Source organism: Fringilla coelebs (assembly GCF_963513975.1).
Source record: "Fringilla coelebs genome assembly, chromosome: 3".
In the NCBI taxonomy this organism is placed as follows: Eukaryota; Metazoa; Chordata; class Aves; order Passeriformes; family Fringillidae; genus Fringilla; species Fringilla coelebs.
The window spans coordinates 90617362-90905719 of record NC_140030.1 but is presented as its reverse complement, the minus strand read 5'-3'; the positions used below and the strand labels follow the sequence as shown (position 1 = coordinate 90905719).

The window sequence follows — 288358 nt, the reverse complement described above, 5'->3', positions numbered from 1 at the left end:
CTCTGCTTCAAAGGGCAAACCTACTAGTCTCAGGAAATAAGGACCTGAAACTTGCAGAGAAAAGGATGTGGAGTAAACAGAGAGCTGGCAGATGTAGCTGCATGCCAGGGATGATCCCACCAGCCCATAAATATTGATGACTTTGCAGTCTCTGAATGCAGATTATTCAGGACGCTGAAGCCTGCAGCTGCACATTCACAGCTTGCTGCTCTCTGAAAGAGCATTCCTGAGAATGTGCATCCGCCTGCCTGAGAATCCCCCACTGCTCTTTTTAACTCTGCTGAAACAATGCTCTTCTCCTTCTGGAGTTTATATTTTATCAAAATAATTCAATAAGGCAAACAAAATATTTGTTTTGCCAAACTCATTTGCAAACAGCTATAACAAGTTGCTATAAAAACAGGCTGTTACAAGACAGGAGATAAAACTCTCCCCTTTTTTTTCCTCTACTGCATGTATGTCCTTCATATAGCTGCTTTTGTCTAAGACTGTTTAATACAAATAAGCAGAAATAACTAGAGAGCATAGTGACAGTTCATTCATGGGTGTATCATGCATAACCTTAATGTATTTGGCAATAACATCAGCACTTCACTTGAGTATGGAACCAGTTAAACACTGGGACTCAGACATCCTTAAGAGAAATTAATTTAAGATTCATGTTGGATCCTTAATTCAATAAGCCAAAATTGGAGCTGACATTCTGAGGATAATAAAGAAACCTAGGAAAGTATTGAAGTCCAAACAAGGACAAGCCAAACCACAAAGGATTCAGCAGAGTATTTCAGCATTTCTGAGAAAAGTAAAGTATTAGGAGCTCAGAGCTCATCAGGAGTTGGCTCATGTTTTAAGGACAAAAGTTAAAAGGCTGCCATTTTACTTTAATTCTATGACAAATTTAACAATGCCTCAATATCTGCTTATCACTTTGAAATAAATAGTTAATTTATTATTATATTTCACGTAGGTATGCATGTACTGATGTATTTATAGTGACAGATGCATACATGTACCCAGACAAAGTCTACTATCATTCCTCAGTCCATGGCTATCACAAATTCGTGCTTAAGGCCTGATTGCCTCACATTTAGTAAGGTCTTACTCTACATGTATTTTTAATGACCTACCTGTGCTCTCTGTTTTCTGAGCTCCAACAGGGTCATGATCTCTCAATCGGCATTTGTAAAAATACTCATAGGTATAGCAGAGTTGCTTTAAGCACTCTGAACATGGCCCATGTGGAAAAAGAGGCTGGAGCTCAGGCTATTAAATCAGATCTATTATGGACAACAATGACATGTGTTTTAAATTTTCCCAGAACTTCAAACATGTATAAGGGCTTTCCTGAGAAGAGATGCTTCCCTTCACTGGGGTCTAACACAGAAAGTGCAAATTAAATTAGGAGTGAAATTGGTCGCAGGGGTGTAGTGTTACTGCATCTTGCAAGCAATCTTGTGCCTCAAACGGCATCAAAGAATTATCATTTCACCGTCGGCGTTTTTGCCGTGCGTCAGACACCACAGCTTCCTTGTTCATAAAAGGAGTTTGCTGCTGAAAGACCTCTTAAAAAGCTTGGACTTGATTTTCTGTTACAGATTACCAGAAGTTTTAGAGGCTAATCAGTTAATTGGCAATTATTTTTGAATATTAGTATCACTTTTAGTTAAGGTCCCACTGAAATAGACATTAAAAAGTTTTGTGCGTGACGTTCTCAGCTCCTTCTGGAATCAAACTTCTTGTCTGAGTTCAGAGCAATCCTTTCTAATGCAGCTGCACTAGCAGTGGTCTGTGCTTCTCTGTCCTGCTTTTGTTTCCACTTAACTGGCAGTTCAAACTCAGAAGCAATTCCTGTTGACCATATATGTGATAAAATAGTGTGAAGAAACTCTTCCATGGACTCCCACCTATGTGTGACAAACTGACTCTTTCTCCTTTGCTCCTTTATCTCTTTTTCTCCCTGTCTCTAGTTTGCTTACTTACAGTAGGATCATCACTAATGCCTTCCAAAACTTTACCAGGGCTGGTAAAACTACAAGCAGTAAGATCTCATGCTGAAAGCACATCCAAATGCTGTACACAATGTACAAAAAATAAGATTACAAGTTTAAGTCCAAATTTTTTAAAATTACTTTTTTTCCCCCCAATTATCTCTCTTATATTATTAAAGCAACCAGATAAAACAGGTTTTTTTTGAAAACTTGAGGCACAGTGATTGATTAGCCCTACTCCTTTCTGCTGAGGAAATCTCTGGGACTCCATACAAGCTGCAGGTGTTAACCACCTGTCCAGATAAAGCCTGGGGCCCTGAAACTACAGCTCTTCTTCAAGAAAAGCTGCTGGATTGGTACATGTTCTTTTGAATCTTAGGCTTTGTCCTCTGGATCTCCCTTGGCTTTCCTTTCTTTAACAATATTGTACTTGCACATTTGCATTAGTATTAATTCACTTTTATTTAACATTTTTATGCCGTTTTTATGTACTCTAGTGCCTCAAGTCAAGGTTTTCTGCAACTAGACAGACCTTCAGTTTTGCTTGACTGCAAGTGATTCATCTTTTCTTTAACAATAATATTTATTTCTACATTCACTTCATAAGCCCTCAGTCTGTTGACACCAGCATGGTACCATTACCAATGGTATAAACAAAGAAAAATTATAACACTGAGACCAAATCAAACTTGTGCATAGTGTCTGTGGTTGAATTTTAAATGGATGCAGCTCCAGAGAGTTTATCCACATAAAAGTAATAATTAACATTCCTGAAGTAATAACTGCCCGGCCACATTTCAAACTGCTAGCTCAGACATTTGCATGCTTCCAGTATGAGCATGATAGGGCTCAGTCTTAAAGCTGCCAAAGCACAGTAGGTTACTCAGCATGCATAAAAAGAACTGACATTACATTCAGTGGGGACTTTATCTTGTTTGAATAGTCCTCCCTACAAGATTATTTCAGCATGCAACGTGTTTCATTTGAGCAAAGTCAGAGAATGCAAAATAATGTGAAGTAATTATGCTATTAAATGTTGCTATTACTTTTTCAGCCCTCTGTCTCAAAGCATAAATAGTTTTCTCGAGGCTAAAAATTGTCAGCAGAAGATCAAATGCACCTCTTGAGTAACCTCATTAAAACCAATGAAGTTTCCTGAAGATTGAGGTTGGTCCCTTACTCCACTACACTCAGAATTAGGAAAACCACAGGAATATCAATATATTCTTTGCTTCCAATTGGTATTGATTTGCATTTCTAGAGCACCTCAGTTTGAAATTCTCAAAATATTTTACAATCCTGTATGGAATAGAAGAGTTCCTTTTTACCAGCATCTTGCACATGGCCAGTGGTACCTCTCCATGCTGAGAGCCACAGCTGTAACTGTGCCTGGAGAGCAACACCTTCCCATGTCAGCAGCACATCCACTGTGGTTGCAGTCTCACCAGGCTCTCTGTGTTAAAATTATCTGGCTGGGGAACAGGTATATTTAAAGAGGAACAGATGCCTAATGTTTCCCAGTAATTGTGTTTCAAAAATTCTCTCCTGCAGTTGCAAAAGAATCACAGTCCTGCAGTTTCGAGTTCATCCCTAGGGCCCAATCCAGGCATTACACTGCAGAGGGACTTCCTGAGAATTGTACACAATTGCAACCTCTTACAGAAAAACATAATGAAGTACTGGGTTTAGTAATGACTGTGAGACATTTAGCCAGTAGACTTTAATCACCTCTGATTACTATTTGATGATCAACTATGTTCAACAGGAGGTTGTAACCCCTCTTCTTACACTCCACAGAAGGTAGCAATGGAAAGTCACAGGGAATGAGGCAGCCATTGCTGTTTTTACTGTGACTACCAAAGAGGCCCTTTGTCCTTAAAGTTTATTCCCATCCAAGATCTAAGCATAAGGGGGAACAAAATCAGGCTTGTTAATTGACAAAACATCATCTTGCCACTCCCCACAAAGACATCCATAAAAACTGTGCTTACTTCTTAAAGTTTCATTACTATTTAACAGCTTAACTGCAAACACTTTTTCTGTCTTCCCATATTACTTTCTGTTTATTTTTCTGGCTTTTCCTTGTGCCCCAGCCCTCAACAGGAAGCATTGCTTACAAGCACATCTTGTGTTGTTGTGATGTAATCACATGGCTTATTGTAGGAAAACCTTGCTGGAATTTATAAGGCAGAGGGTTACTTACTAACCCAACACATGAAAAATCCTATTTCAGACTTTGCAAATGACTACATTATCCAGTGGCTGCCTATATTATCCAGTGGCTGCCCTCTGAGCAGTTGTGCAGAGCCAGTCTGCTTGTACCAGCTGATATGAACGTGTCAATCTGGTAAAGTATTGACACTTGGATGTAAAGTTAAGCTCCTGAGCAACTACATGCAGTCTCAAGTGCTGTGCTGGATTGGAGCCACAGGACCTGAAGCAAAACTCGTGGAACTTGATCAGAGTATTTTAAATAACTTCAGTGGATTCTGGATCAGGTCCATGCTGTCTGCTAGAGGTATTGGCTACATTTTTCCAAATAAAAGAAGTTAGGAATAATATATCAAAACCTTTGATCCAGGACTAGCAGACCCAGGAATTAAGACTCAGTCCCTTTATATGATGAATTTACAGATTTCCTGACTTAGGAAACATGAAAAACACTGACAAATACTTATGTTGACATACAAATAAGTACAAGAGACCAAAGGGTAGAAAAGGTATTTTAATCCTCTAAAAATATTGAACCATTCCAGAGCAGAGAGTCTAATGATTTCAGTCCCCAGTTGTTTATATAGCCCTAAACCCTGTATCCATGATGACATTTCATTTTACATCATTTGTTTCTTTAATCAGTTGTGTTTCATAAAAACAGTCTTTCAGCCAGGTCAGCAGGGAATGTGCTGAGCTACCATGAGCAACAACTGGAGTCACTGATTTCATCTGCCTGCCTGCAGACGGAGCATGTCCGTGTGATCACGGCGCAGCTGCCTGGGGAGCGCTGCCTGAAGCCGCGGTGTATCCCAATACATTACCCTGCCCAGGCTTTCAGCAGTAGGATGTGTTTATTCATCCCTAGCCATTGCTTTAGAGAACACTCTAAAATTGGGTTTGGCCCTTTTTGCTTATTATTTAATGCTTTTCAATGGGGCCAAGTCTTGCCTTCATAACTAAAAAACCACAGATGTCTTCTTAATGTCTGTGGCACCCTTCATCTCTGCTGAGAGCAGTTTTTGACCCTCTCCCATACTAATTGAATTGGTCCTGCTAGCATGGCAATTACTGTGGCCTTTAAGTGCCTTCCAATATTCATTAAATAATGTGACTTCATATCCCTTAGGTGCCATTTCTTTTTTCATCTCTCCCAGAGGAGGAATGTGCACAGTAGAGCACCTTGGACACAATGTCTGTAGCTTGATGCTGTGTGCTAAGCCATTTTTTTTCATGGCAAGTTTCTCCTGGAATATGAATATAGTTTCCAGACTCAAATGGGGCAAATATCTCACAAGTTAGCTTGTTATCCTGGAAACACTTAATTCATTAAACCTAATTGCATTCACCAAAACAGACAAATATATAGAAAAATATAAAAAGGACTTCTTTTAAGAAAACATTTCTTTTACAGAAACAAAAGAACTTAACATGCCCCTCAGATTTTTAACGGGTCAGCTACTGATCGGTATTTATAGCTGCTAAAACCTGTTTTCAGCATTGAACCAAACAATCCCCTGGCTCCAATTACTGTTATCCAGAGAGTATCCCAGAAGGTAGCAGCCACAAACAGAGGGGCCAGGCAGAAAAGAAGAAAAGTAATTTACTGATTCTTCTGATCCCTCCATGTCTTATTGTTTGATGGTTTGAGCAGAACCACCCCAGATTCTCCTGCCCCTACTTGTGTTCATTCAGGTTTCTCCAGCACAGATATTCTTAAAAATAACCAACGAAACACAAATCAATTAATTCACCTACCTTGAGGATTTTCAAGCAAAATTACCTTTAATCAAACTTTTTTTTTACCAGGATGCATACTTGCATCTACTGAGTAACTGTATGAAATTCCTTCCATCTGCTGTCATCGCACCTGGTTAAACATCACTTACATACAGTATTTCCAATATTTTTATTATTTTTATACTGATTACTTGCATGCTGCTACTAATCAAAGAGCTCCAGCTGTAACTGCATCAACACAGAACTTGTAAAATACCAGACAGAGAGATAGTCTCTGCTCCAAAGACTGTATCTGATTTAAATTGGACATGGACAAATGTTTCCATATTTTTCCTGCTGTTCTTCCCCAAGTGACCTCCAACATAGCTTTTGTGGCCTGAAGCTTCTCAGAATGTCCTACAATCTATCATGGGCCTTGTGACTAATTTGAGGTACCTGAAGGTGATCAAGACCATGAAAAAAATCTTGCTACTGAGCCTAATAATTAAATTCTCCTCCATTAGAGATGGGCACAGGTTAGAAGAGATGTGGTTTATTTGACACATTTGAGAATTTAAGGTCTATATTGGTTTCTTGTTTGATTTACAAGTGGAGACACAGAGCAGGATGTTTTTTTCCTGGAAAATTAATTTTATGATTTTTGGCATGATTACTGAGTAAGGAGAGGAAATAGATTTCAGTCTTTTATCAGCAATATCGAGTGTTGCATCATCACACAACAGTCAGAGAAGTAAAACTAGCTAAATAAAATGCACCTTTGAGTACAAAACATGTTTGAATGCTTACAGTGTTGTCAATCTCTTCTAATGGTAACATAAATGCTAGGTTGAATGATGCAAGGATTTACTTCCCCTTTTTTTGGTGAATATTTCCAGCCTACCTAGGATTAAAAGGCAAGAATTGTACTGATGTTTTCTAGCTTAACAGCTAAGTTGGATACCTATCTTCCTTAAAAGTAGTTTTACACTGAAGTTTTACTCTATTGCAACTGAGTTGAGAAAACAGCACAAAACTTACTCATTTTTATGCTTCTTAAGCTGTACTTGCAGATCATAGTAACCAAGATGTCCTTACGGCTCCCAATTCCTTTCAGCCCTGCAGAATCAGTGAGATGGGTTATATTTTTTTGCAAAGAATTAGAAGGAACTGTTTACTAGATTTCAGTTCATTAGACTGCAGAGCTTACACAGGTGTCAGAGGGCATTTTGTGGCCTGCAGGCACTTTATTGCTGTTAAAGACAACTGAGGGGGTAAAATGCCACGTAACCTCAGTGACATGCATTTATCAAACTGGCAGCTAAGCGACTTTTTTTATGGTGTTGTATGTAGATCTCTGGAAGATAAAAATCATACAGACTCACAAGCTCCTTTTTGTCCTCTTTTTTTTTTTTTTCTTTCAGAGCAAGGCTCTGCTCCAAGGCTGGAAAGTCTCTGAGACTCCACAGGAGTGTTACCATGGAGTTTCATGGGCTTGGGCTCAAGCCATAAATATTTAAGTAGAAATAGTAAAATGAAAAACAAAAGATGGCCAGATGCCCAAATGAAACCATCTAGAGCCTGCATGAGCTGGAGATAAGGTTAATGTGACATTCAAGATAAAGTAAAAGCAACATTTTAATTAACACATTTTCATCTCCTATCACAAAGCTGCACTTGCCTTCATAATGGAATCAACCTTTTTTTAATATTAGCTTTCTCTCAACAAAAGCATCTTTCAACAGGCAATTGGGGGGGGGGGTGGAATCACATATATTGTTTTAATAAAATAGAAATAGCAAGGACATAAAAATATGAATTTTGAAAGCCAAGCCTTGGCTTCCCAGTGGGAGGAAGTTCAAGTGTGCCAATTTCCAATAGCTCTGGGTTAGGATGCTGTGAGTATGCATGGTGTTTATTGACTTCCAAATTAAAGCAGTCAATCTCAAGGAAAAGCAGAGTAATGGAGGCCACTCTTTCATTTTCGCACTGTGTGTGTAAAATAGTAACAATCAGCAAAACTTTACTGAACTGCCACCATTGCAGACAAAGTGCCACACCTTCTTTGTTTATCTTGTTCCACTTTTTAGCTTTTTTCCCCTGCATCTTTCAATCAATTCTATCCTTCTCCACAACCAACAAGTAACCCTACATATCTCTTGGATTGATTTATATTTATTACTCACTGCAGTCATTCTCCTTCATTTGTTAACTTTTTCCAGATGACTGTTAGTAAAACTGTGTGAATAATTCACAATGAACAATTTACTCAGCAAATCTGCCTTCCTTTTATGTTCTGTTTTCCTCTAAAAAATTCTCTGTTTTGAAGTATTCACCGGCTATGGGCTGGCATTGCAGGTGAGTGCTCATGTAAGCTGCTGTTAAGCAAGCAATGCAGCCTTATCCTTCAGACAAAGCTATTGCCCACCAATTATGAACCAAACAAAATCAATTGAGATGCCTGGAGTACAGCTCCCAGCCTTTTTTTCTGTAACTTGTCTTCTTTTTCCTCTCAAAGCCTGGTCCAGATCTCATAGGCTCCTGTATATTCACTTTGTTCATGCTGTACTACCCAGTATATAGAGATCCAATTAGCTTTGATTATTCTTTTTCCATGAAATTGTCATAGCTTAGAAGCATACAGTCCCAGTTACAAAACCAACATTTGTTTTCTGCAATAATTCTGCAGTTCCCTGCCTCCATAACTGTTCCTGCTAGGAAACTTTTTACTCTACTGTTCCATCTCAGCAAACCCAAAACCCAGAGGGGAATGAACACAAGCCCATTTAAGCCTGTCTCAGCGAGTGATTTCATATCCATTGTCCATGTGTGTTCATTTGGTCTTTACAAAATAATTTGCCTAGTACCTCCATTAGCTCTCTCACCCTGGTATAACAGGAAGAAGCACTGCCCCTCTCTGTGCCTGTAAAAAGTCACACGCCCTGGGACAATCACGTGGTGAGGGTGCATCTCTTTTATCCTTTTTTATTTTCACTGAGTTCTCCTACAATCTTCAAATGCAAAATGTCTGGAACTTAAAGCTTCTTATCTAACACAGTCAATGCAGATATTTATATATGATTGAATTGGGTTATGTTAGGAAGGCAGGCATGTAGTGTTTGTGGAAGACTGTTTGGTAGAATAAGAGATGGGTTGATGCATCTACCACCCTAATAGTTGCCGATGAAAAAGCTGAGACAAATCCTTTTGTCATCCAATTATTTATCACTTCTGTCTTTGGCAGAAAATAGAGAAGGTATTTAAGAGAAAAAGATGAGCACAGCCTTATTTGGTCCAGTGGGCCATGGTTTGCACTCAACTGCTGTATCACACAAGCCATCAATAATGCATTTTAGCAGGACAGAATTCTGGCTCTGGTAACAAAGAAGCTCCAACAAAGGCCGTGGCACCATTTCATAATTACATGAAGGGAACTCCTAACATTCTTCTCTCTCTCTACCTTTTAAATTTGATGTGCATTTCAGAAACCCTGTTTTAGCACCTACTTTAGGAAATCAATCCTGCCCCGAAAAGCTCTGTTTCTTTCCACTAACTAAAGGGGGATGTAGTTATCCCCAACTTAGGCACAAGTATGTTCTGATGGATCCCTCCCCAGACACAAACAGAACCAAACATGCTTTACTGCATGTTTAGATAGCATCTGAACAGGCCCTTTTCAATGATAGTTTTGGACTTTTAGATATTCTAGTTCTAAAATTATGATGTTTTTACCCCTTTTCCTGCTCTCTTGTCTTTGATAATCTTTTTTATGAACACTGTGATAAATTAATGAAATGGCATCCAAAACATTACTGTGAAAAGTATATATTTCATGTAGAATAATTGCATGCTGTGTTTGCTTGAAGTTTTGAACCAATCTAATGTTTCTTTAGCAACATGATAAAGGAATAATTTTTTAAAATTTTCCATTCTTATTGTGACTTAAACGATTTTGCTTCGGTTGAAGTTGATCTACTGAGGGGATAAACATGAAGTTTAGAGTGGGAATGCCTGCTTTAAGACAATGCTATGTTAGAATGGAAACCACTATGCTACTTAGTAGTTAAGCATCTGAGCCTGCTTCTACATGAGTTAGACATTTCCAGAGGCCTTGGCAAAGCCCAGCTAAGCACAATGCTTACTCAGTTAATAAAAAGCACTGCACTTTCTCTCCTGACAAATCTGACTCCTGAGTGCTTATTAATACATAGCATTACAACAACTTACCTTTTAGCTTCCTAATGCAAGCCAAAAATTCAGAATATCAATTTATTAAATTTTCTTCATTAAAAACCAACATTCAAAATGAAATTAGTCTCAAGACTCATGCTTTTCAAGACAATTGATATATGGGCTTGCCAGACCTATCACTTTAGCACAGAGACCATTTTTGTCCTTTTACTGTCACAAGTATGTGAAACCCACAGCCATAAAAAAAATTCAAATAGGTCTAACAGGCAACTTTGTCTAGTGATTTTTTCCCCATAGAAAAAGTATTCAGTGGCTTGCACAAAAGTTCCACTGAGATCTGAACTGCTGCATATCAATGGGCTGGTGAATTTCAAGGAAACACACAATTCTTTATTTTAATCATCTTTTCCTGTGCATTGCATACCCTTATACACATATTTGATTTGGAAGCACTCATAGCTTTCATACCTTCATTAATCATTTGGAATGAACACTGGGGACCTTTCGGGAAATTCAGGGGGATGACATCATGATCAGGATTCTGAAAATAATAATTAAAAATGACAGGAGAGCACAGCTGGGAAATAAATCTAAATTGATAACACATTTTGTCTGACTAATTACAACTTTTTAACCCACAATTCAATATGAAGTTGTTAAAATACTGTTGTGCAGTTGCTGTTTTATGACTACAACTTCAGTATGAAAGAATATAGAAGATACAAATCAGACAAAATGTTGGTAAGAAGAGATCTAGCCTGAAAACCTTAGTGTCTTCTGCCATGGATCACCCTGGGGAAGCAATTTCTATCTGTCTGGTTAATTTATGAAATGATCCAATGCTGTATGTGTACTTCTGCTGCTGCCTCACAGGACTGAAAGACACTGCAGGCCTTCTGCCCTGTCCTCATCATTAGTTGCACTGAATCTTACAGTCAAAGAATTCAGAGTGAATGAGAAAAAAATTACAAAGGAAAATGGAAAAAAGGTTTGCTACTAGAGAGTGTCCTGGACACCTACACAGAACAACTTACAGGACATTGAACTGGCCTATAAGCAATATAGTTTCTAGCAAAATAAATAGTTTATGCTCCTCTTATCAAAAATGACTTCATGAGCATTTCTAGAATTTTTAACTGAGCTCAGAACAGTTCATCCATGCTACAGAGAAATATATCTGAAAAGTGTCCAAGTTTTTATTACTTTTCCAGAAGAATAATATGTCCTGGTTTTTCCAGCTGCAGACTGGGCAAGTTACATTTAGTGAATGTTTTTAAATCTCCCAAGTATTAATGTTAGAAGTAACACAAGATTCATTAGCTGAGCTTAAAGCAGTTTTTGGAGGTGCGCTTGATGGAACACGAGCTCATCCATGATGCTCAGAGGACATGGCATATTTCTCTCCATACAAAAGGGCAACTATTTGCTAACCTAGACATCAGGAAACCTTGGAGCCAGCCATTGAGATTCAGGACAAAATGTTTCTGACTGAACACTAAAGTTTTAGCATTTTGACATTGCTCTCAATTTTCTTGGGTTTTCATCCAGAAAGCAGTGATTTAAAGACTAAAGGCTCTGTGTAGCAAAAATGTTCCACTGCTTTTGCAGTGCTTAAGCCAAGAATGTCATGAAACAGCTTTTTGGCACCCAGACGAGCTATTAAGCAGCAGCTCAGCTGGGACCCCAAACCAGGTGCCTCCTGCAGAGAGCACTCAGGAGGTAGACTTTTCATGTTAACAGCTCTCTCCAGCCTTGTTCCCCTCCCAGACTTCATTCAGGACTGTGACCTCTCCTGCAAAGCAGTTCTCAGAAGTCAGTCCTTTCAAAAAAAAAAAGGTCTTTCTCCTGAGCTCCATATTGTCAGCTGTGTGACCACAGTGACTTCCCTTCCTGCTACTGAGATAGCTCGAGGCCCTTTACACATAGTAGGTAACAGCACATACTGAAATGAGCATGATTTCTGGATATAAATGGAGTGGTGGTTAATCAGCAGCTCCTCCAGCATCTTCTGAAAGTTTTTAGTGGGGCCCATTTGGTCTTTTCATCACAAGCCAAATTTTATGTGGTCATGAAGAGAGGAGGCAAATCAAAAAGGTCCTTACGGAAAAAAGGAAGATGAAAAATAGAAAGGCTCAGTTTCACAACCATGATTAAATAAAACAAACACTTTTGCCATCTGATTAGAAGTGAAGGAATATTTCCAAAACTATTTTCTGAAAGTCACCTAAATATTTCAACTGAGGGGGTGTTTGGGGAAAGTGAGTTGTGACACATAACAAAACTGCCTTTCTTGTGTTTTTGACCTTTTTTCATTTTCTGGAAGTATATTACAGCAGCACTTGTCAGAGTGGTAAGCTGTAAATAAGTATCACAGGATATTTGCAGAACATTAGATTCAGGACCACAATCGCTCAGATGTGAAACTACTTAGAGCAATCAGGTTTATCCACAAACCAAAAGATTTTAGGTGTTTGCTCAAAGCAATTTCAGCGCTGAGTGTTTTGCTGTTTGCCCTACGGATAAAGCAATACACAGCTTCAATGTAGTGCATTCACTACATAGGCTGGCAGGAACATTAGCATCTTGCTGAAAGTACTTTCTGACTTCAATTCTACTTTAGAGACCTGGAGTCCCAGAGCAAGATATCAACAACAGCGAGGACCATCTCAATGCTCTCGGTATCAATAAACAATTACACTGGTAAAATGTTCTTGTATTTATTAAGTTTCAGCTAGGAAGAGGAATATTTGAGAAAAGTAGTCACCAGCCAAGGGGACAGGTGGCAGGCCTAATCTTTTGTCAAAGAGGCCATATTAGAAGGGGAAGCAATTTGATACTATGTCAGTGCCAATCAGTATTACTTTCATGGAAGACTGCAAACAGACGACTCTCAGGCCCTTGCTAATTAATTCACATGGAGATATTGGTAACAGATGCTAAATACATGATTAGTCATGGAATCTTTGGTGTCCCCTTTAACATAAGTATCACAAAAAATAAAAGGGTTGTGCCATTAGAAGCAAGAATTGTACACTTCTGAAATTACTTACAAGTAATATATTCCTGCACTAACCATGATGTTCTGCCCTGCAGAAATTAAAGTACTGTGTTCATATTTTTTTCAGTAACTGTAATTTGTTCGGAGCAGAACTAAACAATGTACAAAAGGAGAGACTTTGGGAAAGCATGGCTTAGCTCCATTTTTTAATGCGAGACACATATCCTTTGTTTCAGTTTTCTGTTGTGAATATCAATAATTTGTTTCTTCAATTTTGAAACCTTATGAAACACACAGAAATATGTGTGAAACAGATTACTTTCTCAGTAATACTGCCCACCAGTCTGAGCTTCCTATTTAGCTCTTCCTTCCTTGCTGAAGAGAAAATATACACATGGAACACCAAAGAATCAAAGATTCTAATGTTAAAGCTATGTGCTGTTGCAAGCTAGGCCAGCTCCTAAAAAGCATGCAAAATCAGAGTAAATGGAGCCCAGTCTGGCAGCTGTGAAAACTTTCACTGCTGGTGCAGCCAAAGCAGATGCTTCAGCTCGGAGCAGCATTCGGCAAAGCAGCCAGATCCTGGGCCATATGGATGGAGCATTGTCCAGGCTGGCACTTGGTGCCAGGGCTGCTGCATGCCCCATCCCCTCTGCCCACATTCAGACATGTTGTGTTATTTACATAAAGTGACAGACCTCGAAAAGCACATAGTGGTAAACCTGGCATGATCACAAATGAAGATACTCAAAAGACAGAGCATATAAGTAGATCTTAGCTCAAGTAATTCCAACCTTAAAGGGAGCCTATAAACTACATACCTAACCCTCACACAGCTGAAAGGCACAAAACACACACTACATACCTATCAGAGGCGATAGGAAGGGTTCACAGGTGGCAATAACACTCAGGGGTTGTCCAGAAGTCCTTAGGCTCTAGCCTGGCAAGGTCTGGGCTCAATGTGCATCTGGGAGCTAGAACAACATAGAGAATGACCCTGTGGCCTCTGTTTATCAACAGCTGGCCATCAGATGCTCCAGCACATTTTATCTGAGCATCGTCTTGTTGCTGGCCTCTTAACATGTCCCAGACATAAAAGTCCAAGTGGGGAAAGCTATGTATGTGTGCTTGGTATTTAGCCAGCCCTAATACACCTGACCACACTTTTTATCTTCTTCTCAGATAAAGAATAAAAAAAAAAATCCAAAAGATGCAAAATTTTTATGTGTTTAAGAAGAGAAAATGTTTTCTAAGACAGTCATTGTGTTCCTTATGAGACAGGGCCTGAATCCAGTGGGTATTTGGCTCTCGGCTTCAGTGGAGCAGATTTGAGCCTGACACAACACTGACAAAAAAATCTTCCTAAAAGTCTTGAGCAGGATGACTCTCCAGCCTGCAAGACAACCTGGGAGAGCAGGATGACAGTAATCACAGGAGTTAACAGCAGTACCTAGCAAAGAGTGCCTGAAGGGGAACTGTGAACACAAGTTTTCTAAGTATCCTCTCTGCTAAGTCTTATCTTAATCCAAAGAAACACATAAATACATACATATTATTAAGGAAATTGCAGGTCTGTTTGTGAAAGCTTAAATCACAGGTGGGCTGGCCTAAACTGAGGGGGAAAAAAGCAAATACTGTCCATGGATAGAATATTTTGTTGATAGTAGACTATATTAGGCTGTGTGGTGTGCTTTGCTTTTTGCACTGCTTTAACTGTGCATTTCATCATATATTTCCAGGGGTTTCCTGTTCAAGGTTCAGAGGAGTCTAAGAACTGCTGAATGAAGTTGTTTTTCCTGGGTGAAAAGATAGAATGTTTGAAATGCCTTGCAAGGTCAGCTAATATAGAAAGACATTCCCATTAAAAGATCAAATTCCATTCCACAGAAACTGATTTGCCCATTATAAGAGTAGGAAATAAATGAAGTATATAAGATAGACAGTGAAGAAGGCTTCTCAGGGGCTGACAATAAGGCATCCCTTTTGCTTTGCTAGAATTGCTGTCCCTTTTTTATCAGGTAAGACAAAACAGCACAGAAGAAGATGGGAAATATAAGCTTTTTCTTTCCCTGTGATCCCTGGTCTGCTAAGGTATTCCCACTGCTTGGGTTCTCTTACCTTGTCTACCCATGTTAGCTCCAGGTATGGTTAAGTTTTTTCAGAGCTGTCTAGGAGGAAAGAAATAACAGACCACCTGTGAGAAAGAGAAGAGTTGTTCCTTTTGTGCCTCCTGGAACTGCATTGCCTTTTCCCAGAGTATTTCCCTTCCCAGGATGGCCCTTTCTGCATCCTTCCAACATAAGCTCTGAGAGCCTTGAGCAGGGATGTATCTCTAGACTCTCTGAAAGACCGCAGTCATTCAGAAAATGCATTTTTCCTTTCATACACAGCTTCAAAAAAAAAAAAATTGCAGGTTTTTCTCAGAATGAAGCCAGATTTTTGTGCTTGTTTCTGGCTCCCTACCTATATACACAGTCTGGCTTAGTTTATCCTCAAAACACAGGATTGAACTTGGGGATAGAATATTTGGCAGTTACATTTAAGATGTAATGAACAAATCAGTTTGTCATCAGTTTATAATGGTACAAACATTTGGAGTATCGCAAGACAACTTGAATAATATTGTGCTCTCCAAAGTAAAATGTTAGCATTTGGTTAGTGGCAACAGTGGGTAAAAACGAATTCTTGTTGCTGGAATGTTACAGTTCTGTGAGGTTAACCACACTTTGGCCAGCATCAAGCCAGAAATTAGCCTCTTGGCTGCTAGGATGGCAGCCTAAATGTGCAGATTTGATAAAGAAACCCTCCACAGTTCCAGCTGCTTGAGCTCATCAGAGAAGGGATAAAGGAGTTTAGTGTTAATTTACATTTGGGTTAACTAGGTCCAAAATTGCCCCCCACTATGGTATTGATAGAAAAATATGCTCATTATGATTGTACATCTGCTCGTTATGATTGTATAACTTAATAAGAACCCAAATTCCTTCAATGAATTCACACAGCTCCAGGGAATGACAGCTGGAGTAAAATTTGAGTGCAAGTGGTTACCATCAGCTCTGCTCCTCAGGCAGGGCTTGCTGAACCAACAGGAGCTGGAGTTCCTGCATACCTCCCATTATAAGGACAAGTTTTTAAATATTTATGAATTTGCTAAATTTAAATCATTCAGGCAGAACAGCTTATTGTTGCAAAATTTGTTTCCACTTATTCAGTTCATTAAAGCAACAGAGATTTGTGCATGAGTGTATATCTCAAAAAATCAGACCTTACTAATGACCCAGGCATGGTAACTAATTTTATGGTAAAGAAACATCTGTATTTTATCTGTTTCCTTTAAACATTTAAAGAATCTACAATAACTTTTTCCCCCTGTAACCAGTCACAACCATGCCATGAGAATACAAAAAAGTCTCCACATGCTTGCCATAGTATTCTTGAAGTCCCTCAGAGTCTTAAAATTATGTTTTTGCTCTGATTGCTGAATTAAAAATTTTGTTTTAGAGGAAAAATATTTCTTCTTTCAGCAAGATGAATCACAATAGTTTTGACAGAAATTTCTTTAACTTAAATGAGAAAAAATGGTGGCTTATTTGTCATTGTCTTCTCAAAAAAAAGAACATCCTTACAAGTATCTTAAAGTTTATCCCTGACCAATTCCTTTTTATCTGTGATTTCTATCAACCTATTTGAGAGTTGAATTATTTATGGGCACACAGAGGTGAGCATTGTCCTACATAAATTCTTACTAAATTAGGAAAAAAATACTGAGACTTTTAATGCAAAAGAAGCATCTGTGATTCGATTTTCTAGTTATAACAAAGGTTAGCAAGTCTTGAAGGGTTAACATTGAGGAAAAGGTTTAAGAAGGTTGTCATATGAACACACTGATGATTTTTTTTTTATTGCCCTTGTTTTAGCAAAATATACATTTGGTAAGAGAACAAAAACTGTTTATTGATTATGAAAACAAGTCAGAATGCATGAGAAACTTTAATACATCATTAAGTATGCCTTTTATTGGAAGGAAGGAAGGAAGGAAGGAAGGAAGGAAGGAAGGAAGGAAGGAAGGAAGGAAGGAAGGAAGGAAGGAAGGAAGGAAGGAAGGAAGGAAGGAAGGAAGGAAGGAAGGAAGGAAGGAAGGAAGGAAGGAAGGAAGGAAGGAAGGAAGGAAGGAAGGAAGGAAGGAAGGAAGGAAGGAAGGAAGGAAGGAAGGAAGGAAGGAAGGAAGGAAGGAAGGAAGGAAGGAAGGAACAAGTATGCTGTCTCACAACAATTGCAAGGAAACAGCTACAAATATGTCTATGGAAAAGAATTGGAGAAGGGCATTTGTATTCAGCTTTTATGCTTAGGAAATTCAACAATATGCTTTTTGCCCAGGTTTTATGAAAGTTTTAATCAGGTCACAGAGATAAAAATGAAATATGAACTAAAAGTGTTATTTGAAAAATAAACAGCTAATTGGTAAACAAGGCAATTGGGTATCCAGTGTGCAGCAATGCTTTGTGAAATCAAAATTGCTTTTGATTTGATGGGAGTCAATGGAAGGGAGGAAAATAAATTACTGATTACAAAGCCCTTCAAAACTTCAGGGCAGTTCCTGCTCCAAGTTCATGGAAGCTTTGGCTGTATATCATTTTGGCCTTCATATGCAGCGATCAGGCAAAATTCCACCTGATGTGTTTGGACAACTGTACACATAGTAATAAAAGAATAACCTCCACATTCAGACACTACCTACTGTCCATAACAGAATGCAAAATAAATTTCCCAGAGCACAGAGACAGATTTGAAAATGTCAATCAAAGATCAGTATTAAGAAAAACCTTTATTCAAATATAGTTAACATGAGTACAGGATACACTAACGAACCCTATCTAAAAGATGCCCTTTCTCAATAACTTTGGCTCAATTTCTATGAGCAAATTAAAAACATTCCTGTTTTGGTTTCAGCTGGGCTGGACCAGATTTACCTCACAGAGAACCTGCACCAACTGTTGCCCTGGTGCAACCCAGAGTGGGGACTCTGCTTCCCTGTGCAAAGGTGCTGCTGGCAGCCAAGGGTGGAACAAGAGGGAGGAAGGGAAGTTTTAAGCTGGTATCATCACTGAGCATCATCACTGGTCCTGTGGTATTATTACACCAGGTCCCAGATATTCTGTACTGTGCTGTGAGTTTGATATTAAGCAGCTAATAGGAGGTATATATTTTGAAATAGGACTTCCTCCGCTTAAAACATAAGTTTAAAGAAGTAACTCCTACCTCTTTTAACAAACTTGTAACATAAAGCCTTCCCCCATTAATCTGTGATCGATTATAATCACAACTGTGTAAATAGCAATAGACTGTAAAATCTCAGTTCAAAATGTTTGCATTCTCATTTTAAAAAGCATCCATTTCTTGTTGGTATGAAATGGAGTCATCCTCCTGCTCAGAGTTAGGAATCTACTCTGTGTCTTCCTAGACACTGGGATTATTTCTGCAGCAAGAAATACCCCCAGTGGAAGCACTCATCCTGGTTTTAACCATGTGTTAGTCAGGCTGTGAGAGACATGAAGAGTTATTATTTCCCCTCTGAGGTGCTTATTGTCACAGAATCTGGGCATTTCATGAGCATGACTGAATCTGTCTTTCAGCATTTATTAATATAAGGCAAAATATTGTTTCTGTTTTAAAAATAGAAATAACCAGGAGTGGCTAAGTACCTAAAAGCAGACAACTGGGAACTGACTTTTTGAAGTACTTAACATTTTATAGCAGGCTGTAGTTGTACATTTTTACAGCACAACTTGTATTGACTCAGCTGCCTTTCTGAGAGCTCAGCACTTCTAAAAGTCAGACCTCAGGTATTCTGAGCTAGCTCAGATCTGAGGGAAACACAGTCAGTGACCACCTGTGAAAGTGCTGGTGCATATTTGCCCACCACTGCCAGCAGCTCACCAGCAGGGCAAGGGACTGAATTCAACTCACCAAAGCGGTAATTTGCTCTCTCATGAACAAGATTTTCCATCCTCTTACTAAATATCTGTCATACCTTTGGATTTATCAAGTTATGGACAGGAGTATTTTGTGATAGATGACTTGCAAACACTGATGGTCACTTTTGCTAAACAGTACAAATTCAGTGTAGCTTTTCTGTATATTATTAGATAGACACAATACATTTTGCAAGATGCTGAGACCTTTGTGCAAGGGAGGGGGTGTTTCTATTTTCTGTAGTGCCTGACTTATTGATTATGGCCTCAGTTGTGCCGACTGCAACTTTCCATGCAAATCCCATCCCTGCATTTTACTTGTGCCAAGATTAAAGGAAGCCATATGGAAAGCACAAAGCAAAAATAAAAATAAGAAGTAGAATCATATCCTCTGTTACACACCATGATATTTTAGTATTATGGGAAGTCATCCAGTGTTAAAATACTACATAAAATATTGACATGAGATAAAAGACATGAGCAGAGATAAAAGACAAATTCTGAAAGTAGAGGTGACACAAAAAGTATCCTACAGCTAAGCCCAAGGAAACTAGACCATAAATTCAAAAGCAATATTAGAAACATTTATGTGTTTTTCTTTTGAGAAAAATAAACAAACACATATGTGCAAACATATTATGAGACAATTTGAAGTTTATGTTGTCACTTTCTTTTTGGATGCTTTTATTTTATTTTCTAGTATCCTATCAATAAAATAGCATTACTTCTATCATCCTTATCATTCAGACATCAACTATTGCCTCATAAAGCCACCACACTTACATGGTCATGAAATGCTTTTTAGAATTGTTTTTCATGTATTAGAACTGACAATTCCTGTGTATAAGCTGGTTCAAATAAATTCGGTGCTCACTTTTAAGCCACTCTGACCAAAGCCTACATTTTCCCCTATGGTGTAAAATCTCTGATCTTAGAAACAAAAACACAAAGCTGTCCTGAGGCACCAGGTCTATGCCATCTGCAAAAACTGATCTGCCCAGAATAGGGAGAAAAAGTCTTCTCTTTTTGTGACTGGTTTGGTGCTTGTTTGCATCCCTCCAGAATTCAACAAAGCCATGGGTAATATTGATATTACTGATTCTCAGCTTGTGAAGTGCTTTGTCCCCACCAGAGAGCTGTTGAGTTAATCCCTTGCCTGAGCAAATGCAGATAGTGTGAGATGAAAGCACTGTGTGCTGGTGGAGCTGGCTGCAAAGCAACCTGCTCCCACAGCAGGGAGGGGCAGGAGCACTGCCTTTGGTGACAGCCCACAGTCAGATGGGCTTGGCCAATTGTGAAACCACAGACTAAGCCTCCCTTTCTTCACTCCTGGCTGGGCCAGCCCAGAGCACAAAACCCCAAACCTTTACTAAAGATATATTATGGCTGGGAAATGGAGCATGCACAGAAGTGTGTGTTTACACAGATATTGGTGTGGTCCCAGCTCGGAAATTCCCACAAGCTGCTGAGGAAAAGTGTAGCTGCTGTCTCATGGCCATTCCTGCCATAGCAGAAGATTCTGCTTTTCATCCAGAGTCAGTCACCACATGTGAGTTAATTTACAATAAGAAAATGCAGAAAATGGTTTTAAAAGTTGAAAAAGTTTTAAAAGTTGAAAAAGTTAAGTCTTAAAACGCCGTGAGTATAAAAGTAAAACATTTCAGCACTAGTGAGCAGTTTTGCAAACATGCAGCTCAGCATTTAGTTTTCTTTTTTGGAGAGAGTTGTATGTGGAACAAGATCCATTGCTTTAAACCTCAAAATTACTGCAAGATGAAAGGGAAGAAGAAAGGATTTCCTACCCTGCTCTAGTCAGCCCCTTTCCTGACTGAGCTCCTCTCTCTTCTGTTCCCAGTTTTGTGCAGCAAAGCCACACGGAGGCTGTGTGTCCCAGCAGGGTTTGCCAGATCACTGCCATGGCATGCACGGGTACCCGCTGTCCCCTTGCCAAACTTCTCTGGTGAGAGCCCAACTCTCTCTGGTCTGCTACAACCACTTGTCATGGAAGGAAAGATCCTTCCTATATGAGGTTCACTGTTAAGAATTTATACAATTTTGTAACTATCCTTTAGTCACTTAACTTACTCACTAGTGACTAACTCACTTTGATCACTTACAGCCCTTGAAATTGAACAAGATAATTTCTCAGAAGGGAAAATGAAGTTATTCAGAGCTGGCATGCCAAAGACAATTGCAATAGCCAGTGATGAAACCCAAAATTCCCTGCTCCAAAACATGAACGCATGTCCCACTCATGCTGTTTCCCTGGTTTTAGGCAGTTTTCTTCTCCTTTCTTTAATATTTAAATGATGGTAAGCATTATACATACTAAATTATATAAACTACTCTGTATTTGAATGTATGTCTTCCTTTCTATTACTGATACTTGTAAATAAATTTATTATTTATACTATTATAACATTGCCGTTTAATACGGAATTTTATAACTCTCTAAACCTACCAAGCCTATGACAACACTGCTCAAATAATGCTAAAAGTGCACCACAACAAAAAAAATGGGAACTTTTTTGCATTCTCTTCTAAGTGTTTCCGCTGTTTGGTACTGGTAATGAGGAGACAATAAAGCAAAGAAGAATTGAAGTTATGAAAATGCCTTCTGACAGACTGCATGTCAGTAGGAAATGTTTATGCTGCCATCAAGAAGAAAATATTTAGATATTTTTAATATTGAACATATGGTACATGGAGAGACAACAATAATAGCTGATTTTATACATCTGATCTAACTAATAAAAACACACTTGTTATTTATGAAGCAGTAAAATAAACCTAACTCTTCCCTGAGGTGATATTTAATTTAAGAGGTAAACTTATAAAACCATTTAGGTAACCATATAATTACTTTATAAGAAACCTGAGGGCTTCTACTCTGCTGGAAGTTTTGTATGCAGCCTTTTAATTTTCAAACCTTTGGTTGCTCCTCATACAAAGACAGATCCTTTCTATCAGCAGTAGCAGATGAAGAGCACCACGAGTTAGAGTGATGACAAGAACTGCTCTCTGAGGACTGGAAGGTGCCACCTACCTCCATGGGGACAGAGGATGCTCAGCACCTTCTGTGTCAGCTCTGTCTCATAGCATGTCCCCTGTCTCATTCTCATCTATCTTGTCCAATTTATTAATCTAATCTGGATTCTGTGAATAAAATACTTATTCTGCAGTGCTTCAGGTGACATGCAGATAACACTTCTGTGAACAACTGAGCAGTCTAAACTAAAGCTCTTTAAACTGTTAAATCAGAAAAAAAAGGTGTTACGCCTTCTTGTAAGTATAATTTGAAGTCTCTAAAACTAAAACTATGGGTCTTCTGTGCACATAGGTGAGAGGAAAGGGAGTTTTCTCTTCAGACACAAAAGAGAGACAGAGGTATTTACTTACAACATTGCACAGCCTTGTCTGTGCCCAGTTTGTTAGACATATACCACAGGACACTTGACAGCATAATGATATAAAATTATATAAAATGTAAAGGAAAGCAAACACCTATTTTGAAGAAATACCCACTTAGCACTCAGTTCAAGTGCCTGCATCTCCAAGTTCAGCAATAACAAATTATTTCAGAACAAAGTATACATTCTGCTGGAAGGGTGGAAGGGCCATGATAAATAGTTCTATCACATTACATGCCTACCATCATGAATCTTAATCTTCACATTAAAGTCACAAGGGCTACTATTGTTCATATCCTTTGCATTTTCATCCCCCATCTGAATATACTCTTCCATTTGAAAAAAAAAAGTTAAAAAAAGGCCTTGACACATGCCTGGGCCCAGTGAATTTAAAAGAAAGAAGTTTGGTTGCTATTCCTTCCAGTTGTGAAACAGGAATTGCTTTTGTATGAAGCTGGGTCTAACAGAGTGAGACTAAACATTTATAAAATCAAGTAGGGATTGAAATATAGCTTTGTGGTTACTAACATTTTGCAGCAGCATATCAAGTTTCACATTTCATCAGCTGAATAGAGTCTGTGTGCTGGGCTATTGTGGTTCAGTAGCTGACAGCAGTCAAGTAAGTGCTGCTCTCTTCCTGGCTTAATCATTTCTATTACACTCAGTGTCAAAACAATAATGTCAGTGAAATAGGCTTGCTGACATTATAGATTAGAATTGAGTGATTCTGAATATCCTGTGACTGAATTGCATTTTATTTCTAGAAAATTACACATTACAATTGCAAATTAAAGAGCTTAGATCTCAACAGGCTGTATCAACAAATATGGAGCTGTGGACTCTGTACTGCCGGGGAGATGATCCATCATGAAATTCATGAGGTTTAATGTATACTAACAAGAGAACAACTGCTGGAATACTTGGCCATGTGTTGGTGAGAATCTGAAGAAAAATCTCTTTTGTTAGGGGGGATTAATTCAGCTACACAAGAGGTGAGAATCCCTGGGGTAATCTCAGAAATTTAAAGGATGGCCCAGAAGACGAAAAAAAAAAATCCTAGATTTTCCTTCTTCTATTCGTGAACCACCACAATATATGAAGACACATCTCCTAAGATTCACTTTAGGAATACATTCAGAGTTTAGAGAGCAGCCACAATAGCAGGCTGCAGAAATTCTGAGTGAGTGACGGCTACCAAATGACAAGAAGTAGCATTTAAAGACTGCAGTCATCAGGACACTTTCTGAGAAAGAGCAGGGCATTTCTGTCATCTGCCCTTTAGATGCATGGACAGCAACTGTGTCCCATAGCACTCTCCTACTCTAGTCTTATAATATCCAATATATAATACTATATATTATATCTTATAATATTCTTTTCCAGAATATGAGAAGCTTTGTAATACAAAACATATATTCTCTCTTAGAGTGCCCCTAGAAAATCAGCAAATCAGAAATTACTCTTGAATTCATAAAATAATTTGAGATTGCTCACAAACAAAGAGTAAGACCAAGCTCAGGAAAACTGCAGCAGTCGGTCACAAACAGAGATAGAAATAACATTGGCTATTTGAGCTTTTTGATCAGAGCAATGGGTCACTTTTGTTCCTCTCACTACCTTGTAACCTTCCAAAAATATCCTTTGTGTACATATGGAGCTTCTCAGATGACTAAAGATGGAAATTTCCAGTTACAGCAATTTTCTCATTCCACATTATTTTGGTTTCCTTCTGTAGTAAACTTTCTTTAGCTATACAGTCATAATTAGAAGATGAATTCCCAGGAGTTTGTATTCTATCAGCTAAGGCTAGGAAAATATTAGAAGGTTTGTGTATTTGGTTTTATATGTATTCTTCTTAATAGGAAAGTACATTAATCTTGTCTGAACAGGAAGAGAAATTTATTCACAGCCAACAAAAGTTCATATGAATTTAGTATATCATTTGCAAGTGCTGCCATACAGAAAGAAAATTAATCATATTGTTCATATATGGGAGTGTTTACCTCCAGAAACCAAAGGAATAGGTCATCACTTTCAAAGCTTTCTGAAAGCCCATTTAATCATTCACCAGAAATAAAACAATCAAACAAGTAATGAAAAACAGATTCTTAAGGCAAAACTAAGGAACATTTTACAAGTAAGAAAAAAGGAAATATATGATCTGAATGCAGTTCATAAATTACTAAAAAAATCTAACAGACACTCATGTGCCAGTGTCTTGTGAGTAACATAGAAACAGAGAGGAGATCAAGTTTGTAGAATAAACAGTTCTCATCAATATAATGAAAAAATAACATTTGTGAAGAGTAATGAACGAGAGCTGGAGAATAGAGCAAGACTCCATGAATTGTCATAATCCATTATATTATGAAAAGAGCATCAAAAGTGAGTCATCTGTATTGCATGGTGGAGCTTATTTAAGTTTTGAGCTAAATCTTAGTACTCTTGTTTTGAACTTGGTTTGAACAGGCATTGGTCAGTCAGCAAAATTATGAATTTATTTTATAAAATAGTCATGCTTTTAGATCCTCTTCATTTACTTGATACTTTTTGACTAAAGAGTCCAGGTGGTCTGTTTTAAACATTTTATCTTCAACCAATCATACAGACTAGGCATTTATTTTTTTTAAATCAGATTTTAGGTTAATCTATTATTACAAGGTAAGACTTTTTTTTGTGAAATTCCTGATGCAACTGGGAGAACAAGGAATTCTAGTTTTCCTCTGAAGATGTCAGCTTCAGTCCTATGTATGTAAGAAAATATATTACAGAAGATGTGGACACATTTACCAACTGTGCTTTGACACGATTTTGCAAAAGCTTCATTACTTTTGCTCCATGAATGATTACTGAGAAGCCACAGCTTTACCCAGTTATGTGACTGACAACCTCCTCTTTATAACTGAATGAGAAAGTTTGTCCTAATTTCATAGTTAGCAGAAAGCCAGTCATGCACGTAAAAAAGGTATAAGTTTTAGTAAGGAATAAAGAGTGCCAGAAATACAACTATTTGTTATGGATAATCCCAGAACATCTGTTGCTCCCTCCCCATGGGTGGTCCAGCTCCAAAATATCCCCAGCTTTTGCCCCTTATGCTGTGCAGCCCAGAAAAAGTAATGTTGTACAGTATTTGGTTAGTGCTGCTTGCTGTTTCCCACAGGCTAATACTGGTTTTCTGGGGGAACCATAAATTCTGGGTGCATCATAGAAACAACCACTTTAAGTTAAAAAGAGAAATTGCAAGAGTACACATGAATAAAAATACAGAACTTATCCTCCACAACAGGTTTTGATTAATTTATGTTTACAGTTACAAATATGCTCTCTGCTTTTATCTGTCACTGTTTTCCCAGTACTTTGTCCATAAAGCAATTCCTTTCTTCCTACTCTTACCCAGAGTGATGGTGGTTCCTTGGGTCACAGTTAAACAGTTTGACTCCACAAGAGTAAGTGCAATACAATCTTTCAAATGGTCACTTACGGCGTTTTAGCATCACCCCTGCCTTTCGTCTGCATCTGTCTTTTTCCTCCCCTTGTCTCCCCCACGCCTCTCTTCCACATTCACAGGCTAGAAGGGGACTCTTCTCACACAGCAGAGCACTAAAGCTCTCTCCAGATGCTCCAATTAAATCACAACCACTGGTTACTGCTCCAGAAATGTGATGGAAGGACATTTCTTTGTGAGGAATGTTCCCAATATTAAGCTTTTATTAATGTGAGGTGGTTCTTTTCAAGTGCCTATGGCAAACTCAGTATAAGAATGAGAACAGAACATGAACTAATAAGCTAAAAAACCCATTTTTGTGGACTATAGACTGGAATGCTATTCTGTTATGGGAATGGGCAACAAGAAAAGCCTCTTGGATCTCTCAAAATCTAAAGTGCCTGGTTGCAGATGTGCAGAGTAGCTGATTATGCATTTATTTTCAGCAAAGATCGACAAAACCCTCAAGCATTCCTCAAACATGTCTTTGGCCCTGTGATCACTTTTATCTTCTTCCGACCCTCAAAGGTCAGTCAGTCCCTTCCTGCTGTCTGGCTTCATTTTCATCACTTTTCCCACAAAGAACAGACACAATAAATTAAGTGGGCACATCAGGTAACTTTTGCAGTAAAGCAGATTATCTGCCAGATAGAGAAGCCAGAAAGAAGCAGAGATGCTGAGGACAAATTAAGGCACTTGGCTTTAGCAGATTTTGGCACACCCAGAGGAAATGTAAAGGGCAGCTTTGATTTCCTCTTCCTCCTGCCCTCTCCCTGCCCAGGAGAGGCTCTTTTCATTTCAGTGCAGTGGGAGGCATGGCTTGGGTGGGGTGCAGCTTCCTGGCCACTCTTCAGACAAACTGAGATATTGCTCACTGCCCAGCCCACCCCTGTCCTTACACTGCCCAGGGATGCTCACCACCATGGCCAGACAGCCCCACATGGCACAGAGGTCACCACCATGTCCCCATGGCTTCCTGGTGTCCTTCTGCACCATGGTTTGGCTCACAAGGCAAGCAGTGGCCTTGGCAGGTGGTTTTGTGCCAGGACAGTCACCTTGGGACAGCAGCCCTGAGACAGTCACCTTGGGACCAAGAACATCTCCAAGGCCACCAGATGTCAAAACAAGCTGCAAAAACACATTCAGGAAAAACCCCTGCATTTTAAAAGGAAGGGCTTCTACTCTCCCATAAAGCATTGATCCACAAGCTAATCAACAGGTATGCTTTAAACAAGAATCCTAGGAAATCTATAAATTTTCCAATCATTTCTGTAGAAAAAAAAATCAGATTACATTTTCTGATAAAATATTATGACTAAGTTTGTTTTCTTTTTCTTAACTTGGAATAAAAGAGCAATGTTCTTTCTGAAAAGTGCTAATTAAGTCTGGGTATGTGATCTAGGAAATACAGAGCTGTGTAACCTGATGGAAACAATCATTTTCAATTGTCAAGACACTTCTGCTTCTTTTCACCCCAGTTTCAAGTACATCTGGTTTCCACCTGCTCTATATAAGATTGGTTCCTCCCTTTTTCAAATGTATCATGCTCTCTGGTTTTGGCCATGACTCTCCAGTGGCATTTAACTCAAAAAAGTCAGTTTCGCCTGGAATATGGATGCAGCAAGATGGGAAGGAGATGGGTGTTACAGGAACTTTATTCTATTCATGGAGGGACAATACAAACTTCAAAAGGGGCAGTTTAGTTGGCACATGAATATACCAAGTCTCTCTGGTTCAAAATGTAAACTGCTTCAATTTTAAGAAGTAGATTTATATTTTGACTATTGCCTTCTAAAAATTTGGTTTGGTTGGTGTCCTTAAACTTTCACATCCTCTGCACAAGTTTTGCAATCTGTCTGACAGCATACATCCCATGTGACAGGAGATTTTCCAGGACAAAGTATGTTTTGTGTCTCCATGACTGTATCCCAGAGAGTCTTCCATTTCCCACCAGTAGTGGCATTTATTGAAGATTATTGTGTTTTTGAGACCTGGTATGTAAAGATATCAATTTCATTTTAATTGCTCCTCATAAAAGCTAAAAATATATAAATTTTAAATTTAGAACTGAATTCAGAACTGCAACTTGAACATGAGAATTTCTCCTTAGATGTAAGGAAAAGATTATTTACCACTAGGATCATTGGACACTGGGACAGAAGTTCAGAGATGCTTTGACCTCTATCCTTACTGATACATGAAACTTAGCGGGAGATAAAGTGCTGAGCACCCTAAACTATATTTAGGAGAGAATTACAGATTTCCAGAAGCCCCTTCCCACCTACACACTTCTGTGATGTGATTTTCAGCATGGATTTTGGTCTATTAAGCAAAAATGTAACTACTGGGCAGACCGTGGTATGAAGATATAAAAGTCAATAATTTTTGCTTGGTTCTTTTCTTCCATCTGCCCAGAGTCTGCAAAAGCCCCAGGAGGACAGGCACAGCAATTTAAAATATCAACCTGTAGATCCATCAATGTACTTCAGTAACAAGACATTCAGCACTGTAAGGTTCAACAAATAACACAGACACCTATAACAATAACACAGACACCTATAACAACAAATAACACATTCAGGACAACTCCTCGGCCCTGTCCTTGAAATGAAGTTTTAATATCAGGCTCTTTCAGGGGAAACTGGATGCAATTGTAACACTAAAGAGGAAGCAGCTGTCCTCTGAGTATCATCTGGTAATGTGGAAGTCCCTGGAAAGAATCTTTTTCTGCTTCATATTGATATGATTGGGATGATTAGGGAAAACAGTGTTTTCCCAGTGCAGCTGTGCTGATGCAAACACTGTAGTGGGCAAATTCCTGCTGTTTTCAAAATATAGCTTAATCCCTTATTCCCTGAAGTACAGGATAGTCCTAGAAAAATAGTCCATATAGCAGAGGTGTGTGATGCAGCTTTACAGTGTTACAAATACAGATAAGTGCTGCTACATCTTTGTGCACATTGCACTCCAGGTGCTTTTGCAAATCTCGGCTTTGATGATGACACACTGAAAAAATTTTTAAAGGACACTTCCTTATTTTATTTTTACTGTTCAGAGCATGCTCTGTGCACACTAATCAGAGTCTGGCTTGAATAAAAATAATTTTCAAGGCTGTCTGTGCAGGTCCAGCACCAGGCAAACTGGAATGAATTTAGTTTAACACAACCTGAAGCAGTTATGAAGACAGCAGTGGCTGCAGCTGGAGTGCAGCTCTGGCTGAGGAAAAGACTGATACCATGAGGACACCCATCACCCAGACACCCTCCCAGTCCTCACATCAGCCACACAGAGGGGCACCAGGACCCATAACTGACTTGTCCAAGGCCAGGCACGATGTCTGAAAAGAAAACTGAACTCAGATACTTCCATTTTTAATCAAGTATTGGACATATGTTTCTATTTCTTCAGACTCTCCACTCTTTAGCCATTGTGCACATTTGGCACATTTGGAACATGTGGTACTGCCATGGAGTGAATGAGACAGTGCTTTTTCCTGGAAGAGAAAATACCTTGGGATCCCATCAGTAAAAACCATATTGTAATGGTGTTGGATAAAAGGGTAGTGCAGTTACCTGGCAGGCTGAACAAAGACAATTGCCAGTATTGGAGTAATAAACATGCCAAATTTCAAGTTTCCACTACCTTTTGCAAAGCAGCTAGAACAATTAAAAAGATGTTTAAACCTCTTTCATAATGATAAAAGCAAAACATCACCTTTTTTTTAAGCTATAAGCTATTCAACCTTCCCTGACTTAAATATGGAAAGTTGCACTTTATCTGGAAGCAGGCATGCAACTGTGCAGGTAAAGCTTGGAGAAAAATTTAAGTTATTTAAAGTAATTGAATGACAGCAACAATTCATTGCATATTAAGCAAATGACACAGATAGAACACCACAGAATGTTACAAATGTTTTAAAAGATCCCCATCACAGCCATGAGCTGATAGGTCTACATTAGTATTTTACTTGTAGTCCAAGACTATTTTTGAGAGAAGAGTTGCTCCCAGTCACTGTGCTTTTGTTCACACCCGAGAATAGTCTTGGCATGTATGAAGGGGGTTTCTTGAGCTTCTTTTTGAAGATGTTCTGTAGGAGTGCCCATAATTTACTATAGCCAAGTTTGGTCTTTTAGTCAATGGGAGCAGGCTGGAGTTAAAGTGAAATGAAGGATCTTTGAACATGGATAGCTTGGATGTCAAGCGCCTGACATCCGTTATTTCCCTCTACACGTCTACTTCTTTTGGTCCTTATTTTCTGCTAGTTAGAAATAAAAGACTGCTAATAAGTAATAAATGCATGATTGTTGTGGATAAAGCTGCCTACAGTATGATGCTACTATTTAAAATGCTTGGTATTATTTTAAAAACCCAAATAACTGAGTTCCTATTGTAACACTGCTCCAAGTGGATGCACAAGAATGATGAGTCTTCAGTGAAGGAGGCAGGAAGAAGATGCACCTGATTTGGTTATCCTGTGATGACCTGGTGTGAGTAGTCAGATTCTGAGGTCATCACTTGCAGAAGAAAGTTTGCTATGTAATTAGGCTGCTTAAAAGCATAGGAAATCTCTCAGCAAGAGTAAGAATCACAAACTGACTCTTCATGATCGTAATTTGAAGGCAAGAGTAGATGGAAAGTGTTGTCCAGAGACTTTGAACACAGTCTTCAGGATGCTTCCACCAGCATTTTCTGCCTGGGGTTCCACAACCACGATACTGGATATGGGGCGCTATTTGATCACAGCACAACAGATCTGACTGGTATCAGAAACAGTCACCTTTCTCTTGAAGTAACAAGAGTGAAAGTTTATGCATAAACCCAGCTTTATGCTTTTATTCGGGCTGCACAAGGACATGGAACTTCTGTTCTGTGTAGTCCCCTATTGCAAAGTTAACTCATCAAAAGTTACTGAACAAATTTGAAACGGCAAGTGAGTTTACACGGGATCAGCAATTTGCACTGTTTGGCTGTGGTATCTTTGTTCCAGTGCTATAAGTAATGGATTTATTATACCATGACTCTTTGGAGAATTCAGACTATTCAGAAAAATGTGCTCTCCACTAAACCAGCGGAAATCTCTGATTCACATCTGCTGTAGCAAGTGGTTATGTGTTTTATGGCATTATCGCTTTTCCTGCTGCCACCCATGTGCCTCTGCTGCCGACTCCGTTTTCAGCCAAGAGCAGGCAATGGGGCACAGACAGCAGAGGAGGAGGTGCTGCACCTCAGCCTCTTCCTCCCTGAGGCTGCATACCCCTGGGAGGTTTGGTGACCATGAGAGAGTGGAGGAGAGGCTGGGGGCAGCCAGGCACACACAAGGAGGAATTGCAGACATACCAGGCTGCCACAGCTGTAGGGGGCCACAGCCAGCCAGCCAGAGGGAGGACTGAAAAACAGATATATTCTAGAAAACCACAGGCTTTCTATGGACAATTTCCCCATGGACATGCAATGAAGAATGCTGAGTAAATCACTGCAAATTATTGGTTCTCTCAGATTTATGCCATCTCTGAAGCAGAAGACAGGAGGGAATATGGGACATTTTTGCTTTCTCCTTACATCAGATTTCAGGGTAGAGGAAGAGAAACTTGCTGACAAGATTTTATGTTTATTTGGTGACAAGCAAATTGAAAGCACACTTAAAAAAACCTAGGAAAAACAAAAATAAGGCAAAGTCAATCCAGCAGTTGCAACAGTATTTTTAGTCTGGAAAAATAAGTCCTGATACGCTCCAAGATTTTCATTGTTTCCATGGCTTGTCTATAAGTACATATACAAAAGAAAGACCCATCACCCAATTATATGAGAATATTTGTTCCCTCATCCTGATATTTGCTCAGAGTTAGCTGAGTCCTGTCACTCAGCATCATCTGGAGGGATGCCATTCCTCTACCTGGTCCAGTCAAGGGCTGTCACTGCTCAGCACAGCTGTGTGAGCATCTCTTCAGTCTTGATATGCAAGAGTGGTGACTCTTTTTTGGATTTCTGGGAGGTTTCTGGGTCATAAGGACTCTTCTGGTCAGTTAACAACTGCTGTTATAAAAAGAACAGTTTTATTTCCTTTGTTATGGCAATCTCACATCAATAATTAATTGCAGGACAAACTGTATAATAATGACTCCATAAAAGCCGTTCTATAGTATGGCAGCAAGGCAAATTTATGAAAGCCTGCTGAAATGTTGTGGAATACATTCAAAGAAGTACATTAACTTACTAGGGAAATGCAAGCCCCATTTTAAATGAAAAGAAAATGTTTAACTGAATGTTTATTATTAATTCAAATGGACCTAATGATTAACTTTTATAAAGTTATTAAATTGCTCAGAGGCAAGCAGTATTACTTACAAATTCTCAAATGCACTTTCCTGTTGCCCTTCTTGCTGTGACTGAAACTAAATATTTACATCCCATCTGGGGCCTCTTCTTGGCCCAGTCTGTTATTTCTGTCATTGTTATGTTTCTCTTTTGGGGTGGGTGACTGTGCTGCAGAAGAGAGATGGTAAATCCAAAATCCAGGTGGTACAGCCAAAATCCAGGTGGTACAACACAAAAAATTGAAGCTAACCCAAGCAATGAAGTCAGCTGAAATACATAGCCAGTTCCTGATGATTAAAGTGGGATTTATACCATCAGCTCTCTGCTTGGCCTCCTTGGGTCTAAGAAAAAGTTAAAAGAGGAAGGACTGAAGGTGCAACACCATGTAATAAAAATTGTCATAAAAAGCATTTCCTCCACAGGATGCCCTGAATTTCTGTGTCAACAGAAGTAAGCAAATACATATTGTGCAATCACTTAATTCTGCAATTTAGCACTTCTGTTTGATTATTTAAAAGATCTTGTGAGATCAGGTGAATAATTTACTCTTTTCCAAGTGGAAGAGCCGTGGATAATAATTTCAAAAACATCTCAGTGCTTCACAAAATCTTAGAAGTGACAGACAATGCTTGCAAGCACAAACACAGTTTTACTCAGGAGCAAAAAAACGTCTCTGAGCATTAAAGGAAGGAAGTTCAAGTACAGCCTTGAAACAAGAGTATGGGAATGTGAGTATGAAGAGTATGAGAGTATGAAAAGAGCGAGGATAATGACCCAGTAACACTGAAAGTGAAGACGAATAAATTATAGTATGCGAAAGGCAAATACAAATCCTAAGCACCGAAAATGAGGAACTTCTGACAATCTTATGCTTACTCTTTCCAGAGGTTGAAGAGGAAAGCAGTAGCCACAATGGGAAAAACCTGTTAATAATAAAGAATAGGCTTAAAATGCTTATTCACTCTACACATCTGCATATCTCGCTACTGCAAACCAAGATATTGCGAAGGAAAGGGAAGGAGCAGACACTGATCTCTTCTCTATGGTGCCCAGTGACAGGACCAAGGGAGTGGCCTGAAGCTGTGTCAGGGTAGGTATAGGTTGGATATCAGGAAAAGGTTCTTTTCCCAGAGGGGTTTGGGCTTTGGCACAGTTCCCCCAGAGAAGTGGTCACAGCACCAGCCTGACAGAGCTCAAGAGGTGTTTGAACAATGCTCTCAGTCACATGGTATGATTCTTGGGCCAGGGTGTTCAGGGCCAGGAGTTGGACTTTGAGAATCATTATGGGGCCCTTCCAACTCAGAATATTTTGTGATTCTGCAGTTTTGAAGAACCAGAGCAACTGACATTGGAAACTCAGGCTTGGTTGCATGTTTAATCTGCAAATCTTGACCTTTTCTTGAGAAATGTTTTTTCAAGAGCTGCTTAAGTCACTGGTGCAGGGAAGACCCAATCCACTCTGGAGGTTATGGAACCCTTGTGTCTTTAGGACCAGGCTAGGGAAGCGTCCCCTGAGACTGATTTTGGAGTGGCTGATCTGACAATCAGAATGGGAGCAGAATAACTAAGATGTATTTCGTTCTCTCCAACTGGATTTTCTTCATGCTGCTTAGTGGTTTTAATCTGAAGTCATGCAAGGGGAAAAAAAAAAGCATCTAATGCAACATTTAATGACTTCCTTGATGAGTGAAATATTCATACTTGATACCTCAAAGCTGTTACTTTTGTTGCTTCCATGTGCTGAAAGCCTGCTTCATATTGCAACAAAACTCAAATTATGTGTGTTCCAGTAAAGCAAAAACCCAGTTTTAGCCTGTTCCAGGGGGAAGTGCGGGGCTGTTGGCCGCCTCCCGTGTTTTGCTGCGGGCTATCCCGCGGAATGGAGGGGGCAGGCGCTGGGACATAGCTCCACGGAAGAGAGGCTCGCCAGCTCTCCGCTCCCAAACCAGAAAGAGGATGCGGGCCCGGGAGGGGAAATTGGGTTTTTCTCTGCTCCAGCCGGGTTTAGCCGGGCAGCTGTTGCCATCTAATGGCGCAGGGCCGGCAGTGCGCGTTCGGCGGCGCCGGAACCAAAGCGCTCCGGGGTAGGGCTGAGCCTCTGGGGCTGCCCGCGGACACTGCGTCCCGCTTCTTTGAGGAATCTGATCAGGAGACCTTCATTAGCTTCAAATAATATATTTTAGCAGAGCAACGCTCCCCTGAATGTGGTTGCAGCAGTCAGATCGGACAACCTATACAGCCCACCGAGTATGCCGTGGGCAATGCCAGGCTCAGGGAAAGGCTGCAGGAATGAGGTAGTTTAGGGACTCACACTCAGAGGTGGCATCTGGCAAACTCTATCAGGCCTCTGGTGAGGACGAAGTGCATCTAAAATTACACTGATGAGTGTGAAACTCAATGCGGTTTTCATTGTGGGATTTTTACTTCCAGATAAGCTTCTCTTGAAAACACCAAACCAAACCAAACAAAAAAAAAAAGACCTCAAAAACCTCCTACAAAACCCAAACAAACAAATAACAAAATACAGTAACAAAAGACACCTACAAAGTCAAAAAGTCTGACTCTCTTGGTCATTCTCTGGGAAGTGACAAAGATCATATTACATAATATTGTTATTTAAAGCTCAGAAGAGTAATTGAATCAATCAGAAGTTGAGGAACTTCAAACTCGGAAAAGATTGCTAAATGAGATCAATTCTCAAGCCCAATATGGCAAAGAGAAGACAAAGAGATCCCTTTGCTGATGTTTGGCATATCTCCTACAAATCAAAATCCACTCTTGGTCTCGTCAGACAAAACACAGAACTGCACCAAAACTATAAGGGGCGAGGTTAGAAAAACAACATAAACATGCAGACTCACCCACATATTCACTCCAGATTTATATCTATTTATAGACTTGTATCCAGTATCTTTTTTTTTCTTATTGCAGCAGTTATCCTGGGAGTCTGATTGAGAACAGCCTCCCATGCATAGACAAGCTGGGAATGACCCAGGAACACCCAGCCTTTCACTGCAAACCCCCCCCGTGTGCGTGTGGCGAGTGCAGCCTCTCTGCGTGGCAGGTACAGAGTCTCTGCAGCCTGTCACTACAGAAAGCTGTGCTGGTAGATTGGGTTGCTATCTAAAGGCCACTAAATCTCCTGAAGACCGAAGAGCTGATGTCTCTTGTCCTCTGGGTCACTGCCAGGAGCCCCAGCCAGACCACCTGGCCACGTGTGCCTTGGTGCCTGCATGCCGGCTGGATTAGGTGAACACGCACAGCTTGGATCTGGTGAACGCGTGGGTGACAGAGTGTGAGTGAGTGAAAACAGTTTGGTCAGATTCCTCCTTCCCAATTGCAAAGTCCCATGGCTCAGCTTTCCATGTTGCTACTGTAATCCTGAAACTTTAATTCCTACAGGGTTAGCGTAACTGAGCCCACATCCTGAATGGTAAGAAAGGAAGTATCTTTGATTCTTCTCTTCATCTTTAGATGATACTCGTGGGTGAGATACCTGCTTACTATGAAAGCAGTACGATAAAAAGTATTGTGTAATAAATAGCCAAGAATGAGCCCTTAGCCTAGATGCTATTCCAGAGAGAGGTGAAGCTCCAGAAACAGGTAATAATTAGATTGCTTTCCATCCAACCAGTTTTCTAGGCCTTTGGCTATCAATAAAAGTATTTCTGTATAAACATACGCAAACACACAGGAAAAAAGAGTCTGTTATTTGATTGTTACTTCCAGGAATTCAATTGCTCCTTGATTCAAATTTAAAATTCAAGGTAAATTTCAGGACAAAATTCTAGGTAGTGTAAACTTACCTATAAGAACTGCCAGATGATTTATAAAGAACCAAAGCCATATATTAAAAAAAAAGGGTAAAATTTCCAGAAAATTCTTAAATGTCCTATAGGTATCCGCAGTAATGCTGGAATTTGTTAGGATTATGCAAGACACTGGCAGACTGTTGCATGCAGCATTGCCATTGTGTAACTCTGAACATGAGGTTCTGAGCCCTTGGTGTATTATCCTGAGCAATGAGTGCCAAGCCGCACCAGCCAGTGGCTCCAGCACGGCATCACCAAGATCATGCTACTGTAGACACCCTGTGGGACCTTGAAAGGCACAAACACAGGGGAAAACTCCAGGGCTCTGCTTTTCTATCACAGTTACCAATACAGCCATATTCCAGGAAAAATCCTTTCTTTTGGATTTCAGGTTTGAGGCTTCTTTTCCTGAGATTGATGGATCCAGAGAAAGCTGCAGCTGGACTGTACCTCCCCCCTCAGCCTGTGGCCACCAGGAACTGATTTTGGAAATGTAGTAGTATAGGGTGATGGCAGGGCAGAAGTAGTAGGGAAGAGCATGGCACAATGCTTGTGCCCTTTCCTTGGCCTGTGTGCACCACTGGCAGGGATGCAGGAAGAGACACTGCCCAGGAATGGTGACTTGGTGACCTCCCTGGAATCAACAAAGCTCAGAAATCCCTTAAAAACCTGGACGCTGGAAATCTCTACCAGGATTCTTCCACTGCCCATTTCAACAACCAGTACATCAAGACAGGTAACAAGCTGGACTTTCATCTGTGTTCCTTCTATTCTGTAGATCTTTGAGGGATAGCTGTATCAGAAAAACCACATAACAGTGCTATACATATCAATATATAAACTGAAAACTGTCTGCAGGTTTTGTTTCGGGCTGTTTGCAAATCAGGAATGCTATGAAACCACCTCAGTTCACTTGAGATCACAGAGTTATTGTGACAAATACCATGTCCTCTGAGTGACCTGGGATGTTTGTTTGGGTTGGCTACATGACAGCACATGGGAGACAGGGAATACTAACCCACATTGTATGATTTGGTCCAACTATAAAATTCTCTTTTCTTTCTCTTCAGGAGAAGCAGAAAAGGTTTTTAGAACTTTCACTTTATAGCAAAGACCTGCTGAGTTCAAACAGAAAAGGCAACATAAATTTAGTGAGATGACTGTCTTTTATCCAGATCACTGGTATGCTTGAAATAGTATAGAGGTAGTAAAGAACATACAGTGTTTTGAAGAAAATTATCTTTTAGTGCATTTAAAAATGTATTTCATTAAATGTCATCATGTTGGGGTTTTTTTTTGGGGGGGGGGTGTTGGTGGGGTTTTTTATTTGTTTGTTTGTTTTTGGTTGGGGTTTTTTTTTTTTGTTGTTGTTGTTTTTTTTCTGTGGTTCTTTGCTATCTTGAATTAAACTTTTGATAATAACCCCTGCTGGGTATAGCTCTTTGTCATGCAACGACTTAAGATGGAATTTATTTTAAAATTACATCCATGGATGCTGAATCCCCATAGCTATTATTTAATAATTTACTCTTATCTCATCTGAAAAGTATCAAAAATTAATCTTGCTTAATCCCATTCAATTGGGCTCAATAGAAATCTTTTGTACTCTAAACAGCATTCCACTTGCATAAAAAGCACTGTGTCTGTCTCTCATTTTTATCTGTTTATCTGGTTCACTTCTATAGGTTGAGACATTTACTGAGTTTTTCTTGTGAAAATTTCTAGCTCCAGATAATGTGATCTGCCATGGGATTATTTTTTATGTTACAAGCAGTCAAAACATGCTAGGTGCTTCTCCAAATGAGGCACAGTGATGATTTCTGTCCCCAAATCCTACAAGTTTGGGAAAGTTAATTTAATGTCCAAAATGCAAGGCATGCTTGCATTTTGGACATTAAATAAAATGTTTTTGGACATTGGACATTAAATGCCCTGGGCATACCCATCACACAAGGGAATCTCCTTACATTTATGACTTTAGGGCCATCTTATCCACTTTTGTCAGCAGATTAATCTGCTAGACAGTCATAAGAAATCCAAACCCAAACCCTAGCCCCAAATCATCATCAATGTATTTTAAGCTGAATGCATGAACTGGAGGGGGTAGGGAGAAGTCGGAGAACTTCAGACAGAAGCTTTCTAGTATCAAACAGAGACCATTTGCTGATTTGGTAGCTCTGTGACCTTCTGGGCTACGTCAAGCCATGCTCTCCACAGGATAATACTGTAGCAGCTTGCCTTAAAACTTGGCTTTAAATGCTTCTTTTGTTCTGAATGACGTGAGAAAGCAGAGGGGGAGAGAGGAGATAATGCATTCTGAGGCAGAACTACTTTTTCTGCCCAGAGTCTAGTGAGTGCTCCCTGCTTTTCAGGTTTACAGAAAGATGGTAAGTTGCATTACAAATAAGTTCCAAAATACCATTCCCTTTCCCTCCCAGAGAATGATTGGAATAACATAACATATTACCTCAGTCATTTGCAGGTTAATAACTGTAATAATTTTTCATCCATTCTAATAAATAGGCTGTATTTAAGTTAAAGTACATGCAGTTAATTTAAAAAGTACATGCAGTAATCGTTTTGATTTAACAATGTTATTTCTTAGGAGCATGAGCCTTAACTTTAAAGCTTTTTAAATGTTGCCTTGCAAATGATGCATCTACCCAGGGAAAGAAATAAATTGATTTTTAGCTGTCTACAAAAAAAAAAAAAACGAAAACCAAACCAGAATGAATCCATCCTTAGAATAGCTTTTGACGCTGTATTAAATGAATTGGAATAGATTAAATAGATTATAGGGAAATTGTCATATTGGAGGTGAGTAGATGAGTGAAATCCTACTTTTAAATAGCAATTAGCCCTTGTTCACTCTTAAAAGTATAGAAATGCACCAGCATCTACCCAAGTCCAGTTTTCTAAAAAAAGTTACTGTTTTGGACAAAGGACTGCAGTATTATGATCTGAAAGGCATCACAAACCCTTGTGAAGGTCTAAATTAGAATTCAAAGGCTCTTGATAAGTGGGAGAAGTAGTTTAAAATCTGAAGGCAACTCATGGTGGATTCTGGATTTAATGTGAGTCAGCCATGAGAGGCTGCAGCCAACTGAGAAAAGTCAGGCAACATGTTATAGTGATTATTGTTAGTGTCCTCTCTGCTGGTCTGACCTGAGCTGCTGCTTTTGGTGCTCCAATCAAAAGAGGTGGAAATAACTTTCCCTCTTGGGTGGTTTGTAGGAGAGCTTACCCCAATTTGGGACAAGCACCCCAAGGAGAACAGCAATATAGGGAGGGTTTAGCATCCATGTAAATGAGATAAAAAGCTGAAGGCTGCCTACCACATCTCTTCTAAAAGAGGAAACTGAAAGGTTGTAAACTGACAACTTTCCAGTGAGGAATACAACATGCTCAGCTGTTTATCCTGACCACAGTGAACGAAAAAAAAGGTCTTAATTTAATCAAAATCCAGTTAAATATTAGAAAAAGCATGTCTGTCTGTAAAAATACTGGAGAGCATGCGAGGGATAGATTTTCCCATTTTAAAATGCTTTCAATAGATACTAAACTATCACTGACAGATTTCTGCACCTGTAAGTTTGAATTTATCCTTCTGCAGAAAGATAGACCAGATGACCTCTAGAGGTCCTTTCCAGTTCTTCACCTCTGTGAAGATACAGGGAGCTCTGAGCTCACGGGCAAAGGAAACAGCAAAAGCTACTGAGTAACAGCTCACTTGGTTGAGATTTTTTTTTCATTCCTGTCACTGGCACATATCCATATTTTGAATTTATTTGATGCTGAATTGCATCCAAATAAGTGTCTACACATAGCTACAAATATGTCCTGCAAGCCAAAATAATTGTTTCTTTTAATATGAATCATCTTGAAGAGCATTTTATTATTATAAATGAGAAAGTTTCTAAAAATATATTATGCCCTATTTGGCATGGTACTATAAAAATACCATTGTATTAGATTTGAAAATGTCCCCTCCTTGCCAAGTCTTACCCAAGCTGACTTGTGTATCTGAGAGCAGAATTTGGCCTACTGTAATTAAATCCAAATGTTGCATCAGAGTTTAACTAATAAAAGATTTGAATTTTTGGTGTAAAGACAGTGGTAATTTTTTTTGTCTTTTTTTTTTTTTTAGTGTCTTTGGACTGCAACAAGCTTTCCATAGGTTTTAATCATGTGATGGACACAATTCAAAGAAATGTGTCTGTCCAGCATGAAAGAATAGTGGGATTAGAAAGGTAGACTTTATAGCTAGAAGTGAGTTTTCCCTTTCTCATTCCTACTCTGTGTTTATAAGGACCAGACCCTGATGCCAGCTGATAGGGAAATTCACCTGAAATGTGTTGGTAATGCCTAACATGAATTCTGAATCCATCAGTTCTTAGACATACTTGTCTGTCACTCTAAGGGGAACTGCTGACCTTAAAGTAATCCACTGTCAGTGGAACATATAAGGCTGGTTTCTCTATCTGCTAAATTGATTTTGTGAGTCTTAAAGATTGGAATGGAGTATTCTTTGGGAAGTTTATCCCTTGCTGTCATAAACCTTACTGGTGCAATCAGTAAGGCTTCTCTTTTTTGACTAAGATGGAGTAATATCCCATGCCAGCCTTGTGGCTGGCAGAAGGCTGCCATGGGATATCACTCCATCTTAGCCAGAAAGAGATTTTTTTATACAGCATTACAAGAAAGGAAATAGATGAAGTAAGAAAATGAGGGCAGGGAAGAGATAAAGATATGCAAAGGTAATGACAGGTAGGTATGACAGGTAACAAAAAGAAAAGTTGAAAGAGTGAAGCTCTACTATGTTACATTTCTCACTTTCAACTCGTTTGAAATGCCTCAAATGTCTGACATTTTAAGTTAAAGTATAAAACAGTGATTTAGAATAAGGGATGTCTTTTCCCTTTAATGTCTTTGTGCCTGAAAAGGAGCTTCTTAAGGATTTAATAGGACAAACTTGCTCTGAGTACAAAGAAAAGGGCAGGCCCCTTCCATTCTACTGTATTTTCTTGTTCCATCAGTAGGATTGAATCTGATGAGTGAATAAGGAAATGATCCCTGGGGACCATAAGACTTCTCATTAGGAAATGATCCCTGGGGACCATAAGACTTCTCATCAGAAATTATATATGCACATCTGCTTGGCATAGGTTGCCCATGGGGCTTTGTTATTGCCCTTATTGGGGAGTTTTCCACAACCCTGTGGAGAATAAGAACAGGCTCGGTGCTGGTTGCCTAAAAGTCACACCCAGCAATGCCATGCTTTGGGTTTGGCTCAAAAGAATAAGATTTAACGGGGCTGACTTTTGAGAACTGCATGTTTATGGCTGGAAAAGTTTATCTGGAGGCATTACTTTTTTCATGGGGTACAGCTGTTGGAAGCCATTTGGTCCAGGACAGAGCTCTCTTTTGTTGGCTTACAAAACCACTTTCCTCAGTACCCAGGATGGGTGGCAAATCAGGTAGAAGACTGTGGGATAAAAGCTGCAACAATTATACCACCTTGTCCACTGTGAGCTAGAATTTTATGAAGGAATACTATAGGAATTGTTCTTTAAGCTAAAAATTAGATTCTGCTTCAAAATGGATGTCAATTTAGCATTCAAGGGAGAAGCAAAATCATTGTGAATATACTGTAACTGTGAAGAAAATTGAACGCACATGCTAAATAATAGAGATTATCCATAAAATCTTCTATATTACATGCCACTTTTCAAAACTGATCTATACCTTTTTCATAATTTGATTTCATAGCTTGGAAAAAAGGCTTTGCAAGTAAATTAGTATGTTTTGGAATGGAATGGAATGGAATGGAATGGAAAGAATAGACTAGACTAGACTAGAATAGAATAGAATAGAATAGAATAGAATAGAATAGAATAGAATAGAATAGAACTTCAGCTGGAAGGAATTTTAAATTATCACCAGTACCACTGCAAAATATAAGCAAATCCAAAGGCAGCTATTCAAAATGTTTGCCTTTTCATGGATCATCTCTATGTTTCAGAAACAGCCTAGATCATAAAGCTTCATTAAAATTTTGTCTGTTTTGATTGGTCCCGTATTAAAAATATTTAAATAAACATGGCATAACTAAGATAGCTGGCCTAGGATATTATTAGATGTACCCATTTATAGTGGAGTGAAGTAAAAAATGTAAATTACATTTGCATTTCTATTTGTATTATTTATGAAAAGATCAAGTCCTCAGTCAAAAGAATTCTTCAAAAACTATTGGGCAAAATTTGACAGGTAAAGTACGGTTGCATGGGAAAGAAATGAGCCACTCACACTAACAAACAATTAAATCCTAAAGATAAACAAAGACTGATATCAGATACTGATAAGAGATTCTGACAAATATAGCAGCACTCAAGAAATTCAAAAGAATTCCTGAATTCCCTGGATATATGTAAAAAGATATGCTAGGCAACCTAGGGTGTCCATATCCCATACACTGAATTAGGAGTGCTGCAAGATTGAAGGGGAGGGGAAGTGGAGGAGGATGAGAAGGTTCAGCAGTAGATTACATTAAGACTTGGAAAGATGCCTCTTCTGAGACATATTAAATACAGAGAAGGTCAACATTTTTGGCATTCAGGCCAAGTCTAAATGAGAAGGGTTCAGCACTGCTCAACCCCTCTAATATGCTGTCAGCTCTTTAGCAGCTAGAAAAGATGTTATCAGCAGAGGCAAGAATGCAGAGGAATGTTCTTGGAGGCTTAAGGCAGATAAAAGAAAGGAATAAGATATCACTTTATGTTTTTCTTTTCTGAGGTCAAAAAGATTTATCAAATACACAAATTTTATATAATAGGTGCCCAAACAGAAAATTTTATTCTGAAGGGAATGAAAAACAAAAGATATCCCTTGAAATAGCTCCTCAGTCCATCAAAACTATTTACCTCTTGACCTTTTAGTCAGGATGCCAGTGATGTGCAGCATTAGTTGGTATAAATACAAGACTGGCCATGTGATATTCAGATATGCTAATCTAGTCACACTAAATGGAGAAGTGGAAAGGACACACAGAAAAGGGGGACAGGATTAACAAAGCCCCCCAGACTTACCTTTCTGTGTATCCTTAAATGAAAATTTTATCTTTCAATGGCTCCCTTTTGCAAGTCTGGAGATATAAGGCAAAGGTACCCTGTCAGCCCGAACCCTTTAGCAGGGTACCTGGAGATGTTTTAGTTCAAAATAATCAGCTAAGGCTTGATGAAAGAACCAGCAATCATTAGACATGTTTAACTAAGATAATAATAATTATAATGCTAATTGTGAGGGGGAAAGTATTTTTATATTTTCTAGTTAACATAAAAGTGGCCCAGAGTCTGGAATTATATTTCAGCCACTGCCCTTAATGGACTGCATAGTAGGTTACAACAGCTAAACCTTTGCTTCTATTTTATTGCCTCAGTCACAAGGTTTTAAGCTCTATTTATACAAGTGGTTTGAGTTATAAAACACACAATATTACTTAAAAGTAATTGAAAATAGCCTCCCAGACAAACAGAGATCTGGCCACCTGAACTGTAAGTTTGCCTAGGAAAACTATAATTTGATAGGTGTGCGACAAATGGTAGATATCCGGCACTAATTCTTCTGCTTGTCATTCGATACAAAGATGTAAGGAAAACAGTAGCAGAAGTATACACAGTTATTTCGAGTTTAAGTCACTAGGAAAATTATTGGGAAATTGCAAATGTCTCCCATTAACTTTTTAACTTTATTAGTATGTTTTCAATTTAGCTGACAAGCTCCTCCTTTGCAGGTCCTCCAGGAATGTGTAGAAAAATAAGGTACTTGATAAAATGTTTCCATGCAGAATTTGGTTTCAGCTATGCAGTAAAATGTACAGACTTAGGCTTTTTCCTCTTTAGTCTGGTGGAAACTGGAAACGTTAGAGAAAAGTTGCTTTGCTCATTGCAAGATAGGCTTTTTTTGTAATGCACATACAGAAACTAAAAGCTGCAAGAAGAAAGAAAATAGACATATTAAAAGAGGTAAAGAAATTTCTGAGTCTTCTACTGACAAAAAACTCAGGACTTAATCCTGCTGTGGTTAAAGTCAAAGTAAATTATTTAAATCAAACTGGACCTCCTTCTAACACAGGAATAGGGCAAGTACATCTGGAGTTACTTGGATAAAACCTATTCCAAAAGGAATTTTCTGTGGCTAAAGAGGATCATGGCCAATTTTAAGTTGTTTCTGGTAAGCCTGAATAAAACTTTAAAAATCAAATGAGTGTCCTTGAAGTCTCACTCCTTGAAGAGACTTAGGCACTTCAGAAACTCTTACTCCTTGCCTCTTTCCAAACCACTTTTGTGTGTTTGCCTCCAGCATATGCCCTTTAAATTGATGCCATGAGTGCACTTTGTACTGGAATGCAGCCGACAGTATAAATAGCTGCTCTGCTTAATTACAAAAGGAACATTGTTTTCTTCTAGAGTCCTTGCATCATCAGTATAAAAATCTTGTTTCATTAAATTTCAAATTCTGAACTTTAACTGTTCACTTAAATACTTCCAGATACCTATTCTAGCAGAAGTAGTATGAATTTAGGATAATCATCAAAAAAAAGCAGCGTATTTTCTTTGCTGCAGGAAGTGGCTTTCAGTAAAAACTGAGATAATAGATCCAAATCTCCATAATCAGCACAGTTGCATGTCATGCTAGCAATTGTTTCCCTTCCCTTCCACTCCAAAGAAACAGCCTGCTTTCAAATTTAAGTCACTATTGCCCTCCCCCAGTTAACACTGCAGACCATAAGTATTGCTGGCTGTACTACAGAAGGTGACCAGCAGCTCAGAGCAGCTTGGAAGGGAAATGCAGTTGTTGCTACTTTACAGATGGCTGAAGAGATTCAGAGAACAAACTATATCCTTTTATGCTCTCCATCAGATCATCCTGCACACCACAGAGTTGACTTTTCCTATTTCCTTAACTCATTCTCTGCATAATAGAATTTTGTGTGTATGTGCACACAGCCCACAAGCCCCCAAAACCTAATTAAGAGGCTTTTACTAATAAAATAAACTTTTTAAGTTTTGACCATTCTAAGCATTTCTCAGTCTACAGGATGAGTGAAACTTTAGCAGGCTTTGGCTAAGCAACTACACTTGGCACTAACATGAACTTTATTCTGCCCTGTGGAAGCAGATTAACCCACTATCCTCAGCCCAGTATTACCAAGTGGATCTGGGAGTGACAGGCTGTTGCACAGAGCTTTTCCTGGGTTGAAGCATCTGTCCTGTTTGGAATTGTTCAGGCATGGCTCCAGCTGGCTAAAGTGATAGCATTGCCTGAGTTAGGGCTGCCAGCATGTCCTTGTTCGTGGGACTGCAGCCACCAGCCCTGGCCAGCCCGTGCCCACAGCAGGCAAATGCTTGTGGTCTTTAGGACCACCAAGAGGGGCTTGGCAACGACGGCACTGCCGCAACGCGTGCCACACGCTGCTTTTAATTAGTCACAGGCACACTTCTTCAAACAGAACAGGGTGAAAGTTTCCCTCCTGGAAAAAATGCAGAGAAGTTTAACATTTCAAAAAGTCTTTGGAACCTCACTGAACTTCGGCAGATCAGACGTTTATAAGGTGTGGTTTTACTTCAGCATTGCAAATGTCTGAGACAAGGAGGCACTGAAGTTTGATTTCCAGACCAATTATTTCCCAATAAGGATCTGAATGTGTTATTTGAACAAACTCTTTTAGGTTTTCAAAGTTTTCCCACCCATCCCTCAGCAGCTCTACTCTTCAAAGCTCCGTGGTTATTTAATCCAGTGGCATTCTGAAATCATGCTGGCAAAGCAGGGCAGTTATGGATTAGTCGCCACATGGTGATCAAATCCTTACTGAGCATGAAGGAACACACACCAGAACCACATTTTCTGTTTGGGGTATTCTGTTTCTGAAATCCAACTGTGTCATGGTGCTCAGTCTCCTATCATCAGCACCTAATCTTTAAGAAGACTGAAATGGTCTGGACAGCTCTTAGCAGCAGTGTTGGGTTCACACCATGCTATGCAGCCGACACCTGGGGACAAGGGCAGCCAGGGCAAGAGCAACTGCACCTCTGGGGCTGAAGTTCTTCAGCAAGCTCTAGGTCTTTGCTGCTGAAAAGAGACCGTAATTTGGATCCTCTGGAAATTAGGACTCTTCAGATATTGTGCTCTAGGTCTTTGCTGCTGAAAAGAGACCGTAATTTGGATCCTCTGGAAATTAGGACTCTTCAGATATTGTAGCTATCATTCCGTATTCACTTTTAAGTCAATAGAGAAAAAGATTTACTTTATACTACTACTTCATGGGGGTATTAACCATGCCCTCAGAGTGCCTCTTCTTCTTTATTGTCTATGAAGTTCATGATTAGTTCATGTGCTGTCAAGAAAAACATTTTATTTCAAAAATAGTATTTTTCTAAAATAATTTTTTTTTAGAATAGACTAGAAAAATAAATAGGAAGTATCAATGTGAAAAAGAAACAGGAAGTAGTAAAGTTTAGTTATGAATGAAGAATATGCCTTTTCTGAGTGATCTATTGCGAATGCCCCGTTGAGGAGGCTGAGGTGACCAGCTCAGATGTTGGCACCTGAAGAGAAGGTGTTCCATTCAGCTAGCTTAGTCTGTTCCCTTTTGGCCACATTTACCATTTTTCTGCATCAACCACCATCCTCACAACTCCTCCTCCCAGTTTTTCTTTGCCCAGCTGAAAACTCCCTCTCCTGCTTAGGAAGCACAGTTTACATATGCATGTTATACACCTGCTGTTCTTGTCAAAACCTCTTCATTTCCTTCTCTGTCAGGTTTGTATCTCTGGTGATCTCTGAACTTCACAAAAGCTCTCCAAGACTTCATCTCTTGTCAGTCTCTTACCCATGGAGTGCCATTTCATATAACACTTTCGACCACTTTGGACTGTTATTAGTGAGCATTTTCAGCTATTCAAAATCTTACACACTCACTGGGACAATTCAATTCTATCTATTTTTTTTTTTGTTATCAGCTTTTTAAGCATTGAGACATAGTTGTACCCATACTGATGCTTTTGCAAGGCTGCCACCAAGAATTGCACCATGTAAGTTTTGGTGCCTATGGAAGGCTATTCAGATAGCAAAAAAAAAAGTAATTTCTAGGCTTATGACTAGAGGCAGTTTTGTTGCCACCTGTGGTGCCTGGAGCTAGAAGAGATGTGTTTGAGCCTTTGAGTCCTCCTAAATGGAATGTTCTTTGCATAAATATACAATAGGACAGGGAAAAAATGAGCTTTGATAGAAAAAAAATAAAAGTAAAATAAAAGAAGTCTTCTTCTTGGAAATAAGAGGCTGGGACACCTTCAATTAGAATATCAAGCTGAAGAATTTAAAACATTTTAGAAAGCCTGGATAAAAAAATTACACTTACTTATTTGCCTTATTTTCATTTTAAAATTCTGGGGTGTGCAGGAAGTGACAAAATACCACAAAAGAGCTTATGTCTTAATTCTTCTGGCTGACTGTGACTGGGGAAATACCAGAAATATCAAAGGACCTTTTTCTTACATTTGCAAGTTAAAAAAGTAAAGTGCAAGGAAAAAAACCCCAAACAAATAAAACACAGTTCAACTTCTGCAATTAGTGCTGAGTTAATACCTGTGACCTAAGGTTTCTTAGAGTTGAGTAGACAATTTCCTGATATTATTAATAAATCATATCAGGATGAGAAATGGAAGATCTAACATTAAAGGCTGAGAGCTATAAAATAGAAAGTCTGGGCTACTCTTCTTTTCCATCACTGTCTCTCTCTGTGACTTTGTGAAAGGGCAAGTTCCCTCTTCAGTTGGCTTTCCCCCTGTTAAATGGGAACAATATAACATTCTCCCATTCCACAGAGTGAGAATTATTGTGTGTAATGTGCATTCTTTTCATCAAATATAGGATATCTGCAAATATTTTGATGAGTAAAAAATAATTCATCTTCTTGACACAGCCCTTGGGTTTTCTTATTTGATTTGATGGCATTTTTTTATGTAAGAAATACTTCTTTTCAAGTTGAACAGTTTTAGTTACCCTATACGTTTATGGCTTCTGTAGCTGCTTATCCCTGAATTTAATTTTTGATATTGTCTAAAATACAGAATTTTAACGTCTGATAAAGAGTATGAAAAAAGAACTGATTTTAATTTAAATTATGTAAATCTATGTATTTTTTTTAATACAAAACTCTCTTTGGTAGGACTCCTCAATGTATGAAATGTATGTTCAGAGAACCTGGAGTTCCTGAGCTGAAATACCCATGGTGTGAGATGTGGCAGCCTAAGCTCATCACTCGGACGAACAACCACAAGGTGGAGATGTTACAAGCTCTAACTGGCAAATACGAAGCATAATGCCTAAGAATGATTTTCGAGTTTTTGTCTGGGGAAATAGGATTGTATTTTAAATTAAAATTGTCTCCAGTTAACAATTACAGTGCAATAAAAGTAAAGGAAGTCTGTAATAGCAAAATAATTAAAAGGAGGGCCATTTGTATCTTGACCTTGAAAATAGTTCCTTATATTTTATAAAATTTAATGATACTACCTTGATTATTTCTCTCCATAAAGGAACATGATTTATGTTCATGAAATAAATGGTGTACTTGATAATTATATCTCTAGACTGCAATTCAGCTTTGCACAGTCATCCACATATCCCTTAAAGCCTTTGCACAGCCATGCAGAAACTCTTAAACTGTAGGAGGGAGAATAGCAGAGAGAGCGAGCACAAGCTGGAGTGAATTGTATTTTAGCTCTGATGTACACAACTGTAGAGGGTCTGCCACAGCTCTTGCCATATCCTCACCAGAGGAACTTTACTTCAAAGAAGTAAAAGACAAATTTCACAATTGAGGACATTTGCAAGGATAAGGAAGAGAAATAAATAATCCTGGGTTTTTATATTCTGTATCCAGTAGTCAGAATGCTGTGCAGGCAAGGAAAATTCAGCTCCTTTCCTGAAATCTTAAAAGTAGAAGTTTGACTACAACATCCTGACCATCTGACACTTAGGAAATATCCTTTTAAAATGGAATCTATGGATTCCAAGTCCTGCTTTGAATAAAAAAGCAAGACCATCTAATTATTCTACTGCAATAGGTGTAACCTTCTCCTGACCTACATGATTTTTAATTGCTCTTGTGCATCTTGTGCAACTTTTATATGATTCAGAGACTCATTTTCAAAAACACTAATCTTCTATTGCCCACATTTTTGGCAAGACAAATACCAGAAGAGGGTTTTAAGATTGCTCTAACGCACTAGAGCTTACAGAAATTACCAATTTCTTTCCCCTTTTGGTCCATTTTCTAAATCCCTGGGTTTTGCTTAGGCTATGGAGATATGCCCTGCAGGACTTGCCAAAATGCAACTGTTGCCAACAATCTCAAGATTTGTGAATGCAATAAATGCTTGCTGTAGAAGTGGAACATAATTTGACTTGGAAAAAGTACAACCTATCATCCTGAACAGTTTTTACATCACTATCTTGAGACAATTAAGTTATTCAAGGTATTTTGAGACATGAGAAATATCTTTGGGGAGCAGTAGTGGTGTTATCTATATCTATTTAATTTATAACTTCAGAATCATTTAAACTTAGGCATAAGTCATCTGTTCTTTTCCTGGAGATACAATCTGATATAGAAGGAACTATAAAGTTCAAGAATCATAACAGCTTTATGTCTCCATAAAATATGTTACAATGCTATATAACTGTTGGCTAAAAGTTATGTATATGTTACATATTCATTTAAATTTATGTATAGCTGTAACTTCTGGAACCAACTTCTATCAAGCACATCCTTCAAACCAGCAAAAATTACCCCTGTGGAGTTCTCATATTACAGAAATATTATAGCTATGTTATGGGAAGTAAAAAAAAAGGGGATTAAGAGAAATTTGCTCCTGCGTTTCACATATACTATTTGTGTACCTCCAAGTCCTGTAGTAATTTTGGTTTTCAGAATTAGGAAAACATGGATGTGTAGTTTATACCTTATGTATATCATTATCTATATAGAGAGTTATTTCCCTGATTCATTTTTCAAAACATTTTTATCGTTCCTAGGATGTAAGAATCTTATATTGCAAGTATGTTGTACAGATTGCTGTTATCCTGGCAGAAGTAGAATGTTACTATTGCTAGTACTAAAGCTTAGAAATCTTCCACACTCACTGATGTCTGGTTTAAAATGCTGGATTCTTACTAGTCTTTATGATTACATTGGTCTGGCTTTAAAAACTGGATAATGAAGATAGAAGAACTGCATAATACCAAAACCAGACTCTAAACTATTAACTTCAGGTGAAACATGCTCCCTTGCAAAAGCCAGAAGATGACTGCTGCAGCTGGCACTCCACACAAATTCTGCATCAAGAATGATGTACTTAAGGCTGATCCAGACAAGTAAAGGGTGGAAATAAGAAGAGCCTTACTGTGGGAGAAAGAAGCATATTTGGTTTATTTTCTTTGTTTTTTCAGTTGGTCTCCATATCCAGAGCATTTTCAAACAAAAAGGCCCTAGTGGTGTCAATTTTTTCTTATCATCAGTACATAAACCCACAATTACACCTTCATTATGAGTCACTACACACGTCTGCATGAACAAATGTAGTTAGACATTGTTCTCTGAAAAGGGAAAAATGCACCCACAGCTATTTCTAGCCCACTTAAGGAGGCCCACTGAATAAATGTCTATGTGTGTTTAGATCAGCAAAGACCCTTACAAGGCAGCAAATCCTTAAAGTCAACAGAAGTGTGAGCTGGTAGCTACTGTAATTGCGAGCAGTGAGTCATGTTAACTGAGAAATGGTGAAATATGGCCTGTTTTATTATTATTATGAGGGGCTATAGCTAGATTCAACTGAAGAATATAGGACTCATGGGAAGCCTCATAAACACTGACATAATCAAGTATTGGTTTTAATACAAAATCATAAATTTTTATAGGTGTCGAGTTGTAAGGCAGATAATATATGACCAAAATCTGAATAAAGTATATACAAAAAAAGCATTCCAGAAGGACTGCAAATATAACATGATACAGTGCAACATCACTGAGGACTGCAGCTTTGTTGGGACCAGAGCTGTGAGCAAAGGGGCACACAAAGCATTCCAGGCACTGCCTTTGAGGGGCTGGCCTGCCTCTGAAGGCCTTCTGTCTTCAAAGAAAGCTTCATTGAAATGGTTAACTAAAGCTAGCAAAGAAACATGAGCCATAAACATACCGAGTGTATTTTTCACAAGATTTCTTCTTTCTCCTACAAAGAAATTAGGATTATTAGGTTGGAAGATTTGCTGAAGGAAGAGATGGAGCCTTGCTCCAGTGAGCTGGAAGGCTGGGCTTTGTCCAGAGAAGCAGTTTTGTGTGCATCTATTATCTGGGTTTCCCCAGTCACCAGCAAAGCATCACACAGTGTGCATGGAACAGCCCTGTAAAAGATGGCAGCAGAAGGAGCACAGATATCTCACTCTCAGCTTTAGGAGTGGCTTTCTAGCTCCACAGTCAACACATGCAATGAGTGGGCTGGAGAAAGATTCAAACAGTGGCAGTGCACTGGATAATGACTCGGGGGAAAAAATAGCCTGAATGACCCCTGCAACAGCCAGTTTTACATTGCAGATTACACAAAGGAAGCATCTAGGAGTACAGATGGCTGCAGCTTCTTCCTGGCTCTCACACAGAGGAATGCAAGGCAGGGGCTCCTTTCTTTCTTTGCTCTATGGTTGCTCTGCTTGCCTTGAAACCCCTCCTCAATGCTGCAGTGTGCTGGCCCTGAGCCACTCGCTGCTTCCCCACAGGCAACTACAACTGCAGTTGCAGGATGGAGGGTGTCTTGCCAATTGTGAAATATTATATTCTGACTTTATGCAACCTCTCCATGTAAAATAAAAATGCTTGCAATCAGCAAGCAGAATGACTAATAAAATGAAAATAAGTGGAGGGAGTCTAAAGAGACAGAAATTTTAACCTTGTTGAGACCAATGGCAGAATTCCCACTTTTTTCAGTGAGCCAAAATTTCACCCTAGGTATTCATAACCCATTTAAGCTACATTTTAGATAGCTTGGCAAATTCTACAGCACTTCATGCCATGTGTATAACTTCAAGATTTTTATTCAATGGATTATGTTTGAGCCCTTTTACTTTGGTTATGTATCAATTCCCATCTAAAAATTATTAGTGCGAGGCACAAATCACAGTTTTTCCTAAGTACTATTTTCTTGGTGCTTGGAAGAGGTAACATAGGTTTTAAGTTGGTTCCAAAAGAGCTAAGGTGTTGATATCCCAGAGTCATCATTACACAACCAAGGGCTTCTGCTGGTCTCATGGAGTCAGCTGCCCTTTGCCTGTCCCAGAGTAACCACTATTGTCTCCATGCAGTGCGTCCCTGACACACCGAGATCCCACTTGTTACATGGCAGCTCCACTGCAGTCTTCAGCCCTTGCTGCTTCTTTCTGAAGGCACTGTAAAGACCCATCAAAGCCCAGAAGTGATGCTGCAACTTCCCTCTGACAGAAAATTTTTCTATTTTGATCAATGTCAAAGATAGACCTGACACAGTGACTGGTCTGTGCACAAATCTTGTCATGCACTGTGACTATTTGGTGTATCTGCTGTTTCGAGCTCTGCTGGTGCTCAAGAACATCAAAAGCTAAGTTTCAGGACAGAAGAGAAAAAGAGACCGGGATTTCTGGAAGTTATCTGCACCTATCCAAATCCCACAGTATATTAAGTAAAAAGGAACCAAACTTTTACAGAAAATTATGCTTCCCAGCCTCAGAAAGCTTGGCTGGAAGCAGCATCTAGGAGAAAAACTGAGTCAAGTTACCTGATCCATTTTGCAATCCATCATGTGCCATGGTGCTTGTCTTCAGTACAAAATTACCCTTCATCTCAGACTGGGAATGGTTAGCAACCTTTGTTCAAACTGAGCAGGAGCAAATAATTCATACACAAGTTTGTGTTCTTTTAATAACTGGGTCTGTTTGATGAATTTGTCTACTTTGGACAGTGCTTTGATCATTTTTCACTTCAGACTCTCTGAAACAACCTTATATGTTATACTCTTAAGGAGAGACAACCTTATAATTTATACCAGTTAAATATATATTACAGTACCTTATAGCTAACATAAGCCTTTTGTTTTCCCTCAGAACACTACAGCAAGCCATATTATGAGTCAATAAAATCTGCTGCCTTTTCCCCTTATTCAACTGCATACACTTGGGGCCTGGGGCAGAGCCAAAAAAAATCAACACATACCAATGGAGGTCATAAAGAAAAAAGTCCTGACATCTTCTCCTGCCACTCATTTTAGCATAGTTAGTCTGGCTGGGCACATAATTTACTTTTTCAGATAATGTGCTAGTTGATTACTGTTGCTTACCTCGTAGCAGATATTTTGGTCAAATTTCTGAATTCTCTGAGCTGATACTCCTATTGCATGAAGCTACAAAATATAATAAAAAAGGGCATTTTTTCCCTTTCTTAATTTGTCTGGAAGTGAGAATTAGGCACTCTAAAGCTCATTCTTGAGGGAAAATTGAGGGGGGAAAAGAGCAAACAGTAGAAAGTTTTAACCCTGTGGGGATTTCTTATTGAAAGTCCACAAGAAATAGCATTGTTTAATTTAGGACTAAAGGAAAATCTCTCACACAAAACATATGTTCCTTGCCTAAACCACAGCATTTATTAAATGTTGCCAACCACAGTTCATAGTGTATGTGCTTACTTTTATGGAACACCACTTCGTCACACAAGACTGTGCTTTTGTAAGCAGACTGTCAACACAAAAAAAATATTCACTTCTGAATTTGGTTTTCCAGATTGTTCATACTACAACAACTCAGAAATTAACCAACTCTGTTCATGCTGGAGATGGTAGCAAACCTTGTATGTTCAACAGAAGCTGTTCAAAGGCTTAGCCAAGGATGAAAAGCAGTCAAGAGAACTGGATCTGATCTGGGACTGATTCCTGCATTTCAACACTTCACAAGAAAACACTGAAATGTCAGTGTTTGGCCAAAGCAACTCATTTAACTTCCCCTGAAGTCAAACTCAAAAGCCCATATATCCTCTGAACTCAAAAGCCCATATACCCTAATTCGTATCTGCATCTCTAATTAGCAAAAAAAGCCCATTGAAAAATAAGTCTAAATAACAGTCTGAAAAGGCAGGCACTAAAGTACATCTTCTAAATGCTCCTCTGAATCATGGCTACGATAAGAAACCATAAGAACAACCACAGGAAACATGATAATACCTCTAAAAAAATATGATAAAAACTAAAATAATAGAATTTACAATTTTACAGTTTGGGGAAATAGCGCACAACCATTTTAAGTGTTATACATTAATAAATCCAGAAAACCCTCTTCTCCCAGCAGTGGCCTAACAGTACACTACATTTATAATGTCTGGTTTATAGATCTGATTCTGCAACAGAGCTACTGCACAGCTGCCCACATCACAGAGTGGTTACAAATGACCTTGCTAAGCACAGCTCCCCTGTCAACTTGCCAGCACTTGCTGGATTTTCCTGTGGGCCCAGACCCATCCTGTCACTGTGAAACTCCTCCCATTTACTTTAATAGTGTTGGAACACATCCATGCTCACAGAAAAGTTCAAGCAGAAGCAGGCCTTAAGTTTGCAATACATTTCACTAATATTTCCTTTAAAAAACAAACCCTCATGAAAATGCAGAAAAAGTTCTTTTGATATGGTCTGAATGTCAATAGAATAACTTCATTGCTTCCTTTTGAAAATGTGGCTTGGTGAGATTTTTAGGCTAAGCTTACACAAACAGTCCAGGTAGAGGGGAGTGAGCATTTTGTTATACTATTTTCCTGGGTTTACTTTCCTTCCCACTTTCCTTTTATTAATACTCCCAGTTGTACCCACTACTCTGAAGCAGTTAAAGTGGGTGCATCCCTCTGCTTCTTTTGGAAGTGAACTCAACCCCTTGAAGCACAAACCAGCACAGACACCAAAAGCCCAGAGCACACAAAATAGCCCGTTTCCTGATTGAGGGATAGTTGCTCACTTTGACAATTGTCAAGGTTATTTTGGACACTTTTTATTTTCTCTTTGCATTTTGTATCACTCGTACAGAAGAACATATGAGGAACCACAGATGTGGTGTGGCTCTTTTCCAGCCAAGCAACAAGGACCACTCAAAGGGATGCTTTCACCCCACCAGACAGAAGGGGTGACATCCCCAAGGTGTTGAATGCAAGTCCCTTGTTACGCTGCAGCCTCTATGAGATTGAAAACCTGTTCCAAGAAGGCTTTTCCATAATCAAAGTCTGCAAAACCAATACAATTGAGAGAGGGGGGCAAATGACTTTTTTGTCCAGAAGAGCTGAGTGTGAAATAAAACACAGGCTTTTAGCAGCTAAAGCAACTGCTGGTACGTATAACCACATGAAGGGCACCACACTGATTTGCAAGACCATCTTGAATTAATTTATACCTCGAGGCATTCATTGCTCATAGCACTGTGATTACTTTGGAGGGGGCACCACACTCTTCAGTTCACACACACTTATCTTGAAGCATTCATTGACTACTCCTCAGATGATTAAACTCCCTCAAGGATATTGCTGCTTCCATAAAAGACATTTGTTAGGAGGGCAATGGGAGGTATGAAGCCGGCCAGGGTTCTTCTGTGCCAAGGACACCAGATGCCAAAATCATCTTGGGTTGTCTGAATAAACCAGGACCTAAATGATTGCACAAGATAATTTTCTCTAAATAAATCATGATTTTCCCATTAACTAGTCAATGTAGGCTTTTGAATAACAAGTCTCTACATGAATTTGCTGTTCTGAATTTGCTGCACTTCGTTAAAAATGTTGAGGAAGCATAGTCCTCTTTTTCCCCTCCCAGTTTTCTCTCCCACTGCTGTCAATCCTTACAGATTCTTGGCAGCTGGCTCCTATCCCTACAAGTACCAAGTACAGCTAAGCTAACTGAAACATTGCCTTCAAATGAGACAACAGAGAAAATCGTAGAAAAACCTATTTTGACTTTTCTGCGTTTCAAAGAGCTTTGGCTTAGTATGAAAGAGATGTAAATTCTTGGTTTATTTTAAAAGTAACAATGTTTTAATCTGTTTTTCTTCCAAGCATGTGGCCAAACAAATAACTAGGATGCCCATGGCTCTTCCATGAACTGAGACATATTTGGTACGCTCCTTCAGGAGTGGGATGTCATGACTTTTATACCCCAAGATCTTCCTACAACTTTACTGCTATAGGTAGCAAAGAGAAAAGTTAACCCGATACAAGGATGGGTTTTGTGCAGTGTCCTTCTGAAAGTTGCCATTGCTGAAGGAAGCTGAGGACAGTCCTGGGGAAGAGAGGATCGCTCTGGATTGAGTCAGCATGTCCAGACCTGCAGTGACCCACCATACCCTCATTTCCTCTCTGCCTCCAAGTGCCCAGGAGCGCTGCTGCTTCCCATCCTTGCTCTCAGCCTGGTGTGCTGCTTCCTGCTGTGTTTTTGCAACTGCAGCATTTTGGGGTTGCTGAAAAAGTCCAAGGGGGCTTAAAGCCTGATATCAGTAAAACTTTGCTGCCTGTTTGATGGGCAGCTTGCCACATATCTTCAAAACATTTCCATTTGTCAGATATCGAAATGTCATTGGTTCTAGGAAAGAGTTGGTGTGTCTGTCCTCAGGCAGGCAGGTGAAAAATGTCTAATCAATGTTAGCCTGCTTCCTTGCTGGTCTAGCAGCAGCCAGAGAAGACTCTCCAGAAATTACTCACCAGATGATCCTGTGCAACTTGAAGCAAATTCTGGTATTGCCTTTTGCTATGTGGAAAAACTGAAACATTCAACCTAATTAATCCTTCAGTAAAAAAAAAAGTTCTGGTGTTTTCTGGTAGAGAGCGAAGAATTCATACTGAATGAAATTTAGATGGTTCTAAGAAGAATGAAAACACAGTTTCAAACAGGACAAGAAATGTTTGGACAGGATGAAACCGGCTTGATATTTTTTTACTCACCCTAGCAAATAATTCAGTGAAAACCACTGAGAGAACTCTTTAGATGTACCTGCAACTTTTATTCCACTGTAATCAATTGCCACATCAGGAAACAGAGTTTCTTGGTCCAGAATATCATTGTGATAGAAAATAAAGTCTGTTTTTCACTACTAATTAGTATAGGATTTTTAGGGCCAGGTTTCAATTATTCATTCTCCCTGAACAGTACCATTATGGTTAACCATTTCACCCAGTTTATCTTTTTTCCTGTGTTCCTGAATTCTCCTGCGTTGTAGAATAAGAGTTATCAAACAGATTTGAAGACTGGTTGTTTATAGGATTAGGTTAATTGTGGAAGAACAAATTCTTTAGTTAAGATGCCAACACTTGAAGAAAGCTTTGGAGATACACAAGCTGCTGCTATTCCACTGGAGCAGTATGGACCTGTCCCTTCCCAGTCATTTTCTTGCTGTTTTCAGTAAGGGGTAACTTGGACATTGCTTGGCACGCCTTATGGCAGCAGACTCCTGAGGAAGAGGATCGTTATGGCAGGTAGCTGCAAGGATGTGCTTGCTGGATCCTGGTGGACACAGGTTTGCACATCTGCAGGTTGGAAAATGCCTTGGTCTTCAGCAACCTGCTCTGATGTTACCGGGAACTGTAAAAGGAGAGATCCCGCCTTGCTCTCTTCTGTTAGAAAAAGTTCATGTTCATACACAAGCAGAGATGGGAATTTGACTGTAACATTCAGAAACTCTTAAGAGTGGTTGATCCTTCATTTTCTCATCTAGTGCAATAATTATTCTTGAGCATATAGACCAGCCCTACTGCAAATGTTAACTCTTAAAAATTACCATTATTACAATACTGGTGCTATTCTTTTAACTTAACTGTGGCCACACACCCTGAACAAAACATTGTGGTGCTGTTTTCATAAGCTCTCTTTTTCACAGCCAAAAACATTAGCGCTGGCTTGCACTCATAGTTACATAGGGCAGAGTGAAGGAAAGCCCTGCCAGGAATCTGCCCGTATTAGCTCCAAATTTATTTTTATGCCTTGTAAAGCTAAGGATCATTTGAAGACTATCTCCAAACTCTCAGGAGAGAGGAAAGTGCCTGGTGGCCTGTAAATATAGCCTCAGTAAAATGATAGGAATTTTTTTTTAATATACTGTGTAAACACATGTATGTTGTGCTCAGTTTGTGTACATGCAAGTCCATGCTCTGGGTTTTTTTTTAACTGTGGTATTGGTTTATACTGGAATAAATCTAAGCAAAATTTTCTATGTGGGCTAAAGGTTCTCACAGAATCTGCTTTAAACCACACAATACAATTCCAGTGTGTCTGGCAAAATAATAGGCGCCTTGTTGGCTGCAACACTGTGAGAATAGGAAAAAATTAATTCAGCACCATCCTGATGATAGCAAGGATAAAGCTTTATAACAATAACTGTAAGAGCCACTGGATAAAGAGTAACTGGCTGTAACCTCGGCCAGAATAATGTCACATTACTACAGCCAGAAAATAAAGATCATTTTGTTCCCAACTCTTCTGTGTGTCACATTATTATTAAAGACACATTGCTTACTTTGAAAGCACAGGATCCCTTAAAACTGAGAAAAAGTCAAGTCTTTTACAGCAGGATATTTACCACTCTCATCAGAATTGTTTCTGCCTACCAGTGGAAAGCTCAGGGGCAGAGATGTCCTTGCCAGGCAATCACAAAACAATTGCTTCAGGGACTAAATACTTTCATTAAAAACATTTCTTGTCCTACAGCAATCTTGTTGCTCAAAAAAGCCATGTACTGCCAACATAATTGGAACTAACATAAAAGGCACCTCTGTGTCTCAGGAGAGCTTTTTGGACAAAGTGCTGCGCGTGTCCTGTGCCCAGTTTAGTCAATGAAGAATGGAAAAGCCTCATGGCTTGAAAATCTCAATTCTGAAGACTCTCTGGACAAACTTTGCTTTTTCCATTAGATTTTCACCACCCTGCCCTTCTACTGTCACAGCAGCTCCTATATCAGGAGCAGTAATGTCACCAGGAACAAGCTTTCCTGGATAACACCTGGAGGGTTTTATTTCCTTCCCACTCTCTGCAGGGTTATATCATATTAACTGTATCAGAAAATGAAGCTTCTTTAAAAACCTGCACCGACTGCATACAGAATGGCCTTCCTAAGCTTCTTTATGTTTCTCCTGTAGGAATATTACTATATTGCTATAGATGGAAGTCTCCAAACTCTGCATCTGCCATTTTGCTGTAAGTAGGACACACTGATACCCCCAGTTAAGACAACTTCCTCTAATCTTAATGGGGCAGATAGCCCAGATTTGTAAGTGCCAACATTCCTACTTCATTCATTATCAGTTTATGTCGTTGTATTTTGCTTGGCACTTAAGAAGCTCTAAAGAGCAGATTCAAAGTTTACTCTTTTAACCTAGTACACCTTCTTCCTCTCTCTGAACTGCCAAAATGGAGATCTGGAAAGTGAATTGGTTTTTCTATGCATTTAAAAACAAAGCACACACAGGAAACAATTTCTGGGAAATTGGTAATAGGCAAAAAGTATCTGAAAGAATGCACTGGAACTTCTCCTGTCTTAAATTTTTCCACTCACCAGGAGTGAGTGTGAGTGTCCTTACCCACACATCACTTGGTGGAATAAAGCTCAATCCTGCATACTAGTGATAACAAATCACTTGCAGATATCCTTTACTTCATGCAGTGCTTCAACATCTACCTGGACATTCCTCCCAGGAATATATCTGAGTACTGTTCACTTCAAGTCCATAGCAGGTTCTCACCCTTTTGTCTTTGTCTTTCATCGCTTTGTCTTCTTTTTAAATAACTTTGTGAATATTGTGAAGGATTTTCCAAATGTGTGTTTTCATTTCTCTCTCTCCCCTCCTCCAGAAGTTATGCCTTTTGTCTTCAGAGAAGATTCAAATCGCAAGAAATGGGAGGAAAAAAATTCCGCCAACACCTTCAGAAGGGGGATTGGCCTCACTGAAATGGTATGAGGATTAAAGCAGAGCAGAGCAATGCTGTGCAGAAGTCAAGGCTTCCTAGTTCTTCTGCCTTTTGCCATCATTGTCAGCACCTACACTGGGAGCACTGCAGCTCCAGGAAGAGAAATGGGGCATTTGCAGAGAGGGTTTCAACACCTCATAGTGGTGCCTGCTTTATAGTTTGTTTCCTTATTTGTTCAAATCTCTCCAATAGCAGATGATTGTAAATAGGCATCAAACCAACTTCACCAGCACTCACCCATCACCACTTATCTTTGTCCCTTGTCTTGAATTTGGCTGCTTGCTGCTGCCACTGCTCCACCTGGTTGAGTCTGTGCTGAAACCTCCTTAATGGCTGTTTGATTTCATATCTGTCACACTATCAAAAACTGTTGCCTTGCTTATTTTATCTCCAGGTTTGAATCAGCTGATGCACCATTTGCTGTTCAGTAACTTCTGCAAGTGTCCTAGAGCAGAATGCATGTAGCTGGAACAAAATTGGAGGACAAAAAGATCAACAATCTTTCATGGTCGCAATTTCACCTTTTGCCAAAACTTGGGTGGTGAGCTGTGAAAGGGGGCTTTTCTTCCTAAGAAGAGAGTCCAGATGCACCTAGAAAGGAACTGCCTTCAATGAATTGAGGTTAATTGAGGGAAAGTGGAACATAATTGCTGATGAACAGCTAAGGATAAAAACAGAGAAGTGTTAATTTAAAGAGCATTTTTAAAATAACTTGATCATAAAGACAAAATACCCTGAAAAATCTGGAATTTGCTGTTTTTCACAGATAGGCCACAAACCTATGAAACACACAAATTTCTGTTTTGGTCATCATTATGAAACTGTCAGGCTTTTCAGATGGGTTCTTTCACCTGTAGAATCGTTTCCAGGTCATTACAGGGTGAGGTGTGGGTGCTGTACAATGTGTTCTAAGAAATACATGACAATTGCTTTGGCTTCATTTGCCAGACAAAAAAGGGTGCAAAAATCTGCGTTCACTGAAGTTAAAATCCAGAAAGCTACCGATTTCTTCATGAAGAGAGAACCATTGTGTGCTTTTACTCAAAACTGCTTATTTCAGATAAAATGGAAGTATGTGAGAAAGAACAAACCCCAGAGGCCCCAAGAGAGAGTTGGTTTCACACATTTCTTTTGGAACAGGCTGTCTCAGATCTTTGCACAGCACACCAAACAAGCAGACTCCATGTTTCATCAAAAGGCTCAAGGTAGACAAAGCAAAAGATGAACAATGATGAACAAAGCCCCACTGTGTAGGGTATATCTTACATACTAAAGGAGATAAGAGACATTGCCCCAAAGAGGTCAGTCACAAAAGATGTATAGCTACAGAAGTCTCCTTGCAGCATAAGGCATCAGATGTTTTTCCAACAAAAATAAGAATTATTTTCTCAAAAAACATCCTGTCTACCCAGATGTGGTGTTAAAAAAAAAAAAAAGATAAAAGAAAAAAGGAATCTAGATCTTATGGAAGAAAATTCTGTACAGTGTTCATCAGGCAAAAAAAAAAAAAAAAACCTCCATTACAGCAGAGTTCTGGTATCTGTACATCATCTCTGGCACGTTCTCCTCCTCATTCCTTATGTTGATTCTGCAGTAATGCCCTTATTGTGTCATTTTGTGTGATATATTTTTCTTTTTACAGCTTTGAACAATATGTTCTCATCCAAAATGTTCTTATGGCTGTACTGACTAGGCTATGAAATATCTAAGTATTCTCTTTTCAGATCAAGTGTTTGCATATTTGATTTACCAATCATGGTAAATAGATAAATAGATATAGATAGATAGATAGATAGATAGATAGATAGATAGATAGACAGATAGATGTAGGAACATGATCTTTAATAGATATCACTAAAAAAAGCAATTTTAAAACACTAACTTCAAAGAGGAGAAATGAAAAGCTAAGGCTTGGAGAGCAATATAATTTAATCTGTGGTTTTAATTATTATTTTATTCTCTTATGTTCTGGGACTGTAGGACATATTTCAAGGGACTCCTCAATACAGAAGCACTAATTCAAAATGTCACCATAGAAGAATACTGCAAAAGTCACAGACATTTCATTCTCTGGATTAGACTTCAAAGGAAATACCTAATATTTGTAGATTGCAGAGGCATTGGCTAAGGCTTGAGATCTCTCAGGTAAAACAGCTTGCTTAAAAAAAAGTAATTGGCATGAATCCAGACTTCATAAGAATATCCATCCAGAATGTTATGCAAGAATTCCACATGAATTCACCTTCAGATAATGGAAAATTTTTTAAAAAGTCCAAGGTACCTGAAAATCAGTTCTATGTATAACCTGGCCTCAGCAGTTCCAAAGTCACCTATATTTCCATGGAGTTTTACATCCTGGAAGAGTCCAGAAAAATTTTAGGAATTATGAGACATTCTTGACTCTGTGTCCCAAGAGTACACAGAGTACACACTGCCATGACAATAACACTGTCCTGGCAATGTTATTGAGCATTTTATTTAGTCTGTCTTAAGGATCCCCAGGTAAAGCCTGCCCATTTGTGTGGTGACACACATAGGAAAACTCCTCAAGACAACACAAAAATATCTCATCTTGTTGAATAACTAGGAAGAATACAGTACTCAGAATACAGCAGCCCATATGAAAATTTGGATATCCCAATAAATAAACTAATGCTGCAATGGAATTTCTTCATTAAATTAAATTATGTTAAATTAAAATGAATTTATCTAAATGGACAAAACCTGGAGGTGTTGGTACTCCCATTGCTGAGTGTGTAGGCTGGAAGCCTGATTTGATACTGTTGAGGTGGCTTTTAGGTCCCTCTCCAACATTTCAAAGCCTCGGTAGAGTAGTTTATTCAAGTCAGCTGAAAACCAACACCCAAAGAAGCTGCCAATCAGTACAAACAATTCAAGCTGTGATACAGACAGCTGCAACTGCTGGGTGCAGAGACTCCATGTAGGACCATTAACTAAGAAGTTTCATTAAGCCAGAAAAAAAAATATTCACTTTGATTTTCTGAAAATGTTTCTTGGAGAAGCTGTTTTGAGCGTAGTTTTGAGGTGACTGGACCATGGAAATTACTTTGAATGTCAGCAGTACTACACCCACCGATATGAGTCAAAAGCAGTCAATAATTGCATTGGTCACAAGACAGTTCACTCTGGAAATAAGCCAAATCACCCCCTGAACCTTATTCAATTTTAAAATGTAGAACATCAGTTTGAAATTTCTGCACAACAGCAGATGTGATCAACCTTAGATGACTATTGACTGCAGAACCTGATGGAAAGCCTGTTGTGTGCTCTCAAACAGGAATACTTGAAAAAAAGGTCAAACCATGTTCTCAGCTGGAGGTTTGGTTTTCCAATTTAAGAATTTTCTGGAGTAATATTCCCAAAGCTAGTGCCAGCCATTCTGAATCACAGCCTTGAGCCTAAGGCTGTGTTAGGCTCTGGCTACAAAATGCCTTGGAAACAACTTCTCTTCAACATCGAGTAGACACAGTGCTGTGAAGGCCAGACCACCTTCCCCTTCATAACCCCCTTTTCTGTCTCTTTCAGACTCTGTTCATTAGAGATTTCATGTGTTTAACCATCTGATGAATCATAGCTTTTATCCAGTATCAGATCCAGACGTTACTGGGATCCTGCCTGCAACTGATGACTAAAAGGGTATTTTGTAAAACTGAAGAGGGCCTCATGTGGCAGAGTCAGAGGGTCTGGAGCATTAGCAGGTACTGAGCACAAGGGCTATCTTTCACTCTATAAAAGGTTCTGGCTCATGCATATGTACGCCAGTACTACAGATACTATTTCGTTTCTTCTCCTTTTATTTTATTTTGGGAAACTCCTTTCACTTTACAGCCATGCAAGCTGCAACAAAGCTCTGCTCACATAACAATCCAGCTGCATCCCACTATGACAGTAATCCAAAAATCTAAGACCTCAAAATTTCAAGAGTCCTTGCCAGATTTTCCCTCACCCTTCCTGGGTTAGCACTGCAGCCAGTTAAAACCACATTGAAATTACCTTTTAAACATGCCTTTAGGCAAAGAGCTAAAGCAAAGGTTTGGCAAAGCTCATCGTGTTCTTAATGCTCTAATGCCATATTATTACTACTCACTGAAAAGCTTAATGCATTTAAACTCAGCCCTCATGCCAAAATACCCGAACACTATTTAAGAGTTTGCCATATAATTTGAACTGATTGTGTATTTATTGTTGGAGCAGTCTCAGACCGTAAAGCCTCCTGGTTTCCTCAGAAGCACTTAGCCCTCTCAAGGTCTGATAGTCTCTTCCTACACAATTGTTATTCACACAGACTTCAGGGAATTCTTTATTTAATAGAGAATATTTATATTTCTTCTGCCTTCTGCCTTCCATCACTAAAGTTTTAAATCTAGGGTTCAGAGATTTTCTGCTAAAAAAAAGTAACAACAATCTGCTGCAGCAAAAGATCTCAGATTCTCCTGTATCAATATACTTCACCCTGGCATACCCTGAGGAGCAAAAGTGCCTGAACAACTGCTTTTTGGATGTGTCTATACATGCACTGGGATAAAATGATCCCCTTTCCTTGTGGAAGCTGTTAAAACCAGTGTGAGCTGCAACAAATACATACTAGGGATACTCCTGTAATTCCTGATGCCATTTTAAATTTGAAGGGTAGATACTGAGAAACTGGGAAACTGTCAATGGCCAGCCATTTTTTCAAAAAGAAATTCACAACCCAGACATCTGAAATAGGAAGGTGCATAAAGGTCTTGGTATCTGTGTGAATAATTTTTTTTACCCTATCACTTAAATTCTTCCTTGCCCTCATTTTGGTACATGCTTTTTACTTCTGAGGCAAATTCACAGTTGGTAGCAGAGTGCATTTGCAGAAAGATGCACTTCTTGCAGCAATTGTAATACATTAAATGCCAGCTACACCCTCTAATTCCACTTGGCTAAGTTGTCCAGTGACAGTAGCTCCTGCCAAACCATTCAGTTGACCCAGTCTCTCACAAAAGTGCTCCTGTCCTCTTCCTTAGATTTCCCTTTTACTTTCTGATATCCCTGCATATGCTCTACAGCATCCAAGAGTTGCTAACTACTGGACGTGTTTTCCCCATCTGCTTTCAGGAAATGCTTCCTTTAACTAAATTATGAGCTCATCTACTTGAAATACCCAAAAGTAACCTGACTTGAAGCGACATGGAAGCACACCAATGCCTTTATCATGGAGATGCAGATAACTCCGCTATGGCACAGACAGAGCTGTTCAATACTGGATCTTCTCTGCCTGCTCAGAAGAGCCCCCTTTGGCAGTGTGTTGAGGGAGAGAGGTATGGGCTGGGCTGCAGCCAGCGAGAGCAGAGCAGGTCTCAAGTGCCCCTCGTGAGTTCCTGCAGAGGTAACTGGCAGCATGGAGAAGTGTGCTCTCTTACACTACAGCTCTCCAGCTGGCTTCTGTGCAGGAAGGCCAAAACAAGCATTTGACCCTCTGTGTATTTAACAGGACCTGTGCCAGGAAAAGAAGAAAAGAGCCCACACACAGTCTGCAAATTTATCAAGTATCTTTCCAGAGGTTAGAAACAGTGAGGCTTTCTTGGTGACAACTGTGCCTATGTTGTAAATCATCTCTTCCACAACTGAAGATGGTAGAGAATTCACGTTTCTTTTCATTTTTTCTTTCAGGCTTTTAGCTCTGTACCCTGCAAATGGCCAGATCACAAGCTGCTGCAGAGTCACCAAATCAGGCCTTACTAACTGAGATGATTTTTCTATAATATTTTCCATCAAGCATCATGTCCCTTGTGCAAAAGTGAGACTATAAAAGAGTTAAACACTGAGGTCTTTAATTTCTCTGGATATCCCACTGATGTAAAGTAAAATACATCTGCAGGCTAAATGGGAGGTACATATGTATTTGAAGAGGATAGCACTACTGAGGATGTGGGCGGCACGAAAAGAAACAAGACAGAAACAAAACATACTGAATCATGCTGGTGACTACAGCAGTGTCACCCAAATACAGGGCAGCAGGAATCCATGAAACTCTCAGCTTTCACCACATCCAAACAGGGGTATTTCACAATGAAGGCTTCTGTGGGGATCTGCAGTGAATCTGGAGCCACCCACATATCAAGTATTTTGTTTGTTTTAAACTGACATGCTCCTTTCCTGGACTGATAAATGAACAGGAGATGGAAGTGAAAGGGAATAAATAAATCTCACATGTAGAAATAAATACATTTTCATCTTCATAACATCAGGAAAAGAGTTCTTGCAAAAGGCAGCTGTGTGTCATTTTATCTTCTGAAGCTCATGGAGATGACTTTCATTGGAAAAATAAATTTGTCACAGAGTCTCTTTCAGCTTGATTTCTCGGCACTATACCAGCTAATACAAATTCACTTATGATATCAATGCTCGAAAGTCAGAGGCCAAGAGCTACAAGAACAGCAAAAAGATAGTATTTCTTTAACATCTGAAGTAAAGAGCTATACATTTTCTTAAAAGGCTTTTATCAAACAGAACTGTGAAGAGGGACTTGTGTTCCTCTTTGCACCCAGACACCCCACTCTGCTGAATGCCTCTAGTATTGTGTAGCTTTGTAACCTGTCGGCTGGGATTCTCAGCACCTCCACTGCCTGGAAGAGATTTTTACTAACTTCTTGGTAAGGCAGCTTTGACTGTAGTGGAAAGTTGTCATCCAAAGAACAACAGCACTCTGTGGATGAATCCTTACATTTTTCTCTGGATCTTACAGCAGAAGCTGCTGTTGACTGGCCTGGATAACTCAGCCTTGGTAAATGTTTTTCTGTGACCTCAAAAAATTTGGTATGTTCTTTAAAAGAGAAAGAAAATTACATTGAACAAGTCTGTTAATACATCTTCTTTAAAATAGGCAAGGTCTGAAAAAAAGACCTAGACCATTTTCATGAGACTGTGATGATGACCTTATCATCACAAAGTTTTTACTAGTCCATTCTCTGCATTCAATGTGATTAATAAATCCCTCCCTTAGTGATTATCAATTCAGATCCTATTTTTTAAGTTTCTTTTTCCTTTGACAGATTTTTCATGAAAAGCAAGTCATACCAACCTTTCCCTGAGGAGATTTTCATTCCTATTTCTTTACCTCCAGACCATTCTATGCAGTGTTTTGAGTTTCAGTGAATCATAAGAAAAGGAAGGATGGGATCTGCCATCTGGAAATGATTATGAAACCTATTGTACTGTATAAATATGCTTCTTTTTTTCCTTGCTAATTCTAACACAAAGCAGTGATACTGAAACAGATGCCAGACTAAACAGTGGAGAAAACAATGCAAACATGAACTTTGCCACCAGCAACTTCACTATTCAGCTTGGTCTCAAAGGAAAGCACAAGCTGTAGTGCATGAATATTCTGATGTGGGTGAAATGGTCCATTAGGGAAAGTAAAAAGAAATTTAGGTAGGGTTTTTTGGTTTTTGGGTTTTTTTTTGTTAACGTCAGCAAAATTTGATATCATTAGAGAGCTAGCTGGACTTAAGCTACTGAAGTGCGAAATCACAGCAGAAAGGTTTAGTTTCTCAAAAAGCTCTAGGAAAACATGCATCTGTAGCACAGAGGAAGTCAGAAGGAAATCAACTACAAAGAATGTCTGCTCTATTTCCTCTGAGACAAAGGTATTTCTATCTCCAGAAAAGGCAAAACAATCACAGCTTGCCGTGGGCCCCAGCTCTCTCAGCCAGTTCTTTTTTGGGTTTTGTAATATATTTGTTGTTGTTGTTGGGATTTGAGTGATCAGTTTCCTTTCAGAAGGATTTATTTTTTGTCCAAAAAAAAAATCACTGATTCTACTTTTAGCTGGGAATACGGCATTGGAGTGCTTGACCTTATTGAATAATTCTTTTGTGTCCTACAAATTCAAATAACATTTTGCACATATTGTCTGGCTCATTTATTCTTGAATCAATCAAAACCAAGTCACCAAGATTATCAACAGACTTCTAAGGCTGATGACACAGCAGTCCAAAGCACAGACCAGAGCTCACAGTGTTCAGTATGAAGAGGTATCCATCCACCTGGAAGACTTTATAGTCATTGCATGCAAGTGGGAGTGCATGGAGAGGGTGGGGAGAGAAAAGCTAAAGATCTGCTCTGGGTACAATCAGCTCACCAGTTAGGCAGGTAAAAGCACAAGGCTTTTAAGTACTCCTTCCATATGACATCTAATTTTTGTTCACACTAAGTAGCCTTAACCTTGCTGTTTCTCTTACAGGTGCAGAGGTGATCTTACAGGTACAAAGGTGTAGGCACAGCTGCCAGGCAGAAGGCTGGATTCACTTCTAATTTTCCCTTCATCCTTTTTTCCTCAGCCTCCCTCTCCATTTCCAGACTCCTGCCACTGTCCTTACCCTTCTCAGCCCTGTAACCCCGTGGGACCTGGTGATGCCCTAAAAGTGTGGTGAGCCCTAGTTAAGTAACATTACCATTATTTATTAACTGTGTCTGTGCTTGTAGCTGTGGCACACCTCATTTGTTATGATAGCAATACTTCCATCACAACACCTTTTTCACCTTAGTGACAAAGCAGGACAAAAAGAGGGATACCAAGCAACAGACTCCTGTCCTGTCCCATATCCAATCCCCAGTGGCAGGATGCACTGTAAGCAGCAAACACAAGATCCTCTCCTACCCATCTAGGCATGGCTGCTGCACAGGAGCCCTCTAGAATCTCTTCTGTCCCTGCCCCATGGAAGAGCCCATATACACAAAATCTTTAGATTTTGTCCATGCTTTTCACATAATCAGAAGCTGGACTTGCAATTCTATTCATTACAATTACTTTATATGGAGAGATTAAGGAGATATTAATGACTGGTAGGCATAGAGTACTGCAAGTCAGCTGACATAAAAGAAATCTACAGATTATATATTAGGGTATAGCCTATCTGGATATTCAAATATTGATGTTAATCACATGCACATTACAAATACCAGGTGGCTGCTGACCTTGTAAATCAGAAAAATTATGCCTCAGCTTATTTATCATTCAAAATCACAAGGATGTGATGTTATTCAGTTTGATCTTCCATGTTTCACTGAAATGTCAGAATGAGACAATTCTCTGAAACAGTATAAAAAGTAGCAGTTACGAAAGCATTAAAAGGCTATGAAAGTACAACTTTTCTGTTTTGCTCCTCTGCCTTTTATCAGTGCAGCAGGGAGCACTTAAAGTTTGGAAATTCATATGAACAGAGATAACTCTGGTAAGCAGACAAAACAGCTCAGGAAATTGGTTAGCTGGGAGTGGCCACACATTGAAATTGCACAAGTTGTATCCCAGAGTGTCTTTGTTAGCCATGGCCAAATGTGGGCTCAAGACACCGGCCCAAACTGCCTGGAGGTCTGAGTGCTTGGCAGGGCACAGTTCAGGGTCAAGCTGGTCCCCATGTGGGGTTTGATTTTTCCTGCCTGAGAAAACACAGTTGATTTGCCTGAGGCCAAGCTGAAACATGAGCCAATAACAGGAAGTGAGGATGGTGGGAGAGCCTGGACTCAGGCCATGAACCAATGTGCAATTAGGCACAAATAGCATCATGTCAGAAAGCACTGCTGAAACCAACAAGTCAGCTCTGGCTGGAACCACCAGCCAGCTGGTGTTATCAGGCAGTTATCTGGGCAGGTATTTAACTGGAATCACATTATCATCTGATTTCTATGCCACAGAAGGGAGGGGGTTGATTGCCCTTCTTTTGCAAATCTTCAGATATGAGTAAGACCCAGAAATGAGCAGATTCTTGAACATCTCACTTCTAACATACAGACCCAAACCAGCAGGAACAGCTTGAAGACTTGAAGCTTGAAGACTTGAAGTCCATCAAATACCCCCATGTACTGCTTTCATTGATCTGACCACAGAGAGGAGTTCAAGTGGGAATTTTCAACAGCAGAGTGCTCAAAAGATATATTTTGAAATTGTTACTCAGCCTCTTAGGATTTTCAGCAAAGTCCTGCAATAGGTCAACTGCCCAAATTTTTGCATAAATGCCTTTCTATTCCTGATGGCTTGTGGTTATCAATTCTGCTATTGGCATCCAGGTGCCTGGACCTCTGTCTGGTTAATGTCTTGGAGCTAGGGAATATCTGGAGCTTTTGCCTCAAAGGAATGAGCAAACTTTCAAACAAGAGCAAGCTAAGTATAAGACCTTGAATAAGAAGTACGAATGGGCTTGAACAGACATCTCCAGCTCTGCCAATTAAGTGCCACGGCTGAATGGGAAAGAGATTGGTGAGGAGAAAGAACAACATAAATTGGAAAATGTGTGAAACAAGAGGAACACATGTGGGTGAGTAAGAAGGGCAAAACAGAAAGCACAACACACAGAAGGAAATTAAATCTGGACAAGAGGGGGCCAATATATTCCCAGAACACCACTGACAAGACAAAGCCTAATCCCAGAAAGAGCAGGGAAAATCTGCAGGAATTGTTCAGCAGGAGTGGGGTAAAACAAGCAAATTAAAACTTTAAAGCTTATACAACAAATTGTGGTCTTGTACTCCTATGAACTGTAAGACAAACCTCGTACCTGAATGCTGCTGGCACTTGAACACCATCCCACAAAACCAAACAGAGCAGCTCCCCTAGATCAGACAGCGGTGGAAATCTTCTCCTGACTCCGAGACCACAGTTTGTTGGTTCTGTTTAGTCCTAAAAAGCCCTTGCTGAGCATATCAAACATCTGCATTGATCTATTTCAGGCACTGAAGTGTAGTCCAAAGTCTCTGGTCCCTTAGGAACAACTCTTTGTCTGCAAGCCTCTCAATCAGACACCTGCAGGGCTCTCTGACGTAGCAGTCCAAGCCTAGGCAGGAAGCCTTTATCCTACATATTGGCTTTTAAACGTGCAAGATTTATAATTCAAGGCCAAAACTACTGGCCTAGTTGTAGCTAATTCTACTACAAAGTGCAGCATCTGGTAAACAAATTCCAGCTTCTTAATGGTATTTGATAATGGCACTACACATTCCTCTCTGTATACTCACTGCTTAGCAGAGTAATTTCAAAAGCATGTTGATAAATTGGAGAGGCTGCAAATGTGATTTGAGTGCTCGAGAAAGCACAATACAGTAGGACTTGGCAAATTCAATCTGTGCATGTTATCAAAAAAGTGGAGGATGAGTTGACCATCACATAAAAACTTTCAGAAAAGACAAAAACAGGGATTCAAGGGCTCTTCACTTTAATGACAGAATGATTGAGACCTGTGTGCAGCCACAGGAGCCAGACAAAAAGTCAAATCATATTATTGCAGGAGACCATTTTAATTGTGACAGTGATAAACTACTGTGGTGAAAGTTCAAACGATGTGGTGAGTTCCCAAACTCTTGCTACTTGTCATATCAAAGGTAGATGCTTTTCTGGGGAAGATGATTTCAGTAAACAAATTAGAAATGCAGTGCAGATCTGAGCAAACTCTGCAGCCTTTGCTATGGAAAAAATGAGGCAAGATTATCTGATGGTCCCTTTTGGCCTCAAAAATCCATGTGCGGATTTATGAACCCCTTTGCTCAGTTCTTTGCACGGACAGGAGGAGAACTCCAGCGCTGCTGCCAAGAGCCTCAGCCCCAAAACCCCACGGCTCTCACACTGCACCCAGGGCAGTGTCGGCCATCCCAGCCCTGCCCGCAGCCCTTCCCACGGACACGACTCCGTGGGGACACACGGCTCCGTGAGGGGGACACACGGCTCTGCGGGGACACACGGCTCTGTGAGGGGGGCACACGGCTCTGTGGGGACACACGGCTCTGTGAGGGGGACACACGGCTCTGTGAGGGGGACACACGGCTCCGTGGGGACACACGACTCCGTGAGGACACACTGCTCAGTGAGGACACACGGCTCTGTGGGGACACACGGCTCCGTGAGGGGGACACGGCTCCGTGAGGGGGACACACGGCTCTGTGGGGACACACGGCTCTGTGGAGGCACACGACTCCGTGAGGACACACTGCTCAGTGGGGACACACGGCTCCGTGAGGGGGACACGGCTCTGTGGGGGCACATGGCTCCGTGAGGACACACGGCTCTGTGGGGGCACATGGCTCCGTGAGGACACACGGCTGCCGAGCCGATCTCCAGCCGCTATCCTCGCCCCCGAGGGGGCTCACTGGGTGAAATATGTGGCACACAGACACGTAAACGCCCCCAAGCTGACCTCCAATACTCGGGGCACAGTACCCGCGGCTGCGAGCTCAGGTCCGCGGCTCTGTCCCGCTCCGTCGGAGGTGACTTCGCCCCTCAGCTCCCTCAGGGCAGCGGCCGCCAGGGGGCAGCGCCGCGCCGCCAGCGCCGGGCCCGCGCCACCTGAGGCGCCGGGGCAGCGGAGGCGCCGAAAGCCGGGACTTTTCACCCAAAACAGAAGCAACGCGGGGCAGCAGTGCGCTGCGAGGTGGCTCCGGTCACACGCCAGCCGTGGCATTTGGAAGGGATGCCACGGAGCTCAGGGAGCATTTGCCGTTCGTTGCCGTGTCTTTGCCCGCGGAGGCGAGGAAAGTCTCCCACGAGGGGAGCAGCGGTGACGCACGGCCGGATTTATGTTCGCAGGGAATATCCGTCGGGAAACAGAAGTTGTAAATGTCTAATTCTTCGGCTTAGTAACTGGTATGTTTTCGGAATTTACTATCCCTTGTAAACTTGGAGGATTTGGAGCTTTCGTAAAACAACTGTGCGGTGAGCCAGACCTGCTGTCGGTGTCACGCCGAATTCATGTGCTAAGCGTCATTTCTGATCCCATAAATGCCAGCTCCAAAGTGCTTGCAGAGCTTGCTACACGACAGCGGTTTTGCTCCGTTCACTCCGAACTCAGAAAATGTGCAATTTTACCATAACATGAAATTTGGCCTTTATGTTTAGCTCACGCAGATAATTGTGGCAGAAATACAGTGGCAATGGAAGTTTGCCGCAGAAATATCCATCAGCTTCCAAAGCACTCAGCGGATTTCTAGAATTCGTACTTGATACATGGCAACGCTTTAAGACACAGTGGCGGGACACAGTAGGGGTGGAAACATCCTAATTGCTCAGAAGATGAAGCTTGGCCTCTCTTTCTTTCCCCCCATGCTGTGACTTTTGCGTTTATTAAGAACAAACTACCAGGAAATTAATTTTAAATTTAAAATTACTATGCACTCAATGCCTATTACACAAAAGCCCAATCATTAAGACTTCTCACTGTTCCCAGTTAGCCAAAGAGAGCTGTCTTTGCCATTGCCACTTTTCCTGAGCAGTCCGTAGCCACGCTTTCCTCCCTAAATCCCACCTGGCTCTTTCTCCTTTATTGATAAAAAGCAGCAGGAGAATTGACTCAATTCTTTTATCTTAGGATTCCTTATTTTTTTCAAATACATCTTTTTCACAAAATTTTGACACAGATCTTGAGGGGATAAGGAACAAGAAGAGTTTTTTGCTTCTCACTTCATTTTTTTTTTATTATATCACTAAAGTTTATTATCTTTTCTTGCAAGTTTATAATCACCAAAATAGTTCCTTTTAATGAATAGTTTCTGATAGGTGACAAGTTGCGTTCCCTGTGCTTGAAAGAGAAATGACAACAAATAATTACTTTTAGAAGATAAATCAACAGGAAAGAGCTATACTTCAACATCATGTGTAATTTTTCTTTTTCTTCTTTTTTTTTCTTTTTGTCGGTTATTGTTTCCTGTGACTACAGTTTATCTGGAATGAAGGGCTACATGCAATCTTTTCTAAATAAGAGTCTTCATTAGCTTTTCTTGTATTGTTTGTAGATCTAATGTCGCAAATGAGCAAATCAAAAATCTCGCTCGTTTCAAACAATCTGAAGGTTCCTTCAGCTATTGCTGCTACCTACTCACTGCCCCTTTGGTACTGAAACAGTTAAAATTGTCTGCAATTTCTTGACTGGGCCAAATTGCTCCCTGGTGCAATTCCACAGAGTATATCAGGGATGGATTTAGCACCGTTTCGTCAGCATTATAAAAGCTGTATTCAGTCATTAGCTGGCTGATAAATTATTCAGGAGATTTTCTTCCATGTGGCTCATTAGGGATAAAGAAAATCCTTTTGCAATCAGTCACTGTCTCGTCTTTTATTTTCGGTACAAGTTTAAGCACACGCACCACATTAGCAAGTGATTAATGTCATTGGCAGGCAGTGGCCAATGGACCACTGCTCCCTGTGTCCGTGAGGAGGTGCAGCTGGAGCCCGTCCCACATACCACTCCTAACGCAAGCAGCTCGGGGCTGGCAGTGGCAGCCCGGTGTGCTTTCCTGCTCCCAGGAAAGTTCCATCCCACATCAGCCGTGGGAGAGCCCCTCGGTGCCCAGCTGCAAGTGCCTCTGGCTGCTCGCTTCTCACTGGCGTGTTCTGCAGAGCTGCCAAAGCGCTGACTAATGCTGCTCCTGATGGGGAGCTCTGGTGAGCACACAGGTCTGCAGCAGCAAAACCTCACATGCCAAAAGAGATGACTTTCTGTTACTACTGACAGAGGCCAAGGCTAAAGCTGTGCACTGAAAACAAAAGTGAAGCTCTTTTTCCTATTACAGAATTTGGGAGGTGGACACTGAGAACATCACATGCAGTTTTGTTAATGGTGGAGAGGTATGTCTATCATTGCCACAGACAGGTGGGTTTGAGCTCAGGTGCCAAAGCCTCAGTGCTGATTCTCCTGCTTCCCAAACCCTACAAATATCCATATTCTTTCAGCATCAGCTTCTGCCTGCCGTGTCCAACACAAGCACACATGACCCGAGCCCACAGCTCAGTGAAACATCCAAATGCTTTGCAGCTTTCACAGCTGCTGGATGATTATGCCCATTTCCTTGCTATTCATGTTCTAATAATAACACAGGGAGAGAAGTAGAGGCTGTTTTCTCCATTCCTTCCTCTCCAACCATCAGTTCTTGAATGACTGCAACAACCAGCTAAATAGTGGGAAATCTCAGCTAAAATCTCTCTCCCACCAGCTCTTTAGGAGCAGGACATCAAACTTCAATCTGGCCTCTCCTTCTTGTCATCAACTCTGTGGTGAACCAGTGCTGGATTCTTTGCTGAATTGTTTTTATTTGTTTGTTTTGTTTTTTTGCAGAAGTTTTTAAGATACATATCAGAAAATGAGGAGGGATTGAGGTCTCCCAGCTGAATGTCCTGGATATGGAGCTATGTGCTCATTGCCCTTCAAAGTAAATAGTTAATTGTACTGAGGAACTACTATCAGGCACTGCCATGAGTATCTGAGATAGGTAAGCAGCCAAGAGAGAGGGAATTTTTTATAATAGCCCAAGAAAAATGCAATTAAGGTGATTAAAGGCATTTTTCAATTTAATATTTAAAAAAAACTCAGACAAACAGAACTACACTTAACTGTATACACTGAGTTTTATTTGGATCATTAAAGTAGGCCTGCCACATAAATTAATGTTGAATTTGTAAAATAGAATAATAGAATTTATCTTTTTCTGAGTTTTCTTGGTGTCTAAAAAGGAATGGAAAGTTTTACATCTGCCTAACAGGGATGTCGAGAAACTGATCTGCAGAAAATGGAAAAAAATTAAAACTATTTCTGAGTTCAGAAGTGCAGCAACTTGTAGGTGAAACATTCATATCCACCTGATATTTCAGAATAGTTATACAGTGTGGGGAGGAACTACAGAAGTTTCTAGCAGGCATAGAAGGAACTATGAACTGTACTAAAATTGTCTCCATAGAATGTCACTAGTTTTATCCCCATTTGAGTGGTGTAATTCTTTTCATATATTCACACCACAACAGAAATGGCTGGCCCATTCTCTCTTCTTGGGAAAGAACAAGCAAAACAGTCAGGATATGTCTGTCATACCAGTTTGGGCTCATTGCACCAGGGCCCAAAAGATAATGCCCAGCTCTGCAGCACAGTACTCACTGCTCTGTCATGAGGGTGAAATTAATTCACATTAGGAGATAGAGTTGCACACTCATAAAGCCAACAACTGTGCCAAAGCTTTGATGCATTATATAAAAACTCAGTATCAGTTTTCATTCCCCTTCACTTTGCCTCATTTTAAAAATTCCCCACTCAGATCTGTTATTTCCAATCCAGTCCAACACAAATTCTTTGCAATATAAGCACAGAGCTCCGTCCTCTCGAAAACCAGATGAAATTTAAATTAGCTTCATCTATTTGCTTATTTAAAGCAGCATGACAGCAGGGATAGCTGAGCTCCACCTTGATGGTATAATAAACTTGAACTCAGTGTTATGTGCAAGGGGATTGATTTATGCTGTTGACAGATTCTAGGCTTCAACAATGAATGTGTTAGAGGGGATGTAAATGCAAATGGCCACATGGTTTCCTGAAGACATGAGGGCTCCTCATGGTCTTATACTAATCACTTCCACATTTAGCTCTTATTTTTCTGTCTATAAGCTCCCTGGTTTTCCCAGGAAGGTTATGACCATCCACGCAATGCGTTTATTCACCAAATCAAAGGTTTCGGAATAATGGGCATTGATTCAAAAAAACCAAACGTACAAACTGAACCACCCTCCCCCAAAAAAAGAAAAAAAAATTTCTCTTATTCTCTTTCAGAAGCATCCCTTGCAGGTACCTTCTAATATGTGTTAGACCACGACCCTGACTAAATGAAAAGTGACATAGGGTAAAAATCAGTATAAGAAATGTCAACCTGCATTTCCTAAGTTGATACGCATAAATTTATACTCTTTTTTTCACCACCTCCAAAAACTTCAATCAGAAACACATATTTGTGATGACAACCTCAATTTTTGCCAAAAAGTAGTGTTGGTTTCCCCTGTTTTTTGCAGCCTTTGTCACGCTCCCATTCTTGAGAATCATGGAACAGCCTTTAGTGCCTCCTCTCAGACTGACTTTCAGTGTGTGGGTGTTTTGGTGGTAGCTTGCAATGACACAAAAAATTCCCAATGTTGTTACCTTTCCCCAGAATTTCTGCCTTGCTCAAATTAAAACATAAATTTTGAGCTATAGAAAACCTGCTAAAAGAAGTAGGAAAAGGAGAAATCCTGACATCTTAGCACTATAACTGCCCATTGAAAAATGACTCAGTTCTTATCAAGATAATGCAGCTCTGGCCAAGCTGCCAGCGTGGTAGGAAACCCTCTGCACCTCAAGCTCCTGAGCAGAGCCTCCTCAGCCCTGTCCCAGAGCACTGCCCACCACAGCACCCAGCTCCTTCCCAAAGCCCATCTGCTGCCTGCAGGCATTGGCCTGCTTGGCCTTTTGAGGAAGGAAATGACCTTGCCTCGGAGGGGGCACAGTCGCAGCCAAAACCGCAGCTGCAGTTCTGCAGAGGAACCACCGAGACCTCAGCTGATGTTGCCTTTTTTTCTTCCTGATTCTTGCACTGAAGGAAATAGAATACACAAATTTAGAGGAATATATTGACTGGCAAGAAGTAATTGAGTTTTCAAGCCTCTGACACGTCTCCCAGTGACCTAAAGAAAATCATAAAGACAAAGGGCTTGACCTTGTATGAAACCAGTATATTGCTTTGTGAGGGAAAAGAAGTAATGGAAGGACAGACAGAGCTGTCCATCCAACTCCAGCCTGGCAGGCAGCAAGTACACACACCTGGTAGCTGGTGCCAGCCAGCAAGAGGTGCCCACAATTTCCAGCATAAAGTTATTTCCTTAATTGTTTGTATACTGGCAACCTAATAGTTCAACCCATCTTCTTCCCCTGTACTCTGAAGGAAGCAAATGCAAGTTGAAGATTCTCAGTTTCTCTGTGGAATCAATGGTCACATTAGTCTTACAAACTTGTGGTTTGTCCAGGCTCTGCTTAGCAGCATTTTGTCAAAGTATAAACATCCTGGGCTCCGTTTGCCCTTGATCTTGAAACTGTTGGTCTTATTTTCATTTTTAAAGAGATTTACTGCCAGCATTCCAGAAAATGGAGCCTTAGGCTAAAACCAAAAAGGTCACAATATTCACAATACCCTTGATAACACTGAGAGCACTACATATCTTGCAATAGCCGTGCAGTCTCTGCTGAGCTATCGTGTAAAGACTTACAGAAGAAAAGATTTGGTTTAGCAACACCCAGATTACAAAAAGCCAATCTTTCAAAGCAAAACAGGAAGACAGATCTCTGTGCCAGCTACCTGACTCATGGCAATGGAACCATTGGTAAAGTGCTGTTCAACACCCAGTCAGTGAAGGCCTTCTCACAAAAAAAAAAAAAAAAAAAAAAAAAAAAAAAAAAAAAAAAAAAAAAAAAAAAAAAATCAAGAAGGTCACTGCTACATTTTTTATTCTTTTTGCATTACATCTTGTTTTTATTATTCGGGACAGATTTACTTTCAAAGACATTTATATGCTATGGGGAAGTCTATTAAATCATTACTCTGCACTTCCTTATTCTTACATTTAACCTTTCACAAACTTGAAAGCAGGCTTCATCTCTGTTTTAGAGAAAAGTTAAGTAGGCAGGCCGCTGCAGCCAAGGCCAGGAATTATGACCATGGACATCAGCCTGTCATTCAACTGTAGTCAGGGATGGTCTGTGGTGGACATGGATCTGTCATGGCAGGGCAGCATTTTGAGCTTCAGCCTGAGGTTGCAGGGAAGGTGCAGTTCTCTACACAATTTGCAGAAGGGCTTTAGAAAACCAACAGTTAAAGTAAAGTCAAAGTTATAGCCAAAACAGAGAGCAAAACTGCAGTTCCATTATTCTCAGCTGTTTCTAAAAAAAACCCATCAACCTGGTACTGGTGTATAACACAAGTTTAATCACCTTAATAATGCCCAAAGAATTCATAGCTTGGCCAGGTTTAGAATTTAAGGGACTGTTGTTTGTGCAAACTCTGCTCAGAAGTGTTTTGCTGTCAAAAGTTGGAAAACATCCCACAGACCAAAACCTCAGACACTGTGTTCCTTTGCCCAGAGCACAGTCTTGGATACTCTTTGTGTGGCCCACCTTTTTGAAGCAGCATATGCATCATTCTGCCTGGAAAGCAAAGCAGAGTCACAGAGGGCTCAGAGCTGGACAGTATCAGATGAGCAAGAAGTCAGCATCTGAACAATTGAATCACATTCACTGTACTGGGGTGATTAGGTTGAAATTGCCAGAGGTGCTGCAGTCCTACTGGGAGTTCTTTATAACAGATGAGAGAAATGAATAAAATACCTTACTCTAGATTTATCTGAGCTCCAGCATTGCCTATTGCAACAACCTGATCAATACCCAAAACTGCCTTCAGCTACTGTCAGTACTGCAGAGTATCTCCAAATAGTGAATACTTTGTATTGAGACATTTTTCTTGATCTAATAACTCCTTGGCTAGAAAAAAGATAAACCTCCATTTCTAGCATAGTGCATTCACCTTAAATCACAGTCCTCTGAACTCTCTCTGAATTTTAGCAAAATGGTGGAAAAGGCTGTAAAGCACCTGTTGCTATTTCAACTTCCCACCATCCTTGCTGTAAATCTCCACGTAGACAGCCTGGATACCAGCACACTGACTTATGTGTTTTAAAAAACATCATATAGGCTCATGGAAGAAGTTGCATGTGCTCTTGAAGAAAGAAATGAGTTGAATGCCCATGCCTACAGGATAATCACTTTCTAAAGTTTTTAGTTTTGTTTATAGCAGTATCACCCAGCTTCATCAGTTAATTACCTTGTTTGGTATTGCTGTGATTTATTAAATGTTGTTTTGTGTTTTGATCACAGTGTAGAAATACAAAAAAAGGTACCCTGGGAGAGACCAAGATTCCTGTCCTTAACTGTAGGTGGCATTCTTCGTCTGTTCTTCTAAGTTATTGCTGAAGGAATTTCAATATTGCTAGACAAATTAGATATTTTCATGTTCCCTTGATTAATGTTATCAGTCTTCTCCTATGTTTAATTAAATAGTACTTTTAATTGGAAGGAATGCAGGTTCATAAAACCTAGAGTTGCATAACTATGTTACTTGGAAGGATTAAAACAACTTTCTGCTGTTCTTGCCCTAGAAACTGAGGAAATGACATGTCTTTGAGTGATCTGGATTGTTTCCAGATAAATTCTTCCACTGTGTGCTATGAAGAAGAAAAAGCTGTAAGGCCTAAAGGCCTAGAGACCATTTTCAATTACCTTGCAGCAACAGTGAGTAAATCCAACCACATTTTGAATTTTCAGAGCTATCTCTAGAGAAATCTCAAATAATTTCCTCTAGTAGGTGGATTTTGGCTTGCCCGAAATTTCTCATGCATACTTGGTTATCTGAGACAACTCTGCACTCTTCTAACAGCTTTAGAAAGGTTACAAGGAAGAAAAAAAAAAAAAAAAAGAAAGAAAATTTTTATTTTTCTTAAATTTAGCAAAAAATGTAGTGTGCTTAAAAAAGAGAACTAACCATGTTTTGCTAGAACTAGACTGAACTACAAGGAAGCACCCATGCAGCTCTGAGTACATTTTGCTCTCTAAGCTTTTCCAGCCCTGATCCTTCTTCTGATGTAATTGCATCAGTGGTATCAGATTATGTACATCCTTCATGATGCAGGCAAACATCCACAGAGGAGTAGACTTAAGGACACAGGGTTCATATGCTCTTGTGACCTGGGAGAGGAGACAGCTTCTAATCCTGGGAATAAATCTTCCAAATAGAAATGCAATTCAATTAAATTATTCATTTCCCTTCTCAGCTTAATGAAAGATTAAGCTACGAGAAATACGTACTTGTGCCAGATAACTGAAAACAGATGGCTGAAATTTGTTTAGCTCACCAGAGAAATTGGTAGGTCAAAGACATCAAGTCCCTCATATAGCAGGCTTTATTTTATATAAAAGAACTAAGTTTAGGGGTGACTTATTTGATATTTACACTTTTATTTCTGTTGTGACAGCAAGGTGCAGTCAAAATTGTTAAACGATCTTTTATCTGCGTGGATGAAGGGATTATAGAAAACATTTCACAGGGATGTATTAATTTTTTCACCTTTTTTTTTCCTGTGTGAATAGTATTATCAAAATATTAATTTCAGCCTTCTTTATGACTGAGTCAAACCCAAGTATTTCGATCTTATTGAAGGGGGAAGACTGAGAAGAACCTAAGCAAAATATTCTGGAAAGTTGAATTTTTTTTTATGGCAGTTTGGGGCCCAATTCAAATAAAATAAAACATTGAATTCAGCTACAGAACTAATATTAGTTTTGATCAGTTCTAAGTATTATCACTTTCTATTTCTAGAAAGAAAGTGCTGCAGCACTGATCAACAAACTTGAAGGAATATGAATTCTTTGGCTCTTATGAAAGTTCAGCTGAATGATAGTGCTGTTAAATTTCTTTTGTAGAAAAATTAGTGATTGAAAGATAAAAATTACTTAGTAAATCCCTCTCCAGGAGCTCTGCCTAGATTTCACTTTACTTTGTATGGATTTTCTTAACACAGTGAAGGGACACTAAGTAAACTGTACTTATCTCTTTCCTCTGTCTCCCATTTTTACAGCTTGGGTCATTGTGCCTTCACTGATAAGGGACAATGAAGAAACTGGGATGAGTTTCTGAGTCTCTCCCATTCATAGTGTTGCTGGGCTCAGCCTTTAGCTTATAGGAGCAGAAATATAGATCAGTCACCATAAGAAAACTTGGAAAATCCTTTATTATTCCTGAACACAGCACTTAGATACACATTTTCCTTCACAACTAGAAAGGTAACACTGTTCTTTTTTATGGTTTATTATTATTAGACATGCACAGAATGCTGTATTAGAATTGAGGAAAAAGGCAGTAATTAATTGGGTTTTGTGTTGGTTCGTCTGTTAAGTAATTTTATAAAAACTTAAGACATCTGCCCATCGGGGACCAGCCTCAGTGGATGTCACACAAAGACATGCATCCCCAGGCACCAGGTGAAGGCTGGACTACAGCCTGTGGGAAATACTATGGGAGTGCAGTGTATGTGTAATGACTAAAGAAGGCAGGCTTGGATTTGCTGCTGATGGTCACAAAATGGCAAAATATTTCACAGAGCTCAAAAATATCAATAGGATTTTAGAATATTTAGCTCTGATTGGTGGATAGAAAATGAATTACTAAAGCTGGTTCTGTACCCTGGTGAATCCATTACAGTGCAAAATCCTGACCATGTTCAAAGCTCCAAACTGCAACATGGTCCCTAAAGAAGTCAAATAAAAAATAGAATTGTGCAGCCCAATCTGTCTAAGCTCATGGGTGATTTAATTCTCCATCTTTCTTACCTGGGTTTTGTAAAGGGTCATCAGAACAAATTCTTGAGTTAGGGGCTTTTCTTTTTCAAATTGGACCAATGTAAATGAGGTCTTTAGCGACATGGCTGATAAAGATGAACCGCCAACAGTTCCTGTGAGGAAACACACCACAGTTATATATAGTCATCCTCCCTGAATGTTCTCAGATCTGGAAAATATGCTTCACAGTGACAGTTTTAACTAGAGTACTGTGAGCTGAAGCATGCAGCAGGTTTCTAGGTTTCATTTCAGGCAGATAAAAACCCCCAGGTTTGGTTTTTGTAAATATGAACCATTTTTGATATTAGCTCAATCTTGCAGCTTAAGTCTGTTTCAGATGCCTGTGGCTTTGCACAGCTCTTTAGAGTAAAGCAGCATGTCAACGACTCCCTCAGCAGCACACCACCATGCAGAGACATCATATTTATAATATGCATTCATAAAGTCACATTCTATAGTGCAATGTTTTTATCACTTCAGTGAGGATACACCTGATGTGGTGCTCCAGATGAAGTCAGCTACATTAAAATTCTACAGCAAATCTGAGGTTAGCAGCATTGCAGCCACCTTGGTTGCCTGGGATCATAAGCATAAGTACCTTTAATTAATAAGCAACTTTGCAGCAATTTGGAGTCTACTTTAAAACAGTGCCAGTGTGTTTCCTGTGAACTGTTACAAGGGCAAATATGAACATGTCCAAAGCAAAATCCATCCTTACTGGGTATAGTTAAATCCCACCTCAGTCATACCCCTTGACTGTGGTGATAGATTCCCCAGGCTACTCACATGGCTGTAATATCCCTCCATTTTGCACTCAGTAGAATGGAGAAGAGATGGTCACGGACCCTCTGCAACAGCCTGGGAACTGAGCCAACACATCAGGGCAGCACAGAACCTCATGCTCTGTGCCATGACATGTGATCCTTACAGGTGACCGTGGGAATAAGTTCACAAATCCCTTTTCTCAAGTCTAGTAAATGTATTTGGCTAAAGTAAAGATCACCATATAATGTGGAGACAAACATTCAGAGGAGTAATAGTCACCACATTGTGGATTTAATAATGCAAAGTTTCAGGTGACCCACCTGGATCATATTTTTGCAAATCTTGCAGTGATTTTTCAACATCAAATCCATTCAGTGTTTTGAAACAGTGCCTTGGAAAAAGGAGTTAATGATTCTTCTTGTATCATATGAACTTTGTGTAGGCATATTTTCTAATACCATTAGAACAGATAGTGCACTTTCCCACTCCCCTAGAAACTGAGTTAATGCAGAATGACTAATGTATCTGTTTGGACTGTCAAAATACTCATTGTAAACTTGATGCATAATTTAGCCTAAGTACATCACAGCAAAGGATACAGTCCAAGGAACACAGTTTCTTTTCCCTTGATTAATAAAGGCTGAAATCAGGCTTAAGAGCATTCTGTGCTCCCTCAAGGTCAAGAAAAAGATGCAATACTTAGAAGTATTTCATTCTGAGGCATTAATCAGTACTTTAGTTCACTCCACATTGCTCAATAATTTGTTTTAAAAACTTCCATGTGGCTTCATCTACCCTTCCCCTCTCTCTGCCCAATGTTTTATTTCCCTGTCAGGGTGGACAGTGCAGACCCCAGGGCTGCCCAGGCAGTCTTTGTGCCACAGTCAGTGGTAGTTGGACAGAGCTCTTGGAACAAATCATGCACTTCAGTCTTCTATAAAGCGTCTGCTTCATGGGAAATATTGTGCAGACCTCTGACAGAGACTAGAGCAAACCCCCAAATTTATTTGCCTTTTATGTATGATTTCTTGAGTTTGGAATTTGCCACCAGATAATGCAAGCTGACTTTATAAGGGTGATATAAAACATAGGGAAAGGTCAGGTTTTGCAGGAACTACAAGGTCAGGTTCTTTAGGAGCTATGTGCAGCATCAGCAAACGTTTTCCTTACAGCTTTCTTCCCAGCAATTTATTTCCAAAATAAACTGCAGTGGTTGTGCCAGTACTAAAACAATTATTCCCCTGACTCACCAGTGCTAATAAACTTTCTGACACACAAAGAACAGGGGATGTTCGGACAACACCAGGTCTTTTTCTGTCATAACACTGGTGAATAACAGTAAAGAGAAAGAAAATATTTGTGAAGAAAGATTACCAAACCAATGAGCATCACTTGGGACCAACCCGACTGATGTGGGACAAAAAAACCTGGATCAAGGAACAGCCCCCATGAATGGCTCATGGGGACACAGTACTGTACTCAACAGCCCTGGTGAGAAGGTGAAAGCCCACGTGGCACCCTTGAAAACTTACCCCTGTGACACAGCTCAGTGGTGAGCAGCACACCTGCAAAATTCAGAAATTTATACTTTCCTAATGCTGTTTTGGGTTTTTAGCCATTTTACAGAAAAACAGTGATAACATGGTTCAACAAGATCTCCTGTATGTTTGTTTTCCATAGCATCTTATATAAAATTTATTAGTAAGTCTGAAGAACTTGGCTATAAATAATTTAAAATTGTTTGTTCAAATGGCAACACATTGAAAGTATATTTTTTCTCCTGTGAGGGAAAAAAAAGGTCTTTGAGTGGCTTCTATAATATGCAGCACTGAATGTCTTGATTAATGAAACCCTAAGGGACATAGAATAGAGCCCATATCACAGGAAAAAATAGAAGGCCCAGAAGCCTATTATTTTGTAATAATTACTAGGAAATTACAAGCATTCATTACAGCATGTTCATTAGCAGCATTTCTATTTTATCATCACTGAAATAGTCTAATATATGCTGGTGAGCTCAGAAATGTGAGCTTGATACAGGAGGAAAACTATTTTTAAAGGGTAGAAAGTGCTCATAGATCTATCTCAGAGCCAGTCTGAATATATTAGGCTAACATTGCTGTTTAGAAAGGAAGAAGCTTGGACCCCAATGACAAACAGCTTCAGGTTTGTCAACGTGGCATCATAAAATCAAGTATTTTAAGTACTCCAAGTAGCCTGTGTATTTCAGGTGCCTTCTGTTCCTCAATAAAAGGATAAAAAAAGCTAAAAATGGAGGAATTGTTTTCATTGCATTTATGAATTTCAAATACCAACTAGCAACAGCTGCAGTATCTTTTTACTGCTCCTTCAGGATTTATCAATCAGCTTAAAAAGAAATTATAGCCACAGTTTTGTGGTTAGAATAACAAATAGCTGTAAATAAGAAATAGAAAAAAAAAGTGCATAAAAACCCATTAATTTCATATTGTAACACTTCACTCTTATTTCCAATATCATTCTATTCAATTCCATAGTTACCTAATCATATACAATTAAATAAAAAATAAACTTGCAGATAGCCATTATGTGAACAAAAGATTTAACTTATTTGGTTATATTATTTGTAAAAAAATATAAGGTCTGACAACAGCAAAATACTATGATCAAGGTAAGAAGAGCAAACTAAAATGCTCCTCAAAAGTAAATGAAGCTTTAGTGAAAGTATGCAGTAGAAAAGAATATGGGAAAGAGAAGTTCAGGAAAAATGAAGTAAAGGGATATGGATAAAACAAATGGGAAAGAAAAAATAAACAAGGAAAATGCTGTTTAAAAAAACCCAGAGCTTGAAATATCATATTCCCCCTTCATTGAAAACAAATCTAGTGTCTATTTCTTTTATATGCAGAAGGGTAAACACTGGCTGAAACACGCTGGCTTCCAAAAGCATTGCCAACATAAATACTGCCAGGAAACACAAGCTGTCCCTTGCATTTGCCCTGCAGTTAATTCTGTTGTTCTGACTTCCACAGGCACAAAACTCTGTGCAGGTTGTTGGTTAATGCTACACCTGAACAACAGGCATTAACCCATATTCTGCTGGGGCAGGCTCGGGGTGTGTGCAGGGCTGCTCAGCAAAGAGCGGGGTACGTGAGCTGTCAGGTCTCTGTGGTGCCCTGTGGGGCAGCAGCCACAAACCCACAGGCTCCCTCTTGTCTGCTTGTTAAGCTGCGCAAACAGGGTATCTTTCAAACTTGGCATTTCACCTCAGAAATGCAGAAAACCTACAATTGCATCATATTTCACACCAGTGTCCCCACAGTTAAGGAGAGTCACATAGCTGCACAGTCAAGGGCTGGAAACTTCTCTCAAATCTTCATTAGCTGCCTTGTTTCTCCAGAATCCATCCATCCACACACGGCTAAAACAAATTGCCTGTGATCAAGCTTCCCTACTGATAAGTGTGTGATAAAATACTAGAGAACCACAGAAAAGTTTGAGGATTTTAAACAGATCTTTCTCAGGTCAGTTAGAAGCTGACAGGGTTGCCACATGTGATAGATTACATAGAAAATCTTCCCACTGGGGCACAGCTGCCAGCATCTGCTGAGGGTTGGACATAGAGTCATAGAATTGTTAAGGTTGGAAAAGATCTTTAAGACCATCAAGTCTGACTCTTAACCCAGCACTAAACCATGATCCTAGGTGCAACATCTACATGTCATTTTAAATAACTCCAGGGATGGTTACTCATCTTCTCCCCTGAGAAGCCTTTTCCAATGCCTCTCTACTCTTTGGTGAAGAAATTTTTCCCAATATCCAATCTAAACTTGCCCTAGTTCAACTTGAGTGTGTTTCCTCCTGTGCTGTTTCTTGTCACTTGGGAGTAGAAATGATGCCAACTTTTCTGAAGGCTTTTCTGGCTCTGTCAATACCCTTTTGCTTGGTGATTTCAGTTCCTTGCTAAGGGAGCAGGCAGGGTGGTGAACCATCACTTCTCAGGGTTCAGAGATTCTGCATAGGTTCCACAGTATATGCCCAGCATCCTACATACCTGTTCTTCCTGAGGTTGGAATTATTTGTTGCTGACATCAATTTAATTGCCCTCACCTTGATATATGAGTGAGATCATGGCTTTGTAGCCAAAGAAGATCCCGATTGAGATCAGGTCCTCAAGCAAACCTTCCTGGAGCTGGGATGTGCTCAGTGCCAACACTCTGTCCAGCAGCACCCATGAGCCAGTCCATGCTTACCAGTACTATTGGGACAAAATTAGGCAAATACAAGGTTGTTTTAAGTTTAAACTATGACTGAGCCTGGATAAAAGCCACATTCCTTTTCCTTTTTTTAAGAATTGCTATGGGTCCTTTCTACCCTTAAGACAATCAGAACTACAGTTATTTGGGGAAGAAAATATGAAATGCTTTTATATCATGTTTCCACTCATTTAAAGAAAACTTTACATGTCATGGCTTTGCCTTGAATATTCTTTCTTTGATGTAGGAAACAAAGGTAACATCATACTTGAAATCTTTTCATGGATGAATGTAATATATACTGAATCTGTGTCAGGAGCAAACATTCCTCTCCTTCTTTCTTGCTTCACCAATTAATTTTGCATGAAATGACAACATTTGCCTTATTAAAATTTCTGTGCTTGTGGAACAAGTAAAAGTGTGAGTGACTTTTACAACTGAAAGTGTGAGCTAAAAATAAACAAATCTCGACTTTATTGCTGTCTCCTATATATTTGAAAAGACAATGTATGAAGGTAGTCACTGAACCAAAAATATGCAATGATCCATGGAGCACCCAAAACTATTTCTCGCATAGTCTAGAATCTGGAAATTAGTCCAAACTAGGAAACACTTAGATACAGCACATAGACAGGTAGTAAGCAGAGTTCTGTAATGACCTGTTAAGGTTCACATACTGCTCAGCATTTTCTTACTCAGGAAGCAATGTTCAGCCATCTCCGCTCTTGAAATGAGGTAGCAAATTTCTGCTGACAATTGCGAATGCACTTGCAATTCAGATTTCCCTGAAGTCCAGGTCTTCACTCCACAAGACTGATTTCCTATGTCACCAGTAAGTAAAGTCATAATTTGATGTTAAATGTATAAAGGCAAAATGCAAAAAATGCAATTTAGTAGCATAAATGTATCAATAAAAAAAGGAAAACCTATCTTGAGAGAGACCTGGCCAGTCTGTTACCAAGCAAAAATATCACCAGTGTTTCCCAGAGAAGGAGAATCACTTTGTTTTTTTCCCATATCCTGGCTTGAGAAAGAACAACAGACAAAAAGGACAACATTTTTAAAGTATCAAGTGCTAATGTTTTGAACATACCAAACTTCTGAATATTAGAATTAAAATTACATTAAAAATTAAAACAAAATACATGCATGCATTGCAAACATATATGTTTTAAGTGTAAAAATAGAGTGAAAAATTGATGCATGACACACTGTGCAACCTCTTGGCAATTTTAGAAGGGAAATCAAGATGTCCGATGCTTTTCTATTTGTTGGAACATAAACAAGATTTCAAGAAATTTTGTTCTGTTTACTTAGTTATTATTGTTTTCTTTTATAACCTTTGTTTTCTTTCACTACATTCACATTTAATTTGTTCACAGGTAAGCATTCTATTTTTTTTTTTTTTTTTAAGCCAGGCAAGATCATTAAAAAATATTAGTGGAAAAGAAATACAGGCTGTTTTAAGTCAGAACTTCAAGAAAGTTAGAGTAATGGTTCCCAGGTAGCAAATTCCAGATCTTTCTGCCTGCCCTCTGTCTTAGTTGCTGCTTCTTTCTCCTTTTCAAGCAGTCTGAATTTACAACAGTGAAAATGCAGAGTAAATACTACTGAGAGTACTTGACAAAAAAAAAAAAAAACAAACCCAAGCTGTGTCTCAAATGGAAAGCTTAAAAAGATATTTTTTTAATGGCAAAGATTTTACAAAAAAAAGTTTGCTCCTATAAGCCAATGATTCAGTAGCATTTTTGCGATCAGGAAATCCTTTCTCTACAATGGATACTTTGTCATGCCAAAAGACAGATCTAAAATTGCATTGTGACTCATTCATAAGGCATTCAAACATTTTTATTTTCTTCAAATGTCTGGAGTTTGAATCATCCAAATCTCCATTAAAAAAAAAAAAAAAGAAGGCAGCAAGCAAGCACTCTCTCCTTTTCGATGGGATGTTTTGAGGAGAGGCTACGCCTTTCTCCAGCCAGTGCGGCCACATGTGGCACCCAAAGTGTGCTAACACCACTCAATTACTGATGTTTGCAGTATCCTGGGGGCTCAGGGACTGCTTACAAACTTGTCTCTACAGATTTTAACCTCTATTAGAGCTTTTCAAAGAACAAAAGTACTTTGGCTGGGGTAAGGTATGTGTACATCATTATGACTTTGTACAAGCTATGTACTGTTGAAATTAATCTGTTTAGACAAGTTCCTCATCTGATTCACAGCTTAAGTAACATACCCTGAAAAGATTTTCATGAGGTTTTATTAATTTCCTGTTTTGGTTCTATTCAAGTATTGCTGATGTAAAATTTTTTAGATTAACACAGGAACAGCAAAGATCTTAATCACTAACATTTATGAAACTCCACGAATTTCTCTCAAAAGAGATTTTATTCTCTGGTATGCTATGTATTCATGAAAACACCAATAATGAGTTTAAAGGGGGCTGAAAGAATAAGTGCACAGATATTTTAAGTCAATGTTCACTTGTGAAATCTTCGTAGTAATCTGTGAGAACTTTTGGTTTTATTCCTGAGGAAACCTATCATGGTTGTTTTGTTCCTCCTTTTGTTCCTCTGCTGCTCTGTTCACTGCTGAGCACTTTTCACTTGCACAAAATAGAAAATGGAGGCATACATGGAGAAAGTTCATTTTGGTACCTTCTACTTTTTTCTTCTACTTGGGAGTGATCAGGTTTTGATAATAAATTTAAGAATTAGCAGATGCAATTAATTTAAATTTTATATGACAAGTATTACACAGTGTAAAGGATCAAAAATCTTGCTTTTTTGATCGAGTGCAAACAATGCCATGCCATTTGTTGATCAAGAACAAGTGCATGACATCACGTGAAGCAACTACTCAGCTCACACAGTTAAACCAAATCAGTATTGTAATGGTTGGTAGAGTGACTAATGGCCAGGGTTAACCCGTGATCACAGATTCAGGATCAATATCTTGTTAATACCACAGATACACTTCAGTATCAGGAATTTAGGAAATGTTAATAAACACCTGAATATTTCTAAACACATTTCTAGCACAGTTGTAGCTACTGCTGTTTCCATCCCAAGGTCCCACCACCAGATGCAAATCTTCATGCTTCTTAAATAATTCATCCAGCTCTCCCAAAACTTATTGTAACTACTAGTAATAAAGAACAGTGAAATATCTAGGTTTTTGCTTACCAGCCAAGCAAATTAACAAAGTTCTTACAATTTATCCACTTAGCTGTCACTGAAATGAAACAAAACACCTCAAATTTAAGACACTGATCTTACAGACTCCTACGAGCCCCTATAGGATTGCCTAACTTTACCCACAAGGAGCAGTTCTATTTTGGCATGGACACACAGAGAATAATGAGAATAAAGCAAACTTATGCATTTTGCTAGATGGATACTCCATGGCTTAAAAGTTGGTATATTGAAAGGTATTCAACATTTAATGTGTTGATTACCTTGCTTTTATTTTAATGACAATTCAATTTTTAGTCTTTTCATTGCAACAGAGATGCTACAGACAAGCAGCAGCTTGCTACAAGCCTTAAAAAGTATTTTAAAGTATCTAGAATTACACCATCAGGTTTTATTCTTATTTTTCAAAAAATAGCGTGAATATTTGATTAGTCAGTTCACAAATTTTAATTATTACACAAAGTTCCCTCATTCATAATGAGGGACTCTAAGAAAAACCCAGCTGCTTGCACAGCTTGGGAGCTGGTATTTTCAAACTCTTCAGAGGCACAAAAAGGCATACCTGAGATTCCAAGCCTTGGCTTTACAAGATTTCCAAGCCCTCAACCTTAGAAAGCCTTATGAATAGAAAGTACAGGCTCTCCACACCCTCAATACCTGCTACTGGCTCTTGAAAAGCAGACACTCAAATGCTGTGAAGATTGGCGTGCACAATTGTTGGTTAATCAAAGAGATATGCCATGGCCCCTATACCATGCACCTGCCTGCATTTCCACAAATGTATCTGTCTGCAGCACAGTTTTGGAGGTGTTAAATATCTAATTCCATAATTTGCAATCTAAAATTAGAAAGAAGGGTTATTTCCCAATTTGATGGGCCTTAAAAAAAATTAATTTCTACAGAGCAGTTCTACTGTGTTCATCATCACCGAGAACACTACAGAAAAACATTGTACCTTTTTCTACATCAGGCTATTTGTCCAGCAGAATTACCTTTTCAGGTTTAGAGATATATGTGCAATATACTCTTTCCAGCCTTAATTCACCTCTGTTTGGAGCTGGAACAAATCTATATGAGAATTGCCAACTGGAAAAGTACTGGTGGGGCACCAGATTTGCCGAGGGCTGGATTACACCATGCAACCATAAAAACCCCAGGAGCATGTTTCAGCCACTCTTTCTGGAATAATTTGCCCTTGTCTACTGTAGCAAGTCAAATTAAATATAGAGCTAGTTCAGTGGCAGCCTTTACTGACTGTGACCAGCAGCAGCAAGTGACATTTTAAGGTAGATCATTGTAGGTAGATCTTTTAAAATAGATGATTGTGGGAAAAATCCTAATCTTAGTCTCTCTCTCTGGAGTGCCATTGACTTCAGTGGACAGGGGTTGAAAGATGGTTAGATCTGAACTGCCTTTTTTGGGAAAATAATTACATTTCAGAATATTTAATGGCAACATAGGTTGACACTTTTGACAGGCAGCATTTTAACTTTCAAAGGAAAGTTACAGCCAGTGAAAATCACTACTGCTTGCCACTAATTTGCAGAAAAACTGGCCATTTCTACAGTGTTATGTATTCAGCTGCCATTAGATTAAGTGGATGTTTTCCTTGTGAGGCTTTTGCAGTCCATACTGTTATGAAAACTTGTGCAGTAGTGGATTGAAGCTTGACTCATTGAATTGAACTGTAAACCACAAACTTCCCTGGAACAGAATATCCATGTATATACCAATCCATCTTAGAAAGCCTATGAATGGTTGTCACAGCACAATAAAATTGCTTTGAATAAAAACCAATTAACTTCCAAACACGCCAGTTGAAACTAACCATGAGGTCTACACAATAGTAGAGCCAACAAACAGAGCCTACTGGGAAAGAATTAGGCTACCACTGCAAGCCATGCCACGTATTTTCCTCTCTACAAGCCTCGTGGATCCATGAAAAATAATCAAAATGTGATTAATTCCCCTCTGCAGTCCACCAGTCTCCAGGTACCAGATTGTCTGTACCTGTTGATTGCTAGCACAGGCTGGAACAGAAATCCAGATTATCTCAGCTGTAACAACACAAAAGGACAATCCTACTTGAGGAAGGAAAGCTACAGTCTCTGCTATCTCTGCTCATCCTCCCCTGGCCCTGCCAGCTTACTCAAGAAAAGTTCAGTCCTAGAATATTATGCAATGCAGAGGAATAATTTTGCATTCAAAGAAAAATATGGATGAATATACCCACAAATTGCTCAAGACTAACAAAGAGCCCAGGAGTATTACCACTAAAATGCTCCTGCAAAGGGGGACACATGGCATTCTGCTGTTCTGAAATGAGTAATACAAGCTTCCCTTGGTATTGATCAGGAAGCTAAGCAAGAAACTCACCTTTTGTGCTGTAGGAAATATTTAGTTCAGCACATTTACTTTTACTGTTCTGCTCCTAACAAGAGTGATCTCTCTCCTGGAAGAAGGCACTATCAGTTTCTTTGGCCAAAAGACAGATGGCAGGAATTTCCTTCAAGTACTGCAGATGGCACAGTGACCCCCATGGACCTACCAATCCTCCCAGTTATAGGGTTACCCAAAATAGGATTCTCTAGAGATCATGGGGTGAGTGTCTTTCCAGATCCATCACAAAGCAGGCCTTCTGATCTCTGATACCAGCATATGAAACTGGCAAGAGGAGTCTTGGTCTAGAGAGAGTAAGAAGACAAGCAGAGAACAATGAAAAATGAAAGCAATTACTCATAAATCTGTATTTAGTCATTTATGGAATGAGATGATCATGGAAAAGTTAACTTTTACTGTACTCTGGTCATGCTTTTTGACCAGACTCTTATGTTAGAAGACCTGTATTCCATTCAGAAGACCTGCCTCCCATTTCAGAAGTAGACATGGCATGAAGAGCAGCTCTGGCTCTTACCATCCCCCATGACCTCTGCCTGTGTAATCCAGTGGTGTTAGAAAGATCCAGAGGCTGCTGATGTCTTTGTACCCACACACACAACAGCCAGGCGTGTTTTCTTTTAAGGAAAGCAAAAAATACCCAGGTGAACATGATCAAGCCAGGAGAGAGAAAGTAAAACATGTCAAGCCTCAATTATTTTCCAGTTGACCATTGCTTGCTCCTGGGGACTTTGGGTCATCCCACACCAACAAAAGTTTCAAATGGAGTCATCTCATTTTCAGATGGAGGGCAACAGGTTAACAAGGCACATATGAAGAGCAGCTATGGCAATTCTTCAGAAACAGCCTTACTTAGAAAAAAACCCCATATTTTTTCACTCATTCTTTCTTTGCACTTCATTGTGGGTGCTAAAAACCTGTATACTGTGGGCATCAGTAATTGCAAAGCAAACATGTCGTGCAATCTTATTCTACAGCTCTATTTCCTCCATGAATCTCAAAGCACTGTAGGAAAGGAAGGGAAGTATTGCTATTCCTATTTAAAGTGGATGATTCCTATTTCACAGATGTAGTTACCACACCACAGGTTCCCCTCAGACAGCAGAAATGCTTCCTCAGCGCAGCTCTAAGCATAAAGAGAATCATCCCAGTGATGCATTTGGACCAAGACGCACAAGAGAGATGAATACATCAATGAAATGCCTCAAGGGCTTGAGGCATTTTATTTCAAAGTCTATATCTCTCGAGGACACATGAAGAGAAGATCTTTCTCACAGACACACAAGTGCAAACACCTGTATGATCTTTGGGCTTTATTGTATATACTGACTTCTTTTTCCATTCTGTTTAACCAGCACATCTTCCCTACAACTGGAAATTGTTAGAAAACAGCAGGAAAGTGGGGTTGGGAGAGAAGTGGTGGGAAAAGAGAATGTTTGCATGCTGCTTTAAATATTTTCCAGATTTGAGGTTTCAAGGTGGAGGGAGAAAGAGGAGGGGCCTGTTTTTCTAAAAAAAAAGTGGATTTAAAAGTCAAAATCTTTATATTTTAAATGCCAAAATACAGTGGCATTAAGTCAAAGCAGATGTTTTATTTCAGTTTTGTATTTTTAAAATGGACATAAGTTTGGATATTGTCACGTCATAACAAGAATTTCTGTTTAAAAAGGGCTATAAATAACTTAATTTTCCTTTTTCTGAAGTTTTTTGAAGGGGGTGTCCAAAGGGAGGTCTTAGCAGGAAGAAAAGAAAGGGCATTCTGATCTCCTCCACTTCCCAACCTGACTTTAATCTGCAATGAAAACAGCTCATCTCATAATCTTTATTATGCTCTGCTCAGAAAAAGATGACCCAAGAAGGTGTTAGAATATTCCCTCTTGTAAAATAGAGGATGATATAATATATTATGGAGACATAATATGCAGACAGTATCTTTTATCACTTCTAAATTATGGAGAAACTATAGGATATAGTATAAAGTAGGATATAAATCCGAAGAAGGGGAGAATACTTTTTTTATTTTGCAAAGCAAAAATGTGTATTTCTTACAAATTTATAGGTCTGAGTTGATTTTATTTTTATTATTTTTCCTGATACAGTTGTCATAATGTTTAACAAAGTTTTTATGTTCAATGCTTGACATTTTACATCTTAGTTGCAATTTTTTGAAAGATGGTATCATACTCACTTGAAAGAATATTAGAGCAGACCATGCAACCATACATATACAAAGACCCATGCCTCTGTATTTTTATTTTAATCAATTTAATACAGCATGCTGTAACACAAAGGGTGGAGAATTATAAAGGCACATTTTCTTAACAATGTGCTATATTGAAAATGATGCTTTGTGAATTATATAGTTCTCATATTTGCATGCAAATGCAAAATCTTTTTTAAATTTTGAAACTAAGCACCTGGCTTCTGGAATCCAATTCCTTTGAAAGGATTCCTGTACCACCACAGTGATATTTATGCAAATATGCCCTCTGAGATGAGCCTGAAAGACTGGGGAGAAGTTCAAGGGATTTTTTTTGTACAATGGATAAGAATAATCTGAGAGGAAGAAAAATGCAGTTTCAAACCACAGGGCTAATGGTGTGGATCCTGTGCACAGAGAGGGAGCAGGGAGGGAGAGAAGGGAATGTGTCTCTGGATTCAAGCTAAGAAATACTAGAATTGCTTTGTGAAAGGCAGAAATAGCTCTTGTGTCTATTTTTGTCTTTTGCAAAGTAAGTCCAAATAGCACAGTAGAGTCTGGGGTCAGATTTTTAAAGACACAAATGATGTAGATAAGACAATTTGGGTCAATTCTGCCATCCAACTCCCTTTGAGAATCATGAGGTGAGCAACCCATTTTAACTTTAAAAATCAACCCTCACCTCCATGTGCAGAATAATATGAGAGAGTAGCACTTCCTCATTAACATGCTCCTCCATAACCCTTCAAGCCATGATCATGTCCAAGAGCCATTAGGCAGAGAGCAGAGTGCAGTAAGGGCACCACAGTACAGCAGGACACCACTTCACTATTAAATCTGCACCCTCAGCTGTCCCTTTTATTATACACTGCAAGAAAATGCCTCCATTATGTCGGGTTCCTGCATAGCAGGACTGAGCCTGTGATTTCACAGCAAGAAGAAAGCCTGCAGTTTTCTGAAAGAGTGACTTTTGCTCCCTGTGTCTGGACCTCAGTCCCACGCTGTCTGCCCCAGTCTGCAAAGCTGGGGCAACCTCATGAATTACCAAGAATCAAATTTCAGCTTCTGGTGGGGTTCATTTACCCATGACAGCATTTCCTGGGGGTGATGAGGTGGCTCTGGAAGTGGCTGAGTTGCAAAACCCAACTCCTCCAAGGAGCCAGCACTCTTTGGTCTCAGATAAACAGGGATGTGTCACCCACAGTGGGAAGGGAGACACAGGATGTGTGGCAGCTCCTTGTGCTCCAGGTCAGCTCCAACCCAGGCTGTCAGTGTGGAGATCCACTACAGAACAATGTTATGTTTACAATTAAATGTTTTAGCATCACTGTCCCTGTGGTGACTCTTGATTCAGCTTGCTACCTATGGGGCAAATAAATCCCATTTTACATTGGCAGCATGCATTAATGTGGGCAAGGTGGCTTTTGGTCTGAGACAAAGCAAAGCGCTTCTGTGCTTGGAAAAAGGTCAAAGCACAGCAGCAGCTCTGGCCCAAAAAGCTCTTTCCTGTCTCTATTGGGATACTTTCTGTTCTCATGCAATTTTCAGAGTAATCAAAACCAAATGATTCCAAGAAGCAGAGCTAAATGAAGTTAAGGAAGAGGTTAATATAAACTACGTGGAAAGATAATTCTTGAAAGAGTTTTCAGTGTAAGCAGATGAGAGGGGTGAGACAGTGAGACGAAGGAGAGCACATACCTCATTCAGCAGGGAGCTGGGGGGGAATGGTACAGCTTTCTGAAGCAGAACTGGAATGTCACTCATTTCTCTAAACCCATGTGCCACAGTCCCCTATGCCACTCTTCACTGGCTCAGGAGTGAGTCTTCAAGTCACATTTCAGTTTGCCATTTTTCAACTTAGCTTTTATTGTTTGGGTCAAACTTCCTCCTCCTTAAGTGTGTGTTAAGATAGGTATTTCTGATTCATTAAACACAGTATGTTCGTATGTGCACTGTGTGCTTCAGGACTGAAGCCTTATTTCAGTGTTTACTAATATTTACAGAACAATATTTACACGTCTCTTGACAATCACAAAATTGTTGTTACTCAGAATGTTCCCTTTTCCCTCAGAGTCATCATTCTGAGTTCTTTTGTTTCTTTCTCCCTGGCTTGTTTGCATTCCCTTTACTTTCCAAACCCATCCTATTTCCTCTCAGGTGATTTACAAAAAAAGTCAGTGACCTTCCACCGTTCAACTATTGTATAAACTGTCTTGACAGAATTGTGGGCCCTAAGGAAGAAGGGAAGTGGAAGAGTCTGGCTCCTTGGCCGAGGGTGCAGCTTCCCCAGAACTCTGGTTTGGGCCGTACATTGTTTGCAGAGCTAAATGACATCCTTACCCACCATTAGCTGCTCAAAAATTAAGCTGGCTGTACCACTACATTCTTGTCAATCCCTTTGTTTTGACATTAGCTCTATTTTACTGTAACAGGGGGATTGAAATATTTCTTGTATTATTTCATCATTACTCAGAGCTGAACAAGTGCAGCCAATGACTAATGGCACATTCGTTGTGGGTCATGAATACCTGGTGATCTGCATGGCTGCACTGATTTCCCAACGTTTACATTTCCCACTACATTCAGAAAACATTGTGCAGAATGGGACCTTTGTAATACAGATTATAAAAACCCTTCTCTGAGGTTTCAAAGTGTGTTTGCAAGTAATCATGGTTATTATTCCTGTGCTTGTTCTGAGCTGTGTCTTGGCATCTGCATGCAGACATTGAATATATATATATATATATATATATATATATATATATGTATGTATGTACAGATCACATTTAAAGCTGCTCAGGACTGGACTAACTGTTGCTTCCTGGCATTAACTTAGCAAGGAAATTTATTGGCACAAATAATCATTAATTAAAACCAGTCATAAGTAGCTCTACTAGAAGTCTACATTAAATTGGTGTAATGCAAAATCTCAATAGAAGCCCAGTTCCCTGAGGTACAGACATCTGATCAAGGAATGTGCTGGAACTCTTGCATTCAGTAAACATAAACTCAGCTTCACATGTTTGTATGACATTGAATAATTGCAGAGAATTGATGTTTTGTAGCACCACTCCCCATCCTAAAATTCCTTGTGCTCCTGCTACAACTCTCTCCTTAGTGGGCTTTCCATCAGCCAACAGAAGAAAACCTCTCCCCGAAAACATCCCACAAGGAGCAGGGATGCTGCTGTCTCTGTTGCTGGGGTTGTTCAGAGAAGAACTGATGGATTGTAGCTCCAACAACAAAGCTTCTCCCCATCCTGCTGGGTGAGCAGACTCAGCCACTGTCTGCTCCACATCTGGCTGTCTGCCCCAGCTTTTGGCACTGAGTCTGCATGGATATTTGCAGTCTGTTGAGGGTGTGATGAACATGTCAATATGACGGTCACACATGTCAGTTTTCATTTCATGTAGCATTGCCAAAGTATGCTTTTCTTTAAAGTAAGGCTATTTTGAAACTCCCTTTCATTCTTCTGTGATGTCTCACAGATTATTGAAACTCATTTTGAGAAGGCTGAAGTGGCCTTGAGACCTTAACCTCCATTTTTCACAGGATGCTCAGGGAATTTGCCACTCTTCCCCATGCTGAATGCAACAATAGGCAGATAGAATGGCTTTCAATGTTAAGCTTTGCACAGGCAAGAAAAAAAAAATTCCAGCAATGTTCACCTTTTGCAATGTTTATATGTAACTGCAGAACAGACTTTCTCCCTGTTGGAAGGGTCTGCATCTGAACAACATAAGAGCTGTCCCACAACAGGAGAGTATGCTTCAAGTAAAGACAGTAAACAACAAGGAAGGGAAAATGTACAAATGAGGACGCCCGGGAAAGTTAATTCTTATTTTTCTTTAAAATGGATTGGTTAAACTAAATTAAAACCTCACATAGATGCTTTTTCTCTTCCAAAGGGATTAAGTAGTGGCAGCCACAAAGGTGTGTTTAACAGTATTCACAGAACTGTTCACAGTTTAATTCAATTTAATTAATCAATTTCAGAATTCACTCTTTAATTAAATTCAAGCTCACTTTTTTAATATATGATCTGTTGACAAGCCCGAAATGAACATCCGTCCTAACAAGGGTTTTTTTTGATAACCTGAGAATGGGAAAAATAATTCTAGAACACTGGTGTTGCTTAAGGGGAACATTACAAGGTGCTTGTTTAAGAGAGTGCTTGGCTTTGCTTTAAATTACAAGCCTTTCTATGACTTTTCCTTTAATTTTTCAATTCCTGCCTCAGGTTTTTAAGGAAGAATTCAAGATGTAATTAAATGATAAGAATGTCTTGGTTTGGTGAGGAATCATTCAGTTTCAGTATATCTGTAATGACTTGAAACTTATCAAAAACAAGACCAAGCACATTCCCTTAGAGAAATGGAGCCTGCTCTTCCCAAGGTTCCATCCCAGGTACCAAGAACGGGCAGAAAGTATTACATTCATTTCTGCACAAAGAAACACCAGTACTTTTGGTTCAGTGAGCTGAAAACTCAGTGAGATCCAAGGTCTGTTGGACAACTGAATGACTACAGCTTCTAAGGAAAAAGAAAAATAAACCAAGTAACTAATGACTAGTTCATTTATGGTACAGTATGGTATTTATGTTTATGGTTTGAACCCCCAACCGGTGGTATTTGCAGGATGCACAAACACGTTTGTGCATAGCAACCTACCAAGCTTGTTAAAAGGCAGATGTTGAATTGAATCTTCACTTTCTTGAATTGTTATTTATTGTCTGGGAAACTTTGGGCAGCTAAAACATGATTCCACAAGGGGTTATTAGACATTATCTTGACCCAATGCAGTACTTCAGCACCAAGCTTAAGAGCTCTGCTGCACATTTAAGCCAGAGGGCTCTCCAGCACCTTGGTTATGACATCCCATGTGAAAGCTGATGGGTGAGGAACTGTAAAGTAAAGAGATTCCAGTCCTCTACGAGTTAAAAAGACAGCTGCAGCATTCCAGTAACAACATCCTGGAAACATCAGCTCCCATAAGAACACATTGACCACAAAAGTCTGTCAAACTTAAACACAGCAAATTGATTACTGCTACTTTTTCAAAAAGCCCTGTCTAGTGACAACACATTTATGAAGCAGATTTGTAGCTGCAGTTATGGCAAGTATCAAGTGAATTTTCTCTCTGCAAGGAAAGAAGGATAGCAGCAGACAGTGCTCTCCAAAGGTCTTGGTCAGCCTTCTCTTTCAAGTCAGGAAAAGGGAAGGTGGGCATCAGCAGCCATCACCTTCTACAGTTATCCCAGCTTTGGTTCACAATCACCCCTAACACCATCCAGCCAGTTTTCTAGCTGATTTACCAACCTAGCAGCACTGCAACTGTGTCGCATTCTACACCCAAGCATGAGCTAAGACACTGAATGATGTGGAATGGCCCATTCAGCCAAACTTTACCAAACACCTGATCCAGGCTAATAACAAAACATAAATGGGTAGATCAGAGCCAAATTTACTTTTAAGCATCAGACCACCAAACCCCAACATCTCAGACAATGCTGTAGCAATTGTAGACTAATGAGAAACCTTTTTTATACTCCAGGACTATTAAGTGGGTTAGTTGTCCTCAGCAGGAGGTGACTTATGTGCCAGTGCAGAGATGTGCAGGAGAGAACTTCACCTGCCTTGGTAGGAATCTGTGAGATGGGAAACTGCCCCTTTCTGGGTGGTATTGATTTCAGCATCTTGCCCTAATGATTCTTCCATGGCACCTTGACAAAAATAAGATTTACCCAGATCCTGTCTGGCATTAAGTACTTCAAAAACACATATAAATGCCAAGACCAGCCTGAGAAAAACTGTGTGTGATCTGAAGAATACATGTATTTTTCCTCCTTTTGAGATAGCTTATCTCGATGCTTATCTCTTATTTTTAATGATTACAGCATCAAAAGACCATGATGTTAACAGAGCACAGAAGCATTTAGAGAGCAGAATTATGCAGCAGCTGAGACAAGGACCAGAAGAAATAAATTTTATTAGTCTTGCTGCTGCTACAGGAAGAAACAAATAAACTCTGGCCTTGTGTGCACTAAACATCTTCTAAACATCTTTTGTTTTCCTTTCCTTCTCTACAAATCATGCCCTTATATCTTATGTAATAGAGGTAGGTTAAACAAACAATAGGCAAAAATGAGAGGAAGAAGTTGGTTCCCTCAAAAATAAAACATACAGATGTTTTATGTATACATACAATTATAGATATATAGATACAGATATAGATGATAGATATAGATATAGATATACCATTTTTCAAGTGTTAAGATGTTAAATAAGAGCCTGGATTCAAGCACGGTCTGTTTACTCCACCTTAGGTCTTAACATGTGAAATATGGCCCAGTCCATATTTTTGACTTATCACTTTGATTTTTGTGAAAACAAAGTAGCCCAAAAGCTGCTTGCCAGGCCTTCTATTTGTGCCAGGCATGGAGAAAGCACATCTTTTTCTGCTAGTTCTATTTTTCCCCAACACATCTTATGCTACTCTTTAAATCTTGGTAAAGATCTATGCTTCAAAGCATTATAATTGCAGAAAATCAGAATTGCAATCACAAAGTGAAATATTTAGATTCCTGATTTGGAGCAATCTATAAGCAAGAATGATTTCTCAAATTCTGTTTCTGAAATACATGTAAGTGAAGATGTAAAAGGAAAGAAAAGATTTCAAGATTCCAAAACTCACTGGTGGTGGAATCTCACATTATTTCTTTCAACTTTGGCCAAACCTTTTCTTCTGCTAATAGTAAGGAAATTTGTAGGATGCAGGAAAACAATAGCAAGGAAATTCTTGCCTTGCAATTGTTTGTTTAAAACCCAGTTCAGCCACAACCTGTGGCGGGTGAAGAAGGCACAAGAGCTGCCCTTTCAAGGGGAAGGCACTAAATTCAAATACAATGTTCACTGAACTGTAATTTTCAGCTTGATCTGAAACTTTCCACAAGCAAAACCACAGTGGGTGAATCAGAGTTTCCGCCAAGGTGCCAGCACTGCCACCCTGTTCAGGCAGGGAAATATCTAAACCCGGCAGGGGGCCAGAGCCTCACCCCTTGCTGGCACTGGGGACACTGACACGGCAAAGGTACCCACCAGCATGGATGATGACCCAGATCCTGGTCCCTCTGCTCACAGGTGGTCAGGCTTTGAGACACCACTGAATGAAAGACGAGTCCATGAGAAATGCCTCCAGACTTTCTGGAGATAAGATTGAGGGCTGACTCAATACTTATTCTTGCAGCACCCGGGATTTTCCCTGAAAACTCCTATTCAAAAATTCACGTGGAGCTCCACCAGTTTATGGGTGAGGAATCAAGAAAGACAAGTGTCATCACACAGAACGAGAAATGAGATCTGCTTACTGGGCTTTCTGTCTTTGATTTACACTTCAGGTTTTACTCAGTCAAGCTACTGTAGATGTCAAAAACTGTGCCTGTGAATCATCTGGTGCCGCTCTGAAGTACTTCGCAAACCAAACTGCAATTTTTGACTGAAATAATCTTAGTCTTAGGGGGTTATGGGGTCATCCTGTTAATGGCCATTGCCAAAAAGAGAGCCTCTGTGATAGGTATCCGTTCGCCTCAGTAGACTTCTTCCCCAGATTTGTAATTGTCTAGAGTCAGCTTCCTTCCATATGTACTATAAAAGCTTTACATCACTAAATAGCCATTAGTGATAAAGACTGAATGTGTTCTAAAAACTTTTTATTAATGATGTTGTTCTTTTACATCTTTGTCTGCAGAGGCAAGTTACTAGATCTCTTTTTTGGTGCCTGATTCTGCTCTTGTTTACATTAGTGTTAATTTTTTAACAGCTTTATTTACTTTGTTTATCTGTATTAGTATTTTATTGCTCACAGCAGAAATTGGAAGCCTTTTTTTGACAGCTGGCGAGCCAAGTTGTACTTTTATACATGACTATGCACCAAAAACAAACCCTTGCACTGTAGCAGACACTGAGATGGCTAGGGCCCCGTGGAGGATGGAGGCTTAGAGATAAGGAAATGCTGAGTCAGAATAGCTAAGCCTGAAGTCTTCACTTAGGTCCCCCAGGCCTAGCTTATCTCTCTGTGACCCTATTCTCCCTAACCCTTACAATTGATCAGCTCCTGATCCCCCCTAACCCTATGTAAGTAGCCACCCTGGCCCATTCTGGCAGAAGAGCTGCCGTCAGAACCCTTCGCGAACTCCCTGCAAATAAACCATCGTGGAATCTCCGAGGCTGCCTTCTCCTCTCTCCCAGTCTGCTTATGTGGAAGCCACTGCGGCCAGCACCTTAGCAAGCAAAGAGCTGAAACTATAAAGGAGCTGAAAATCACAGCGCTTGCTAGGGTTGCCAGGCTATAGGGCACTCAGGGCTCGGACACCTGGCCTGCGGAAGGCTGAGCTGCCCGGCCCAAGACTGCTCGCCTGAGGCACCTTGATCCTGCACAGATCTCGCTATCCGGCCAGAATCGGCCCAGTGGCATTACACATTGCACTAATTAATTGCATTTTGCAGATTCTCTTTCAGAATTCTCTTTCACAATTTTCAGTAGTGATTCCAAAATCTTATTTCCCTTTGCATGAGATAACAAATCTCATTTTGATCAGCTTGAAAGAGCCTTTCCTTGATGAGATAAAGTGTCAGAGCCTTTGTACACGTTTGCAAGCTAATAAAACTGCACTGCAACACTATGCTTGATGCTTCTGAAGCTGACTGAAAGAGCTGCGTGTGGCCCCAAATATTTTTGGGATGCTTTTGAGGTTGTTTCATTACAAATTCAAATTGTGAAGGATTGACACAAATAGATATCTGGGTAAAAGGCTTTGCATGTTTTGTCTGGCCTGGCTTTTTGACAAGGTACAGATTATTTTTTCCACAAACAGACAGAAACACTCAGAGTAGAACTCTGTTCAAGCCCCTGCTGTGAAGAAGGTGAGTGCTCTGGATTTAGATTTAATCACATTCTGGTGCATGCTCACTCATGTAGCAATTTGTCTTTTTGCATTAGGAGTAAAATATACAGCTTGTCAGATTAAAGCATGCATTTTCCCTTCTGCTTCTGTTACTCTTTCACTGGCAGGCTGAGAAGTCCATATTCTGAAATGAATTCTAAGAGTGTATGCTTTCTTTTGGCAGATGAGATTTCAAAGCTTTTCTCCTAAACCTGTGAGATCCGAGGTTAGCTAAGCCTCACTCTCTTGAAAATGGGGCTACAAAGAGGGCATAAGAAAAACAGAAATAGTCTTTCAGAAGAAAGGGCATGGTATCGAAAAGAGTTTTCATCCTGTCACATATTCAGAGCCTATTTTTAGTTGCAAAAATGATTGGCAATGAGAGGGGTTTTGTTGTCAGAAGCAAAATGTCTTTCACCTTCCTGTTACTTTGAGGTATTTCTGACTGTCTTCTGCCAAACCCAAGAGAACTTAAGTGGTCAGAAAGATCACTTGCTGCTGATGTAGGGTTTGGCAGCGCCAAAATCCTTGGTATTCACAGCAAGTTTGATGGTTACCCCTCTTATGGAAGGGATGAGAGGACCAAATGACAGGATAGCATGGGGAAAATACTCCAGCTTGTCTTTCCCCAGCTTCTGAGGGGACGTGCTCCATCCTCAGCCTACTCACTGACCCTTCAATGGCCAACAAAAGGCTGAAAGTTTGTGAAGCTGAGTTTGGGGAAACATCACAGACACAAAAGAGATGAGGTGGAGGAGAAGACCATTCATTGACTCAGTCTCCTGATAACACCCAGCAACTCCATTATGCAATGCAATTTCTCACCCTGTAATTCTTCACTCCTGTTCTTTTGAGCTGTGTCCCATCAGTGCTATGCGTTCCTACTCCAGCAATTTGGAGTTGCCTTCCCCCACAGCCTATTGAACAGCTCCAGCCTGTTGAGCAACTTAGAAAAACTAACATCACTTCTAGCTGCACTGAAAGCTGTTAAATTAATTTTTCAAACATCTGCCAGAGCATGGGGTTACTTCCCATTTTTGTCAGCATTCAGCCTTCTGGTCATATTCTCAGCTGCTCAGTCTTCATCCTTCTCCCCTCAAGCCTGCTTTTCATTTCCTGCCACTCAAATCCAGCCTCTCCTTTCTGTTATCAGCCCCCTTTCTGAGAAGGAAAAAGGGAAAATAAAACTATCAGAATATCCTTTCACAAATTTACAAAGAGTAAACTTATCTACTAATGTCAGGCACCAAAACTACCCACATCTAAGACATGCTTTTACCTGCACACTCAGCAGCAATGTATAATATCTCAGAAAAAAATTCAGAAAGAAGGGAATTTTTTTGCAAAATCTGCATTTCCAGCTGTATACTCATTCTTTCCTTTTTTATCCCTGCATGGAAATTGGTATATATAATTATTTTTATATATTTTTATTAAAACAAAATATAAAGATCTCTAAGTTTACTAATATCAAATAATGTGATTTTTCTTTGATCTACAACCACATCCATACTTAAGCAGACAAAAAAATGAGAAAATTTCCTGACAGCCACAGGGAAATGAAAAAAAGGATTGCCTATTAAACAGCACCAGCATTGATTAAAACCAGTGACCTGATGTTTACCTGGCTGAACTTGACCAAACGTATTTGCTTGGGGATGAAAGGCAGCCTGCTTGGCATGGGGCAGCTTTTACAGAGCAAATGGCAATGGAAAAGGTAGCAAGGCATTCGTCAGCGCTGAGTTTCCCTCACAAACCCATGAGCCCATGTAAACTACTACTAAAAGCAAGAGAGAAGTGTCCTGTGGCAACAAGGTGCTCTTAGTAACAGACACCCAAATAATGCCACAACAGTCATTGCAAGAGTTTCTTTCAACAGCAGATGGGTATCACTGTGGCTATGAGGAAGGCATATTTGTTTTCCTTATTGGAAAACAAATAATTTTGCTAGACTACTTGGTGTCCTTGGAAGAAGTGAACAAGCTTTGAGGAACACAAACTCCTCTTCAAGGCACAGTCTGAAGCCAGTTTCAGCCTTTCTTATCTCTGCCACTCCTCACTCCTCAGGACAAGTTCCCAGCTGGCTATTGCCACATCTGTGTCCCCAGCCTTGGGCTGCTGGAGCTGTGGCCTTGCTGTAGCAATGAGCAACTAGGAGGATGCAGCAGGAGGGGAGAACCCATGGACACAGGAGAGGGGCAATGCTGGAATGACCAGGGGGTTCCCTTGCTCAGGAGCCAACAGCAAAGCCAGGTCTTGTGGCTCTCCCCTGCTGTTACCTTCAGGACTTTCTCTAGGGCTCCTGGGGGACAGCTGTGCACAGTGGTCCAGCGCAGTGGGGAGTTTCCTGTGTGCCTCCTTCAGAGCAGAGGCAGAGAGAGCTCCACCCTCTTCCTGGCTCCCAGGGAAACCCACACCTGACACTGGCCTAGCCCTAAGGGGCTGTCCCCTCCTTCAACTCCTTCAGGTCCCTGCAGGCAGCACTTCAAGTCCCTGTCACACATGTGAAGTGGGGAATTTTTCTGTACAGCTGCAGGGGAATCCCGCATCGCAGGAAAGCCAGGTGGGCTGTGCTGGCTTGAGCCGTGCCAGAATGCCAGAACTGTGGTGAAGAAAAGTGCTTCCTTAAGAATAAAACTCCCATCCTTTACAGCAGTGGCAGAGTTCCTGTCACTGCAGCAATGCACACACCTGGTTTTCCAGGAGAGAAGAGGAGTGGAGGATGTGTTTGAGGATGGCTGTGGGTGACAGACAGCCCAGGGCAGGTGCCACAATGCCAGAAGGACGAAGCCTCACTCTCAGCCTGGCTCCCAGGGAGGGGCACAGCTCTCAGGGAACAACGCTGCTGCTTTCCCAGTGTGCTGGGGAGGAGGCTGTTCTGGCGAGCTTCCACACCACTGTCTGTAGGAGATTTTCTCACTGGGGAGCTGGCAGCTGCTTCCAACAGCCCATGCACTGCTCTGCCTATGCCTTTGACAGTCCTCACCTTCTCTTAAATACCCCCTTGGCTGAAATGCTAGGCTTGAGCTGCAAGTACCTCCAAAAGCCTTTTCCTGCGTGCTGAATTTGTGAAGGTGCTCTTTTCCTGCGTGCTGAATCTGTGAAGTGAAGCCTGTCCCAGCTTGCACACATCCCTGTGCTTCCCATCCTGAGGTCTGACCTTACAGATAAGTTACATAATTTATAAAGTTATCAGAAACTTGTGCAGCTTGTAATTTTCCCAAGATCCCAGTTCTTGGTACACAGCAAAGTTTTGGCTTTCTGTTTTATCAAATGAAGTCCTAGCCCATATGGAAGTAAAATTATTGAAAAAGAAGTGCTGCCAGTCCAAAAAATAAAGGGCAACCAAAACCAGAATCCATGGGTATTATTATAATAAATACACAGTGTCAGATCATCTCAAGATTTCTAAAGGCTTGGGGTTGTCAATAAAAAAAACCCCAACCTGCCTCTCATTCCTTGAGTCTGGAGAGAGATGTATCTGCACTGCCAAAGCACAGCAATAGAGATTTCATTCTCATCCTGTTATCATCCATCATCACTCTGCCAGGCACAGACACACGCAATTTCAAGCAGTCTGGGCCACATCCTTATTTAGAAAATAGTCTCAGCTTCTTTGTACTTTAGCTTGGTGCCTGTTCATGCCATGCAGCACATTAACATAACAGCTGACAGAATTAATCAGCAGTAATAAAAGCATTTGCATGACTTGACCTGTATAATCTATTTGAGGACATCTCTCTTTTGCCAGTTCTTTCACTCACCCCCTGTGTTTATGTCTAGTTCACTTATTCCTACCCATCATCTGCAGATCAATTTAAACATGCTGCAGCTCTTGGGTGATTACTGAGCTGCACAGCAGAAGTTACTTTTGGCAGTGGCTACACAAAGCAGGTCAAAGATAGCTGCAAAGCTGGTTTTAGGCAGCCTTTTTTTGTTTTGCTTTCCCTTAATGAGACCTGTATTGGAAAAAGGTCACCAAAAAATGTCCTCCCCTCCCCCCAAAAATCTAATTAAGTCTAAAAAAAAATTAGGAGGTGAAGCAAAAAAACCCAAAAAAAGAACTCCACCCAAACTTCAAAACAAAACAAACAATAAAATAACTAAAGAAGGGAAGGAAAAACTACTTCTTGGAAATGAGCACAAGATTTACTATGCATGATTGGAGCTATATCTCTTGTGTCCTGGTATGTTATTGTCGTTAATGAAGTATATTTAATACAATCAAAGAACACAAAAGGGAAATGTTCTGACTACGGCAATGAAATTTTTTACAGATCTGTGGGCCTTCCTTACACGAAGAAATGAAAATGCCTGATTTTATTACATTTGCAATGAAGTAAATGATGAAGACACAAGTAATTCTGTAAAGAACCATTCAGGAAGAAGTAAGGCAACAATTACTGTTTCAGCTATAATGCAGGTAGAAAGATGGCTTTCTGACTAGACTGGTTGGATTGAGGCTAGTCAAGGAACAGGAAATTCCTTCTTATGAAGCTACACATGCATATTTTACCCTGGGAATACTGGTTCATGTTACTTCCTGAGGGCTTACCCCCAGAGAGTTGGATTGGTGGGATCATCTGAGAGGAGGTACTGCATGGCATCTCAGCTGGCAAGCTGTGAGAGCAGACCTCCAGCACTGCTCTGGCTCTTCCTGCTCCCCTGGGTGCAGGTGACATCCAGGATGTGCCAGGAGAATCTGATATTGTGACTGACATGGGAAAGGATTCCTTTCTGCCCCTACCTTCTCATGCACATGCTGTGACTATCTAACCTTTCTCAGGAAAGTTAAAGTACAGGCAGATACAATTCCCTGTGCTACTTTTAAATTTAGAAGCATGCAAGTAAGGCATGGTCCAGGAGACCTAGGCTGCTGCCAGGGTAACACTGCATATTTGGGGGTGTTCCTTGATTAGTCAGTTACATAACTGCTCCCCTGAAACAGCCTAATGATTATAAGATACATTCTCCACCTGAGTCAGAAATGTATTTTCCTTCCTTCTCTCCACGTTGTTGTGTTGATAGACCACACTTGCAAAATTTTTGCCTAGAAAAGTATTGCAGATGAAGATGAATAAATTAAACCCTACCTTATTGAATACACTTCCTGTTTGTTTTGCCTGTATACTATCCATTTCCAGATGCCAGTTTTTCCAACTGTGTTTTCTTGATAAATTTGCTCAGTACATCTCTTCTTTCATACTTGGTACTGTGCCTGTGGAGCTGCCCAGATAGAGTTGTCTGGGGCAGTGCAGAGTTGCTGTTTGCTGGCTCTAGGAGATGATTAAGCTTCTAAAGAAGATGAGCATTATTAGGTCAGGTTCTAGAAACCAGCTCAGTCCTTTGAAAAGTGCACATCTTAACACTAAAAAAAAAATCTTCACTGTTAGTGTGTTGCAAGGAACAAATCTCTAAAGAGAATTTCTTGGGATTTTTCTGACTGCAAACAAAAGGAAGTATTTTTGGTACAGAGAAACGAATTTGGAATGGACAGGAAATGGTTGGGTTTACGTTTGATTTTTCCTGTGTACCATCTCCTGGCAGACCTTAATGACAACTCTCCTGTGAAACTAAAGCTATTGATCCTAATTAGATTTGTTAGAAATATCAGCTTTTTGGATAGGCACTCTGGTGTCTTGTTTAATGGTTGAACCAAACCCTTCACCAGTTGAATAGTTTCTGCAGGTATTTTAATTCACTTTAAATTTCCCACATTGCTTCTGGAGGCAATCACACAGTGGCCAGTAACAGTGCTTTTGGCCTGTCATATTTTCTTTCCTGGCTCCAGTTCTGTTGGTTCTTCTGAGTCTGCTGAGCCACTTCTGGGTCCACTGAAAACTCCAGCTATCTGAGACTCAGAGAGAAACTGAAGGGGTCTAGAACAAACATATTTAGAAAGCATCACTTGCTTCAGTTCAATGTGAAAAGTGCTGGGACTCTCAACAATTTGCATCTAGTACATGGAAGAGGATAAGCCAATTTTTCATAGGGTGGGAGGCAGAAAATAGCCATCAAGCCATGATCATGAAAGGGAAAAAAAGCCTCCAGTAGCATCAGTAGCACAGACTATGTAGAAAGAAGCCTTGACATTTTAAAAACAGCAAGTGCAAGAAAAAAGGAAGTTTATTATAAAACTATGCATAAGAAATTCATCTCACAACACATTGTAAAAACTTGAAAAGAGGAGCAAAAAAAAAAATTAGGGCCAGCAGAGATAAGAACAGTGAGATCTTTAAGAGACTAAGAGTAAAAGGACTAAGTTGCATGTGTTGGAACAAATGGTCATATCAGTGCATGTGTTGAAACAAATGGGTGAGCTTTGAGAAGATGGCCAAGTTTTTGACACTAATGAACAAGGGAGCATGTCTCATATTAGTGGGAAAGTTTGGACAATTTCTGTTCAAGAGTTTTACAAGAACTGGCTGAGAATTTTTCTGAACTCCCTCCTTGAGTTACTTTTGGTTCTGGGTTTTTGTTTTTCTTCAGCAGCTGTTGAAATGTAGGGGAAAACCTGGGAAGAAAGATAAAAATCTTTTGGGATTGTGCCAATATTTAAATCAGGTAGGTAAGGTGAAAGTTATTACATGGGTGCTTGTCTCTGAATCTTAAAAAGAACACATCCATATATCTCTCACCAGGCTTAAGAGAGTGTATCTGTATTGCACAGTGCAGCTCTTGGCTGAGATAATATCTTAGTTTCAGGAACAATGTAGCTGTATCAGTGCAGCCTCTGCCCTATTTTAATTAGCCTGGGCATACCACTGTGCTGATGCAGCTGAACTGTTCCCAGTTCTGGAGCTGGTTCAGTTGGAGTTTTGTCAGGTATTGTAGCATATTTTGGTATTGCACCATAAAGGATAGAATCCATATGTCTGGCCATGCAGTATAGTGCTCAGGGAAGGAGTCATAGTTGCACCAGTGAAGAAAACTTCCAGTTAGAGCAGGCAACAACACAATACAACACAATATAAGTCTCACTATCCTTCCAGCAGGGTAATTTGTAATTGTCTTCAGCAATCGTGCACTTGCAGTATTACAAACAATGATGTATGAGCATTCATGTGAAATATGGTTCAGATGTTGCCACTATATCATGTACTACTTTGCACATGATTTTTTAGTGCAGATGAAGTCAACAAGGCAGTGCCAGCTGGAATGATTTATGCACGCAGAACAAAAAGGGAAAAGAAAAAGTTGAGACAAAACTCTTGATTAGAAAGGCAAAGAAAAATAAGGGATACATGAGAAATCACCACATAATCTGGTATATGGTCTGTTGAAGAACAGAGGATGGGATCTCTCATCTGTGTATAATTTTGTTTTATCTTTTCTGTAGCTGAGTCTTTGCTGGGTCTTTTGGAGTCTTATCCTATTTCTTCCACAGTAACTGCCATGGAAGCTGTTATCCTAATTGCACAGATAATTTGTGCAACCCACGGGCTAGTACTTGGACTTGGCTTTCCCCACTGCCAATTTTTCTTTTTCCCCCAACAGATTTTCTTCCTTGTTTAGTGCCACACTGCTCATCTTTCTCTTTTCCTCCCTGCTGTGAAAGTATGTTTCTTTTCTGCTCTCTCTAAAGCTCCTCTTGCCTGAGAAGATCTGAGGTCCTGCAGAACCATCCACAGGCTGCTCATAAAGGGGAAAACAGCATCTGCAGGTTCTGCTGCCTGCCTGGGGCAGTTCCCTCCTAAGTTACCCCAGCAAAGCCCTGCTAGCTGAGAAGCATGGCTGGTTACTCCTGTAGGAGTGGATATATGGCTTCTATTCCTCAAAGCCAGCACTTCCTGCTCCATTCTATGCTTGTGAAGCTCACTGTGCTGTGGCTCAGGCTTTGGCATCACTGGGGCAGCTCTGTCTGTGTTGTGCTCAGGTGTCAGCTGGCACAGGGGAACCCCCTGGCTCTGCATGTGCATGGTCCCTTCATTTCAAAGTGCCTCGGTGCCCTGACTTGAATTTATTTAATTGCTTTTGTCACTAAAATGACAAGCAGATAAAATTCATGGGAGAACAGATTAGAGGTAAGCCCACCTGGGCACAACAACTGATCCTCCCTCCAAAACAGAACAGAGATTACAGACTCACATCATCTTCTCAACATCCAAGAACTTTCACCCCTATTTACAAAACATACCTGAATATGCACATAAAATCTTAAGAACAAAGCAGAGGGAAGAAAGAATGAGAAAGAAAAAATATTGTCTGTAACTATGGCTCCTGCAATGAAAGGGGAAGAGGGAGGTAAAGTAGTAAAGGAAGCCCAAGACTATTTCATGGTGGCAGCAAGGCTTTTTTTCCCAAGCTAACACCCAATCTGCTTTACCACAAGATTAAGGAAGAAAGAAATACAATCTGCATGATTAGTTCCAAAATTTGCAGAGAGATGCTTAGCTGTGCTCTCATAGAAATGCTTTTGTGTCTTTGTGTATGCTTTTTAAAGTCTTTGGCAACCTCCCATCCCTACAATATATTGATTGCACACATACGTGTCGGATTAGAAACTTATATTGTCCTTTACCTTCCCTCATCACACCAGCAGTATCAACTTCGGGAATTAATTTGATGTCCTCCTTCTCCATTAATATTGTAATAAACTAATCCTTCTCAGCTATTTTGTTATGTTTTGGGTGTATTAATTATAACTCTTCCAATTTGAAAGTTTTGTGTTTTGTTGGTTTGTGTTTTGTTGGGTTTTTTTGGTTGTTGGTTGGGGGTTTTCTTGGGGTTTTTTTTGTTTGGTTGGTTTTTTGTTTTGTTTTGTTTTGTTTTGTTTTAATTCTGGTTTCTGGAGTGCTGTAGCTTTCACTTGAAAATTAATTTGCTCTCAGGATTACAGAGAAAAGTGGAAGCAAAATTAAAAATTTCCAAAAATCCAAAGCAAATGGAAAGAATTGCACAGCTGGTATTTTTCTATCTTGTGATTTTTAGACCTGCCTAATGATTTTTGGACTTTTGAATGCATAGGGCTGGTGCCTGAGCTTCAGTCCCTGTTGAGCTGAGGGGAACATGATCTTCACATGCTGAAATTCTGGCACTTCCTAGGGAAGAAACCTTTTCTCCAGAGGTAGGTCTGCCTGTAGTTCAGGATGCTGCCCATGTAAAGAAAGGAACAAATGCTGGGCAACAAAAGATCCAGCTGAAGGAAGCGAGGTGTTCTCTTTTCCCCCAGTAATTGTAGTTGGATTTTGTTCATCAATTTTTTGCCTGTGGTTTTTTGCTCTCTCAACCATTACTTCCCTGCCTTTGAATTGCAAAAGGCTTACACAGAGCAGACATTATTACATAGGAATAGTCCATTTCTGCAATTTAGATTTTAACCTCACTGGATCAAAAAAGAACTTACTCTTGATTTAAATCTTTACGAAGTAGGAACGAATTGGATTTATGACAGCCTGTGTTTCTCTGAGGTTCTTTTGGGGTTTTTTTTGACAGGTAGGGTCTCGTTACAGCTCTGTGGGCAGAGTCCAGGGTCTGTCAGCACAAGCTGCTGGTTTATCTGTCCTGTGGACACCCCGGCACTGCCAAGTCTCAGCCCTAAGCCAGTTCCCAATACACACACTGTACTATGCAGCCCAGAACATATGCACAATTGAAGTAAAATAAGTCTTTTCATGCATTCTCTGCACGTATCTCTGTGTCATACAGCTCTGGTAGAAGGAAGTTATTCCAAAAATGAAGGTGCTAAAAATATCAAGACTTCAGAACTGAAATAGCAACCACATACTGCAGCTTTTTTTCCCACGAGGTATATATCCTTCTTATCAAGAAATGTTAATAAGACTCTGTATGCACCCACCTTACAAACTAAACAGTATCAGACTTCTTTTTATAATATTTTTTTTAACAGCATTTACAGAGACATTTGGCTAATAATCATTGGAAGACATGGCACAACACTACCCCAGTTCTCACATGTAGAACCAAAAAGAGTCTTTCTCTCTCTCTTCTTTACGTTCATAAATTAAATACACTATATGCCCCTTTTGGAAAGTGCACACCACAGTTCCAACATGTAGTCATAATGAAAACCAGAAGGCCATAGTCTGGCTGCTCTGGAGTGTGCACTGCAGAGAGGAGCAATAAGGTCCATTTCCTCTGTTTATGTGTCTCTTGTGAATGAAACGATGTCTCTGCAAAATGGTGGGGTCGAGAGGCTGCAGGATCCATGTCCTGAGATTCAGCCCTGCAAGCCTGGGACTGTGCAGGGTCTCTGCTCATGCTTCAGTTCTGATGGACATCAGGGATGGGGGGAAGAAAGAAACAGGGAAAAAAAACACTTTTGTATGAGCAGAATCAGATTCTAAAAGTTCTGGGTTGGAGAAGTAGGAAGTGTCTCTCTCATCTCACATGTATTTGTGTGTCATGATCTTCAGGAGCACATTTTGGCACCAGAGCCAAGTGCTGCAGAGGCAATGGGCATGATGGAGGCAGTGCTGGCAGAGAGCTGGGACAGCCTCAAGGCAGCTGAGCAGTGAGTGGGCTGCCAGAGACATTCAGGAGGGCCCTGGCACTGTAGGGACTCGGGCAGAGTGGAGTCACAGCACCGTGGGCTCCTCACCAACCTCCCAACTCCCCAGGTGCCTGGGCACCCCTGACGCAGCAGCACTTCCATAGGCAGCTACAGGAATGTGGATGTCCTGCCTGCAGTACAACTCACCCATGAAACAACAAGGAAGTGGCCGTTATGGCCCACAGAAAATTGGAAAGGAATATAGCACACTCTTAGCTAATATACCTAAAAGTCTGCTGAGGGCATTGGAGACAGCCAAATACTTTTCTCCCTCTGTAAATACATATGATTTCCCTCTGTCTGTGCAGGACACCGCTGGAGAAAAATAGCCACACACTGTACCAAGATGTACTTTCCAAACAGTAATCAAATTTGCCTCGTTTATATCCACATGCTTTTTGGATCTTCTTTCTGAAAAACTCCACCTAAAAATTTTCTTTTTGAAACTGCTTGTCTCGAAAGAAGAATGTTGTAGAAATTCATAAAGGGACAATGTGGGGGTTTGTAACTGAAGAATTGCAGAGAATAAGGGGTAGGCTGAGACAAAAGTGTCCCAAGCAGGGATTGCTGGGCCAGGAGCCAGGCGCCAGGCTGGCATTACTGAAATGATACCAAGAGCTGGTGCTCGGGTGTCTCTCTTTCACTGTGCAGAAATCCACCTCCTGCACCTGCAGGGAACTGACAGCATGACTGTGTGGAAGAGTGGCTGAGCCGGAAATAAACTCTGCTGCCTCTCAGGGAGACCAAGAGCTCTTTTAGGCTGCAAATCACAGCATTAAAGAACATGACTGACAAGGGAAGAATCTCATGGTGAAGGAAGGATTTGTTGTCTCCTCTGTGTAACAAATGGAAAGCTGTAAGAAGGAGAGAGCTCTAAATTACGTCTGCAATGTGCTTGGAGACATGGAAAAGCAAAGGTAATGTGCAGTTGACAAGCGAAGCACAGGAAAAAGAAAACACTCTGTTGTGCTAAACACATTACACAGCTCTCCAAGGGCTTGCAGGAGAAAACACTGGAAACTCCAAAGGATGCCAGCATGAAGTGAGCAGGGCTGAAGTTTATTTTTTAGGAAATTCCTCAAGTTCAAACATTAGACTTTATGAAATAATGAAGGGACAATTAAAAGACCACTAAAAGAAATGAATAATTCCAAGAATTTTATCCATTTCATCAGAAAACACAAATCAATGGTGTGCCTGGTTCATCCAGATCTAAACTCCAGATCCCATTGTTTAAATAATAACTGTGGTTACTCTGCTTGCATAGAAATAGTTCTGGCAAAGTATTTTCTTCATAGATAAACAGAACAATCCATACATTCACAGTCTATAAGGGAAATGAGGATTACTGTGGAAGTGCAAATAAACACATAGCTTTGGTTTGGCACTATGTGCTGCTGAAGTACGCTGAAGTTTGTGCGCACCAGAGGTGGATCCAGATTCCGGTAATTTTTAATGCTACTTGAAGCTAACTGGCAAGGCAGATCTGATGGTGTTGTTGCCATCTATTTGCCAGTTTGGAGTAAGCACAAGGGATCTATTGTTCAGCCACACTTCCTGCAGTGGTTTAGGAATAAAGCTCAGGTTGCTGTCAGGGTGGCTGTTGCAGGGAATCCATTGACATGATGAAGGCATTACAATGGCAAAAGAGGAAAAGAGATTTTTATCTACCCATTCTCTCCCCAGCTTTTTCTGCCAGGTAACATTTTTTTCTGCCAGGTAACATTTTTTTCTGCCAGAAAACATTATCTGTTTCTCTCTTTATAACTTCTTAATCACAGATAGACCTGTCTTAATGTGAGAATAAGGATAATGTCTATATTTAGGAGGATTTGGAAGTCATTATATTCAAAAAGAAAACTTTAGGAATGGGAGCTTTAGAAAAATGTTAAATAGTTAAGATATGGCCAAGCAAATAGTTGCTATTACATCTAGGCAGAAGGCTGTGAAAAATGTTTATGGAGATTTCATACCTGTAGTCTGGCCACAAAAGGAGGATATAAACAGTAATGGGGAATGTGAATTTATAGAGCCCCAATTATCCAGCACTAACTCTCTGCCCAGACACCCCTAATGCATAATGGATATGACATACCTTATTCCACTTTTTAAAGTAAAAGTGGTAATTTTCCTATGAATACATAAATCCAACATAACAGAATGATGGGGGGGGGGGGCAATTTATAGAGAAATGCCTGTTTCTAAATTGCTATCAGACCCTTGTCCTAGATGAAAGCATGTGCCCCAGCAGGTCCTGAGGAGGGTTCAGCATGATGCAGTGAAGAGAAAGGACTAAGGTGAGTGTGAATGTAGGTAATGTGAACTGGTGGGAACACAGAGCTCTAGCATATGAAATGGGGTAATTTTTCCAGAGAGTAGTAAAACTTCAAAATTCCTTAATTCAATGCAGAATTCACCCAGCAATAGTTTTCAATGATCATACATGTCTTCTTCATGCAAATCCTGCTCTAATTCAACCCTATTCCAAATAAAAAAATATCCCACTAAAACCAAACTCTCTGTGGTTTAGAAATACATTTCATAGTTCTTGGTGAGGAATAAATTCCTCTTTTGAAAGAAGACTGAAAAACCTGACTTGACAGCCAACACAGAAAGAAGAGCATTCTTCCTCCCAAGATATTAACACCCAAAGGACTGCAGGGATTTCTGTGAATATTAATATAAACAAAAAGATACTGGAAATTTATACCTGGTATTTATTTGTGAGTTCAGGAACAAAGGAAAGAAGGAAGGAAGGGAGGGAGGAAGGATAAGAAACTTTAAAGTTCCATGGTATGATTTTAATCCTATACTACTTCCCCTATCAACTACAGGTAGAACTGTAATGATAAATAAAAACTTGGAAGTTTGAAGAGAGCAAATAAGTGTGTTCTACCAAGACATTTATCCAAACAATGAAAGAGCATAGGCTGAGTCACAGTGGTTTTTCAGTAGAGGTAAACAACTAGAGAAATAAATTCAACTAACACAGATTAGGAGGTGGGTGTTAAAATCTTCTTCTGTTATTTTCTTCTCATATTCCCAGCACTCTGCCTGAAATGTGAAACTCCAACTGTATTTACTAAGACTGAGATTCAGATTATCTTGACAATTGATGGCCATCCCAGCATTGTCTTGGCAGACTGAGAGAGAAAATAATAGGGAAATATTAGTCATTTCATACAAAATTATATAATTATATAAATTTAATTAAATTCCATCTCTTTGCAATCATTGGCATTAACACTCACATAAAATTGAAGTTTTGTTATTAACATCAAAGAAATAAGGATTTCATCCTTAATTATATTTTTCACAGGCAATTTTAGGGCCTAATGCAGAACCTTCTAAAGGTAACAACAAAAGACTGTGTTTGATGTCAGTAGATTTGGTGGGAGTAGGTGGTAATTTAACAATGCATAAAGGAGCTACAGAAAATATACAAGGATATTTTCCAAATCTTCTAGAATGTCTATTTCAAATTCTGAATGGTATATTGGTTATTGAGACATATATCAGTAAGTGTGAGTGAAAGGAGTGTTTTAAAGTTTGAGCCTTCTGCTTCTGGAGTAAGTGAAGTTTTGCCTCCCACTTTTATTGGAATCAGTCCTAGTCCTTTATAAAGCAGCAAAGCAGAGAAAATAATGAAGTATTTGGTAAAACTGTAATGCTAAGACAAGATTTTTCATGAAAATTGCTCATGTGTGCTAGACACAGTCCTTGCTTCTTTTTTTTTAGTTTATTGCAGAATATGCTTACCTCAAACAATTGCTAATTAACAATATTAGCCACATTTCATTAAATGCTCACCTGATAGTTTTAATTGGTTCAAGAAAGGATGGAAAAACACATTCATGGGTGGAGGGTGTGGTACCAGATTTGGTGTCTTTGCTTTTCTTCCTCTTACTATGCAAATTTGTCCTTTTCAAAAGGTGATGAAGAGCCACATGTTTTTATTCCAAATAAGATCCAGACTCAAGGGCTGCACTCCTGCAGGCAGCCATTAGTCCTTTCTCACACCAGATGTCCCTGACTTCCCTGGGAGTCCCTCAGGCAAGGCCATGGATGGTGTCCATATCAATCACAGACAATTCTTCCTCATAAGGCAATGTTGGTGGGGTGCAACTGATAAATAACAGGTGGTCAGAGCAAAGGAATGTAGGCACATAACAAAGGCTGTATAGGGTTAAAACACTGGGATTTTGCCTGCAGCTGTCCACAATAAATATGCATAAGTTCATTTTTTGCTTAGTTATGGATTCATCCACCTGTTTTCCTAAGAGTGCCAGACATTTTGAACTCTAATTATTACCAGGTCCTATCCAAAGTCCATTTCAGTTAGCACAAAAGAAGTTGTCAGTGATCTTAGGGTGCTGGGACCAAGCCATATGGAATATTTTTACTACCATATTTATATTGCAGATTCTCATTTTTGACCTTATACTTGGTCTTTCTGCAAAAGACTTAAAAATTCTGTGCTGTTCTTATTTCCAAGTAGTTTTTGAAAACAAACCTATGTTCCTGTTAAATTATTCCAACAGATATTGCCGCAGGACCACAAAGTCAGTGGAGGGTTCAGAGCTGTGGCACCAGTGAGCAGAGATGGATGTTGTTCTGCTGATGGCTCCCAGCTGAACACAGCCTCCAGACCTCCCCAAGCCAACTTTAAGGCTCTCTCCAGAGCTGATTCAGCTGCAGCACAACATTGCCCATAAAGCAGATGAAGTGTTGCTGCCACAGAAGTGAGCACACTTCCTTCTCCAGACTACCTTTCTGCTCCCCAGTAACATACCTGATGCTTCTTGCTTCCTACCTGCTCTCTTTCACTATGATCTTACCAGTTTATGTCTGACAATTTTGTCTCTATTGCCTTGGTTCCCAGGGAAAGCCATAGGGGATCCTGCAGGCATAGTTCATCAGTAAATCCACAGGTTTATATTTCACAGTTCTCAGTAATATAACCTTATCAGGAAAATACCTGTAATCTGTGAATACTCCAGAAAATGTTGCATCATGACTTAACAAACAAAAAAACCCCAAACCATAAAACAGCAACAGCAAAGGAGTACCTAGAGAATTCCATGGGCAGAAATGATCAGCTCAGTAGATAATCAGAGGTACAAGCTATCAAACATTACCAGTTTCCAGTTAGTTTTGGGGTCCATTTTATAAATCTAGAATTGCATCACAGAATATAAATTATTTAATAATACATGTAATTATGTAAGCCTTTATATTGTGCAACCGGGCCTTCTCTATTCTCCATTTTCCTTCTTAGTGAAACAATCAGTGAAGCAATTTCTTGAACATGGCTATTCTGAATCAATATAACAAAACCTCTAGTTAATCAACATCAGGCAAATCTATTTTTATGACTGTTTATTACATTGAGGATATTGGCTAGTCCTGAAACTGAGGCAGTAGAAATGTGGTTTGCATGTTCACTGACACCTCTCTGCACAATTAGGTTCTGCTGTGAGACACTTGGGATGGAGATGTTTGTCAGCCAGGTTTTGGGAGGTTCATGGACATGATTAAGTGATGCTGTCCCAAGAGCCTAGTGCACACAAAACAAAACAAAATAAAATCAGTCTTGAGTCTTGCTAAGTTAATAGAGGAAGAGCTGGCCTAGACTTTGTTTTTTAATACATCTTTAGTTGTCTTTTAAATTTCTTCATTACTACTTTATACTTACATTAGCAGACTAAGCTAAAATATCATGCATCATTTTCCTTTCTTCAATATTTGAATTTCCATTAGCTGTTTGTTAGACTTACTTATGTGACCCATCAGTAACAGTCAATGGCTTGGAAATGAAAAAAGAAAACAAACTTCCAAACCAATTAGGAAGATTATTTTCACCGGATGATTTGCTTTTTAAAGCCTGGAACACAAAATTTGAAATATCTGCTCTTAAAAATGCACTGGTGAGCCAAGATGTATTTCCTTGCAGCTCACCACTTCATGCAGCACAGTCATGATTGTTTGAAGAAGAAGAGATGGAATCCCCTGACTGGATCTGGATGTGGGATAGGGCTGCTTGCTGAGGGAGCCCCAGGAGAGGCCGAGGAGAGATCACCTCTTGGTCCAGGTTGATGTTCACTTAACTGATGCCTGCTCTCTCTTTCTAAGTGCTCTGCAACCAAATCTTAGATCAGCTCTATTCTCTATACAAAGGTATTGATACAAAGGTATTTTTTTAAATTAGAAAGTGTATTAATTTCAGCAGGAAAACACTGTGCAGCAGTTTTAGCTTCTGAAAGTTGCTGCAGTTCTGTGGATGTCTAATTATTTACTCATTTATTTTTGAGACATCAGCATTTTAGAAAACACTGTATACCCTAGTTAGAGATTTTTATTGGAATATATTTTATTAAAAGACCATGTATGTAATAGAATATTAAATATTAAAACACAAGGCTCAATGCGCTGTATATGTATCATTCCTGCTATAAACTATTAATTCTGTAAAATTGATTACTAAATTATTATAAGTATTTTCCAAAGTCCTGAAAATAAGACATCTAATAACAAGAGAATCTCATGTAACAGTTAAAACAATTTCCATATCCCCAGGTGTAAAGAAAGTTCAAAAACCTAAGCTGAATGCAAACTGAACAGACCAAAAGAGAATAAAACCACACATATTTGTGAAAGACTTCTGCAAGCTGATTTCTTTCTGTGACTAGAAGCCTGGTAATAGTTGATGAGACACATGATTAATACAAATAACTGCTAGCAAGCAAAAACTGAAACAAACCTTTGCACAAGTATGGAAGCTTTTACTGAACCCTGGGCCCAAATGCCTTTTAACTTTTTCTGGTATGGCTGAAAAATGTTAAGAGCCATATTTTCCTTTTAAACTAATACTCAAAAATAAAAATATAATAGGACTTCAGAATGGAATCTCCTGGGAGTTGAGTAATGCTTTTCATTGGACTTTGCTGCAGTAAGTCAGACTGTACTTGCTACTGCTGAGAATTAAAAAGGTAATTAGCAAAAACCAGGCAGAGATGCTTAACTGGATGAACTGGATTTCAGCTCATATGTGATGCAAAAAGACTGCCAAGACAAGATCAAGAGAGACTTAAGACTTCGCTTTGTATTTTCCTTGGATATACAAATACAGGCACACAAGATTAAAGCTACATTTTTAATAAAGTCCTATAGCTATAGTGCATGATGCAAAATTGCACTCGACTTTAGGAGCCTGGCCCACATCATAAACTTTATGGATGAGAAGTTAGTAATTGATTTGGCTCTCTATTGAAGACAAAGCCTTATTTCTTAGAAGCATCAGCATAAGCTGTAAAGGGACTTGCAGTTTATGGGAAAAACATGCATTGAAGAAGTATACTGATTTTACCATAAGTGATCTGCTTCAGGAAGAAAGTTCTGCAAAGAAATATCCCCTCAACTCAATAAAAATATGAAACATTTCTTCCTAGCAAGCCTGAACTTTTTTAGTTGGGATTACCCCATGCAATAAATATGGAAAGAATCACCCTTAAAAACTAACTGGTCTTACTAAGCATCACTAATAATTTATTTTAAAATCAGACACATATACGCAAAGAGAGCTTAACTTAGCAAACAAATTCTGAATTTTGTGGCAAATTATTTTCCTTGCAGATGAGCATCCAGAATAATTTCAGTGTAAATGGGTATCAATAAAAAAGACTTCAAGGATACTAAGCAAGAATTTGTCCTTGTTTTTCATACTATTTCAAAATTAATGATCTTAAGAACCTGGAATAGGATAAACTACATAGTACTAACACCAGAAAAACTAGTTTTGTTTTGTCTAGTTAATGGCAGCAACGTTGCTCCAAATGTGAATACCAGTATTTTAATGATACATATCTTTGATATGATATCAAAGATATGTATCAATAAATTATATTTACGTTATAAATTTTATAATTTTTCTTTTCACAGTATCTTCAAAGAGCTTTAAATAATTTTAATTAAATGGGGTAAATCTAGTTCAACTGAAAATCTTGACAGTTTTAAGGCTGTTCTGCTTGACATTTCTGTGTGTCCTGAGATATTATTAAAAGATTTTAATATTCAGAATATGAAGAAGTAAATCATTAAGTATAATTTTTCTAGCAGATGAATTCACTGTTCACTGGTGTTGATACTTCATTGTTTTGCAGCTGGTGTAGTCATTTAGAGATGTGCATAGTCAGTGCAAAACATTGCAAAATTAGAATCAGATTTTTCCAAATCCCTTTATGAAGGTGCTCAAAATGTAAGGCAGGAAACTGGAAAGTCACTTCCAGTGTCTTGTGGATCTCCTTTGGATACTGGATACTAGATTCTAATTTTATTCAACTAAATTCTTCAGAACTGATCCTTTTTATTGTTAATTCACAGTCAAGGATGAGATACATGGACCTGAACTCAAGAGCTCAGCCATGTACAGCATGGTTCCTTTGAACAAAATGTAATCAGTGGTAAACAGGGGCAGACTCATTTATTCTCCATGGGAAGTTTTTTTAGGCATTTGCTGGAAATCTTGCAAGAAGAGTCTGCTCTGTGTGCTTTGCTGGAGAGAATATGCACAAAAATATTTTCAAACTAAATGCAGCTGGTTCTAATCCTCTGATAATTCAATCTACATACATCCCTAGCTTTAACATGAACCAAGCCATCTGTAAAATGTTAGTTACATTAGAAGACACAAATCTAGTTTTTGACCAGATCTGAGCCAATCAATAAGTCTTTCTTTCTTTGATCTTTGTGTTTTCTGGAATAATGGCAAGAAACCAAACCAAAGTCACTACAAAATCAATCCAAGCCTTAATACACTCTTAAAACTGCTAGGAACAATTTTTGATGAGGGGCTTCACTGCTGGTGGAGTTTCTCTCCTTGAGACATGCATTCCAGTTGTGATTCAAATTTTTCTGCTGAAATGAGAGGATAAACTGTACTTGCAATCATATAGCAAGCAGTAGGAATCCTAAAAAGGTAATTTTCTTTTAAAAGATATATATGGCCCTCCTTGGCTTATTTCAGATGAAATCTGGACCAATTTGTTTAAATAACCAGTAAAGACAGTAGAGGAACTAAATGCAGGAAGAATGCTGAGAAAAAATAAAGCACAGCCAATTCCAAGTACACTGAAAGAATTTTCTTCATATTGCATATTCACGTTACATTCAATAAGCACATTCATGTGTTTATTCCATATTCTTACACTCCAGCTATAATGTGGTCCCAGTGACATTTACAGATAATAGTTTGTGTTTAAAAAGCCCAGGGTTGTTTTATTAAAAGACAATGAATTTGCATGAGAAATTACATTCTTTATGTGAAAGTCCCTTTATGCATCATGTAGTTTTCCTCCATTTGTGAGACATATTATTGAGTAGGATTTTCACTCCCCACATTTAAATAAGAGAGACATAGTGGAGTAGGAAAGAGCATAAAGCACTGCTGCTGGAGTAAGGCAGTATTTTGATTTTTCTTGGTGCAATTGTGCAAGCAAGGGAGGGATGAGCAGAGTATGAAACTGGTGTCTGCCTTCCAACTCCTCTCTGGACCTTGAGGAAAGACAGCAACACTCAAAATGCTCTCAAGTAATTTTTTTTTGGCTACCTACAAAGATGATTCAAATGCAGCTCTTCACTTTCTGCTGAAAACAGCATATTTTCAGCAGAATTCCTCCTATATACATAAACCCATAAGGCACAGAAATCAAGAAAAATATTACTAATGTGATTCCATGTTTGCTAAAGAGAGGCTGGTCTATCCCTCTAGTTGTCAGGCATAATTAATAAGTTTTCCTCCACATTTTTTCTTCCTCCCTGTTCCTGCAGTCCTGTATTTTTCTTGTCATCTTATTAGCTTATTAGCTTTACAATACAGTTTTTGCAGTCCTCAAAATCAATCACTTTTTTTACTGATGTGGAACCAGCTGGAGTAATTTAATAGCTCTTCCAAACACCTGCCATCACAATCAAACTTCTGCTGCTTCATTTACCTGAAACCCTTATAGTCTAGGTAGTGCTATTTTCATTTAACTAGTAGCTAAGGTCTACTACTGCCTGATGCTTTTTGCCTTTTCCATTTATCTGGTACCTTTATAGTCTCCTCTTAAACCAGAGGACTGGATGCTCATCCCCTTCTTCCATGCTGGTAAAAAATTTGGGCAGACTCCATTGTTTCATCCACTCTGCTGGTGTGGTGTGCCATGGAAATGGTTTTTCAGAGTTTTATGGTCAGTGCAGGTAACTGGTACTCCCTGCTCTGAAGGCTGCTGGAAGACTGACATAGGTAGGGAGGGATGTGACAAAAAGAACATTCAGTTCCAATCTCCTGGGCTTCAGAACATAACCTGACATACAAAATACAGTCACAAGCATACCGAAATTAGAAAAAATATAAGTCAATTCCACCATTCCTATGCTGCCACCTGTCCTCTTCCAGCAAGATTCTGGTTTGACAGACTTTGTAGGAAGAAGACTTAAAGTAGATTTTGATCTTCAAAAACTGTAACAGCTGGAGTTGCTCACAATGGCTTTCCACATGAGAATGCTGGTGACATCTCTAAATCCTTAGATCTGGCAGAGGAGAATAGTATGTATGTATAGCCAATATACTCTATTTGGTGCATCTTTTGTTCAAAACCAAAATGTTATTCAGTGTCACACATACTTCAACCAAAGCATGCAGAGATACAGAATGAGACAGGAAACCTTTAAAAGGCTTGCACAGAAACAGAGAGCACTGGAACTTTGGGATCACTGTGAAGCCATTAGAAATTTTGCTGTTTTAATTTGAAACAAAGAACCTTCAGAGCATCACAGATGTAAAGTGGGACTAGAACAGGCAGTCAACCTAGCAGGGCCGTCTGAGCCACACAACCTCTTCTATCTCACGGCTGAGGGGAAGATTGTGGAAGGATTGGCAGAGTATAGAGGGAAAAAAACCCATTTAAAAACATTTAGAAATGTCCCCTGAAGAGGACTGAGTTGCCTGTTCTGAAATGTGGTAAAGAAGTGTACAGAGCCTGAAACACCGTTCATAATGTTACAGGAATGGTAAACTTGAGACATTTTTTGCCAAATTTGACCCTGAACTGTCCCTGTTTTCCTCACCTATGAAGTCCTAAAGGAAACTTGCCCTTCATAGTTTAAGGTTTATTTCCTTAAAATATGTTATACCACTGAAAATATGGAGCTGCAGAACTCAATGCCCATGCTTGAACTACCTGTGGAAATCCTGCCTCCACTGTTTGCTGTTCAAAGGATGAATTTATGAGCACCTGGATATTAAATGAAACTTTTGTCTTCAATGCTTGTCTCACAACTTCAACAATATTCATTTCTGAATGTTTTTTTTTTCCTCTTACGAGAAGCATTGCCTTTGCCTGTGGCACCATTTATGCATCACATGATGCTGAGGAAGCAATTTTCTCGTATCTTGTCTCCAGCCTAAAACATTCTCTGCATGCAGAGTAAACCCTGGGAGTTGTGGCCCTGACACATTAAGGATTTTGTCAAAGCAGCACATTTTTGAAGGACAAATGTCCTAATTCACCAATATTGTATATTAAACAAAACAAAAAGACCAAGTTTTTGTGGGAACTCACCTTTGCCTCCAGCACCATTTCCCAAGCATTACAAGCCACATAAAAGGACAAAGGATGCTTCAGTGCCAGTCCAGAGTGACCTGAGCCAAGAAATACCTTTCCAGGAGGAAGATCACAGACGTTGAGATCACATGCCTGAAAGAAGGTAGAATTTTTGACTTTCTTATGTTTTCAGGACCAATTTGATGAGATATTAGCCAAGAAATTATTCAAAGCCTACCCACCCAAGTAAAGAGGGCAAACCCCAGATTTGGATGCACAGTCACTGTTGCTGCCATCTGCTGTTTTCAAGTGGAATGGGAAATTTCAAATTACTTTTTCCCCCTACCACATTTTTTCAATTTATAAATGCAGTCATAAAAGGAAGATTAGAGGGAGAGCTTTCTTTTTAACAATTCTTGATTTCAAAATGCTCATTTACTAATTGGACCAGAATAATTTTCCTTTAATTTAGTTTTGCTGCCGATTTGGGGGCTGGGTTTGAGGGTTTTTGTCTTTTTTTTTTTTTTTTTAATGAATTCCCATTTGGGATAAAGGAAAAGGCTGCCCACTTCTACAGAAAAGAAAGCAGATTAATAGGGGAAATAATGTATTCATTTGGGTGTATTATATACTTTCTATGACTAAATTTTAATTGGATGACTTGCATAAATGGAATGTAAATTTGTCTACAGCACAGCATAGATTTGGTGCTTTAAAAGCCAAAGTTCAACTGCTGATTTCATTAATTAGAAACTATAATTAGTAAATGTAGGGTAGGTAAAGGAAATGAAAACAAATATGCTTCATTAACTGTTCTTCAGGCACAGGTAAATATGAGCTCATTCACTGCAACTGTGTACTGCATGCCTGAGACAGCCTTATTGGGAATAAAGTAATAACCTTTGACTACAGAATAGCTCACTCCCCTGGTTACATTTGTTAGGGATCTATGACTAGCAATCACAGTGCAAGGCAGGTTTGAAGTTTCCTCTTTGAGCCTTTACAATTGTGACCCACAGAAAGATCAGTTATCACTGCCCCTATTCCACTATGAGCCTGAATGACCTTGGAGGTCTTCTCAAAGCAGGAGATATTAAGATGAATGGTTTTGATGACCATTAGGAAACCAAGATTAGAATTATATTTTCATGATTAATTGTGCTGATAATAATATTATCAATTCACAAAGACATAATCAGTTGCCTCATCAAACTTTGCAAGTGACATGATTTCTGTATGACCCATCTGAATGCTGTGTGTCCCTGAGCCTGGCAGAAGTTTCTTCCTTGAGCTACATCTTCTCCTGGGGAAGTAAAGTAAATGTCTGATACTGCAGATAGGAAAATACCAATGACTAAAAGTTCAGTTGTATATTGTTGGTATGCAGAGAGCAGCCTTGCCCTCAATCCAAGTTATCTATAGGTAGCTATTATTGCAAAATTAATATTTTTTGAATGGCAATAGAGTTCCTTTCCACTTTAGTTCAGTTTAGCCCATGCTGACCTGTTTTCAGTCTTCACTCTCCAGCCTATGTCTTACACTAACACTCCTGTTGGTGCTCTCATCCTGTAGAACAGGAGATGATCACTGTGCTGCTCACTGAATTAGGGTGCTACCATTATCCTTTCTAAAGGAAAGCATCACACACCTGCCCTGCTGGCTATTAACCAGGAGAGAGGATGGTGGTCATACCTTAAAAAGGTAGAAATGGAAATGGGAAAGAATCCTGAGGGGACATGGCCAAACTTAAGAGCTAAACCTATTGCTGAGTATGGCATAGCTGAAAGACAATAAAAGATTCCTTAAACTGGGCAGAACAACAGGACAAAAGAAAAACAAAACCTCCTAAACCATGTCTGTTCATTTTTTTATTATGGGGTGAGCTGCAGCCTGCCAGCCTGTTTTAAAATCAACACTTCACAGCAAGAAACTACACAGCAATGTATCACTTCTCTGCAGGCACTTCCTTCCCCTGACAAATGGTTCAGGCACAGTAATAGCTTAACCAGAACTGCACCGAGGGGCGACCAGCACTGAGGGAGGAGGATCTGTAAGAAATAAATCTGTATTTATTTACAGACACATATGCAGGCATACAGCTTATTGTGCAGAGCAGCTTCTTATTGTGGAAAATGAGCTGCATAAAATGCAAAGCTACAGGAGATGTTTTAACACTCAGGGGAAAAAAATAAATTCCACATGTTACACCAATTTATTCTGTCCCCAAGGGGGATCTCCATAAACTTCTCAGTCGAAAAATCAGCTCCTCTTCCAGCAGTTTTAAGACTTACTAGTTAGCACTCCTTGTTAACATCACTAACCTGCTAGCCTTACATTTTCCTAATTTTTCTAAGAAAGGAGAACAGAAAAGGGATTGTTTGAGAGCTCATCATAGTGCTCGAGTACAAGCTGAAGCACATTTTTTCCTGAGGCAGAGAATAAACTGCACCCTAATGTAAATGGCTGATACAAAGCCAATACACCAATTTATGCTTCAGCTAAATCCTTAACTTAGCGCTTATGTAAGACATTAGGCTTTTATAGCAATTGGACCAAGGTAGGAATTCATGAGGAGCTCATTAATTCGAGAAAACAACTTGACTGTGCTTTTCAGTACGACAAACCAGACCACTTATCCAATTAGGGAGAGATGAAGGAAGATAAATTCTATTTTGCCACCTTTCTGAAATGTTTTTCAGATTTTCTCATTTAATACAAGCTTGATACAAAGCTGCAGAATAACATTTTTAAGCTGATCTCTAGTTAAAATGCTAAGCCTTTCCCCTCATGAGTAAAAAAAAGTACTGTGCATGCAGGGTTTTAACTATCTCTGCTCAAATTCTGCCAATTTTTAAATGCTTAGGAATCACACTGAATCTGCTCATTCCCCACCAGGGCTGGTAAATGAATTAGCACTAGAGCTCTGCTCTTTTTCTCTTACTCGGTAGTCACATTTTTAGGAGACTATTATTTTTTAAACACATTAATGTAACGATGGGAAATTTAGCATAAGCTAACAGAGATTTGTAGGTTCCACACCTGAACCGAAATGCACTTTTAATGAGCACCCTATGCTGTCCTTGCCAAAGTGTAATTAATGGCTTGGAACTGAAATATTGGGATAATCAACACAAAGAAGCAACTTGTAAGATGGATTTTTCAGGACATGGATGCTTAGCACATCCTCAAAATAAAGCCATCTCTATTGCATCTCCATTATGGAGACTCTCACAAATCACTACTATCTTTTAAAAATTTTGGCGTTTTTGACTGACAGCAAATTGTATTTGTGCTATTAAATGAAGACATCTCCGAACATTTGAAAACAACTTTGCACACTGTGATGAAAATCTATTTGCAATAAAAAGAAAAACTGAATGTGTAGAAGTGAAACAAAGATCAGCTCTATATAGCTGCAAAAGTCAACCTCTATGAGATTTTAAGTTATCAACAAAGAAGTAGTAGCACTATAGAAATAAGACTATGGTCCATTCTACTGCTACAAAAACAAAATCTACCTACACAGAACTTAGCCACTGGAAAGCCTTTGACAAACTCTAATAGTTTTGTTTTAGAGGACAACTTCTGTTCCATTTAAGACAATGGGGGAAGACCAGGAGATGCTTAGGTGTGTGTTAACATCAGACCTCTAGGACTACTTTATAAAAATTGCAGGAAGCATGTACACAGCAATATCAAAAAGACTTGGCTTCTTAAATGCATTCCACGGGAGCAGCTTGGTGTCTTTAACAAAATGAATGAGGATAGACACAGCAGTTAATTCATCCTCATTTTAAAAATCCTAGGTCATATTTTTGTTAAACATAATTAGAAGCCTTAATGGCAGTTTTCTTCGTTCTCCTTAAGTTCTTGTCGAGACTCTTCCAGCCCATTCAGTGTTACAGGTGCTGATTCATGCCCCTGGGTAATTTAGAGGGACTGAACCTTAGGCTGCTTCTTGGGGGAGGCAAAATCCCAACCCAGAAAGAAAATCTCCAGAGATTCTGTGATGAAGGTAAGAAAAGTAACCCCTATAAATCAGGAAGAAGTAATTTAATTTTCCTCTAGGTCAGACATCAAATCTTCTCCCTTACATCAGTGACCCCTGGGTACTTGAGACTGACTTGGGAGAATTAACAATATCCCCTGCTTTATGGCAAGCCAACAAAGTTGATCTTCAAAACAAGGCATGCTAAAGAACCCACCTATCTGCAAAGGACACCATCTCAAAAGAGCATGGGGAGAAATCCTACACTGATTACACCACCAGCTGTGGGGCACAGCTGTTTACAAACAGCATCACCTCTTCTTTTCCTAGGTCTGCAGGTAGAACAGGAGAGAGGCAGGATCAGACTCTGGGAGCTGGATCAGACTTCAGACTTTCTGACTGCTCATTGCCATCTGGGCTTTTGCTACTCACCCTGAAGTGGTGCACCAGAAAAACTGCAGAAGGGAGAAGATGAGTGCTGTGGGAAGTACATTTCTCTTTCTAAACACGAAGGTGAAATGGCTCAGGTTCAGACTCTCAACTTCATGTACAAGAATCTCAGCAATTTCATTTTCAGTTGTTAATAATTTTTATGTTTCCTCAGTGGAAAAATGCTTAAATGTAATTTACATTCAAGCCACCAAAAGGTTATAGACAATTCCCAGGCTGAATACTGCCAAACTATGTCAATTCAAAAAACCACCAAGACAAACATAGGTATTCTTGCAAGAAGTACTGTTCACGAACCTGCAGTCCAAGGAAAATGTGCCACAGAAATGAAACAATGGGGGAAAAAGCAGCCTGTTTCCTTCAAGGGCTGTGTAAATATCTCTGGAATGTGCATAGCCTCCACTGTGTATTTCAGGGTGACCTCCTTCTGGGGTTTGCATTTTCCATAACTTCCCTCTGGTAAGAGAGAGACTCGCTGTGTACATCCAGGTCCCCAGCTAGAGTCTCAGCCTTGCCTGCTGCAGTCAGCAACACCAAACTGATTTAGTGCAGCTGAGGCACTGGCTCATTGCTCACCAGCTATTCTGAGAAGCAGAGCTCAGGCTTTGCCTGTCCCAGCATTGGTTCAGCTGCCTCCTGAACCAGCAGGAGTCAAAGGGGTCGGGCTGCAATGCAGGGGGAGGGAGATCGGCAGAAAAGAATTTAGATCTCCCACACTGTAAACCTGTCAAATGGATGTAAAAGTCCTGCCCTGTGGTATCACATTTATCTTTCTGAATTTGCTATCTATATGTGCAATAAAGCACTGGATGTTTAGCTGATTTGAAAGTTAAAATGGGATGTTCCAAGTTTACTCCAATCTTGAATAGCATTATCTTTCTTTAGCATCAAAACATAAACTAGAGGGAGACAATAACTGAGCTTGTTAAAACTTTGTAACAACTCTCTGGGTCATGTTTTTGAATAACTATCAACAAAGAAACAGAAGTTAAACCCTTTAAAGCGCTACATAATTCCTCCCTCCTCCAAGTCAAGCATTAGTACTATACTGGAGGTAAGAAATCACCTTTTCCTTAGGGTTTGCATCTGGAACAGTCTTACAGCTATGTTTACAGCTATGTTAAATAATTTGTCAGTACCTGTAGAAGACACAAATAAGATTTTTTTTTTCTGTATTTGTAAATTCTTGCACCCATCAGCCAACTAAAATTGTTACAGATTACATACACATGGCCACGTATGTATTTACTACAGATTATTTTTCTGAAGTTCTGCTTGTGTATTATCTATACTGCAATTACATCTATTGTGTACACCACAAAGACAATCAATAAATAAATGCTTCAGTCAAAACCCCGCCTAAATTTATGAAGCATACAGAATTTGACTTAGACTGAAGAATTTAACATAAGAATTTAAAAGCTGGAGTTTGCCATATTTTGTTAAGTTCTGCACAGTGTTTGCTCTTCAGAAATTCCTATATCAAGTCATATAGAAGTAAACTTCCTTTTCAATTGTCTCAGTTTTGTTCAGCTCTTTAACTCTGCAGCTTTACTCTTAAAATACTGGAACCAAATCTTGGGCTTTCAACAGTACTCCAGTACCATACTCATGTTCAATATAAGATTATGGAGAGCTGGTTTTCTTTGCAGCTCCTTAACCTTTTTGTATACTTCCATGCAAGCTCTGCACAACCCATCTAATCAAAGGTATTCCTTCATGCTCCTAACCAATTTCAGTAGGGATTAAACATCTAGGCAAGGATCTATGATGCCATCTTCATTTCTGAACCTCAGTTTCCAGTCTACAAAATAGAGACAACACTTCCAAATGTAAGGATGTTTGCAATTCCTCACTCATGGATGTATCTGAAGGATGAAGACCTGAAGAAGGTGGCTGGGCTTGCTTTTTTGTTTGGTTGGGGTTTTTTGTTTAACAAAACAGCACATCTGCTGCACACAAGTCCCACCTGAAGAATTTGCATAAGGCTCTGTCTCTGGGAAAGCGACTTTTTTTCTGAAGCAAATTGCACACAGGTTCTGAATTCCCAGGGCACTTTTCCTTTCCTAGCTTGAGGAAATTTCTCTCTGTGTTCTCCCAATGCTCTGAGCATCTTGGAAACCTGCCCCAAGGCAAGCAATAAATGGGGGGTGGGGAGATAGGACTGGAGCTGTAGTGCCTGGCTCTTCTTGCCTTTGTTTGTAAAATGAAGCATTTTAAAGGGAATTTTGACTGGACTATACCGACTGCAGGGCCTGTTTCTCATAGCTAGAAGATCATGCAAATAGCCTATATAGAAGCATTCTACAACACACTCCAAGTGCAGGTAAGGCACTCTAACACCGGGTAGTAATTAAGACCAGACCTTGGCAGCTAATGGTGGCTCATTTATAGCAGATCGAACACAGAGCATCTTTTTTGACAAGACTACAGGATGTGTGATGATGGATTATTAATGTAGCTGGCTGGCAGCTGCACTCAAATTCATTGCTGTGGCAGCTGCTCACTAAAATTTGCTGGAAAATCCAGTAGAGATTAGGTTTTGATGAAAAATTTCAAGGCGCTTTTCTCTAATGTGAGCAAGCACAAACCTCCTGGGTTTATTGAATACTGCAGATCAGCAAGATAGCAATGCTTTTGCCCAAGTGGATGGAAGGTGCTGGGAAATGTGGGCTGCTCCCAGCCGGTCTGTGCTGCTCTCCAGCTCCGAGTTCTCCCCAGTCCTGTTGAACAACATCCACAGCCTGTCATTAGAGGGCCCAGCTGCAAATGCCAGGGCTGTGCTCGGGAGGCAATTACCCACGCCTCTGTGTGACTGCGGCACTCGCCTAGAATGCATTACAGGGAAATACCTACAGCAAAACAGGATGTTGAGATGGGTACGGAGCTTTTCCTAACCAAGGAGAAAGTGCGTCATGCGCTTGATGATGTTGCTTAACATACGAAATCGCCTCGGTTGGGTGATTAGATAGTGTGCAGCATGGCTGACTTGAATTTCTGGTCCTACTTTCTCTTTTCCCGCGACATCAAGCACATGGCTGGAAGTTACAGGAGACGGTCAGAAACCCGGCTGACTGGGAGCGGCGGGAGCGACTGCTTAGGCAGTCCCAGCTATAAGAAAGGCGAGGGTAAAGAAATGACAGTTCCTCCAGCTTAACACCAGTGAGGAAAAACTTCCCCCAACTAGTATGAACGAACGTTTTGATATTCACCTAACAAGATCGATTTTGACTGCTGGCGTGGTTACATTAAGTCGCTCAATTAACCCACCCACACCCCATCCAATAGCACAAGCTTTTAAAGGTAAAGCGAAGCGCTGCTCCCGGCCGACCCACGCCGGAGAAGCTGCGCTGACCCCAGCGCTGCCGTTCCCCATCCCAGCCCGTCCCGCTCCGCGCAGCCCCGCACTCGGAGCGCTCGGGGCAGCGCCCGCAGCTCTCGCGGGAGCGGCGGCCCGAGGCGCCGGGCGCTGCCGGGGGCTGCGGGGCCGGCCCGCCCGCAGGGGAAGCGGCGGCTGCCAGGGCGGGCGGAGTCGGAAGCACGACAGCACGGGGCGCTGGGGCGGCGCTGGTGGCGGGGGCGGGAGCAGCTCGGCACTCGCTGCCGTGCTGGGGTCGCGGCGCAGGGACGGAGCCGGGCAGCGCCGGCCCCGCAGCAGCACCAGAAGCAGCAGCGGCAGGAGGAGGAGGAGCCGCCGGAGCCGCCTCCCGCCGCCGAGCGCGGGGAGCCGCCGGAGCCGCTGCCCCGGGCGGCTTGCGAGCGCCGGGCTGCGGCGCCGCCGCTGCCTGCCGCCGCTCCGCGGGTGAATGAACCTGTCCCGGCCGACCACGACGGCGGCTTCGCCTCGGGGTCCGGCACCAGCCTCCCTCCGCGCAAGATGGACGGTTTCGCCGGGAGTTTGGGTGAGTCGCGGCGGGACGGGACGGGACGGGACGAGGTGCGGGCAGCCCGAGTGCGGCGGGGCCCGGGGCGCGCACCTGCGGCCGGCGGGGATGCCGGAGCCGCCGGCTGGGACTGCCCGGGGCCGGCCGGGCCGGTGCGTGCGAACACCGCCCGCGGCGGGAGGGGATGCCAGCGCGAAATCTGGTCAGCTTCAAACCATCTGTTGCGAGAGCTCCGGCTGCACTTGCCTTCTTTGTTCTTCCCTCGCCGTGGGTCTGCGCTTCCCCAGAACTAGTTGCTTGGCTTTGGGCTGATGGTTTTGCTTAGGTTGTTTGGGTTTTTTAAGATGTTATTTTATTTTTTTGGCTCTCCCTTTTGCTCCGGGGTGGGAGGGACGCCGTCGGTCCGGGCGCAGCGGGCCCGGTGTCGCGCCGGGAGCCGCGGGCAGCTCTGCCCTGTCCGGCACAGAGTCGCTCCAAGGGGAGCGCAGCACCCCTGGAAACTTGGGGCGCTGGGGCATCCGCGGGGATGTTAACGGAGCAGTCGGCGCCTTCCCGGTGTCCCAGCATCCGTCCGTGCGCCCGAGGAACCCTCCTGGCTGCCTGGGCGGCAGGTTCCTCTGCCGGAGCCGTGGCGTGATCGAAAATATTTACTGCTTGCTCGTGTAAATGTTGCCAAAAAACTGATACTCTGCGCTGCCTCCAGTTTTATGAAGGCTGCGGCAAATTCCCACCGGTTTCTTGAAGCAAAAATACTCCACCAGCCTCGTTTTTTACTTATTTGCGGGACAGATTGCTTGTGCTACCAGGTGTTGCTGATTACAGGTGTGAACTGAACGTGCATTCAAATGCGAGAGTTGTAAACCTTGTGTTTCCATTTCTGCCAATTATAAGACCATTGGCTTTGCAGTGCTGCCTACCTGCTGCTCTCATCGTATTCACTGCCGCTGCCTCTGTTGCAGGCGTTTCGTAATCAAACTCACTCCATCTCTTGTAGAATAATAAATCTGTGCCTCTTAAAAATCAGATTAATTTATTTTTACGTCACTCCCGTAAAATCTGTAGTAACAGTGAATAGTTCTCAATTTTCTGGAAAAATTGACTCATTTAAATACTTCTTAGTGTGATCCTAACCTTTCAGGTTTTTGAAATGTCAACTCCAGCATTTGGGCATCTCTCCAAACCAAACTGGTGCACCATAATTAACAGTATGCTTTGGTAGTTTGGCTCTTTGCCAGGTATACTGTCCTTGCTCAAGTAACTGCCATGGCCATTTCCGAGCTGGTGATCAGGAAGCGACACATGGAGGAATTGTACGGGTTCTGTTCCCAGTTTTCCGAGGGAAGATTGTGCCTGTGGGTGACATATGCAAATGTGCCATGGTTAATATTTATGAACCTCTTAACCCAGCAGAAGAACTGATCACCATATCAAAGCGCACCGATATTGCTTTTAACTCGTGCAGTATTGGTCCCGAGAGAGGTCGATATTTAGAAATAACTGGCTTTTGTTGGAAGTAGGAAAAACTCAATTACTACAAAATAATGAAGGTTTGCTTTCTTGCGTGAGCTTCTCAGTGAGCAGTGGTGTGGGATCGTCGGGTGGACAGCACCTTGTGCTGGAGCCACGATGGGCTCATTGGGGCATCCCATGTGTCTTGTTAAGGAGGGGCTCCATCTGGACCTTTAATTTGTTTCACTATTTGTTCAGGAAGGCGCTGTGATTTTATGTGAATTTAATGAGGATTAAGCTCAGCTCAGCCTTTTAAAATGGGTGTTATGATATTCACTGCTAGTTGGCCTTTGATTTTGCTTTTGTGGCAAGCATTGATGCACAGAGGTTTTCTGGACTTGGGCTAAGGGAGAGCATTCCCAGAATCTTTTGCTTTGAAGTATGAAACTTTAGGTGACTTTTTTGTTTCTGGGTTTGAATCATGCTGCTTAGTCCTCTTCTGTCTTTATAATCACTTGTTGGCTGTTCTAGCTGCTAATGAGCACATAGAGTTCACAAAGATGTGTGAATTGTTCTGAGACCTTTTTTTTTAAAATGTCTCTAATTAAAATCTAATGGCTTGAATTTAATTAGCTGTCCTCTAAATGTCTTTTAGGACGGCCATAAATTAATGTAATTTAGAATGAAATGTAAAAATTAATTAAAATTATTGTTGGCAAAACTGCGCTGTCTATGTATGTGCATGCTCAACCAGTCAAGCAAGCTTATTAGAGAGCAAGTTGTCCTTTTAATGCCTCTTGTCATTATCTGGATGGCAAAATGTTTTTACAGATTGTGCCCTCTAGCACAAGCAGAATACCTTCTTGCATGTCTCTTGCAGTTGAAAATACTTTACGCAGCTGTTTTCTTTTGGCTTCCACATCGAAATTTTTATGAGAATAAACAGATGAAAGAAACCATTTTATATGTAATTTAGAAAATTGTTTCGGTTATTGGCTTAGTAAGTGCTTATGTAGCACTCTACTTAAGAGTATACAATTACCGTATACAGTAAAAAAGAAATCTATATGTTATGAGTTAACTTGCACTGTCGAAACAAGTATTGATTATTTTGATAAAGCACTGAGTTATTTCCCGTTTGCTGTGACTTCAGTACCATTAGAATATCGCAGTGCTCATTGAATCCCGTGCATTATCTCAAGTAGGACAGTTGTATCTCACATTTGGCATTGCCAGTGTGATGGTTGTCAGAGGTCTCAATGGATTCTGGCCATCTGCTTTTCAGATGCATCCCTCGAAGTCCAAGAATGTGCTTCTGAATGGGAACAAGCAGTCTGTGAACTTGGGCTGGGCGCCTGGGCTCTTGCCTTGTGCCCTGGCTGAGACAGGAGCACAGCATGGGTGTCTGGCTCTGATGCTGCCAAGTTCCCCTGCCTCTCCGGGTCCTCATCAAAACAGATCTGCATCAGGGCAGAGAAAGCACTGCTGATTCTGCCAAAGGAGTCAAGCAGAGTGTTCTAGCAAAAGGGGGAAAAAGAAAAAAGGCAAATAAGCCCATGTGGGAAATAGTGCAGCTAAGGCTGTCAGTAGCTGTTGTCCTGCTTCATCCCTGGTGCCTGTTTGTTCTGCGCTGCTGCCTGAGTCTCTCCCACTCTCCCGCTGGTGCCTGCGAGCCCCTGGGTGAGCTGGTTCAGACATGCCCATCAGAGGGCTGCAGGACTGCAGAAGACTGACAGTTTTGCCAATAATAATTTTGGTTTTGAGGTATCATCGGGGATTATATTACTTTACTGCCTTGCTGCTTTCCCCTGCTGTTTTGGTGTGTTTCTGCCTGAATTGGCTTGTTAGGGAGTGGGAGAAGCGTGGCAGGTGTGGGAAGGGAGCAGTGGGAGCCTTCAGCTGGGACCAGGTGGCGCTGTGAGGAGCTGTCAGCTCCGAGAGTGGCTTTGCTAGGTCCTGCCTAAGGTGTGAGATCTGCTCGATTTAGACTCAGGAGGAGCCAGCCGTGACAGGCTGCCTGGGGCTGGTGAGCAGTGAGTGCCCTTTGCTGGACAGTTTTCCATTGCTTTTAGTAGCTGCATTGTTTTCCCTTCTGAGAAAGCTTCTGCTAATTGATCTCTGTAGCAATAACTCGTGGTAAACAAAGATATGGAAACATTAATCAGATTATATTAAATAAATCACTACACCCTTTTCCAAGTTTGTCATCAGCGTGTGATGACAATGTGGAAGAGAGCATTTCAAAAGGACTCTCTCCATTATTGGTGTCTGTGGCACAATAGTAACTCATAAAAAAATAGAGAAGTCTCAACTTCTGATTTCAAGCCATGGCTTTTGTGCAGCTGTGCAGGATGCCCTGAAGGTTAGAAGGAGTTTTTCTGAAGGATTCTCTATGGTTGAAAATATTTTCACAGAGAAATTAAAATCACTCTTATCTTGAAGTCTCAGGCAAGCAGAATAATTTAGTATTTTTTTTAAGATTCTTTGAGCCTGTGCATTTTGTTTTCAGGGAACTAGAAAGTAAAAGAGCTGAAATTACTAAGTGAAGACCAATGCCTTGCTCTGCTGTTGTTACTGCAGGAAGAACTGGAGACACAATTTAAAAGATTCTTTTTTTATCATTTTGTGCAGTATCTACATTTTGTTCTGTCACTGTGTGTGTATTGCTACTAACTACAGTTTATATGCTAGCCACTTACTGGGGGGTGACCTGGAGGTAAGTTCATGGCATTTTACCCCATTTCTTTTCCTGGGTATCGTGCAGAAGCTGTCTGTGTCAGGTAGGTTCTGAGGCAGTGTTATGAGTGTGTGCTGCTCCCCAGCCCTGCAGGAGCCAGCAGTGTCTGTTGAACCTGTGGCTTTGCTAAAACCCAGTAAGGCATCTCCAAAGTCCCCAGTCTGTGGGGGCAGAGCTGCTACAGGGCTCAGGCAAAGAGGATCTTGTGGTTGCTGGTGCCGTGAGCCTGGAAAGCGTGTGTGCACGATGATTCATCTCTGGCTGGGCTCACTACCGAGAAAAATGAGTGTGTGGGCTATTTGTCATTTATTTGGGCTAGAATATTAAGTTTTATCGTTGCCCGTCTAGACTGCAGAAGTGGCCGTGGTGCTGCAATGCGATTGCTCATAGCAACAGCAGGCTCAGCCTAATTCACAGGGCTCTGCTCGTGGGATTGCTCTGTGCTATTGTCACTGTGCTGGTCTTCAGAAAAATAAAAACTCTGGCAGGACATCGTTCTCCCCTGCCTGAGAGGGATGGCCTTGGCTGGTGCCAGGGGAGATTAAACTCCAGCAGCAAGGAGGGAACAGCCTGATTGCTTTAGAAACTTGGTGGCGGCGGCTCACCTTTTGCTAGAGTTCTTTAGTTCATGTGCAGTGAGGAGGAACCCTTTGCTCTCTAGCCAGCTGAACAGCAAAGGATTGTGTGTTTAAAAAACAATTCTGTTTTGCACAGAGTAATTGGCAATATTTGCTCTCGTTGTGAGTAGTGTCTCAAACACAGGAGCCTGTTAGAACTCTTTCTCTTAGAATTTCTTTCTCCTTTAGAAAGGCTTTTAATGCTTGGGATGCTTAGAATAATTTCTGGCCTTACAGTGTGCTTTTCATATTCTGTAAGTGAATACTTTTGATATGGCATTAGAGTTATCTGACAGGACTGTCTCTTGCCAAAAGAACCTACTCTGAAAGGATTTTTTTTCCTTCTGTGCTTTATATCATGAAGTACGTAAGAGGGGAAAATTGGTCAAGAACAGTGTTCTTAGGAGTTCTTTGAAGCAGCATTTTGTTTTGTAAACATTATTATTGTTATGATGAATTGTCTTGTTAGTAAGTACAGGGTGATCTGCATGTCCCTCCTTGCTCTTCAGAGCTGCTTCCCTTCTTGGTGTGGCTTGTATCAATTACTGAGGTTTATTTTTCCTGTCTCTCTTTAGGTCCTTGCTAAACCTAATCCTTAATGAATGTGATTCTAAGGCCAAGAATGTTGTTCCTGTTTTACCCACACATAATGTAATGGGAAGGGTGATAGAGGATAATTAATTTTATAGCACGTGGCATGTATGATGACAGTGCAAGTCTCTTTGCTCTTGCTGGTGTTGAGCATTTCTAGTAGGGACATTCTTCTGTTTAGGAGGTGAAAAATCACCTGATAAAGAGCTTTTCATAAGCTTCACTGACTTCCTTTTCAAGAAATGTTTCTGCAGTTACTTAGGAGCTCAGGTGGAGCCACTGCTCACCTCACTTTTCCTCCTCAAGTGAGCACCAGGAGTTTAAAGAGGAATTACTTGCTTCTTTTTCTTCATCTGCTTGTTTAAATTGATGCAGAATTCTAGTTTCCTGGACTTTTCTTTAATTGAATGCTGAAGGATGGATAACTGGATAACTGTGCAATTTTTTTCTGAGAGTTTGAGTGCTCTTTAGGAAGTGCACATATGGGTATTCAGCTTGCAAAAGCTTGTGTCCACGGAGCAACTTGGAGTCTGAACTGATAATTCAGTCAGTGGAAGTGGATGGGTGGTGCTGATGAAAGGGTGGGATGTGGAGAGCAAGACCATCACCATTAAAAACCTGAGTTTATTGCTTAATCATGGGACATACAAAAAGTTTTTTCTCTTCTCATTTTGCCTTTTTCTTTCCTTCCTCCTTCCTGCTCCCTTTCTTATTTTTGTTTGGCTTTGTTTGCTCTATGTTGCAAGTATTCCTGTTACAAACCATCAGCGAGTGCTACAATATTCCTAAGCTTTCTGCCCTGAGTCTCCTTACTGGTTTGAATGAGCTAGGGTTTTTAATCAGTTTTTTTGATTGTTTTGCCCCTCTGTGGTTTGCCTCTTCTGCTTATCCTCGATAGTTTCAGCCTGGCTTGTTTACTAAATATAGCTGTGTCTTGTTGTTGTTTGACTGCTGGTTTCTTGATCCCTTTCCTGACTTTACTGGCTGTGCTGCTCTGCTTTGCATGACAGTGCTGTCCATAGGCAAGGACAGCCACTTCTCCAAGTGTTTGCAGAATCCACCTTCCTTCTTTGCTTGGTGGTGTTCACTGCCTTCCTGCCCCTCTAGTGATGTGGAATGCGTGCTCCTGTAACTTCTTAAGCAAGATATTTTTGAATGCAGATGTGTCTTATTGTAGAAGTAGGCTTTCCTTTTGTATTTAATAGCTCTTCTTTCTGGAGCTGCTTGTACTTGTGAGTGATTCTTATGCATAATAGAAATGCAGCGTGAGGGGCAAGAGCAGGAACAGCAGCTGTGCACTATAAGTGGATGTGATATATTTTGTACAGTTACATGGGATTTCCTGTGAATTAAATTGAAGAAAAATAAATATTCACTGTTGTCTGCCATCTGGTTCCCTTGTTTTGCTGAAGCTCCACTCATAGCTGTAAATGCAGAGTTCCAGCCTGGAGTTGGTTCTCATTTCTCTGGCCAGTTTTGAGCTTAAAAAGTATGGCAGGGGGAGGCTTGAAACCAGGCTGGTTTATGTTTGATTGTATTTTGGATTTGTGTAAACAGTCTTAAGGCATCAAGCTAAATTGGCAGGCTTTCATAATCCTCTGGGAAAACTGGGAGTTTGAAACCCAGTGGATAAATGAAAAAAAAATGGTTCTAAGCCCCAGATTTGGCTCCCTAAAGGGATGCTGTAAATTAGTTAGATCTAGAAATGTGGTTTAGTTACAGTAAATGAAAAAGTGTTTTCATGAGAACCCTATAATTTTAAAGAGAAAAGAGTCGGGTTTCTTTATTCTGAGTTGAGACACAAAAGTGAGAAAATGGCTGTTGACAAGAAATTTATATTTGCTGTCCAAATAAAGAGGTAATGATTTCACCACTCTTTTATGGTTTTTAATGAAATCATGACGTAAGGGTACTAGAAATTGTTTTAAAATGCTTAAATTAGTCATTGGCTGAGGTAAGCAAGCCTGCACATTCATAACTAATTAAACAATGCCAAATATACATAAGATGAATGGTAGGACTATTAGTTTCCTTACAGCTTACTATGTGTTACTTTTCTTCTCTTTTGAGAACAGAAGGAAAATGTTGCTTTTGCAGCAAGATTCTGAAAAGCTTTGTGCACATCTCTGTAGAAAAGAACAACAGTAGGATGGGCTTGAGTTTGTTTCCATCCCCTTTTTTCTTGGTCACAAGCAGACCATGCCATTTCCTGCTCTGTGTACATTATATGGATATTTCCTTCATTAGAACTCAAGATTTGCATTGCAACTGGTACAGCTTGGGAGTTGTTTGGATGCAATTTGATTGAATGGAATTTCAGAAGAGCCTTTCTAAAAATGTGCTTTTCGGTATTTCCAAAGAGAGGTGTGGAAAGGAGGGACCTCCAGAGGTAAGAACCATAAATTAAACTCTTTCTGCTGCAAGATTCAGACATGGCAATGCTCATGTCTGTGTAGTATCACTTAGCTTCTTTAAACAAGAGCTCTAACAAGGAGGTAATTACAACTTTGTTTAACTATGAAATTCTGCATTGAACTGCTATCCCCTCCTCTCCCAGAGTGTGTTGTGCAAATGCCATCAGAGAGACCTGGCAGGCAATCAGTGGTTTGTGTGGCTGTGGTGCTTGCTTTCTGAATTCTAAACATGTCCATTAAAACCATGCGGCAAGAGGGACAATAACAGGCAGTACAAACTCTGGTTTTGTTTTTTTTTTTAATTTTAATTTTTTAATATTCTTTCACAGGATAAGCATGAAGCAGCGCTGAATCCATCTGCATGTCTATTTTCTAAGCATTTAATGATGGCATTTTTCCATTAAAATTATATGACATATTGAAAAATGATGACATGCTGGCAGCGCTGTTCTTCAAATCTGCATTTTTTCTGTATTTTCTATAATCTGTGACTGTAGTGATTTCTGAGAGATGCTTGGAGGGATGAAGTGTTGGTTATAAACAAAGAGTTGGGGGATTTGAGATATTTTCAAAGGAGCTATAAAAATAGAAATTGCCTCTCCTCCTCTTAAGCATAGTGAAAAGTGGGTCTTAGGTATGGTTGTAGAAAACAGTTCAGATTCTTGTAAAACACTTTTTTTCCCCCCTGAACACTTTATTGGGCTTATTAGTGGTTCATTAGGAATGATACTCCAGCATGGTGCTATTCCTGTGCTGTTTGCTAGAATAACTAATCGAAATTGTTGGTACAGACTCTAAACAAATGCTGGTCCCCAAGTGCTGTAGAGCTTTTGGTGGTGCATTTCCAAAGTCCACCCAGCATATCAGGCAGTAATGGTGTTACAAACTGATATACATTTTTAGGATTCAATTGGGAAATTGTCACAGTGCGGAGATAATTTCTGTGTGAGGTTAACATCATGCCTCAGGCTTTTGCCTGCCAGCTGGTTTAGGTGCAAAGAAAACAGATAGAAGCTGGCAATCTTCATATTTGTAAACTCTGAAGTTTAGAACCACCCCATCCAAGAACTGAGAAACAATCCCACTTGATTCATGATGTGGAAAAATATGGACTCAAAGTTATTGTTTAATCCCAGAACGGTTTGGCTTGGAGGAGACCCTAAAGGTCATCAAGTTCCAACCCCCCTGCTGTGGGCAGGGACACCTTCCATTCAACCAGGTTGCTCCAAGCCTCATCTAAAGACAAATTTAATTCTGAAATAGACTTCCATTTTCATTTTCAGATGCCAAACCTTTGGATGTTAATAGTTGTTAGTTATTTAAACTCTGGAGGGATTCAAGCTGCGGGCATCAGGTTGGTGGATGTTGCCAATCTTTGATCTTGGTGTACTGCAGAATGGTTTATTATGGGTTAAATGTCGCAGTGTGCATTAGCAAATGCAGGAAATATTTGTTTGGAGGAATCTTATATTGCTTTTTCATTGGGGTATTGTGTCAATGAGCTGGTGTAGTATTGTGTGGGACTCTAATCTGGCATCCTACTTACTGAACTGGAGATAGGAGACCAGTTTTTCCTTATATCAAGTCATATGAGTTTTGAATAGCTATTTGATCATTCATTTTGGGTGTGTGTCTGCCAGGCTTGTGGCTCTGCTACAGGAATGTTTGAATGTGTGTATAGGATTCTGCTTGTAGAGAAATATGAGGTTGGGAGGGCATTTTATTTGACTTTTAATAGTCAAATGTTGAAGTCATTCTCCACCTCAGAAACAAAGACTGTAAGCTGTCTAATACTGGATTAAGGTATTTGAAGCATTGTTAGAGTGGAGATTTTATCTCATTTCCCTCTCTGCTTGTCAGTTTGGTTATTGCCTAGCTAAATAATAAAGGTTTTTGTGTAGAGATTCTTCTTGCTAGCATGCTTTAATTGTCTGCATTTACTTAATTGTCATTTGCAGTAGAAATTTCAGTTTCTTGCTCCTATAGCTACAGCAGCTTTACCAGCAAAAGGGCTCTGACTTTGCTGCTGGTTTTTTGTGAATGAATGGCAATGTTACTGTTTGTTTTCTGTAGATCACAAAGGGACGTTTTTTCCCAAAGCTGTAGATAAAGTGGCAGGGAGTTGCAGGAAAAAAGTGAAAGAGAATTGACAAGAAAGCTTTCGTGGAGTGTTTGCAGCCTAAATTGTATTTGTCAATTCATGCAGATTTGTGTTTAATAAGATCACTTACGTCTGCCTTTCAGCCTTTAATTGAAGTTAATTTAAACAGATAAAATTTTTATAGTCCTTATTTTAGTTTCCAGAACTAATTGGGGAATTTCCAGACTCTGGTGTTTGCATATGTATGCACATAGTAACACACCCACTGACATCCCCATACCCTCTTCCCCAGTTTCATTTAAAGGATTCAGTCTGGCCACCCTTCTAGTGAAGGAACTTTTCCCAATATCAAATCCAAACCTGCAATTTTGGGTGTTGTATCAATTCTTTCCTGGGAGACTGACCCTCACCTTATATATAACTTATCTCTTATGTAATGTAGCCCTATCTGGACTTAATTTTTGTATGTCTGACTAATGCACATTTGGTTTCCTGTCAGTATTATTGGATCTTGATTATCTTAAGCATTGCAGTGTGTATTTTGGTTTTGAAAATCTTTAGGCTAACTTTGAAGTCGGTTTTTTTTTTTCCTCTTTGCTGTGTTGCTTTTTACGGAGTCTTTTGCATGCAGCCTATGGGTTAAAACTCAAAATACCTTCAAAGTTAAACTAATTGGCAGGGAAATCTTTACTAGAAGAAAGTGACTCGCCTCAGATGAACAAGAAGCTGCATTTTGGCAAACAGCTCTTCTGTACTATCATGCAATCTTTGGGTATGTATTTTTAGAAGAAGAATGGGTAGGGTTGATGTCATCTAAGAGTTGCCTGTTGGCTCTGAACCCCAGTTTTCTTCATCACCTTAACTACTCTGGGATGTTACCAGCCCTTGTGTTGCAGTACTGCCTTAACAGCCGTGGGTACTGGCTCCTGCCTTTGATCTGCATCTATCTTTGTTGAGAAATTGGGGTGCAGAAACAGCCATTTCATAGTGATTAGTGATTTTCATCTGCTTCATCAGCTTTAATGTGTGTGCTAACCCCTCTTCTCTGTCATGAACAGTTCATGTTGTGTCCTACATTCTCCTAGAAGGTCCTTGGTGGCCTTGAGCCAGCCTCGTGCTGCCCATGGGCACTGTCACACTGGGGAGCAGAGCCAGATCCCCACTGGGATTTGGGACAAGACCCTTGAGGTGGAAACCACCTCTGCTTCTCTTTGCTGGTTCCCCTGTAGATGTGGTCCTGAGTGATGCATAGGGAACCTGGGTGGTGCGCCAGCACAGATTTCATGTGGTTCTGCAAAACAGGGGTAATGCTAATAGTTACATATCACATAAAGTTTTGACTTTCTGTGAACAATCAGTTTTGTAGCAGGGGAGGGAAAGGAAAATGTCTGTCCCTGGAAGGAAGGCCTCTAATTGGAGACTGCAGGAAAACTGGTGAACCCCCCCAGTGAACTCCCTGGGGGGGTTTCATGGGGAGGGATGCTGACAAGCTGCAGCTGCTGGAGGGATGCTCTGCAGAGCAACTTGTGTTTCTTCCCGTTGTGTTAGACTGCTGTGACATGCCCTCCTCACTATGAGTACCTAGACTGTCCAACACTGTAACTTGTAGAACAGCCTATCCCCTCTCCAGTACCTCTGTGGGTGCCTTGTTGTGATTGATTGGGGTTTTTTAAACTTTTATTCCGTGTGGAATATTATTTTGTGTTTTTCACTGAATGCCATTTAACTTCAAAAGCTCTTGAGGCGATGCATGACATGCTTGCCATGGGCTACTTTCATGTCATGTCACCCTTTTTCTAACCTGTGTTCCCCTCAGATGCTGACTTCTGGTGGTTTCAATGTTATAGAAGCAATCTTCTGTCTCTTGGAAACAGGTTTTAGGATAGGTTTTAGTCACTTAGCTCTTGTGCTATGTGAACCATTTGTATTCTTGAAATGGAAAACTCAAATCACCTTGGTGCTCTGATAACTTGATGTCTTTCTGGGCCCCTTCCAGGGATCCTGGAGCAGGAGGGTGCTGCTGCTTGTTGCACTATACTGGCTGTTCAGTCCAACAAGATTCTGCTCCTTGGTTCTCTTCTAACAAGAACCATCCCTCTTATTCAGTAAGATAATGGCTGCCATATGGTTTTCTTCATTACCCTCTTCTCTTCTTCTAATTTACATAGGTGCTCATGTACCAAAAGCTTTGGGGGGCCATCTTCCATGCTAGAATGCTGAAAGTAGGTAACTTTCTGCATTTGGAAACTTGTTAGAGCTGTACTTTTTCAACATATCACAGATAATCATAATATATAATCATATATTAGTTTTTTTAGACTCTGAGGTACATTCCACTTATTTGTTAATCATTATTGGTTTGATTGTTTTGTTTGACGTAACCCATTTTTCCAAGGACTTTTATTGCAGCCATTACACATGTACAAGGTGAAACTTAGAAGGAAGTGCCGCATCAGATCACTGGAGATTCTCTGCTGCTTTTACAGCTAATTTTTATGTTTTGTGGTGTTAAAGTTAATGATTTCTTGCTGTGCACACGTTTCACGTGCGTGGTGTATGCTGTATCTGCTTTATTACTGAGAGTATTTTTTTGAACCCACATGTGTCAATGTAATTCATGGGAAACTTATCTTTGGTTTTGAAATTGAACACACAGAGTTGTATTTAGGTGCTTTCTAGTGCTGCCTCTTTTACTCATCTAGCAAGTGGCTCATAGCAGTCATAGAGAGTAGTTATAATTACCAAGAGGTGCTGCAGTTCTTCTGTTACATATTGTGATTTTTTTTTTTTTTTGCCATGTGTGGTTCTGCTCTTATTTTGCATTTCACTTTTCTACTCCCTTTTGAGTAAGCGGCGTATTGAGCGGTTCATCTGCTTTCTACCTACCATAAAAACCCTCAATTTTAGTTTTGAGGCAGTAATTTGTAGTCCTTCAGTAGGTCAGTGTTCCTCTTTGTACAAAAACCTTTCTGAAGGTGTCAGCAAGAGCAAACCAGACGGAGTCAGGCCCTGGTGGGGTTCTCAGTGCATTCCCTGCTTGGAGGATGGACCATGCTCTGCTGCCTGTGGGAGTGTGCTTTGCTCTGTAAGATCATCACCATGGTACCTTGCTGTGCTGGGGGAGAGCTGGACCCATCCCATGGCTCAAAGCACGTGGTGATGGAGCTGTGCTGGGGAACTGCAGGGGGATGGTGAGAGACGGCTGTGGCAGTCGAGAACAGCAGGCTCCTGTGACTCTTCTGTCTCGGGAAGCAAAGAATTTTCTACTTTTTTTTTTTTTTAGCTGCTTTTATAACATCTCTTCAGGTGAATGCTGAGTGCTGGTTGTATTTGAGGGCAGTAGGGTGAGGAAAATGAGAGGTGAGCAGTTGAAGCCCAAATGATTCCTTGTTATAAAATATTTAGGATTAGCTGTGTGCCCATCAACATGATAATGAGTGTGTTTCTGCAGAAAATCAGCTAATTCTGGATCTGACTTTCCAGGCTAGATGGTTTATCTCATGATAATGGCTTTCTCACATCCAGGTGACAGCAGGAACTCTGTTCTTGGAGAAACCCTTGAGTCTTGCAGAGGAGCTTTGGGATGCTGGGTGTTGTAGGCTCAGCTTTGCCCTGCCCAGGGGCAGGGGGCTGCAGCAGTGCCACGCCTGCCTGGGACTTTGGTGGGTCGCTCTTGGTGGCTGTGTGGGCAGGGATCCATTTGTCACTGAGTCTCTGGAGGACAGAGGACGTGGGGAAGTGAGTGGGCAGACAGTGGTCTGAGAACTTGGTTTGGAAACCGTGAAGATGACGCTGTGTAAAGAAATCACAGGAGGTGCCTGGGGGTGTGCATGGCCAGCCTGGGGTTTGTTCCCCTTGCACGGAGCCAGCTGTCCCCGTTGTGGAGCTCCTGGTGCCAGCCTGGTGGGTGCAGGTGGTTCACTGCACACCCCAGGGGTGAAAATGTCTCCTTGAGGTGTGGCTGCACGACAGATGCTGAGAGGGAGGAAGAGCAGCTTGGTGTGCTGGCAGAGCAGTGGGGGAGACAGCTGGATGCTGTTGAACGTCCCAGTGCTCTCCAAATCCCAGCCACTTTATTCTCCCTCTGCTGCTTTCCCTCCGCTTCTTGCTGCCATTCTCAAAAAGGCTGTGTTAAAAGACAAAGGATTTTCCTTTTCAGAGCCTTTTGGGAAAGCCTGATGTTACACATCCACCTATGTCATTGTGTCTTCTCAAAAATCAAATATGAATGAACATAGTATTGTTTTCTTAACCAAACCAACCCCAAACTTGATCTAATTATCCCATTTAATTATCATTGTTTGTCTTGGTCTCCTTATAAAGGTAGTTATGCATATCTTCCAGATGAGAAAATGTGTTTTAATTTCATTTTACTGTTGTTGTATGCTAAATGAAAAAATAAGCCAACCTAATTCCCTTAGAATATATATTTTATGAAAAATGTATATTCCCTTAAAATGTAGATTTTATGGAAATATCTGAAATTAAGGAGTCAATAATTTTAACCTAATACTTCATTCATAAGACTTGATTTTGAGCTTCAGATTCTAAAACTAGTGTGTTGTAGAGCATGTAATCATAGGAAAGGCAAATAAGTATCAGATTATGAAACTTTTCTACATTAAAAATATGACCATATGTGCCTCTGAATAATTCCAGATGGAAGGCTGCTGGTTTATAATTTGCTTTATATTACATTTCTTCAGAATTCTTTGGGGTTTTTTTTTCTTTCATTATTGTTGCAAATCCAGAGATATATTACGAGCAGAAAACAGTAAAGGGTGCAAAATAATAGTTTTTGCCAGCAGACCTTTAGGTTGGACATTATGAAAAATTTCTTCACAGGAGGGGTTGTAAAGCATTGGAATAGGCTGCCCAGGGGAATGGTGGAGTCACCTTCCCTGGAAATGTTCAAAAACCAGTGTGGCACTTGAGGACATGGTTTAGTGGTGAACATGGTGGTGGGCTGATGGTCAGACTTGATGAGCTTAAAGGTCATTTCCAAACCTGAGGATTCTGTTTCACTTGCTAGGTGTGCAAATCCCATTTCCCAACATTTTGGTTGCATACTTGAGCTGACAGGGGTGACAGGTTTGGATTGGTCATCTAGACTTTTTCATATGTTACTATTTAGTCCTAAGTGATCCCATTTTAGAGTACAATTTTTTTTAATATGTATTTTAAGAAGCATATTCAGATGCGTGTTAAACGAGTTCCCAAAGTGAATGTGAAACCTTTTAAATAAAAAGGGATAAACCTGAGAAAGTTACAAACCTCAGAAAACGTGCAAAAGATATAATAAAAGTGGTTTTGCAGCCTTGGCTCTGTTTGCTGACGGTAGTGCAGCATGGAATTCCTTTTGAAAGAAACATACTCTTGAAGCTTGTCAGCTTATTTTGTTTCACGAGACCTCTTTTAACAGCCTTGTGTTGCAAAAAGAACCTTAGAAATAGAGACAAGCTTGATTCATTTTGTCAAAGACAGTGGCTCAATATTTTGTCTCAGTAATCGCAGCTGCACTTGCACGGCAAGGTGAGAAAAATGTAATTTTAGGTTTTAGTTCCTGAAGCTGTAATAGTTGCTATGTGGGAGGTCACCTGGGGCTGCCTTTGGCAGTGGGTTGTAGTAATCCTCTTACCCTCCTGCCCTGGGCAACTTGGTCATTCTTGATCCCCACGTGGAATGCCTGAATTGCAGTTCTGGTCCTTACTAGTCCTTGTTTGCTTACTCTTTATGACAGAGCACTATCAAGTTCATTCAATGGGATCATTTCAATTCTTACTATTTGTGTCTGTCTATAGCATTTTCCTTGTATCTTTTTATTTACTAATTTCTCACACAGTTGTAACAGTATTCCTAAGTCTCTATTGCAGGAACTAATAATGATACCCCTGTCAATAGATTCTTTATGTTTAATTTCACTCAAAACATCACGTGGAGTCCATGTGCAATGTATTAACACAGATGATGAGCTTGGCATAAAAAGTGCCTGTTTCAAGTTGCTTTTTCATCTACATCCTCCTTGTTTTTATTTGTTGATTTTCCCCACAATCAAATTTCAAGGCTTTAAGAAATGCTATGTACTGTATTTGCCTAATGGCAGAGGAAAGTATGGGGTTTAGTTTTGGCCATGGCAATCACAAAGAATATCTGGAATATCTGAATAATCAGAACAATCAGAATATCTGGAAAACTTATTTCTATGTCTGGAAACTTTATCCTTCTTTTATTGCTTCTTGGGGCTAAATATTGATTAAATTACTGATTATTCAGGAGTCATGTGAAATACAAAATGCTTCAGAGCCTTGTGGTTTTAAGCCTTTAGAAACTTGCCCCAATGCCTTTGGCTGGGCTGTGTAATTAAAGATGTGTTCTTCATGTGCTTTGCTGAGGTATTAACTTCTTATGTCTGCAAAATGGAGATTTTCTTTTCCTCACGCAGGCAAAGTGAGTTCTGTGGTATGTGCTTTGTGCAATAAGTGCAGATGTGTGTATTTTTAAAAAAAATCAGATCAGTTTCAATGATGTTACAAGTATGTGCAGCTTAAGAGAAATCATCTTGATTTCTCAAAAAGCATCATCTTTGTTGCAAAGTGCAATTTGAGTAAAATAGTTTCAGAACCTCCTGTGCAGTGCTATTTCTGAAATACTGCTAGGAAACAGGCCAGGATTAGAAGGGGAGCAAAATTTAGCAGTATGGAGGGCTGGGATTGCTAATGGTGAGCTTTTTCTCATGCTTCTGACTGTACCATTTTTATGGTCTTTTAGAGAGGGATATTGTGATATTTCTTCTAGGCTCAATTATTTCTGTGGTGTAGACTTCTTTTGGTTCAAATTCTATACTTGTAAAGGATTTTATCACTTTTCTATGAAACGTTTGCCCTGGTCAATTAGCATTTTAGATGAAAACTGTCCTCTGCAGCTAGAGATTGCCATTAACTGGTTTGTTTCTCACACAAAGTTTAAATGTATCACAAGCCCTTGTGTATAAAGAGCAGGTTGTTTCCTTGAGAAAACAGGGGAGTGAAGGAGCTTTGGAAATATCAGGCTTGTTTGCTCAGTTGATGTTATAACAACCCCCTCAGAATTGCTGCTTTGTAAATGACACCCTACCTCCTGTTAATTATTTTTAATTCAAAAATTAATTCTGTTTGGTGAGCATTTAACCTGGAAGACTTACCTTGACATGTAAGACCCATTAGCTTGCATGGTGTGGTGTTCTTTGCATGCCTTTTTTCATTTTTTAAAGGGCTGATGTAGCAGCAATAAGGAACCATCTCTCAAAATTTGTGGTGATTCCTCTGCACTAGGGTTTCAGGAAGACACTACCATCACACCCTCCAGCAGCTCCCTCTTCTCTGGGGACTCCTTTTCCTTTGGTGCCTGTGAGATTGAGCTGTATTTTACCAGGTGATCAGTGAAAAACCACTGCAAGGTGGCCAAACCTGCCCACCTGTGCCTTTGTAAGGGATGGAAGGCTGGGGTGAGGGGTGTGTGTTGTTATAAATAAGAAGCTTGACTAGGCCAATGTTCAAGCAACAATCAATTTATTCATTAATATGGTGAAGTATGAGCAAAACAGCGCTGGCTACAGTGGGGGAAGTTTTCCCTCCGACTGCACACCGATATTTGGGCTTACAGGTATTTATAGGGCACTCATGAGCTTTCTCAGCAGTTTCTATTCCCAATTTTTGCATCACAGTTCTATACACTTCTGTGTATAGAACTGTGTATACACTTCTCAGGATGTACATCCCAAAAGGAGTATCCCAGGTGGTGGTGGTTTCTGAAAGAAGGAGTATTTCATCTGGTGAAGTCCAATTTCCAGATGTGGGTCCGCCTTTTGATTGCAAGGACGGTAAATCTCACAACAGTGATGTCCAGCTCCCCTTGGTCGAGCCTGTTAGTCCTTGAGTTGATGTTCATCTTCCTTTCTCAAGCTGCATGTTTCCTTTTTATATATTCTAAAGCTATAGTTTCAAAAGATCCTTACTACAGGCAATATTCTAAAATTATCCTTCAAAAGGTTATTATTGCAAAACTCTTTAAGGCTTAAATACAAGCAGAAAGTTCCTGTCAAAAAGCAACATCCTTAAAGCTTTAATTCAAATGCTCCTAAATAACTTCAGACTTATAAAGGTTAATTGCAAACAAAGGATGGGTTCAAAGGCCTTCTTCCATGCTTTATTTTTCTCAGTTATTGTTAGAATTCATCTTTATAGCTGTCCCATGGTTGGTTTCCACACATACTACAATCACAAATACACACACTGCATGTGCCTGGCACGAAACACAGCTTTGTGTTTCACAGTGTGATATCTTGGAGTCAGTTATGACAGAAACTGTATTATGGAGTAGAAATGTGTAGCTCACTCGATGACATCAGCACCAATATTCTGTGTGGAGCCCGAGGAAGATGGTGTGGGGTGGGTGGATAATCAGATTAAAACATGGCTGAATTGGTTATTCCGTCTTCCAGCAGGAGTTGCCTTTGAGTGGAAATCAGGAATGAAGAGCCCAGGCCCACCTGGAAGTGATTTGCTGCAAGTATGAAGATGTAAGATTTGGAAAAAAGGAGAGGGATGCTGTAAATGGGAGGTGTGCTTGCCTCCCCCAGCATGTCCTTTCACACAAGCTAGTGGTGTTTCCTAGGTGCAATGTGGGCTGGCACAAGACAGGAGACAGCATTATATCTTGAAATAAACTTTGGAATATTTAATTAGAAGCAGATGTGTGGGGGAGAGGATGCTGTAGGAGCACAGGTGATTGCAGTAACCCAAAATGTGTTGAAAGAGAAGGTGATGCATTGCATAAAAATCTAGAGGTTTGAGTGTTAAAGCTCAGTGATACAGTTGATTTCTTCATAGAGAAAGTTCCTCAGCATTACTCAAAAAACCGTGATTTTGGCATGGATATCTTTTTAAATGGCTACTTTTTGGTCTGAAAGTCACCTTTTGATCACTTTGCTCTTTCTGTATGGGTATGTTTGAAGTTTTTCATGTGAGTGAAGAAGAAAATGGTAGGTGAATGTTCTTGGTTCTGCAAAGCATTGATGCTCCCTAGTAAAACCACTAACTGGAGTTGTAACTGTTTAAAAATTCCCTGTACAGGTGTTCTTGGGTTAAAATGCTTAAATATAAATGTTTGAGGTTTTTGTTGCTGTGTCTGGATAGGTAATGCTTTTCTCTTTTTGGTGGTCTAATTTGCTTACTTTAATTGTCTAAATAAGCAAATCTCAAGTGACATGGAGGTGTCTGTGGGTTGAGAAAGTGCAACTGTACAATTGTGTTCTTGGTATTTTTAGTAGGCATGTCTAAACTTCTTATTTGTATAACCTAATTAATTTAGTGAACTCTAGTACTGATGCAACCGCATACTTTGTTCAAATGTCTGAGTGGTTATTCAGTTTTTCTCTATTTTATAAATGAATTACCCAGATATATCCATTTAAATCCTGTATTTCTGGTGCTACACTATCCTGAGACATGGAGTCTCATTTGCTTGGGCTGCATTTTTGTGAGTGACACTTGACAAGCCAGCAGACAGGAATTTAGAAACTGATAAGTGTTGGCATCTTTAGTTGCTGATCACATTCTGCCACACATGCCCTCAGAATGGGTTTTTAGGTTTTTCTTTCCTCCCCTTTCATCTGTTCCTGCAGGGCTTCTTCTTTGCTTGCTGGCTGATTTGCAGTCCCGTTAGTTGAGTTATTTTTGTGTTGTATTTCTTTGTAATCAGGGAGCTAACAAGAACTGCTGCAGTGAATGTGTATTTGTACATAACTTCAGCTATTCATGTAGGTTACTTTGCTTTGCAACAATAATGCATCCTCAAAATGTTCATTTGCAGCCTGGCAAGAATGGTGAGGAGTTCAGCATTTGGCATCTTGGCCGTGTTTTTAGTACTTTCAGACATATTTGAATGTACTCTTTTCATCAGAAGTCTCCAGAAGACAATGTTTGGGCCAGCAAAGCAGGGAATCTTCTGCTGAAATAATTCCCCCCTTCTTTACCATTCTCTTGAGGATTTTTTTTTTCTATTCCTTCTTTTCACATATATGATTGTTTAAATTGCACTTAGTTCAATAATTGCTTGTACAGCTTATACAGAAATTCTTACAATACAGGCTGTTTTCCAAATGTCAGAGATGCATTCTTAGTAATGGTGGAGTGTCTGCAGGATGTCTCAACCTCTGTTTTTTATTATACATTAGTGCATAAATTCTCTGGTATTTTAACTTCTGAAGTTATTTTCTCCCAAGTCCATTCGCCTCAGTCTTCATGATTTGCTTGTGGGCTTGTTTGAAAATGCCCACGACTTTAACCAACATGGAGTGAGTGAATTTTTTTTGGAGGTGTAGTGCTGGATGAGCCTGTTTTCTTTTTGTCTCCCTTCATTCTTCTCCACAGGCCATCAGTGAAAATTAAATTCTTCAAGATACTAGTTTTCCAAATGAAAATAGACTTTTTAGTGAGTAGATGAGAAATGTTTTTTTTGACTACAGGAGGATCAGTGTGTAAGAGACAGCTTATTGCTGGCTTTTGTCTTCTTGTTGGGTTCTACTGGCAGCTACACTTTTCATCAGTACAGGTTCCTCTTGTTCCACCTAAATTATGGCCAGGTTCCAGCCTTCACAGTAAATTTCAGTTAGGCTTCTAAAGCTAACTTGAACTTTAGACACACAGTACCTTTATTGTATTTATTAGCAAAAAAGTAATTTTTTCTTCTGTGCGCTGTGTGTGTAGAGTAGACTGGTTTCACATTCTTCAGAGAGGGGGCAAATTCTGTCAACTTCTGGCTTAAATGATCAGATATTAAAACAAGTAATCCCTTGCCACGTTCTTGACAGACTCTCTGTTGGGAGGACTGGCCATCAACCTAAATCAAAGCTATCACATCAGACTCTACTGAGGATTTTTCAACATGCACAACCAAAGCACAGCAGGCCAGATCCCCTCTCCTTGATGGAGTTCTGTTGATCAACATCAGCTGAATTTCTGACCCAACATGTGCAGTGGTCTCAATTCCCAAACACAGCCCTCCTGGCTCTGCCAGATGCCAGTGCCTCATTTATATTGGAGGAAGGTTTGTTGTATCAGCTGTGTTATAGAAAATCTGTTTTCCCCAGGCTGTTTGTTACAGAGTGTTCATTGTGACTTTGGCTGACTATCACATGCTTCTATTTAAACAAACAAATTTCTTCTCCTACTTTTCCTCAAGATGTCCTGCAGTGAAGTACCTCTGACTGAGACAAAATTAGTGATGCATATTTATGCAATAAGTGACATCAGGATTTGTTCAAACACATCAATAAAGGAGTCTTTGAATTGTGACTTCAGAATAGGTCCTAGTGGCAGTAAACCAGCAACCAGAATCTCTTAAAAACTCCCAGGTGTTTTTTCCCAGGTGTTTTTTCCCCTTCATGCCAGATGAGTGCCCCCAGCATGTGTACTACCTGTGTTGTTGCTCACAGGTGAGCCACAGAAAGGTATGATCTGTCATATTTAAGGTAGTAGTCTTTATGTACAGATATGTCAAAGCAACTGTGTGTTTGCATTTCTGGATTTTTTCCCCTTTTTTTCCCCTTTTCTCATGAGTTTTGACACAGCATTTTGGAGCATCTGCTGACAAGAGTATGTCTAAAGAGCGTAGAGTAGTATCTTCTATTCTTGCATTTTGGCTGGCAGTGTGTTTTGGCTTGCTGGTGTATTACATTTGTAATCCTATACCATGCATGCTGTCCTAGAATAGATCATAGAATCACTGAAAAATGTAGGTTGGAACCGCTGGAGGTCATCTGGCCCAGCACCCTCCAGCTCCAGCAGTGATGGCTTCAAAAACAGATAGTGTTACTCAGGGTCTTGCTCCAGTTGAGTTTGGAATATCTAGAAGAAAAAAAAGGTTACAGCTCTGGGTACAAAGGAAAAAAAAATAGGTTTAGGGTGTTTAAAAGCTGGCTGAGTTGGAGTTTCCCTTGTTGCCCCTTCCTTTCACACCTCTGAAGAGAGTTTGATTCACTTTTTTTCTGTAGTTGGCACTCCTCGAGGTAGTGAAGAATTGAGTTTGCTCCTGCTTTGTCTCTTCTCACAGCCTCTGGTCATGCCTGATGTGCTGCAGCCTCCATACCAGTGTCTCTCTCCAGCTGGCCCATCTCCTCTCTGCTGGAGGATACCAAACTGGACGTGTGTCCTGCTGCCACCCAGATGGGAATAATAATTTCTGCCAATGTGTTGCTTGCAATTCTGCTCAGACAGCCTTGGCTGCTGCAAGAGTCCCTTGCTGACCCCTCTCCATTCCTTCACCTGGATCTTCAGCTTCTTTGTGCTGGTCATGCCAGCCTGAATGGCTCTGTGGGATTTTCCTGCACTGCTGCAAGACTGTGTTTGTCTTTGCTGAATATTGTGAGACTTCTGTCAGACCAGTGTTCTAGTTTGTCCTGATGCTGGGGAGCAGCAGCCCTACACCTCACCAGTTTAGTCCTCCCCAAGGTTGATGTCATGGATTCACAGAGTTGTTCAGGTTGGAAAAGACCTCAGAGACCAAGTCCAGTCATTCATCCAGCACTGCCAGGCCCACTAGACTGTGTCCCTTAGTGCCACATCTGTGTGGCATTTACATATCCCCAGGGATGGTGACTCACCCAGAAGTAATTTATGTGATGTGTTCTGAATTTTTCCCTTAAACTGCATTAGGAGTGGGGTATTGATTACTCTTAAATAGGATGAGGGTGTTTCCATCCCATTGGCCTGGGTGCTGACCCATGAGGGGGCACCACTGACATCAGCCACCAGTAGGACCATTAGACCACAACCCCTGCATTTGAAACCCAATGACCCAGCCAGATTTTCATCCCATGCCTGAAAATAATCACATATCTTCTTCTCTCACCCATTTGAGAGCCATACAGATTTAATAAACAGGTTGGTTATTAATTGCTTAATAAACAATGAAAATTGTTAATACTATAAACTTCTAAAGTGCATCATTGCATTTAAGAAGGAATTGGGAATTGTTTGTGGAAAGACAACAGTCAAGGAGAGGGATCTTGTTGTTTGGTTTTTTAACCAGTGTAGGTTTGTGAAAGTGTTACATTCCAAGTGATTTGAAAAGAAACTTCAGGGAGAATTGCAATTAGTTTAATTTTTTTGGCGCTATTTTACATTGTTTAAGCTTTATTGCGCTGGCTGTGTGTGGAGGCTGTTTATAGGAAGAGCAACTGAGTTAGAGGGGATTTAAGGAGAATGTATGGCAGTAAAACTGCAAAGTATCACGAGGGTTCAGCATATTGAAACTATTTTAAGATTATTTATGCTTTAAAGTCACTGAAATTTTAAACCTGTTAAATGTACAGCTTTTTTTCTTTTTTTATTTTCTTTACACTTTGTGAGACTGTTTTCTGGACGTGATGGCAAAGAATTGTTTGTTATTTAGAATTCATTTTGTAAACAGTTCCTCTTCTGAAAAGGACCTTGTGTTTGGCTTGGATAAGCCCAAGGTCTATAAGCAAAACCATCCTGAAACACTTGGGCTCATCTGAGCCTTGAGATGCAGCTCTGGGCAGGGTTTGGTGGAGACAGGGGCAGGGCTCCTGTTTCATAGGGCAGTGAGACAACTTGAGTGAGAGTTTGGCAGTCCCAGCTGAACACCACGGAGCGATGAACTCTCTGGGGAGAAAATGGGAATGGGAACAAGGGATGCCCGTGACCTTGGTGTGGAGAATTTTCCCACTGTGTCATTGTGAGGAATGGAGTTGCAAATAGGGGAGATTGCTGTGTGGGCAGAGGCAGGGCTTCCAGTTTTGCACAGCAAATTAAGGCACGAATAATTCAGTGCAACACTCCTGTCATAAAGGGGGATCAGTATGATAGTCCTGTGTTGTGGTGATTGCACAGATTTTGTACCTCTTTTGCTGCTCTTCCTCCCCAACACCTCCCTCTCCATCTGCTTCTCCTTGTCAAGCTCACCCAGCACCCACCACAATCTGCTGCATTGTTCCTGTTCAAATAAGTATATTGTATTTAAAATATATACCTACAGCTCTGCATTAGTGCATTAATTTTGCTCATCTCACTCCATTATTACTTACATGTTCTTTCAATTTCTTGTTGGTTTTGGGCTTGGGAAAGTTTGCACAACCAAAGGTGTGTTTGCTTGCCTTTTAATTAAGGCAAGCAGCCTTGATTGTGAAAAAAAATACACAAGTGTGTTGACTTTGCTAGTGGACAAGTGTTTGGTAGATGAGTTAAATTCCACAAAACCTATGGAAAGGGAAGTATCTTCTGAGAGGCACCTTAATGAATGAACATACATTTTCAGTATGCCATAAGTGACTTGTATGAGCACATGCAGTGGTCAGAACATCAGCTGCAAAAGAGTGTGGTGGTGGCAGAGATCAGAGGCAGCATGCTGGAAATGAGCAAAAAATTGTTCTTGAAAATTTGCACGTGCTTGTTTTTGTCCTAATTGTTGATACTGTGTTTTTGAAGGTTATATAAAAAATAGCCTTTTAAAAAATTGTGTAAGCAAAATAAAAACCTAAGAATGATTGGAATGAATGTGGAAAAAATTTATTAATTTATACAGATGTACATGGTACTAGAGACGTTGGCTTGTTAAATGTAAAGGAATAAATACAAATGGAGGTGCATTGCCCTTTTATCCTTAAACACTTGAGTTTGCTGGAAGCACAGAAAATAATGATCAGTTGCTCAAGGTGCTGGATGTATAGATTGATGCCAGCAGGAGTGCCTACAATAAAGAGAGTACCTTCAGTTTTGAGTAGAATCCATACCCATGTTCACCATGCCTTGAGGAATAGTCACTCTTCTGAAAATAATGTGCTGCCAAATAGAGGGAAAAACTTGCAATCTAGTTTAACCTAAAGGAAGTTGTTTATCATCTTTTAATTTTTTTTCATTGTTGACAGTGACGAGTGGGTGGGGGTTTTTTCTGGGTGTTTGCTTTGCTTTTTGGCTTTTTTATACTTTGTTTTGTTTATTTTTGACTTTTGGTGCATTTTGGGAGGGCTTTCCCCCCCCCCCCACATGTTGCCTGAAACTCAGCTTGCAGTAGTTGAATATGGAATTGAGCAGCAAGCTGTACCTGCTGGAAGGGGCTGCAAGTTCACCTTAAACTGCTGCTTCAGTGAGAGAGGACTTTGGTGTTGGGGAAGATTGGGGCAGGGTTTTGAGAAGGAAAAGCTCATGTGCAGTTAGGAATTTCCCCTTCTGGTGCTGCAGGGAAGAATCATGTGTTCTGTTTTCACTGTGTACAGTCACTGGAGATCGTGGTCTTTGTGGTGACCTAATCAAGATCATGTGCAATCTTAGAATTTCTGACATAAGTCAGTAACTTCAGTTCGGAGAAAAACACTAACTTTTAGGCAATTCTGATGTTCATCTCTGCCCCTGGGTGCAATCTTAGATGTGCAGTTATAAAAGTGTTTCTTGGTCTGTCAGAGTCTGATTGAAATTCAGCCATCAAATTAATTTTGGAGAATGTAATTTCTTTTCTCATAACTGCTAGGGATGTTGTCATTACTGAATTACTGGTGATGTAGTCATTACTGTGCAGCTGCATCACTTTGAGGAACACTTGTATTGAGCTTTTGGTTAATTTGCCTTTTGTGCTGTTAGAAATAAGCACAAAAGCTTGTGATAAAAATCTGATCCTGGTCCTTGAGTTTGTTAGATGGAATTAGTGGAGTTGAGTAGAGACAAAGCAATTCAGCTTCAGTCCCCAAGATTCATCCAAGTGACATTGCAGTCACTTTCACCACAAAGCAAAGGAGAAATTCAGAAGTTCCCACTCCTTTCTTCAGTGTTTTTTCCCCTTGCAGATTTTAAGTGCTGACTGAAGTTTGAGCAGCTTTATGTGTGACTACCCGTAAATACAGTTCAGACTGCAAGTAATATTTTGTAACATCAGAAATGAAGAGGTGGAAATCTCCTTCTGTGATGCACTGGCCTTTTCTCCACCATCATCTCTCACTCTACTCTGTCCCTCTGCTTCTCTGGCTTGGCTGCTGCATTTTTTTATTTCCCCAGGTACAGGCAGGTACTTTAAACAAGCAGCTGGCAGGGACTAGCAGCTTTTTCCTCTTTGTTGGCAGGATTTGGTGAGGTCATGTGAGCACTTGCTCCAGGAGCTGGGAAATTGCGTTGCAGTCTGTTCCAGTTAGGTTTTTGTGAGTAATTGCAGGCTTCCCTTATCTCTATTGTCTTAAGTGTTTCTGTTGTTAATTGGTTCAGTTTCATGAAGCTGTGACAGCTGTGATAAGCCTTACCATTTTTACTTCCAGTTAAATGTTTATAAAAGGTGAATTTCACTGTATGTGGCTCGAAAGTCAGATGAGAGCCTCTGAGTGTATTTGTTTAATTGTCTGTAGCCAAGTACAATTAGCATGTACTGTACAGGCAGTGTAATTATCCTGTCTAGCAAGCATGCAGAATTCTTCCTTACTAGAAGATTGTTTTATTATTCCCTTGGTGTAGTATGGGGCAGCAGTTGGATCCCCATGCTAAAAATAAGAAAGGAAGATGTGCATTTTGTGTCTTGCATCAGCTTTCAGCAAGCTTAAAATAATGCATTGTGCAAGAACATGTTCTTCAGCTGATTCCCTAAAGGCTATTGACAAGTTTAACTTCTCTGAGCCACACACACACCCCCTGCCTTGTATGGACCCAGAAGTGACATCATTCAGCTTATAAAATAACTCATCAATTTTTGTGCATTGGTCTAAATGCAGGAGGAATTTGGATGTTTGCATGGAAGAGCAGAGGTAGCATTAGTTTTAACTAAAATATAGTACTCTGAATTCGATTGATTTGGCATGAGTGCTGGTCTAATTAAGTGCTTTCTGGAAAGGTTGTTTATGTGTCTGTCTACATTCTTGGGTTTCTTTGTTTCCCAGGGAAGGAAATTGGAGAGTGAATGTGTCATGTGAAACAGAAACACTTTTTCTTTTTTTTTTTTTTCCAATGGATATGTATGGATGCCTTTTTTTTTGTTTATTTGGATTTTTTTTGCAAGTGAAATCATAAATAGGTGTTTTGGAAAGTGAAAGCTTAGTTCATTGGTTACTTCGGAAATTATGTGTTCTTACTGCCTGTTCACTGGGCAGGACAAAGAAAAGGAATTTGTTGGGGAAGAGATCACTGTGACATTGCTGTTTAGGGGAGAGAGACTTTGTAAAAAAGGTGTTATTATAACTTTCCTAAATTGAATGGGTGATTGCACTTGCTGATGTTTGAATCAACACTGGCATACAGCTTCTAATATTTTTTTATATTGGCAGTGGAGCAGAATGAGCCCATTTCATGGAAAGACTCACTGGGATACTTTTCATTTTAACTTACTGTAAGAGGACTAGTCTAAAATCATAAGTATAATTCTGTATGCTAGAGACAATCTCTGGATTGCAACTCTTGGAGTATCAGCAATAAATGCATCCCAAATACCAATTATGCAATACCAAATGCCAATGATGCATTACTGCTTGTACATGCTCATAAGTTGACTAAACAACTGTAGTAATGTATGTAATATCTTGTACAGCAGAGGTGTATTTCTTACACAGGGGTGCTTGGAAATAAATATGCATTCTTCTTTTCTCTTTTGCTGTAGAATAATATTTTTGTTCTCTGTTTTGTGTGTTGCCTCCATATAGTTAATACTTAGAGAGAGCATGAATGGTTGTTCCAGTAGGCTAAGTAGCTGTTGACCTAAATGTTTAAAGCTTATTTTGGAGTTGTGAGATGAAAGTGTATCTTCCATAAATGAACTGTCAGCTTCAGTGTTTGAGACTTCTGTTTATTTTCTGCTCTGTTTCTCACCCTGGGGTTGCTTTTTTAAGGTGTCAATTAAAAGAGATGGCATCATTAAGAAGAGAAAGCAATGAAAATGTCATTTATATCTGTTAAGATAGTCGCAAGTTTGCTTGGGCTGTTTCTATGCATGTGTTTCCTTTGAGGCATTCATCCCCAAGGCTGGTGTGGAGCATCACTGCTCATTCCAGTGCTTCTCTCATTTCTTCTAAAACAGGTGGCAACTGGCTCTAAACCATATCTGTGAAGTCCCAGTGTCCTTTTGTCTGTCCAGTACTTAGTGCTGTGATCTTCATCTGGCATTTCTTGGTATGGCAGCAGTGGATTTAGAAATGTGTACAAATATCTGAGCTCTGACTTGAGTGACCCAGCTGTTGGAAATACACTGCAAACACGAGTTGCAGAGTAGGATTACTTTTAAAAGCATCAGTTGATAGGAGTGGTAGGTAGTGGACTGTGGAATGTGTGTGCTTGAATAAACAGGATTACATTTAACTTGGAAGAAAAAAAGGAAGCAGCAGAATGAAATGTTTTGGAATATGATTCTAATACTATAAAAGAGGCACAGTTGCAGTTTTACCCAGGTGGTTTATTCTGCCTTGGAATCAGGGAATAGGTAGCCATGAAGCATGGAGTCTTCACTCTGTAAAATGTTGAAAAGAAACTAATTCTGAATAAAGTGGATTTTTTTTTTTTTTTTGTGTGTGGTGTATTTCCACTTGTTTGTTTTTGGGGTTTTTGTTTTATGTGTGTACGGTTTCAAAACTTGCATAGAGAGCAGAAATTTCTGTCTGAGCATTTGTAAAAGTCTGGCACATCTACCAAAGTGAATTGAGACAATGAATTGAGGGTATTTGATGGGAATTGTTTTCCTTACTTGAATCAAAATTTCAACTTGACTGTAGTCCACAGAATAGATTCAAAATTTCAAAACAGGTTTTTGTCTCTAAATAATTAAAGGTGTCCAGGTGCACAGGAGCCTGAGATGACCATTACTGCTCTGTTAAACTGTATTAAGACCAAATCCATATATCAATGTCCAGAGTAGAAATGATACTGCATCTCACTGGCTTTTGATATTCTCATGAACTTTACTAGTCTATAGTTAATCAAATGTTGATTCCTATTTATTTAATTTTTTTTGTTGTTTGATTTTTATATCAAATTATATTACAAGTAGCTTAATCACAAGCCTTTTGCTCTTTACCTCATTTTTTTAGTGTGTAGTGCAGGGTCTTTTAAAAATAAATAAATAACCTAATCTACAAAATGAATGTTCCCAGCATTAAATAGTAACTGAAACATAGACTATCAGAGGTACAGTTAGAGCTGTATATCTTTGGGTTTGGGGTTTTCTGGTTTTGTTGGGGTTTGTTTTGTTTGGTTTTTTTATGGATTTTCCATTTTCTCACACTTAATTCTGGTTAGCCATAGAATTTTAGAGCTCTTAATTTGGTGTAACACTTTCCCTTTTTTGTGTTCTGCTACTCTGTTTCTAACTACACTTAGTGTGAAGGAGCAGTATTTTTGGCCAGTATAAGAACTGTTTTATACAATCCTGCATTAAAAGATATTCAGAGGATTTCAGCAGGATGTACTTATCTGGAAAGATGAGTTAAACTGCACAACCTGCTTTAACAGGTTCCTGCAGTTGGGAATGCCTGCCTTTCATATGCAGTAATACAGAGGCAGCTGATTGGGGTTGGCCAAGTTCTGCTACATCAATTGTAATTACCTAAACTTAGACATGCCAGCTGGGATGAGAAAAAAAAAAAGTCGAAGAGGAAGATCTATCTTCTGTCCCTTATTTAAAGTAAAAGCAGATTTCCTCTGAAGTCAAAAATGTTTTAAAAATCTTTGTGAGAGGAAACTAAGCCATGATGTTTTTTACATGTGAGAGGTTTTTCTAGATGTTTTCCCAAATATAAGCTGAAAGTGATCATCCTGAGCTGATAACTCTGCCCTGCCCAAACAAGCCCTGTGAATTTGTGGAGGAAGGAGCCTAATTCCTACCTGCCTACCTCTTCAGACAGGAGTGTGCCATCAGCAGATTGGGGAAGCAAAGAACCTTGAATAATTAAATTTAGGTCATAAAAGTTTCAGTAACATCCGGTCTCAAAAAGGATACGTATGTCTAGAGGGGGTACAAAAAAAAAGACAAAAGGGAAGCAGGAAGAGAGAGAAGTACATTGAGGTTGAGTCAACAGAGGCCCTTCAGAAAAGGGGAATTCAACCCAAACAGAAAGCCATAAAATACATCAGGCGAATATATAGGAAGGAAATCAGAAGGGTGAGAAGTCTATGAAGCAGATGGTCTACTTTGTAATGTCACTTTACAAAAAGAGGAAATGAAATAGTTCCTTCTCCAATAAGTAGTTAAAGGAGGAAAAAAAATATGTGGGGCTGTGGAGATAAGTACTCTAATTCTGTGGAGGTGTCTTGTTTTGTTTGTTTGGTGGTGTGGTGGTTTTTCTGTCAGTGAGAGGGAATCACTGTCACACTTTAGGATGTTGAATAAAGTGGTATTCCAGCTGGTGCATTGAAACACAGTGAACTGTTGTGACCAGTTGGGTATGCCAAAGAATTCTGGAGAAGTCAGGGATGATGAGGTTGCTCGGTTCCAAACGTGCTTTTTGCTGTCAGTGTGAGCAGGTGAAAGGACAAGAAAAATTAGTTAATTGGCTAAAACTAGACAAGTTTGAGACAATACAGACTAACCTGATGAGGCAGTATGACTGAACAAGGAGGAGGCAAAGAGGACAGCATGTTGGGCTAGGAGGATTTCCTTTACTAGAGGCTTAATTACTGTCTTAGCTTATTTAGCAAGGGGGCAGGACAAACACAAGTTTACAGATAAAAGGACCGTAGTGTAGATTCTAAATCTAGAATTGAGCAGCCAAATTTTAAGTACATGGGAGAAATTTAAATGCTTTATCTTAGTGCCTGTCTCCAAGGTATCAAAAAAAAAAAAAGGGGTGGGGGAAACATGAGACAATGGAAAGGTAGAACATCTCCTGTGAACAATGAACACTTAGCGAAGCTAAATCCAAGGAAAAGGAAATAATCCCACCCACTCTTTTTTCCTTATCCTTGTTCTCACAGAATCAGTGTTTACATTGAATAACACATCTCTTTCAGAGGCCACTGAAGCTGAGAACTCTTCTGAGAATTCAAATGATTTTGACATTTGTATGAGTAGCAAGTAGGTGGTGTTACAGTAAACAACATTTTGTTTTTAGCAAAGTGTAGAATTATTATGGTTTTGGGCATTGGCCAATTTCAGAGGTGTTTGGTTGTTGTGGTTTTCCCCCCTCACCCCCTTCCAGTATAAAGTGTGTCTGAATGTGTTATCAACATAAATGGAGAAGGAAATGCTTTCCCCTTTTCTGATGCTTGCTGTAGGATAGATTCACCAGTACTCTTGCCAGATTGAAATTTTTTCTGAAGTACAGCCCTACCACATGGACAGCTTCTGACTTCAGTGTCTGTCAAGGGTGATGGAATGAACATTCATTTGCTTCTCTTTAAAGAAAGAAACAAAACCAACCAACTTTCCCCTCTGCAACAAGCAGACAAACAGAACCCCCAAATCAAATGCTTTGGTTTTTATCTTGTTTGACTTGTGCTTGGGAAAGTCATTAGGAACTGTTTGTCTTATGAGCATATGAATATTTCTCTCCAGTGTTTAAGAAGCTGCTGTGAGGCTGCAGCATCAATAGAGATGATGTGGGCTGTTATCTCTGTGAATATAAACAGAATTAAAAAGGAATTGCTCTGGCTGGAAACTGAACTCCCATAGTAGTTCAAGTGCTTCCATGCACTGGTGCTTGTTGGAGCCACAATGCCTTCGTCTGCCCAATTCCACCTGCTTTGCAACCACTCTTGTCACCAGGAAAGAGACCTTTGAGGAGCTGAGATCTGTCCTGTAGCACGAGAATTTCCATCTCAAATATGCCAATAAAGATCTGAGGGCTGAGCACAGTCTGGTAAGAGAGTCAGTCCTGAAGCTGTCAAATGTAACTGTTTATTTACTTTTTTTTTTTTAAGAGAAATGCAAGTCAATTAAAATCAGGTTGGCATGTTGGATCTCCCTGTCACTCCTTGAGATTTCCATCTGATCTAGTGTGGATGTTGACTGGTGGTCATGTCTCCCTCCTGTGGCACAGGGAGCTCCTCAATTCATGCTTATGAAAGAAACCTTTCTTCAAAGTTTTTGATGGTCAGGTTAAATCCGATTGGTAAGCATCAAATGCAATGAAATACTTTTTCAGAGGGGCTTTAAACTTTGTAATGCACTTAACAAGTATTCTTCTCTCATTCACTGGGTGTTACCAAGCACATCTGCAAAGCACTTTACATGCCTATTGCATTTATAGTGGATTAGTTATGTTTTTTTACCTGGAGGGCTATGTGTAAATCCTTGATGTGTGAATTGCTTCTGCAGATGTGTTCAAGTAGAAGCCCCACACTTCAAAGTCTGAATGTTATGGATGTAAAGTACTTGGGGCAGGAGGAGGCCCCGTGTCAAAGTGTTATCTCAATAGATGGTTCTGAGGCTTGCGAAAGGAGGGTGCTTTAGCTTGGACTTTCCTGCCTGGGGGAAGAAAGCTGTCCTTTATTACTGTTTGTGCTGAATTATGGGAGTTAATCATTGTTCATGTGTGTGTGTGCATTGAGAGAGAATGTGTTCACCAAAGGCAGTAAATCCAACAGATCAAGTTTTCTTCTGCTGGGTGCACTCAGTGCGGTATTCAGTAATGATTTTCCCACGTTATGTGCTTTGAAAGCATTTTAAAATGCAGTAATCACAGGTGAACAGTGTGTTACAAAAAATGCTCTTGCAGTGTTTGGGTAATTGGTGTATAGTTCATTATACTGTAGTTAATATAGATGTAATATAGTTTATATAGATGATATTCTAGTTAATATAGATGTAATTGTATTGCAGAATGTACAACCATACATCAGCACAGTAAAGCTGATGTATGGTTGTACATTCTGAAATACAGTTACATCTATCAAAGCATTAGACATGACAACTCCTACATTGGTCAAAGGCAAAATATCCCCAGGAATCACATGATTTTCTTCATTTTCACTTAGTCTTGGGTTGACAGTTTTCAGTTTGTAAGTGAAGGATGCAGAGGCAGGTGAGTTAAAAGGAGGTGCTGTTTTTAACCATTATGTGGTAGAGCCCATAGTAATGGTTTCCACACACCTGGTGACCTTCAGTGTGAAAACTGTTGTCTGTCTAGTCCAGTGTCTTTTATCTAACTTCAGGCATCAGCAGCCTCTTTCAAAAAGGGTGTAAAGCCTCTCTGCCAGACAAATGTGGGATGATATTCCTCCTCATTCTCAATGAAGTTGTTGTAGCATCCTAAAGAAGGTGCTTTGTATGTCTTCTAAAGCTTGTGTTTATTTTTTTTATACTTTTTGTGTGCCATGTCTGGTTTTAAAAACAGCTTTTTTTCTTTTTTCTTTTTTTTTTTTTTTAAATTTTATTCCTATTTTTGTCAATGGTAATCTAAATGCATTTATTGCCCTCCTGAAAAGAATAAGTGACATTTTTAGGACTGGTTGAAACCTTTGACATTACATTTTTTAAAAGTAAATGTTTTTATTAACATAAATACGACAATAGTGTAATCAAAGTGCTGTTGTGTTTTTAAGAATATTGGCATAGGTTATATAGCTTATACATTAACTAAAGCAAAACATCTTCTTTTGCAGTAGAGTTCTGAAGAAAACTAAGTCCCTGTTTAATATTTTTCTCTTCTTAAAATGGTTTTGAAGGCAACATTTTCTTCTACCGAAGTTGTTAAAGCAAGATATTTAATTTTATTTTGCTAATGTAATAAAAACTAATTTTGATTGTAATGAACGTTAAAAATTAGGTGTAATAGAGAAGAATATGAACCTATGAAATATTAATTGCTTTCTTTAAGGGTAGTTTTGTTCATGTTTATTTGTGGTCAGTTGGAAGGAAGTAAGCACTTTGTTTCCTGCAAAGTGTGGAAGGCTTTAAATATATAGTGCTTGGTGCTGACTTTTTTAAAGCATTGCTTATGACTGACACATCCTGGTGTAGTTTGCTCTTCCCGCTAGTGACCTTGAAAGCATGTCTGTGCAATAATTGCTTATTGCTGGAACAAAAGATAGTTCTGTCTTTGATTTGTTTGAATTCAGGAAGCTGTGTTTGCCAAAGTCAAATCTTGGTGACGCAACCATGTAAGGCTTCAGCAGCCACACCTCTGCTAAGCAGTTTCTAGTTTTTAGTTTTAACCTTTGCTCATAGCCATATTCCTTTTCCAACAAAACATCTTGAGGTGGTTTGCTTTCTTCCTTTTGCACTGGAACTGTGCTAAAAAAATGCCAAGTTAGAAGGAAAAGCAGCAGCAAATACTGTTGAGGTTTCCTGCCCTTCTGTGCTAAGGCCCATCTGGATGGGAGCAGAATAAATGGATTCTCTTCCTGATCGTTGTGGTAAGGTTGATGCACAATATTTTCGAGTGTTGGATGGTATAGATGGTGTGGGGTTTGGAGAGTAGGATTTTATAATGAGCTAGCTGTGCTTGATATCTGAGAAGCAATGCAGAACACCATCACTGAGCCCCAGTTGCCTTCCATTGAGAAGGGATAGTGGTTCCAGTTAAATGGGTACTTCTTCACTGCTGTAATGCAGTTTTCAGTGTGGCTCTGAGGTATTGCATTAACATTTGTCTTTGATATCGGTGTTTAATGCAAGAATACATTTCTAATGAGCCAAGCTGCTGAAAGTGCTCCCTCTAGGACTGTGTGAATGTAGTTTTCACTGCTTTATGATGAGGATTTGCCTTTGTGTAATTATGGATTTGTAAGAACCCTTTCAAAATGAATAGGTTTTGGACAGCAATCACAGTTTTGAAGTGTGTGTTGCTGTAAATGTGCCAGGCTGGTCCCTGTGCTGTACCGCCTGCGTGTCCTCTGCTCAGGACTGAGTCTCTGGCGAGTGCAACTTCTCACCATTATCAAACTGCAAGCGAGCATTTAATTACAAATTAGCTGTTTTAACTGCTTTGGGGGAAACAAAACCCCACAGTATTTTAAAATTAAATCCTGAAGGATCAGCATTTCTGAAGCGGATCTGTCTGTTTCTGCCTGCAGCCATCCAAATTTATGCGCGTACGTACACACGTGGCTTTTAATTATCAAACACCAAAGTTTTGTATTGAAATTTCTGAAATTTGACCCTTGGATGCAAATTCTAATTTTTGTCAAGCTCCAAAGTGCTTTAAGCATCATGTTTGAATGTTTTGTGAGTGTAGAGGGCTGAAATCAAGAGTCATGGTCTTGGAGAGCATTCAGAGCTTTGTTAATGCTGCTCTCCAGTCAGATGCGATGCCAGGGGTCAAATCTTTGTTTACAGCAGAAGTAAATGAAGCAGTCATTTTACAAATGACTTGTGAAGAAATGATAGCAGTGGTGTGTGGAGCCTCTCCAGTCCGTTTGTTGCTGCATGTAGCTGTGCCTCATCTTTGTCCCGCCTGATTTACTGCCAAATTAGGGGACAACTCCCAAAGACCCTCACTGAAAGCAGTTTGTAATCTTCTACCATGTCGAGTACAATACCACATTCATCATTACAGCTCACTGTTTGAGTTAAAATGGGCATGCAAAACTCATCATTTACAAAAATAGCCTTATTTTCCCCTCTTCTAACTTGGTAATTAATACTGTTGTGTTTCTTGCTCTTCTGTGCCTGCTTTCTGACAGGACTTCCAGAGCTAATCAGCACCACTCCTTTCCTAAGTCTCTTGGAGGTGCTGGTGAAGGATTCAGGTGTATTCTGTATTTTGAGAGATTAAACTGTATTTAGTGTGGTTTTTAATTAGGGAAAAACAATACATTTCCTAGTTGAATGTATTTTCAGCCATTGATATAGGCAGACTTGCCTGCTGCAGTACAGATAAACATCATCTGTGTTCAGTGTGGTCTGACTAGCAGACTAAGCATCTGCAGAGAGAATAGCTTCAGCATACTTGAAGTAAAGTTATGATGGACACAAGATACCTGAGGGATCCAGATGCTCAAGAGCAGTTTCTCCTTAATGATTGTAATGGTTTGGAATGGGAGGAAATTTAGGGAAGTGATGTAAAAAAAAATAAATACATTAGTAATTAACCAACACGAAAACCCACTATACTCATTAACGCATTAGTTAAAAAACCCACAAAATTAAAAAATATAAAATTAACAAACCAAAACAAGTACAATGACAGATAAAAGAGAACTGTGCGTGCCTCAGAAGAAGTTGGGGAATGTAATTCCATAGAGAATTGGGATAGTAGTTCAAGTGTTTGACATGTATCAAAAATTTCCTAGAACAAATTTTTGTCTTGTTGCTGTAATATGCAGGGGTTCGAATTGAAATGAATTTTAAAAAGCTTTCTGGAGAAGGTGAGAGGTATACAACAGCTGTTATAGAGGAAAAAAGTCTTTCAACTTCCAGGATTGACTAACTGTTGCCTTCCCCTTGGGCTACAAAGCAAGTGGTGAATGCTAAAGTAATGTGAAAATGGGATGGTAAAAGACTTGGAAAAAACATGAAATAATCTAATTTAAGAATGTTTTAATTGAGGCTTGGTCCTCTGGCTGCATTTAGATCTAAATGATACCCGTTCATTTGGTATGTGATAACCTCTGAGAAAGGGCTGGGACATGCAGCGAGATTTTTGGGCTTTCTTAGGAAATATGTAAAATTAAGAGTGTTGATAATTGAGTATTTAAAGTTATTCTGTGCAGAGATGAACCTTTTACTTGAAGACAGATTTACGTGATATTCACAGCTCATAAATCATTCTTGCATTGCCTCCCTGCTAGACTATTGGCAGTAGAAGGCCTTTCTCAAAATATGCCTGTTTTCAATTAGCTCAAGGAAAATTCTCTAGTTACAGAAAGAACATCCATCCCTATTACCTGCTCCAGGAATTAACACCCAAATACGTTTACATGAAGATTACCGAAGCTTAGTGTGTGTAAGCAATGATTAGGGCTGATTTTTAAATAGGGGAGGATAGGAAGGTTTAACCCAACTGCCTTTGAAATGTTTCTAATCCTGAGGTTCAGGGTTGTGATGGGCTGTGGAAATGGAGAAGGGCAGCCCAAAGCACGCTGGGGGTGGAAGGCAGGAGGATGTGAGACAGCCAGCATGGTGTGGCTGGAGCTGGTCAGGCTCTGCTTCAGGGGGTGATGGAAAGGCAGGATGCTGCCTCCCTCTGCTCTCCTGGGAAATTGTGCTGTTTGTTGTTTTTCCTCTTCAGCAGCGGTTTTCTGTACACTCTGTGTATAACCTTCCCCTGTTTTATCTCTGGGCTGAGGCAATTGGGAGCTTCTTAGTTCTGTTTTATTGTGTCTTCTCTGAACAGCCCTCAGACGCCCTTGCCTTTTGTTTGCAATTTGCCCACTTCTTTGTGCCTTGGTTAAAAAAGGTGCTTGTGTCCATGCAATTACAGATCTCTGCAAAACACAGCTTGTTCTGTGCTCTCAGGGTATTCCTTGCAGGGTGAGTTCCACCTCTCCTACATCGACTTTGTTCTCTTAACTGAAGAAAAGGCAAGGGATGCTGCCAACTTTCACAGAAAGCTTATTTTCTTCCAAGGAGCATTGAAATAGTTCTAGTCTGTGACTTTTGCTATTGAAAACCAGATTTGTGTGAACTGGCATACTTGGAATGAACAATGTCACATGAATGTGCTCGATCCAAAATCCCTTTTTGAAAGCAAAATGGGTGATCTTGATTTGTGTGAGGCTGCCAAAGTAAATGTCACTTGAAGTCATTGGCTTGCACTTAGCTGGAACGATATACCTGGCTTTTAAATAAAGCTTTTTTTTTTTCACTGCCTGATCGTGGGTGAAGAGCTAATTTTATTCTGTTTTGCTGCTAGTGAGTGGATTTCTAAGGTACACAGTTAATTAGAACAAGTCTTCTCTGTTTTCCCAGAGAAAGAAGCGTGTACTTCAGCACGTATGTTTCCATGTGTAAAATGACAAAGAGACAAGGTTTCTAGGAGCATCTTGTCAGCTCCTCTGGCGGGGAGGGCAGGTTTCTTGGGAGCATATGTGTGTGTGTATACATTTGGAGAATCTGTGTGAACATATGGCAGCTGCTTCTACAAAGTACGCATTTCCAGAAATTGTTACGAGCGTCTAGATTAAAACGATGCTGGTGTGTGTTTGGGCTGATGGGGCAATGTTAGCCATCTAATAATTTAAGCAGTCACCTTTTCACTGTGGTCAAAAGAAGTGGGTCATTTTACAATGGGGGTACAAGGAGAAGAATGCACTCTGTGGCATTGAGACTGTGAGGCATTGTTCTGCCACTCGTGATGCTTTGGGGCTTGGTGCTCAGACACACAAAGGACAATGCTAAGGAAATGCTTTGTATATAGTCTATATTGGGAATTCTTGACATTTTTGTTATAGCATGTAAGTCTGTGTTTGTGGCACTTGAGAAGCACTTTAGAGGTCCTCACAGTTTGTGGCTGTGTCAGTGCAAACCTGGGTTTTTATTAAAGACTTGGTGGACAGTTCTGAAGTGGCTGGAGTTTGTCACATGCAGAAGTGCTCAACAGGAAGATCTGTTCTGGTCAATGTATGTGTTCAGGGATCTTTGGCTGCAGGCATTCCATGTGTCAAGACGCAAAATGTTCTTTAGTAAAATTAAAAAGAAAAGGACTCTGGGTTGAATTCAGTATCCTATTTTTCAGCTGGAAGGTGAGAATAGGAAAGAGGGAGGACAGCCTTGGCCATGTTAAGCTGACCTGTGTGGTGAGTCAAGGGGTAGAAAGCACCATTTTGTTCCCACTTTTAAAAATCTTTAATTTAATGTATCTGTGGTCTCAGGCTTTTGAAGCCTGAAGGAAAATAATGCCCAGTTTTTCTGAATTCATGTAGTAGATGCCCATCTCTTTACTATAAGGTTTCTGGAAAATGTAATTTCTCCTTTACTTGTTAATAACTTTTTTAAAATTTGGGAAGAGTCCATTTATGACATAGCTATAGGTTCTGAGCTTTAATAAGAATAATATGCCTCCCTTTTACAAGTGCTTTTATGTTCTTGACTCTTGCATCTCATGATGTAACGTTTCACTTGAAAGTCTTCAACTTCCAAAAACCCACAAGGTAAGGCAGGAATAGGAAGAGAGTATTTTAAAGTGAGACCTTACTTTGTTCTTTATAATAGTACTTACAAAATATATATATAATGCACATATAAAATGTGCATATTTGTTATATATAGAGATACATGTAAATGTATATGTTTATTTAAAATAATAAATATTTATATACATTACTTTTTTGCTGGCTTACTTTAGTAACAATTAAGAATGCTTTTGTGTTTGTGTTAAACCATTTCTGTAAAATTTGAAGAGAAGAAGCATTAGGGTTGCCTCTAGCTTGGAGGAAGCAGTGGTAGGGAGCAGAGGTGTTGTGTCTGAGCAGTGCACAGGGAGCAAGGAAACTCCTCCATCAAACACAAGGTGCCATTTGTTTCACCAGGTTGTTGTAGTGCCAGCGGTCAAATCTGCTTCAATTTAAATAATAGCGTTTGAGTTGAGGCTAAGAAATGAGAGGTCCTGCTCCTTTTGGAGTTTTACCCTTGATTTCTAGAGAGGAGAATGGGGGAACTCCTACAATAATTATGTCTTAATATATTATTGCTGTCAGAAGTATTTTCTGGAAGGATTTTTCTGAGGAGTTGCTGTGCTGTCACCACAGCCCTAGATGGAAGTTGGTTAGAATGAAATGCTACACAGGGTCATGAAAGATAGGCAAAGCTAGCATAATGCTTTGGGTTGCTGTTCAGACACTGATGATGCTCTTGAAAAAGCTCCTTTTTCTGTGCCTTCCAGGGAGTGATTTTTGAATTTAAACATCCTGTCTCTTCAGGTTGTTTGGATAGCACTTGCACAATCTTGAGGAGGAGAGAATTGATGCTTTGTGCATGAGGAAGCACTCTGTTTAATGTAGTCAAAGACTAGTATGTGCCAAATACAGAAAATCAAAAAAACTGCTTTCAATTATTGAAGGCTTATATATTTTAGAAGGGGGGAGGTGAATAAAAGGAAAGAAAAATATCTTGGTTTTTTTTTCCCAGTCCTGACTGATCGAATATCTGTTTAATAAGTAATTTGTGAAAAGGAAATAATCCTAATGCTCTCTTGGGTCATTGGTTTGTGTGCCTGGCTCCAGGAAACCTTGGAGAGAATAATTTAGTTAAAAGGATGACACTAATGAGGCTGAGAGGGAGATGCTCAGCAGCCTCACTAACAGGGTGTTGACTCTTGTCAGTTCTGTCTCTCCCAAGTTTATGGAGTGGGGACTTCTGGTGTTACTCGGCTTTCCTTGGTGGCACATGGGAGCTCTGGCTGAGCTTCTCCTTGTCTGGGCTGGCTGTGTTTGCCAGGAGCCAAGGACCTGTGCATCCCCCAGGGTTCAGGCTGGAAGGCACAGGGTCCTCACTGAGGTTTCTGGATTTGAGGTGGTGCTTTTTGAAACTCAATTTCCTTAATTCTGTCTGCCAAATCTGTCAGCTAAAGGACACTCCTTTATGTTGGTGGGAGAGATGGTGGGAATGCTGGCTTAGATTCAGTTTTACATGTCACCATACTTGAACAGTGGTGGTGATAAACCCCATATTTAGCCCCTTGCATCTAAAGAAAACAATTTATATATTGGTTTTCTGTGAAAGCTTTCAGAGTATCAAGTGAATATTTCTTCTCTTCCTACTGCTATGTGAAACTAACAGCTTTGTTCGGGATGAGTCTTTTTTGGAGGGCAAGGGGGCTGGGGTTTATGTAATTGTCACATTTGCTTTTGCCTACATGCAGAACTAACTTACTGTAGGATATTTTCAAAGCTGGTTTATAGCAGATGGAACATACTGACATGCTGTCCAAAATAACCACATGTTCCTTTGAAGGAAAAAAATAAGTGAAGGACAAAGTTCTTGTTAGCAGATCTAACTGCTTTCTTAGAAGGCAGGGAAAGCTGGTTAGAGAAAAATACTACTCTGAAGAGTTCTGATTAGGTGGTCTATTGTCCTTGTTTATGCTTTTCCTAATAAAAAACCAGGGAAGTAGCACCACTGCTCTGCAAGTTCTGTGAAACGTTTCTGGTGCTTCTATTAAAAGGCAAGGAAAAAAGAAAAACTAATTCCTGCAGTCAGAAAGTCTTGAAGTTTTTTAAAACTGTGTCCTACACAGCTACTTTTCTTTGTGTGATTGCTTACTTTGAGGTTTTGAAGAGTAGAAATGTGACAGAGACAGATGACCTGCAAACAGCAACACTTGAACGTAAACTGAAATGTAAGAGGGTATTAACTCTAGCACTGTACTTTCAGGTTCTTATATGCACATGCTGTGTTTTCTTATATACCAGTCTTGCCAGAGCTTTTCTGTGAGGTTTAGACCACATCATTCATACACAGGAAAGAATAAGAAAATTTTTTAAAAAAGCTGATGAAAGCTTGATACAACTTTTGCCCTTTCAGTTTGTTTTTTGTTAGTGGGTTTTTGTTGTTTTTTTTTTTGTGGTATGGGTTTTTTTTTAAATTCAATTAGCTGTGGCCTTGCCATGTAGCAGGGATAAAAGTCATAATCAGTTGTTCTAATCAAGAGCCCTTTCCTCCTTTCGTAGCTCATCCTGCTGCTATAGATTTGGGATTAGGCTGCTGCTTTTTCAAGGGGGCGTGTTTGCCAGGTGGAGAAGGCAACTTCTTTCAAGGGTAGTTACTCCAAAATGTTATAGGATATGGCAAGCTGAACTTGTGCTTAAAAAAAAAGGCCAGAAAGGCTGCAGGAAGGAGGGTGGGGCAAAGATGACTGGTTTGCCAGAATAGTGCCCTGCTTTCAAGTAAAAGGAGAGACTTGAGGTATGACATGTGCAAAGTTATGTGTAAATTAGCTGGAAACAGATTATTTTGGGCATGCATATGGTTGCTGTTGAAGCATCAGAGATATCCTGTTGAGGTTATAATGCCTGCTTTACCCAGAATATTAAAGCAAGTAACAGCATATATTCATATTTTACCAATTTAATGATTTAAAATAAATTTTAAATGGCATTCTGTATTAAACCCAGTGCAGGTAGTCCTGTGTGCCAGATGCCTTGCAAACTGGGGAAGAGAAGAAAAGGCATCCTGAGGCATTTCTAATCAAAGAAATACAAAATATGTGTACATTTTGTTGGTATTTCAGGAGAGTTAAACAAACCATAGGATGTTGTCTGTAAAATGGAATTGAAGTTTGCTTTCCAACATTAGAGTTTGTGCCTTTGAGCTCTTAGATTGTGTGAGCCTGTTTTTCAGTGGAGTAAGCTGGAGAGAATTTCAGTTTAATTTTAAAAATTTATTTGAGTTTGAAAGGCAAACCTAAATAAACATTTCCGTTTTTTTCTTTCAGCACTGAGATTTTTAGCAGTGGTGAATTTCTTGTCAAAATGCTCAGTGCATACCTTGTAATGGAAATTGTGGGAGAATGTGAATAGAACAGAAATAGACCCAGCGTTTATCTGATAGTTCAACACAAAGTAAATATTGAGATTTGTTTCTTCTCTTGTAATGGACTATTAAAGTACAGCTGACTTGGGAATGGAGGGCTGAAGGGGACAATTTCCCCAAACAGTCGTGTAAAAAAGAAAAGTTTAAATCTAGATGGGCCTGTTGCTCCATTCCCCACGTGTTCTGACACATCTAAAGCCTTTTTGAAACGGCAGAGTGTGAATAAAGCATAGTGTGCCCTAGGGAGGCAGCAGAAAAGTTCAGAGACATTCTTTCTGCATCTCTGTTATAGCAGGAAATGTACTAAATGTAAATACCTGACTGAGTGGGGGAACACACCATACCCGAGCTACAGAAGTCCCACTCAGGAAAAATTCACTCAGGCAGTAGTGAATAGATAAATGAGGTGCTGTGCAGAACCTGCTGATATTTGTTGTCAAGTTTGTTGAAGTACAGCTTGCCAGTCCAGATGGAGTAATACCTCAAGCTTTGGGGGATTGGGAGTCCTTGCACCAGCCTGTGCTTCCCCCTCACCCCCTTCTTTTTCCTGAGATCCATCCTGCCTTACATAAACATGCCTGCAGAGCTCTGTTGCTTTCAGCTCTTAATTGCTAATCTAGAGGATCCCAAGTGCTTTAGCTTCCCTTATAAAACAGATATTTTTTTCCTGTGCTCTGTTTTCTGAGTTGTCTTCTCTGCATCTGTTTCAGGTAAATTGGTTTTGGGAAAGGCAGGTGGTTTGGTTTTGTTTTGCTTTAGATTTGGTAGCTGCAACTACAAGTAATGGGTTGCCAGCACCTTATAAATTGATCATTCTGGTTTTCTATTAAAAATAGGCACTTATAGTGTGTGTGTGTGTGTGTAGAGTACTGCAAAGCATCAGTCTCAAACAGCAGTTGATGCTCTGATGGCTCCCTTCTCCCCCTCATCTCCTCTTATTGGCTCATAGCAGAAGTTATTATTCAGAGTAGCCTTTCACTTCATATGGTTAAGTTTTGTTGCACTAGTGTTGCTCCAGCTAGCCCAGAGGACTGTCCAGTTTCTGAGATGCCTTTGGGAACAGCTAATCCTCCAAACTTTGGGCTCCTAGAAGTCATTATTGTACACCTGCTTTTTTTGTATGGTCACTTCTGTAACTTATGCATAGCCCTGATGTCACCAAACCTAAGGAACACGCATTTTCTCTTTATTTGGATATCTTATGTCTCTGTTGCCTGTTTTTAAACCACTGCTTCATTCATCTTTAAAATGTTGTATCTCTATACCTTAAATACTACGGTTATCACATCAGTTCTTGCATTAATTCTGAATTAAGTTCACTGCTGTAAGCTCTTTGGTTCCTTTTTTGAGGAATAAATTATTCAGGTAAAATAAAATTTTCCTTGTCTTCGTTTCACTGCTCAATTGCATTTCTCTGATTTCTGTTGTTCAGACCTTGTCTTATCAGGGTCATGCTTTTGCACGTGTAGCACCAAGGTTGATCTTCCTTCCCTCCCAAATGATTTCCTTTCCCCCTCCCTCTTGTGGTGATTTTTGGCATATCTGTCACTGTTGTGAGTGCCAGTTATTTCAGTATTGTGGAATTGAGATTATCCAGATTCCCTTATTTCTTTATTTTTTTGTCTCCACACAGTATGTGGCAATAACCATTACCCTCTCCTCAATTTCAGTGTGTCATTTTGTTGTCTTTATAGAAATGGAAGGCAAAACATTTTCTTTGGTGTTTGTTCCAGGTTGGTTTTTCCCTAAATAATCTCTTACACCTCAGTGTGTAGTAGGTGTCTTTCTCCCCCTCCTTTGAAGCTGCAGTGCATGGAAGCAATGGTGCCCCAGGATTTCTTCTGCATAGTTCAGCTCAAGCAGGCTCCCAGTTGGTTTGACTCTTCTGTTGGCACTCTGTAACCTCTAAATGCTTTTCTTTCTGAAGCTTTTGTTTAGTTATGGAAAAAAAAAAGGTTTCCTGCTTATTTTTAGCATCATGGGTCAGGTTTTTATTCATTCAGGTAGTGTGGATTTGTTCCTTAGCTTGGAAAAGAGACTGAATGCTTTCTGCCAGGCTGTTTGACTGTGTCTCTGGGAAGTGGTCAGGAATGGTCAGGATTGGGTTGTGGTTGCTTGAGCTGCTGGTCATCTCTCCTTTCCAGCAGCAGGAGATGACTGGGACAGCATCCCTGCTGACCATGGCCACTTACCTAAGGAGTCCTTCAGTTCTTACGTCCGTGCCACTGCTGTCACTCATGTTTGTTTGGGTTTTTCAAAAAATAACATGTCAGTTTCTCAGGAGTTCACCCTTCCCTTTACATTTTATGAGAGAGAAATCTATGGACCACAGGTGTAAATCTCTGTAGGATCCCAGCTGCTCTTCAAAGTGATAATTGTCAGAAGTCTGTTATGTTTCAGTATTTCTCTTCCTTTCTTTCCTTTCCCTCATCCACTACTCTACCTAGTAATTTTGCCCTTTGTGTGTGAGTATTGGCCGCCTCTCAAAGGTTATGTTTCTCTTACCCTATTACTTGTGTTTCATAATGTGGCAAAGACTTGTTTTTTTTGTGAGGCTAATGCTTTTCCTTTTGAGTCTCTGAATTGTCAGCTGTGGTAGGACACTCTGTGTGCTAGCATGTGGAAAACAATGCCTCATGCAAGAGAAATGTGTGGCCAAATTATTTGTATGTGTGTGTTTATGAAAAACAACCTTTTCTGCAGGAGACTGTAACTTTGGGACTGAAGACTGCGTGGGAGAGCTGAAATTGCTGGAAACATGTTTATAGGGGAAATTCTGGCAGGTTTTTAACTGCCATACGAGGAATGTGGCTGTCTAAAAACAAGAAGTTGTATGATTCTTTTTCCAGATGTGATCCCTTTACCTTTAATTGCAATTTTAGCATCTGAGAAGGTTTAGGAATGGAAAGACTGATATCAAGTGTCTGATGACACCAATTGTTGGCTCAGGTTGTGTTCTGATTCCATGTACACAGTAATGCATCTGCTTGAAGATGCTTGTGCTGTATAGGCAAGTGTGCATGGTTCCTCCCTGTGAAAGTGGGATGGAGATGTTAATGGTGATGTGAAACTGTGTAAGCTGTGCATGGTTCCTCCCTCTAAAAGAGTGATGAGAGGTGTTAAGGGTGATGTGAAACTGTGTAAGCTTTGAATGGTTAAATGTTAATAGTATGTCGGGATCTGCTACATATATTGTTGTACTGTTGAGATTGCTCCTTTCATTTAATTACCCAGACCCTCTTCTGTGCTTGCTGTTTCTTTGTGGCTTTGCTCTGTGTTTGCTTTCTCTTTCCCCTTTCCTCTTGCTTTTTTCCCCTCATTTTTTTTCCTTTTACTTACCCCTCTAATTTTTGTTTGGTTGGGTTTTGTTTATTTGTTTGTTTAGCTCTACTTAAGCTCCAGAAGAGGAAGATGTCATCAGGTCTGCTGGTTATGGGTCTGTAAGCAAGGGTGTGCAGAGGGTGGGGGATTTTTGATTTTGGTTGGTTATTTTTTTTTTTTTTTTTTTTGTTTGTTTGCTTGTTTGTTTTTCTGGTGAGTTAATGGTGAGGAGAAATGGGCAGAGGGGTAGCATTAGCAAGTAGTGATGCCTGGCAGGGGTTGATTACATTTGAAATAACTGGTTGTGATTTATGTTGTTTAGTTTTCAATGAGAGGGAAGAGGAAGTAGGACACATGCCATCTAACAACTTCTTTTAATGCTCCACAATTTATCTTTGCAGCATGTGCAGTAAGACTGTTCAGATAGTTTTCTGTGTGAAAAATGTTCAGTACTGTCAACTGTTGAGACTTCTGCCTAGTGTTGTCTAGACTTTAGTATGCAAGTAGCCCCAGGTATATTGTTGCTGCTGTTTCCTTAACAGGTGAGCATGTTTTAATGTTAATGTAATCTCCCCATGCCAGAGAAAGGATCTCAGAAGTCTTGAACCCCAAACCAACTCATTAATAAATATAATTTTGTCATCTCCCTTGACACAGTAATTCCTTTCCTTTATGGCCACAGGTGTGGCCCATGTTGTACCTGAGTTGAATTTTGCAGTAATCACCTCCTATCTTGGTGCTGCTTTGTCCTTTATGACCCTCAGTGAGCTGCTCTGAGGGGCCAGGTCAGTGCCTGGCTCTGTGGGTCCTGGGTGCAAGGTTGCACACAGACAAATCAATCTTCAAGGCCACTTCTTGGTCCTCTGTGCAGGTGGGATTTTGTTTGCTGCTATCACTAAGGAGCCTGCTTAACCCCACAAGCTGGTTGTTTTTGAAATGATTGCATGTTGAGATCTAGGGAGTTTTGTAATCAGGTCCTGTTTTGTCAAGAAAGGGAGCCTTTAGCCTGTCTTTGGAGAAGTGCAGATCTTGTTGAGTTCTATTATTTGCCATTTGACAAAAGAAGGCTTACTTGCCAGATCTTTCAACTCTGTTTTTAGACTAGGGAAGAGAGAGAAAAACAAGAAATAAGGATTTGAAATAAGTGTTTTTAATCTCTGCTGTTCCAGGAGTAGGTTTCACTTTTGTCAAGGTCCTTTTGGAGAGTGAAATGAAGTGTAAATTTTAAATCTTTTTTTTCAGTCTTTTTGATGCACGGGTGGGACTGGAACTGTGTATGTTGTGAAAAATCCTGGACTAAGATTATTTGTTTCTAGGCAGAAATACTAGGAGAAATTTACTAGATTAAAAAGTAAATAAATGTTCTTTCATGTAAGCACCTCTTTTAGCATGGTCAGAGCCTCAAAACAGTTCCGTCATCAACAATTCATGGTTTAAATAGTCAAGAAAAGCAAAAACAGGATAAAAGGAAATATTTAAAGGAAATAAAAGTATTTTGTTGGCCATCTGTTCTCCCCTGTTTGCTAACATCCCCTAAATTTTATTTCCTGCCTGATCCTTAATGTCAAACATGCCAATATGACACCTCCTCTGTTCCCAAACCTGTGGAATTGGAACCTTGTGCATGTTGTCAAAGAGTAAACAGTTTTAATGTCATTATTTAGAGGCAATCCCTGAAGGAATTTGGAAATAGACCCTTTGTGCAAAGAATTTGTGGCTTTTCCTTCCATGGTTCCCCCAGGAGGTTGTCCTTGCTTTGGAGACACCAGGGGGCTGGTGTGTCATTCATGTCTGGCACAGAGCTGGAAGCAGCTCTTGTTTTGTTTTGGCAGGAAAATCAGTGCAGCCAAGGGTGCCTTGGGAGGGCCATGGTCAGTGTGAGCTTTGGGAGATGAAATCCTGGCTGAAGGAAGGAAATCCATCCCATCACTAGCAGGGTTTGCACGGTGGTCTGTGTTCATGTGGCTTGTGTGTTGGTTTTCACTTTGTGTGTCTGGAACCCTGTTGTGGATCTCTGATTTGTTCAGCATGGCTAATAAATTGCTGCCTTGCTGGATTTTCCAGTGGATTGGAAAATGGATTCTTACTTTGGAAAAAAAAAAGAAAACAAACTGAGTTTTTCATTGATAAGCTTTAGTTCTTTGTTTTCGTAATCTATAAAGGAGTTACAAAAATGTAATGGGCACAAAATTTCAGATTACATCTACAAGAATGAGTAGAAGCAAAAAATACAGAGTCTTGTCTGGCTTAAACTGGAATTTCAGGAATTTTGCATTAATAATTCAGATGTGTGGATTTGCTGTCATGGTGCAGCCCCTCCTAAATGTGCTGGGAATAATCCAGCAATGTCAGCAATGCCTAGAGCAAGTTATGTGGTTATTTTTTTATGAACCTAAAATTGTATTAGTCTTTGTGAAGGTTAGAAAGGCAAACTCTGAATTCTTTTTTATTGCTTATGTGTTTTGAAGTGACTTTGGTACCCCACAAGCCCATGTGTATCACTGCAGGTTATTTTTCAGAATGGCACATGCTTCAGTCCTTTCTGATACAGCCACTTGCAATTCAGACAGGTTAAACAGAAGAGTTTTAAAGGCTTTCTGCTTAATGCTTCAGTGCAATTAAATCCTGGCTTTGTTTGTAGAAGATAGGATCAGCATGCATTGGAACAACTGATATGGCCCATAAAAATAAGAGGCTTTTGTTCATTTTTGTCATGAATTCTCAAGTAAGCCAAAGTGAAGTGAACATTACCAAGAGATGCCTATTCAGGAACTGAACCCCCTGGTAGAGGAGGCTTTGTACAGCTCCAGATGTGTTGGTGGGTTTTTTTGGTTTGGAGTGTTTTGGTTTTTTTTAGCATCATCAGCTCTACTGCTAATGGATAAGATTTCATGGGAATGTTTTAACAGTTTGGTTTTCTTTAAGGCCATGTTTGGTGAAGCTGTGAAGTATAAGGAAGAGAATTTGTGTTTAGCAAAACTGGGAATTTAGCAGCCCTCGACGCTGCAAAGGGAAAAAGCATGAAAATCAGACATGTAGGGGAAGTGATAGTGAATTAACTGACACAAGGTCAAAAACATTGCCCTTTTCCCTGTAAGTTGGGTTCTGAGGTTGGCTTCAGCACACAGTTTAAACAAAGATAGTTAATTTAAGCTGACACTGTCTGGCTGTCCTGTTCAAACTACATTTCTGTGAACAGGTCCTGCTGCCTTGTGGCTCTGCCCAGCAGACAACCTCACTCACCTATGGGAAGCTTCACTCTCCTCCAGCTACACCAGATATTAAAATATATTTCTGCAGTTGTAGAATAAACTCCCACCACCACCTCTCAATAGGAGGCTGAGATTCCTCCCCCTACTCCTTCTGTTTTAATAACAGATCATTTCAAAAGCAAATCCTGTACCGTACTCTAAAGCAGATTTTTTGTCTGTAATTGAATTAAGTCAGTATACTACTGATTTTTGCATCTCTATGAATTTATTTAACTTTTTTTCTGTCGAAAAACAGTACGGGAAATCAAAGTACTTGAATAATTTGTAAAAGCAATTTTTTTAACTGATGGAGTAATAATATTAATTGCCATTCTTTTTACAAAAGTGGCTCTGATAGTCACTGGGAACATGATGCCTTATATGAAGCAGTGAAAGCTTCATTTAATATTTAATGTAGCCCAAGTTGTCCAAATGCTGTTAGGGTGTGTTTTTCATAAGATGTTCTTTTTCTAAAGACTTTTGTATCTATGAGGATACCTGCTGTGATGACTTGTTAGAATTTGCCATGTTATGTTAGATTCTATTAGAGCATAATACATGGAGTGTAATAGTCTGGAGGTGAATCCTGGTTCCCTTTTCAGTCAGCTGGAGCCTCTCCCAGGTTTGTAGCCTGTCCCTCACCTTGCTTATGAGGTGGTCTGTGTTCAGAGCACAGCCACCAGCCAGGCTCCTCCCTGTTAAATTGTGCAGTAGGGTCTAAAACTTTCTTACCAAATCAAATCTTCTGACAGTGAATCCAGTTTAAACTGTTAATTTGCTAATGATCTAAAGCAAACTCCTGGCTCAGAGGTTTGTGCCAAGTACGAGCTATTTCCACGCTTAATCCTTTTAGTGGAGAGTGGTACCTTGCAAGCAGTTCTCTGCAAGTGTTCTCTGGCCTGTTTTCAGGAATGGTTGGTTCCATTCCCACAGCCACTGTCTGACTCCATCCCGTCTGCAGGAGAGTGGACCTGTGCTGGAAAGCCACTCTGCCGTCCCCACCTGCATCAAGGTGCTCCACACCACATATGTGTGCATGGGGTACAGAGAGCACAAGGTATTGCTTTAAGGTGTGGGCTGGAGGGCTTCATGGAAATAAACAGCTGTTTAACATTTAAACATTATTATGACTATAGACTCATGCTATTTTTATTTTTAAAAAAGTAATTTCTTTAAGTAGACGAAATGCTCATCATATGTTGATGTTTACATGTGATGTCCTTGCTTGGTGGTCTCAGATGTGGCATAATTGCAGACCACTTTGTGTGGCTCTTCAGGTGGGTGATTTAAGATTGGATTACAAACTCAGCTTACTGTTTGCTGGTACATTCCTTCCAGTGTTCCTTTCCATCCTGCCTAAGAGTAACAATTGGTTTAGAAATAAGAAGAGGAAGGAGACAATGCAAATAAGCCATGTTCTCTCATGTCCTTTTTAATGCCATAGATCTGATTTCATCAGTGAAAACATTAAGATGCTTCCTCCAAATTATTGGTTAATTTAATTCTCCTCTTTCCACTTCTCCCCACGTCCCTCCAATGCACATATCCTCTATGGGCTTTGAGGATGCTGCAAGAACAAACTTGATTTCATCTGATTGCAGGTATGCTTGAAAACCTGTAATTTGCCTTAATGGAAGGTAGTGCTGACCTCTTGATAGCAATGAAGCAGATAAAATCAGCTGCCTGATTATCCATCAAATGAGTTACTCATTAAATCAAGTAATTCTCCTGTGGTGAGACAAAACGAGTGATTTGAATTCTGTCAAGACCTTAGCAAAGAAAAACACTGAGGTATAAATCTTCTGTTAAGAAAAATCTTGAAAGATATCAATTGTAGTCATTTGCAGTCCTTAACTGCTCTCTCTTAACTTTGTTTCAGAAGAGCTGGGAGGAGCTTCCTCCTTGTGAGCCACCTTGCAGGATGACAGACCTTCAACAAGGTGGTTTTGAGGGTTAGTTCTGCAATACAAATGTGTCTATGTAAATGTGTCCTAAGTGTAGGAAAGTTGCACAAGTGACTTGCAACAATTCATTAATTCCTGGCTGCTACAGTAAAATTTTACACTTTATTTTCATAAGGGGGGGGGCAGAATATTGAGCCATTTGACAGAATAGTGAAAACCTATGTATCTGATGGGGAAGAACATGCTTCAGATCTGTTGCATTGCCAGTGGGATGCATCCTCAACTGGTGCCTAAAGAAGCATGCAACATTTTGTGAAAACTTCAGAAATGGGGGCTGGAGTTTTCTCGGTATTTAAGCCAATCTTCTCATTGCTATCTAATACCATTCCTTTTGTCCTGATGTCCTTCAGTATCATTTGGTAGTGCATGCTTCCTTGTAGAAGCCTTCATTTTTGTTGGAAAAACCCTCAAAAACAAACAACTCAACAAACCAACATATATTCATGCTGTAGATACAGGCCATGGGGAAATATATTAAAACGTCCGGCATTGCAGGTTTGTTACTTTCAAGCAGATTTTCCTGTGGGCTGTGTTGAGATACTAAGTCACTAGCAGCTAGTTGGAGGAAATAGCTGAGTCTTCCTGTTTATAGAGGTAGCAGGCAAAAACATTGCTACTAAATAAAACTTACACTGAAATTGTAACATTGTCTGGTGCTCAGTGTCCTATAAGCTTCTGTGGTGATTACAGACTTATGGATAAATAAATCACTGTTACTGTTTATCTTGTCTTGTTTTGACTAAAACTTCTTGAACATTCTATAAATTCTTTTGGCCTGAGGATAGGAAAAAAAGAGGAATGTGTGTTTTTTTGGGAACTTGTATATTGGACTGAATAATTAAATGGTCAGATGTAACCTCTGGTGTGTATGATTTAAAAAATATTTGTTAACTAATTTGGATCATTTTAGTAAGGTTTGGACATATTTTATATCTCAAGACTGTCTTGAGGTCAGGTGTTACTTTAAAAATCTGGAATACTAGAGAACATAGATGCTCATTACACAGTTGCATAGATGCACCACTTTATTAAGTCTATAATTTAAAATCTATGTAACCATGTGCATTTAAGAGTTCTGTAATTCTCCATTTGGTTTCGTGGAGTGCTTTAAACATGTTGCAAGCTGATATGAAAGTATTTGTAGCCCATTTCGTAGCTTATATTTATTTCAAATGGAAGTTGTATGTTCAGAACTTAGTGTTAAAAAAGAAACACACACAATCCCTAAAACTTGGATTAAAAGAAACTATGTGTAAAGGTATTTGTCAGGTTTCTGCCTAAAAATCTTGTGCTCATTAGTCCCCTATGAGGAAAGGCTAGGTGATTTGGGATTGTTCAGCATGGAAATGAGAAATTTTTGGGGTAACATAATTATAATCTTGTAATCATAATTGTAATCCCAGTAACCAAAGGGAGCCTACAGGAACAATGGAGAGGGACTTCTTCCAAGAGCCAGTAGTGACAGAAAAAGGGGGAATGGATTCAAATTGAGAGTAGGTATAGATTCAGTATTAGGAAGAAATATTTTGCTGTGAGAGTGGTGAGGCACTGGAACAGGTTGCCCAGAGAAGCTGTGGATGCCCCATCCCTGGAAGTGTCCAAGGCCAGGTTGGATGGAGCCATGAGGAACCTGGTCTAGTGGGAGGTGTCCCTGCCCATGGCAGGGGGTTGGAACTAAATGAACTTTCAAGTCCCTTCCAACCCAGACCATTCTGTGATTCATTGTGTAAACCTGCATGCTAGAGCTAGTTAGATGAATACTGTGACCTTCATGCTTTGGCATATTAAAAAAAATACAGATGCTTCTGTAGTCTGTATTAAAAAAAAAAAGTCAGGGCATGAAAATAGGGGTTTTTATTTTATTTTAGTTTACTTTGTATGCAAATATATAGAGTTTATTCCTTATCCTAAGATGCAAGGAGCTTAGAGCACTCAATACCATTGCGTCTTTTGCTAGCAAAGAAGTTGCTTTTCATTGTAGCCCTGTCACTACATGTATTCTATTCACTTAGCTCATGACCTTTATCCTTCTCAAGGAACAGATGGGTAAACTCTTCATTTGAGGCTCAATTAAATACCTTTTAAACTTGGGATTTCAGTGTGTTCTAGAGTGTTCTCTTGTTGTCCAGCTCTGATTACTTGATGATAACTAGGCAGATCTGGAGTACAGGAGTTTCTTGTGGTGAAGTAAGGACATAGTGAGCTTGATCATATGTTGCCAAAACCATCCCCACCTCTTGGGGCTGGTGGTTCCACTGTGTGTGGAAATGCCTCTTAGGTAATATGATACTGTCAAACTCCTGCTGCTTCTGACCTTTAGTCAGTCTCTGAATCTTTGGTAAGCTGGATTCTTGAAAAATACAATGGCGTTTCTTAAAGCCATCAAGGACATTCTCCATTTTTTGTTGTGTGATGTTTTTCCCCTGTAGAATGATATGTCCTTGTCTTGACACAGCTGTTTAGTCTGTCACTTCCCTCAGACCTCTACTGCACATCACAGTTCCCTCTCTGTCTTTCTCCCTCTTTGAAATCAGCCTGTTTGCTCCTTGCTTTGACCTCTAGCTGTCATAGCAAGATTGGCGATCCAGAGGAAGAACTTATTTTTTCTGACCTAATGAATGTTTATTTTCTGGCAATACCAACACACTTCTGTAGTCAAGAGTTGACCTTGGTCTCAGCTCCTGTGAAAGAGCTACCAGTTAAAATGGTGCGGTGCCATTACTCTTGTCTCTTACTGTCCTTTGGTTACTCTCCAAAGAGAGAGGCTGGCAGAAGTGTCAGTTGTGCCAGGTTTTATGTAATATTGCTATTCCTACAGGAAGGAAGAATGTCCATATGTTAATGTCCGTAGTGTTACTCAGACTTTCAAGTAAGCATGACTTCTAGTCTGGCATATTTTATTTTTAACTTAGTTGAAAGGTTTTAACTTCTGTCTGTGGATCACAGAATGGGATTCCTTCTAAAGACAATTTTTTATCAGGCAATTTGTGGAAGTAGTATGGCTTGTTGTTCACATTTTACATTCACCAGGTTTTAGGATACTGAGAACACTACTGAAAAGCAAGAGAAGTAAACAGGAATTTCTACACTTGCCTTTTCCAAAAAACAAAAGTGTGTATGTTGTGTGTTTTTCTGACAGCATAGGTTGTAAACCCTGCCTGGGGGTTTCACAGTAGTTTAATCCTACATTTGTAAATAAAACATGATGTGTATTAGTGTAACCCATTTTCCTTAAGACTACAAAAATCTAGTTGTCAACTAAATTTAAAGGAATGACGTGGATATAAAGCTGTTTCTACAGATTCCCTTTAAACCACTTTGTTTGGTAGTCTGTGCCATCAGAAGGGTAATTAATTTATGGACTGTACAGCTGCTATATATAATATGTCAAAACTGTGTGGCTGTAAATGATCTTTTGATAAGGTCAGACTCTGAAGTGGAAAAATAGCTTAAGGTCTGACACCTACATCACAATTGCATGTACTAGGTAGCATTTCAATAAGAGATGCTGTGTTTCTGCTGCGTGATCACAAATGGAGATGATCACCCCACCCCTCGGGTGGAAGATTTGGGTTATGCTGGCTATGCAGAAATCTGGAAGCCAAAAGCTGTTCCTGTAGGTGTAGATGAAGCCAGACTGGCACTTGTGAGATTTATCCCTCATCTACATGGCTTGCTGTATGTCTGAGCCACCCTTTGGGATGGGGTGCATTGGCAGTGTGGTCACAGGTCACCCAGTGCATGGCTGAGCTGGTCACCCACAGTGCGAGCCCTCTGTGCATCCACAGGTCCTGTGCTGGACATCCTTAAACAGAAGTAGTTTTGTGGGAAGGACTTTGCTTTTTGGTAGGAGGTTTTTCATAAAGGCTTTTCTACCTCCTCGGCACTTCAGAGTGGATAGTAAGCAAGAAACTTATTGGTCTCTTTCATAAATAGTGTGCTCTTTCAAATTCTCTTGGTTTTTTAACTCCTAGTTTATTTTTTACTACTTTTAAAAGCAGTAAAAATAGTCGCTATTGCAGCAACATGTTAATGGAAACAGCCAGCATCTGGAGATGTTTTGACATGCAAGAATGACATTTAATCATTTTCTGAAAGGATACACAACTCTTAAGCAGTGTCATATGTCTAGAAGTAGATATTTTATTTTGTAAGTGCTTTACTGGAAAACACTTTGTAGGTGGTTTCTGCACTGTTTCCCCAGTTCTGCATGGCAGAAGTAATATTTATCTTCCTGTTGGCATAAGCTAAATAATTAAACAGCAGTCATTTCACCATAGCTCATCCATAACCATAGCTTTGATATAACTAAGACCACCAGCTAGTTGTCATTATTAATATAATCAAACTTTTGCTGATCACTTTCAGAGAATGGAAATGTCATATTGAACAACCTTGTACAATTTACCTGTACTTTTAAAAATACCACTTATGCAAATCTTGTGCGTTTGAAGCTCAGCTCTTGACCAGAGATGAAACTGTGATTATCTCCACAAAGATACAGACTGTATCTAACCAGAATCCCACTCTTCAGACTCTGTTTCCTCATGGACAGGGTTGCACATTTTCATCGGCCACTACCTAAGTTATGTGGTCTGAACTGTGGTCTGGAACACGAATTTTCAGGAGAAAAACCTTTTTGTGCCTGTGTTTTAGATTTAACACTTTTTCATCTTGTCTACTGGATAGGCAGGAAGGCAGCTGCAAGCAGTCTGCTGTGCAAGTGCTCCAGGCAGGCAGCGGAAGGCATGCTACAGCTGTGGTTTGGTGTTGTGCTCAGGGAAATACCAGCCTTACACACTGCCACCCTTCCTACCCTCCACATCAGCCTGCTGCCACCTCCGTCCTGTTGGTACAGCTGCTGCTGCAGCAAACCCCCTGACAAAAATAGCTATTCCTGTGGTTATTCTTAAAATGTGCATTTGCATTTGGAGGGCTCTGTATTGTTTGCAGGTTTTCTTTTTCAAATTATGCAATGTGGTTTCGGACAACAAATATAAAATAAATTTTCCCATTTAGATCACTTTCCTAGGCTGGTTGACCTAGGTTTTGTATGGTTTGGTTTAAAGCTGGGTATGGTTTAGTTGTGGAGGACAGCCTCAGGACAGTTTTTCAGATCCAATGTACCCCTCTTGTTTCTTGTGTTTTCTGCCTGCTCATTTGAGAAAAATGTCTCAGGATGAAGGAGCTCAGTTTAGTCTAGGAGGGGGTGATAAGGGAAGGGTCTCAGGCACTGCTGTGTGCTCTCTACTGCATTCTGCCCTCGCCCTGAGTGCCTGGGGACTTCACTCTCTTCTGTATCAGCTCTTATTTCGCTCCGGTTTCTGGCAATGAAATGTGATTTACAAATGTAGCTGTTTCACAATTTCCTTAAGTCATCCATGGGCAGAGCTGCTGTTGACAGGCACTATTCCCACCACTCTTTCCAGAGGGTGCTGCCACCTCCCTGCTGCTGCAGCATGGCTCGTTGTGCCATACACCAAATGACTGGCCTGGTGAGTTTCCCTGTTTTGATGCTGATGAGTTGTTTCATGCTGTTCAGTCTCCTGGTGTGCTTCCTTGTGCAGCCCCACGAGCTGTGTTGGCAGGAACAGGATGAGAATGGGAAGGATGCAGGAGAAGGGCAGGGATCCTTATTTTAGCAGTAATGCTGTTGTATGCCAACTCTTAGTGACCTTAATCCTAGTCAAAGGTCCTGCTTTTCATCACTCTTGGAATTAATGCTTCAGAGAATGGAACCTTATTGAGGTTTATTACAGTGCCTGGATTGAAGAGGAGAGAGCAGAGGCTGCCACATCCCACAGGTGTTAGTGGGAGCACTGGATCCTGCTAGATCATCCTTGTCCTCTTTAGCTCACTGACCAGCCTCTGAACACCTCACAAGTACTGCTGGAAATAGGCTTGATGCATCCTTACCCAAAGTGTGTCTTGTAAAACTGTTTAATTACTTTGTCTCACCTGATGAGATGGTTTTGGTCTGTTGTGCTTGCTGGGTGATTGCAGATATAGCATGGGTTTAAAAACAAACTGAAAGAAACTTTTTCCTCCTAAAGATAAAGCAATAAAATTGGGAATTGGGTGGTTATTAAAGAAATTACTATTATTCTCTCTTTTCTGTGGGGTAAAGCTAATGAGGGGTGATACTGTTTGGCAGTGAGGTTAATTGCCAACTGAAACATTGCTACAGTTTCTTTTCAGAAAGAAGAAAGCAAGATAATTGAAGGATCATTTGCTAGTGGAAACATGATCGATTTCATATATATGAGGAAACAAAATTAACTGGTGCTGCCCTCTTGCAGTTCAACAGCAAGACAGGCATTAAACTAGTGACACTACAGTTACCACTTTGTTATGTTTAGGTTCAATTACAGGTTTTATGAATAAAAGGTAGATAGGGAGAGTTTCCAGTAATCTGGATCGAGTATAATACTGTGATTGCCTCATGCAGCAGCTCTTTGATCTGAAATCTCCTAAATCTGAGGGGAATTAAGAAACCCTATTTCTGTGAAAACCAATTTCCAAAATTCATATGCTAGGTGCTTTCTTTGGAGCAGTATCACTTGCCAAGGAAGCTCAATAGATAATCTTCCTCTCTCTTTTTCTTTTTTTTTCTTTAAGTACTAAAGATATCCTGGGTACAAGTGTCTGTTCTGCAGCTGGGGACATGGTGACTTTGGGGGGGGGCACCTCTGGTTTCCTCAGTTAGCTCTGGGTGACTGGAAGGTAATTTTTTGGGTATGGACTTATGGGGACCTGCTTTGTTCTCCTCTTCACATGAAGTGGTGACTCTGAAGATTTCATGCCTTCCTATGGCTGTCTTCAAAAGCTGGAGAAGCCATTTCCTCCTTCCTTTGAAGAGAAGGCACATTCAAGTGTTTTTTGATTCCTGAAAATCTGAAGTATGTCTAAAATTTGTACAGTCATAAACTGGTGCTGCTGCAGTCTTTGAGACATTCACTGTTCTGGACAACACCAGATGTGTGGTGTTCCTAAATATGTGTATGTTGGAGATAAACAAGCAATGAACAAACCTGTACTTGTACAGTGTGCAGAGCTCCATTTGTGCTCTTTAACAGGCTTTTTTGTTAGATTGAAGAGTGTTTCCTAGATTTTTTCATGGTGTAGCAATGCTAATAATCTGAGAGTTTTTTCCTAAGCAAAGACTTATATTGTGTATGTGTTTTATTTTGGTATGTGCCATATTTTAAGGTTTGGTTTTTTTTTTCCCATTATTTATGTCTATCTAAAATACTTTAAAAGAGCAGTTCCTCATCGCCCACCATTCATGTTAAGTAACAGCAGGGAAGAGGGACCTGAGATGGTGCTTAGGCTTGAAAAGTGTAGAGATAGCTGTTCAAGATATTTGGCTTAGAAGGACAGGTATGATGGAAGGGCCAGAGATAGAGTGAAAAATCCTAAGGAGGAGGTAAGGTTATCATGAGAGATTTAAAGGCAACTTGAGGAATTTTGATCAAGTCTTCAGCTGAGCAGGGAACTGGAGATGGGTGGGTTGAGAGTTCTTCTGCCATTTTCAGGGTGAGCTGTACACCCTGGGCCTTCTGAAAACTTGTTTCAAAAGTTAGAGTTCTGAGGATCGTTCCAACAGTGCTCTGACTTTTGCTTTGATTCCTTCTGCCTCATCCTGTATGCTTATGATTGAGCAGACACTAAGCTCTGTTTAAGATACCCAGAAATAGCAGTGTTTTGTACTCATTTTACAGAAAGAGAGCCTAACTTTTTTAGTATTATGTGCTTTGCTTACTTCAAAATTGATATATTCTAAAAGAAATGTATTGGTGTGAACTACAGTGGATGCTTTTTGTCAGCGGCATGTAACGTGTCATTGTTCAGGGCAGTAATGGCCACTTAAGATTGCAGTCAAGCCTCTTTCTGCTCTTGGCACTGATCTAACCAGTACAATGTCTGTTTGGCCGCATGGGGCATTCTGCCTGTCATTTCTTCCAAGGCTTCATAGTTGTATTGGGAAGCATGTCGAGTTTGAAAGGATACCAAAGTGTCTGTTAAATTATTCTGTCTGCCCAACCCACCCAAGATAAGACTCAGTGTTTCGTCTTGCAGTCAAGATTGTTTAATGACTTGATGCAACATAGGGGTTAGGACAAGTTGGGAACGTGGGTTCTTGGTCAATCCCAGTGCCACAGCTGTGTGTCGAGGCTCATGGCTTCATTAGGGTCCTTGATTGTGTGCCCTTGCCTTTTAGGCTTTATCATCTTCCACCAGGCAGTTTCCTAGTCCTTTTCCCTTGTGTTAATCACAGTAGTTGTCTGGCTGACTTCATGCTGCAGAGCTGTGTTCAGCTGACTGCCATCTCTTTTTTTAGATCACTGCAGAGGTCGATTCCTCCAGTCGATCAGGAGCTGCTGGAAAAGAAATGCACTACTGTAGTTATGTAGATTGTTAATCCTGGAAAAAAAAAACCAACAATTGTGTGCTGTCCTAATTATATGTGTTCTTATGAACCTGTTAACCTTATCATCAACCGTTTCTGATGGTGGAAAAAAAGTACTGCCCCTCCTTGTTTTTTGAATGGAGACACAGACTTCCCCTCCCCCCCCCCCCCCCCCGCCTCCTTTTTTTTTTAATTATCCCACTGTTGTCTGGAAATCTAAACTTTAATCCAGAGTTATTTAATATGCTTGCAAATCTCAAAAATAATAAACTATTTCAAGTATGATAGAAGAGTCAAAATACATGCAGTACAATATTCACAAATAGTTTTGTTTTGACATTTATCTTGCTGTAGTCGTTCTGCCAATTGGCTTCAGGCACAGCTACCAAAAGAATGAACACATGTTGCATTCATTAGTTCTCATCTGGCTGTGCTTCGTCTTGCAAGACAGACAAAATCATGATCACATTAAATAGATTGTAATGCATTTGTAATACGAGTTCCCTTCTGCTGAACAGAATGATAGCTTTGCAAAGCTGCTGCTTTTAAGCCGTGATATTTTGCTTAGTTTTCATATAATGGATATGAGTATATTGCCAGTGATGTCATTGCTTTTTCGTCTCGAAACGATGTCATGTGAAAAATATTCCAATATAATACTGAGCGAACTGCTGCCCCCTTCTTCCCCCCCGTGTGAACTCCCCGTGTCACTGCTCCTGTCACTCCTCGTGTCGCGCTGTGGCTGACGATAGATGGATGCGTGCCCTTTCTGACAGACAGACACGCTTTGAAACAATAATGGTTTATCTGCATCAGCCCAGGGAGGGTGTTGTCGTTAGTCAGGGCTGCTGGTTCTGTATGCCCCGATCGAGCGCGGACGGACGGACAGACGGATGCTGTGGGCTGTTGATGGTCCGTGCGGCGCTGTGCCCCCGGCCGTGAGCACCGTGCGGCGCGGTGGCACCGGCGCGGGGGTGTCGGTTCCGATTGCTGCGGGTCCCGGTGGGGAGGGTGCAGGACCGTGCCGGTGTGCGAGCAGCTGCCGCTTTCCCGTTCGGGGGCAGCTCGGCGGGCTGCGCTTCCCCGCCGAGCAGGCCCCGGGGGGCCGCGGCTCCCGGCCGGTGCCGCAGCGAGCGTGTTGCCGCCGCCTGCGGGCGGCCCCTCCCCGGGCCCGGCCCGGCCCGCCCCCGCCTCCCGCGCTCGCTCCGGGGCAGGGGCACGGGCGGCGGGACCAGCAGGGCTCCGTGGCCCGGGACCGTGTGCTGGGCGCCCGCCGGTCGGGCCGGGGCTGGGAGCTCTCGCTGAGGCGCGGCGGGGCCGGCTCGGCGGCGCTGGCGGCCGGGGGGATGGAGGAAGGCTTGTCCTGCCTGGCCGCAGCCTGCGACCCCTCGGCGCTCGCCACCTTCTGCACGGGTAAAGTACCGCGCCGCAGGGCTCGCTCGGGGTGATCCCCGGCGCTCTCCGCTCCGCGTTTCCCATCCCTGCCGGGGAGAAAGGGAAGCCTGGCGGCCCCGGGGCAGGCTCTGCCCTGCGAGGTGTGAGTGGCTCCGCGCCCCCCCGGCAGCCCGCAAGGTGTGCCTGCCCCGGCGCTGAGGGGCGCGCTGCCGTGCGGCATCCGCACCGCCAGAAAATCGACAAAAGAAGGACAAGTAAATAAAATCGGGAAGCGTGCGGATAGCGGAGCAGGCGACAGGGAGATAACGATGAAGCTAATGCTGGCTGGACAGGAGGCGCGGAGCAGCGCGGGTCCCTTCGGCCCGGGGCTGGGACAGGGAAGAGTTTGGTGCGAGGGAGCTCCCGCAGCCCTCATGGAAGGGCGGCTGTGGCGTGTCCAGCCTGCCTGTGGAGCGCTCGGTGTGCCGCTCTCCCGGGGCACAGCCGGAGGAAGCCCCGGCCGGACTCAAGGGCCTCAGGCAGGCGGCAGTAAAGGCTCGCTCAGCCTGGGGAGAGCAGAGCTGCGCCTGCTGCCGCTTGCTCTGCCTGAGGAACCTGTACTCGCCCTTCAGAACTAAGGGCTTTTTCCTCTTCTCCCTTTGTTTTTACCACCATAGTAAAAATGAAATATTTCCGTTCATATTTCCTTTCTTTAAACAGCCGCTCTCAAAACAGCCTCTCTTGAGTGCGAATTAGCTAACTAATTGTAGCGTTCTGAGTGTAGCTACCAAAACTACGTGGTCTTAAGAAGACCGACCAAATCACCCTAACCAAGAAATCCTATCAGAGACAAAGCGTGTTCCTCTTGTACACGGAGTGGAAGTGTTTTGCTGCGAATGAAACAGACATCAGCGAGCGCCCGTTCTTTGTTTGCTGATTCATGCCGTGCGATTTGGATACAAACGCAGCATCTTGCATGTGAAACTTACGGCCGAAAATACCATGGTCCGCAGAAAAGTTTTCTTAAAAATAAAAGCAAACAGGTGCTTAAGGCATAGATTTCTGTGGGCATTTAGTGGAAGAAAGGAATGCCCTTGCTGTAGTGTACTTTGTTAAAGCGAGCGATGGGCACTGTACTTCATCTGCTTCAGAATTCAAAGCATTTGGTTTAGAATTCAAGATGTTGCAACCCTCAAGAAAGAGGGGAGGGTAAATTGGAAATGTTAGCATTTTAAGTACTTTGTGTGATTTTTTTTTTTTTTTGCAGGCTTGCAAGGATTTTTACTGTAGAGAGTAAGAGCTAATGTTTAGCTGTTTTTCTTCAGAACAAAATTCAAAAGAACAACATATTTTATGTCTGTAGCTTGGGGCTTTGTTACCAATATGTAGAGGTTTATGTGACCAACATTTCCACTGACTTTAATGGCTTTTAACAGGGGTTTCTGTGATTGTCTGTACAAAATATAACAGTGTCTCAAACTTCAGCTTGAGGCATATCTTGAAGTTCCAAAGTGAGTGGGACATTATGGACTTAGCTTTGAGGTTTGTGTAGAAATCCAACAAAATAAGATGCAAGAAATGCATTCTTTTCTGAATGCATACGTTCTATTTTAATTTTTTTCTGTGTCTTTGGAAATTAATTTTTCTAAAATCTTGATAAAAGACCAAGCATTTTGCTGGATAAGAGTTGCCATTTGTAATTGAAAGAAAATGTGGATATTCTTAGCAGGGTAGTGTGTTTTGTTGATTTAAAACTTGATTCCTACTTGTACGGTTAAACCTAATATACCTTTATATCAGGTTTTCAAATGACTGTATTTTGGGTTGTGTGTAAAGTTAGTGTGATATGAACTGGTATGATGGAGAATCAACAAGTGCTTTGTTCCTAATTTCTAACTTCAGCCTTGAGGGCTTTAAGCAAATTTGCACTGGTAACAAGTATGGAAATGCCTGAGATTAAGTTATAGAAAGTATCTTTTTTTCCTTCTTTTTGTTGGGCTGGACATGCTCATTCTTGCTTTATTTAACGGAGCTTAAGGCTTTATATTAACAGTAAGGTATTTCAGGTGAGGGTTTTGCATATAATTTTTTTTATAAGTATCCTATAGTGATATGCTTTTCCATAGGAGCTTTACTACCTTTAATTGTGATTTTTTTTTTTTTTTCTGCACAGGTGTCATTGTACCTACCTCTCATTGCCCGTTTCTTGCCAAAGCTAAAACTTAATTCCTATTTCAGCAGTAAGGAACTAGCATTTCCTTTTAATAAATAGGGTACAAGCGCTGATAGGCAGCTTAATAAAATTTTTTAAAAAGGTTGTCTGGTGTCAGTAGGAAAGATTTTTTTTTTTTCTAATTAGCCTTTTATAATTAAAGCTAAGGCAAAGACGTGTCCCTTAGGAAGAGGATAGCTATAGCTTGAATTTATCTCAGACAATACAGATCAGGATAGAAATTTTCAGTTTGAGCAAGGGGAATATTTACCTGCAAACAAATCCTCAGTTGGCATGCTTCTTCTAGATTAAATATTCACCTCTAGTTGCACTTGACATTGAAATTGGTATTTATATATGGGGAAAAAACCAAACAAACTCCAACCCCCTAGTATTTTTAAGCTTGATTGCTTTCAGACTCTTGATTTGTATGCATTTGTCTTTAATGTTAAGACTAGTAGAGAATGTGCTTAGGGTTTTTTCACAGTGGGGTTGGCCAGCTGCTGGAGACATTGATGGCAAGGGTGGGGTTCTGTCTGTGGCTCTGCAGGGTTTCTCTGGGGGTGACACTGAGTCTGCCTTGGGCTTGGTGTGTCTGGCAAGGGGCTGTCACTGTGCCATGGAAGGCACCTCGACTGGCAGTGGCTTTGCCACCTGCCCCGCTGGCAGGCAGTGACAGTGGCTGGCACATACTGCTGTTCCTGCTGCCTTGCTTCCCTGCACAGGTGCTGGTGCACAAGTATTTAATTTGAATTAGTATCTGACATAAGGGACTGTGCTGTAAGCATTTGGGTGTTACAAGAGCCTTTTTCTTTCCAGTGCATGCAGTGCTATGTGTACACAATATAAAATTTCAAATACTGTGGAGGTCGGGAGGGGTTTTTATCTCACACTATTTAGAAGCCCAGTACCTTGCCTCAATAGAAGTCTCATTTCTTTAACTTCATAGTTACCTTTTAAAACTGTAGTATCATTTTTGGGTAACTTTTTTTCTGTTTTGCCGGTTAAGATCTCTTGCTGGCTCTGAGCAGTTCTAGGAACACGTATTAGTCATCAGAAGGGGGTTGAGAGGATAATAGTGAGTTGTGCAGGGTAATGGTTAGTGTTTTTTAGCAGTTGCAGAAAGTAATTGCAAGTTGAAGTAACTGCAAGCCACACTTGGAAGTTGCTGAAGTATCGGAATTGGTGAAATGTCAGAGGTGGAGTTGACGCAGCAAACTTGTCATTAAAGGTCAGCTAGAAAGGTTCTGACTGCAAGCACTTTCTCAGTACCAGGTCTTTGCTCTCAAATTTTGAGTAATGCCCTGATTAAAGAAGTGTCTTTATGAACCCTACATCACACCCCTGCTTGGCACAGAGAAGTAAGTTCAGCAGGAAAGAGGTGGCATTGGAAACTTCCCTCTTGCAGCAGGCTTCTTCAACCTGCTCCTTCTGCACAGAGCCAGAGCAGCTTTGAGAGCAGAACTTGCAAAGAAATACAGGAAAAGTGCTGGACATGCAGCTCCTTCCTGTGAGCAGGGAAGAAGGAATAACCAGACATGACAGCCATTAGTCAGAGCTCTTTATTGTGGGATGAGAAGATGCCCTTGTGCATCATAAAACAGGATTTAGACATGTCTTCTTGCTTTGCTGTACTCTTCCAGCACCTTTTTTGTTCTTTGTATTTTCTAAAAATGCATGAGTTTGTTGGGGTTTGCCTGTGGAGCTCTTCAGAAGCATTTAAAACCATGGTAATATCCACAGTCTAATTTCTGATACCTGTGAAATGCATCAAAGGGAGTATTCACTTCCATGAGAACCTGGTTTGAGTTGACCCTTCAGGTTTTTGCATTATTTGACTTAATTGGTAAATAAATGCCACAATGTCTTGAGCATTAAGGTATTTCTTGAGATTGCTTTTCTTAGATGATAGAGGTGAAAAAAATCAGAGCTGCAGGTGTCACCCTGAGTGGTTTGCACTGATGGAGTGCAGTTTCTGTGCTCTGTGTGTGGTGGCAGAGTGGCCCTGAGGGCTGTTGGGCAGGGGTTTGGCAGGAGCTGGCCAGTGAGTTGATCCAGCTGGAAACTAACTGGGGGTGGAAAAAGTTTTCTATCAGGTAGCCACCAAAAATTATGTCCTGGGGTAGAAAAAGCAGCCTGATCCTTCAAGGAGGATCACCCCTTTTAGCAGCAGCCTATAGAGCAAATGGAACCATGCCCAAGACAGTAGTACTGCAGACTGAATCAATATTAAAATTATAACAATTTGTTTTGACTTTTGATTTGATCTTAATGCATGGAAATAAACTCAGTGTCTTCCAGTGTTTATGCTTGCTTTCAGCTTCAGAGTCTTGAATGATTATTTATAAACAACACTGAACTGAAGAAAACATCTAATGGCTTTCACTGAAGAAATCTTCTAATTGCCCATCTTCACAATATTCTATGCATTTTTGCAGTCAGGGAAACCTTTAGGCATGTAATGACATGAAAAACTGCTGAGAAGAAAAATAAATTGACAAATTTTTTTTCTTTAAAGGATGCAGTTCAAACTTTTAAAAATATCAATCTCTACTATAAATAATTCTAACTGTTTTGTTAGAATTTTGTTCAGTCAAGGCAGAGCTGTGCTCCTGGTCCTGCTGTGGCAGGGTCACTGGTCCTCCCCACCTTTCTGGGAAGTGTTCCCCAGCTCCCCCAGATATAGATGTTGCGTGTCACGGAGCTCTGGCATGAGAACTTTGTCCTGTGCAGCTTGCAGGCTGCAAGAATGGTCACACCTAGTTAGAGTGTGGGCTTGCACGGGAGTTGCAGAGGGCTAAGTGAAGGCAGAGACTTGGAGCATGTTGACACAGTAGATTAGTAAATGTGGATTAGTAGGTTAAACAAGCTGGCATTTAGTCTTGAGTAAGAGCAGTGTGCTTGAGTAGTTACAGCATGGAAGCTGAGATGCTGTTAACTCTCTCTTGGGCTCACTCCCTGCTGATTTATTTGGCCATACCCCACTTTGCAGCCCAAAAAAACATATTTTATTAAAATTAAAATAAAAGTCATCAAACAAGATTATGGGAAAGGTTAGAAGATGCTGAAAAGTAATAAAATAATTTTGTTCCTGTTTGTGTATTCTGTTGTGGTGGGAGGAATATTTTTCATGCATGAAGAATCCTGTTATTTCAGTTGGCAGTATTATGTGGAAATAGTATCCTCCTGGATGGTTCTTTTTTATGTATAAATAGCTGAATTAGCATAGCTAATGCTTAGTAAGTGTATGTGGAATTAATCAGTCCTAAAACATAAGCATTAGTGGAATAAACTAGATAATTCAGTGGTTTAAGATAATAGCTGCTTTCAGAGTAACTATTATCTTTTTGGCTTTAGATTGTTCCCCGCACAGTTATCAAACAAATACAAATCTCCAGGGTTTAAAAAAGAGAATGAAACTGAATTGCAAACACTGGAGACCTACAATATGTAGCTTTTTCCAGAGTACTTTTCACTATGAGTTGGAGTGTATTAGTAAAAAATCTGTAAACTTTATTTCTGTGGGTTCAGGCAGGCCTAACCTAGCATAGCTGTTCCTGATGTGTTACAAAAAGCTGGAAGTGTTACCCAGTGATAACCAGAGAAGAGCTTTGGCCTGGATCTGCAAGGGACTGACAGCTGATGTGGCAGTGGTGGGTTGAATGGCAATTCAGAGGCTCTCTGGTTGTGCTGGTGCTCATGTACTTTTGTAGAAAAAACTGCTTTTTTGGTGGGTTTTTTTTTTTTAATTGTGTCCTTTAACAAATAAAAATTTTTCTTCCTGCGGTGGCTTTGATTGTTATCAATTCTTGACTGATTAATGCCTTAATTTTGAAGGAGAAGGAAGGAAATGGGAAAAAAATGCAACTTGTAATTTGTGACCCTGCTGCTGCTTAGTCCCAACCATATTCAAGTCTTGTTTTCCTGTCAAGTATTTGTAGCGCTTGCAATATTTTTAATACTGGGCATATCCGTGATCAGTCACTATTGCTATTTGCAGGGCTATGTTTCTTTACCTAAAAACTGTTACTTTCTGGCAAATAGTAGGAAAAGAAACCTGAAGATTTTTTTTATGCTTGAGAGACCCCATCTGTAGGAAGATCAGATAAGTAATTTGTTTCTGATACAAAATGTCATGTATTTTAGCAATTTTGATAGATACATCCCTTTTGAGTGCTCAAAATTTGGCAAACGAAGTGTGCTTCCCTACAGGGTCCTTTGAGAAGAAAGGAAGAAGCATCCTTATGGAAAGGCATTTTTCCTGCTAAGCAAATTCCATGCACACATGCATGTGATTTATCAACAGTGACTGTGATAGTTCAATTTTGTGTAGGACTTCTACATAAAATACCTTCAAGGTGAAATTTTAGAAGGTCTTAGCCTGCCTGTGCCAACCAAAGTGTTCTGCTCAGTGATTGATTTTTCTCTAGGAAGCTGTAGCATCGTGTAACACTGTTAGCCAGTGTTTGTGCTTGCTTTGCTTCAGTTCTGAAATCTGCTTTGTGGTTTAGCCTAAATAAAGGCGAGACTTAATTCCTCCCTTTTTGGGGAGTTTTCCATTTTAGGTGTAATAGTGCCAGGATTAGCAACTGAAATTATGCCTGAAGCAGGCTTCAGTTTTATGTATTCATTTCTGCAGAAGCAGCCTAACTGCAGCTTTATAAAAGAGATGTGCGCTGACACATAGAGATGTCTGCCATGCTGTTCAAGAGTTCTTCCCTGTCTTAAATTAAATCTGTTTCATTTCACAATTACCTCATTTGTTTATAGGGCATTTGTGGGAACTTGTTGATGGTGTCCTTGCTAAGGGAGTGCGACGACACTTGGTGACAGGTCTGCAGTCTGAATTGTCTAAAAGATGATCTTTGCAAAATAACAGATGTTGATATTGATGTTTCTTCAGCTCTTGAGAAGCAGTTTGTTGCAGGACAGTCAGTCTCCTGTCAGGCAGCCGCAGCAGCAGGAAAGGTGTGAGCAATGCTTTCCACCCACACCTTGTTTACAGCTGTTACTTCACCAGGGCTGTGTAACTGCTAACACAACAAAACAAAAGACCTTAGCTAAAGAACCAGTCAGTTTAATTGTATTTATGCTCAGTCACCATTTTTGAGGCTGGCTGTTGACTTTCACCAGAATAGATACTTCTTATTGCTCTCTGGCTTGTGTGTACTGCACATAATGTGCAGTTATTCCATTTATTTCTCACTAGTTCCTCCTGTGTAGTAACCAAATTGGAGACTGTGACTGATGTGTGATGAGTAGTTGTAGATACCACCTTCCAGGTTGGCTGTGTGGGAGCCATGTGCTTTGTCTTTGAAATCAGGCAGATCTCTTAGCTGTGTCTATAGTATGACTGGTCTTTATGGAGATGGGTTACTTCGTTTCTATGCAAAAGAAACCAAACCAAACTGCTGTGGATTTGGTTCCAGCTGGAGCAAACATGAGCTGCTGTAGAGATATTCCTATTATACCAAAGCTGTAAGCAGTTCCAGAAGCTGTGGAAGCTTCTTGGTGGAGGTAAACAAATGCAGGATTTTGATAGCTGCTGTTGCAAATGCTGTGTTGGATCAAGTTTGTGATTAGAAAGCTTTAGTCCTGCATTCCTAAGAAACAGTGGATTTTTAAAAATATCAAAACCAAGCCTTGTGTCTGTTCTTGCTTACAAGACAGGAGAGGTAGAATGGCTGTGAGATGGTCTCCCTGCAGCAGGGAGGGTAACATTGGTATTGCAGGGCTGGGATAAGGGGTGGCTTCTGCAGGAGATGCTGCCTAGGGGAATGGATGGAGCATGAGAGCCTTGCACGCACAACCGGCTGCTCCTGCCCTGCTGGGGCAGAATGAATACTCCCACCTGGAGTGCTGGAATGAATACTCCCACCAGAAGGTTTGTCTCTTAGAGGCTATTTTTTTTTTCAAGGGAGGGAGCAGATTGTCATCCTTAGGTTTTGGATAAGAAGATACAAAGAGGGACAGTAGCTTTTCAGGGTCACTTGAGCTTGGAGTGAAGTTCACAGTTGGTGTTTTACTGAATGGGCCCTGGTATGGAGAGGTAATAAAGCAGTGGCCACATGGGGCTGTGAGTAAGTGGAAGGAATTCCTATACCTGAAATACCAGAAAACTAAGATAAGGCAGTGAGTTGGTGAGTCTGTTTCAAAACAGGTTTTCCCTTTATCTGAAATTGCTGTGTCCTGTGACTTGGCGCGATAAGAGCTGTGAAATAGCACTGTGTATGCCAGCGCTGGTGCCTCCCCCTGCTCTGGGGTAGGAACGTTTCTGCTGAGCACAAAAATGCTCAGATCCTGCTTTTTCCAGCAGTACTGAAAGGGAAGGCTTTCCCTGCAAAGTAGATGAGTGTTTTGGGAGAAGGAGGTCCGTATTTCTTTGGGAAAGGAAATTAATACTACAGGCCAGGTTTCTATTTTTCTTGATGGAGTTTTGCATAGTGGCACTTAGGATAGATTGGCTTGGAATAGCATAGAATGAGATCAAAGAAACGGTTTGTAGAGTGGTATTTTTGATGTTACAAATTAGATATTTATGTGTCCTGGGGGAAAGAAATGCACAGCACAATGAAGCAGCCTGTACAAAATTTAAGAAACGTTCCAACACTTATTTACAGGGATAATGTCTAACTTGATTTCTAGATAACAGAAACTAGAAGTTATTAATTTGTGTGCCAGGATTTGAGATGAGTAGAATTTTGTAAGTAAACATTGCATGGTACAAGATAAAATGTATCCATAAAAGAAGAGGCTATTTTGCTTTGCCTGATGTTATCTCACTTAATGATTTCAGTGCTTTTCTGTTTTGCTGCTGTAATGGTACTCTAGAATTGATGAGAATATAGCAATCTTAGAGTAGAAACTTCTTTCCTCTAGGGCCAAAATGTTCTTGGTAAAAGCATACCACAAACAAAAACCCAGTTAAGTTAGTTGCCCAAATAAACAATAAATATTTAAGATATTGGAAGATTGCCATAAGTGTCAGATTGAAAGTATGTTGGTACTACTGAATTCAGATTCTTTGCAGCAGAGGAGATGTGCTGCCAGTAGTGGGGAATGTTGGACTTCGCCTGTGTTGTTGCAATCTAAAGATCGAATGTTTCGCAAACTTGGATTTATTCACGTGTTACTAAAAAAGTTTGTGTTTTGGAAATAGGGCTTGGATAATCAGAGGTAAGCTGTATGAATTTGGGCTTAAATTTTGAAAAAAAAATTCTAAATATGTAGACACTTTGAGCATGAATTAGCACCATCACTCTGACAAGAGCAGTTAAAAAATAAGTGGTACAGGGTGGAGGGAGCGGTGCAGAGAGCAATGGAGAATCTGAGATTACTGTGAGTGCTCTTTTTTCTCTCTTTTCCCCTCCTTCCTCTCCCCTCCTTTCCATCACCAAGCCTCCACACCAACTTGTTTGCCTGCCACATAACTGCTGGTACCTGTGTGTGCAAATGAGTTTGCACAGTACTCCAGGAAAAGCAACGTTTCAGATGGTCCCGTGTTTCTCTGTGAACTCCGTGCGTTCACTGGGCTTTGTGATGTTTTGGGTAGCAGTACTTTTGTCTGAGCCTGACTGTGGTTATCATCATTCATTGTGTTGGGCAGATAGTGACAATTAATGGTGCCATTTTTTTGTAGATTTGTGCATTAAGGACATAAGGTTAAAGAACAGTGTTCCAAGTGGGAAGTCAGACTAAACTTAAAAGTCAGACTTAGGGTCATCCTTCAAAACTATATTGAAATCATATAAGCGGTAAGATGCATGGAGAGTCGTAGTCTCTTCCAAGTTAGAACTCTGAGAAGGTGATTCTTCTTATAAAAGCAGTTGGTTGGTATTTTGAGTTAACTTTATTTTCTTTGTGTGTCTCTCTCTTATTTTTATGGGAAGGCTCTTAATCTTGGTTCTTGAGAAATTGCATGCATTTAAACACTGACCTTGCTACAGCACTTAGGGTAGCACTTAGGGTACAGCCCACAAGTGTTAATTAACCTTTAGGCAGTGTGGGATGATGAATTTAATTTCATTTAACAGATGAAGAGTGTCGTTGAAAAGAGATTAAGGTCAAAAGCATCTGCTAATTACCTAATTTTCTAATTAACTAGTCGTCTAATTTGAAAATAGAAAAGCTTGTTTGTCAAAGTGCATAGGAAGGACTGCCCTGTTCATGTCAAAGCCCAATTGCTCCTGGTGGGGTTTACCTGTTGAGAGCTGAGCACTTTTCCTCACTGAGGTCTGGGGTTTTGGGGTAGGTACAGCAAGCAGACTCCTCTGCAGCGAGGCTTTGGGAGTGCAGGAGAGATGCTTTCCTATTCTTGGTGTCCTGCTGTGGCCACCATGGAGCCCCAGGCAGTGGCTGGCTTTGTCTCTGTCCTGCAGAGGTAAAACCAGCTGAGCTTCTCCATAGGGTGGCTTGGGTGCCATTGCTTTTGGTGCAGGGAGCTGAGTGGCGGCTGAGCCCTTGGTGAAGAGGAAGACTTTTGGAATGTGTTCCCTCTTCAGCATATGAAAGGTTGTTTTCTTTGAAAATTTTAGCTAGATCAGTTTGGGCATTAGGGAAGATGGAGATTAACCTACATTGTTTCTTGCTCGCCTAATTTGTCACTTTTAAATTAGCATTTTAGAATGGAAGTGTTCTAACACTTCTTGCACAATATGAAATATTTCCAGTGAAGGAATACTAATCTATGTGTGCTGAAGTGTTAATGCATGTGTAACTTACAGTAGAGCAGTTTATTGCAGCTGTCTCTGGTTTCTGTGTGAATTTCCAAGCCTCTGTGTTAGAAAAGATGCCCCCTGCCCCTCTCCTTACTGTGACATGAAAATGGGGTGGCACCAAATATTGATAAGAGCTTGGGGTGGCTGGGATAGCTGCTGAGCCATTTATATGGGGGATCCCAAGTGGATGCCCATAGCCACTGTGGATTTTGTCTATGGGGTGTAGAGGTCACTGATTTGTAGCAGAAGCAGTATTTTGGAACAGGAAGGGCTTGTCTTGCAGGTTCAAGGCCAAACACTGAAGAGCAATATTAGGAGCATCAGGAGGCAAGCAATGTTAGGGGAAGAAAAGTACTTAAAAACCACAAGGCTTTTTAAGCAGTGGGTGGGGAAAAACCCGTGAATGGTCTTGCTCTTGAGATGCATCTCAATGGAGGTGGAGCTGATAGGAAGTATGCCGCTGGGGAAGGTTATGAGGCAGTGCCTGCATAATTATCTGCCTCTTCAAGTAATCAAATGGATACCTGTGTCAATTGTGAGAAATGTCTGTAAGTGTTTGTTCTGTTTTTGCAGTCTGCCTATCAAAGTTAGTATCAGCAAGTATGAAATATAAAATTTTTGTGCCCAGTAAGTTATACAGTAGCTGGAAACTTAGGCAGGCAGAACACTCATGTTGATCAAATGTGGTATGGGTGGGCCTGTGCCCTGTGAATCTCATGCTGATGCATTTCTAGATTAACTGTATTAAAACTGAGTGTTTGCAGCAGCAGATACACAAGCTTATTACAAAAATATTTCTATTTTCTGTAATTTGTGGTAATTATTGGGTTATTTTTTGTCAGGATGTTTTTGTGTCTTTTTATCTTTCTCCTTCCTTGGTTTTTCATCTCAGGAAAATAAAAAATATATGAAAGCCTATGTGCACAGATCTGTCTAGCATATACAAGTAGAGCTACTAATTGTTAGATGTGAAATGGTAAATCTTCTTATGTGTCAGAATAACTCTTTCAAGTAAAGTTGCTGGAAGACATAGATCATGTTCTTTATAATGCAATGATGCAGGCTCACAGACATGGGCATGCTTCAAGCTGACCATAAAGCAGTCCACAATACCAAAGGCCAGTAGCAACTGTTGCACTGCAGAATATTCATGGGCTTCAGCAAAATAATCTCATGGGCCATCTACAGAAAAATAAAATACTGCTTGCTGTGGACTTGTGATCAAAATGATTTGTGTAATTGCTAGTGTAGAGTAATATAGCTTTTTTTAATTACTATTAACTGCTTGTAGGGGATAAAATTAGATGGGTGTATGAAACATGAAAAAAATCTCATGAGCTGTTCAAGGAAGACAGTCTGGTTGATGTGATGGTCCTTGTGCAGCATCAGTCCTGAGCAAATGAGTGGAGTGTGACAATGTGTTCTTCCTGAAAACCTGAAGAAATGTCTTTGAAGGAGACAGATTTAAGGTTTAGCTAGCGTTCAAAATGTTCGTATACTGCACTGTCTAAAATCAGTGACTTACCTGTACCTATCTCAGAACATCTGCATTGTTATTCTAAAAAGAAAATAAAGAATTTACACTTTTGTCACCAGTAACAAGAGTGAGATCAAGAAGTGCATTGGTTTTAATTTGGTGCAGGAAAACTGGAAGCTTAGGGAAAAGTATGAAAAACTAGCAAAGGAAGCCAAAGATATGTAAGGTAACTGAGAGAGTTAAAAGGCCAGAGTCTTGCACTTGCAGGAAGGGAGAGCTGGGGAGAACTTCCCACTCCACTTCCATGCCATAAGCTCCAGGTTCTAGGATAATGCAGTATCGTGTGGGTTGTCGGGGAGCTCTTTGAATCCTCTGCGTTCATGTTGTGTGCTTTAATTACTATTCTTGGATTCTTTCCATGACTCACATCCTTTACAAAACTGAGATAATCTGTGCATGTGCTGGCATTTGGAGGAGATACTGTGAGCAAAAGTATGGAACCTTAATTCTACTTTTTGTTGTTGTTGTTGTTGAAAATTCTGAGTTACAGATATGGAATATAATTCTTGATCTTTGCACCTTTTATAAGCTTCTTTTAAGACAGATGATCTGCAGAAAAGTGCAGAGACTTTTCTTTCTCATAATGTGTAGGAAAAATATATTTTTCTGGTATCTCTCTGGAAATATAAGCCTCATCCATAGCCAAACTTTTCAGCGCTCTTTAGAACGAAAACTGAAAGTTATACAAATACATACTTTCCCTCACACATGAGCAGATCATGCTCCTCATGAGAAAAGGTTCCTTGGGGACAGTTATCTCCTGCAATTGTCATCCGGTCTCAGTAATTTCTGTTCCTTTTCCCTAATAAAAGGCTCTTACCAATCTGGGCAAAATACAGAAAATGCTGTGGCTGCCTTAACAGCCAGGGGTTTAAAATTACCTGTGGTTTATGTGGCTTTATTGGATAAAACATAGGATTTTCCACCCCATGGTTTAAATTTCCATGGGCTGGAGTTTGTAGAATTTGTTTTTCTGAAATGCTGCTTACGTCTAAAATGAATTCCTTGCTTAGATTTAGTCAAAGCTGGGAGGAATTGACTCCGGGGGATGATAGTGGATGCTCTGGATTTGTTGAGGGGGCCCAGAATAGATGGTTCAGTAGTAAGATTTTTTTTTTTTTTTTTTTCAAATGAAGCCAGTTCAACATTGTCCTAGGCAGCAAGTGATGAAGGGTGATGCTGTTCAAGTGCTGGTACCCTCACATGCCTGCTAGATGAAATGTGAGGAGTGATATGTGGTTTGGAAGTTGTGTTAAGTACCCAGCACTATGTCCTGGATATTCGTTTTGGAGCTCCTGGCCCAGGCTAAGGGGCAGTTTGAATTGCTGCCTTGTTTGATCTGCTAGGAGTGGTTGGATGCCTGTGGCTGTTAGGAGTCCCACACAGAGTAATCTGTCTGCTCAGTGCTGTTCATTGACCATGAGAAATGAACCCTCATTTTTAGAGTCTTCTCTGTGTCTCATGAAGAGCTAATACAAGCATCTCATGTATATTCCTTCTTACTCCAAAAACAAGGGAAGAATTGATGCTTTCCTAGCTAAAATTAAAAAATCAAACTGATGAGCTGTGACAAATAATAGGACATCTTGTTTTGGAAGTTTAGTACTGTATGGTTAGACCTAGCACGTTTTCGCTGTCATTAGAGCGCCAGTACTCTTACCTTAAACCACTTTTTAAGACTGAAATACCTATGTGGGTGTCTCCTCACTACTAACAGTGAGCACTGTAGATGGTGCTTTTTTTCCACACTGGATCTTGTTCCCAGTATGTCCCTTAAAGGCATAAGTCATCAAAAGCTTAAAAAACATGACCAGCACATCAGAAATGGCGATGTTTGGTTATAATAAGAATAACCAGATAACTAAAAAGGTATTTTTAAAATGAATCATATGAATGAATTAATAGTTGACTGCATTTTACAAATTACTTGCTCTATTTGCCTAACTGGTTTTCCTTTTCAAATAAATTTCCCTCTGGTTTGATAAAAGAAGAGCAGTTTATGGAAGGCCTGGATTAGATGCATGTCTAGCACAAGGAAAAGGACAGATGTTCAGTAGTGCGAGAAGAGGAAGGGAGGAGGTGGAATTTTGCTTCCCATTGACTGACCTTGTTCTTGCATAAGGGCTGCTTCCTCTCTGAAGGAGGAGGGCAGGTCCTTGAGGGAAGGGTTGGGTTTTTTGTTTTTTTTTCTTGAACTTCTTTTGAAGTAGTTCTTTAGATTATAAAATATGTTTTAAATGAAAGAGGAATCTGGAAGATATTTTGAAAACTTCTGTGAAGAAAAGGTGCAATTGTGCAGATTTGTCAGAATAATCTCATGGATTCCAGCTTTGTTTACTTTTAAGGCATCTTCTTTTAAGATAATCCCTGCTGAGTTACTTTTCAAGACGCTGCCAAGAAGGGCATGTTGGAATTCAGTTGAATATTTGCTGTAATGGGTGAGATATTTGGGTTGGGAATTATTAGTTTTAATTCTCTAATAGCTGCCAGGGTAATATATGGTTGTCATCACTTGAAGCAGATGCTGCTTCTGTAGAATGAAAAAGAGCAATGAAATGTCTTCCAAGTGTGCTACTGTATTCTTTGATCAACCAGATTAGTCTTGATTTCTCAGTGATGTCCTTGCCCTCCAGCTTCTTTCGGTGTCTCCTGAGCCCTCTCTGCAACGCAAAGCAGCCACTGGTGCTTTGGAGCCTCCCGTTGTACAACAGGGCACATTGCTTTGCCTGGTTTGGAATCAGCTGAGTGCCTTGACCTCCTTGGCCTGCTCCTCATGCCCCATTTCTATTTCTGACAAGCTATTGGGTTGAAGTTGAGTTTGAGGGTCCTTCTGCCTGTCTGTGCTGTGCCAAGGCTTGAGCCTCCCCAGCACAGCTTCCCGAGGAGCACATTGGGCAGCTCCTCTGCCGTCTCATCGGAGGTGTTGAGGAGGTCAGAGCATCGCAGCTCATCCTCACAGGGCAGTTGTTCTTCCAAGTTCTAATTAGTGACATTACTGTGCCTTTGGGAGCTGCAGCAGCCAGCTAAGGTGGCTGCAGCACCACAGTTTTGGGGTGCTGGGGTTCAACAGTGTCGTGGTGAGGGAAGTCTTGGGACTCTTAATGTGAGAATCAGCAAGCTCCAACTTTATGGATAAGCACTAGATTTTTATACACAAGTAATAAGCTCATGCATATTGTGTAAGCTAAGCAATCTATTGGTTATACTACAATATCAGCTCTTCCTCATTCTTGAGAACTTACATTTCTGTTTCTCATCTCTCATCCTCATTACTGTTATCGTACCATAGCTATGCTCAAGGACACAAGTTCTTGCAGGTGCAGAAACTCAGATTAGCAAGGTTCGGTACTTTCCCAGTCTTTGGTCAGATAACAAGAGAATGTCCGTGTGACCTCTACCTTTTAGCCATTCTTCCACGCAACAGCAACAGTCTGGTCAGTGTTAGTAGTTCATGGGAAATAAAGATGTCCAGGGATGGGCAGAGCATTTGCTTCTGTGCTCATCAGAGAGACTGATCAGCACTGGAGCCTTTCCTGGTTTGGTAATTACTCTTGTTTGGACGCTACACAGGGAGCACAGTAATATTTGGCTTCTAAAATGATGATTTGACATAGCTACTTACTCCTTTTACAAGTGTTTTATAGTGATCTGCTGTATATTTATGCAGCCTGGGAAAGTATCCATAATTTATCCATTATAGTGGGTAATATCTATTAATTGAAGACTTTGGCCAACAAAAAAAGCAAAAAAACTAAGTTGGGAGGAGTTTCCCCCCTTTTATTCCCCCTCCTCTTTTTTTTAGCATATGTCAAACTGCTTTTTTCTGTTTGGACTGCTACTCAGTGTAAGGGAAGTTAAAAAGTTTATAATATTTTGCAAATAATTGTTCTCTGGAGTGTTCATTCTGTCTGGTCCACTGCAGCTAATACTAGCAGGATAGTAGAAATATGGAATTATATGGTATTTTAAGTCCATTTGCTTTCCTGAAGTAAAAGCTTTTCTTCATGGATTAATGTTCATTTACCTTGATTCCTTTTTGTATGCCACATAGGTGTGTATGCATGTAGGAACTTTTCTCAGCTCCTTAAAACAGATGGGGGTTTGTGTTTTGAGCATGAAGGTTTTAATAAAAGAATCTTACACAGTCCTTCCCAACCTGGGGCAGGTGTCACAGGTCTGGGTTTGTAAAGTCCTGCTGAGAGAGCATTGGATGTGCTGGGCTGTGGAGTTATTAAAGTCAATTTTTGTGCGTCTAGGGAGGTACAGTTATGGATTGTGGGATTAAAGGTCTTTTTGTTGAGTCCTCATCTGTTGTCTCTGGGTCTCAATTTGATTATGTACCTTATTAATGAATTAATTCCCCTGCAGTTCTTTTCATCAGCCAGAATGAATATAGTATTAACCGTGATGTGTACACTTCTGCTTTTGCCTTGACCAAATAGTGAATTGAAACAATATGCATAACTGTCATTTAGGGTCTTATATAGAATTATTATTGTAACCTTAAATGTTCCTTTATCAATAATAATTTTGGATACATTTCATTACTAAAGGGTTTTTAGGGTTTTTACTAATTAATTGTAGGAATTCTGTTTGTACTTTGAAAGTATTATTATGATGCTTTGTTTTGGTTGATTCAGTTCTTGGTTGTTCAGTAGTGAGTATCATGTTTTAACTGAGTGGAAATTAGCATTAAACTCCTTAATCTCTTCCATAATGAATTCATTGGAGGAATTTGGCTCAGTATTTCTTTTGTTTACATGTATTTTGAATGTGCCCATATGCAAATATTTCAAAGCTTAAGGCTTTTTTTTTAGGGAAAATCAAAGTATTAGGATTGTGGCCAATATTAACCTTTTGCTCCTTGATGTCTTACTAAGATTAGTGAAAACTAAAGTTTAGAGTGTGTCAAATAATAGTAATCATACCAGCTATTTACATTTTGTAGAGTATGAACTTAAGTGAACTATAAAATACAGGTGATTTTTTGTAAAGCTATATTAGAAGTTCCTTACTGAGTTTTTAGGAAGCCTTAAACAGGATGGGTAAGGAATTCAGTACCTTATGATTGAGTAACATACTCTTTCACAGGTTTTTTTGTTTTTTTGTTTTTTTTTTAGTGATTGGCCTATGGTTTATTAGAACAGCCAAATACAGAAATCTGTTATGTGTTATTTTGGCTTGGCAGAAATAATGCAAAGAACTGTCAAAAGCAAAGAGTAAGCAGAAGCTGTAATTTCCTTTTTACCACTGAAGAATAGATTTGGCTGGGTCAGGCCTTCAATGCTAATCTTTCTCTGTGTGGCCAAACAGATTTTTGGAACCTTTTTTAGTGCATTTATTTTCTCTTCGCTTCAGGCCAAGTGTTATAAGGTTGTATGTTTTTTGGCACATCCAGGGTGGTGATGTTAAAAAAGTTAAAGAGAAGGAATTGAAATTAAGAAGTCTGATCTAGACCACTTAAATTGAGATTGCCTCTTGATGCAATTAGGTCATTGTTAACAGTACTTATATGTTCAACTTTGGATTTTTTTTTAACTTTGAAACTTGCTTTAATATTAATAAGAGTCATAGTTAAAATTCTTCAACAGTTCCACAATAGTGTTGTTGCAGAATTTTGCCACAGTTTTATAACTTTTTGGTTAATTTAGTTGGTTGTTTAAATAAGGTGAACTTCAGTCTTCCTTCTAATTGTATGTTTTTCACAGGAAGCACATTCTCTCTTGTGGTTTTAATGGGTCCACACTCTTTAAGCCTTCTGTCTTAGCTAATGATTAGTAATGATTTCTGTCTTGAAGCATTAATTTGATGTTTGCCGTAATATCCGTTCCTTATTTGCCTGAACATGTTTGTTAGAATGTCTTCAGTATTTCAGAATGATGGGACAGACGTACTGGTGCTGTACATGCCTCTTTCTGTGGCTTTTAATTCAGAACAAAGCATTTCAGTGCCTCTTTCTGCTCTGCTTTTCCCCTGTACAGATGACAGCATCTCGGCTGCCAGCACCTCCGATGTCCAGGACCGTCTTTCAGCCCTGGAGCTGAGAGTGCAGCAACAAGAGGATGAAATCACCGTGCTAAAAGCAGCCTTGGCTGATGTGCTCAGGCGTCTTGCTATCTCTGAAGACCATGTAGCTTCTGTGAGAAAATCAGCACCAAATAAAGGTAAGGCCAAATTTGGTAAACTGTTCCTAGAGCCAGGCTGTGTTATCATGTCAGAGTGTTCTCCATTGGTCACTTGTTTTTTCCCTTTTCTGTCACATTTGGGAAGGCCGATCTATTTTGAGCTGGAGGGGTTAGGTTTATAATAGTATATATATATAATATATACAGCCAAGAGATATCTGAAATATGCTTGGTAACATTTTTATTGTCTTGATACCCCTGAAAATTTTCCTTTCTTCTTGCTGAAAGGTTCCTGTTTTAATTTCAGTGGTGGAACGTTAACCTGCCACTGGAGGGTTTGGGGCTTATGGACAGTTTTGAGTCTCAAATAACTCATGAAAGTGCATATTAGAGACTACATTTTCTCCTGCTCCTAAATTGTAACCAAAACAAAAACCAAAATACATTGCTACCAAATAAGAAGGCTTTCTGAATGTAGTTATTTTTTGTTCCAGTGTAGAGATAACTCATCGCCAGTAGACCTCATGTAAGGAATGACCATGTAGCAGCAATATCTCTTTTGGTTAGTCACTAGTAACTTTTATATTGTAGCACTGATATATGTAGGATTGTTTAAAGTAAAGAAACTAGATACTTTTTGCACTAATTTTTATATGCTTCACCCCCATCCCCCATGGACATTTCGTTTCATATTCTGGAGAAGTATTTGAATTGAGTTTTGAACTTACTCCAACTTAAAGTTGTGTATTTGAAGAGAATTATGGCTGTGTATGTTTCTGGCATATATCAGGTCTCTGATTATATAAAAGATTAGGTCATATTTCAAATAAATCACAGTTTTAATTCACCATAATTGCATGTAACTGCATCATACCATGCAGCATAGAGATCTCTGGGATCAATCCCTGTGTGAGCATTGCAGTACACTAATTACAGCACTGCCAGTATAGCACTGAAGTGATCCATGTAGCCTGTGCTTGTTTGGGTGGCCTCTTCATATAGGCTGAAAATGCTGAAAGTTTGAATTGTTGTAGATGTGGCAGAGGGATCAAATTCCTTAATTAAGTGTTTTTGCAGTCTCTGTGCCAGATGGAAGGAAGTCATGATGCTTAATTGGCTTGGGCTCTGAATCCTGCCATTCTCTCTTGCTTGCTAAATGGTAGATTGTTGTCATCTCTGCTTATAAATGCAGCTTTTATCTACCCAATTTACATGTCTGGTCTCATCGAGATTGAAGCTTCTTTTTCCAACTCTTTTTAAATATAGCTTTAGTAGATATTTTTAAAAATCACTCTGCTGTCTGCTGTCCATTATGAGAAAGAAAATGTCCAAGTGAAAGACTGTGTGCACGACAGTGCCTTATTCTTCCTGTTTAAATGCAGAGAAGCTGGGGTGTGCACAAACATGGCTAAAAACCTTTGGCTTAGAGCTAACACCCAGCAGACTGTGTGTACAGGCAGGGCAGTCTTCCTGTGTTCTGCAAAATGCCTTGGGGCTATCTCCTTTCTAGCGATCTTGGGACCATACTCAGTTCTCTAGGTCCATTTGTTTGGTGAGAAATAAACTCATTATTTGGGGGAGGCAGAGCAGAGGAAGGGTGGAGTGTCTTCAGTTTGGTCATATTATATCTCTACAAATGAATGGCAGCAGCATGGAACTGTGAAGAAAGAGATGGGAACAGGGACAGATATGTCCATGTATGATCTAATTCACTGAACTTAAATGAATTATGACTAATTGGCACTGCATTTAATCGGTGATGGATGTGTTCCCATTGTGTTCAGTTACACAGTACCACCAGACAACACATTAACTTCACTGTTAATCATGAAATCAGCTGTATATAGAATTCACAGAAGAAAATGCTTACATACAGAGACTGGAATTTTAAGAGACTAAAATTAGACTTGAAGCATAAACTTGGGATTAAAACAAGTTCATACATCGCTTTTTGTGATGGTTCAGCAGCCTAGGTTCTACTTTTGATGTCTCTATTTTAAATTTTTTTCAACGGCCAAAAAACTCTTGAAATGTTTTAACAGAGATAAATGCATAATTTCTTTGAATAAGTAGGATTAGAGGATGATCTGAATTGCCATTAAAAAATAATACTCAAAGAAGTAATTGTTAGGTTTTCTTTAAAGTATTATGCATGCATATAACAGACCTACTAGTCAAGTCATGATTGCTGCAAAGATAACTGTATTCCTCCAAAACTCATTTTGGTGTTTGTGATCCTGTCAAGAATCTGGATTTCTCCATTACTATAATTGCACTTTCTATGTAAAATATTATAAGTAAATTGTCTTTCAATCACAGATGTAGTTTTCTCTGCAGCAGCCCCTAAATACATACTGACATAAATAATGAGTAAAGAGAATGGATGTCCTTCAGAATACATGGGGAGAAATGTGTTTAATCTGAAGTATGGCAACGCAATGAGATAAATACTTTTAAAACAAACTGAACTCAACAAGAATAATAGTACCAGAAAACGCCATCCTGAGTCTTTCCATCAAACAAAGGAGGTTTAATACAAGGTGATTACTAACCTAGTTTGAAGGGTGGCTCTTCTACTTATTGCTGAAATGAATTCTTTTAAACTTCTTAATTTATTTTCTTGTTGCCACCTCAGCAGTGTCTTTGAAGATACATTTTTCATAGGCTAAAAACAAGTGTTGTGAGCAGACAGTGAATCACACTGAAAGGGACAAATCCATCCTGATAATTTTTCACTAATTTTTCTTGTTCTGAAGTTGATGGCTTGACTTAGTGAAAAAAGTGATCTCTTCATCCTTTGTCTAGTTTGTCTGCATGACACGTGGTGATCTAATTCTGTTTGTAATTTCCTTTATTTTAGATTGACAGATTGAAACAGTAGCAGAAGATGAAGTTTTTGCATTATCCTTTAAATGTTTTTCTTCTTTCCTCGACATTTTTGTCACATGCTTATTTTGAGCTTAGTCCAGTCTCCAGTGAAAAAATTGATGTGGTTTTTTTCATAGATTTTTATTTCTAATTCAAGGGTTCTCAGTCAGGAGGCTGCTACCTAGGATCTTATGTGTAAAGCTCTGTCTCAGAAACAAAAGGCTCTTCATTCAGGGGTTTGTGAACTGTAGAATAAGATAAAGGGCAAGATATAAGATAAGGGGCAAGATTTTTTTAGGCACCTCAGTGTCTTCTAGTAAAGTATGTAGTGGAGAGACTGTGTAAGGAAAATACCTCTAGTAGGCATTGCAGCAGGATTAGCACTTGTCTATTTCACAGTGAAAAGCAGGCTGGGACTATTTGCACGTAAATTCCCAATGCCAAGTTATTCTAAATTGAGCAAATCTTTTCAACATAAAAGAATTGTGATAGTGCTTCTCCATCTCTGCATACAGCTAAGAATAACTACACAAAGGAGAAATTACCAGGTCCAAACACAGTGTTGAGGGTTAGAAATGAGAAAAGGCTTGGTAAGGGATCCTGTCCCTAGCAGCTATGGGGTTTGTTAGGATCATAGTGTGGGGGTGAGTTTATGGGTTTCATTTCTTTTCTTTCTCTCTTTCTTTTCTTTTTAAATAGATGGCTTGGTAAGAAGAATTTCTTTGGTGGGAAATTATTTGCATTTGGCAGCTCTGCACTCTTGTTGCCACATGCCTCTGCTGTTGATGCATGATTGATGCTGTTAGCATTCACAAAAAATTCCAAAAACAAAGATTACCTGGACACTGAAGAAAAGGAAAGCATAAAGCAGTCTGGTACTTGTGGCTGCCAGCAAGATAGATTGGCTCACAGCTGGTGCCTGGTAAACCTATTAAAAACTTCCAGGGTGTCAAAATGTGTGTAACAGGAGAATTCATCCCTCAGGCTCTGGGTGTGCAGACAAGTTTGTGGCACACTATGGCTCTAGTGAAATATCTCAGACTAATCATTTCACTGGAGTATGAGCTTGTGCCTGAAAAAGTATATCTGATGTCTGCCTGTAGAGAAACAAAGAGTTCATGTCCTTTTTCTGGACTCAGAAATAATGAGGAGACTTGACAAAGGTTAAACCTTTGGAGGAATATTTCCTATTGCTTGGACAGGAATTGATATTAAATAACTCATATGCAAATTCAACTCACAAAGTGGAATTGGAATAGTGGATGGCAGTTTGCAGAGAGGGTTTCCCATGACAGTGAAGAGTGGCAAAGTGAAAGGCATTTTATTTTACTTAAAGCAGTGATCTTGGAGACCTGGAAAATCAGGTATGTACTGGAAATGCAGTTGGTAGGGGTTTTTTTACTTATTTTTTTCTTTCCTTTGTGCAGTGGGCTTTTATAAGAGGAGCCCACTGAGTTTTCCTTCTTTTCCTGCTCCCTTCTCTTGTATGAAATAGTATATGTATCTCATTGCACTCATGTAAGCAGAGTACTTTTTTTACCTTTTCTCAACAGTGGTTTCATTTCACTAACATTAAGTAATTTGGTTTTATGTTAACAAAAATTGACTATTCAGGTGTTCAGCAAGCTTCATTAACAAAAGCATAAGACAGATTTGAGTTTTGTTTTTTTTAGTCTTTACACTATTCAATAAGCTGAGTTTTTCTAATAACTCATTACATGTTTGTGTTGTCTAATCAGTAAATGTTAAAGAAACAGAGAATAGAAGTATACATAGGAAAATGCTTCATGTAGTGGTAGGATATAGGTTCTTATCCACAATATTAAAACTGGCCTGGCAAGCTTGTATGTGGGTCATTTTACTCATGGGGATAGTCCTATTGAAGTCTGCAGGCAGCATGCTCACATAACAAATAATGATACTCTCGAGGTCTTAATGCATTTCCCAGGGATTGGTTTTAGTGCCATCTGTTCTTTCTGCATTTCTTACTATTTTTTCCTATCTTCTGCTCTGACTTACTGATTATTTTATTTTCTTCTGTTACACTTAACCTTTCTGATGTTCTTTGTATATTTTTCTTTATTTAAAAAATTTGGATCTAGAGGGCCATAATGAACTAAGGGCCACTAACCAACTAAACCAAGTTTAGGATGGAGAAGTGAAGAACAAAGTTCAGAGGGTTTGTTTTGAGTTCTGTAACCTAATAATCTTGTTCATTGTAGAGGAATATTTTCAGTTGTGGTGATAAGTATCCTTATTCTTTTTCCATAAGCTTCTTACAGTTTTGGGTATGTTTTGGGCATCTTTGTACTTCTTTTTGAACAGTGTGAGCAAATTTCCTTGAGTGGTACTCTGCTGTTCTCCATGATGCTTCTCAAACTAAGAATTGTAATGTTGGAAGAGTTCAGTGTTGTGACTAAATTTTTGAAATGAAAACTCCTTATTTATAACACTTGAGTGGCTTTTTCATCATTTGTTTGCCAGAGTCTATCAAATTGTTTCAAATTACCATAGTTAAAATTTTATTTCCTTGGCTTAGAATTAGCCCATTTGGTAATTGGTTGAGCATGTAGATGGTGCCTCTGGGAAAGTATAGCAAAATAAGATAGAAGGGAGAAGGAAAAGGGCTGAATAAGCAATTGGCCAAACAAGTCTTTCAGTTTCCTGCAGCATGTTTTAAAATGCCTGCCCAAAGAACAGAGACGTGGCTCCCCTAACACCTGAAAAAATAGTTTTATATCCCTATGAGGATCATTTAAAGTTGGAAATACATGAGTTAAGCCACTATATATAAAAATTTTAAAATAAATATTTAATACCTCTTAATATCTCAGTTAATCTACCTACTACTAGGAGAGATGCCCTTGGAGCTCAAGTTGTTTATGCATTAGCTGTGCACTCTCAAACTGTTGCTTATTAACATGCTTCTATTTGGATAGTTCTTTTCCTTTTAATTGGAAATTACAAATAATGTATGTTTAATAGCTGTCTGTTGAAATTTGTAAAGCTGGGCTTCCATTAAAAATATAAAAAGAATGTTTATTTGTTCAGCTTGTTGTAATTACTGTAATAAAGTTTTTTGAAACTTAGTTGTCTTACAATTTGATTATTAAGCAAGAAGAAGCAAAGCCATAGTTAGAGAACTGAACTATTGATCCTGATTTGTTCTGCTCATTATTTGAGATCTAATGTCTCACTCTGACCTGTCTTCATGTGATAAAATAGGAGGACACTTTTTCAGCCGAAGACGTTTTAATCAAAATTTGACTCTTAGTATGTAAGTGAAGTAGTGGAATAAAATAGAATGCTGAAGAAAATATTTCCCTACCCTTCAGATTGCAGTACTCTTTGAAAAGAGTTTTGGGGCTCCCAGGCTTTTTCTTTGCCAGCATCTTCCATGGGCTGAGGGACTTGCCACCCTTTGAAAGCAGAGCCATGACTAGAATTAGCTGCTTTTATACAATTCATTGTAATACCTTGAACCAAGTCTAAGATTTGTCATAATTTCTATTGATTGTGATGTTGTTCTATTAGGAAGGAAGTGCAGATAAAATCTTATGTTCTGCTATACTTATAACTATTTCTGTCTGGTTTTCCACAGCTCACTCTGTGGGCTCTCTGGAGATTTACACACATTGTACACTTGTTTAGTGAGAGTACTAAGTTGATTTTCTGTCCTTCCAGGCAGAAAACTTCATGGTATGTGATATATTTATAATCTAGAAGTCTTTGTCACATTTTGCTGAAAGTCAAGTAGTTTAAGGTTGTTGAAGGATTTGATATTGTATGCCTCAATGGGGAAAAAAAAAGAAGAATCTTCCTTCAAAAATCTTTTTTTTTTTTTTTAATAAGTGTTATTTCTTGAGCTTTTTCTTTTAAATCCACTTAAATTGAGGGGCCAGAGAAGTAACTTAAATGTAGCTGCAGTTACTTATTTTAAATTGAAATTACCTGAAGAAGAGAAACGAGTGTTTGGTTTCTCCTTGTAAGAAAGGCAGTTTCCCTGTCGGAATATTAGCAAATACAAAGATATTGAGGAAATTGTTTCAGCAAATCTATTTGATAACAGAATCAACTACATTTTAATGTAAAATATTCCAAGTTTGGGGTTTGGGAAGAAAAGTGAATTACTAATTGAGTCTCAGCTTTAGCACCTTGTAAGAATGTTTGGAGGAAAAAGCTATCATGTTATCACAGGACACACATTTTCAAACTTACCACTCTCAGCTTGGCTTCATTTTTTCCCCAGTTAGCTAATCAAGGCTGATAAAAAATTAGAAATAGATTTTTGGTTTATTGTGGCCTGTTTTTTCTAATCCTACTTATCTTTCATTCACACATTTGTATACTTGACAGATGTTAATAAAATGTTTCTTTTGAACTCTACAGATACTATTCTATGAAAATTATCAGAACAGAGATGAGTCTGTTCCATAAAAGACATTTTTACCACTTTGATCTCTGACAATTTGGCTTTAATCCTGGTCACCATACACTGCCTTTCATTCTGCTTTCAGTTTACATCTGGCTTTTGTTCCAAACTAGCAGATAAAGCTAAGTGCTATTCAGTCTGAAAAATTTCAGACTGCTTATGCTAGCAGGTGGTGAATGACATGATATTGGCAGAGGTGTGCAGCCCAGGTCTGGGAGAGCTCAGTTGTTGCAGTGTATTGATCTGGAATTTGTGTTCTCCTGTGCCACTTCACAATTTCCAGGTCTCTGAAGCAAATGCCCTTGATACTGTGAAGGATTATCTCTACAGTGAAGAAGGTTATAGTGTTGGTAATTTTTGACATCTTTTGACTGCAGAGGATGCCTTGGTTAAAAGGCATTAAGAGAGATGTGTGGTTTGGACTGGTGGATCAGCTTCCTTGGACTTCTGACACAGCTGGGAAGATCCCCCTTGGGTGTCTGTCAGTAGTCAGGTTTCACTGCCTGGGATGTGCACAGGACTTAAAACTCACCTTTCCTTTTCATGATTTAAAATATGAATGCATTTTCTTTACTTATAATTGCAGATCAATAATTGAAATTTTTTCTTCCCTTTAAAAGTAGGTATTCTAAAGGCACTTTTTTATTATCTAATTAACATGCAGTATATAGAGAATTTGGAAGGGGTGTTGTTTCTTAGGGGTGTTGAGAGTGGGGTTTGGGGATTTCTGTTTGTTGAGGGGATTTTTGCTGCCTTTTTTGCTGTTTTACATTTTATTGCTCATTGAGTGTGGCACACTGACCAAGATTTTGTTCTGGAGTATAAGAAAGCCTGATATATTTCGGACATTTGAAAAAAAAAATGTCACTGCAGTTTTTAATCTGGGTTATGTTTAATTGTTAGTCATTTTGCAAAAAATGGTTTTTACTTCAACTCAAAAATCTTGATCTCAAATGTGATTTTGCATGTCACGTGTTGACACTTGGAAGTACTTTGCCAATCTACCATCAATACCCACCTTACTGGAAAACAATCCCAAAGCTGCTGTCTGTATCCCTTTTTTTATTGTTATTGTGTTCATCATTGCATGCAGCAGTGCATATTCCTGTCAGGAGTACATACTGATATAGAGTTTTATTTGTAATCAATTTTGTCCCTGGGCTTAAGCAGGAACTAACACTTTCCATACCTGGTAGGGGGATTTATTCTAGATGTAGCCAGTAAAAAAAAAAAAAAGCAGTGTGCTCCTTGCACTCTGAGAGTGTGTTCCCCATCTTAGTAAGTTCCTGTGCCCTGTCTGTAGCACTGTTGTCCTTTACACATCCCCCTGAGCGCCTTACCCACCATGCTGGGAATTACTGCTGATTCTCCTGATTCACGTTTCTGGAAAGCCATGCCAGTGCTGGTTGGAGAGACATTAATCTGTTACAATGGGCAGACAGAGATGTTAAGGTCATATAAAGTTCAAGAGTGAATCATAGGCCTTGATATTATGCATCTCCACAAAGAAGATGACTTACTTTGTCACTGAAAATAAAAGAAGCTAATTTATAGGCTTCTACAGTAAATGTGCTTTCTAAGCTCATGCGCTTTTGTTCTTGAGTCTGAATTACATGGGGTAAAAAATCTCTTGAGCTTCAGAGGCTTTAGGCAGTATATTAAAACAAATTCTAAAACAAATTTTGTATTCCAAATGTTTATGTTGCAAATAAAACAGTCTGTAAAATGTACCACTTGGAAGGAATCATACTGAATTGACTTATACAGAATTTAGGAAGAGCAATGATCTTTGAAGTGGTTTTGGATTTTAAGTGTGTCTTTACTTTCTTCAGATTTTTTATTTCTGCCTGGGATATTCCACGTGCTCCTTCTGGCTTTCCTGATCTGAATTTCAGATCGTGCTGCTTGGTGCATTTGAAGCACTGTTTAGTTTGCGTAGGCCAGCCCATTTCTGCAGTCATCCAAATAGTTCTGACATCTAATATTCCCTTGATGGGTATCTCTTCTACATAATGTGGTAGTTTAAAATAAGAATCAATTTGCCTCTCAACCTGCTTGAAAGAGCTGTGCTATGACACATGGCTGGTAGTGTTCAAATGAGGCATCTGTGTGAGTTTGTCCTCTGTGCACAGAACTGTCAATTCTCCCCAAATGCTGTTTTACTCCTTGCTTTTATCTTCAATGTGTGGCCTCATGCCTTATCTATCTCACACTGTTTGAAGCCTGCCATGAACACAGACCTGTTATTTTTCTGTCAGTCATGTCCTCCGTGTTTGTTGCTGAAGTCAGAGTGACAATCCTATGGGATGCAAGAGAAATTTGCTGTCTGTGAAATGGGCATGTGACACAGAGGGCTCAAAAGTGACCACTGATTTTTGGATGCTTAATGTGAGATTAGCCCGGAAATCTTTCTCAGGGCATGTTATACTTTAGAAGGGAAAAGTACAAGTCTAGCACTTTAAAGGAGGAAGGGGCAAACTTCTGCTCCAAGTGATACCTTGGAAATAAAACAGGCACACAAAAAGAGAGACACAGTTAGTGGGAAAGGATGAAACAACAGGTTTGAGTAAAATGCCTTGTATTTCACTGGCATTCTGTGGAAGAGTCAGGTCTGGGAGCTAATTGCCAGTCTAGTGTTCAGCTCTGAAAATAGCAGAGCCTTTGATCCCCCTTGTCTTCCTTGCAATCCCCTCCCACATTCACTGCATAGTTTCAAACTTCTGCACTGAGTGAAGTGGGCATATGACAGACGACAGCCTTCTTTGCATATACTCTCTTCATTTGTCCCTGGGGAGAGTCTGTAATGCTCACTGGATGTGGCAGATGTTCTACAGAGTGGGCAATATCAGAAACTTAATAGCTATACCATTGGGCATGTACTGAAAGGTATTTTAAGATGGAAGGGGCAGCTGAAATGAAACTGAAAATCTTGACTTTTTTTTTTTTTGACTCTTTAGACTCGCAGCCCTTAAATAACTTAATAATTTTTTCATGACATCGTAGCAGTAGAGGAACTGACCTCTATCATAGCATATTCTTGCCTGCCTTAGTGTCCCAGGTTTCCCAGTTACAGCTGCTTAGCTTAAGGTTTCATGAATATATGTCACTGGATGTTTGTCCTGAATGCTCAGGCTTCTGCTGTGTGATACCAGGTCCACAAGTGAGAGCTTTTTGTTGTTCATGTAAAACTTTGGATGTAGCTATAAAACCTTACATTCTGTAATATTGCTTTTTTCTAGGTCAGCCAAGCCTCCGAGAAGCTATCTCGATGTCATGTATAACTAACGGGAGTACAGGAAACAGGAAAACAAGCCACAGTTCATCTGTTTCTGTTGCCAGAAAAGAAACACTTTCATCTGCTGCTAAAAGGTATCCAAGTTGTTATTGAAATTCAGATTTTTATATATTAATAAAATCCCAAAACTAAACAGACCAAGAGTTTGATTTTTGTCTCTGCATAACACTCAGCAGAGCTGCCTGAAGTCCAGTAAGGCACAAATAAACTTTGGAGATTTACCATGTTGTTGGGCTGTGTACAGAAGGGTTCTAAAAAGAATTCAAAAGTGGAGAGTGTTTCTGTTGTGTGTAGTGTCCAAAATGAATTCTCACTAAGGGAATAGGAAAATGTATTTCCAGTACAGATGGAAAATTTTTCCTTCTGGTATTCATAGGCACTTTTTTTGTTTGTTGTTTTTTGGGGTTTTTTTTGTCCCCCCTCCTTCCTTCCCTCAAGGAAATTAAAGGGCAAAACTGACTTCATTGTCTGGGGTGTAAATAGTAGGCAATAGGGAAATAACTATGAGACAATAGTAAATTGTGTAAGATAAAGGTTTACATTTTTGGGTAGAAAATCTAACCTAAAATATGGCTATTTAGTCCTTATAAAAAATATCTGTATCAAATGTGAAGAAATTACATTGCTTGAGTAATTTGGAAGTTAAATGAGGTAGGAACTAAACAGTAGTGGTTGTCCTCCATGTAATACTTTCAGCTTCATACAGTAAATGAAATGTTTGCTTAATTGCTTTTTCTGTGGGTCTGTTAGTGATTGCATGGCTTCTTCAGCAGTAGGTTTTGTACTCATTCTTGTTTGTTGTGAAGAACAAGCTGCCAGATATAGCCACGGGGCAGAGAATACTCTAATGTGTAACTGTGGTAAGTTATGTGAACAAATTCTTGGCCTCTGTAGAGTACTCTGGTAGCTCCAGTCGCTGGTTTATCTTCTAGTGTGGATGTAAATATTGTGCTGTACAGCAAGACAGGGAAATTATATACATCAGGGAATAAAAATGCTGCAAGCAAATATAAACTGTATGAGAACAAACCAGAAGAAGCTTTAGTGCCCTTAGGAATTTGGAAAGCGAGGATAGTGCCCCACTCTTTGCTCTTCTCCACTGTGTAGCATTGGGTAACTTTCTACCAAATTCTTACATTTACTTTTCAACAATAAATCAGACAGGGATCAGTGTATGTCTCTATCTGCTGATGCAACAGGCACAGGGACAAAAGACATTCCTGCAGGAAGGGTTTTCTTAATTAGCACTTTTCCATTAATCTTAGCCCTGTGGCTCTTGGCACTTTGATGAGAGCCAGTCCGGTTCCTGTGGTGTTCAGCTTGCATTTGTGCTGAATCACCTGCTTGATTCATTGGCTGCTCAACACTTGACTACATAAGAAGAGCAGAGTGGAGTGGCTGGCATCCCCTTCATCTGAGTTAAGGTCTTTAAAAGGAGACCTGGATAGGCCAAAAGAGGCAATCTTCATTTGCAGAGGGCAGCTCTCCCTGGGCCCCTGAATAAGTACCTGGGAGAGGTGTTGGTGGTTCCAGTGCAGCTGAAGACATGACTCCCTTCATCAAGACATGTTTTAGAAAGGCTTAGGAAGGTTCTGCTTCCAGGAGTTTCTTTTGCTGTCATGGCTTTATTACTTAAATTTGTTTGGTGTTTGGAAGAAACAAATTTGCCCTTTTGTAAAATTACCAGCTCAGGAAAGGGGAAAGAAAAGGCAAGTAAATGTCAATAGCAGTCCCATCTGCTTACAAATGCAGAGTAACCATGTTTATTTCTAACACTTGTGTTGGAAAAGAGGGAGGCCAAAGGACATTTCACCCCACCTTATCCAGGCCTTTCTTCAGTCTGTAGCTTGAACCAGTGCAGCAGGTGGACAAGGTCCTCTGTTGATAGAGAATTAACCTTTAGGTTCTATAAAGACCCCGTAGCCTGCCTAGGACTTTTCATGTTCTAGGTCTATGCAGCCATACATCTAGCCAAAATATCAGAAGGCTTACTTGTGTCTAAACTGTAACTGGTGATGAAGTTTAGTTTGTGGATTTCTTCTATGAATGAGCAGTTTCATTTCCTGGATGGTTTAATCTTGTCTTATGAACCTGAACATTGAGACTGTGGATATAGTCACCTGCCTCAGTAGCTGCACAGCAGCAGGCTGTCTCATTTCAGCAATGGCATGCTAAAATACCTGCAATCACTAAAATCAGAGCCCAGGAATGTTCTCTGAACAGCAGGTAAGTGATGTCCCATTAACAGAGATGGAATCACGGATGTGTTGAGAAAATTTCAACCCTGTAGGCTGGACTGGAAACAGGCTTATACTTTGTACAAACAATGACTGTCAGAGACCTGTTTGATCATTTTCCTTAAGACTAAACATGCTTCTGAAAACAGCATCTGATAACAAGTCTTGATGTTTCAGAGTGACCACCATCCACAGTAGATGCCAGTATGTTGTGGTCCAAAGGATGAAACACTGTACTGAGTGAAATTAGAGAAGCTGAAAAACCAGGACAGATAGTAATAGCTCTCAACTATTCACTTGTAGAATGAAGAAATGCCTCATCAAATTGGGTTTTGGAAAGAATTTTTGAATGCATTAAATGACTGCTTCCCAGAACAGCTAGTCTTTAGAAACCCACAGGAAAAGATGCTGGTTTTGATTTGATTTCAGCAGTTACACAAGACCTACTAGAAGAGGTATTAGTGGGAGAGCCACTCTGTACTAGCCAGTCATAATACAATTAAGCTGAAGATTTTAGCAGAAGTGAACAAACCAAATAAATTCAGAGCAAAGATATTCAGTACTCAGACTGCCACATTTCTACATTATTTCCTTCCATATGAAAGTGCCAGTCACAAAAGAAGCCTTCTTGCAACCTGGTGGTAGATAAAAGCACTTTGTTGGAATCCAGATGTATCTTGTGCTACAATCCAGAGTGAAACCAGAGTGGTCCAGTGATTCTCATGGCCCAACAAAACAGTTAAGGAGTGAACCTCATGGCAAAGAAGTGAAATGGATAATGCACAGTGACAAGCTCAGTGAAGACATTTCCATGCCAGATCTGTGGTTTCTAGGAGACAGAGTTTGGGGAGGAACACAGAAAATATGAGACTGAACTGATAAATTAGATGATATGCTGCTCTCAGCAGGTGACATTCACCTGAGCCTGCTGGGGGAGTGCAGAGGTGAATTGCAGATTTGCTGATGTGTCACTGTTCAATAAAACATTAGAAAAAGTGGTGTGTACCTGTCATAGTAGAAATAGAGAGGACTTCTGCTTTCTTCAGTGAAAAGGGATTCAGAGAATTTCACTACACTGCATTTCTAGCAACAGAATGCAGAGAGATTAAGTGTAGTGTGCTTTGCATCCAGCAATACAAGCTACGTATTCTGATTAAAAATAATAATAAATTTCTATGCTACCAGTTAATTAAGGATTTTTGGCTATAAATTATTAATCAAAACCCCACAGTTCTCCAGGCTTTGTTCTCTGTGATCACATATATGCCCTCAAGGAATGTGAAAGCTGTTTGTTTTGTTTTTATCTGGTTTTTTTGAAAAGAAAATGTCACTCTGATGGATTATATTGACATTTTAAACTAGATAGTATGTTTTACAGTAGAAATCCTGAGTGATCCTTACAGATCTGTCTGGATTTCATATTTGTGTTTTGACCTGTTTTTCAATGCATCTCTTCTCTGAAAGCAGTTGGAAAAGTTGAACTCCTGTAAGCCTTGGGGGCTTTGTCTCTGTGGTAGATGATACAATTTAACTGAAATAACAAAAAAAAAAAAAAAAAAAAAAAAGTTCCTAAGAATGATGTGTTAAAAATGGGTGCCCAATTTAAAAAAAAAAATTTAAAATTTATTCATTTTTTTTAATGTTGCTTTACTGTTTTCTTTGTGTTTTGGGAAAAGGTAAATGGAAATACAAATAATTATAGTAATGCAAGAGTTCAAGGCGGGGGGGGGGGAAATTGTTATGTGGGAAAAAAATTTGGATTCTCATGTTCAGAAAGATATTCTTTCTTTTTTACTTTGCAGGTTACTTTAACCCTAAGAGAAAAATATTTCTATTACATTTTTAGCTGTTGTTTCTATCTTGCTTTATTTCTTCACTGAGAAATCTATCTTGTAAGATTTAATTTTTTTACCTTAAAAAGGAAATAGACCATGCACTTGAGAGTACTCTTCTCTTTCAGGTCCCGGTATTGTTTGTGTAATTCAGTATATTACAAAGTATGTAACTTCATAGAAGAGCCTTGTAATTAATCTTTCTGTTCACCCAGCAAACCTTTGGTTTGGTTCTTAATAGATTTAAGGTTGGTAATGATATGTATTTAAATCTGTTTCAAGTATTAAAGTACTAAATACAGCACTCTGTAAGTAAAGATGTGTTATTGGCTGTCGTGGCTGAAGGCATTAAAGAAATGGCAAGACAATCTGATATTAGTCAACTAGAGATCAAAACAGCCAGGAGTTTTCAGGGATGATTTCCTTTGCACTCTGGTGTAGCCAAGGAGAGCTCAGCATTCCAGGGCTTTGGGGGCAGCTCAAAGATAGCAGCATGTATGTCCACAAATACAGTTTTGTGCTGGGCTTACACCAGTGACAGCACAAGTCACAGCCCTGCCTTGACTTGCACTGAACCTTGGCTGGCAGCACAACAAGGTGGTCAGTGAGCTCTGAAGCAGAGGGTGGTTACTTCCTGAGGGGCAGCAGATCTGTGGAGCACCAGTCTGTCAGCTTTGAATGCTGTAGGGGAACCTGTGAATGAAGGACACACTCAAATCAAAGTTGTATTAATTTTAAAATCATAGTTAACGTAGTACAGCTGAAATATGTAAATAATCTTCCATGTCTCCCTGACTTTTTCATTGTTGGAACTAGTGGATAAACCTAATTTCAGCAAAATAGTACCATGAAGAGATTGAGTAAATAATCAAGGTGTTCTTTTGGTGGTTGTTTATAGTAAGTTGTTAAATGCCTCTCCCATCTTTTCACAGAGGACATTTTCTCCCACCTTGCTAATTTATTTGCTTGTTCTTTTTTTTCCCTCCCTATGTTACACTTTCTTTTACAGCGGTACAGAAAAAAAGAAGGAAAAACCTCCAGGACAAAAAGAAAAAAAAGAGGACTCTCATTCTAATGATCAAAGTGCACAAACTCAAGCATCACCTTCTCCCCAGCCCTCCTCACAGACTCTGCAAACACACAGGCAAACTCCAGAAAGCAAGAGTTCTGCTCCAGCTAAAAGGTTTTCACAGTACCACAGTACAGAAGTAGAAATTACTGTAATAATACTGAGTTCATATTTGACAACAAGTCATGTGAAATAGTTCTAATCTCATGATCAAGCTAAAGTTTGATGCTTTTTCTGCTAGAGGAAATGCATTCAATATGCATTGCAGCAGAACAAATGCATAAAAATGCATGTTTTTCTTTGAATCTATTTTTAAGATTACAGAGGTTTTTTATTCTCAGGATAAAATCCTAATACAGTAGATTACCTCTAATCAGCCATGATTGTAAAATATTTAATGATCACTCTGGCTTGATTCTTCTCAAATACACTTATGGATTTTGTCTGACATAGCTGAATTATGGAGTGTATTTTCCACATGGCCATTATTATGTCTCATATCAGTATTTTTTAAATACTAGTATCATTGCAGCCCTTGGCTCAGAAATTTTTACTCTCAAATTACTCCATAAAGTGACTGCAGTTCTGTTTTTGTTGGTGTATTTTTTAATGCACGGCCCTTCCCTTTTAAACTCCTGCTAGGCTGCAGGATGGCTTACTTTCATTCTTTACATGAGTGAAGTTCTGGTTTTATACCCAGATCATAGAACTACTTGACTTGAGTAAATGCAGTATTGCCTCTTAAGTTCCCACTAATTTTTTGTGGGGATTAGGCACAGGGGGAAAAGAAGGTACATTTTAGAGATACTAGATTGCATTTTGAAGTCAAGAAAATGGCTTTTAAGATTTGGATTGTAGCTTCTGAGTTTTAAAGCTATGCAGATCACCTGGCATAGTTTATTTTTGTTTTGGTTTTTTTATTCATTGTCACCTTACTGTTTTGGAAGGTGTACATTTTTTAATTACTCTCTGGCACTTAGAGACTGAAACAAAATGTAAATTAAATTTATTATTCTGAAATTTACCCATTTGGTTCACAAGATTGTTGTCTTGCATCGCTTGAATTCACAGCTCTTATAAATATTTAAACTTCCACTTGACTGGTGCATGTTATAACACTCCATAAAGGCTCTGTCTCCATGTCTTGCACAAACCTGTGAGTTGTCTGAAGCTGAACTTGCAGCCTGTTGTTCTCTTGCCTGGTATCTCCCTGTAAAGATGTCTGAAGTCTTGCTTACTAATCTTTTGCAGTGTGGGGAAAAAATAATTGCCTTTTCCAGTCTCCTAAGGGTTTAACTTGATTTTGTTAACTTGTTTGTCACAGGACCTTTGAGCCTCTTGAGGTGCTGTAAAGGAGCTTGCCATTTCTAAGGTTGCATTTCAGGACTTAACTCCTGCAAAAAGCATTTCTGACAGGATGAAGTGTGATGCTATTAGCAGGACATGTGCAAACTCTAAATCAGCTGGGTGAAGGATAATTTGGGCTAGGTAACTTTTTGAGCATGTGTTCTGTGATTAAGGCACATGCCAAATTATTGAACTAGTGACTGCAAAATTTGCAAGTTCCCATTAGTGTAAATTGGCTGCAATAAGATTGCTGAAAAATTACATCCGAATTCATGGATTTAGTTGTCTGTAGTATCAGGCCAAACCTAGTTTGTCTTACTCATCCAAGAGGTTTGCAGACATCTGTTTCAAAAAGGTTAAAGCCATGAATGTGATTTAGTATGTGCTAACTGCAAAGCTTCTGTATGAAACTTTAATCCGATAGAACTGTTCTGCCTCAAAAATCAATGTGCTAAAGCTGGTGAACAGTTAATCAGGGAAAACAATTACATTGTTATCTACTTAATTGATTTTTAAAATATAGTTTATTCTTCAAGGCTTATATACTTAGCCTCATTTTTTCCACTACTGTAATTTGTTGGTGATGTAGTGATGGAGTATAGAGTTATTTTGTTCAAGTCTTTATGTAAGAGTATTTGAAAATGGAAAAGAATAGATAAAACTTGTGGCAATTGTCTTGCTCAATTGTTTTCATTCATCCAGTTAGAACTTTTTGACTAATCTTTTTTCCCTGTTTCATGCTGCAGCTTGAAGGAAGATCTAGCTCTGCTTTTGTCTCCTGCTGCTTGATCTGTCCATTTGCATACGAGTTCCAGTTATTGTTACATTATTATCTTGCAATTGTAAAACTTTTTTTTTGTTTCTTCTAGCATAAAGAAATCCTTGACTGTTGAAAAAGCTCACAGTGCTTGGGAGAGTTCAGATGACAGTCGTAACAAGCTGATGAGAGTAGCATCAACATCTAAGTTAATATCAAAAGTGGCAAAGAATGCAGACAAGTATGTATTGGTTTGGTACATAAATGCAAGAGAACTTGAGAGTCAAAATATTATGAAATCCTACAATTCTAGTGAACTTACTAGTGTATATTCTAGGACCTTTTGCATCTTTGTTTTTACTATGAGTATTTACGTAACTTGCCAGTTGGGTGCTCCAGGTGCCCATGGAATTTTAAGATTATTATAAATTAATTCTTGTGTAAATATGTTTTAATATTGCCTATTTGGATTAGCTGAATTAGGACATTTTATGGCTTAATGCCAGTGATGTGGAACTTCCAGCTTTTTTTTTTTTCCTAATTAAAGCTGATTTGAAAATGCAAGTGTATTTCCTTGGAGTCGGTTTCTGGATTTCACATAGGACATGTTTCCAAAGTAGACTGTCATAGTAGGAATATACTTTTATGATTTCAATAGGTCTCTCAATTTAACTGTTTAGCAGGTTCCTGGTTGCACATTCTAGATGACAGTCAGGGATCTTTTTTTCAGTGTCTCCTTCAGCAGGTGAGGTGCTGTAGCCAGCCATTCCTCTCATGCCCTTCCTCAGCAGCAGCTTTTCTTGGTTTGTGGTCTCCAGTCAGTGCCTCTGGGGGTGAATAGCCCAGAGTAGTTACTCCTGCTCCTGTCAGCACAGGGGCAAGAATTTGCTTTTTGCTGTAGCCCCACACTGTTGACCCCTATTGTGACCCACTCTTGTCCTCAGTACTCCCTGCCATTTGGGTTTACCACTTTGTATTCACACACTTAATTTCTTTTTGACTTTGTTGAAATTTTGCTGGAATTGTTTTATTGCTTTTTGACTGATCCTTCTCCTATTTGCCAATATCCCCCCAGTGTGCTGGCAGATTCTTCCAGCTGGGTGCTGTCTGCAGATTCCTAGATCTGCTCATTAATCTTCATGCTAATAGCCCTTAACTGGTGCAAGGCAGAACTACCTGAAAACCCATCCCATTCTGAAATAAAGCCCTTCAGACCTCTCAGGGTAATTGCCAGTTTTTTATGGTTATGTCTGTAGTGCTCTCCTTAGCTTGCCTCTAAGACTGTCAAACACCTAGTCAAGAGTGGTGCAAGTGCATTCCTTCTTCCCTGGGAATGGGAAGAACAAAACAAACTAATCTTGGGTGTGGAGAGCAACATATTTATTAAAAGCTTTATGCTTAGCCTGAAGAGTTCTGCAGAGCAGTGGAGTGCTATGTGTGAGGGGATTATGTGTTACATATTTTGCAATATTTTCTTTCCTTTTATAATTGGTTTTCACTGCTGGAATTTAAAAGCCCTTTGGCAAGTTAGATTTTAGCACGGCACTGCTGGGTAATATTTTGGAATGACAAAACCCTCTGCCTTGATTTTTTTGCTGGGCTTTTTGCTATGCTGATAAAATACCTTTTACAGCGTAATACATATTTCAAATTTGCTAAAAGTAAAAAATAAATTTTGCTTTTATTGATTCTTTATATATTGTTTCAGACGTGGTCAAAATAGAGGTATTTTATTTCATTTTTCTGTGATTCTGCTTATTTCTGAGAGATCTCAAATGTTGCCTTCTACAGTCTCTAATGTAGAATAAAAGTTAGGTATCTAACAAAAGCATGGAGAAGAAAAGATTAGTTTAGGTTATTGTTAGAGAAAGCAGTCTGTTCATAATTTGAGGCTGTTGTATCTTAACTATATTTGGCAAAAACAAAGCCTCAAACATGAATTGTAGACCATCACCTGCTTGAAGTGTGGGTCTTGTATTGTTGTGTCCCTTGTTCTTAAGCTGAAATTTGTAACAGAGGCGCTGTTTGCATACAGGGACACACATTAATAATCATTTCTTACTCACATTGTGTGCCACATCTCCATAAGAACTGGTTGGTATTGAGCAAAGACATATTGTTGTATTTAATTTATTGTTCCCTATTACAAACGTTGGCCTCATCTGCTTGAAGCTACGGAGGTCTTGTGCAAGGGAGCAGAATTCAGCCCCTGGTGTGGGCCCCAGGACAGAAATGTTTTACATATGCTTTGCACTATCAGCCCAGGATATGAACTTTGTTTATGCAGCTCAGCCTATAAGGCAGCACAGGGCTGTAAATCAGTCTGATAAGGCCCTAAGAAGGAAGAGGGGTTCCCATGCAGCCCATCATTCAGTTGTTTTCAGGCAAGGCTGGGAGTCCACCTTAAAGTTTTCTTTAGGCAGTGTGGCAATGGGTGATTCCACCAACAGCCAGAGATTACTTTCCTCATGCATATGCTTGACCCTTTGTCACTGTTACAAAAATTTGACCACCATCCAGCTAAAAATACTGGATGCCACTCATACCTTTCTGCTGAATTGCAAATTAATTCAAGAGGGTGTTTTATGCAATGCATTCTCCTATCAAGAAGTGTTATTCTGTTAAAAAGCAGGTCTGATGCTGGAAATTAGTATTTCTTCCATCTTCACAAAATAAAAAATTACTGAGTTTTTTATGAGTAACTAATTTCTGGCCCTGTTAAGGAGAGATGTCTCAACTACGCTGTGTTGAAGACTTTATGTTGCACATCCAGTAATGCTGCAGAGATCTGGTTTTAGTGAAACTGCAACTTGCTTACATTTAATCCATGTGTCCAATAGAGTTAATTCCTAGAAAAAATTGTGCTGTTGTGTGCTGACAGCTTATTTTGACAGGTGTTAAATGCTTTGCATGCAGGCCTGAGGATGTTTGGCAGCTTAAAACATTTGGTTATTACAAGTTCTCAGTCTCAAAATGGAATTTTCTGTGCAAAAGGAACATGCCCTATATAATTTATTTTTAAAAGCTTTTTTTATTTTGTAATTTTCAGAGTAATTCTTAGAAGCCCTTCCCATAGGGCCGAGGACTGAGTTTCTTGAAAGGTGCAGTGAGCTGCACAGAATAATCTATGAATAAAAATGCACTACAATGATCAAGATTAGCTATTGAGCATCGTATGCTACAGTTGCACTGTACACAGAATCTGATGAGATTGCCAAATGCAGAAATGGGTAAAAATTGATGGTATTGCCTTGATAAACAGTTTGCATATTATTAATGATAATATTTTGAATTTTTCCACAGGCACAAAGATGTCATTGTCAGCCAAGGTAAATAAAAACATTTTTCAATACTGGATGAAGTGGAAAATATTTGCTTTTGACTGAATAGTATTTCCTGTAAATGAATACATTGGGACATATGCTTATGAAGCAGGGGTTTAGAGGCAAAATGGCATTAATCGACTTCAAGAATTCATTTGGCAAAAAATTACTCCAGACACGTGTATGAATCTTTAAAATTATGGAAAAATACCTTATCAGATTGGATCTTTAGTAAGTACAAAAGTTTTTGGTAGGTGGGTGGTGGGAGGATTTTATTTATTTTCTCTATGTATATGTGCATAGAGAGAGATTATAAAAATAAAAATCTAAAATTTGACCTATGTGCCAGTCTTCATCCAAGCAGGTGTGAGTGAAAATTTAGAAATAGTTTTAAGATATTTTATTTCTGTCCCATAACTAGCAAAAATGTCAACTCGTGAAAAAAACAGCCAAGGTAAGAATTAAGCTATGCCCTTTGGTCGCTTTCTTCTAATTTAGCACTCTCACAAATCTTTTATTTGGCTTTTCGCCATCAAAGAGCATCAGTCTCTTAATCTTTCTCTTAATATTTCAACTCTCTTCTCATGGAAATTTATATGCATATGCACATTGTAATCTGTATGGGCACTATTTGGGAATAGTTAAAGTAAATTATGGCACACATAAATTCATCGGAGAGGAATATGTGTTCAAATAGAAGTCTTGTATTGTTACCTAAGATATCAGAGTATTAAGAACTGCCAACTAAAAGATTTGTTTTATCTCAGCTTTCTGTCTTGCCAATATTACAACATATAAATGCTGATTAGACAAGAACAGAGACTGAAGGTTTTAATAGTCTCCTGAAATGAAAAATGAGTCTCTTCTGAAGTGTATGTCTTTGCACCAATGAATCTTGCATTCTGCATTCTGTGGCTACCTGCTGCTGCTGGCTTGTTCAGTCAGGAAAAGGAGCCACCTATCTGAACATCGTGGGATGTGACAACAAAAGGAGTCCACTTCTGGTGTTGCAAAACTACTCTGCTTTGAATGTCCTGCAAACTGTACTGAAGCATGCAGTTTCAAAACTAAAGCATGTAACCCAAGTGCATGCTGTACACAACAGATCTATGTACAGGGGTTTTGTCTTGTGCTTTTTTTGCTGCTAATTAAAAAATCTGTAGTCTTCAGATTCTGTGCTGTCAGCAAGTTTACATTACTCACACTTTGATTGCTTTTGGTCGCCTTAAAAAAAAAACAGCCCTCTGATTTTTTTGAAAGTTAATATAGGAATTGCTGGAATGAAAGCAAAAAGCAACTTGGATCCAATTGCTTTATCTTTTTCTAGTTCACAGAGAAGTTAGAGGTATAAAGATATTCTGAATGGATTCTTACCAAAAGCATCTTCAGAGACAGGATGTGTGAAAGGGAATGAATAAGTATCAAGAACAAAGAAGAAATGTTTCATTATGCCATGGTGCTTAACACCAGCTGTGGAACAGTACATATGTGCAGCACTGGCTACTGTACAAGGAAAGCTAATCAGTAGTGGCCAGACCAGCTGCAATTTAGCTTTGCAAGTTTTTGAAAAAAATAATTATATTAAAAATGCCTTTCCTAGTAAAAAGCAGCTTTTCACAAAACCAAGTTATGTATAGCTAAAATGTCTTCAGTACTAATTACTTTCTTACAAGGTGCTTCTACAACTCTGCTTGTTCTGCCCAAAATGGACCATCCTGAAGTTCTCATTCTAGTAACTGTAACTTCAGTGGCCTCAATGTGTTCCCTATCTTCTGTGTTACTGTGCAGAGGATGTGATGCACTGGCCCCTTCCAAGTGTGTCATGCCATAGTCTGTCCTGAGCCTAACTGGAATCAAAGAGAAACATGATGCAGATAACAGGGCCCCACACATATGGGAGGTGGAGGGAAAATCTTGTCATAGAAAATGCATTTGCTCCATTTTAAAGTGGCAAAACAGTTCTGTCTCTAACATGGATGCAGATACATTAAGAGGATTCAAAGTTTTTTTGGTTTTTTGTTGTTTTTAAAAAATCTGGAAAATTGCTTGTATTTTTGACAGATTTTAGAGTGTGTCTGTGTGTGTGAGATTGTTAGCTTTTATGTCATGTTTGCTGCCACAGAAAAAAATCCTGTGTAGGTTGCTGTTGCAGCAGGTTTTCCCATCTTTCCCAGTGTCAGCTTAGCAGTACTTGGTCGCTTCTCCATCAGAGCAGATGATTTTAGCCTGTTTTGTACTTGACCGTTTTGCCACATAAGGGAAACATTGTCCAGTAGGCACCTTGTCCCAGCTGGTCAGGAAGCTGAAGAGTTGCACAGACAGTAGCATCTTGTTTCTGAGGTAATCCTGTGGATAGGGTGGGATGAAGAATTGCTCTTGCTCATGGTGTTTGTACAGAAACCTCCTGTTCTGGAAGGCAAGGACACAAAAAATTACACCTGCTTTAATGCTCCTTTGTGGCTTGCCAGCCTTTGCCTCTAGGGGTGAGCAGTCTCTAGCACAGTGTTAATTAAGTTACAGCAGCTCCCCTGGGTTGCTCATTTCACTGAGCTGTGTGTAAAACACTGTGTATGCTCCCAGCACTCAGCTCCCATAAGGATTGCTTCCATGTGCTTCCTAGACCTAGAAATTCTGTGAAGGTGGCTCTTGGGAAAACTGCTGGTGTGCAAGCTGCCAAGCTTCAAGGCAAATCTACAGTAAAAATACATCAGTGTCTTTATACACACATAAAATAAGTTTGGAATCACTGTGAAATTGCAGATTTTCATAGTGGAAGGTGCTTGCATAGGATAATGGGATGGAAGACAACAATTTTGTGTTGCTTTGAACATCCTGGAATCACTTTGTTTCCTTTTTGTGATTTAGCTAATAAAAAACCATCTTCGAGAATGTTGGTATGGTATAGTACCACAAAATACAGCTGAGCACATTTTTGCATGCTTAGCTCTCGGAATGTAATTTTTCTAGCAGCAGGAGATACTGCAATTATATCTGTCTTCTGATACTCTGTAGATTCATTGTGGTTTCTGTTGGTGTTGGTATTAGCTATGGAAGTGATAGACTTGGGGAGCCAGTGAGAGTCGTAGCTGAGCTTCAGCCGTGAAAGGCTTTAGCTGTGGTGTCAGAATTGGCTTTAGTTTGGTGTGGAGTCCCCCAGAGAGTGCTGCATGTAAATGTCAGCAAGACCTAGGCAATTCTCTTCTCCTGCCAGGAGCAGCAGCAGCATGGGGAGCCACAGCCTGCAGCTGCCTTGTGGGTAGCCACTTGCTTTTTTTCAGTTTAACTCCATGCCAAAGCCACAAGTGTTGCAGTGTCATCTCCTACCTTCTCAGCACCCAGTTCCCTTGGTGCCTTTATCTCCCCCACTCGGGTTGTATTTCATATACTTCAAGTAAGGTTAGTGCTGAGCTTTATGCTTCTGGTTGTGTGCTGCAGCAGAGGTCGTAGGGTCAGTTTGTTTGTTTGTCCTTGTAAACCACCAGCCTTTTTACAGTAAAATCCAGTACTAAAATTCTGTGAAAATCCAATAAAGCTACGGGTGAAATGAACAAGTGCTTACTACAGCCTTAAAAAAACCCTAACTAAAGTTACTCTTTTAAAGTCTTTACCAGCAGGTGTTTATAATTCCCTATTAAAGCCATCTTGCTTCTCACTTCAGCAGAAACATTTTTTGAATATTAATCATAAGGCATTCATATTTTTATGCCCTGAAGTTAAAGACCTGGCTTATTTTGAGATAAAAGGTAATTTATTTCCCTGAGATTGTGTGTTTGAGTTTGGTTTTCAGTGATAGCAGCTCTATATATGAATCACTTGTTCACTTATTATAAAGTAATAAGAGACACTTAAACTTTTTGGATGGCAATAAAAACCATATGTGAAAGAATTAATGAAAAACATGCACTGCATTCCTGATTTTTTTTTTTAATTGTGCTTTTTTAGTTTCCAGTACTTTTTCTTCTGTTAGTTTAACTTATAGTTAACTATAGCGTTATAGTTTTAGCTTCATGGACAGAGCAAGTGTGGAGCACACAATGGAAAAAATGTACTCTGCTGACAATGTGTGCTGTCTGCAGAGAGTGCAGAATTCAGTGGCTACCTCAGACTGCTTTCTCATCAGAGAGTGATTTTGAATCAGATGGTTCTTGAAGGTGCCCCTGTACCTGAGAGCAAATGGAGGCCCCCATCTATCGTTACTGAGCTTCTTGCTCTTGTTCAGGTACAGTGCATATTATTAAAAACAAGCAGTGCTATCACAAAACTAAATTGTGTACTTGGGAGTTTTTATCACTGATTCTTGGTGAAGTCAGGGTTCTATAATTTAAGCAGGAAGCATTTAGATATAGTCTTATTGAGCCTGTTTGGGTCCAGTATTCCTTGTTCAGTCCTTGGTTTTGTTTTTTTTATAAAAAGCTAGAGTTTAATATTCAGTTGTTTCAGTGCTAATGGTAACTGTCGTTAATACCTAGATTCATAATGTCGCCCAATAAATGAAAAAGCAAAGTTCGCTTATCAGATTATATAAAATTATTCACCAAAGATCTGTTAAGAAATTTCAAGGCAAAGCTGTAAACTCATTCCAAATCAGGGCAAGTCTCTTGTCTCATCTGCTGTATTTGACTGTTTGGCTGGCATTGCACCCGGGCTCTGTAACAACAGTGCATGTCTGTCTGTCAGGTTCAGCAGGCATTGGCACATAATAGCTTGGGGTGAGAGATGGCAGACCTGCAGGCACATGGGAATTCCACTGTAAGGCTGAATGTAACGGTCTGGGCTTGGTGGCTGAATTTGGTTATTCGTCTCTGTGCTGTTAGCACTGGTTTAAATTAGAAACAGGCTTCTGAGCTCTTGTCCCTCAGGTTAGTGGTCCTGCAGAGTTCTTGGACACAGGCCTGAAAGCAGAAGGCTTGTGGGAAAGAAGCTATTTGTAGTTTAAAAAGCATGGCTTCACTGGTCAAGCAACTAGAAGGTGAAGACAGATTAATAAATGTACCCTGGATGTGGTAGTTTATTGTATATTATTAGAGTGTTCTGCATGGCCAAGCTAGCTGGAGTCTTTTGGGGTTTTTCATTTGCCTGTAAATCACTTTAGGGTGCTGCTGCACATAAATAGAACTGAGCTGGGGTTTTAATGCACTGGCCCATGTTGAACTTTCAAACTAGAGGGGGTGGGACCTACTGAAAAATAGTCAGTAATAATTTGCAAAATTACTGTAATAATTCCTTTAGTTCTAAATTTGTGTGTGTGTGTGTATACAATCTAGTGTATGCTCATTAGACATCTCATTATGCACACTCTTGCTAGCTGAAGAGCAATTAATTACAGCCCAGACTTGTGGGACTACCTCAGTGTCTTGTCTAATGAGGAATAGTGTAATATAAAATACGTTCTCTAATATTAAATCCAGTCTTATTGAAGAAATCATTAATTGAGGGTGAAGGTTTCTTGCATGCCTCTACAAAACTACTTGATTTTTTTTTTTTTTTGCAGCATGTTTTTTGGAAAACATGGGAAGATTTTGTAGTCTCACTGTCTTCAAATTTCTGAAGTATCTGAATAGTAGCTTTCATGTCTTCTGAATTGTTTTTCGCCCTAGATACTTCTGAGTTAATCTACAAAGACTTCTTTGATCTTTTTTTCTCCTCTCTTCCTATTATTTTTATTATTTTCCTTTGCAAGCCTTTCATATTCCCCTAAGAATATGATTCAGGGAAAGTAATAAATTTCTTAAGTGCCATTGCATGAGTCTTTCTGTGCTGGCTTCATGGGAGCACTAATTTCAGCCTTTCAGGTGGCTTGAATTGCAATATCTTTGCTCTCTGTTATCACTTGCACAGTTTTTCATTTGCCTTACCTTCCAGTTTGCCTTCCCTGACTTGCTGGGTTTTAAACTTACTTCCAAAGGTGAATTAATAGAAATTGTTGGGAGTTGAATTTTAATGTTACTGAGCTGCTTTTTCTTGTTTCTTCAACTTTTTTTTTTTTAATAAGGCCTGATTAAAAGCTTATTCATGCTCACTGTTATTCTACAAGTTTTATTTGCCCCTAGTTTTAGTCAGTCCTGGATTGCCATGCCTTGTCAACAGGTTCCTTGCATGCAAGGTATCTGTGCTGGCTTACAGTCAGAGAAGATGCGCTCATTTCCTTGCAGGTCAGCCAGGCTTTTGGAGCTCCCTCTCACTAGCAACACCTTATTTCACCAACATATTTATTCCTTTCTTCTCTGTCAGGCTGTAAACTTCCAAAGAACTTGCTGTAGATACTTTGGTTGCTAACATCTACCTCCAGCCTGCTGGGACCTATTTGGCTTAGTGTTTACACTAATGAACTTAACACAGGAAAGCATTAGCACTGAAATTTCATTGATGGCACAAAGCTGGGAGGCCAGACTGATAGAGTTGGAAGCTGAGATTTTAGTACAGTAAGACCTAGAGGTTTCTGAGGCTGAAGTAGTATTAAAAAAAAAAATAAATCATTCATACAGGAGTTGCCAGTAATGTTCTAGCTAGAAACAGCTGCTTGCCAGAATTAAATGGTAGGGGCAAGGGCTATAACATGCCACTTAATTGTACATAGATTGAACCACTCACTTATTTTGATAACACAAATGCAGTCCCAGGATGTACCAAAAGTAATTCTAATGGAGATAGAGGCCTTGTGGAAAGTGTTAATGCATCAAAACCCTGGTAGGTTCTCCTCTGTAGTACTGCATACACCCATGACCACAGAGGGTAAGTGTTGTTGTGCTGTGGAGACAGACTAAACCCTTATTGTACAAAAAATAGTGTTAAATAGATGGATGTTTTTATTTCTTCAAAATATGAAGGCTTGGAGGATTGCTCTTTTCATGCTCATGCAGTTCACTTCCTGACAGCAGATGGGCAGACCTGTGCCGAAGTGAGCAGCCATGCTGTTATACACACACAGAAAGAAAACAACCTGGCCTTGTGTTATTGTCACCTGGAAACTGACAAGTTCCCAACTAGTAGGAGGAGGTTTTTGGATGCTGTTTGGAAATCAGCAGTGTGTTTGTGTCAGTGACAGCCAAAGCTCTGCTCTCCAAAGCAGGTGCTGCAGTACTCTGCTGAGTAAAAAACATCAATGCAAGCAGAGAGAGGGCACTGGGGGGGCATGTTGGGTGTCTGCCAGGCTGGACTAGGCTGAGCTGAGCCAAGCCATGATGTTCCTCCAGCTCACTACATTAATTTGCATTAATTTTCAAGGCCACATGCTTGAGCAGTGTTCAAGATTACCTTTAGATGTGCCTTCACCATGTCCTGGCTTCTTTTTTGGTGTCTCTCCTTCTGAGCAGTGTTTTGTGTCACTTCAGCTGATTGGGGCCACATTTCAGTCAAATTAAGTGTTTCTGCCTCTTTGGGGCCGAGTTAATGATTTCCCCAAACCTCTGGGGAACCCACGGAGAGCCAAGACCTGCTTGGAGTCTGCTTAGGTCCAGCACACCCAGAGGGCTGCAATGCCTGAGCCAGTCCTGGGAGCATAAATTGGGAATGCTGATCCTATGTTCCCTGGCACTTGTGTAAAGAGATTGTTGAGGCTGCAGAGGTGAAATACCGTGGAGCCAAGCAGAGTTTGGCAAGGGCTGTGAATTTGAGCTCAAAGCTGCACAAAAAGCAGCTACAGCTGTTGCCAGTGAAGAGCTGGCCCCTGGAGCCAGGGCGCTGCAGCCGCTTGGTGCTGCCTTTTGTAGCAATTCTGGGCTTGAGCTGTTCCTTTTTTTGTGTGCTGTGGGTAATCCATGGCACCTGGGTGTGCTACCTGCAGAGCCTCAGCTGTGCTTTTCAGTTGGTTTGATCCATATTTGAAAGGATCTCTAGGATGTCTGCAGTTGCAGAGTAATTAGCTTAGCAAGTGCCAAGGGTTCTTCATGATATGCCCTCCTGGCCTTTTCCACATGCATTCCCCCAGCACCCCCTTCCCCAGATGCTTCTGCTCGGTGGATAGTGGGATCTGAACATCTCTTTATATGGAACAAAATATTTTTACTTTCCTACCTAATGTTTTTAGGCTGGTAGATACCAGAATTGTCTAGGATTTTTTGTTTGTTGGGGTTCAGTGAGTTTTTTACCCACTCTCTTCAGAAGTTTTGACTTTTTCTTTCTTGTCATCCCTTACATACACATCTGTCATGAAGTCTAGTCATGCTGTTTTGTATTGGAAAGTAGTGAGGTTGCAGGAAAGGATCATAGTCTAATGCTCTTGATCATTCACTTGAGCAAGTAGACTATGAAAGAGTTAAATCACTGATTTTTTTAGCTTGCAAATACAAGAATTTGGCTTCAGGCAATTAACTGCTGTTTGACAATGGTGTTGGTAGCTGTCATCCTCTCTAGCATTTCAAACGATTTTTGCATTAATATTATATCTGCCCTACAGGTTATTCTAACAAAAGGAAATGTACAGTCTTAAACAAAAAACATCTTTCAATGGGCTGTCTCTTTTTCTAATCCTTCTGCTTCTCTAGGGAGAGGCTTAATTAAGTTTTACCTAGCCTGTGTCCTTCTAACAAGTGTTTTAAATATGTATCTTCAAAGGTAATCTTGAGTAAACACAGCTAGTTAAAAAGGTAAAAAAAAGTTCTTTCTTTAATGGGAAAATTCAGAGAGCTAATTTGTATCTGAATGCCCTGTAGATATTCTTTTCCCTAAGCTCCAGGAGAGCCTCTTTTGCCAGAGGCTTGACTGAATTCCTCTTGGACTCTTCATGCCTCTCATCTGCAGAGTCCAACAGGTGCAACTGCCTCCATCCATAAGAATTTCAATTGCAGGTTGTCTCTGCTGTTCTAAGCAACAATGAGAAATTTGATCCTAAATTTGTGGTGTCATTTTGCACTGATCTTGTGAAACCAAAAGTGTCAAGCTCAGTGTTAAATCAAGAATTTATGGATTAACAATGAACGGTCTTTTGTAAATACCCTCAGGCTTTAATTTATAAGACTGTTGGTGCCAGATTTTAATAGAAAGGTCATTGTTAATACATTACTCTTGGGTTTGGCCAAGAGTATTTTATCTCTGAATATACATACTATAAAAAATATATTGGTAGATAAATGAGACATGGTACTAGTTTGGAGTAATTATCTAAACATTTATGTCAAACTAGTGACAGCTCCAATCTTTAGCTTTTCTTAGCAATGCAATTGAGCAATGCACATGTGGTAAAATAACTGTTTTGTCTAATTTAGCTACCAGGGAGTGATTTTCTTTGTTCCTTTTTACTTTATCTGAGACAGGTTTTCTACTGTTCTCAGTGGAGAGACTATGGGGTTCTTGTTCAAAGCATGTTTTTTCTTGGAAAGAAGGGAGCCAATTGTTTTTCATCTTTTTAGTATTTGCTCCTTTTGTACTGGACTTCTATGGCTCAACTTTCATTGTATTAATATGCTAAATAAGAAAAAACCTTTATTTATGTGTTAGTTTTAAATTTTTCAATTATTACGATTATTGACCTGGTTTCTTTTGCCTTTTTAGATCTCCAGGTTTGACTTGATCTGTTAGTTAAGCTATGATTCTGTGGAAATAAGTCTGAGTTTCTCATAATTTCAATTTCAGATGTTTTGGGGAATGCCAGACAGAGATTGCACAATCATGCAGTCTGAGTATTAATCTTATGCTTAATTGGGGAAATATTTCCAAGCATTCCTGGAGGATTGTAGGGAAGTCTGTTTCATGTTTCTTAAAGAAGGACTAAAGTAATTGTTTAAAAAGATCTTAATTTTAGATCTTAATGTTTGCTGCATCAAATGTGATTAGAGATTTCTTAATACCATATTGCTAATTTGCTGCTATTCTTCTACTCAATTCCACTTCTAGTCCACTTCTACTCAACTATTTAAATTTTGGTTTGAACTCTTGAGTTCCCTGTGTCTGCTACGATTTTCAAACCGCCACTTGTAAAAAAGTGTCAGTGTTCCAAATTCACAGCAGAATATTCTATTACTTTGGTTAATATTTATGCTGTAAGTGGATATTAATTACTAATGAAGTTGAAGAGCAATAAAAAGTTACTACTTCATTGATGCAAAGTTAGTGGAATATCTGGCTCTTTATCATCAATGCTTTTTGAAATGGGACTGTAATTTTCCCTGGTGGTAGGGAAGCTCACATTCCTTGAAAAGGAACTCCTGAAGGCTTACAAAGTGCTCAGATTCCCACAGAGATTATATACACATGTCTTGTCACAGCTGTGTGCAGTATTAGCTGGGGTCATTCTGAGCTGTTGCTTTTTTCCTTTAGTTCTTCAGGGTACAAAGCCTAATAACACAGGTTGCTATATTAGTTGTGATGGTATATAATTCTTGATTATATTCATCTGCAGAGCTCTTGACATTTTTCCTGTGGTGTCCTCATGCCTTAGCTTGGCTGCTAGCATTTGGAGAGGGGGGTGGCTGGGTGGGGCAAAGAACCAGTTGGAGAGTTGGCCTGGGAGGTTGTGGTTAATGGGTCATACTGTGCCTGGTGGCCAGTAGGTGACAGAGGGAGTCTGCAGGATTCTGCTCCGGCCCTGCCCTGCTCATCACCTCTAGCAATGGCCTGAGGTGGGTGACACAGGGCACTCTCAGGTTTGCAGTGACAGCAGACTCGGGGGGCCCAGTGGGGAAATTGGGCTTGTGGGAGCTTCATTAATTAAGCAGAGACAAATTCCAAGTCCTGCCCCTATGGAAAAGAAGAGTCTCTGGCAGGAACACAGTGTGAGCACAGAGGGGCTGCAGGAAGCAAGCTCTATGGGAAAGGCTCCCAAGGTGCTATCAGATGCCAGGAGAGGCTGTGCCATCTCCATCCTAGGAGTTTTTAAAGTCTGCATTAGGCAGAAGCCTGAGGAACCTAGTTTGGCCTCATCGCCAGGCAGAGGCTGGACTTAGACACCTCCTCAGGTCCTTTTCAACCTGAAATACCTCATCCTGTAATGCTGTGACTATTTATTCAGTTTCATATTTGAATTATGAATTTTGCCTTTATAGCTTAACTTGCATGTCTAAAATGCTACATGCTCAGTCTGTTCTATCAAAAATTCAACTAACGCTTGTTCTGTGTGCATTTAATGTTCCATTTAAAAAAAAATAAAATCTGGGCCTTTACCAAGCTCACATCTCAAAAATAATTGTTCTATAACCAATGTGATTTGCATCTCTGTGCTTATTACTGCTTATTCTTTTGTGTAAACTTGCCACATGATTAATGTGCCTTTTTGTTTCAACAGAGGGAGAATATATCAAGATGTTCATGCGAGGCCGACCAATCACAATGTTCATTCCTTCTGATGTAGAAAACTATGATGATATTAGGACAGAGCTGCCTCCTGAAAAGTTAAAACTGGAGTGGGTGTATCCTTAATATCAATAACTGCTCACTGTTCCCTTTTTGTCTTGTCTTGCATTTGTCCCTTTTGCAATCCGGTCTTGTCTCTTCTCTGTTAAGAAGTAAAAACTAAATGGTGAGGGAAAATGTTCAAATTAACATAACAATGGAAATGGTTTGTAACTCCTGTGTAGTACAACTTTGAATGGCAGGCTACATAGGTATGGATATAGTGCACTTTTTTCTTTGTTTGTTTTGCTATTGACACTAATTCTAATTTATTAACTGCCTTATATTTAGTGCAAAAGAAAGCATCTTTGGAAAGTTAGACAATTTGAAAAATGTCCTCCTCTACCTCCCACTAATTAACGTAGGCTTTGCTTCAGGAATAGTTGGTTTTCAGCAATGGAAGATGTTGAATTTGTATGGAGTGAGGATTGGAGAAGCAGCCACCCTTTGCACTGCTTCTGTATTTCAGCTCCAAAGTGAAACAGTTAATTTCTTGGAACCTAGTTTGTATTAAATGCACTAAATTTGTCATTTGAGGAATTGAGTAGGTGTGTGGCTGATCAAAATTCTCCAAGTTTACTAGATCAGACTTAAAGTTCATTTTTAGAGATGTGCTTTTGCACATGTTTGGGTCTTCCTGTCTCTCCCTCATCTCTGCAGATTTTTCCAGTAAGCTCTTATTGTGTAAGTAAGTTTCTTAGTACTTTAGTAGAATAACATGTCTAGGCAGCACTTGAGTTGTTTGATGCTCTGATGTTGCTGAAAGCAGGAAGATTTTTTTAGCAACGTTGATGATACGCTGTCACACGTCAGGAAGAAAGTTACGGATTAAAGTCGGATTGGAAGGAAAACAGGCTTTGGAAAACTGTGGTACCAAATTTTCCAACCATCACAGCTCTTGGTTGCTGATGCTGGTACTCATGACTATGGGGTGAACTGGGTCAGTCAGTGATCTGGCTGAAATGTAGTCTCCTTTTGTAAAGCTAATTTTCAAGCAGGACCAATACATTAGTTTGGTTTGCCTCACAAATATGCAAGGGCTGGAACTGGCATACTGGAGGAACATCAGCTCGACTTTTCCAGCATCAGTGAGCAGTTTGGCCTGATGAAAACTGATCATGAAATCACACCCTCAGTTAAGTAGGTGCAAATCCCAGTGTGGACACATTTAATGTCCAAGAACCTTAAGTTCAGGTTAAACCAGTTGGCTGCTGAGGTCTAATGAAAGTGAAATAAATCTAGTCGAAAGAGACTGTCCATATGTTTTGGAATCTGTTAAGGGAAATGTCATCCCAAATCAGACCAGTATATTTATGAGTGCAGGGTATTTTTTAGATGGAAAGGTGAAGAAAATGAGGGAAAGGCAGTAACATTTATGAGGACTAAATATTGGTCTCTATGAATTTGAACTTGAAAAATTGTTCTTCAGTTGGAAAGTGCAGCAGCAGCGGCAGACCTTCTCCTTTATGCTTAGGTTTAGAAGTGAAACAAATCTGCAAGGTAGCTGCATCTTGAGAATATGGTGGCAAACTGAACCCTGTACACCTTATTAAAAAGGCATGGGGACAATGATTTACTGAGTATTTTACTAATGTCAGTATTTTACTGATGTCACCTGAAAGCTCAACTGAGTGTTGAATAATAGTTCCATTCATAGGTTTTGTTTTGAATTCTTATAATTCTCCTGCATTCTGGATGATTTTTATAATTAGGTTTTCCTTTGTTATTACTCTTTTTCGAAAATGCTGGTCAGCTATGACCAACTGCAAGGATACAACAGGCAGATTATTGGGATGGTGTTTTTTTTGGTTTATTGGTTGTTTTGGGAGTTGGGGGCTGGGGGCTTCTTTTTAGATGTTTCCTTTAGGTTTATTCAACTCCTGATACCCTGTGCTGTAGATTCAACTGGGGAAATACAGCTTTTGTCTGCCTTGCAGATTGTCATTTGAAGGAATGCCTAAGCTGCTTGGCAAGGTAAAGCAGCTCATGGGGGAGTCTGAGATTTTGACTGTGTCTGGTTCCTGAGTGATATCATTGAAGTTGAATAATTTAGTTTGAGTATCCCTACTTTGTAGTGCAGTCTTTGCTACTGCACTTCAGAACTTGTTAAAGCATATCTGACATTCCTAGGAATAGCAAAATTGGCTTATTTTGCAGCTTCAGAGGTCACAGTCAGTGCAGCTTTTGACAGTGACTTTGTAGATTCTTTCTCCCAGTGTATAGGATCTCAATTTCAGGGGGGTATTTCAGACTCGGTTTTATGAGATTATTTTTAGCAGTAGTGCTCTTCTTTCTAAGAATAATTGAAGACAGTTGTAAATATACTGCTGAAATCTGGTGTACGGTAGATCAAATTTCATTGAGGGCAGCAGCTATTTTTAGCCAGTACAAACAAACAAAAACCCCTAAAAACTTAAAGTTTTTAAATATATCAAATGTTGTGACAAAACCGCCCTTGTAATTGGTGAGGAATAATCACAATATCAAGGCAACTATCTCTCAATCTCCCTGATTTAATCATTAGTTTCACTGAAATATTAACATTGAAATTTAGTATCAAAGCATCAAAGTTGTGTCAGCCCTTTTTCTGAAGAATTACAGTCAATTATTGATTAATTTTGTTGCATTAATTGTGTTGCACTGTATATGCTGCTTTGTTCTGTGTGTGTGGAGCAGGAAAGAAGTACTGTGGAGCAACAGCCCCTCTTTTTTCACTCAAGGTAGCCTGGAATAGAGAATGAAGAAAGCAAAAAAAGTTGTCCTACAAAACAGGTGGTTCCTTTAGGTGTTTGTAAAAAAATGTGTTTCTAGGAAATGCAGCCACTCTTTGGTACTTTATTTTGTAGGAAGGGTAAAAGAAAGGAAGGTACTGAGAAAATGTAATTTTTTTTTTCCTCACAGTTTCCTGAATGTCAGAACTCAGTGGTAGGTGCCAAAGTATTTAGCTCTAGCTTGGCTAAGCATGGAAAGACATGTTTGTGTAAATCATTAATACTTTTTCTAGGATGAATGTTCAAAGATGTCAATCTTACTAAATCCTTATCAATACATTCCCTATTGTGTACAGCAGATGAGCAAAATTTGCCTCTCTCCTCTGAGAAGGTATTTAAAATAGCATTCTTAATGCTTCAGGATAGAAAAAATATTTTCATTGGTTTGTAGCCCATTGCTTTTGAAAGTTCAGTTTAGTTTATTTTTTGTAAAAGGCCATTCCGGAGGTTTCTTTTAATTCCATCAGAGTTTAAAAGAAGAAAGAGAAATTGAGTGGAGAAGTAAATAGTAATGGAGGAGAAGCAGAGGCATCCTTTTTTTCTGCCCTCAACATTGTGTTGTAGCAGCATTGCTCTGAATATCGTCTGCTTAGCAAGCCAGTGAATAATCTCTGCTTCAGAGGAGCCTTTGTGTTCTTCCCTGCTAAACGGAAGGCAGCAAGATATGAATCTGTTTTGTTTTCCACACTCCAAAGGGGTTTAATTGACAACTGAATGCAGTGTCCCTCTTTGAACTATTGTTTTGCTACAGCATGGGTTTAGTTTTGCAAGTGTTCCTCTGGTCTGGTGGCACTGCAGAAGAGGAAGGGTAGTGGGGCATTTTTGGGGGTGCAGTGCTATTTTTGATAGAAAGGTGGCCCTTTTTCGCGGAGAATAAAGGTTAGGAGATACCAGTTTAGATATTCCCAGATCTGAACTACTGCAGCTGCCTTCATTTATGAGGAAGGGCCATCTTCATCATCTTCATCCATCCAGCTTTCTCCACATGGGCCTTTCCCTTCCTTTTATTTACCTTACTAACCAGGACCTGAAGCTGGAATCACTTAGCTAAAGTTGGATAATGTGTTTCCCATCTTTTTCTTGCTGTTGCAGGTGTGTTAATTGGCAATGAAGTGGAAAGCTCTCTAAAGTGCACGACATAACAGGAAAATAATATTTTTGGGGCTACATAGTTAGATGTTAAAGTCTGAGTTATGATGTTAATTGTTCCTGGTGACCCAGGGAACTGAAATATAGGCAGGCAGCCACATTAATAGTCTAGAGGAGGAGAACTGCACCTGTTCCAAAGAAATAATGAGTTGTAATAACGTTTGATCAGTGCCAACCAGGGCTCGTTCACAGTGTGTAAAACTTCTGAATGTCATTAGGAACTGTATGCATGTTCCTACAGAAAACATGCCTTTTATATATTTTGGGTAGATTTGGATAGAATATTTTTTACTGTGTAAATTCCTTTTAAGTTTGGTTTGTTTAAAAAATACTCTTAAAACAGTGTAAAGAAATCTTTTCTGAACTTGGCAGCTGCTGTGCAGAAGCTTGCCTTTTTCTGTAGGGCATTAGGAATTGTTTTAACAGGCCAAATGAAAGCAACAATCTGCTGCTCAGCCTACAGGTACACAGCTCTGCTGCTGTAAAAAAAAATGTTAAATTAGAACAGCGAGTCCTGCTGTTACCTAATGAAATTTCACATGAAAATTTTTACAATACTACTTTTGCTTTACTTCTAACGTATTTTATTTTTAACATCAGTGATTATAATTTCTTGAGGGATTTGGGTTCCTGAAGTACAGTTGTATGGGAGGTTTTTTTATTTTCTTTTTAAACTGTATTAGTGAAATTGTGCTGTGGTTCCAGAGGAAAAGCCTTACAGAGCATTTGCTGACATGAGAGCTCCCCAAGAATCCTTTAAGGGAAGAAAACCGAAAACATTGGTTGGGGTTTTTCTGGTATTCAGTGATTATGAAATCCTTAACTAAAAAAAAATGTAGATATGGGTATCGTGGGAGAGACTGTCGAGCCAATGTTTACCTCCTTCCTACCGGAGAAATTGTATATTTCATAGCCTCAGTGGTGGTACTGTTTAACTACGAGGAGAGAACCCAGCGGCACTACTTGGGTCACACAGACTGTGTTAAATGGTTAGTACACAACATTTGCATGTAAGTGTGTGGGAAATAATGCTGAAATGTTTCTTTTCCTCTCCTGCTATATGTACAAGCTAATTAATGTCACTGTAGTTGTAGTTATTTCCTGTTTAATCAGTCCCAGTAGATTTCAGTGTAGTAAACACAGCACAAACAAATGGTGTTAGAGCAGTCCATGCTAGCTTAGGGTGTCTGGTTTAAATGTAAAACAGGGGGATATGTATACAATCTAAGAGTGCCAGGTTGAAAAAAGGATCTTTGCATAAATTATTCCAAATAGTTGGCCCAGAAATTAAAAATTGTTGTTAGCCTGACTCTAAATCAGTTGTTTAAAGGCAATATGGCAAAAGTGCAGTCTTAATAGAGAACTAGAAAACTGGGTCAAAAAGTGAGCAGTCATATTCTCGTTTTGTAAAAGATGCATGATCCAAGTATAAAGAGAGTCAGGAAAATCAGAAAGATGTTTGCAAAAAAAAAAATAGAGAAGGAAAGTTGAAGCCATCGTCATTGTGTCAGGCAGTTACAGAATTTGCTAGGTCAGTCTGAAGAGTAGTGTACAAAATGTAATGGTGAACATAAGTTCTCTACTGTGCAGTACCTGACTGGAGAAAATTTGACATCTAAAGCTCTTTACTCTTGTCTGTGTAATTGCTTCCTGTGAGAGTAATGCTGCCAGTTTGTGTTCTTCACTTTCATTCAGAAAATTGAACTGGATTGTAAATTTTTTGGTGTCTGTCATTATGACCTCTTCAGGTTTGCCCTGGCCCCCTTTATTCTTTCAATGGCTTTCTTCACCATTGCAGTTTTACAGAGAAAGCAATTTAGAATATAGATCAAAAAATACCAAGGACTGAGAGGATGAATTCTCTAAAATCTGTTTTGTCATGTGAGCTTCAAAGCAAAATGTGATAAGCAAGGGCACATTTTTACTTCCACTGGTAGTGCACCACGCTGCATTAGTACAATTACATCAGTAACTCATTTCAAGTGGTGGTAATCCCTGACTCCTGGGTGCACAGGCAAGCCCTCAGCCAACTTGTATGCCTTTTTTCCCCTGGGTTCATGACATCTCTAGGTTCAGGCATAATTTGCACCATAGTGTTTATAAATATGGCACATAACTACGTGTAGAAGGTTCACTACAGACCACGTAGGTTGTGGTCTCCCAATGTAGTGCAAACCTGAGATGTGTCAGGGCACATGTGAAGTTGGCTCTTCTGGCACTCCTGGTTGTGTGTCAGCAAGCAGTCAATACAGTGTGGAATTAAATATCTGATGAGAAACATTCAAGTTGTCTCCTTAGAAGTGGGATTTAGGATCACAAGTGTCTTCATGTGCTTTGGTTGAGAAACAAATAAAAAATTTACAAAACACCTCTCAGTTTTGAAGACGTATGACAGCAAAAGCAAGTCATATTTCTGTCTGTCTTAGTCTTGCAGTTCATCCAGACAAAATAAGAATTGCAACAGGACAGTTAGCTGGAGTGGATAAAGATGGAAGGGTAAGTAATAGAGCTGTTGAGCAGTAGTATCTTGTTTTGAAAATCAGGAAAAAGTGGTTTGGGGTTTTTTAATCATCACCTTCTGTCTGCAGTTTATATTAAACAATGCATTTACTGAGATATTTTGAGTTTCTCAGGTAACAGCCTGTATCTCTAGCAAAAGACAGTGACAATGAAACACTCAACCATGCATTAAAAAGAGCAGAAGCTCATAAAGTCCTATATTTGCAAGCAAACGTGGAGCTTGTAATTGATTATAAGGCCACATAATTACTGTTGTATTACTTTCAATATATGTTCTCCCAAGGGAGAGCAAATCCCCAGTTCTGTGGGTCAGTATAGTCTTAAGGCTTCATGGAAGAGGAAAGCAACTCTGAGAATTCATGGAAAGTATGCCCAACTTTTCTATAAACTTGCTCATTTGAGAGCAAGTATATTTAAACGCTGCTCTCCACCTCTTAGCATAATTCTGTCAGAATTTGAATAATTGGATTATTTTCATGAAGTTATAGACAGAGGGGGAAAAGAAAGACAGGTGCAATAAAGTAAGCGTAGAAGCCTGTTAAATGTAACTCTTTTTCGGATGTTCAACTTAATTTTTTATATTTTGTAAGAAATTTAGGTGGGGGGTTTTATATACATGATTTCCACTGAGCATTTTCTGAATCTTCTTAGAGTTGGTTGGTTTGTTTTTCCATCAGTACAAAAATTTGTCCCTTTCAGTGGTGAATGCTGTTTGTGATTGTTTCTAAGTTTGTGTGGCATGCTGGTTGTATGAAATATAAATATGGACATTTTCATTGAGTGGTTGCTGGTGGTTAAAAGGCTCAGTGCACCAGGATTTGTTTCTTTTCTTTATTTCCTAATTTATATATATATAAGCCCAGATTTGATTATTATTTTCAGTTGTTGCATAATATCACTAATCTGGGGTCTCAAATGCAAGATGACTCTTCCATTATTTGTTCACTCCCTTGAATTGGTTAAAGTATTTCCACAATACCAAATGCCACTTAGCTGCCTGGAGGGCACCGCTGCCACCTTGGTAGCCGCAGACAAGAGGCACAGCATCGCCTCGACTGTCCCCTTTAGGCTTGGAGGGTAGTGCCCAGCAGCATGACCAGCACAGGTCACCCTGCCTGTACTCTGGGGCCAGCGCGCGGTGCTTTCCCTGCTGTGACCCGTTTGTGCCCTTGCTTTCCACGCAGCCCCTGCAGCCCCACGTCAGGGTGTGGGACTCGGTGAGCCTGGCGACGCTGCAGGTGATCGGCCTCGGCACCTTTGAGCGCGGCGTGGGCTGCTTGGATTTTTCCAAAGCGGTAAGATGGGCGCGCTGCCTCGGAGCGTCCCACGGCAGGTCCCACGGAAGTGGGAGGAAAATCTCTGAAGATTCTCCGTGTGGTTGTCTAGCTGATCTCTTTTGGTATTAAAAGTGTGTCACTAAAGTTTCTGTATACTTTATAAAAGCAGCTGACAGCTGGGAAAACAGGAAATGGCACATGTAAAACCAAACAGCACGATAAATAAAGAGCAGGCAAAAAAAACCTTAAGTAGAATTGAAGTCCACGCTGGGTTTGGTGGTTTGGGTTTGTTTGTGAGGAGCTTGGTTCTTTTTATATTGATGTTAAAAACAAATTTATTTGTGAGGTTTGTGAAGGCAAAATTTAGTGAGTTCTGATAGGATGGTTAACTTTTTTGCTTTCACAGCTGGAGTAGGTTTTTGTCCACCAACAGGAAATTTAAAAAAAAAAACCCTTACATTATCTTGTACTGTTTTTTCCTGAGGAATAGCTTGTTCACTTTTTGCCTCTTCTTTTACACAGAAAATAAATAGAGGTCTTTGTTACTGGACCCATAGAATTTATCAGGAAAAATTGGAAGCACATGGAGATGCACTGCTTGGCATTCAGAAAGTTCTCATTTCAAATTTGGAAATGAGTTGGGTTTGTTTTTGGTTTTTTGGTTTTTGTTTTTTTTAATATGGACGTATTTTAATCTTTAAGCTGCTTCTGCATTTTTGCCAAAAGGCTGAGGCATATCAGACCTCCTGAAAACCCAGGCTGGATTCTTGCATTCCATCAAGAGGAATTAATATAAGTAAAAAATGGAAAATGCAGAAAAACAATGTCTGCAGTATTTTGCTAATAGAGGAAGAGATTTATAGGACAGCTGAGGTGGGAAGGGATGTCTGGAGATCACCTCATGCACTGTCCTGCTTACAGCAGGTTCTGTCAGAGCAGGCTGCTCAGGCTGTGGTCCAGCTGGCTTCTGGGAATCTCCAAGAATGGAAACTCAGCAGTGTCTCTGGGTGACCTGTTGAAAATAAATTCCTGCACTCTCTCGCTGCAGTTTCACTTAGCGATTGGAAGAAAGAAAGCAATTGAAAGAAATTTCATAGCTATGTTAGATATAGTACATTTTGTGTTTCAGTTAATAATGTGAAAGGAGTGCTGGCATTCCTGTCACTCCAACAAACCATACTAACCAATTTGCATATTTGGATACACATCTTTTTCAGTGTGAATAAGAGTGCATTCCATCATTTTAAAAACAAAAAACCCTGGGAATTTTTTGGGGACTGGATTTTAGTTTTTATTGATTCTGTTTTGCACTTGAAACTGAATTAGATTTCTTATTAGAGTCTCACATGGTTGCTGACTAGACTGAAACAGTTTGTGTGCAATATCTAGAACTGTGTGTTTACCACAGGATTTATTAGCCCCCCCAAGAGCAGCGTACAGCGCCAATGCTGTCTTTAGGGTTCAATCCCACATAATAACTCACACGTATATTTGCATATTACTACTCAGAATAGTGCTTGAGAATAATAGCTTTAGCCACTTCCATTTTCATAATTTGTTAGAGAATTAAGTGCAAGAACCAAATTTATGATAATTAGGGTCTCCTCCAAATCTTACTACAAATTCCTTGAAACAGCTGGTTTCTGCAAGTATGCATTGCTGGGAATAAGTATGGTTTTAAGGTTTTTTTTTCTCTGTACCTTTAATTACATGTAGCCATATATTTACCATTTGGTTGTAAAATTGTTCAAAATAAGTGGTTTCAGTTATTTAATACTGAAGATGCTGCTCTACCTGCTCTGTAAGCACTGTTTTGTTCAGAAAGTGTTACCTTGGCTGCAGTTTTACCAACTACATGATGAAACTGCTGGTGCTTTATGACCCAGAAGGAAAAAACTATGCTTGCAGAATCTGATACTGTAGTTGTGTGTATGGGATGGTGGCATTTGGGAAGAAAGCACAAGTGGAGCTGTGTGTCTGTCCTCTGAGACCTGAGGAAAAACAAAATATTTATAAGAATAGCAAAAGAAATCTCTTTGCTGTCAGTGTGAAATTGCAAACAAGAAAAAAAAAGTGCAAGCAAGAAAAAAAAAGTACAAACAAAAAACCAGGCATAAAAACAAACAAAACCAGAGTAAAGACTTGATAAGATACTTTTAGAGCTTTCCTAGAATGTTATTTGAAGCATGATCATTTTTTATGAGATTATGCAAAAATTTTTATGTCCTTAAGAAAGAAAAAAATGAAAATTCCCTATATATATATTGAGGTTGTAATTACTGTATAAGGGCTTGGTTAATTTTGTGGATTTTTTAAAATACCTCTGCCCTGCCCTGTTTCTAAAATGGGTATGAAGGTACTTTGTCAGTACTTCTTTTTTTTCTTTCCTTTTTCCTTTAGGATTCTGGTACTCATTTGTGTGTAATTGATGACTCTAACGAGCATATGCTTACTGTGTGGGATTGGCAGAGGAAATCAAAAATAGCAGAGATAAAGGTAATTTTTGCACATGAACATTCTGAAATACGACTGGTTTTATTCCCATAAATACAAGTTTGTGAGACATGCTTTTGATCTTACTTGGAAACTGCAACTGTGTAATACTGCTGGCTTGTTTAAGGATTCCACAGAAATGTATTCTTCACTTGTTTATTGGAAGCGGTTGGAATATTGAAGGGTTGGGAATTGCATTTTACTCATCCTTAAAAGCCAATACAAATAAAGCAATTGTCTAATGGTTTCTTAATTTAAAAAATAAATAAATCCTGGGAACTGAAAGAAACTAAACTGATGATTCAGTCTGTAGTTGTTTAAAAAATAAACTACTTCTAAACATTCCATATTTCCATATAATTCCATATAATTTTGTCTGAATCAAATTCCGGTTATTGATTCTCCATACGTGTCTCTTCTCATTTGATGTCCTAAGTACTTTTGTGGATTGCAGTAATCTGCTTCTCTGTTTCTTTTTGAAACTTTCCAAATTTCAGAGCAATGAGATGTTTTCAGAGGTGTTGCACTCAGTGCTCACGTAAAGTTGATTTCCCTGGGAATACCCAATCCTTTGTGCTTCCAGTATCAAGCCAGCAAATATTTCATGCATGTGGAACTGAGTATTTATCTATTTTTAGAAATCATGCTCCACAAGCATATATGTCTATATCGTTACAAACTTGCCATTTCAGGTAACAAAATCGTGTTGGTTTGACCTGTTTTCTCTAGATTATGTTGAACAATACTAACTGTATTCTACAAGTTTTAATTTAATTCTATAACAGTATTTTCATTTCCTTTTTGATATTTATGTAAAACTATTTGGCATATGCCTTTTATTTCCTGTTCACTGACATTATGTATTGACTGTTTTTTCACTCAGGGGAGTTCCTTGGTGTTTCAGAATTGGATAAAAATTATTTGGCAGGGACAGCTTGCCCTCCAGAACTTATTCACATCTAGGACTTGGTCTTGCATTATCTTAAGCGTCTTCCACAGAAGATGGTGTGAGCAGAGTTGCATCCCTTGAGTTGGGATGCAAAACAAAAGCTTTTTCTTAGCTGAACTCTATTAAGGTTTTCAGACCTTAAATTCCAAATGATTTTTTTGACATAGCAGATTTGCACCTGCGAAAACTCTGTTAGCAACATAATTCAATAAATATGGCTATAAACAACAACAACGACAAATTGTTTTTTAAAGCAAGCCAAAAGTTGTGAAGTAGGAAAAGTTGCTCTCAAAGATATGGTTTAACAGCACCCTTATGTGTAGATCACAGAACAGCTGAGGTTGGGGGGCACTGGTGGAAATCATCTGTCCAAGCCCCAAGCCAAAGCAGGTTCAACGAGAGCAGGTTGCACAGGATCATGCCCAGGCAGCTGTTCAGTACCTCCAGAGAAGCGACTCCACAACCTCTCTGGGCAGCCTGTTTTGAAATCCTGTAGAAATAAATGCATTTACTTTCTTGTTTTATAGTCAGTGCCTGCAGGAGATTGGAACTGTCTTCAAAGACAGTTTGGTTGAATATATATTAGAAGTTAAGTAAATGACCAGTCGCTTTGTTATGTTTATAAAATCTATTGGTAAAATATGAAATACTTTAAGATGTTGGTAATTCAGTAAAAGTACATGCAGCCAGTAAAAATACAAAGGTGGGACTCGATGTTTCAAAGTTTTGAGTTATGCAGACTTCTCTTTTTCTTCTTTGTGAGGAGGAAAGGAAAGCAAAGAACCCAAAAGAATCTTTACAGAATTTCAGAAAGAGAATGATGGATATAATCCTACAATATTATCCTTGTCTTACTTGCCTCTGTCACAGCTTTTTTATCCAGAATAGCAAATAGTCTGTGTAAAAACTAAGCAGGGTTTTCAATCCAAAAAAGTGTCTTTTATACATTATTCATTTTCCTTGGCAGAAGTCTTAGCTATTCGAGAGCTGAAGCTTTTTGTGATTTAAAAGGGAATGTAAAACCCTAACTTGTGTGCCGTAGTTTAATAAAGATCTCTTATGTATGTGAAAAATCAATATACATAAAATTGTATGTGCAGTCATTCAGACAGCTGACTTAACAAAGAACACTTAAAAAAACCTTTGAAGCATATGATGAGCTATCTAGTTTTACATATCTCTGTTCTGAAACTTGGGGGTTTACATGTGTTTCTAGTAGTTAATGTCCTTTCTGAATAAATATTATTTCTGTTATTATTTCAGACTACAAATGAAGTTGTTCTTGCTGTGGAATTCCATCCCACTGATGCAAATACCATAATAACGTGTGGCAAATCTCATATATTTTTCTGGACCTGGAGTGGCAATTCATTATCAAGGAAGCAAGGGATATTTGGGGTAATAATATCTTGATACCAGGACAGTTTTAAATCAATGGAAATCACATTTTTTGTATATTTGCTTTGTTGTTACCATGTACTGTCTGATCAGAGAGGTAAACATACAAAAAAAGGCTAAATTCTGCTTGTGTTTGTGCAGGGTGTAAGAGTGTGGATGCATTATTCTAATTATGTAGCAAGTACAAGCAATTATCCCTTTCTCTTGCTTATTTTGTTTCAGAAATATGAGAAACCCAAATTTGTTCAATGTTTGGCTTTCTTGGGAAATGGTGATGTACTCACTGGAGACTCAGGTGGGATAATACTTATATGGGGCAAAACTACTGTAGAAGCTACTCCAGGAAAAGGAGCTAAAGGTAGGACATGTTTGGGTTTAATCACAGATTTTGCATAGTCTCTAGAAGACAAATGTAAAAAATGGCATTATGGAAGGAAAAGAGAAATAGGCCTGACTCAGAGCAAACACTTCCTGTCAGTAACAGGTGGTACTAAAGTCCTACAAGTCCTATGAATTTGCTAACTTAAGAGCAGTCTGGAATTTCTCTATAATTAATGAGACTGTGCATGAAATGAATGAAAACTACTTTATCTAAATGTTTTGCATTTTTTAAAAGTGCGTTTAATCAGCTTTCCTTTGATCTGGTGATTTGAAAAAGGCTGTAGGATCAGTTCAGGGATTCTGCAGGCTCTTTGCCTCTTAAGGCTTATGTTGCACCATGCTTAGTCTCAGAGGAATTCCATTAAGTGGTGGAGCTGACATTAATAGAATTTGTATGTGAAGTACAATTACAATGCTTAGTTGTAGCAGTTACATGAATAACAGTTTCTGGTTTAGCAGACCCTCGAGTCTTGATATGCTTTAAAAAAAATAACTTTGAAATTGAACTAACTCTTTAGAGCAAAGCTTTTTTAAAGAAGAAAGGAAAATTATTTGTTACCCAACATATGCAGACCTGGCACAGTTGAGCCCTCATAAATTCAATGATAATTCATTTTACTTGGCAGCTATTTCAAACACTCTGGTTTAAATTGGTATGCCAGGAAAACATTCATGTAAAAAGTACATTTTTAACAGTAAGTCTGATTTTAGGTAAGTCTTTTTCGCATCTTTCAAGTTAACTGCAATGGAAAAGTAATTCAAAATATTATCTGATATTTAATTTATAATTTCTTGTGCAAAAATAACCTTTTTTCAGTATAACCCTAGGTGTTATCAAATAGAATATTTATGTTGACTTAACTAATGGTGGGGTTTTAGTTGGTTTATCACATTTGATTGGTCACAGGACTTGATCTCATACTCTGTTTCACAGTGCGAGAGCACACTGATTTGAGCTGACTTGAGCCATAGGCAGAGTCAGCGACATTCAGCTCATAGCTGGGTGCTGTTCCACTTTTTTTCTGTGATTGCTATTTGAAAACATGCAGCACCAGAATCTTGTTTTGTTTAGTTTTTTTTAATTACTTTCCAACAGCAGTTCTTTTGATGTGAAGACCCAATGAGAATGCAAAAGGCTTCTTCTGCTACCCTGTTGTTTAATTTTCTCATCTCCTTCATTCTTCCAAGTGTTTTCCTTTGGGTAGACTGCTGTCTTGATAGATGCCAAATGCTGGTTGTACTATTTTTATGTGTGGTAGCACATATCCAGCTTTAGATATTAGGTTCATGCATCCTGGAAACTTTGCTATAAATAATTGGCCTTTTATTCCCAAAACACTATAGACAACAAGTCTTCTAGTTTCTTTTAATAAAGTTGCTTTACTTCTTTTCTAATAATGACTTGCTAAATATTTTTTGACTCTAAAAGACAGTTTCTCTTGCATCTGGAAAAACTGTGTTCCTTTGGAAAGCAGAGAAATGAAAGCATTCTACCAGTTGTTGGTTTTGGTTTTGCCTTCACATTTTGTAGGACAGTCAATCTAAAAAAGCTTTTCTTCAGAAAGGCGGGCCCTTTGTTTTATCTTTTTTATCCTGTAAGAAAACACTACCACCTTGTGTTTGCAATACTAAGGGCCTGACAGTCCAAATATAATTATTATTAAACACTTCCTTTATTCTTCTGCCTAAAGGCAGAGCTTTTCATAAACCACATGTAAAAAAATGAGTTGTGTTCCTTCTTATTTTCTTTTTTCTGCTTACAGGAGTATATCAGATAAGCAAACAAATCAAAGCTCATGATGGCAGTGTGTTCACACTCTGTCAAATGAGGAATGGAATGCTGCTAACTGGAGGTGGGAAAGACCGAAAGATCATCCTGTGGGATCATGATTTGAATCCTGAAAGGGAAATTGAGGTAAGAAAGCAAGAGTGACAAGGAAATTGCCTTGAAGAAGGTATTGGCTAGCAAGACAGAGCCTTCCCCACTCTTAGTAGGGGAAGTTAGGATGCAACCTTCTCGTTGCTGTTTTTTAAGTGGATTACAATGTTTCATTATAAAAGTATTTAAATTTTAGCCTATAAATGAGCCTATATGAGACTTCAGTTCTCCTGTGTTTAAATTGAACAGAAATGTTAAGGGTTTTCTTTCTTCAAAACCTTTCCTTAGTTGTTTAGGCTTTTTTTAATTCATCCTGTTTGAGAGGATGTTTGAGGCTATTCTTTAGTATTGCCTGTGTTTTTAAAAGTTTGCCTCTCTGGAGAAAGACAATGTCACCAGCATTTGAGGGTTTTAGTAGAATGTTTGACATAAAGTAAACAAGGGGTATAATACATATTAGAATTCTGTAATAATTAATGATTCATAAGCAATGATGAGGAACTTCTTTTAAATTAGCCTTAACCCAGTGTTCAGTGAATATGTCTGTTCTTTGTGATTTGGCAATATGGCAGTGCTAGGTCAGTGGGGATGAATTGGAAAAGGTCATGTATTTTGGATTTTAAAACTTGGGTTTTCCCTTACCTTGAAATAATGTGTTCTCCTTAAACAGTTTTTTAAGCACTGGTTTAATCCACTTACCTATTGTCCATTTGTAGTAACATTTTTTTCTTAACACTTATGTAAGTTCAGTCTTGGATTTGTTACTGCCTTGAATCTGATACTGACATTTAGAAAACATGGCAGTGAAAGTAACCACTGACTGTCATATACAATTCTTAGGCTTAAGTAGCATATTCTTATCAATGTCTCTGTTTTCCTTTTGTTAGTAATGTTATGCTAAAGCTAATTTTTTTGTTACCAGAATCCTGACAGATTGATTTTTCTATCTTATCGCTTAATATTAGTGTATTTTCTCAAATGAAATAATTTAGAAAACAAACAATTGCTCACTGTAAAAAAACCCCATGTCTTAGAATTCAAGCCTGCAATAAACAGTCATTAAAATTCAGAATCATTACTAACATAAGGCATATGAACATTTACTTTAGGCTCATCAGGAAACATTAAGAAAATCAGGAAGCATTTACTGTGTGTTTTGAAAACCTGTTTTGGAAAGTAAATAGTAACTGTGTATTATTCCTTCCGTTATAAGATGAGTTGTAAGGCTGTGGAGTGCATTTGTTTAGTGAATTTGACACTTAAAAGCTATGTAATTGAATTTGTAATTTTTTTCTACTGAAGTTATTAAAATGATATAACTGTGATTGTCTTGGAATAAGATCTTGTATGCCTGCACTGAACAAATAGATGAGGGAGGTTTTAGGTCAAGCCCTGATGGAGGTTATAATACTTGGATTGTGCCTTTTTACTGGGAGAACTCCAGTTCTGATACTGTCACTGTGCTCTATTTGTGACCTATCAAGATGCCTGATGTGATTTGTCAGATGTTTCTTTTCCCAGGTTCCTGACCAGTATGGAACAATCAGAGCAGTAGCAGAAGGAAAAGCTGATCAGTTTTTAGTGGGTACTTCGCGAAACTTTGTTTTGAGGGGAACATTTAACGATGGTTTCGTAGTAGAGGTACAGGTGAGCATGACTTATTTTTTTGAAGTATAATCCAAAAATGTAAAGGTTTTCTCTGCTGGTGTGTTACGTTAAGAATATTAATTTTATTAATTGTTAAATCACATGTGGTTTCTTTCTAGGGACATACAGATGAACTTTGGGGACTGGCATCTCATCCTTTCAAAGACTTATTTTTAACATGTGCCCAAGATAGGCAAGTTTGTATGTGGAACTCTGTGGACCACACACTGGAATGGACCAGGCTGCTAGATGTATGTCAACCCTTTAATTTAAATATAAAGCTTGAAAATAGGAAAAAGCATTTAATCTCTGAAACACTCTTGTCCCACCTGATTGCTAACAAAAATCCTGCAGTTATGCTTTTAAAAACAGCTATCTGAAGCTTTGAAAAACTTGGCAAGATTCAGACATTGTGTATGATGTAATCTGGTTACCATTGCTTGATGTCATTTTGACAAGCCAACTTGAATAAAGCTTAGTCCTTTATTCTTGTTACAGTTTGTTTGAATAACAGGGGAAAAAAAATAATCTGAAGAGGGTATCATACAGTTGTGAAGGTTTGTCTTTAGATGTCCTTTCCTTACTGTCATTCATTTTGTAGTTTGTCTAGTTCTCTGCTGATATCCAAGCAAAATTAGTTTTTACACAGAAATGTCGGCCTCTTGCTCACAAGGTGTTCTTGCAGTGCACGTCACTGATACTCTGAGAGAAGAGCTGTCTGAGGGTTAGCATGCTGCTTAGTGATTGTTTTTTCCTGTGTCAGCTCAGCTCAGACTTTTAGGACAGCTTTGGTTTGAGGAGAGGTGTTGGGCCCTGGGGATGCAGACAGGGCAGTAACGTGTCTGTGCCTCCCCATGCAGGAACCCGGGCACTGTGCAGATTTCCATCCCAGCGGAGCAGTGGTCACCATAGGAACCCACTCGGGCAGGTAAACGCCTTCCAGCTGAGCTGTGATGACAGACAGTGCAAAGGAGACACTTTACACAGGGCACCTTATAATTGGAGTTCATTTGCTTTTTATTCTTTTTGCTTGAGGTTATGGAGCCTAAAAAGCATGGCAGAAGGGGACAGAGCTTCTTATATGTATTAGACAAATGCAGAAGAATTGTTTGGTGGTTGTTAGGCTGGTTTGGTCTTTTAAACATGAAATGTTAAATGAAAGCCCAGATCTTGATTTATTATTTTTTTAACTAGTTTTTTGCAGAGATTTCTGTTAGCACTCCTTATTGTCTGTTCCAAGTATCATATATTTCGATGTTATGTGCCCTTTACATTTCTTTCTAAGACAGGTACAGTACAGATCTTTGGCCTTCCCAAATCAAACATACTTGCAACCTTTTAAACTGAGGTGGATAGGGAAGTGAACAGACTGGTATTTTGATTTTTGTGTAAGACAGAGTTCAGCATGGCACACTGTTGCACTGAAGTGATACTGAACTGTTCCTGTTCTTCCTGAAGTCATTGTGCCTTTGCAAGCTGTCAAAGAACAAACTGAGTCTTTTTGACTTGGACTTCTTACAGTGGGAGAAAAAAAAGTTACATTATTTCATAGTCAAACTCTGGCTTGGCATCATCTCCCAGGAAGGGAGTACTAATATACCAATTAAAAGAAAAAATAGGTTGTTCATAGCATTAGAAAGGTGAGAGGAGCACATATTAAATATTCTAGCATTTTTGTTCTGTGTTTCAGTTATACCTCATGGTTGATAACTTGATAAAATAATGCCTGGTGCATGTAAGAAAATTGTGGATATTTTTGTGTGTTTAATTTGCCAGCTAGAATTTTTTTTTTTCCTAACCTCATGCCTAAAAACCATTTGAAGTTTGGTTTTTAGAAACTGCTGGGCATGTGCAACACTCTTAAAATTTCCTGGAAAAGTGAAATGCTAAATATTTTTAGGGAGTTTCCTTCAAGATGAAGATTCAGTCTGTGCTAAATTCATTAGGTATAAAATCAGGCTACAAAACCAAGTTTACCTTCTAGTAAAAACCTTGCTGAGCTCTTGTATATTTGATTACGATGTTGAACCTTTCCATCTTAAAATTATAAACATTAAATTGAACTAATGTTTCTGTTGTCATTAGCACAGCAGAATATACAGGCCTAAGAGTATTTTAAACAGGTAAAAAGGAAGCAATGTCAGGCTGTGTTTCTTCAGTTTTTGGATGTTTTTGAACTTATATTAAAGCACAAGCACAGTCAAGGCATGTTGCATGGCCAAAGCATTCAGTCTGTTGCTTGCTTTTGGTTGACTTTTTTTTCCCCCCTCTCCTGGAGCATTTAATGTTATGCTTCAAGTTTGGCACATTCAGTTTAAATTCTTATTTTTAATTTACTTGAAGCAATGAGTTTATACTGCGTTCAAGAAGTTTATGATGATGGCCTTGGAGTTTTGTTTTTTTTGGTTTTTTTTTTTGCCTTCAGTAAAACGAGTTTTTAAGCAGTTATATTTTCACCATTATATTTTAGTGTGTTCTGAAATTGTATAGTTCAGTGATGGGTTTGAGATATACAAATGAAACTGAATTGAAATGAGACCTGGTAAGTGTATAAGTGGATGAGAAATAAATGGAGTTGAGTCAAGATAAACAAAACAGTTTTAAAATTACTGCCTATGCAGCAGCATCATGCAGTGCTTTCTGTGCCAGAAAATCTGGTCCAAGGGAGTTATTTCCCAAGGAATGAGAGCTGTATCATATATCTCGATTAACATAAGAAAAAATAATCTCAAACCCATAACAAATATTTTAATAATTTGATTAATAGCCTAAAAATCTTAAAGCAAATATTGAATGAGGCTAATCTGTTTAGAACTTAGTAAACCCAAACCTTGTGTGTGTCTGTTCTAGTGCTGCTCAGCTTTTCAGCACAGAGGTGAGTGAGACAGGGGCAAGGAATGGAGACTAAGAAAGCTGGGTTTGCTGGTTAAAGTTGAGACATCAAAAGGAAACTGAATTTTTTCCCTTTTTTCCCATTCTTGTTTTTTTTTTTTTTTTTTTTTTTTTTTGCTGTGGTGTGTCTTTTATTAGGCCAAACATCATGCTTTTGGTGGGTTTTTCACATATCATTTTCCATGATAAATATTCCAGTATTATTTCCCCTTTTGGGCTGTCTGCACAGGATCTACTGTAGGTTTTGTTACCGCTTCCTTACATACCTGCTGTGGAGCTGATCATCAGTTGTTTGGCAGTACTAATTCTTTCTGTGGTTCCTGCTGCTTGCTGAAAAGGCACAGCTGGAAAACTAAAAAAGCTTTTTTGAGTCACTTTTCAGATCCTTTTGCCATGCTTCCAGTGGCACTATTTGCAGGGAATTAGATCTTTCTGTGATCCTGTAGAATATCTTGAGTACTAAGCCTATGAGTAATCAAAGGCACTGTGGGAAAAAAGCCTAACAAGGGTGTAACAAAAATGTAAATATTGGTAAGAAAACTGAAGGCTGAAGGGCAAGGTTAGCGTAAGGCAGAGCCACAAGGAAATAAATCAGGCAATAGAGGCAAATCAGATAAACATTACCTGTGTTCCACTGGTTCTGTCTGTCTTGCACCCAGGTTATTCAGCAGTCCATGCCATGTGGGGTTGGGGTTTTCTATGTGTATTTTGTTTAATTTCTTTCATGTGGCTCTCTAACCACAAGCTGGCTTAAGCCATTGAGACCAGGCTGCTTCCCATATCTTGGACCCTGGATGAGCATGAGCTGGAATCTCATCCCCACCCACAGAAAGCAATGTGTGATGTTGTTCCTGGGGTTCTTTTACAGATTTGCTGTGGAATAAATGGTCCCAGGTTTAGCAATGTTCCACTGAGTTCACTGTGAGACAGAGGGTGGCATTCCCTTGCTCATTTCCACAGTGTTTGAACTTGCCATTTGCCATTAGGGCTAGAAACCTACCTGTGGCATATGTTCATGGCTGTGAGAGTAGAAGTTTGGAGCAAAGAAATTAAATTCTGAGTACAGCTCCAATGTATTAAGCCATATTGACACCTTCTCTTTTCATGTTCTGTGGGTATGAATATATATTTTTTTAAATGGTCATTGTCTCTGTGTTGCATTGTTCAGTGTATTTAGGAGTTGGGTGGGCATCAGACCCATTGCAAAGCGCTCAGTTTCTGCCCATCTTGCACATGTTGCTGTCAGTGGCCATTTTGGTCTGTGCGCCAGTGAGTTTTTCTAAGCATCTCACATGTGCCTCATAAATAATAAACCGCAGGTTAAAAGTTATTGTTCAAGAATAAAAAATGCAATTAATTACCTTAGCTATAAATCATCCAAGCAAGAAATATAAAATAAAGTGTTAGTTTATGAACCGTCAAATTCTTGTGAATGGTTGCTTATTTCTTCTTTCTTTAATAAAATTATTCATAGAAATGAAAAAGATTGAGAGAAAAATACCAAGCTAGAATAGAAATTGTGTTTACAATGAGTGCAAAAATGTTTTCCACTTACATCTACTACTTCTTTTTTTTAACTTTGCTTTATATTAAAATTGAAAGATCAGTTTTTTATCTCAAAACTTATCTCCAAAATAGGGAAGCAGAATGAAATTCAGCTTAAGGCTTAATGATGATAAGATGCAGTCATATTTTCTGTTTGGTAGCATGTTTATTGTCCAGTAGACATTTTGGTGATTATTACAGTATTCAGGAAAGGGGGAAAAAATTGAATGGTATTTAAAATCTTTCATATATTGTTCACTGAAACTTGTCTTGCTTTGTGAACCAGAAAAGTGTTCCATTAAAAACAGATGTTCTCTATGCTGCCCTAGAGGGGCTAGCATAAGATGATGAAGGCAGGGAGCAGTTAGAGCTCTTTTACTTTTTTTTTTTTTTGTTTAGTGGAAGTGATACTTACTGGAATTCTCCTCTCTCTAGGTGGTTTGTTTTGGATGCAGAAACGAGGGATCTGGTTTCAATACACACTGATGGCAACGAGCAGCTTTCAGTGATGCGCTACTCAGTAGGTAGGCAGACTTGTACAGTCAGAATAATTCTGATAAACCTGATGGGTGTTCTGTTGAATGGTGTTAAACTACTCCCCAGGCATTAGAAAAGGCACAGCTTTGAAAAAATTGTTTCAAATGCTTAATGTGTATCTGAAGGTTTGCTTATGGATTTGTTTGTTTGTACTAAATCCTGGAATTTTGTAACTGCAAACATCGCCATCACCTTTCTCAGCCTTTTCTTCATGTTGAACTCTGCTGTCATAATAAATGCTGGCTTTAGTCCCCCAGAAGAAGTTCTCAAATAGCTGAGAGGTTAACAGAAAAGTCTGTAAAAAGCTTAATATTTCAGTGATATTTTAATAACCTTTTTAGTTAGTTTTCAAGTTCACGAATGCAAACCCATAAAACTAAACTCACGTCTGTCTGGAAGTCAGAGCTGTTTGTGAAATGTTTGTTCTGGGATTACATGGAGTCCAAACCAGTGTTGAGTCTCCTCTTCAGACATGATATGACAAATAGTCAGAAGCTGACTCCTCTCTGTTAAAACAGGATGGAAGAACATGCTTGTAAATCTTTTTCTTGTTTGCTTTTGGCTCACATGCAATGTCAGCAAGCAAAATGTTCCTCTGATGCTGCCACATGTGCCAAGCACAGCAATTTATTTTAAATCACTGATGCTCATTGACACTTAGAGATGTTTGATTGTGATTTGTGGCAGCTCTTGTCCACATATAGTTTTTTAAAGGGAGACAAGATAGAATAGCAAAATGCTTATAATGTTTGAAAATTCCACATCTTTGTATGTTTAGTGTTGATTTATTTGCAGTCCTCACCTCCAAAGTTAAGCTATCTGTAGACTAAATACTCTTCTGCATTTTTATGGTGCATAAAACTCCAGTCTGCCTGCTGTCAACAGCTTTCAGAAATCCGGTGCAGTCTGAGGGTTTATATCCTGTCCATTGAACACTTATTCTAAAAAAAAGCAGAAGTGAAAGAACTTGTCCAAAAAACATGGCCACAAAGTAAACAGATACAGCTGAAAAGAAACATAGTGTAAACTGTGATGAATCCCTCAGTACAATTCATAAGGAGTAGTTTAACTGAGACTATTGTTTTACCAATAAACCTGAAATAATTAAAATTCACAAAACAAGCATTCTATTTGTTTATATCAAATATTCTGTGTTGCAGATGGCACCTTACTTGCAGTTGGATCCCACGACAACTTTATTTACCTCTATGTAGTAACAGAAAATGGAAGAAAGTATAGCAGATATGGAAAATGCACTGTAAGTTTTGGAGCATGACTAATCATTTACATGATTATTACATCTTGTACATGCATTTTGATGTTATGCATACATTTAGATGTTAAGCAGTGAAACTCTTTCCAGCTTCATGTTTTTCTCTTTTGGTAATATGTTTTATAGGGCTTTTTCAGCATTTGGTTGTTTTTAAACTTCAGTCTCTCATGGCTACTGCATTTCTTAGTGTGCAGTGATCACTTTTGCATCAGATATGACTAGTTTATTAGATTATTGCCTTCTTTCTCTAAAATGGGAAATTAGCAGTAAGATGGAGAAATACCTTGTACCTATATCCTGAAACTTGTTCAAGGAAAATATTACATTGTTTGGGGATGTTTTCCTCCTATTGGTAAAGTACTTGAACCAACATAATATTAGGGTGGTGTAATTCCGTTAGAGCGTGTAGTCTTGGGGGCTGCAAATATACATTGTTTTCAGTTGTAATTGTTACTACAAAATTTGAACATGAGGGATCTGGTCCAGGGTAAATAGATCTAAATGTAGCATGGGGAGTGGAGTCTGTTATTATTGTTACATTGGATGAGGTGGTCCCAGTGCTAAAAAGAAAGACTATTTTTCTTTAAGCGTTTAGTTATTTAGTGTTCTGGCCTCAAGTTCAGCTATCTTTCAAGGTTTGTGAAAATATTTACATTAAGAACGGGTGAAACTTAATGAGATTTGCATATTATGTCATAAGAATAGTTTCACCTTTGAAATGTGACACACACTAGAGCACGGGGGGCAGAGCAGCCTGTGTGCAGCTGTTGTGGGGGTACAGGGCTGCCAGGGCAGGCAGCAGCCCTGGGTTTGCCCCATCCCTGAGAGCCCGCAGGGAGCTCAGACCAGGGCCCCAGTAGAGCTGGGGGGGTGGCAGTGAATGTCTGCACCTTAGTACAGCATCTCACCTCAACATTACTTTTTAACCATAGAGTATAAAGTCACAGAGAGGCTAATCCTAACATGCATAATATTTAGTTTTCTCTGTATTTCAAGGCCTTTGTGAGCTCTTTGAAGATATTTAAGATCATTTATTTCTATGCATTATGTATGCGGAGTGAGCATATTGCAATTTAATCCAACATCTGGATGTCCAGCTGCCTTGGCAGGAAAGAGATTTGTAAAAATTGGTGTGGGAGAGCTGAGCATTGTTGCACCCAGGCAGTAGTGTCAAAGCTTCAAAGCAGATTTCTGTTACGCCTTTCCTTTCAGTGTGAGCGACTCCGTGTAGAACACAAAATCAGCAGCGCGGTTTGTGTCGGGGCTGAGCTCCCTGACTCTCCCAGCCGGTGCAGGAGGCAGCGATGTGGAGCTGCCGGAGCTCACAGCGGAGCTCACTGCGAGGCTGCAGATCCAATTTCACTTGCCCTGCGCCTCCCCTGTGCTCCCTGGCAGCGCCCTGCAGGGCCCATACCAGCTTGATGCTAAGCAGGGAGACACCCAGGCATGCTCGGACTCGGAGCGCTCTCCTGGCACTGCATCCTTCTGGCATTCTGTCATTCGGTAGCCTCACGGGTGACCTCCAAATAGTATGACTCAGTCCTCCTGGTAGTTAACTTCTGGTTGTTTCTTCCAGCTTGAATACATTATTTGAATTCTTTCAGAAGGATTTTATCTACTGAACCAGCATTAGCTGGTTCATAAGGGCTGTATGCCTGCTGTTAGGTTTAAATCCCCTCTCAGTCAGAGCCAGGCATTCTGCTGCTGCTAGAGAGGCAAGTCTCTAGACCTGCGGGCCTGTTTCCACACCAAGGGATAATGTTGGCTGTGATCAGAACTTCAGATGAGCCAAAGCAACCATTTTGACGAGTGCAGCTGTTTTTTGAGGGCTCCAGCTATGCAGTCAGCAGTGTGGAGGTGTGGGCTGGGGCTGAACTTCCAGCGTGTCAGCAGTTCCCGGGTAGCTGCTGCTGTCTCGTTTGCCTTACATCACAGACACCTTAGCAAAACAGGAATAAGTGCTGGGCATTGACTCAGAGGGCTGTGGGGTGAAAGCCACAGAGTGGCTTTAGACAGCCACTCTGAAGTATTTGGTACACTGAAGTGATTAGTGTGCCTGTCCTAGAGGCTGTGGGCATTTTGAACCTTGCACCACTGAAGTCTGAAACAGATAAACACTGCCAGTGGAGGAAGGAGTTTCCATTTAGTCATATAGTTTTTGTAGCTGGTAGTAGTATGAGTCATTCATTGTATATAAAGGTACAGAAAAGGAGAGACTAAAATGTTGCCTTATTGGTGGCCAGCTACAAAAGAAAGATTTTAATAGAAAACGGGACCCTCCTCTCGCAAATATGATAACAATGTTGTGCTCCAGTTCGTCATTTGGTGATCACTTGTCTGAAGGGATTTTGCAGCCTGGAGCCCCCTGGCCAATTGCTTTGTTCCCTCCCCCCACCACCCCCAGGAATTTTAACAGCTGCCAAATGTCTGTCACGATTTAGTAAATGACTGACCAACTCTTTTCCATGTTGGAGTTTGATTGCAAATCAGAAGACTTGAAAATAAGGGAGGGAGAAAAAAATCCTAGCCAATTGTGCACTTTTTTTTTTTTTAGTACCAGGTTTGCATGTCAGTATCATATGTCTCACCCATGACTGCAAAGCAGTTATGTCAATACACAGTTCCTCTGCTTGAGGCAGAAACTACTGCATAAGTAAACAAATCATAAAGGCCAGCTTTTCTCCTAAATGCTTTTGCAGTCTCTCACAGAGAACCGGGGAGCAGGGAGATGGGCCATGGGTGTGTTTCTACACGTAATTCTGGAAGCAATCAGGATCTCTTGGAGTTCTCTGTGGAAGAAGCTGGCGTGGTGGGTGGTACAGCAGCCAGTGCAGAGCTTCTGCATGGCCCTGGCTGTGCCAAGAGACCCTCTGGGGGGCTTAGGGACATCTTGTTCACAATGCCCACTGAGGGAGGGACATGGATTGACATCTGTCAGTCAAGAATGTGGCAGCTTGTTTCCTGGCAGAATGACTATGAAAGGGAGAAAATAGATGGTTTTACAAGTGGAAAAGGAGCAGTAAGAAGAGAGGAAGAGTGACGTGGATGTCACTTCTATTATTTTGCTGCCCATGATTCCTATCTTATATAAATCTGTGCCTTCTCTAGAGCCTTTCATAGCTTTATTATTACTGTTGTTATTACTCTTAGTTCCCTCAAAAGAGGTTTGTGCACAGAAAAAATACTCTGTCCAGCTGCATCTGTCTTCTTCCTCAAAACCAAAGCCGGGTCCCTAACCCTCAGTGTGCTCTTAATAGTGATAACTAAGAACTAGACCAAAGGGTTTTGATTCTTAATAAAGGTGAGCCAGTGCCTGTAGGGCAGACACCTTCCAAAGCTGGTGCTAACACGGTGCAGTGCAAAAAGCACAGCAGAGCCTTTCAGCAGGCTTAGAAACATATTCTTGTAACACCAGTCCATGATCTTGTAGTTCTGCATGGAGGTTGTTAACCAAGGTGTCCTAAATTTTTAGCATGAGCAAGGGTTATTTGCATGAGTGTGCATTTAATGGAAGTGCTTTTAAATGGATAGAGAAATAAAGAAATCCTATCTGTCACATTTTTGTTAGGATCTCAAACTGATCCTGTGCAAGTTACTTGCTTTTCACAATTAGTAGCAATGTGTATGCTCCTAATTCCAATATAAATTTGGGTTCATCCATATATCAGCATCATGCCTTCTAGGAGTAAATCATTCTGGAGTCTAAGAGGGCCAGGCTTTACAAGGGAGAATGGGAGAGGCAGGATGCCCAGCCTGTGTTTGTTTAGCTGTTAGGGAGTGTGGCAATGGGACTAAGGAGCCTTTAAAGGCACACAAGTGAATTGCAGCCAACCTGGGGCATGTGGGAAGGTGATTTTTTTTTTTTTTTTTAATGTTAGCTCTCCCATCTGTGGGTGCAACTTCTGCTCCACTTTCAATTAAAATCAAGTGTTTCACACTGGTGTTACTGCATTCTTCCTCAGGGACATTCCAGCTATATTACACACCTTGACTGGTCCCCGGACAACAAGTATATAATGTCAAACTCAGGAGACTATGAAATACTATACTGTAAGTATGAAATGAAATACACTGGAAACAGAAATATGTATTAGCTGTCAGAGTATTCAGAAAAGTGTGTTTGATCAGGACTGTACAAAATGCTTACTGACAAAGGGACTGATTTGAACTTGTGTAACCTGATATCTTGATGTTATTCAGAGCTGTGTGTTACCTAATGGCAATGCCAAATATAGCTTACTTCTTTACAAGGTCATAAATCAGTTTAACAGTGTAGAATTTACAGAACAAGTGGCTCTACGTCTTGATGTTGGCCAAAAGTTCTGTAGATTGAAAATAATATATACAGTTGTCTAATTAGTGTCAACAATACCAGTTATTTTGGGGGAGTAAAATCAGTGGGCCGGTGCCACAGTTCTCTCCTGGGGTTTCTTGTTTGAAACATTATCTTGGCTGGTGGTGGTGAAAACTAAGAAAAGCAGTAATGTTACTTTAATGAGGTAGTGGTGATAATGTTTTTGTGTTTGTCTTTTTTTAATATGTGAAAACATGAATGTAACACATACTGGTTATGCCAGAAGTTCAACATCAGTAGTGCATATTAGTCTGTTTCAAAATTGGGGTTTTTTATTCCTCTCTTCCTATGGCTTTAACTGGGTCCAAGAGGATTGTTGTTTTTTTCCCTTTACAGGCAAGAATTGTCAACATTTTAAATGTCTGTCACCTTAACTTATTTTTTCTGCCTGTCACAAGTTAGGTTTCAAATCTAGATAGTGCAGTCTATAAAGGAAGTGGAGGTGTTTATAATTTCATGTATAGGGAAGAAAAGAGCCATGACCCATTATTACAGGCTTGGTGTATTGCAAGACAGTCTTTCCTTTTCTAGATAAAAGTTGTCACACATTCTAAAGCTTCTCTGGCAGTAGTTGCTCACTGTTTTAAAAGCACAGCTTCCTGAATGATTTACTGAATTCTAGCACATCAGTGGAGCTAGTAGGAAGAAGAAATTATTATATTACAGACTACATTAAAGCATTTTGTAGAGTTAGTAGCAGAGTACTCAAGTTGCAGGGAAGTGGTTTTGAGGTTATGCTATCAGAAATTGGGAAATGAGAAGTAAATATGACCCATAAAAACCAAGTAAAGCTTCAAGTATCTGGAATTTTATAAAGGTTCTGGTCTGTCTTCGCCTCTATAATTTAATTCCAGATTGGATTTAAGGTGCATTTATTTACTGCATTAGCATCTCTTCAAAGAGCACCTACAGAAATGAAATTTTGCATTGCATAATTCATCATTCACTTTTTTTTACAGGGGACATTCCAAGTGGCTGTAAGCTAATCAGGAATCGTTCTGACTGTAAGGATATAGATTGGACAACGTACACTTGTGTGCTAGGCTTCCAGGTGTTTGGTAAGCACTGTTTAACTTGCCTTTAACCTACTAACACTGTACTTTTGTGTTTTTGTTTGCTTCAATTTCTCATTGAAAGTACGCTGTTAATGATTGTTAAGGGATGGTGCTGAGATCACAGACCAAAGTGTGTGACCACAGTATTTGTCTGTGCTAAAGTGCACCAAGTGTTCTATAGACAATGTACAGTTGATTTCTGTTTAGTTCCTGAAGTCAAGGGGTTGACTCTCCCACTGTCATTTTAGGCTACAAATTATGGAGGCACTGAAGCAAAAGGCTGATATTTTAAAGTGCTCATATGGCACATGTGCATTTTCCTTTGTTTACCTTGTTTTGGGCCAGGAACAAGAGTGTTACAAGTGTAGGTTATAGTTCATAAATTAGAATTATGACAGCACTTTGATACCTGTAATCAAAGGTGAGTAATATACTCTGTTTGTGAAGAATAAAAATGCTTTAAAGCATAAACAGATTTCTACCTACTAGTTTATTTTTTAATTATACAAAAACAATTTTAGAAAGCTGACAGATCTGCTTTTAATAGTACCATTTTAGACTGTGGCAAAACAGTTCAAGTTGCTTTTTCTGTAGGCAGCTCTGTTGGCCATAAATGAGGAACCCCTCTGTGAGGGGTATCAAAGTAAGGTTCAGCCTCCCAGTGAAGTTGTGGGACCAGGGTGCTGAACATCTCTCTTCCACCACTGAGGTCAGGCACCTGCTTCTGTTCTGGTCAAAATACCAAAAGCAAATAAATCAGCAAATTCTTTAGAGGTGAGGATTAGATCTACAAATCTTCTCTTCACAGCTACTAGGAAGTCAACTTTGAATACCAGTTTACATGCAGGATAGAAGAAAATCAGTGAAGTGTGAGTCCTTTCTGTAGCTTCTGACACCTCTTGTGTGTATTTAAGGGCTGTCATGTGCATAACAAGCAGGTAGCCTCAAAGGATTGAGCTTGGTGTGAGGGCTAACACTGACACACTTGAGTGGCATATTGATTGGGTGAAGGGCATTTGGTGGTTAATAACCAGGCATTATTTCCTTTTTGGATACCAAAGATCTGAGACAGAATGGGAAAAATAAAGAGGTCAGAGAAGAAAGTTGACTAATTGATAGACTGCATAAATATTTCTGATTTCTTTGGAGCTTGGAATGTAGCAGAAAGAAAAAGGAGCTTGCTCTTTCTGGAGCTAAATATTGTTGCTTATTGCTAGTTGGATGAAAATGCTGGCTTCCATTAGGCTGAGAACTGTGAACCAGACTGTATTTGCAGGTGTTTTTATTCAGTCTGTCTGGGTGAAGTAGAAGCATCTCCTGATACTCTGATCATGTAAGCTCAGGCTTACAAGGAATTGGAGCACAGCAGTCATTTCCTCACTCGCTTTGGTACTGTGACTGCAATAACAGTGCTGCGCAAAAACTTTTTTTAAAACAGAGTATCAGAAGATTCAGGAGAGGCCACAGAAAGTGAAAAGAGCAAAACTCTGATGCTAATATGATGCCTTTCACCAGGAACAAGGAAAACACTTTGCAAGGACTGCATTTTCCTGATGGAATGGGCTTGGAGCTGAAACATTTTACATTTTTTTGCAGAGTACTTAAATCTACCAGAAACATGGAGGTAGCAGACTGTGTTACTACTGAACTTTTACCACTACATTTGGTAGAGCAGACAGAATTAGGGCAGCAGCTCTCTGAATTCCAGGGCTTTCCCAGAAGTGTCCTTTACTCCTGACCTAAGGAGGTGAGATGTGGGAGTGCAGAGAGAGTTTGATTTCACATCTAGACCACTGGCTTTGTCTTTTTGACAGCTGTTAGATAGAAGCTGTTATTAGTGGCTGGGGCCAGGCTGGGCATGAGCAGCTCCCATAACCACTGTTTTGAGAAACCATTTTACTTATTGCTTTTGGAAGTGGATAAGTCTCCTGATCCTGTCTGCATTTTCTTTTGGATTAATACAAACTTCAACCACTCTGAATTAAGTTTAATTAGTTTCAACTACTCTCAAAATCTTCAGTGTGCCAGAGGACTTGGGCATGAAATAGATAAAGCAGATAATGTGATGGTATTCCAGAGCACAACAGAATATATTTAAACTTCCTAGCCAAGACTCATCATGCCCTAATTTTATACTGTCTGCTAGTCTGACACCCCTTGCAGAATCTTAAAGTTATGGTTTGACCTCAAACAAAGGCAAGTATTTTCCCATTAAATCAGACAGTGCAGCTAAGCCAACCTATCAGATATTTGCTAATCTGGCTTTAACCCAAGGGTCAGCTGGCTCAGGGATCCAGGCAAGCCAGGGGCTGCTCAGTGGTGCTCAGGAGAGAGGGTTGAGTTTGTGGGATTTGGAGTCTGGGGTATGTTTTACAGTTCAGCTGTGTGGGTAGTGTGCCATAGGATCGCGCATTGCAGCGTTTTCAGCAGAAGGAGGAGGATGGAAGTGTGTGGTGTGGATGAGAACAGCATCACTGCTTTTGGCAGTGCTGTTGGCTCAGCAGTGTCATCACTCTGCACCCCGAATGCTTGAAGTCACTCTGGGGTTTGCTGCAAATTTCCCACAGTTTTGCCTGAACAGATTCTTTTGAGAGGCTTACTGCTGTCTAGCAGAATTTGTTAAAAATGAAGTGCTGCTGTTGTGCCTTATAATAAAGTCTTGTTACTTGGGGGTTTTGTTATTTTTGCAGTTATTAAGAATTTTTGCAGTTATCTTAAGAATTCAAAACTCAGTCATATTAATGTCTTGGATTTTTTGATGTTTGCCTGATGCATTGAAAGCAAATCCTGCTGTCTTAGGATAAAGCAGCCTTACCTTTGGAGCTGCTAAAGGACTTGGCAAACCTAAAAGATGTTTAATAAAAGCTTCAATCTTGACTAGTAGTCCTTTTAATCTTAAATGAAAAAGAAGAGGAAATGAAAAAGAAGAGGAAATTGCATAGTTCTTTGTCAAAGCTTGCCTAAGGTGGTAGCTGAAACTTTAGGCATTTATTACTCCCACATGATAACAGTATTTCATATATAGAATGAATGAGGAAAGGTAAAATTCATTCATGTTGAACTACTTGAAAATTCTTCAATAGTATAGATTTTTTTCACTTTTATTTCATTGATGTGAGAAAGCCAAAATATTTCTGAATACTTTCCTTAGTACTTCATGTCATTATTTAGTAAATTACCTACAATGTAGCTTATTGGCATTGTAACAAGTTTAACAAGCTTCCTTTGTTATTCTTCAGAGAAAATAATGCTCTTACTCCACCCACTGAAGAATGGGAAAAAACAGCTTTTAAGTTAAACACTCTTTGTCGTTTTGCTTAAAAACAAGAAGAAAAGGCAGTTCTGAGTTGGCTTTTTGTGCTGTATGAAACAGTAGACTGCCCATCTTTTTTTTTTTTTTAGTTGAGATCTGCAACTGTAAGGGAGGAAGAAGATATTTTCATATCTGATAATCAATAGCCCTCTTGGTCAGTTGGATACAGAGTTTTTCAGGGTGGGAGTGAAATTTGAGGGGGAAAAATTCCAGCTAACTCCTAGCCTAATCAGAAGCCCAAATCTGATTTTAAAAACATGGTACCTTTGGCATATTTTATAATTCCTTGCTTACCTTTTGTTCAGTTTTTCATGCTGATGTGAACGGTCTGTTTTATTATGGGAATCTCTAATGCCCTTATGTTTTGTTAAAATAATTTTGTTTAGAACCTCCCCCATCCCAAATTTGATCAGTTTTTCATCTAGGAAATGTTGTTATTCTTTTGTCTAGACATATCTGTGTCATTCTTTTGACTTAAAACCATATTGAATTGTACTTAAGCACTTGACAGCACTTACATCTATGAAACTTGCACAGGCTGAGTTTCTGTGCAGAGTATCATCAATCAGTTGTCTTCTTTGAATTACACAAACACTAAGATTTAAAGTACAAGAAGTCAAGCAAATGAAACCAGTGGTAGGACCACAATGTACAGTTACCTGGGTTTGCCTTGTGCTTCAGCATCACTGTTGTTTTTAAAATGTCTGTGCATGAATGACAGTATTAAGAGTTACCAGTTTAGTAGCAAACTTAATTTAAAGATAAGGTTTAAACAAGACTGAGGTTTTGAACAGGAAACAAATGTTAAGCCCAAGATGTTATCCTGGCTGAAACTGAGGGTTTGGGAGAACAGGCTGAGGGTAGCAGCATTAGACTAGCAAAATATTAATGACATTTAATGCACTGCACATTCCATTTTTCAGCTGAATTTCTGTCTTACCTTCTGCTCATCTTGCCTTTCCTCACAGCCTTATCGATTTTATTTTTGTTCATGAGTTGTCTGTTGATTTGTTTCCAAAACCACCATTGTGAATATCTGCTGTGCTCTTCCCTAGGAGTTTGGCCCGAAGGATCAGATGGGACAGACATAAATGCCCTTGTCAGATCCCATAACCGAAAAGTGATAGCAGTGGCTGATGATTTTTGTAAGGTCCATCTCTTTCAGTATCCCTGTTCCAAGCCAAAGGTAAGTCTAGACCAGTCTAGTCCATGTGCTTGTTTACATTGCCTGAAGCTTTCCTTGCTTCCAGCATAGTTGTTTTGGAGCCTGGCAGGCAAATACATCTTTTATATCCAAGAACCCCCATTAATTTTACACATAAAATAGAAAGTGTAAAACAGTATAAATATAAAATAATATACCTAAAGGAGAAGTGTCAATAGTTATCATTAAATTCTGGAGAAAAGGCTTGATGCTTTGTGTTTGCTGGCCTTAGTGTGAGGTCCATTGCTATTTCTATAAAGATCTAAATCTGTTCCGAGTTGCAAAGAGAGGAAGTATTGTGGGACATCTCATATAAATATAATTCCTTACTCTTTTGTGAACTAAGATCTCTCTTGAAGGGCTAAGCAAAACTATTAGTGGTTTTAAATTTCCATATCATGTGCTCTTCCTATCAACATGTGACTTATCTTTCTGCTTCTTTTCAATAGGCCCCAAGTCACAAATACAGTGCTCACAGTAGTCATGTGACGAACGTCAGCTTCACCCATAGCGACGGTCACTTGATTTCAACTGGAGGCAAAGACATGAGTATTATTCAGTGGAAACTGGTGGAGAAGGTAACTCTGCCACCAAATGACATTGTCCTGGATATTGGTGCCACCAAAGTGCCCATCCCTGCCAGTGAAAACGCTGTGCAGCCTCCTGCACATCTGCCCCAGCCTTTTAACGAAATGAACCAAAACGAAAGCGTAACTGGCAGCTCTCCAGCTTCCTTGGAGAGCAACTTGGAGCAGTGTGCAGAGCAGAGCGAGGAGCAGAGCGAGGAGCACAGCGAGGGCAGCAGCCTGGACCCCGCCGAGCCCAGCTACGAGGAGCCCTCCAACGAGCTGAGCGAGGAGCACAGCGAGTCCACGGTCACGGAGGAGCAGCAGGAGAACTCAGCGCTCTCTTAGTGCTCCCGGCTCAGGTGGTTCTTGTTTTCCCATGGTGTGCGTGCTTTCATTACAAGGGTGAGGGTTCAAATAGGGAAGAGTAGCTGAGATTCATGACCACTCCAGATTTTGAGTTTCAGTGAGATTTTTAGTCTGAGCTTCAGTTCAACGCGTGGAACCATCCCAAGGGCCTGGCTTGATGGTCTGTAGCAAGATCTGGTCGCAGTTAGTAGTGGACATTACTATAGATCCATTTCAGTTCTGAAATTGCTGTCAGGAAGTGGCATGAAATACATACTGGAAAAAAGGTTAGCTCTGAGAAATAGCTGAAGTAGACCACCTTAACTACGTGGAAGTGCTTTCTAGAAGAACTGAGCTGATGGGAAGCGCTGAGCTGTTCCAGCTGGGAAGCACTGTGCTGCTTTTTCCAGGTGCAAAGACAAACAGAATGAAAAAACCAACCAAAAAGCTCTTTGTAGGGCTGTTTTCCTTTGTTTTTCCTTGAGAAAAAGAGAGGAAAAATAACGTAACAATGCCACATGTATGGCAATGCCTTCTTGATCTAACACATATGCAATTTTCTAACACTACTAATTCCTCGTGGAGTCTGGATGTGTTCAAAGTTGGTCTGCCCTGGGTGCTGCTAGTTCTAAGGCAAATCCTGTCGAGGAACGGTGTCGACTGTTCCATTTTCACAGACTCTTAACTAGCAGACTAACCAAATACTGGCATGTTTCACTTTTCATGACCTGAAAGTTGACTTAAACTATAGGACGTAATTGTCTCTTCAAAGAATTGCTTGCCTAGAGAGTTGGAAACCTGAGAGAATCTTTTACTGTGACTTTGATGTGAACAGCAGAAGAAGCATGACAAGAACACAGAAGTCAGATGGGCTCCAGAGTTAAACTTTAAGCCTTCAATCAGAACTTGCTCCATCCCTAGTATGAAAAATATAAGTACAGTTAACTTAAATTATTAAATTGGTGCTTAGAATTAGTAAGTTGATACATTTTTCTTCTGAATTTTTAGAGGTAATTCTTAAAAATCATTAAACTGCAATCTCTACTTTCTGTTTTCTCCCCTGGCTCCTTTAGCAGTTTTGATAGAAGCATACAGTAATTTAGATGATGATGATGTGATTTTTTTTTTTTTGTTTTCCCTAGACTTGCTGATCTGTTGTTTTTGTGATTTTATTTCCACCCCACCCCTCCCCAGGTTGCTCTAAGCCATGTAGCTCTCATGTGGCTCTACCTGGCCAGTTACGGGATATCTTGGCATTTGTTATGCATTTGGAAAGTACTTTTTTTTACAAAGTTTGTCAGATAGCTACATTTTTTTTCTTAAGTGCATACATTTCCTACTTTAAAAAAGATATAGATTTACTGGCAGATATCCATTTCCTATGTACTTGTTTATATTTTGATTACATAGAATTTTCTTTTTTAACTTGCTGCATTGTGCTGTTATTTTAGTTCTTAGTTAGAATATCATGTTTAGAAACTTTGGATGAGTTCATAAGTCTTAATTGTGCAAACGTTTACGTGATTGTGCCATTCCAAAGTGCATCAAAACTGTCATTCCCTTACTAGTATCTTCTCAGGAGAAATGCTACAGATCAGGTATTTAGTCATCATTTGGAAAGATAAAAACAAATGGACTCCCAAAGGACATTTAGAACATTTATATATAAAATATATAAATATATATATACACACATATATATATATAGAAAAAAATATCCTCTTGTTTACAACAGTTCCAGAGAACCTCAAAGTAGTTCCCTTCAGATGGAGGGAGATATGGATTCCAAGCAACCCATCTGTTTAAACTGTGCTCTGTACATAGAGTTTTACTGGAGAGCTCTAGTATGCCTGACTTGCAAATCTGCCAAATAGCAGCAGTGGAAGATAGAGTTCATCAGCTCATCAAAGTTCTTGGTTACAAATGAGGAATATGCTGTAGGTTTAGAAAATAATCTTAGTAAAGGAAAAGGGATAGTAGAGCTAACGAGGCGCAGAGAGCTCTCTGTCATTTTTATGAACTCCACATAAGCAACACATTTCTCTTTGGAACATCTGTCACCTGGGGTTGCCATGTAAGTGAGAGTTAGAGTTGTGATATTCTTGTGTAGCTCAGAAGACTCTACTAATATGCAAAAAGCCTTACAGCTTTCAATTGCTGGCAACTACTGTTTAACAAATAATTAAATCTGTGATAATGGATGGAAATGGGATTATGTAACTGTAGATGTTTTAGAAAAATAATTGTGAATGAATTATGATTAAGAGTGTTTCATGTGAAGATGTTTGAGCCATTTCTATCTATCATGCATTCCTGTCTTGAGGCAGAAAACTTTGAAGATTAAAAAAAATAAAATAATCAAAATAAAACATTGCAGTGTCTTTCTCCATGTCTGTTCTGATTCCTTCTGTATCTAAAGAGGATGCTGTCATCACAGTTGCAGTGTCTGGGTCTGTGATTTTTGAAAGAACTTTCTCAATGTGTGCTTTTTTAAATTTTAATTTTCAGACAGCTCCCAAGCTGTCTAAAAATAAGTTAACTCAGCATCATGTGTACTATTGTCAGATCTAAATATTGCTCTTGTTTATGTCTCATAAGTTCTATGGCATTTCCCTTTTTCATGAACAGCTGGCATTATCCTTCTGTAGCTAGTTGACGAGTGGCAGAGTGTTAGAAAAAGGTTTTTGTCCTGCTGCAGAGTCCAGTCTTCCATCCAGACTTCCATCTTCTGGAAGTCAGGAGAGAAGGACAAACTTATTTTGGCTATAAGGTATTAAATGCCCCAGTTTTTTCCCATTCCTCATAGTCTGTCCAGCTGCAGGTGCAGAAGGTCACAATGTGATGAATATATTCCTTGTGTGAGATTCCATCTTTTCAAAGGCTTTGAATCATTCCATTTCTTGCATCTGGTTTCTGCCCTTCACAAAAGGGGAGGGTGAGGTGCAGAAGGAAGAAACCTGCCAGATAAACAAATACCTCGTGTTTATCCTCATTTAAAGGAAAAGCAAACAAACACCACCATTGCCACCCTGAGTGGGACTGGAAACCTCGACTCTTCTTTTCCACCAGATTGTCAGGGGAATGCTAACACCAGGAGAATGTTCTGCCCTGAGCAGCAAGCAGATGTCCCAAGGTCTTGCTGTGTGTTCCCAGCACACCTGCAGCTGTGCAGTGCATGCTTTTCTATGCTCTGCTCCCTTTCTCTCTAGCTCAAGGCTTTTGCTACCTCCTCTCCTGGGATTCTCAGTAAGGCAGGAGTCTTCCTGAACAGCAGGTAAGCTGGTCTTCAAGCCCTCATTAGTGATGCAGGTGGGACAGGGCTTCCAAGTGCCCACTCTCCTCACCTGGGACAACAGCAGCTGCCGCCAGTTCAGGAAGCTGCAGTGATGGTATTTGTGCTGTGGAGGTGAAGTTCAGGGTGGAAGCACCACTGAAGGCATAAAACTATAATTACATGATGGAAAACTTAAAGTCTGTATTAAAATGTCTGTATGGTTTCATAGCAAAACACTGGAAAGTTAAGGAGTGCCATGTTCATGGATTCTTGCAGTCTGCATCCGTGGGGGTGAATCAGATAAAGTGATACTGGGTTTTGTGAGTGTGACCACATATCCATATGGGTTTTGGTTTTTTCCCATGGAAGTTTCAGGATGGGTGAGGAACAGGCTGGGGATGTGGATGGGAAGTGATAAATGATGAGTTTCTTCGAGTTGATCTGGCTGGAATTTTCATATACATCTATTATTATATAAATAATAAGTACTAGTTTTTGCATATGATGCATGTCAAGGTCTAGCTTCTTACTTTTTTTAATTGTCCCTAGAAAGCAATGGTTCTGATTTTGTCTACGAAAATGAACACAAATTTTATTTTGGTTGTTACATTGATTAGTCTGCACTGAACAATATGCTGTATTTTCTACTTTGTGCTTCACTGCATAAGATGTGAATGTTTCCTTCAGTGCAGTATTTCAGTTGAATCAGGATGAAGTGAGTAGATTGGCCTTGTGAAATTTAGGCTTAGCCAAACCAACCAACCAAAAAATGCTAATTTCCACAGCTTCATGCTAATAAAATGTGGGCTCCTGGCAGTGGAAGGGTTACTGTTACATGAGGTGGGTTTTACTTGAGTGATATTTGTGCTGCATGTTTGCTTTCCTCCTGAACAAGTCCAAGCCCATTGCCTAATCTTTATTTCTGACAGATGTTTTATGTACTAATACTTTAATCAACTGAGAATGAAAAACTGCTTACAGTAGGATTATAGCCTTTAGAATCCTGGCCAGTGTACACATTTTAATGTATTTAACATGCATGGGGTGGCTTTGTGTGCAGATACACGTATGCAAGCATCAAATGGATCATGGAGATGGGTGCTCCAGGCCTTTTTTTCTTTCCTGGCTTGAAAGGGAGGTGTGGATGACTTCACAGTTAATTAAGAAGGTTTAGGAGCACAGAAGCCTTCCCAACAGAATGGTAAGGCATGAGGGTTGGGAGAGGAGGGGCAGTGGTGGAACTGGTTTTACCAGAGCTGTTTCCTATGCTGGTTCCCCACCAGACACCCCAAATTTCCCTCTTCCAGTTTTCGTCTGTGTGCTAACGTCTATAAAAACTTTTCACTTCTGTTGGATGTACTGGATGGTTAAAAGGGGTTTGAGAAAGGAAGTTTATGGAGATTTTTGCTGGGTTTTACTTTTAACAAATGATTCTAGAAAACAGCTTTTTTCCAAAAAGTTCTTCTAGGGAACCCAGATCTACAAACAGCCTACATCTTTAAGGGATATTTATGTCCTTGTGATTTTTACAGCCCAGTATCCTTTTCAGAAGGGGACCCCTGGACCCTTCCCAGCTCTCACCAACCAAGTGATCTCCAGCAGGGCTGTGCCTTGTCAGCAGCCTCTGCTGTGTAGCTCTGTGTGGGTCACATCATTTTTGCTCTCAGGTAACCAGCACACTTGTTGGTTCCTTGTTAAAAAAACCCCCAACTTTCTCTAAGTTCATGGAGGCTCTCCAAATCATAGTCAGTTACCTTGTCCCAGCTTTATCTTTTGATAACTGCTTTTAGGTTCCTGTCTCTAGAACATGTTTTTGTCTGGTGAGCCACGTGCTCCAGGGAGCTCTTGGTCTGCTCTGTTCCCTCTGTGGATGTTCCAGCAGTGCCATGTTTCTCTTGTGCATGGCTTGTGTTACCAGTGGACCTTGCTCTGAATCCTCTGTCACACAGGACAAGGCTCCTCACCCTGCCTCCTCACTGCCCTCCCAGGCTGCAAGCAAGAGGAGGCATTTGCTTTTAGGGCTGCTTTAGAGTTCTTTCAGCTTCCTTTAAATGTTCTCTCGTCAATCCACTTAGCATCTGTGTGTGTGTCCCCTTTTTATCCCCCTCCACAGCTCTGTCAGAGATCAGTCCTTGCACTGGCAATAATTGTTTTCCTTTTTAAGTCTGTTCACACCCTGCTGTGCACCTTATAGCTGCATACAGGAAAATCACAGAAGAGCAAAGTCATAAGCTGTGTGCATCAGACAATGGATACAGCTTCAAATGCTATTTAGGATGTGAGTATAAAAATCCCTTGAATTTTGTACTCTGACAATGAGTGTCTCTGTTGTTGGGGGCACACTGACAATGGAACTGGGAACTTCAAAAACTATGTATTTCCTAAGTAAAAGGAACTTGGAGCAGACCTCGGTGTCGTTGCTACATCAGGGATGCCTGGGGACTCACCTCATAGCTCAGGAAAACAAGCCAAAAACCCCCAGAAACAAAATTATAACCAAAGCTTTTGGCTTTAGCAGAGCAGGCAAAAAGTTTTCCATCTGACAGCAAAAGCAGAGGGAGCAAACAGAGCTGTGATGTGTGTGCACAGAGCAGCCTGCTCGCTGTATGCCAAAGCTGCTCTTGCTACATTTCCCCTGGTCCAGAGTGGGTATGAGCAGCACCCCATTATGGGTGGGCACTCTGCTGCTGTAGACTCTACCCTGGGCAGAATTCTGTGGAAAACTTTGTTTTCAGCATTGTGTTGATTGGAATGTTTACTTGAAGAGCCAGACAACACAGAATTGGGAGCAGAGGGAGAGGCAACATCTTGTCCAGACACAGGTGTCCTCCAGTGCTAATGCTAAACAGAGATTTTTCGTGACTGTTTAATGTGAAATGGCTGTTGTACAGACAGGGCTTCTGAAAGGATCCCATTTACCCCGAGTCTGGCAAAGGGAAAATGAAATGTCAATTGAGCGTGCAAAGCTGGGTTTCTTATGTCAAAAGTTGTAATGCATTTTTAGATTGATTCACAAATCAGGAGATCTGCAGTTCCATGGGTTTTCTGCCAGCTGGGAAGGAAACAGATGTGGAGCATTTTAAACTTTCAAAAAAGCATACCTATGAGGGGTTTTTCAAGACAGATGTCCATTCCACCCTTTGCCAGGACCATATGGATCTGCTTACATTATATTTTGTGGGGGTGTTCATAGAAATTCTGCTTAGGCTGGAGTATTTTGTAGTAGACTCAATAATTCTCTAAGGAAAAAGACAAAACCAAAAACACACAAACTGCTTGAATAGCTGTCTTCCAAATTGCTCTCTGTGGCCTTCCTAGGGTTGTACCTCTGAAACATCTTTCTCCGAGTAGACCTCTTGCTCTGGTAGATTTTCTTTCAATTATACATAATATTTCAGAACGTTTTTTCTCTCTTAAGAATAGAACAACCTTCCAGGTTATTTCCAGCAATCAAATCAGAGTCATTCTCCCTAACGGCAAAGAGGGGAACAGCTTCAGCTTGCCTAGGACTCGTGTCTTCAGAAGCTTTTGAGTAAGGCTTCAGCTCTCCTGGTGATGTTTCTCTGTGCTGATGCTGCACTTGGAGGCTCCAAGGGCTGGCTGTGTCCGTGGGCTGCTGTGTATCCTTATGGAGTCTCCAAGGGCTGGCTGTGTCCGTGGGCTGCTGTGTATCCTTATGGAGTCTCCATGGGCTGGCTGTGTCCGTGGGCTCCTCTGTACCCCTTTGGGAGTGGCAGGAGGTGGCTGTGCAGACTCTTCCCCCCACCACTCCATGGAATGCTGACAAGGTCATGTGTTTTGGTGAGCCTTGCCATCATCATTGCCAACCCAGGTGGTGTTCCTGCAGCAGTTTCACTTCCTAGGATGGCTTTCTCCTGGAGTATCTGCAGTTTAGCCACAGCATGCAGGCTATTGCAGTCCATAAATTTCTCAGAAAGGGAAAGGAGAGGATTTGGTATGCAGCCTTCTCATTTACTGCTTTGATTTTATTTTTTTTCCTTCATTCTTCCACAGATTTAACTGTTTGACTGGAAATGAGTGAAGAACACTTTGACACAAAGACTGACGCAGGTTTGACTGGAAAGTTTTTTCTTAAGTTCCCCCATCACTTTGGAGCCTGACCAACAGCAGAGATTTTAATGTCACAGATAGCGTGATAGAAATTCTGGCTTAGCTGTGCTGTAAGAAAAGATCAAGGGGAACTATGGCCTGTGTCCCATTTTTGGGTCCTGAATTATTGCCAATTATAATATCTCCTGCTGCAAGCACTGTCTCCCCAGAATCACCCTGTGGGAACTGAGCATAACTCTGCAGCAGCGAGCAGAAAGAGGGTTTGTGCACAGGGGGAAGGGCTGCAGATGGGGAGAGCTGCCATAAATGGCTTAGCTGACAGTCCAGCTTTTTGCTGAATTGAAAACTTCTCTCTCTCTGGACATCATGGGAATTGGCTTATGAGTTTCAGGCTGGATGCATCTGCATGGGGTTGTGTGAGCAAAGAGCTTGGCCTGGGGGTGCTGTGCTCTGTGCACATGGTCCTGCTGCACATGTGATGTGCCACGTCGCTGTAAAATATGTAAAATTGAATGGAATGTCCGTGGAACAGAGGGAATGAGTATCATGTGTGCAAAGTAATAAGCAAGGTTTTGATCAGCCCAACGTGCAGCCCTTTTGTCACCCTTACCCTGATTTGTTTGTTTTGCCTTTTTCCTCCACATTTTCGAAGGCCCTTCGTGAAGTTTGTTCCCAGTAGTTCTCAAGGAGTTTCTGCTCACAGTGATTTTCAGGGCAGAGCCCCATTTAAACAGCAGTTTAACACACCATTGCTTTGTCCTGTGATCCAGAATCAGTCAGCTACAGGTGATGGAGCAGGAGATGAAACATTGCAGGAGTGAGGCTCCACAGTTACTGGATGTGGTTGTGAAAAAAAGCCCATCAAAAAAGGGGTGCCAACCAAAAGCCCAGTGCAGTACAGGCACACCCTCTCTGCTGCAGGTATTTAGGTGTGATGATTGGACTTGTTCCCCTTAAGTACTTCCTTTGGCTGAGTAATGTTGATGCTTGCTTCTCTTTGATTCACATGCACCAACCACTGCCCATGTGTATATATACATATATATAAATTAATATAATTGCAGTTCTTGCCCCCTGACCTGTAGTGCTGCATGGGAACTTGAAGCTTTTTGTTTGGAAAAAGAGCCTCCCCTTCTTATCAAGAATCTGGAAATTTCACACCAGGCAAATTCTAATCTAGCATTAAAAAATAGCCACAGGCACAAACCTAAGTTTGAAGTGAAAAGGTGACTCAGAGTGTTGATTACAGGAAGGAAAGAGAAGAAACAAAGGAAGAGGGG

The 288358-nt window shown here is 39.8% G+C and overlaps 1 protein-coding gene across 2 annotated transcripts; it reads left to right on the top strand.

Moving 5' to 3' along the window:
- Positions 1-134351: 134351 nt before the first annotated feature.
- On the top strand, positions 134352-282051 carry EML4 (EMAP like 4; the record flags this gene model as incomplete). 2 transcript variants are annotated; one of them, XM_084203538.1, is made up of 24 exons in its annotated part: positions 134352-134531; positions 213554-213736; positions 224237-224366; positions 229371-229544; positions 231647-231775; positions 234838-234863; positions 235279-235311; positions 246076-246199; positions 250942-251091; positions 252529-252598; positions 253807-253917; positions 256300-256395; positions 258605-258739; positions 258962-259097; positions 260884-261035; positions 262521-262646; positions 262766-262897; positions 263507-263574; positions 267519-267607; positions 268781-268878; positions 272856-272943; positions 274207-274305; positions 278671-278801; positions 279269-282051. In XM_084203538.1, the coding sequence occupies 24 exons, from the start codon at positions 134507-134509 to the stop codon at positions 279731-279733; spliced, it is 2970 nt and encodes a 989-aa protein (XP_084059664.1). In that variant the 3' UTR covers positions 279734-282051. The 2 variants fall into 2 exon arrangements, with proteins under 2 accessions (XP_084059664.1, XP_084059663.1); XM_084203537.1 differs by lacking the exon at positions 134352-134531 and having other exon boundaries at positions 213430-213736.
- Between the last annotated feature and the right edge of the window lie 6307 nt (positions 282052-288358).